This window comes from Pinus tabuliformis, chromosome 5_2, assembly GCF_031772625.1.
Source record: "Pinus tabuliformis cultivar Carrire ecotype Pingquan chromosome 5_2, CPIR1, whole genome shotgun sequence".
Taxonomy (NCBI): Eukaryota; Viridiplantae; Streptophyta; class Pinopsida; order Pinales; family Pinaceae; genus Pinus; species Pinus tabuliformis.
This window is the reverse complement of record NC_142306.1, coordinates 449,010,467-449,298,824: the sequence shown is the minus strand read 5'-3', so window position 1 is coordinate 449,298,824 and position 288,358 is coordinate 449,010,467. Positions and strand designations below refer to the sequence as shown.

General features: G+C 36.9%; 1 pseudogene; it reads right to left on the bottom strand.

Moving 5' to 3' along the window:
- Positions 1–98,100: 98,100 nt before the first annotated feature.
- On the bottom strand, positions 98,101–225,012 carry LOC149159608 (peptide methionine sulfoxide reductase A5 pseudogene; annotated as a pseudogene).
- Positions 225,013–288,358: the final 63,346 nt, after the last annotated feature.

Genomic DNA, 288,358 nt, shown 5'->3' with positions numbered 1-288,358 from the left:
AACATCGGCTCCATTTGGGATGGCAGCTGCCGCTCCGTGGAGGTGCCAAGAACCGCAGAACTTTGGGAGAGCAGACCGTGCCTCCACCATTGGGCAATGGAGTCATCATCAACAAATCAACACAGCTGAAGACTTATTTTCACACTGAAACTGAACTCAAACAAACTAAAAGCCAACTGAAACAAGATGCTGCCCTTGTGGCTGCTTATTTATTTACAAAACCTACTCTAATCTGCTGTACAAATAATAGATCAAGTAATGCTAAAATGCCAAATTAACCACTCGAGTAAACCTGGAAATGAAGCCGCTTGAGAATGCTGCCACGAAGTCACAGATGCAGTTGCTGGCAGCCCTTCATGCTCATAATGATCCTGGTCACCGAGAAGACAGCCCGATCGGTCAATCAAGCTGAAAAATGTGTCCATGTATACCGCAATAGGATCACGGAAGCCGGACTCTGTTGGCTGCCCCAACTCTGCGATACATATTTCCAGCTGCACATTGTCAATGTATACCTCTACAGGCAAATCTGCGATTGCTTGTTGTGAAGGAAGAAGGATTTCCAAGAACTTTTTAGGGTCTTGGAAAGCATAAGAGTGGATCTGCTCATCGAGATATTGAATCTCATTTTCAACTCTTTCAACCACTAACTCATAAAATCTAGTTTTGCCTTCAAGATGAAGCTTCGGAGATTTCAAACATTGAAAGAAAATACTGAAAAATTCTTCATTAATTTCAATATCCGCTAACAACTCTCTAACGCCATCTAGAGCTTTACAAAGTGCAGGGTCTGCCACATACCCTATCATTGCATGAACATATCAACAGGCACTGGAATGTCTGGATCGAGTTGGAGTCGCCAGGTGAATGGTTCAGCCTGCATAAGTGTCTGACTGCTGTCCACCATCAACATCAGATCTGAAATTGATACATGTACTGGGGTAAAATGCAATCGAAGTGGTCGTATTCACAAGCTAACGGAGATTGACTGAAGCAACGTTTATCTACTAACGCTGATGTAAAACAAGAGCGTTTTCGAAGGCTTCTGGCGTAACTTCAGGCTCCGTCTAAGACTTGCGAAACACACACATCAACACACAAACAAGTTTGTTCTTCCCCAGTATGGTCGCCACTATGTTAGCGCTTGGAATTCACCTAGGCTGAGATAGACAAACTCTCAAGGCTACATCAAACCATTTCACCTCGTAGCTAGCCCTACGAGGTATGAGAAGGCTCTCTCGGGTCAGATTTGATAGATCTTTCAATATGATTAGGCTGACCAATTAAGAATAAAGATTTTAGGCTAGTAAATTGATAGGGGGTTGGATTTAATGATTTTTGGGGTTTTTTAATGGAATGACGGGGCTTTTCTGGGCTGCATGGGCAAAATCACAGCTTCAAATAGAGAAATATAATGACTACACAGGTTATCAACTGAGGCAAGGTAGGCATGCAATTTAACACCAAATCTGGTTTCAAATGGGATGGCAAGACTGGTGAGGAGCTAAGGAGGGCAAATAATACTTCGAATCCTCCTTAAACAGAAGAAAACATTGAATTGAACAAACTTATAGGAGGAGCATATAATACTATGACTTCCTACCTAATCACTTCATTTGCTCAAATAGATATGATCATGAGGTGAATGAAACAAAACAGTTTACATATGAGACAAAGGGAAAAACTTATGCTAAATCAACATACCACATGAATCTCAGCAAACAGAGCTGTGAAATTCCATTCAATTCTCTGTCATAAAACTGTACAATAAAAAGCTCTCTACTTCTCCAGCAGCTCCCAGCGCTTAGAAAAACTCCCTCCCTCTCTCTTTTTTATAAATGAATTTTTTAATACATTAAATAAAACTGCTGCCCAAAACAAAGGCGTTGTTTTAACTAACACTTCATAAATTAGAAAAGAGCGTTATATTCTATCCTAAAGTAAGGCAGCTTTCCTCTAAATCTGCTGATGATTGACCAAAACTGGAGCGCATATCTAGTTTGCAATATTAATTAAAATCTGGGAAATAGGAATCGAATCCTATTTTGTTGTTCTGGCACCGTTTGAATAGCGGTGGCATTACACGTTTACCCTTGGCACTCTTCTGTTTCTCGTAAGAATCTAGTAACTTTTGGTGTGTAAACAGCATCAAAAACAAGATCGTATGCCACCTGGAGCTCCACATCAACATAGTCGGCATCCAATTCTATAGCCAAACGAAGTACATCAAGGCGTGTTGCTTCATCAATACTCCAACGTTGCCGTTCTACCGAGATTACAGCAGGAGGAACAAATAATGCAGGCCTTCCATTGGTTTTGGAATTATCACCATAACGATATCTAATGTGAATTTTTAACGCAGATGACAGTAATTATTTCAATTGAACAAGTTTTGATGGAAAGGATATGGATTTACATCTGTACAATACGTATATCCTCTGTCTTTAACGCCAATATTGAGCCCATCTATGAATTATCTCCACCATTTGGGGAATAAGGCGCTGACACTCTCATTGATAAGGGTCTGGAAGAATTGTATTGCATCTGCATCATCCAAAGAAGAGTCTTCATCATCAACAGGTTCAGTGGACACATCTAAAAAGCTATCCAGGCCACAAATTTGTCGTGCTTGCTTATCTGCTTCTTCTATAAGGTTTAGCTCCTTCAGCAATTCATCAATCTGGAGTTTGACAGACTTTCTTTTCCGACCTGAATTTCTGAGGTCCTCATGGTTTCCCCTTAATGGTATCAATATATTCTAGCTCTTCACGGGGAGTTAGCAGGCCACTACAGATATCACCCTTAGGACAGACAGACACAATCGACTTCAGCTCTGCCCCTTCTGTTGCTAATGGAAGTCCATAAATGTAAGCTTCTCCTGATGTGCAACAAAAAAGTCGAGAGAGCATATAGATGATGGAAGACTTTCCAGATCCACTGTGACCAACAATAGCAAAACGTTCTCCCTCATAGAGTTTCAGGTTGAGGCCCTTTACTGCTTCAACTTCCCTATGGACTCTTTTAGTTCTTAGACTCGTTCCATGGTCAAATGACCAAAACTCCTACCATTTCCTGGGTGTAGTATAGACTTTCCTCAGATTTTTAAGCTCCACAACAACTTTAGATGCCAAACCTGGATCAACTCGCTCTATGTTGGAGTTGTCATCCTCATCTCCTCCATCAGAACCAGCTGAAACTTCTTCAGGCACATCAATGGATGTATTTATACCAAACCTTGACTCATTTAATTGTTGCCCTGACAAACTGCTGCCCTGATCAAAAGCTGAGTAGGGAAATTTTTCTTTGTAATTAACCCAGAAATTTTTGAAAAAATAAAACTCCAGGGCTTCTTTGAACCTCTCTGTGGATGCGGCCATGTATTATCTAGATACCATGCAGTCAAAATGTAGAAGATGCTATCCATTGCCAGAATGCAAATTAGTGCACCCACACTCAAATGAGTGCCACCATCACCTGGCTCTTTTCCTATGGATGTAGACCATAAGTCATTAAGATTTAAGCCCTTTCCACTGCCTTCAGCGCGTACAATCACATTCATTGCAAGTGCCAACCCAACAGGCGAGAACAAAGAAAGAAATGAGCATGTTATACGTGTCCATTGCAACAACTCTACAGGTACTATGATAAAGCTACCAAGAATCATGAGAGCTCCAGAGACACTTATTGCTGTCCTGACCTTTGAAAACATTGTGCTTAATGCAAATGCCATAGTAATCAGAGATAATGTGAAAGAATAAACAAGTAGAAAAGTCACTTTTGTATCTGATACAGCAAAGAGTCCAGTGACTTTGGCCATCAAAACCAAGATCAGAGAGGTGAAAGCACCCATTCCGGCATATGTCAGCAATCGCCTCTGCTGCTGGAGCTGCTGCATTGAACAATACAGTCCTACTTACACTGTTAAGCTCACTCAAATCCACCACCGAAGGAATCAATACTAGATCAGATGTTCCAATATAAGGAGCTGTTTGGCCACTTGCTACTGTAGAAACTATGAACTTCGGCACTCCAAGGGGAAGGGCCCTTAGAGAAGGAGCAATGAAAGAAATTCCTCCACTTCCTCCTATTAATCATAGAGCAGTTCCTCTGTAGCGTGCCCGAGTCCTCCTGGCTCATAAGTTTGTGCAGGGACCGGAGTTTGAAGTTTGCTGCTGTCTTAAGAAGAGCTGAAGATAAATTACATAATCTGAAAAGCAACATTAATGATTTCTTCTTCAAAACCCTGTTTTGAAGAAGAATCAATCTCTGATAGAAGACAGAGTCTAACAGAGCTAAACTATACAGTTACAGAAAAGGAAACACTTGCCATCATTTATGCTGTGAATAAATTCCGACATTACATAACTGGTTATGAAGTCTTTGTACATACTGATCATTCTGCCATTAGACATCTCATGAATAAACCAATAACTAGTGGCAGAGTTACCAGATGGTTACTATTGTTACAGGAATTTAACATCACAGTGTTAGATAGACCAGGCAAAGAGAACCAGGTGGCAAATTTTCTCTCTAGACTGCAAAATCCAGGTGAGGTTGTTCCAGTTGAAGATTCTTTTCCGGATGAGCACTTATTTGCAATTTCCATAGTAACTCCTTGGTATGCTGATTTGGATAATTACTTGTCTACAGGAAGGACACCTCCACATTTCATTGCAAAGGAAAGGAAAAGACTGATCAAACAAAGTGCTAGATATTCATGGCTTAATGGTGATTTATTTTACACTGGTTTTGATATGATCATTAGGAGATGTGTAAGAAATGATGAGGTAATTGACATTTTAAAATCTTGCCATGATGAACCGTGTGGTGGGCATTTTGCAGCGAAGCGGACAGCCTTCAAAGTCCTTACTCTTGGATACTACTGGCCATCCATTTTCAAGGATGCCAAGAAGTATGTAAAGAGTTGTGATAGCTGCCAAAGAATGGGCAGACCAACAGCTACCGATGAGATGCCCCTTCAGCCCCAAGTTCACTTAGAACCATTTGATAAGTGGGCTCTGGACTTTATAGGACCTATTAACCCAGCCTCCAATGGTAAGAAGTACATCTTAGTATGTACTGATTACGTCACAAAGTGGGCAGAAGCAAAAGCACTGGTGAGAGCAACCGAACACACAGTAGTCAATTTCCTTTTTGAGGAGATCTTTGTGAGGTATGGAGTACCAAGGGAAATTGTAACTGATCAAGGTACTCAATTAACCTCAAAGCTCATGAAGGACATCACAGACAAGTACCAAATAAAGCATAGGAAAAGTACCCCCTATCATCCACAGGCCAATGGGCAGGTGGAATCAACAAACAAAACTTTGGAGGGGATCATTACCAAAACTGTTGCAATGAACAGGAAAAACTGAGAAGAAAAGCTCAAAGAGGCACTCTGGGCTTACAAGATTACTTGGAAAGATACCACAGGATTTACACCATACCAATTGGTGTACGGTAAGGAGGTCATGCTTCCTATTGAATTCCAAATTCACACTTTTAAACTGGCTGCAGATTTACAAATTGATTTGGACCAAGCACAAAAAGAGAGAATCCAGCAGTTGAACCAGCTGGATGAGATGAGGCAGCAAGCAGAACAAACCACCACCCTCATGCAAAAACACAGGAAGCAATGGCATGATTCACACATTAAGAAGAAGCACTTCAAGGAAGGTGACTGGGCTTTGCTTTTCGATTCAAAATTCAAGGATCATAAAGCCAAGTTCACCACCCATTGGATGGGCCCCTATGAAATTATTCAGGCTTATGACAATGGTTCAATCAAGCTCACAACTATTGATGGCGAAGGTCACTCCTTCACAGTCAATGGTCATCGCCTGAAATTGTACACCAAGCCCATCAGCAAGCAAGATTTTCTCCATACACTATCTCAGCAAAGTGAGGTTGAGATACTGCAGCCCTCAGCTGCAGTATCACTGCCTTAGTTTCATTTCCTTTCAATTTCAAAGTCAAAAAGAAAAATAATAAAAAAAATTTATAAAACAAAAACTAAAAATAAAAATAAATAAATAAATAAATAATGGGTTAGATGTGAAAACCAGTCTCTGGCACACTCTAACCCCGAATTCCTACTTGAAAACCAATTTGTTGGCGAGTACGAATTCTCTTTCTTTTGTTTACTGTTTCATTTCTCAGCTGAATCATGACTTGAGGACAAGTCAAACTTTAAGTCGGGGAGAGAGGCATCAGCATTTTGTTACTTTTATCTCTCCCTTGTAAATTCTTCAAGATTTCTTATTCTATATCTTCACTGTAAATTTCCAACAGCAGCTTGTTACCAGCATTCCAGACTTCAATAAATAAGCTGTTTTGTCCTGATTTTATTTCAGAGGGACCTGGTTATAAACATTTTGCAGGGGGACCTATTCTGTTCAGACATCTATGCTACCAACACCAGCAATTGACACCTGTTTGAGACACTCAAACCAGCAGTAATAGGACCTGTTTAAAACATTCAGTTGGGACCTGTTAAAGAAATTGACACCAAGGGCTACTTCAACAGAATTTCATCAAGCTTCTACAAGGATTTGGGCACCAACACTCCAGCAAATGGCAAGCTCAGTGAACTTGTAACAATATAAGGAGCTGCATGAACATTTTCAAAACTTTCTAAGGGACCTGTTACATTCAGTTTTCTAAGGGACCTGTTACATTCAGTTTTCTCAAGGGACCTGTTACATCTTCAAAATTTTCTCAAAGGACCTGTGCATTCAATCTTCCTCAGAGGACCTGTTACAACAAGCAAAAGAACAGTCAAAAAGGGACTAGCTACTCAGCATGTCAATACAATAATGATCAACAAAAGAGTAATGTATTTCTGTTCTTAAACATTTAAATTCCTAGATTGGTTTTTAATGTAACTTTGATGACTGTGAGCTGTTATAATTGATTTCAAGGACACCTACATCCATCTCCTATCACCCCTTATCCCACCGATTCTCATCATTCCCATACATCAACCTATTCATATCCCTAAAACCCATTACCAACACATCCACCTTGTCATATATCCTACAGTCATACCAACATCCTCTATACGACCGAATACCAATTGAAAAGGGCACGTGGTGAGTTGTGTTTTTAAATACAAAGGAAGAGACAGATGTAAAGCGGCCTATATATATACTACTCCACACAGCCAAATCATAATAAGCGGCCTATATATATTTCAATCCACACAACCAAATCATAACTTCGCCACCCAACGTACCCAATGATCAAAAGGGACTCCCCGAAATCATACCCAGCACTATAGCCCAGCATTATAGATACGCTACCAGCGCTCTTGTGGTGACATCCATGCAAGCGTACAACACTCTGTTTTTTAAATGAATAGTTACATTGTGAAGTGAGTACAAGGTTATCTCACCATCATTTCCACATTCGATTCCCGTAACTTTCAAAGTGAGATTCAGAAGCAAGGAGCGCCGAGGAGAGTATTATCATTTGGGTCGATTTACACAGTGAGAATCAGAAACAAGGAGCGCCGAAGGGAGTATTACCATTTGGGTCGAGTTACACAGTGAAGATTGAAACCAGTGAGCGCCGAAAGGGGAAGGTATCACCATTCTATTTTTGACTTCCATCACAGTCATATCAACCGACCGAGCATCATATTGAAGACTAAGGAAGCGATACACTAGGTAACCAACTTGAAATTTCTGTGTTAAAATTGTAAGAATATAGACAGAGAAGGGTTAGAGGCACAACCCTCTGCCATCACCATGACTAATAGGGTCGAACCGAGTGTGTTCGACAGCTCACAATACCATGATGATTGTATTGAGATTCTCAAAGAAATATAGTGGTTACCATTTCTAGAAAAATTCCATGGAAGTAATGAGGAAGTCACCAAGCAATTTGCCTTCACCTTTAATGGAGAAAAGGCCCTAATAGGTAACTTCTCCTTCAGAATTTCAGAGGATACTATATCTCAGGCAATAGGAATTAGTCCAGAGGGGGAGAAGTACTTTAAAACTAAGCAATTTAAAGAGAAATCATGGACACAGTTCATGTCTAGATCTAGAGTTTCCTCAGTAAACTGGAAGAAGGGTGTTCCAAGAAGCTGGTTAGTGCATCCTTGGGATGAAATGGTTTACATCCTTCAAAAATTCATAACCTGTGAGGGTAGGCACAGTATTGTTTATCTATACCACATCAAACTACTCCTCCATTTGAAGAAACAATGTGTAATCAGTGTGCCATATTTTCTGCTACAAAGTTTAACCAAGATGGCCAAGACTATCCAGAAGCAAAAGGGGAATGAAGACAAAAGCTTGTACCATTTTGGCCTAATTAAAATCCTCATTGAAAATGAGTTGCAGAAAAGAGGTAAACCATGGAAAGAATTCCTAGCTGTCAATCAAATTAGAGATGAGGAAGAAAAAGAAGAAGTGCAAGAGGACTCAGGGTTTATGAAGGACATTGATGAAGAAATTCCAGTATCCAAAGCCAGCAAAGCACCTTTACCTGTGGGCAGCATAAGGACCAGGAACATGCAAAAAGAAGATGCTAAGAGGGCCGAGAAAGACAAAATTTGTACCACTTACTCAAGAAGAACAAGGAGGACACAAAAAGCCCAGTTGCAAGAAGACCAGTTTGAATCTCATGCACCTGCACAAATGGATGTTGAGAGTAGTGACCATTCACTACCAGCACCAGAAGTTGACATGGAGGTAGAAAGCAATAACAAACAGGAAAAATGTTCACCACCTCCTATTAAAAGACAGAGGAAATTAGAAAAACAAATTGAAGAATTGAAGGAAGAGCTCATGGAAGCTAACATGTTGGAAAAAGTTATTAAAAGAGAAAATGAAATGCTCAGGGCGCAAAGCAAAGAAACACAGAAGACAAATGAAAAGTTAAAGGAAAGAATCAGTGAATTGGAGACTGAGCAAACTGAGATTTCTAACTGGGCCACTAAGTGGTACAATCAGAAGAAGGCTCTTAAAGAAAAATATAAAAAGTTAAAGCAGGAGCTCAAGGGACAGAAAGATAACCAGGGGAAGAAGAATGTAGACACCTTGCTCAAGGCAGCAGAGATCCAGGCAGGGACAGAGTTCAAGGGAAGCACTTCTGGGATAGCATGAGGACATGCTAAGTCCTTAAGTCGGGGAGAGATGTTGGTATCATCCCAAGACCCCTTTTTCCTTCCCAAAAACATATCATTTATCCATACATTTTCATCATATATCCCTCAAAATCCTTGGAAATTGATTATTAATAGTCTTATAGTTATTAAATTGCATAGAAATTGATTTAGGGATTTTATGTTGAAGAATTAGAAGTTTTTGATGAAATGGTTACAGGAAGTACCCACATCCTGTAATGAGCTTATCGTTTGACATGTGGCGCAGCAGATGGGCTAGAACGAAAGGCATGGACGAAAAGCAGAATGTCCAAGCATGGACAAACACCTATCTCCCAGCCGAATCGATCCTCCTATGTACGTGGTCAACTCAAGTCAAAGCATGGCACCTGGCAGACAAAAGCAGCAACAGCAGCTCGTTCTATTTTCATTTTAGTTTTTGTTCTTTTTGAAAACACTTAGCATGGAAACATTTTGAAAAGGCTTGATGTAATAAAAGCGGCAACAGCCGAATGTACATTCATTGTAGCAATGACATGGCTGTGGATATACATATGTAAATACAGTCCAGTTAATGGTTAATGTTTAATCGTTGAATCATTCCAGAACAGAGTTTTAAGTTTAATACCAAGACCTATTCACAGTTACGACGTGTGTATCTCTTGCATTGATTTGGTAGCCGGTCGATTATAGCCAGTGTACCCTTAGGACGCGGACGGGCCCTGCGTTCAATCGGTATACTGTCCATTTGTTTCATTTACATTTCGGTTATCGTATGTTTGCATAACAGTTACATAGCTTTCGATTTACATAGCACATGGTTTGCATAACAGTTACATAGCTTTCGATTTACATAGCACATGGTTTGCATAACTTTCGATTCCCATAGCTTTTGATTTCCATTGAATGTATATGGTGTGCGCTTATGAATGGTTTGCGTTTGTGGTTGTGCTGCACAGTCATCACTGAGATTTGGAAGGACGTCCTGTAAGGGATTCAATCCCTGTGTGTCTTGTAAAAGCATCATCATAAACTCTGTTTTTATTCCACAATTCATTTATGCTTTCTATACAGTTTGATATAGTGTAAATATCATTGCATGTTGTGTGTTTACTGAACAAGGGTTTTCTGGGTAATATCTTTGTAAGGAGATTAAAATCATTGTTACAGCCATACACAGTGCTTAGGTTCAAGGTTTAATTTGGTAAATGCATCTCATGACAAGCATTGTAATCAAGTATATCAGTAGGGTAATCTGAGTGTTTGAATGATAGGCTACATATTCCAGTCTTCCGTAAAGAAGCCTTCTAACCTACCTCATAATCACTTGGCCAGCGATCCTTTATGTCTATATATTTTAGACCACACCTCTAAGCTTACGCACCTTGGTCGATATTAAATATAGAGTCTAGACTAGTACCCTAGCTGGAACACTACAGTCATTATATGTATTCCTTCTATTTCTTTAGAGAATAAACATTTCTACTTGCATGGCCTATATGATTTATTCCACTTCCTATCCCCATTTTCCAAGCAAAATACCATCTTTCCTCTAGCGATTAATTTTTTTTTACAAAGTAATATGCATTGACATACATTTGATTTTAGTTCCCATTACCCCATCTTCCAGTAGACTGTCGGATAAGTCTAGCCATTCTTCTCCTGCACTAAATTTGTAACTTTTCCCCACAATTTTTCCTGGCCTCCATCCCATGGTATATAACCTTACAAGCTAGTTATTCATGCTATTGTGGAAAACCATATTTATCTTTCTCACAACCCTTGATACAAATACATGTCAGTAATACTTGGAATTAGAAATTACAGGCCTCAGTCACTCTGGAATAGGGTTTTCAGTTTTTTGACAGACATTTGTAGTTATATTTTCTACAGATTTACATGTCAAGGTCTTGATTCAACTGAAGTAATTATAGGCATATGTTATCCTCGAAGAAACATCTTCAATGAAACTTTGTAATAATTCAAATAATCCTGTGAGAAAGAACTCCATAAGGTTGCCATAATATATCAAATTTTGTGAGACTTTGTTTTATGTTAAACTCTTTGGGACTTTGTTTTCCAGTGTTTGAGTTACAGTTATATCTATTTATTTTCTATATTTTTTCATGTCAACATCTTGATTCAACTGAAGTAATTATAACATCTTCTTAACTAGAAGAAACATATTCATTGAATCTTTGTAACAATTCAAAATTCAAGTGAGCATGAAATCCATAAGATTCCTATAATATGTGGATTGAATTTTTTGTTCTTATTAAAATTTCCTGTGGGACGGATCCATAATCTATTTAAGTCTTGAGTATCTACAAATGGAAGGGTCGGAGCAACTTCACACATATATTCTGCAACCATTATGGAGTATCTCATTGCAGAGGTTTTAGAACCGACAGGAAATGATAGTAAATATCTCCAGGTTAAACGTATCATCCCAAGGCATTTGCATCTTGCTATTGTAGGTTTTAACCCCATACAAAAATTACCTGCATACGAATTCTAAAAAACTAAAAATAAACAATGCGAGAGCATAACACATAAAACACATATACACAGAGATTTTCCCCTGGATCCCAAAACCGGGACTACCAGCTTGATTTTTCATTATGTTCCTTTCAATGTTACAATACATATTTATACATTTCGAAGCATCCAATACCATGGACCGAAAACCATCGCGTCCAAAACCATGGACCGAAAACCATCACGTCCAAAAAGCATGTGCGAAAATCATGCACAAAACCATAGGTGGGTCCACCCAACCTAACATAGGGTCCAAAACCAAAATTTTCCAAGGCGCTGCCTTGAACCCCATAAAGTGGGGTTACGGGTACACCTCAAATCCCCGTGACCTCCCCCCCTCTAGCCCCCATTTAACTACGTGGGCTAGTCGTGGAAAGAATATAACACAACCAAACATTCTCCCACTTGTTGTTTTTTTTCCACAGGGGGCCAAAAGAGAGCTTAGTCATTTATCCAGCCCTGAAACGCCCATTGTTTCCCTACACCAAGAAAACTTCTCAGAGCTCATAGATTTTGTCAATGGATCTGCAGTATTCTTCAAAGTGTCCACCTTTACCAGCAACACCTTTTTGTCTTCTATCATATCCCTCATAAAGTGATACTGAACATCAATGTGCTCTATCTTTGAATGATATGCAGGGTTCTTTGCCAAGAAAATTGCACTTTGGTTGTCATATTCTATCCTTATAGCTCCATGTACTAACCCCATTCTTGAACACAATCTCTGAAACCAAACGGCTTCCTTGCTTGCATGATTGGTCACCATGTATTCTGCCTCTATAGTTGATAGTGCCACTACAGATTGTTTCTTACTCATCCAAGTGACTGCACCTCCAAATAGGTTAAACACATACCCATTTGTAGATATTCTTTGGTCCAGATCTCTAGCCCAGTTTTCATCAACAAAGCCATGAATATCCAACACTCTGTCCAATCCTGGTTTTCCTTGGTAGCACAAACCATAATCACTAGTGCCACGCAAATACCTGAAAACCCGCTTCACTACTGTCTAGTGCTCCTTCCTTGGTTTTGACATAAACCTGCTCAATACTCCCACTGCATGTGCAATGTCTGGTCTAGTACAGACCATTGCATACATCAGGCTATCGACTGCACTTGCATATGGAACACAAGACATGTCCTCTTCCTCTTCTTGTGTCTTGGGACACTGTTCAGTAGATAACCTCACACCTACAGGAATAGGAACCTTCACCAGTTTACTATCCTACATATTAAACCACTACAGTATTATCTCGATATACTTCCTCTGGTTTAACCAGAGCTTCCTCTTTGCTCGATCTCTTTTAATTTCCATGCCCAAAATATAGTTTGAAGCACCAAGATCTTTCATGTCGAATTTGGAGGACAATTGGGTCTTCAAATCCTGGATAATTTCTTTGTCATTTCCAACCAGCAACATATCATCCACATACAAGACCAAATAAATAACATGGTCACCAATCAATTTAAAATACACACAGTGATCTGCTTTGCTTCTGGTGAAGCCAAGTCCCCATATAAATGTATCAAATTTCTGATACCACATCCTTGGTGATTGTTTTAACCCATACAGAGACTTATTTAACTTGCATACCAGTTCTTTCTCACCCTTCACCGCAAGCCTTCAGGTTGCTTCATGTAGATTTCCTCTTCTAGATCCCCGTGAAGAAATGTTGTCTTCACATCCATCCGTTCTACCTCAAAATCAAAAACAGCAGCAACAGATAAAAGTAATCTAATAGAAGTTACCTTGGCAACAGGAGAAAAAATATTAGCAAAATTAATTCCTGGCACCTGGGAATAACCTTTTGCTACCAACCGAGCTTTGTATTTCTCCACCTTCCCTTCTACATTTGTCTTCTTCTTGAACACCCATTTGTTGTCAATGGGTTTCCTTCTAGCTGGCGACTCCACCAGATCCTAAGCCTCATTTTTGTGCAAAGATGCCATTTCATCAACCATGGCCTCTTTCCAAAGTTTACCATCATCTGAATCTATTGCTTCCTTCACAATTTTCGGATCATCATCAGTAATAGATAAAGCAAAATTTGAACAGAAAGTAGATGGACTATACCTTTCTGGCTGCCTTCTTTCTCGAATTGATCTTCTCACACCCGAAGTTTGTGGCTCTTCATCTTCTGATTCCTCCTCTGCTGTACAGTCTGATTCTTCCTCCTTTAGCTCAAGCTCTATCTTCTCAGGTTCCTTTGGTTGAACTTCATGTTTAATAACATCTTTCACCTCTCTGAATACCACATCTCGGTTGTACACAACCTTCCTTGTTACTGGGTTCCAAAGCTTATAACCCTTTAAACCATCCTTATACCCAATAAAGATACACTTTTCAGAATTTTTTATCCAACTTGGTTCGTTTCTCCTTTGGAACATGTAGATATGCATCACATCCAAATACCCTTAGATGTGAAAGAGAGGGTTTCTTACCAGTCCATACCTATTGTGGAGTCCTATCCTCCAACGCTGATGAAGGTGACCTATTAACTAGGTAACATGTAGTATCCACCGCCTCTGCCTAGAATTCCTGTCCTAACCTGGCACCACTGAGCATGCTTCTTGCCCTTTCCATCAACGTCTTGTTCATTCTTTCTGCAACTCCATTTTGCTGAGGTGTATATGGAGTAGTCTTCTGTCGTGCTATACCACATTTCTTACAAAATTCTTCAAATTCTTTGCTGCAAAACTCTCCACCATTATCTTTCCTCAACACCTTTATCTTCTTCTCTGTCTGATTTTCCATGAGAGCCTTAAATTCTTTAAACCTGTCAAAGACTTCAGATTTCTTCTTAAGGAAATATATCCATGTATTCCTTGAGAAGTCATCTATAAATGATACATAGTACACAGACTTACCCAGTGATGGAACCTTCACAGGTCCAAACACATCACTGTGCACAAGCTCTAATATTTGTTTCGCCCTCTTACCACCAGAGGGGAAACTCACCCGATTTTGCTTCCCATATACGCAATTTTCACAGAAATCAAAATCCAGAGAGCTATTACTCATACCTTCTACCATACCTTTACCATGAAGTATTCAAAGGCCCTTCTCTCCAATATGTCCAAGTCTTTGATGCCACAACATAGTCTTCTCTCCAGAGACCACTATATTTTCTACTCCACTTTCAGGAACCACAGAACTGTTGCACCCATCAATAACAGTGCTACCTTGCAGCTTGTACAAAGTTCCAATCCGAACTCTCCGCATCAATACCAGTGCTCCCCGAACCATTTTGCAGGTATCCTTCTCGAACACTATTTTTACACCAGCATCATCCAACTTGCTTACAGAAATCAGATTTTTGGCTAATGTAGGAATATGCGAACAATCGGAAGTGTTCTAACCCTTCCACCTTGCAGCTTCAACTTTACGTTTCCATGATCAATGATTTTAGCCTTCCTGTCATCCCCCAAGAAGACATCACCACCGTCATATTTCTCATACTCGCAGAACCACTCTCTATGGGGAGTGAAGTGAAAGGATGCACCTGAGTCAATCAACCATGCCTCATGATCTACATGTGTATTTGAAGAAGCCAAGTACACATCCCCACCTTCATCTGAGGTGGTTTTCGCCTCTGCAGAAGGAGAATCATCAGATCCCTTTCCTTTATTAGGAGCTTTAGATTTACAGTCCCTTTTGAAGTGCCCTTCCTTTCCGCATTTTCAGCACACCACCTTTATAGGTTTTCCTAGAGATTTAGATCTCCCGATGGATTTAGATCTCCCACTCGATGACTTATTTTTGTTTCTATTCTGGGACCCTCCTCGTACAGACAAGGCATCGCCATTATGGCTCTCCATATTTTTCCGTCTCATCTCCTTTGTTAGCAAGGCTGAGACTATTTCATCAAACTGTAAGGCAGTTGCAATGCTATCTATTGCAATAACCAGACTATCCCATGAATCTGGTAGAGAACACAACAAACTGATGCACTTATATCCATCTGAGATTTTAATATCAACATATGCTAACTGTCTTACCACAGTATTAAATGTGTTCATATGCTCTGTCACCGAGTCTCCATCTTTCATCCTCAGGTTGTATATATTTTTCCGCAAGAACAGTTTATTCACTAGAGACTTAGATTGGTACAAAGTCCCTAACTTGTCCCACAAAGTCTTCGCCGTAGCTTCCCCTGATACATTCAACAATACTAAATCTGAGACACACAATCGTATTGTGCTTTTTGCCTTCCGATCCAACTTCTTCCATTCTTTAACGGACACTCCCGTTGGTTTAGTACCCTGATCTACCATGATCCACTGATCTTTGTCCACCAACAAATCCTCCATCTTGAGTTTCCACAACTCAAAACTCTGACCATTAAATTTCTCGATCTTTATCTTTCCACTGCTTGCCATATTCTTTTACCACTAGAATCAATCTCACAGATCTCCCACTGAACATGGTCTACCACAGGCCCGAGCGAAACCCCTCAGCAACAAAGGCGTCCCCTTGAAGAAAAAAAAACTCTGATACCAAATGCAGGTTTTAACCCCGTACAGAAATTACCTGTATACGAATTTTAAAACATTGAAAATAAACAATGCGAGAGCATAACACATAAAACACATATACACAGAGATTTTCCCCTGGATCCAAAAACCGGGACTACTAGCTTGATTTTTCATTATGTTCCTTTCAATGTTACAATACATATTTATACATGTCGAAGCATCCAATACCATGGACCGAAAACCATCGTGTCCAAAACCATGGACCAAAAACCATCGCGTCCAAAACCATGGACCAAAAACCATCACGTCCAAAAAACATGTGCGGAAATCATGCACAATACCATAGGTGGGTCTGCCCAACCTAACATAGGGTCCAAAACCAAAATTTTCTGAGGCGCTGCCCTGGACCCCATAAAGTGGGGTTACAGGTACACCTCAAACCCCCTGTGACCTCCCCCCCTCTAACCCCCAGTTAACTACGTGGGCTAGTTGTGGAAAGAATATAACACAACCCAACAACTACTAGAGGAGGTAAATAATTTAATGATTTGGTCAAAGGTACCATTGCAAGAGGAGGTTTCATTCCTCAATTGGTGCTGGAAATCCTTTTATTTATTTGTGTGACAAATGACCATTTCCATGCAGGGATTTGATTGTTAAAGTTTATGGATGCATATATACTCTCACCTCTTAGGATTTAAACTTGTAACCTCTTAGAAGGAAAACTATACTCTTAACCATCAGGCCCACGCAAGTTGGGTTTGTGCCTTATGTTGAAGACTTGAAATTCGTTGCAACAACATGGGGGATGACCACCCAGTCTAGACCTTAAAGCAACTCATTTTCTGTTTGAAATGGCGGTTTCAACTAGTTCAACTAGGTCTAGTTACCTTCTCTCAATCTCGAATGGCTTTAAAATATGACTTTCATTCACCAATGGAGAAGAGACATCAGATCAACCTTGTTGTTGATCAGGCAAGAATGTGATCCTTAAGCTAATTTGGGGCTCAACCAAGCCACATCTAAAGTTTGCCTCTTTGGATCGAGGACTTAAAAGAATGTAGAAATTAATCTAAATGTAAACTTATTCTATAATGCAAGCAAAATGAACTAAATCCTAATCCTATCTTAATTAGGTAGATATAGATCTAACCGAACTGAGAGCAAGATATTTAAAGTATTGGGATTTAAATATGTATGGCTTATAATGAATATCAAGCTAACGAAATAGTTCAATTAACTAACATTATGAATAACAAACACATCATATTTAGGAACCTCTTAACTGAAATAATCAATCAATAACACTCAAGAAGAAGTTCGCAGAACGATTTTGATTATTTAATCAATAACTTGAATAATTAAACAATAATATGCGGAAAAAGTTCACAACATATCACTATTTATTAAACCAGTATTAAAAGACATATTTTTGAGTAAATAGTTACTCAGAAATCAGAATTCATCCCATAAGAGCAGAGATAAATAATAACATAAAATAGATACAAATTACTCATACCGACAAAAGTGCACAAATATAAAAGTAAATTGACACATTCCTGTCATCATAAATTGAAACCATCATTTAAAATAATAGTATTATAAATACCAATTTATTGAATCCATTTCTCCAGCTCTGGTCTCTAATAGTCATTTACAATACTTGAACTTCTGCTGTTAAAACAAGAACTACAAAAGTGCTAGCTTTGTTCTTCATACATAATCCAAAAGTGCAAAAGAAAAATCCTCAATAATCCACAGATCTGAGATTTTGTCTCCTCCCACCTACAACTCTAAATTCCTATAACAAAAGTGCTTTTAGAATTCCAGAATTGCAGAGGAGAGCAACCCTTATTACATTCTGCAATCTGTTATTTATAATATTTACAAAGTAGGAAAGTTTGTTGAAGAAGAAATTTGCTCAATCAATTTTTATTTGCACAAAAGGCCATTGTTCAATTGCTAGAAGATTCCCATTGATTGAAATTATTTTCTCTTCATCTTTTCAACTGTTTTCTTGCATAATCAAATCAAAACAAAATTAAAATGTAAAAATAAAATCAAAATGCCAAATCTGGAATTAAAATAAATCTAATCAAATTCAATTAAATAAATAATTGAAAATGAAATCTAGGCTTTCTATTGATGCTTGTGATGATTTAATTGGCCAAGGATATCATTGACAAATGGATTTGCATTCAGAAGAGGCTTGGGCAAATGAAAATGCAGAAAATAAAACTCAGAAAAATTAGTTTTGTTAAAAATTCAGAGCTTGATCTTATGCTGGATTTTAGACCCAATAAATGATCAAATCTGCTAATTAAACCTCCTCAGAAATGTTTTCCATGATTTTATTTTTCCAATGAGCCATCCTGGACCTCATTTGGCCAAGTAAAACTTAATCTATGAACCTCCAAAATTGATGAGTCAAAACTGCCAGAATTTTGGAATTTCTGTTGCTAAGCTAAAAATCAGAATTTTTTAATTAAATTCTAATCCTAAATTAGATTTTAATTATCTAATAATAAATTCTAATCTAACTATAAACTAAATTAATTATTTACAAACTAATTAATGATTAGTATTAATCTAATTAACTAAAATATATCATTAATTTTAATTTAATTTAATTAATTTAAAATTAATATTAAATATTAATTAATAAACATAAATTATATTAAAATAATTATATATATATATATATATATATATATATATATATTACACTACTCATTCATTCAAAACGAATTTGAATGAATGTAAAATAAATGAATTGAAACGAAACATGAATTCGAAGCATGATCGCATCGGCCTATCACATATCGCATGTTTTAAATGTTTAATGTTAATGTTTAAGTTTTTGCAACAAGGCTTTGCGATATTTTTTTTGTGTGAGAAATTTTTCGAGATATGATTTTTTTTTACTAAGTTTTTTGTGATCTGGGTCTTGGGGGCTATTATATTAATGAAGATGAGTGGGGCCCGCGTGAATTATTAATCCTACAAATTAAATTATAACTATTTTGCAATTTTGAGAATCCAGTCTTAGCAATTTTTTTTAAAATAATAAATTGGAGTAAATTACCAAGATCCTAAGATGCGTTTTCAGATTTAGTTGGGTCATTTTGTAGGACTGTTAGTGGAAAAATGCAAAATTAATAAAAGTTAACTAAAAGTCAATATTTACAATGAATGACTATTGATCTTAATTAGCTACAAAAAATTGAAATTTTATTTATTTATTTAATTTTTAGTCGAGGCGAGAAAATGATCAAACTTCAAAGGAGTGTCAATTACAAACCGGTTGACTAAATGAGTCGAAACAAGTATCGATGGAAAGCTGATGAAAAGTCGGATTCGATGAAATAATCAAAACATAAATCCGACGAAAATGAAAAAATGATCAAATTGTAAGATAATTAACTTAAATGAAAATCATAAAAGATGCTCATCCAAAAATTATAGAAAGGACCCCCATTATTTGAGTCAATAAGTAAAAAATGGGGGGTGTTGGGTTTTCCCTACAGCACCTTACAAAAACATGATACTTCAAAACCAGAAATGAGAATATAAGCAATAACATGTCTTGCAATTGTCTGGGAATGTTTCTATTTTCATATTCATAAACATAAGTGGGATTTTGACACAATATTTTTTGATCTGTAAATTAATTCAGAGTTATGTGCTCAAAAGAGAAAAAATATTTGAAATTATGTGTGATGCTTTTGAGTATTTCTCTTTTCCTTGTAAGGTATGATATGTGCATGCGGGTAGTGTCAGATAAAAGCATTTGTGTATAATGTACAAGGTTCTGTATGCTTCAAGTTTTATGAACTTGTCTCTCCAAGTTTCCATCATTGTAACAATTTTTGTTAGTTTTGATTAATTATTGCATTGATATAAGAGATACCTCATTAGCTTTATCACTAAATCCTAAAATACCTGGATGTGATGTGACATATCACATTGATCTTCATAAAACTGCACTAAAGCGTTCTAGATCATCTTTTTAATTTGGTGCGCAAATCTTATTCTAGATATAACTCGAAATACAGAGTATTAAAAATGGGATTTGTTCATGCAAATGAGGCTTTGGAATTTAGTATATTGTAGTGTAGATTCACAATGGTTCTCCCTCTCATTATTATGAGATTGTCCGGTTTAATTATTCCAGTGCAGAGAAGATGGGCTTAACTCAGTGACCAGTAAGTCATATTATGTGTTAATTTCTAAATTAATGATTAGAAAGAGATGTTTGGTGAATAGAAGATAAGAAATTGTATATCCTTGTGATGCATGGAGAAGATAAGAAATTGTATATCCTTGTGATGCATGGAGGAGTATATCCTTCGTTCTCCACATTTCACTAGTTTCAATCCCACTTCTTCACCCCTGTGAGCATCACCCGATGCAATGAGTGCTAAGTGAACTATTCAAAAATCATGAGAAATTAGTCAGTTACGACTACCTCTCATGGAAATGGTCATACGTTTGAATGACTTACTTAACGCAGTTGAATCCCAAAAATGATATCTAATATAATGCACTGCGTAAATCCCCCATACTTAAAAAACAATAATATTATTAAATTATTATGCAAAGAGGTAAAAAACACATGGACGGGGTCTCGATGGTTATGAGAGAAGGGACATTGAAGCAATTGTACCCCCTAGACCTCCGATAAGCAATTTGCCAACATTCTCTTATGAAGAACTTTGACACACTACAAATTGCTTCCATGAAGAAGATGAAATTGGCGGTGGGGGATATGGATCGGTTTATCTGGGAAAACTTCGAGACAGACGAATTGTGGTGGTAAAGATATCGTAATAGGAGAACTCTAGGGGTGTTGAACTATTTATTAATGAGGTAGCCATATTTTCATCATTGAATCATCCATATGACATTTGTCTTTATGGCTACACCCCTGTAGACAGTCTAGATTTGTTGATGGTATACGAATTTGTTTCAAATGGGACCTTGGTCGATCATCTTCATGGCGACTGCAAATTTCCCAAAGGGTTACCATGGAACATTCGCTTGAAAATCGCCATTCAAATAGCCAAGTTCTTCTCTATCTTTCACAACATTGATTCACCTATATTCCACAGAGATATCAAATCCTCTAATATTCTATTGGATGAGCAATTCAACGTCAAGGTTGCAGCATCAACAAACAACCATCATCTCCCACCTCATAATGGTGATGCAAGAAATTTGATGGAGTAATATTTTGATGATGCCAGTCTATGGTATAATGGGATAATCTTCTGTTTAGAGAAGATTATTTTAAATTTAAAGTTCCAAACACAAGGTAAGCCTAACCACTCTTACTGCTGTAAATATGAACACCCGATGCTCTTTTGTAGTCATTGCATGTTGTTCCAAACACGATAAATGTTTTCAGAAATAAGTGTCCCACTTTGAAATTTCTCCTCTTGTTTGATGCTTTTAAGTTTTTTAGAAATAAGTGTCCCACTTTGAAATTTCTCCTATTGTTTAATTCTTTTAAGTTCTTACCTTACTAGCCAACAAGAAAGGCAGTCGACAACAGTCGGTTGTACCCATCATTACTTTTTTTTTTTTAAATTTCAATGTCTCTCTATCCATTAGAAACTATGAACAAAACCTTCCCACCAACTCCCAGTCAGCACTAGTGCAAAATAACACTAAAGTAAAATTTTGTATGCACTTTTTTCCATTCAAAGTTCATAATTGTTGAAAATGACATAGATTGAAGAGTTCCTTTTCAATTTTTTAAATGAACAACCTAATATAATTTAGCATTGAGTTAGCTTTGGATTTGGTAATTAGCTAGAATTTGTGTGTGCTCCCCAGAATGGAAAACAATGGATCCCAAAAGATCAGAGTTCTCATCGTAGGAGGTACAAGGTACATACACAAAATATTTGTAAGGGAAAGCTTGGCTCTTGGTCATCCCACTTATGTTTTGTACTATCCTGCAGCAACTCAAAATCTTGACAAATTGGAGCTCCTCCTCTTCTTCAAACAATCTGGTGCCCACCTTCTGCAGGTAAGTATTGTTATTTTTATTTTTTGGCCCTGTATATATGAATTGCATGCGTGCATCCAAGAGAATGTCCATTACTCACTCATTGCCTTCAAGGTTCATTGGATGATCATTAGAGCCTAGTGACTGTTGTGAAGCAAGTGGATGTTGTGATATCATCTATGACAGGAACAAATTGAAACTAGTGGACGTTATTAAGTAAGCTGCCAATATCAAGGTGTTCTCTTTTTCAGGATTTTTTTCCCTTCTATTTTGGATTTTCACATATACAAGTAACTAAAATTCTTGATCTCCCTTTTTAATTAGTATTTCATGTTTTAATTTCCACCCGACCAATAAGGCCTATGGGAAGATTAATAAAATTGGGTGTTTAAACATTTGTGTTGAACTCCCACAATTTATAATTTTTGTGACTGGTTTTTGAAATGTTTGGATTTTAGCAACACTTTTATGATTGAGCTTTTGATTCTCACTATGATTCAGTATTAATGGGAGACAATAAAAACATAATAAGATCACAAATTATTTAAAATCTAATAAAAGTATAAGCCCCTCAATTACAATGTATATGTTCTATGATCATTTGAACAACATATGATTTGTGTGCTTCAAGTATATCTTATTGTGTACAGAGCATTGAAAACTAGGTGTTGATCCCTGGGCTCTGAACGTAACAATATACATCTGCCCACCAGCCAATAACCTCTCACAAAAATAGGTTTTGGAGATCTTGGAAAGGATTATAGGCCACCCTTTGGTGAAGAAGAGCATTTAATCTGAAGAATGTCTCAAGTTTATGGAAGATCTATGTCATTTTAAGAAATGCACAAAGAGAAACATATTGATGGGCGTATTGATTTATGTGAAGAGATGAGATTAGATTATCATGTAGCATTTTTGGGTTTTGAATTTGAAAATTTTGGTTGCAGGTAAGCCTCTTGGCCTACAGATTACAATTTCCCATGCCCACCAAATATTCTATGAAGGTTGTACTGCAAATTTTGAGATTGGACCTAAAGAGGGAGAAGCCTCAGAGCTTTATCCAGATGTCAAATACACAACTGTGGAATCCTTCTTGAAGAGTTATATATAATATTTTATTATTTGGGTCTTGCGATCATAATAATGCTTTCTTTTCTGAAGTGTAGTATTTCTTAATCACTTGGCACTTAAAGAGTCAGTGTAATTACTAAGTTAAGATTTGTTAAAATTTGGCTACTGTGTCTACTCTTGCTGGATAAAATTGATTTGGAAACTAATTCTAATGGTAAGAAGTCTGATTTTTGCTTTCATGTCTCTTGCAAAAGAGAACTAATAAGTGTTTAACAACCGGAGGCATAAAACTATGACCTCCAATGTTAACTCTTTTGATTTTCGTCTATTTACTTATCACTCACAACAATTTAAAAATAAATTTCTTTTGATTGCACAACTCAAGTTAACTGTTACACAAGCCAAAACATTGAAGAATACTAGGTTTGTGCTATTACTATTGCTTAGGTCGGTGATATCTGCAAGGTGTTGGATGACAATGTGGTGATATGGAATTATTGCCCCTGGAAATTTAAGGAAAATGATGAACATAGTGGTCGGTGATATATGCAAGGCATTTGATGACAATGTGGTGATATGGAATTATCGCCCTTGGAAATTTAAGGAAAATGATGGACATATTACTCTGAAACTTCTGAAACTAATGCGAGTGGGATTGTATATGAGCATTGAAAGGCATAATGTTGATGATTGAAATTTGTGAAAATTTTCTCTCATTACAAACTGACGACGAGCTTGAATTTTGAGCATTGGAGCACATAATGGTGATGCAAGAAATTTGATGGAGTAATATTTTGATGATGTCAATTTATGGTATAATGAGAATCTTTTATTTAGAGAGGATTATTTTAAATGCCTAAAGACACGACAACAAAATTCTTTCTCTCTTTCACTTTGATTTCAAATGACTTTGATTTCCTAAGTTTAATTTCATTCCTCTTTGGTTTGATTGGCAAGGGAAACTATATTCAAAAAGTTTATAAAATTTATGGAATTGAAAATTACAAAATTGTGCAATTGAAAATTGCAGATATGAATTTAGAAACACGGCTCGCTTTTAATTAATAGTAAGACATATATGAAACTGAGTTATTATTTTATTTAAATTTTGATTTTAATAGAGATTTAATATTGTTTTTTTTTTAATTAAAGGCGATATAATTTTGTTATTGTTTTGTTTAAATTTTCATAAAATAAGAAATTATAAGTTTTATGTATTTATAATTATTCAAAATATAGTTTTATTTGTTTTTTTCAATTATTTAAATCGGCATATTTTTTTAACAAAATTTTAATTAATGATTCTTTATAGGTCACAAAATTACATAGCTTACTAAATAAAACTTTTGGCACTTTTTAAGCCATCGTTCGTAGATTTTAGAATACTTGAATTAGGCAACGACTTTGTTTATTTCTTTTAATTTTTAAATATTTATCCATCTCTAATCACGCCACACTTGAGCTATCTTTGCAATCTAGTTATGCTTAAGCCACCTATAAATTATGAATGAATGAGACTAAAATAAAACACATTAAATAATTAATTTTATTTATATTTCTTAAATTTCTAAAATATTTTTAAATTAATCATCAAATTACATTCAAACAATCATAACTGAAAGTAATGCACAACTTGTCCACTTTAGATGAAATTCAAAATATTTTCAAAATCTAGCATCAAAATAAAAATGAGGAATTCAGATTCGAATGCCCTCTCTATCGCAAAGGAAAGATGAGGATTCTGATACAACTTGGACACTAACAAAGTGATCACACATCAATATTGTATCATATAATTATATGAGAAATTCACTTTATGTTTTAAGTGGGAGAGTTAAATGATAAATATTGTAATTTAGTTTGTTCAAACTAATGAGGTTTAATTTTAAAGACATTCTCATTTATAATATAGATCACAAAAACATAAAATTTAACATTATAACTCTACATTTAAGGAAATTGGTTAATAAAGCTCGTTAGTTTGAACGAGCTAGACTATAAGTTGCGAAAAAGAAATCCGACCTTACGTTTCTTAAATGTTGCAAGGATGCATCAGTGGTTCCGATTTTCCTAATGGCTAACTCTAGACCATGATGCATCCTTGCTATTTATTCTTTATGGGTTTTTTCACCTTTGTCTTGAGGATGAACCACATTAGTTCGTTCTTGTTAACCAAATCATAATGATGTGATTAATCTGAAAGACATTCTCATTCACAATATGGATCACAAAAGCCTAAGATCTAACATTATAACTCTACACTGAGTTTGAACAAGCTAGACTACAAGTTGAGAAATCGATCTTAAGTTTTTTAAACGCTGCAAGGATGTATCAATGGTTCCGGTTTTTCCTAACAGCAAACTCTGGATCCTCATGCATCCTTGCTATTTATTCTTTAGGATCAATGAATTTTTTCACCTTATTGTGAGAATAAACCACATTAGTTGGTTTGGAATGTCAATCATAATTTTTAATGTTAACATCAAATTAACCGCGTCCAATAATTAAGTGACTCTACCAGCTACATAATCGGGTGACAATGCTAAAATTGTCACTAAACCGTGTAGTTAAAAGGTTTATTAGTTTCATGATAAGCTGGAATATTAACATGTTTATCATACACTGTCAAATTAGCAATATGTAATGATTAATGTGACTTTTCAGTACGAATGATTAATGTGACTTTACCAATTGCATATATAAATCACAATACTTCAATAATGTCATTTACATATTCATAATGGGTCACTTTCCCAACTAAATAATTATGTGCCAACATTAAAATTTTGTGACAGATACTTACCATATTCATTGCAAAATATCAAATTACAATAATGATTACGAAGAATGTGACATATACTTATCATATTCATCGCAAAATATCAAATTACAATAATTACTACGGTGTTGAAATAGTCCCATATTCATGACGGAATGTTTCATATTTATTGCAAAATATCAAATTACAATTAATATAAAGTTGAAATATTAGCATGTTCATGACGCAATGTTTAATTAAAAGTCAAATATATAATTAAGCATTGCTTTTCCAACCTGCACACTAACAATTCATGTTCATCAAATTTAAATGTGTACTACAAATGCCATAACCATCGTTTTACATTAATCCGTTTACTGAGTTGAAAAAGGATTTAGTATCTCTATCATTGTTTCAATAATATAAGATTTTAACTATATGGTTTTTGTAATATAAAAAGAATTTAGTATCTTTATCATTGTTTCAATAATATAAGATTTTAACCCTATGGTTTTTTGTAATATAAATTATTTAAATGTGAAATTTATGAAGCGTAGATTAATTGGTATATATAGATTAGTTTTTATTAATTTTGAGATTTAAATTTTATGAAGAGAAATTGAGAGTAAGAGTTGATTGTGGTGTAATCTAATTAATCAATGTTGTTATTTTGATTAGAATTTAAGCATAATTTTTTAGAAAATTGTAAATCTTTATTATTTAAAATGTATTTTAAATATATAAATAAATTCAGCTTATTATTAATTTTGTTTAAAATTTAATTGCAAATAAAATCATTTTAAATTTTGATTAAGATCAATTCACATTCAATAACATTATAATATAATGAAATTTGTCTTCTAAGGGAAATTTGTGGCAAAATGTTATTCTTAACAAAGGTGACACATATGACCATTTTCCATATGCAATTCATTGATTGACTTTGCTATAATTGGTAATAGATTGCTACACATGATCCTTTACCATATGCAACTTTATAATTTTGTTGATTTGGTAATAGATCACCCATTCCACTAACAAACATTCAAACGTGGCTTAATAACTTCACATAATGCCACATTGATCCTCCTTAGGAGTGGTAGAATTCATCATCTAATGCCACATTGATCCTCCTTAGGAGTGGTAGAATTCATTATCTTCCTTAAGAGTGGTAGAATTTGGTAGAATTCATCATCCTCCTTAGGAGTGGTAGAATTCATCATCCTACATGGTTATGCCAACAAAATTGACCCCATATCCTAACCATGGAATCCTTTAATTAATCAGTCAAGGTCGACTTCCCTCACATACAATTGTATCATATATAACAAGATATTTTTTTTTGGAAGAAATGATGGTGTTCTTAAGTTTACAAGGTGTATTGCCAAGCTTGCCTAGAATTTGACCTTTTATATACAATTGTATCATTAATATCATGATAAATATTTTAGGAAAAACGATGGTGTTGTTAAGTTTACAAGGCATACTGCCAAACTGGCCTGGAATGTGACCTTCTATATGAATTGTTTTTCTTGTTGGAATGTATTTGACGCTATAAAAAGGAAAAAATTAATCTATTAATTTGACTTGAAAAACTAGTTGACAGACAAGTGAAACTTAAACCTGCAAATTTGTCATGCAAGTATAAATTATATAAAAACTAGGTTACACAAAAAGGTACCCAGTTTCACTAGTATGGGGTAGGTCTAAAATTAGGTATGTCCAAAATTTTATACGAGTAGATAGGTAATGCCCTCTATATATATAATTCTTACTTAAATAAATAGTTTTATAATGACACAAAAAATTATTTTGATTTCGTTTCATAATTTGTATTTTGTTATTTAATGTAATTAAAAACTTCGTTGTACAAGGATAATGCAAATTCAATGAAGAAGAAAATTTTTGCAGTACAAGGATAATGTACATATGAAAGTCTAGGACCATTGGAACTGTGTTTCTGACTATTCAGGACAAGTATGAAAGAATACCATTAACACTCATGGTGATAAGAAAATCTACAACGCTAGAAAAGGAGGTTGGTCAAAGAGAATATATAATTCTTGCTAAAAATTTAGTTTTATAATGGCAGTGGTTATTATACCAAATTTGAGGATTTACAGAATTGTTATGATTCCATTTTATGATTTGTATTTTTTTATTTAATGGATAATTAAAAACCTTTTTTTTTTAATCCAATGAAGAAGAAAATTTTGGTATTACCAAAATAATTCAATATCTATATGAAGATATGAATATGGAAGATATTATAAGTTTTGAAGAATTAAAAGTTGTGAAAGCTAAAATCATTGGAACTATATTTCTAACTATTCATGACAAGCCTAAATGAATACCATTAATACTCAAGGTGATAAGCAAATTTACAATGGTGGAAAAGGAGGATGGTCAAAGAGAATAGAGGTAGAACAAATTGACATTCACAAAGAGTCAAATGACAAGTATGAAAAAACAAAATTTGACTTTTGTTTAATAAGAAAATAAATTTTTGTTTAATAAGAAAATAAATTTAAAACTCTAAACGTGTTATCAAGATACTTGTTAAAACACTCCCTTTGTGAAGATCACAAATTCAAAATCTACAAATCTAAAATAAAAATAAAAAATGACCTAATTGTGTTGAGTCAACCAAGAGACAAGCATCAAGGTCAAGAGTTAATTTGGTTAATTAGTCAACTAAAGGATCAACAGCAAGATTCTTTAATCAAACCAAAATTGTAGTAGCTAAACTTAAATCCATTATAGATTCCAAAATATTCCCAAACTTAAAGGAAAGAGCAAAGTATTTTTCATAAAATTTCAAGAATATTCAAAATATGCCATGGAAATAAGGATGGATACTAGCAACAACTATTGAACTTATGTTGATTGCAGGTTTTGGGAATATCCGATAATGTAACGGTCAAGAGAGGGGTAAATGATCAATTGTTTGACCCCTCTCCTCACCATCAAATTCCAGAATATTCCCAAAATCTGTAATTGACATAAAAATGTCGATCAACAGCAAGATTGATGATCAGTAACTTTTTAACTTACCACTCTCACCAAAGCGAAGATATCTCTAACTACCCATAGGAAGATGCAGTCATTGATGTGTATATTGTCGAGTAGGTTAGCCTGGAGCAAGTGAGGGAGATACTAGATGTCGATGTGTCTATGGTTGAGTAGGGGTTGATCCTCGAGCAAGTGAGGGAGTTAAAGGAGAGCATGACAAGTTTGAATCCTCGAGTCGTTTACATGAGTAAGTCAACAATGGGAAATTCAAAGACGATGGAATCATCTAAAGATGTGTTCAATATCAACGTGGAGAGAGTGGTGAGGAGGATTTCTAAGCAATAGAGGAAAGACGGTAAGGTATTCAAAGAATTAAAATATAATTGTTTCAAATTGTGAGATCCCAGTCCCCTCTCTCACTAGTTGAAGGTGGGATGATGAATTCATTGCAACATGGATTGAGCCATTATTTTTCTATCGGTGGTAAAAAACTTGATCCCAAAGCAATATTGTCTTGTGGCATACGTTGATATCGGAATAAAGATGGGAGGCTCCAGCCAAAAGAAATCTAATGGTAATTATATTAATTTCTAAGTAATAGATCTAAATCATGGTTATTTCATCTAACGGTAATTATATTACTTTATAAATAGGAGATTTAAATCATGGTTATTTTAGCTAGGTAGCACTTCATCTCCAAAATCTTATTGCAAGACTTGACTTGTGGGTGGCACTAAACAACCTATCAATGAGAGTGTGGAGGGTTGTTGTAAAAAGATTGTAAGACTAAACACTGCTTAGTGGTGAATTGTCCATGTTGTATTTATACAAATTGGGATGCCATGGGCATATGAATCAAATGGTCAAACCCAACAAGCAAATTGTCCCATGTCCAACATAGTTTATTTTAGATTGATTTAGATGCAACCAAATGCACTAGGTCCACTTGGGCATAGCCATGCACACATGGGCATGGTTGGATAGGTGAATTATGTAACAACCCCATTTAAAAATTGATGTAATAAAGTTAATAAAGGAAAAATAAGACCAAGTGTAACAACCCATGGTTGAATTTCCATGTAAAAAAAAAATATAAGACCAAGGTCAAAGGACACATATTCCAAGATGAATGTTGGGCAAAACATCCTAGTGGGTGTTCATGTGGTTTATTATGGCTAAGGGGAAATTGTTAAAGGCATTGAAAAGGAAAGAGACATTAATTGGCATTTATTTATGAAAATAATGGAAAATAGGAGAAAAAGAAGGTGAGAAAGGTCATAAGTTGCATGTGAGGAGGAAATTGAAGGAAAAATGAAGGAAAATGAAGAAAATAGAGGCCTTGTTAATAAAAATTCTTCTAAGGATCAGTTCATGGCTTTTGTTATTACAACCTTCTGATAGTTCTAGGGTGGAGCTCTCTCTCTATTCTCTCTATTCTATCACACTTATAGCATTCTTGGAGCACTCTAGCATTGGAGAAAAAAAAGGAAAAAGGAAGGGCAAGAAAATAAAGGGAAGCAAATGTCAAGCAAGGAAGAGTTGTATCAAGCAGCTACAATGAGATTACTTGCATATATTGAGTTGCATGTATGATTTCTGTAGGTTTTAACCCTGTACAGAAATTACTTGCATACGAATTCTAAAACACAGAAAATAAACAATGCAAGAGCATAACACATAAAACACATATACACAGAGATTTTCCCCTAGATCAAAAAACTGGGACTACCAACTTGATTTTTCATTATATTCCTTTCAATTTTACAATACATATTTATACATGCTGAAGCATCCAATACCATGGACCGAAAGCCATCGCGTCCAAAACCATGGACCGAAAAACCATGGGTAGGTTCGCCCAACCTAATATAGGGTCCAATTTTTTTTTTCCTGGGACGCTGCCCCGGACACCGTAGAGGGGGGCTACCCGCCCCCCTCAAACCCCCCAGACAGGTGGGGCTGCCGCCCCCCTATGACCCCCCTGCTGCACAATCGGTGCAACGAACGGGGGGCTCCACCCCCCCTCTAACCCCCTGGTTCACTACGTAGGTTAGTCGTGGAAAGAATATAACACAATCCAACATTCTCCCACTTGTCTCTTCCTTTCCACAGGGGGCCACATGAGAGCTTAGTCATTTTTCTAGCCCTGAAACGCCCATTGTTTCTCTACACCAAGAGAACTTCTCAGAGCTCACAAATTTTGTCAATGCATTTGCAGTATTCTTCAAACTGTCCACCTTTACCAGCAACACCTTTTTGTCTTCTATCATGTCCCTCACAAAGTGACACTGAACATCAATGTGCTTTATCTTTGAATGGTAAGCAGGATTCTTTGCCAAGAAAATTTCACTTTGGTTGTCACAGTCTATCCTTATAGTTCCATGTATTAACCCCATACTTGAACACAATCTCTGCAACCAAACTACTTCCTTGCTTGCATGAGTGGCTGCCATGTATTTTGCCTCTATAGTTGATAGTGCCACTACAGATTGTTTCTTACTCATTCAACTGACTGCACCTCCAAATAGGTTAAACACATACCCACTTGTAGATCTGCTCTGATCCAGATCTCCAGCCTAGTCTGCCTCAACAAATCCATGAATATCCAACACTTTGTCCAACCTTGGTCTTCCTTGGTAGCACAAACCATAATCACTAGTGCCACGCAAATACCTGAAAACCCAGTTCACTGCTGTCCAATGCTCCTTCCTTGGTTTTGACATAAACTTGCTCAATACTCTCACTGCATGTGCAATGTCTGGACTAGTACAAACCATTGCATACATCAGGGTACCGACTGCACTTGCATATGGAACACGGGACATATCCTCTTCCTCTTCTTGTGTCTTGGGACACTGTTTAGCAGATAACTCACCTACAGGTATAGGAACCTTCACCGGTTTACTATACTGCATATTAAACCTCTGCAGTATTGTCTCGACATACTTCCTCTGGTTTAACCAGAGCTTCCTCTTTGCCCGATCTCTTTTAATTTCCATGCCCAAAATATAGTTTGCAGCACCAAGATCTTTCATGTTGAATTTGGAGGACAATTGGGTCTTCAAATCTTGGATAATTTCTTTGTCATTTCCAACCAGCAACATATCATCCACATATAAGACTAGATAAATAACATGGTCACTAATTAATTTAAAATACACACAGTGATCTTCTTTGCTTCTGGTGAAGCCAAGTCTCCATATAAATGTATCAAATTTCTGATACCACATCCTTGGTGACCGTTTTAACCCATACAGAGACTTCTTTAACTTGCATACCAGTTCTTTCTTACCCTTCACTGCAAAGCCTTCAAGTTGCTTCATGTATATCTCCTTTTCCAGATCCCCGTGAAGAAATGTTGTCTTCACATCCATATGTTCTACCTCAAAATCAAAAGCAACAACAACAGATAAAAGTAACCTAATAGAAGTTACCTTGGAAACAGGAGAAAAAACATCACCAAAATAAGTTCCCAACACCTTGGAATAACCTTTTGCTACCAACTAAGCTTTGTATTTCTCCACCTTTCCTTCTGCATTTGTCTTCTTCTTGAACACCCATTTGCTACCAATGGGTTTCCTTCCAGCCTACAACTCCACCAGATCCCAAGCCTCATTTTTGTGCAAAGATGCCATTTCATCAACCATGGCCTCTTTCCAAAGTTTTCTATCCTTTGAATCTACTGCTTCCTTCACAGTTATGGGATCATCATCAGTAATAGATAAAGCAAAATTTGAACAGAAAGAAGATGGAAAATACCTTTCTGGCTGCCTTCTTTCTCAAATTGATCTTCTTACACCGGAGTTTGTGGCTCTTCATCTTCTGATTCCTCCTCTACTGTAGAGTCTGATTCTTCCTCCTTTAGCTCAAACTCTATCTTCTCAGGTTCCTTTGGTTGGACTTCATGTTTAATAATATCTTTCACCTCTCTGAACACCATATCTCGGTTGTACACAACTTTCCTTGTTGCTGGGTTCCAAAGCTTATAACCCTTTAAACCATCCTTATACCCAATAAAGATGCACTTTTCAGATTTACTATCCAACTTGGTTCGTTTCTCCTTTGGAACTTGTACATATGCATCACATCCAAATACCCTCAGATGTGAAAGAGAGGGTTTCTTACCAGTCCATACCTCTTGTGGAGTCTTATCCTCCAACATTGATGAAGGTGATCTGTTAACTATGTAACATGTTGTCTCCACTGCCTCTGCCCAGAATTCTTGTCCTAACTCGGCACCACTGAGCATGCTTCTTGCCCTTTCCATAAATGTCTTGTTCATTCTTTCTGCAACTCCAATTTGCTGAGGTGTATATGTATTAGTTTTCAGCCGTGCTATACCACACTTCTTACATAATTCTTCAAATTCCTTACTGCAAAACTCTCCACCATTATCTGTCCTTAGCACCTTTATCTTCTTCTCTGTCTGGTTTTCCACTAGAGCCTTAAATTCTTTAAACCTGTCAAAGACTTCAGATTTCTTCTTAAGGAAATATATCCATGTATTCCTTGAGAATTCATCTATAAATTAGTACATAGACTTACCCAGTGATGGAACCTTCACAGGTCCAAACACATCATTGTGCACAAGCTCTAATATCTGTTTTGCCCTCTTACCACCAAAGGGGAAACTCACCCGATTCTGCTTCCCATATACACAACTTTCACAGAAATCAAAATCCAGAGAGCTATTACTCATACCTTTACCATGAAGTATTCGAAGGCCCTTCTCTCCAATATGTCCAAGCCTTTGATGCCACAGCATGGTCTTCTCTCTAGAGACCACTAGGATTTCTGCTCCACTTTCAGGAACCACAGAACTTTTGCACCCATCAACAACAATGCTACCTTGCAGCTTGTACAGAGTTCCAATCTAAACTCCCCGCATCAATACTAGTGCTCCCCGAACCATATTACAGGTATCTTTCTTGAACACTGTTTTTACACCTACATCATCCAACTTGCTTACAGAAATCAGATTTTTGGCAATGCAGGAATATGTAAAACACCCGGAAGTGTTCTAACCCTTCCACCTTGCAACTTCAACTTTACTTTTCTGCGACCAATGATTCTAGCCTTCCTATCATCCCCTAAGAAGACATCACCACAATCGTATTTCTCATACTTGCAGAACCACTCTCTATGGGGAGTGAAGTGAAAGGATGCACCTGAGTTAATCAACCATGCCTCATGATTTACATGTGTACTTGAAGAAGCCAAGTACACATCCCCACCTTCATCTGAGGTGGTTTTCACCTCTACAGAAGGAGCATCATCAGATCCCTTTCCTTTATCAGGAGCTTTAGATTTACAGTCCCTTTTGAAGTGCCCTTCCTTTCCACATTTCCAGCACAGCACCTTTACAGGTTTTCCTAGAGATTTAGATCTCCCACTCGATGACTTATTTTTGTTTCTGTGCTGGGACTGTCCTCGTACAGACAAGGCATCACCATTCTGGCTCTCCATATTTTTCTATCTCATCTCCTCCGTCAGCAAGGCTGAGACTATTTCATCAAACTGCAAGACAATTGCATTACTACCTATTGCAATAACCAGACTATCCCACGAATCTAGTAGAGAACACAACAAACTGATGCACTTATCTTCATCTGAAATTTTAATATCAACAGATGCTAACTGACTTACCACAGTAATAAATGCGTTCAGATGCTCCATCACTGAGTCTCCATATTTCATCCTCAATTTATACAACTTTTTCCACAAGAACAGTCTATTCACTAGAGACTTAGATTGGTACAAAGTCCCCAACTTGTCCCACAAAGCCTTCACCGTAGCTTCCCCTGATACATTCAGCAATATTCAATCTGCGACACACAATCGCATTGTGCTTTTTTCCTTCCGATCCAACTTCTTCCATTCTTCATCAGACACTCCCATTGGTTTAGTATCCGGATCTACCGCGATCCACTGATCTTTATCCACCAACAGATCCTCCATCTTGAGTTTCCACAACTCAAAACTCTTGACCATTAAATTTCTTGATCTCTATCTTTCCACTGCTCGCCATCTTCTTTTACTACCAGAATCAATCTCGTAGATCTCCCATTGAACAGGGTCTACCACAGGCCCTAGTGAAACCCCTCAACAACAAAGGCGTCCCCTTGAAGCCAGAACAACGCTGATACCAAAATGTAGGTTTTAACCCTGTACAGAAATTACCTGCATACGAATTCTAAAACACAGAAAATAAACAATGCGAGAGCATAACACATAAAACGCATATACACAGAGATTTTCCCTTGGATCCCAAAACCGGGACTACCAGCTTGAATTTTCATTATATTCCTTTCAATGTTACAATACATATTTATGCATGCCGAAGCATCCAATACCATGGACCGAAAACCATCATGTCCAAAACCATGGACCGAAAAACCATAGGTAGGTTCGCCCAACCTAATATAGGGTCGAATTTTATTTTTTCCAGGGATGCTACCCCGGACACCGTAGAGGGGGGCTACCCGCCCCCCTCAAACCCCCTGGACAGGGGAGGCTGCCACCCCCCGTGTGACCCCCCCATTGTGCAATCGGCACAACGAAGGGGGGGCTTTGCCCCCCTCTAACTCCCCAGTTCACTACGTAGGTTAGTCGTGGAAAGAATATAACACAACCCAACAATTTCCTTACTATTTTTGTCATGCATGGTACATGCATGTGTGTATTTGGTTCTGTTGTTGTCGTTGGAATAGGTTTGGCTAGGTGTGACAGTGGTTTCAACCTTGCCTTTCCATTTCCATATAGCCATGGTGTGATGGAGTTCTTTCATTTGGTTGAGCTAGATTTTTGAATGGTTTTGGAACTGGGTGAGGTGGTCTTAGGAAAATTCGCAAGGGCCTAGGAATCCCTTGACTGGTAAAGGTGGGATACACGGTAAAGCTTGGTAGTGCATGTTTCTTTTTTTGGGCCTAGGAATCCCTTGAATGGTAATGGAAGGATGCACACTAAAGCTTGGTTGTATAGATGATGGTTTCCAGTCTAGAAATCCCTTGACCGGTAATGGCGGGATACGCGGTAAAGCCTTAGGAATCCCTAGTTGGTTTAGTTGTGAGTCCCACATTCATGCTTGGAATATGGCATGGCGGTGATTGGCTGAAAGAAATATTTGGTTCAACCTAATCTATGGTTGAGTGGTATGTGGAAGTCCCTAGCTTGGTTTGATTTTCATATGTTAATAAGAGTTATTTTTCCCTTGTACATCATGAGTAAATGTACTTGTTATTATGCGTATTGATGGTTGTTTTGTCATTGTTATTATTCTGGTTATATGCTGGTTATAAGCATGGTTTTATGACAGACTTTAGCTATGACTCTCATCGTGTTTTCATTAGTAAATGAATTTTTAATGAATGTATGACCTAATAGATGATAATGCAGCTATTGAGAGAAGGCATGGAACCTTCTTGACGATTCTTAGATAATTATGAGATGCCTATGTTTAGATATGTAATTAAGACCTGTAGATTACATGTTCATGATGTGTTTGACGAAATGTCTGTCATGGTTGGGATGGATCGAGTTAATTGTTTGTTTAATTTTTGAATTAGAGGCCTTGTCTCTATGTCATTTATCATTTCTGAGAGTTTCATCAAGTTTTGGGCAATGGTCTAGAGACTAGCCCTCAAAAAGTGGCTTAGATATTATGGTCTCTCACACAGAACTGGGTAAACAATATTGCAGTCACTCCCTTGCAAGCTTATACATGTGACTGGGGGGTGACAATAAATTTATACAATGTTATGCCAGTGTCTAGGAGTCCATATGAGTGAAAGAGCATGTTAACTCAGGGTTTGGGCACCTGGAAGGGTGGTTTAGCTCTTGGGGGTCCTTTAACACCTGAGGGAAGTTAGTAAAGTCTTGGTTTGATGACTCCATTTCCTTAAGGTGATCTAAGAGTTTGAGTCATGTCATAGTAGCCCTCAACTCATATTCACCCTGGGAAAGCCAGTGAATATGGGTAGATATGGTAAGGGCGGTTACAGGGTGGTATCAAAGCGGGTTTCCATTCTCTTTGGGTGATATCTGATACCACATGGTGGTATCAAAGCATGGTTCAACACTTGGACTGGATGGGCAGAATGTGTTTTCCATGCATGCATTTTAGTTGTCTATGTGATTGTTATGCATGCATTGTGATAGTCATTGTTGTAGTTTGTGTCATCATGATGTTGTTGGTATGATATGATGCTAATGTGTTGGCTAAGATAGAAAAGGAGATGCAGATCATTAGAGTGAGGTTGTAGCACTGGACCTCGGGGTAAGAGAAGATTTTCATACAGGTATTAAACATGCAGGTATCATGGTTAATGGTTGTTATATGCATTATGACTATGTACATGCCTATTATCCTATTGTTGTTGTGGTTAAATGCATGATATATATTAGTTATTAGTGTGATCATATGCATGTGCAACAGATAGTCATGAATGATAATAACTTGTTGTTATATGAATTGTGGTCATATGCATGATGATTATGGTCATTGCATTTAATATCTGGATGTTATATGTATCATGCTAATCTAAATTGGTTTATGCATATGGCTATGGTTATGATATTAATGTATGGGTCGATACATTTGTGATATTGTGTCATACTAATATGGTCTGACTTGTGGAGATGTGATAGCCTCCCTTGAGATACATTGAGGTATGAGTTTGATTATGTCGCCTAATTGGTTTATCCAACATGGCATGTTTACAGGCTGTTTGAATGTTTGATAATATGAGTATGTGTCTATAAGATTGCATGAAGAAATGATCTTGTTTTAAGATGGTTGTACTAACACAATATGTGTTGAGACAACTTATATGCACTTGAGTGAAAATGGGTGCTAGTTTTAGTATTATGACTCTGACTATGATTTGACTGTTGTTTATGACATGGTTGTTAGTCTTGGTAAAGGTTGATTTCAAATGAATAGACATGATGTCTTGATCTTTGGAACATGTGACTGACATGTGTGAACAGCTGCAGGGAAAACATGCTTGTTTTTAGCATGACAAGGTAACAATTGATTTGTTTATATAATTAATATATGTGTGACATGATAGCACCTAATAAGAATCAATTGCAGCAGAGTAAAAGAAAGGAATTGGGTGAGAATTCCTTTGGCTATGTATGGAAACCACAATTCCAAACGAATGAGTGCTTTTCATGAACACAAAAAGTCTTCTCATCCTTGATTTTGTTTGACATTAGGTGGATACGTGCTATATTCATGAACATGTATTTGACAGGTATATTAGCTAGTTTCTAGTTATATCTAGATTCATCAAGGGAACTGGTATATTTTTATGTTTATTTATGCATTGACATTTATGTGTTTATGGAAATATGATGCAGGGATTGAATGGAAAAAAAGACTTCTATGAAAAAAAAAATCAGTGACTAGGAGGAGAAGGACCTCCAGATGCACATCGAGATGGGAGAGAATGGGAGGTATAGTGCAACCAGTATCGATTCAGTTACTTTTTAGAGGGAGTTTGATTCTCCTCTCATGTTAAAATATGTCATGTATGTTCCTAGTCTCAAGAAGACTTTAGTTTCAGTTGCTATGTTGGAATATTGTGGCTACGATGTGATATTTTGAAAATGAAAGGCTTTCCTTGGACATATCGCCATGGTACAAGTGAAGCGGATCAGGGTTCAGGTGAAGAACCTCTACAAATTTGATGTAGTAGATTGTGTTTCCTTGAGCACAAAAGCAGAGAAGGTTCAGAGCCGAGACATCGGTGAATTATGGCATAGAAGACTTGGCCATTTGCACCATGAAGGCTTGAAGATCATGCAACAGATTTCTATAGGACTTCCCAAGTGTGCACTAGAGCAGCAAGATACGTGCAAAGGGTGTACACCGGGGAAGTACACCAAATCCAGCTTTCATGATAAGGAAAATGGAGTGCAAGCAATCCTTGAAAGAGTTGACTCAGATGTGTGTGGACCTTTCTCAGTAGCCTCCATGGACAAGCACGTGTATTATGTGATATTTGTAGATGAATTCTCATGTACGTGCTGGACTTTATTCATGCACAACAAAGATCAGACATTCCCCAATTTTTTTTAATTTAAAGCACTTGTTGATAAAGACACTGGCAAGAAAGTGAAGGCTCTCAGGAGTGATAATGGTGGTCAATATGCATCGAATGAGTTCAAGAAATTCTATGAATCATAAGGCATTTGATGGGAGTTAATATCACCTCATAACCCATAACAAAATGGGGTGGTTAAGAGGAAGAACATGAGTATTGTGGGAGTTGCATGGGAGATGTTACATGATTTGGGCCTACCGTTGCACTTGTGGCTTGAAGCATGCAAAATAGTTGTATATGTGCAAAAGAGGAGTCCTCATCGGATTCTCTGGATGAGTACACTAGAAGAAGATTTTTCAGGGAAGAAACCAGATGTGTCACACTTTAGGATCCTTAGTTCACCAATTTACCATCATGTTTCCAAGTATGCAAGGAAAAAGCTAGAGCTGACAATTGAGTTGGGCATATTTGTGGGGTACACTGATACACCTCACAACTATTGGGTGTAACTTCCATCTCACATGATGATAGTTGTTCGTAGAGATGTGAATTTTGATGAAGAGAAGGCCATGAGATTTGTGCTTGAGGGAGATTAAGTGACATGAAAATGAGGAGCTTTTGGCTCCAAAGGAAGAACCTCAATATGATGTGGAGCAGCCACCAACGTATGAACAGAGAGTGGAAGCACCCACTCATGCGGAGACATCCAAAGATGGAAGGAAACACACCATGGAAGCTGACAGATTATTGCATGATGCTAGAGAGAATGTGGGAGCATCCAAATCGCAACACAGGCAAAGGAGGTCACCAAATCGATACGTTGGGTACATGGCTCTGATGAGTGAGATAATTGAGACAAAACCATCCTCGTTCAAGGAAGAAATGTAGAATCTAGTATGGATTGATGCCATGACCATAGAGGAATATGATTCCATAGTCAAAAACAGTGTTTGGGAAATTGTCCCAAGACCATAGAAGAAGTTAGTAGTGTTAGAGTCGGTCTTAAGCCCTCCATCAGCGATCAAAACTCTTTGCATTTGCATATGTAGGTGTCTCATCAGTGTCAATTTTTCATCCCGTTAGGCTTTCAAACTTGTCTTATCTTGTCTTGAGGTCAATTTCCTAGGTCTAGGGTTTTGGGTCAAATATGTATACAGGGTCATGTGTCTGAAAAGTCAATGAGTATTCAGCAAGCCAGAGGGATGATTGTAAAAGTGTTTCTTCAAGATTTCTTATCTGGTACAGCTAATCTTCACCTTGGATTTAAAAACTCTGTTTTTAAAGCCAAGGTCATTTTCCACGTTTTTGTTAATAAGTGATGAAATTTCAAAAGTCTTCAGCGAACAAAATGCAACCCTGGTCCCCTTGCCAAGATCCCTCAGATGATCTACCTGCAAAAAGAATCCAGTCAAAGCACTCAATGAGTCAAATTCAGGACAAAAGAAACCAAAAAGTCAGTGTTATAAAGTGTCAAAGAGAAAACATTAGAAAGTGGGTTTGTGAATGAAATTTTTTCAAATGAAACTTATAAAACCCCAAATTCCCTCCTATCACTCTCATTGTGCATCTTAGACGCTTGCAAGAGAGGTTTGAGAGAGTGATTGAGAGAAAGGAGCGAAAAGAGAGCGAGTTCGGGCTTTGGACTGGTGTGCGACCCGTCAGGCCAGGTGCGCGACCCGTCAGGTGCACGCGACCCGTCAGAGGGTCTTTCACAGTGAGAAAATACAACGGGTGCGACCCGTCAGAGGTGCGCGACCTGTTGGGCGTGGTGCGCGACCTGTCGAGCTGTCTCTCAGCAAAACGATTTTAAATTTGCTCAAACGTTCTCCAAGCCACAAATTTGTTTGAGGTAGGTGTTCTAAACTTGAAATGGGTGTGGTTATGATTGGTGGATATCATAAAACATGTTTTAATGATTGAAATGTACAAGTGAAACCTCTTCATATGACTGCAAAGTTAATGGGTAAAATGTGCTAGGGTTTGTGTTGTTTCAAGGTGTTTTTCCCTTTGTAATTGTTTCCCTCCTTCCCCATTCTATTCACACTTATATGTATGCCTATTTTTCTCCCATGCTATTTTATAAATTAAATGCAAACCCTCCCTTCTCCCTAATAACTAAAAGTGCAAACCCTACCCCTCTCCCAAAGCATTCAAAACCCTAATCTCCCTCTACCATATGCATGTATAAATAATGGAAAATGTTGATGAATATGTCAGCAGTTTTGTGCATATGTTTCCCTATTTTCCCCTATTAATGCTACATGTTTTCATATCCCCATGTGTTCACTTTCATACATATTTTTCCATATGCAGTGATCTTTGCAAATGATTTCCTAATATCCCTGATTTTAAATATGTACTCCTATATGCATAATGGTTTGCAACATTTTCCTTAAAAATTCCCTGTTATATTTGTATATTCCCAATTCCTTGTAAAAAGGTCCCTCCCCTAACATTTCCCTCATGTCTTTTTCCCCTTGGAACAGCATATAATTCAACACTTTTAAAGGCAGAAACAACAGTACATTTTGTCCACTCTGCTCCTCAAACATGTCAGAAACCGAAACATATGAGCAGAGTGATGACCAAGCATCAGTGTCCGAGATTGAGGTACAGAGGAGGCCACATAGGGGTGGTAAGAGTGGTCAACATGTAAGAGAGGAGCCCACCTTTTTGACTTATTTGCAGGCTTGTCCACTTACAGTCACATGTTTCCGCCACATGTCATGTTATGAGATTTGCGAGAGGCTATGCTTATCCGGGTCAACGCACACTTGGAGAGGCTGTTGGCTAAGGCCAACCAAGATAAAAAGTTGCTGAGGAACATGAAAAACCATTACTGGGCAAGAATGCATGTGTGCAAGGCAAAAATGAAGATGTTTCAAAGGCGGTTGACCGAGGCACTAAAACGAAAAAAGAAGACCAATCCACTCAGTATCTTGGCTGAGGTTTCGCTCAAATATCATGGCACTCAATAGCCTAGCCACAGCTCAAATCCCAAAAAAATTCGAGAATTTTGGGTAATTTTGGCATTTTTTGGTAATTTACAGGTTTTGGCTCTTTAACGGGTCTCACCCCCCATGAGACCCTTTGTCATGGCAACTCCTTTTCACAAAAACTCAGCATTTCCTGATTTTTTATGCAAAGTTACATATGCCCATGGATGGACTTGAGTTTTTATGGAGTTTTGGGCCTCCAGAAGGTCAAAATACATGCAAAATTTGACTTTCTGCCACTTTTTTGAACTACAGAAAGCTGTCTTGGGAGAAATGGTTTTTGACAGGGCAAATGAACTCCAAATTCAAAAATTCCAGTTGGGTTGGAAAGTAGACTCACAGACCTTTCCAACAAGCCCACTTTTACTCAATTTGGCCACCTACAAGTGCCTCAAACAGAGCTCCAAAGGGGCGCGACCCGTCAGGCAGGGGGACGTGACCTGTCAGGCAGTTTTTTGCCAGATTGCACTGTACAGCCCAGAAAACGCAGATTTGACTCAGTTTGACTTTTTGGGGTTGAAGATGATTATCTTTGATGTAATTTTTGTAACTCTAAGACACTTTTACTCTTTTTTAACACTTCTAGAACATTCATTCATGAAAAGGGTAAAAATTAAATGAATGAATTGGTTTCCAAGTTTATAGAGGCAAGTTGTTTTGACTGCCTAGTTTGTAGTGCTTAGTTTAGAAGTGGTTGAAACAGCTCCTAGGATAGTGAGCTCGACCCATGGAGGCAGGGAAAGAGGTTAGATCATCTATATTATTTACTTTCTTGCTCATTTTCATGGTTGGACTCTTGAGGGAGAAGCTATCATTGTATTTTTCACTTGTATCTCTGCAATTTTTGGCTAAGGAAGACCAGGGTTTTGCAGTCCTCTTTGGGATTCTTGTGGACTCATGTGTTGATGGTGTGTTTCTTAATGTTCTTGTAAGTGTGTTTATGTGACTCATCTCCTTTCTTTACTTCTGCATATTAAACAAATGAAGTGTTAAAGTATGAATTCATGCCTGCCATGCTTTGCTTTTAAGTTTGTTTAATTTCTATGTTTTCTGCTGTCTGAAGAGAATTCAAAGTCATTGTTTGCTCTCTTTAGCTCCTCTTTCATTCCTGATCATCCATATCAACTAAAGGCATCAATACTGTCTCCTACCTCGCCCCAAGGAACCCCCTGCAGAAACTGTGTCCAATCCCCGCACCCAAAATTGCACTTTCCTCAATTTGCCACCAAAAACCCCAAAAACTCCAAATCAAACTCTTTAATCAGTTTACTAGCCTAATATCAGTGTTACCTTGTTGGTCATCCCATCCATTTGAAGATCTACCGAGATTGACTGGAGAGAGCCTTCTCCTGCCCCGTAGGGCTAGCTACGAGGCTGAATGGTTTGATGTTGCCTTGAGGTTTGCCTTTCTCAGCCTGAGGTGAAACTTTAAGCGCTAACATACTGGCGACCATACTGGGGAGAACAAATTGTTTGTGGATTGATGTGTTATTTCATAAGTCTTAGACGGAGCCTGAAGTTACGCCAGGTAGCCTTCGAAAACGCTCTTGTTTTACATCAGTGTTAGTAGATAAACGCTGCTTCAGTCAATCTCCGTGAGCTTGTGAATACAACACTTCGATTGCATTTTACCCCAGTACATGTATCAAGTTCAGATCTGATTGTTGATGGTGGACAACGATTAGACACTTGAAAGGCTGAAATCATTCACTTGGCGACTCTAAATCAGTTTCGAGATCAGATCCAAAGACTCCACTGGAGGATGATCCCGACCAACAAAAACATGAAAGGACAACATGAACAGATCAGGTATTCAAGTTGGAATTTCATCCAAGACATTTTGTTCTTTGTCATAAATTATTTCTTCTCTTTTCCCAAGAATGTCAAGAAGGCTTTGCAAAGTATACTATGTTTGATAAAAGATCCCAGGCCTGCAGTTGATTCTTTCCCTTTGAAGATTGTGAATACCAAAGATTTGCATGCCTTTGAGCTTGATCAAGATCCTTTTTCCGAATTTTGTGATGGCCATCTTCAAATTGATGAACCTCAAAAGACCAAGACTGATTCTATACCTGCTGTACATACCCCTACACCTTGTAAAATTCCAGATCGGTATAAACCTCTTGTTTTACCTTCTGTTCTCCATGCTTTCCCCAAAAACTATGATCTATACTTGCCGATGTTTGATGGTGAAAGTAAGAATGTCAATGCTGAGCAACATGTCCAGAATTTTGAGAATTTTCTAGATCTTTTTGAAGTTGATGAAGAAGATGTTAGTATAAGGCTTTTTGCTCTTTCTTTGCAAGCCAAAGTGAAGAGTTGGTTCAAAGCCCTGCCTGATGCGAGCATCTCAGATTTCCAGCAGTTCGTCAAAGTTTTTCTTGACAGGTGGATGATTGGGTAGAACCTTTTCTTGATTGTAGAAGAGTATAACCAGCTGAAAAGATTGCCAGGGGAGACAGTACAACAGTTTTCAGCCAGATTTAACCAAGTTTATTATTCAATGCCAATTGATATAAGGCCTACTGCTAGATCAGCTCTCTTGCACTATCCGGGTGCCTTTGATCCGGAGATGGAGTTTCAGCTGAGAGAAAGGGATATTGCAACACTTCATGAAATGCAAAACAGTGCAGTAAATGTAGAGGCGCATCTGCTGATCCAATGGGCAAGGTTGAAGGAAGAAGAGATGAAAACCATAGATCCGGAAAAATCGAAATCTCTAGAGGTAAAGCTTGACATTTTGGTAAGTGCAGTGGAAAAGATGATGGAAAAGGTCACCGCAAGAAATGCTTATGATGTTCAAGATCATGGCGCGCTGATTGAAGAAGAACAAGTTGCTGATCCAAAACATTTTGTTTCTTATCCTAGTTATCATAATTTTTTTGTAGATCATCTTGGAGAAGAAAGAACTATTGATATGACCTGCATGCTTGATGATATGTTTCATACCGATGATTTGCCTCAGTTTGATGAGTATGACAATAATTATGTTCTCCAAAGAGAAGCTAATCTTGCAGATAAACCAGCAGTTAGTTTGTGGGCGGAGGAAGTTCATTTTCAGCAGCTCAAACACAATGATTAGCCAACACATATCAGCTATGACAATGATGAGGAAAGTGCATCAAAGTTTGAAGTAAGTGAAGGATCTTTGCCTTTTTGTTTTGATTCATGTCAGTTCATCAGAGACAACTTCCATGCAATCAGAAATCAGTTTTCAACAAGTCTTGATCTAGACCATCTTGAGGGCAATGAAAATTTTGTTCAAGACTTCTCATATTCAGATTTGCAACCTTCGAAAGCCATTGATTGTCAAGATGCAGCTGAAGACTTGGAAGTGCACACACATGATTTAATGATTCAAGGTGACTCTGTACCATTTTGTTTTGAATCAATTCAGTTTTTGAAGGGTAGATTGCATAGTAAATCATTTAATGTTGAGGATGAGACATATAATAAAATTCTTGAGCAGCCTGTAGCATCAGATTTGCAGCCACCAAATGAAATTGAAGGGTAGATTATAGATGAAGGTGTGGCAGCCGAAATACCTGATTTGATAATGCAGGAAGATTCTATACCCTTTTGTTTCGAAGCATTTCAGTTTATAAGGCAGAATTCTCGTAAGATCTCTCAAGAACAAGATGAGCAGCATGTAGGCAATCATGTAATCACAATGGAACCAATAGAAATGGGATTGCAGCAGTCTTTTCAAGTTTTTCATGATCCAATAGCTGATGTTTTGGATGAGGTGTGTAGTCAAAATCTATCTCCATTGTCTATATGTGAGCTTGAAACATGTATTGATACAAGCTTGATCCGGCAGTCAGTTTCTTTGTCATTTTCAGCAGAGGTCTCATCACAAGGCTCAGATCAAAGTTTGCATTCATGGTATGAGGAAAAGAGAAGTAATCCATTGGATGAGCTAGGTTCCAGCGTGCTTGAATTTCAAGATCCTTATGCAATGTTTTTGGAGGTGGATAGAGAAGCCATATCATTCAATGGGTCTGTTTCTAAGTTGTCATGGGAGTTGCCTTTCAGTAGTTCTCTCTTGTTGTTCATAAGCAAGCACCTGTGGAGAATTCGAACAACAGATGGGACACTTACTTGGTTACATTGGTTGTTTCATTTCACTTGACCAGGTGATGAATGAAACTGTTAGAGTAGTTTTTGATGAATAAGCTCCACTTTGAGCATCATTTTCAGTTGGTCGATTGTGTTTAAGTATCGAGTCAGTTTTTAGTTGAGTCATGAGTCCTTTATGAGTCAATTTTTAGTCTTGTTGTTAAGTTAGTTTGTGTCAGTTTTCAGTCATGCATTTCAGCTTGAGTTTATGACTCCATTGCCCAATGATTGAAAAGCACTGGTCTTCTCTCCCAGAGGTCTGAGGTTCTTGGTACCTCCAAGGAGCTACCATCCCCATTGGAGCCAATGTTAGAGTCGGTCTTAAGCCCTCCATCAGCGATCAAAACTCTTTGCATTTGCATATGTAGGTGTCTCATCAGTGTCAATTTTTCATCCAGTTAGGCATGCCATAACCCTGATGGAGGGGCTGGTGTGTTGTACCCCTCTTGGCATTGCTGGTTTAGGTCATTTCAGTCATTAAGCTCTTTCAAACTTGTCTTATCTTGTCTTGAGGTCAATTTCCTAGGTCTAGGGTTTTGGGTCAAATATGTATACAGGGTCATGTGTCTGAAAAGTCAATGAGTATTCAGCAAGCCAGAGGGATGATTGTAAAAGTGTTTCTTCAAGATTTCTTATCTGGTACAACTAATCTTCACCTTGGATTTAAAAACTCTGTTTTTAAAGCCAAGGTCATTTTCCACGTTTTTGTTAATAAGTGATGAAATTTCAAAAGTCTTCAGCGAACAAAATGCAACCCTGGTCCCCTTGCCAAGATCCCTCAGATGATCTACCTGCAAAAAGAATCAAGTCAAAGCACTCAATGAGTCAAATTCAGGACAAAAGAAACCAAAAAGTCAGTGTTATAAAGTGTCAAAGAGAAAACATTAGAAAGTGGGTTTGTGAATGAAATTTTTTCAAATGAAACTTATAAAACCCCAAATTCCCTCCTATCACTCTCATTGTGCATCTTAGACGCTTGCAAGAGAGGTTTGAGAGAGTGATTGAGAGAAAGGAGCGAAAAGAGAGCGAGTGGGCTTTGGACTGGTGCACGACCCGTCAGGCCAGGTGCGCGCGACCCGTCAGAGGGTCTTTCACAGTGAGAAAATACAACGGGCGCGACCCATCAGAGGTGCGTGACCCGTTGGGCATGGTGCGCGACCCGTCGAGCTGTCTCTCAGCAAAACGATTTTAAATTTGCTCAAACGCTCTCCAAGCCACAAATTTGTTTGAGGTAGGTGTTCTAAACTTGAAATGGGTGTGGTTATGATTGGTGGATATCATAAAACATGTTTTAATGATTGAAATGTACAAGTGAAACCTCTTCATATGACTGCAAAGTTAATGGGTAAAATGTGCTAGGGTTTGTGTTGTTTCAAGGTGTTTTTCCCTTTGTAATTGTTTCCCTCCTTCCCCATTCTATTCACACTTATATGTATACCTATTTTTCTCCCATGCTATTTTATAAATTAAATGCAAACCCTCCCTTCTCCCTAATAACTAAAAGTGCAAACCCTACCCCTCTCCCAAAGCATTCAAAACCCTAATCTCCCTCTACCATATGCATGTATAAATAATGGAAAATGTTGATGAATATGTCAGCAGTTTTGTGCATATGTTTCCCTATTTTCCCCTATTAATGCTACATGTTTTCATATCCCCATGTGTTCACTTTCATACATATTTTTCCATATGCAGTGATCTTTGCAAATGATTTCCTAATATCCCTGATTTTAAATATGTACTCCTATATGCATAATGGTTTGCAACATTTTCCTTAAAAATTCCCTGTTATATTTGTATATTCCCAATTCCTTGTAAAAAGGTCCCTCCCCTAACATTTCCCTCATGTCTTTTTCCCCTTGGAACAACATAGAATTCAGCACTTTTAAAGGCAGAAACAACAGTACATTTTGTCCACTCTGCTCCTCAAACATGTCAGAAACCGAAACATATGAGCAGAGTGATGACCAAGCATCAGTGTCCGAGATTGAGGTACAAAGGAGGCCACATAGGGGTGGTAAGAGTGGTCACCATGTAAGAGAGGAGCCCACCTTTTTGACTTATTTGCAGGCTTGTCCACTTACAGTCACATGTTTCCGCCACATGTCATGTTATGAGATTTGCGAGAGGCTATGCTTATCCGGGTCAACGCACACTTGGAGAGGCTGTTGGCTAAGGCCAACCAAGATAAAAAGTTGCTGAGGAACATGAAAAACCATTACTGGGCAAGAATGCATGTGTGCAAGGCAAAAATGAAGATGTTTCAAAGGCGGTTGACCGAGGCACTAAAACGAAAAAAGAAGACCAATCCACTCCGTATCTTGGTTGAGGCTTCGCTCAAAGATCATGGCACTCAATAGCCTAGCCACAGCTCAAATCCCAAAAAGTTTCGAGAATTTTGGGTAATTTTGGCATTTTTTGGTAATTTACAGGTTTTGGCTCTTTAATGGGTCTCACCCCCCGTGAGACCCTTTGTCATGGCAACTCCTTTTCACAAAAACTCAGCATTTCCTGATTTGTTATGCAAAGTTACATATGCCCATGGATGGACTTGAGTTTTTATGGAGTTTTGGGCCTCCAGAAGGTCAAAATACATGCAAAATTTGACTTTCTGCCACTTTTTTGAACTGCAGAAAGCTGTCTTGGGAGAAATGGTTTTTGACAGGGCAAATGAACTCCAAATTCAAAAATTCCAGTTGGGTTGGAAAGTCGACTCACAGACCTTTCCAACAAGCCCACTTTTGCTCAATTTGGCCACCTGAAAGTGCCTCAAACAGAGCTCCAAAGGGGCGCGACCCGTCAGGCAGGGGGCGCGACCTGTCAGGCAGTTTTTTGCCAGATTGCACTGTACAGCCCAGAAAACGCAGATTTGACTCAGTTTGACTTTTTGGGGTTGAAGATGATTATCTTTGATGTAATTTTTGTAACTCTAAGACACTTTTACTCTTGTTTAACACTTCTAGAACATTCATTCATGAAAAGGGTAAAAATTAAATGAATGAATTTGTTTCCAAGTTTATAGAGGCAAGTTGTTTTGACTGCCTAATTTGTAGTGCTTAGTTTAGAAGTGGTTGAAATAGCTCCTAGGATAGTGAGCTCGACCCATGGAGGCAGGGAAAGAGGTTATATCATCTATATTATGTACTTTCTTGCTCATTTTCATGGTTGAACTCTTGAGGGAGAAGCTATCATTGTATTTTTCACTTGTATCTCTGCAATTTTTGGCTAAGGAAGACCAGGGTTTTGCAGTCCTCTTTGGGATTCTTGTGGACTCATGTGTTGATGGTGTGTTTCTTAATGTTCTTGTAAGTGTGTTTATGTGACTCATCTCCTTTCTTTACTTCTGCATATTAAACAAATGAAGTGTTAAAGTATGAATTCATGCCTGCCATGCTCTGCTTTTAAGTTTGTTTAATTTCTATGTTTTCTGCTGTCTGAAGAGAATTCAAAGTCATTGTTTGCTCTCTTTAGCTCCTCCTCTTTCATTCCTGATCATCCATATCAACTAAAGGCATCAATACTGTCTCCTACCTCGCCCCAAGGAACCCCCTGCAGAAACTGTGTCCAATCCCCGCACCCAAAATTGCACTTTCCTCAATTTGCCACCAAAAACCCCAAAATCTCCAAATCAAACTCTTTAATCAGTTTACTAGCCTAATATCAGTGTTACCTTGTTGGTCATCCCATCCATTTGAAGATCTACCGAGATTGATCGGAGAGAGCCTTCTCCTGCCCCGTAGGGCTAGCTACGAGGCTGAATGGTTTGATGTTGCCTTGAGGTTTGCCTTTCTCAGCCTGAGGTGAAACTTTAAGCGCTAACAAGTAGTAGGTTCTAGGTGGATCTATAAGGTGAAGGAAAAAGAAAATGGAAGCATAAAGAAACACAAGGCAATAATTATGGCCAAGGGGTTCTCTTAGGTGGATGGAATTGATTACGAGGATACCTTTGCTCCGGTAGGAAGGTACTCTTCTATCAGGTCAATTCTAGCACTTGCAGCATAGATGGGATGGAAGATACATCAGATGGATGTGAATACTACATTCCTCAATCGAGTGATTGTGGAGGAGGTGTAAATTGAGTATGTAGAAGGATTTGAGACCTTCAACAGAGATTGGCATGTGTGCATACTCAGGTGAGCATTGTATGGATTGAAACAATGCCCCGTGCTTGGTACACTAGGCTTGCTAGTTATTTCACCAAGTTGGGCTTCACCAAAAGTGAAGTAGATGCAAACCTTTATGATATTGTGGTTGAAAGTAAATTATTGATTATAGTATTACATGTCGATGATTTAATTCTAATAGGTGATGAGAGATGGTCAAATCTTGCAAAGAGGATCTTGCAAGAGAATTCAAGATGAAGGACTTGGGGCTCATGCATTATTTCCTCGATATGGAAGTATGACAAGGAGATGGGGAATTGTTTCTCTCTCAGGAAAAGTATGCCAATGAGATACTAAGGAATTTCCACATCGAGAGCAGCAAACCCATGGAGACTCCTCTAGTAGGGAATTGGAGGAAGGAATATGCGACTTCAGGTGAAGTAGTGGAGGCTACTATTTACAGGAAACTTATGGGTTCACTTATGTATTTGGTGAACACATGACCAGACATGTGCTATGCATTTAACCAGCTTAGTCAAGCAATGGTTAAGCCAACAAAATTGTATTGGAAGGCAGCCAAACATGTGTTGAGATACCTCAGAGGCACCACTCAGTTTGGTCTTTGGTACAGGCGGATAGAGGGAGTGAAGTTGCAAGGATTCACAAATGCAGATTGGGTGGGTAGTCCATCAGACAGGAAGAGCACATCAGGAGGCATCTTCAATATTGGGTCAGCAACAATTTCCTAGTACAACAGGAAGCAGAGATTAGTTGCACTCAGTTCAGTAGAAGTAGAGTACATGGCTGCTAGTCAGGCATCTTGTGAAGTTATCTGGATGAGGAAGATTCTTGTTAGGTTATTTGGTCAGTTGATGGATCCTATAATGATTTACTATGACAACCAAATTTGTATCAAACTCTCTAAGAATCCAGTTTTTCATGATTAATCTAAGCATATCGACAGTTGGTATCACCATCTACGATATTGTTTGTAGAGGAGAATCATGTTGTTGGAGGACATTCCTACAGAGGAACAGGATGCAGATATTTTGACAAAGGCATTATCAAAATGAAAATTTTAGTTCCATAGAGGTAGGATCATAGTAGAAGATAATCCCTTTCTTGTTGAGAGGGAGTGTTGAAAATGGAAAGAAGAAAATCCTGTTTTAATTTTCCCTTGAATTAAATTAGGAGAAAATTGTAATTCCACATCACAAGACAAAAAGAATGAGTTAACTAAGTTAATTTCACTTAGTTGGCTCAGTTAATTCGAGTTGAGGGTCTAACTTGAGTTGTGTAGAGTGATTCTTAAATTTTAGAAGCCTAGATTGAGTTAATTTCAATCATAATAGTTTAATTGAGTTAAATTGAGTTAATGTCAATTGAACTAGTTCCAACTATTGGAGAAACTAGTAGGAGGTCTAGTAGTGGGGTGCAACTTTAGTGTTCAACCAGATAACTGATAAATCAACCATAATTAACTCATGCATGCATGAAATTCGAGTTACCCAATTCAGATTGGAGTGCAAGGGTAGTGTACTATCAGTTGTATAATTATCCAAGTTGTATAGGTGGTGCATGCAGTTAGAGAAGGACCTATAGGGATTGCACAATTCTAGATGAGGAATTTCATATTTAATAGGGGGCTAATTCCTTGAGAAACAACGCAAGGAAATAGGAGCTTGGCAGGTAGAAAAATTGGCTAAGTATTGGCCAGAGTCAGCTTGTGAGGAAGTGAGATAGATTGTACTAGTGTAGAGGTTGCTCAGGCTTGAGCAAGCATTGTAAATCTTCTCTATTTTTTTTATCTAATGCAATATACAGATAGGAAGGGGTTTTGAGCAACAAGCTTTCCCCTTAGATAAATATCTGAGCATATGTGATTGAATCTTGTCTCATGTTTTGTGATTTCTCGTTCGATTAATTGTTTTCGTTGATGAGTAGAGTAGATTCAAGTATTTTATTTTAGCATATTACATAAGCAGTTTGAATCTACAAGGAATTTCTATATAAATCAAAGCTACAAAATCACACACTTCTTCCTCTTTACCAGAGCATTGTTCACAGATCAAGGAAATTTACTTACATATATTTCTCTCATGTCTATAGGGAAGACAACCTAGAAGTTGATGTGCTTTCAAAAAGGGCACTGGCACTGACTCATGGCCAATGGGAATTATAAGAAACCAAAATGGGTGTGCTCATCTTTCTCCCTTCATTCCCCTAGGCATAACTAGCCACAACTACGAGACCCAAATATCAAAGATCATATTGTATTATTCAGTTTTTTGGACAGTAGTTATGTGATATTTATTTTTCTATGACACGAAAATTTTAAAGGACAAATATATTTAGCGTACTATATAGGGTCATTTTCGTTCTACCCTCTTCTAAAGTAATAGGTCTCCTCAAATGATATACAAGTGCTCCCCATTATACATTTGTGGATATGAAGCATATAACTAATGTCAAAGAAATCTCTACTTTTTAAAAAAAATTGGTTTTATGATATAAACTTGAGCACGGAACATTCAAAGAGTTTCTGTGAACTTTTTGTAAATCAAAATCTAATTGGGGATAGTTTGATAATAGATAGTGATGAATAAATTTTGCATATGAATCAATGTAATTATGTTAAACCTCAATGGGCTATAAGAATGCACATGCATCTATAGAATGTATTTTATTCCCTATGAAATACAAATTCTTTTTCTCCTTGGAAAAAAATAAAAGTAAACCAAAATAATAAATAAATAAAAAGTAAAAAGTAAAAGTAAAATAAATTAATTTTAAAAAAAATAGAACTAAAACTACAATAATTAAAATTGAAATAAAATAAATAAAACTAACACTAAAGCAAATAAAAATAAAAATGGTTTTAAAATAAAACTAAACTAGCCCATGGGGCATAAAATAGACGGTCACAGGGTGTTCTAGTAAGGCACTCCATGTTGAAAAGTCACCGATTAGAAACCACGTGGGAAAAGATCCAACATGCTAAGGGCTGGTGTGGCCTAGGCCAAGTGTGATCCCCAAGTTATTTTGATGACTTAGATGCCCCTAGGTCGTAGCTACTTGAGCCATAGGTTAGGCGTGCCAGTCATCTCAGAACTCACTTTACCTAAAAAAAAGAAAAGAAAATTAAACTAAAATATCCTATATGGGGTGTCCTTGATGAAAAAGTGGGTGGGGACGGGCTGCCATCACCCCACTTGGTCAAGTGGATATGGAATGTGGAAGCACACCCCAATAATTTTTTTTTATGGAACCTCTAATCTCGAGACTCTGCCTCATGTGAGTCGATTGTGATACTCTTGAACCCATGCTTGTACACCATTACCATATTTAATATATGTGGTCTTTCCAAGAAATTTGTCAAAGCCCCGCTCATGTGGCTATCCCATCATAAACTGGGGGCACTAGCTGACCCACGTCCTCGAGCCTTGGCTAGGTCTCTCTTTGTTCTTGGTATACAATAGTTTCTCTAAGATTCATATGTCCTCTCTTCCTAATTGGAGTTTCAGTGGAAATTTCCCTTTGGCAACTTGGAGTATCGGACTAGCCTATCCATTTCTCTCTCCATGCATGATTGATGCTCATGATATTTCCCTAAACTTTGGTTGATCCCCATGCATGTTGGATGATGGTCTATTTGAGAATTGGACATATTTAGTGGGAGTCCCCTCGACCGTTTTTGGTTTGAATTCCTTCCCTCACCTAGTTTTTTTTTTTGCAACTGACTATGTAACATGTACCCCCCTAACCAATATCTTGTCTGGCACTCTCCTCACACTTCTTGCCCTACTCTCGGGCCTTTGTGCTCCATCTTTGGTTCATCTCTTATGGTTGATCCCTTTCTCCTACTAGTTCTTTTGATGGGTATTGAACTCTTCTCTCTGACCCCTATTGAACAGGCTCAACCTTTTCATGGGTCAATGGTCGTTTTCTCCCTTTCTGATTCTTGTATTAATTTTCCTCTTGGTCATCCAGCCCTTTCCCTTTTGCATATGGATCCTCTCCTTGTGCCTGCCACTTGTTCCCCTCCCGACTTGATAGCTTGCTCTTGAATCCTTGTTGGGCCTCTCACCATGCCTTATTAGCATGGACATGTCCATCGAGGAGCAACTTACTACTAAGAGCGAGCCTCTCAGAGGACACTCACGTGCCCACCATCGCTTAGAGGAAAGTGTTTCGACGTTTTGGGATATCACCTCATACCCCATCTAGGAGGAGCTCACCCAAGTGGAACATGAAGGAGCCTCGCAAAGAAATTAGCTTTTAGACATAGAATTTATTGTTGAACCAGAAATTTGTGTGTTGGACACATGCGTGGTCATTTCAACTAGTACATGTACACCATAGACCTATATTGAAATTTAAATTTCCTCCTTGACGGAATCTTGATGGATTAGTTCAAGTATCGAGCAAACATTGTACATTCCTTGGAGCACTTACATCATCACATGAGGGACCTAAACGAGCGCCTCAATCTCATTGAGTAGCACTTTGATATTTCTCCCTTGGCAGGTGGCACCCCCGGCAACGATGAGGACCCTATTCAAATTGCAGCCACTAACTCTGACCCTTCTGCTTAGTCTTATGCTTTTCTCTAACTTACTTAGTTTTCTGATTTCACAGTTTATCTTAATGGCTAATCCAACCCGCTTTTCATCATATGTATAATCCTTTTAGTTTTTGAACATTATGCTATCTTGTGCCTCTTTGTGAAGAATGCACTTTTGATTATGGTTTGGCCTTCCCAGTGGAAAACTAACCTAAAATATCTAGTATACCCATATACACTCTTATTTAGAAAGCAATACAATATTTACCCAAAAAAATTGAAACTAAATTAAACTAAATAAAAGATTAAAATGTAATAACATTAAAAACTAGAATTTAAAACAAAAATAACTAAAATTTAATTAAACTAAACTAATTGCTAAATTAAAACAAAAATAAATTTAAATAAAACTAATTGAACATTTTTGTTTATCTATCAAATGATAGATTTCAAGCTATTTCTTAGAATTGATTCCACGAAGAATGCATTGTATAAGAAACTAGCACAAATACATTAATAAATGTGATTGATATACGTCATAAGCGCCAATATATTTGAATGAATAATAATAACATGGTCTAGTTTAAATTCAAATTTTATTTAACAATTTGCCTTTTATAACAACCAAAAATCTAAAAAAAATTTAACTTCATTCAAGTCTCCTCTAAATATTCCTAAATTAGGATAGATTTTTTAACAATTAATAAATTTTATTAATATTATAAACAAAATCACAATAATTATAAAACATTATAATTAAATAAATTAATACATATATTTTTAATATCAAATTGTTAAAATATGAAAATAAATAAATAAATAATAAAATTAAATTAAAAACTCTAAACACGTAGAGAAGATTAACTCAGGAAAGCAATATACAGTGAACAGGATAAATTCTAAAGAACATTCATATTCAAAAATAAATTGATATCATCTACTTGTATGATCTACCTACAAGTGAAAAGAATATAGAGTGCCTAGGATAAATTCTAAACGACATTCATATTCAAAAAATTGATACCATCTACTTACTTTATTATGGTAGCGAATAAACCAACTCCCCACAGATTTTTTTATTATTGAATTCCACTATTTAAATCAAAATTAACTTCACAGGGTAAGGCATAAATTTTACTGCATCAAATAATATTAAAGCGACAATATTATACTTTAGTGCACTCACCCTCACAGATTTTTTTATTGAATTCCACTATTTAAATCAAAATTAACTTCACATGGTAAGGTATAAATTTTACTGCATCAAATAATATTAAAGCGAAAATCTTATACTTTATTGCACTCAAATAATATTAAAATTTATGATATAATATTCAGATTTTCTCGAGAAATTACATAGATAATAAAAAGTTAACATGTTTCGAACCTAAATTTAAGTTCATGACCCTAATCCCTAGAATTTACCGTTACCTACTTTCAAACCTAAATTTAAGTTCATCACCCTAACCCCTAGAATTTACCCTCACCAACTCTCAAACAGAGCATTGAGTGTTGAAATCAATCTTCTTTCTCATTGACTTCACCCTCATAAACTTGAAGCCATAGTATTAAGTGTAGAAATAGATACAGATAAAATATTCTAAATTTAAAATCGAAAATTGACATCAGTTTATGAGATGCCAAGACGTCGAATTTAAAATCGAAAGTTTATGAGACGTCACAGAACTTCTCTACAGATTCCACAAGAAACATGAAAACGTGCCATTCTTTATGTTATTCTAGATTGCATGTTTTAGCGATAATAAAGCTTAGGATTTTAACACAAGTTTTGCTTTGATTCTTACCTTTCATAAAATTTAGTTGTGTGCCATATGGTGAATACGTTAATAAATCTCGCACCAAAAATCTATAAGATTTAACTTCATTGAAGTCTCTTCCAAATTTTCTCTACAGATTCCACAATTTTCTCTACAAATTCCACAAGAAACATGAAGACATGCCATTCTTTATGTTATTCTAGAATGCATGTTTAGTGATAATAAAGCCTAGGATTTTTACACAAGTTTTGCTTTGATTCTTACCTTTCATAAAATTTAGCTCTGTGTCATATGGTGAATAAATCTCAATTTGAAGATTATTCTCTGCTGATCAAAAACCATAACATGCTCATCACATCGCCTAATGCAACACCAATCACTCACATTAATCTGAAAACCTTGTAGCAAAAGATTGGCAAACAAGGAATACCTTGGTAAGAAAGAGCCAAGGGGCAGATATTGAATGAATATGCCCAATTGGAGGTATGGGTAATGAATCAAATTAATCTGACCGAGAATGAATTAGAAGCTATTAGAAATTTTAAGATCTAGTAATAAAAAAGAACAAAAACCCTAATGATCAACCTATCGAAGTTCTAACTATTACCAACAATCTTCTTTAATGGTGTTGAGCCCCTGAATTGTTTTCTTTTTGACACTACTTTTTTTCATCTTCATCTTTTTTATCATAATTTTGTTACATTTTCAAGCTATAAGGTCACTTCAGATATGGTTAGATACAATAAAAGGTATCAATAATTTATACTTTATAGTCTTTAGTTTTTTTGTGAAATTTAATCAAAAGATCTTTATGGCTACCGAATTGCACTAATTCTGCAGCTAACCGGAAATTTTGAAACTACATCCATGGTTAGACAGGTTCCAGCACATCTGAAGATGAATAAAGAATATATGTAGTGTTGTAGCGGCTACAACCACCCTCCAAAATTTTGCCTTCACTTTGTTTTGGAGCCTCCCTTCTCAAAATCTTAGTAGCATGTCTTGCATTGCTCAGGTACTTGTGTTTTTATTTGAAGTTATCTTTCACTTTGCAGCTTGTGTTCACTAATTTGTTTTGCTGACCAACCACAAGCTAACCCCATGACTTGGTTCACATCCAGTTCTTGCGTTGTCTTGGAAAACTGCGCAATCCTAGAGGGCAAACAACTTGCTCTCAGGAATTGCGCAGAGCAGCCTGCCAGTCAGCCCTACTCTCCATAAATGTGTAGAGCAGTCCGATAGACAGTGTTGCTCAGAGAAATTGCACAGAACATCCAACACTAGGCTTCGGCTCAGGAATTGCGCAAACCCAGCTGATAGCTTATCTTCAGCTGGGAAATTGCGCAGAGCATGAGAGGCAGCAAGAGCCACTCATCCCAAGAATTGTGCAAAAAAATTCCTCATGTTGATGTCTGATGCATGTGTCAGCAATTTGCCCGGTTCCCTCCAAAATTGCACAATCTTCCCATGCATGCATGGCATCTCTTTCCTGGAAAAAAGAAAAAATAAAAAAACATCCCTAAAAAATAGGGATCTATTTTTAGCATTGGGAGTTACATGCAAGTTGATTTTAGAAACTTCCCACCAAGTGTCGTTTTTCCTACATTTGTGGCATGCACGTCATAAACCTTAAATCTACAAAATATATTTAAACGACGCCCTAGATCTCACTCTACACATTCGATCTTGGAGCTCTAGCATTCCCTAAGCATCTAGGAACCTTCGGCATAGTCGACACAACTTTTCGGGGTAATTTTCGATTTCCAAGTCTTTTGCTACCTTTTCTGCCGCTTTTATTTCCCTGACTTGTGTGAATGTTGTTTTGCGTGTTTTATTGAACGACCCCTAGCGTCTTAGTTTGTTTCAACTTGTAGAAGTGTTGTTTCAAGTTTTGCATTGTCTTTCTTAAGCGTCGCATGCATAACATTTTTTTACACTAACGGTCGTCGTTGCGGTGACCCTCTCCACCAGCGTAGTGGTTTGTCTATTTGACTGATTACTGCATTGGTTTTGATTGCATGCATGATCATTCACTTCTGTATGTGCCATATTTTGCTTACGCTTTCATATCTACTCGTTTTCAAGTCGCCCTTAGGTAGATCTGGGCTGCCTTGGCTTAGATCTTGCTTTCCCCGGCATGCTCTTGCGCATTCTTGAGCTCAAGGCTCTGCCTTGGCTCTAGGAATTGTGCAGAGGTTTCCTGTCACTAGCATCTAGTTGTGCTCTGTGCAGTTCTAGGAGTCAGTGCCCAGTCTTGCCCACTGGGATTGCGTAATGCACAATTCCAACCAGCAATCAAGCTGGACTAAACTGTGCATTGCACAGTTCTAGTCCACAGTCAACCAAGTTGGAATTTTCTCTGCACAGTTCCAGTCAACAGCAGGTCTCACTGGTAGCTGAGACTGCGTAATGTGCAGTTCCAGCTGATAGTCTCCCAACCTTGAGAGTCACTATTGTGCAATCTTGCCTAGCCGTCACCCGATTTTTTGCATGATCGATCCGTGAAGTGCATTGTGTTTTTAAACTAACATTTGCTTGTCGTAAGTGTTTGCTTGTCTCCTGGTACATCAGTTGTTGAGCAGTCTTTCAGTAGTAAATGCATCAGGGTTTCAGAAAGAGCTATATCAAAGGAAATTGTAGAGAGCAACACTAGAGACGTGGTTGAACAACTGCCAATAAACTTGCCCATCTATGCAGACACACAGTGGTTTGTATAGAAGGACATGAAGATCACATGGTAAGAGATATAGGACATATTTCTAGGAACTTTCAAGGAATATCTGATAGATCGTCAAGTCTATGTCAACATTCATAAGTCGGGCTTGTACATGGTTGCATGTAGGTACCACACCTTCCCATTCACAGATATCATTTATTGGGTTGTCTCACATACCGATCCCGAGATGATAACACTGAGTAGAACTAGTGGAACACAGCTTGCCACCTTGAGGACGGAAAACTACCATTTGATGTGTCACTTGCTGCAACCAATGAACTACATGGATGCATTGTTCTTCACTCCCAACAACAATGTGAACTCAAGAGATATCTTGAATCATTGGGTGAAAGAGCCATCGAAGTTTAGGACAACACCCAACCAGGTCTACAAGACGAAGTCACTCTGGAGGGCTCACCAGCTCTTGGTCATCTTTGCATGTCGCTTGTATGTCAAAGAGAACATAGAGACCTTCACACAGATTTGGGTTGTTATGTTGGATCAGTTGGAAAATGAAGGAAGGCCTTTCAACTAGTCGGACATGTTGACTCTTCAGCTAAAATTGCACGTGTCAAATTCCTGGATTTTCCTAAGGATTGACAAACAAGATTCTATATGTCGGCATAGCTTCTTGATGAAATCTGTGCCCAAAAATAGTTCCCTGGCATGGCTTGGACATGGACACCATCAGAGGAAGTTGTGAATGTTTATTGAAATTTGCTCTCCGAGTGTAGCTACCATGGAGTCATGACGAGTTCAACGATCAAGTTCTTGATAACAGAGAATGATTGAATGGTGAAGGACTTGCAAGAGGTCGGGGCAGAGAACAGAGCAGTCTGTAGGATCCGGCATGAAAGAGAAGAAGAAATCAATAGTGGCATAGATATCAACTTTGGGGGCTACCATGTGGACAGTTTATAGCATATTTGTCACCATGATCAAAGCAGTTATCCATCTATACGACTTTTAGCACTAATGCGTACAGACAACTCAAACTCTCAAAGACATTCACATTGCTATTGTTCACATGCAATAATGGAAAATGAGGTACAATTTTACTTGCACAAGAAGATGAACCCACAGGCTGAGCTAGAAAAAGCATCGATTCATATGCAGATCCAGAATTATGAGCATCTCCCTACGCTCATCAGTAGCATTGAGGCTTCCTATGCACAGTTGTTCAGGAGTTTGGATGTCATAGTGCGAAGGTACAAGATCCCTTCCATGGGAACCCTCACCCAAGGCATGAGGAAGAACCAAGTCATGCTGGATATCGAAAAGTATATAGAGAAGCTGATATGCATAGCCACCAATGATGACTTGTAGCTCAAAGCAAAGAACATGCAAAAGTACATCAGTGGTTAGCCACACTGAGGATAATGTTGCACGTGCTTCAGGATGAGATGGAAAAAGGTTTTAGAACCATATACCCGAAAGCCATGGAGGCAAGGGTCTGCTTCGACAAAGATGTCATCAAATAGTACGGGGACACAATAGATCAGTACCAAGTTTGGTATCAGTTCTTCATCGAAGATCACCTCGAGGTGGTTACCAAGTTGGTCTTTCCCCAAGGCCCTGAGTGATGTTGTTTGTCTTGTCAGGCTGACTCAAGCCTATTTTTGTCCCATGTGGGTATATGTGGAAATTGTATTATTGTAAATATGTTGTAAGTGAAATCCAAGTGTCATTAATGTAATGTGAATACTCACTGATGTAATGTTAAGAGTCATGAGGGCAGTCCAAGAGTCAAAGGGGAATGTCAAGGGTCACCCCACCCTTTGCTATATATAGAACCTCATAACTCATAAGAGGGGATTTTTGGGAGCCAAGATTTTGGCTAGGCATTTCTTCGAGAAGACTTGGAGAGTATTGTGATGAGCCTTGGCTTCTCCATAGTGCAGAGTGAGTACATTTATTTGGAGGAGAAAGCAATGTTGACTGTAATGTTTCACTGTTGGGGCTAGTGGTTGTTAATGGTGTATGTATGGATGGAACTTTCACTTAATATATATAACAAATCCAACACGTCTTCATGCATATATTTTTATTGTAGTTGGACTATTCTGGTTTCTTTAGGAATGTATGTTATTTAACTTACGGATTTTTGTATGAACTATTTTGTATATGATTGTATGAATCTAGTTAAAGTCATGTTGTTGGTTTAACCCATCACCTTAGATTGTGGAATATTCTGCTTTCCAGCTTGTGATGTCATTTAGCTCGTGTGTTCCTTTTAGGCTATGTACTGTTACAGGCTTCTAAGGGACGCACTTCCTTTCCCCTCCATGTGTTAGAACCCCCATGCATCTCACTTGGAATATTCTGCTTTCCAGCTTGTGATGTCATTTAGCTCGTGTGTTCCTTTTAGGCTATGTACTGTTACAGGCTTCTAAGGGATGCACTTCCTTTCCCCTCCATGTGTTAGAACCCCCATGAATCTCACTTGGCTTGCTGTAAGGTCAGAAACTTTCTTCTGATAAGGATATCACACTTACCTCTGCACGCTATCATATTCAAGGCATTGCTTTACTACCCACTGTTGGGACTCTTACTCCAAACGGTCTGAGGTCTAGTTGGGAGTTCTTACTGGGGAGATCCCCTAACATGTTGGCGGGTCCAACACCGTCAACATTTCTAGCACTAGAAGGAGGGCCAGATGACAAGCTGAGTCCTCAAAGTCTGTTTTGAATCTCTACACATCTTTCATGACTTACATTACAATTAATCCTCTGACATGTCTGTCTCATGGATGTGATTTTGAAGTGTTGGAGGATCTCCTTAATGACTTGTCACGTAACACATATGATGGTGAAGGCGGAGCAGCTTTTCTTAGTCATGGAGTGGCCTTCATGGGTTCTATGAAAGGAATGAAATCCATGAGGATCACATTGTCTACTCGTTGTTGGTATTCACGTTCTGATGGCATGCACTGCAATGGTGTGTCAAATTGCCCGCAACATCCATTCACTCTTATGATCATATGATCAGAGAGTTGGTGCATGCTTTCTATCACTATGATCGAAAAGCACTCAATAAAAAAAATTTGGAATTACAGAAAGCACCTGATGAATCCCTTTTGCAATTTTGGAAATGTTTCCAAAATCTCGCTTTTCAAATCCCAGAAGATGAAATTGATTAGAAACTTGTCAAAGCAAGATTTCAGTATCTTCTTCACATATCCAAAAATTCACATGTGTTAGAATCATTCGAACCCCTCCCAACATACCTCAGTGTTAGAGATTCCAAAATCAAGATGGACAAGGTTACTGTCACAAGTAACCCTTCGTCTGCTTCTCATCAAACAACTCTAGCTTTGCAGTGTGAGGTGGGAGAAGTTGCTAACCCACCTATTGAACTGTCACATCCTCCCACCCCACCTGCTCTAGATATCTGCGCAGATTTGGCTTGCATTCCTATTGGTTGTCACGTGAACTTGTTCTCTCAAACTCCATCCTCTCATTCTATTGATCCTCCGGATTTTATTGTGTTGTGTTCTCTCATTTCGGAAGCCACATTCGTTGTTCACAAGGATCAATTTGTCAAAGAAGTTGGTTTTGATTAGCCAACCTGTGCTTTCATTTATGATGAGTTGTGTGGGAATATGAAGAAGAACATGAGGTGAAGGATGACCTCCTTCTTTCCACGCCTCATTTGCTATTTCCTGACATCTTTTGTGATTCTTCTATTTCTTATTTTTCTTGTGAAAATCCATCCCCGGATGTTTTTACTTCCAACCATTCACAAAACACAGCGGATGTCAGTTTGTCATTTGATTGCTGAGATGAAACATCTTTCTTTTCAAATCCACCCAATCTATCATCTTTTCTTTCTAAAAATTTAGAGGGTAAACATTCTTATTTCTCATCAACCCCTCTATATGACTCATCAGATCATGAGGATGCCGATGAACATCTTGAATTTTCTGATCATGGTTGTTGTGATCTCTTTGCTCCTTCATTCAATCACGATGCCGATTCATTTGCTCTTGATCTTTCTAAGCCACCAGTATTTGATGATATACCTGATGATGAAGTGGAAACCCCTTAAGCTGTCGAGGCACTTCAGCACGAGCTGATGGTTATGTCAGGTCCTCGTTGTCTTGAGGTCAGTTCCGCTTCAGATCATAAATCTATTGAAACACCCCATGCTCCTCATCACTCTCCTGTTTACATTGAAGATCAATCTCATCCACATATTTCACATCCTCCACCACAATCACATGATCCTATCGCTCATGCATTGGAGGAATCATACACAACGAGCACTCTTGCTAAGCGAAATTTGTCTTAATTTTTCATGTTTTCTCATTTGTCATGGTCAAAAGAGTGTACATTCTCATCATCTGTGCACAGTGTGTTGCAACACCATGGTATGTCCATAGAATGTTTGTCTTGCGCTTTTACTCTTTTATTTTCTGTGGACACTTTCAAACTTCAAGCGTGTTGGTATTTACTGTCTTATCTTTCTTGTGTGTTGTTTACTTGAATATCTTTCTGGTCGACTATGCCTTCACCAACATGGGCCAACCAATGCGCCGGTGGCTACATTAGAAATATCACTTTATGTGAGTAGGTCCATGCACTATTTAGTTTAGGAGTAGGAGTAGTGTTTTCTTTGTTTTCTTGTTAGTTTTGCTTGCATGTTTTTATTTTCTTTCATTTTTTGCTTTCATTTATTTATGTTCTTTGCTTCTTTGTTTGCTTGCTTGTTATGCACCCGTTGGTTAGTTTCCCATGAAACCATGTTTGGCTCTTCAGACAAGCAGGGTGAAATACAAGAGGACTTATACAACTATCAAAAATTGGTTATTTGTTGTCCTTTGTCTTATGAAGAGCTTGTTGTCTTCAACCGATGATACCCTGATGGAAAATATGTTATGTTTAGAGTGAGTCATGGTGAAAACACAACACTTGCACTTTTAACTAGTACCGCCTACTCTAATCAGTTTTTCTATATTCGGTTAACCCTTGTCAGCTCAGTAAAGTAGAGTAAGGCGAGGGGGGAAATATTAACAAGTATGTGAGAGGTATATATAACACACTTCTTTGAAGGGACAACCTCTTATGCTCTAATCAAGTTGAGATCCCTCTTCTGCCCCATGAAAAATAAATAAGTGCCTATGCACAATTCTTTCAAAATGAAAATGAAAATGAAAAAATAAAAAAAAGGTGAAAGAAGAGAAAGGATTCCTACATAGAGACATGATGAAATTAACTTCGTCGGGGTACTGACCAGGCTCGATGGCAATAGAGCAATGCTTGTCCTCCTCTATGACTCCATTGGGGTACTGTCCAGGCCTACTCATAGTAGAGCAACACCAGAGATGAAACTAAAACTCTGACAGTTATATTACTTGTGCATCAATATACCCGTTTTCCCTGATCGAAACAACTTAGTTGACTTGGCTTGGTATGTGTGCTAACCCATCAAGAGAATGATAGGAACTATATCTTTAAATCAAGCTAGTGAAGAAGCCATGACGATAAAATAATCGAACAATACTTCTGGAGGAGTTAGACTCGTTTTTCATGAAACAAGGTCCCTACAGAGCAATGGATTTCTAACAATGTGTCGCCAATGTTGTAGCGGCTACAACCACCCTCCAAAATTTTTCCTACACTTTGTTTTCAAGCCTCTCTCCTCAAAATCTTAGCAGCATGTCTTGCACTACTCAGGTACTTGTGTATTTTTTGAATTTATCTTTCACTTTGCAACTTTTGTTCGCTAATTTGTTCTTTTGGCCAACCACAAGCTGACTCGACGACTTGGTTCACATCCGGTTTTTGTGTTGTCTTGGAAAACTGTGCAATCCTATAGGGCAACCAACCTTGCTCTCAGGAATTGTGCAGATAAGCCTAATAGTCAACCCTTCTCTTGAGAAATGCGCAGAGAAGTCCAATAGACAACCTTGCTCAGAGAAATTGAGCAAAACATCCTGACACTGGGCTTCGGCTCAAGAATTACGCAGACCTAGCTGACAGCTTGTCTTCAATTGGGAAATTTCGCAAAGTGTGAGAGGCAGCCAGATCCATTAAGCCCATCAATTGCACAGAATAATTCCTAACATTGTTGTCTGATGCATGTGTCTACAAGTTGCCCAGTTCCCTCAAGAACTGTGCAATCTTCCCATGCATGCATGGCAACCCTTTCCCAAAAAAAGAAAAAAGAAGAAAAAAGAAAAAGAATCCCTAAAAAATAGGGATCTATTTTTAGCATTGGGAGTTACATGCAAGTTGATTTTAGAACCTTCTCGCCAAGTGTCGCTTTTTCCTAGAATTGTGGCATGCACATCATAAAGCCTAAATTTTCCAAATCTATTTAAATGACGCCCCAGAGCTCATTCTACACATTCGATCTTGGAGCTCTAGCATTCCCGAAGCATCTAGGAATCTTCGGCACAGCCGACACAAATTTTTTGGGTAAGTTTTTTTTTCCAAGTCTTTTGTTGCTTTTTCTTTCGCTCTTATTTCCTTGGCCTGCGTGAATGATGTTTTACATGTTTTATTGAATGACCTTTGCCGTCTCAGTTTTTTTAACTTGTAAAAGTGTTGTTTCAAGTTTTGCATTGTCTTTCTTAAGCGTCGCATGCATAACATTGTTTTTGCACTAATGGTCGTCATTATGGTGACCCTCTCTAATAGCTTCATTGTTCATCCATTTGACTGATTCTTGCATTGATTTTGATTTCATGCATGATTATTCACTCCTATCTGCACCATTCTTTACTTACACTTTCAGATCTACTCATTTTCAATTTTCTTTGGGCATATCTGGGCTGCCTTGGCTCAAATCTTGCTTTCCCTGGTATGCTCTGCGCATTCCTGAGCTTGAGGATTTGCCTTCACTCCAGGAATTACATAGAGGCTACATGTCATTGGCCTCCAGTTATGCTCTGTGTAGTTCTGAGAGTCAGTGCCTAGTCTTGCCCACTCAGATTTTGCGATGCGCAGACCTAGCCATCAGTCAAGTTGGACTGAATTGTGCATTGCACAGTTCCAGTCCACAGTCAACCTAGCTAGACTGCACTCTACACAGTTCCATTCAGAAGTAGGTCGCCTTGTCAGCTGAGATTGCACAATGTGTAGTTCTAGCTAACAGTCTCCCAGCCTTGAGAGTCACTACTGCACAATCTTGCCCAGCAATCACCCAGTTTGTTGCATGATTGATCCGTGAAGTGCATTGTGTTTTTAAACTGACATTTTCTTGTCGTGAGTGTCTACTTTGTCTCTAGGTACATCAGTTGTTGAGAAGTCTCTCAGTAGTACATGCATCATGGTTTCCAAGAGAGCTGGATCAAAGGATACTATAGAGAGCAACACTGGAGATGTGGTTGAACATGTGCCAATAAAATTTCCCATCTATGCAGACACACAGTTGTTCATAGAGAAGGACATGAAGATCACATGGCAAGAGATAAAGGACATATTTGCAAGCAATTTCAAGGAAGATCTGGAAGATCGTCAAGTCTATGTCAACATTCATAAGTTAGGCTTGTACAAGGTTGCATGCAGGTACCCCGCCTTCCCATGTGCGGATATCATTCACTGGGTTGTCTCACATACCAATCCTGAGATGATGACATTGAGAAGCACCAATGGAATACAACTTGCCACCTTCAGGATAGAAAAATACCATCTAATGTATCACTTGTCGCAACTAATGAACTACATGGATGCACTGTTCTTCACTCCTAACAATAATGTGAACTTAAGAGATATCTTGTAGCGTTGGGTAAAAGAGCCATTTAAGTTTAGGACAACACCCAACCAGGTCTACAAGACGAAGTCACTCGGGTGGGCTTACCAACTCCTGATCATCTTTGCATGTCGCTTGTATGGCCACGAGATCAAGGAGACCTTACTGTAGATTTGGGTTGTTATGTTGGATCAGTTGGAAAATGAAGGAAGGCCTTTCAACTGGTCGGACATGTTGGCTCTTTAGCTAAAAGTGCATGTGTCAAATTCCTAGAATCCACCTAAGGATGGACAAGCAAGATTCTATATGTCTGCATACTTTCTTGATGCAATTTGTGCCCAATAGCAGTTCCCTAACATGGGTTGGACATGGACACCATCAAAGGAAGTTGTAAATATTTATTGCAATTTGCTCTCCGAGTGCAGCTACCGAGGATTCATGACGAGGTTTTCTGACCACTTCATCGCCCTGCTGTACAAGATGATATTTGAACATGACCCACCTTGCATGTTTGATCAGGTGCCCAAAAAAATAGGTCAAAGTTCAAAGTTTTCAAATCGATGTAGAACTTAAATGAACGTGTAGTGATCGCCATCCTAAATCCGTCGCAACTCATTTCGTGCGAAACAGACCCCATATGCTCCCAGAATCATGTTTTGTTCTCTTTCCCAAACAGGCGAATTTTTGCAAAATGTGACATCGAGTCAGCAATCTGTATTGTTGACGTGGCACTGACTATGCAGGTTGAGGTGGCAGGCTTGATTGGTCAACAAACCTTCGGCAAATCATGTTGTGCCAAGTGGCAGTTCTAGATTGGGTGCATTCAGTGGATTTCTATTGGTCAGAAGGTGGCCAACCACAAGCTAACATGTGGCCTAGCCAAAGGCTGCCACATGGAAACCCGGTGGCCACTAAAATTTTGTTTGAGATTCGTGCAATAGCATTGGGGGTCGAACCCACAACCTCCAAACACATAACCAAAGCCTCCTACCAATGTGCCACCACTATGTGACCACCAACAGAGTGGTGCGGGGGCCAGATAGCGGGGGCGGGCCATTGGCCTTAGCCCTAGGCACGTGGCCCCCATATGGCCATGAAATTCAGACTTAAGGCGTTAGAGGTAATTTAACGCGTCCAACAATTTTTCCCGAAAATTTGCAAATTTGTCACTTTGTTAGCACAATTTAGGGTGAAATTGTAGGATGATGTTAGATTTTGGGGAATTTGAGGTGCGATTAGCATAAAGACTTGGGAAAGCCATAAATTCTTCAGTTTTTTTACAAAAATCAGGAGCAGAAAGAGGCTACACATGCATTTTTGGGCATTATGGAGCCATTGGAACAGGTTTCAGAGCTATCTGAGCATTGTAAACTGACGTATTCACATTTTTTAGCATAATAGATAGGGCCAAGCCATTGGAAGCTGGACCAAGGAGATGTAGCCCAGGCGAGGTGAACTCCTTCATCATGTGTTGTTGTGATATTGTTTTGGTGATGGTCATGTTTGTTATATATTGTTGTTTAGTTAATTTTTTATGTTAATTTGCACATAAAAACACTCAAAAACCCATGTTTAAACTTGCAATCAACCTCATGAATCCTTAATAACTTTTAACATACTCTAAAAACGAATTAAACACAACAAAACTAATTTCCCCATTCAAATCAAATTTGGTATTAGAGCTCTTGGTTTTCTTTGTGCAAGAAGCATTTAATTGTTTTCAAGTGAATTTCATGCTTACAAGGTTGAAGCTCAAGAGAGGAGAAGGGAAGCTGGTTGAAAGCCCTAAAATTGGGTCAAGGAGAAGGAGTGCAAGGTTTCCATAATCTCCACCACCAGTTCTTCCTCAATTTGCAGTTGAGACTTTAGTGAGCATGTCTCATGAAGGAGAGCCTACAAACATGACAGAGGATGAGAAGGTCTTTAGGAAGGATTTCTTTGACATGACAGAGATGGTGAAGGTCCTCTATGAAGAGAGGAATACCAGACTGCAAGGTGAAATCCCCAAGCTTCCCAAAGGAGAAGGTTCTTCAGGAGGAGGAGGTAATGGAAATGGAGGTAAAACTCCACCTCTCCACGATCTTCTTCATATTCATCTTCACAAGCATCTTCACCCTCTTCCACTAATACAACCCATACTCATACTCATCAACATACCTCAAAAGGAATTGGTAAATCACCCCTGCTAAAACTTGATGTTAAATTTGAAATGCCCATATATAATGGTGAAGTGAATGCAGAGAATCTTGACAATTGGGTTCATTAGTTGGAGGTCTATTGTATAATTCAAAACCTTCAAGATGATGACATAAAGATTCAATTAGCTTCCTTGAGGCTGGAGGGTGTGGCACTAGTATGGTGGGAATCAAAGAAACAAGAAGAGTAAAAAAAACATGGTAAGATCTTAATTCTTGGTCTGATTTCGTTTTTGCAATTAAAAGACAATTCTACCCTCTAGCATATACGCAGAAAGACATCCTAAATTGGCAGAACTTTAGACAACTTAAAGGTCAAAATGTGCAAGATTACACCCAATAATTTAGAAAAAGGTCTCTAATGTTAGGTGTATCTTTTCAATCACAAAACACATTTATGAAGTACATAAGGGGTTTACATAGTTACCTTAGGCATACTATCCATATGTCTAATCCCAAGAATCTAGATGAGGTGTGTGTGCAAGCCACCCATCTTGAGGCAGGAGGAAAAAATACTCTAGAAGAGGGTAGTGAAAAGCCATTTAAGGGTAAAGAAAAAGAAAAGGGTTTCAAAAGAAAGAAAAATGCATTCATTAAAAAGGAAGGAGAGAAAACAATATGTAAACATTGTTCCAAAGAGTGTCACGATGGAGCTTATTGTTGGAAGCTTCATCCTGAAATGAAACCAAATAAATTCAACAAAAAGGGAAAACAAAATATAGTTGCAACCACTCAACAGGATTTGGGATCCGATTCAGGTGATGAAACTAAAATTACGGCCATGGGTATGAAAGGAAAAGAATCCATTGCTAGCACTATTACTTCAAATTTACACAATGAAACTCCAAATGAAAAGAAGAGGATAAAACTTTTTCACATAAGGGTAATCTCAAAACATAGAAAAATTGGTACTCTTTTTGATAGTGGCTCTCAAGCCAATCTCATCTTTGAAAACATTGTCAAAATTTTAAACTTGGAAACCATTCCACATCATAAACCATATCCATTAGGATGGGTGTGTGACAATGCACAATTGCAAGTAACTAGAAAGTGTAAACTGAAATTCGCCATTACTGCAAATTCCATAGATGAAGTGGAGCATGATCTTGTGCCATTAAACATATGTGGTATAGTTTTGGGCAGCCCATATCTCTATGACAAAAAAAATTATCTTCCATAGACATGAAAACAAATACCATTTGTTCAAATATGGAGTAGAATATATTGTGAGAACCCATAGCATGAAACTAAATCTTTCACTTGTAATGCGGGGCAGATGAAAAGACTAGTGAATTCTAGCAAGAATTTTGTGCTTCTAATGATCAAACCCAAGAATTATATTGATAATGAAGCTTTTCAAGGTTGTGACTCAAGATTGAAATCTAAATTGGTTGATGTTGTTAACCAATATGATGAGATGTTTCAGGAACCAAAAGGATTGCCTCCCAAGAGAGGAATCCAACATGAGATACCATTGAAACAAGATAGTACTCTTCCTAACATTGGCATGTACATGATGTCAGTGATGGAAAGTGCATAAATTAAAAAGAAAATTCAAAATTTGTTGGATAAAGGAATTATCAAGCCAAGTTCTTTTCCATGTGGGTCACCTATTGTTTTGGTTCCAAAGAATGAGGAACATGGCGCATGTGTGTGGACTTCTGTGCATTGAACAAGATTATGGTAAAGAACCATTACCCATTGCCTAGAATAGATGATTTAATTTATCAATTGAAATATGAAAAGTATTTTACAAAGTTGGACTTAAGGAGTGGCTACCATCAAATTAGAATTTTTGAAGGACATATTTGGAAGACAACATTCAAAACAAAACAAGATTTGTTTGAATGGCTAGTTATGCCTTTTGGTTTATGTAATGCTCCTGCTACCTTCATGCGTGCAATGAATGATGTGTTGAGGCCTTTTCTTGATGAGTTTTTTATAGTCTACTTAGATGACATCTTAATTTTCAGTAAATATCGTGATGAACATGTCATGCATGTGAGAAAAGTACTTGATGTCTTAAAAAGAGAACAGTTGTATTTAAAGATGTCAAAGTGTGAGTTTGGAAAAACTTCTTTAGTTTACTTGGGTCATATTGTTGGAGGAGGTGAGTTGAAGATAGATCCCTCCAAGGTTGATGTCATTTTGAATTGGCCAAGGCCCAAGACAGTTACTAAGGTAAGAAATTTTTTGGGAGCCGCCCAATATTGGAGGAAATTCATTGCTATCTTTTCTTCTATAGCAACTCCTTTGCATGCATTGACTAGTGTGAGAAAGATTTTTCAGTGGGAGGCAAACAACAAAAGGCCTTTGATGCATTGAAGGAAAATATGAGTTCAGCTCTAGTTTTGTGTTATCACCAAAAAATTGATTATCTAGCCTAATTTACTAGATGGATCGAAGTACACCATGTAAACCCAATTTTACCATAGTAAAATCGCTTTCACTATGAGAAATTACTTAATAAATCACTTTTTTAAGTAATTTATAGTTAAACCCATGAAGAATAATTAAATAAATCATTATTTATTTGATTTTCTTGTAGGAATAATTAATTAAACCATTGTTCAATTATTATTCCTTGTCATATTTGATCCAATGATGAAAAATAAACAGATAAATAATTAATTATCTTATTTTTCTACAAGAATAATTAATTAATCACTAATTAATTATTATTCTTTGTCATATTTGATTAAATCCCTTAGGAATAATTAAATAAATCCTTATTTAATTATTATTCCTTGACTAATTCCTTGAGATGATAAAGAAATTATTTATTTATTTATTATTTCTAAATAAAAATTTAAATTCTTGTTTATGAGAGATTTTTCAGCGTAAATCACATGATATTTCATTTGTCGACGCCTTTCGAACCAACCAGTGTGGTTCATTGTCAAGGCAAGTTGAAGAATCAAATCCAGCTTTGCATGTTAAATAGTCAGAGCAGAACCTCCAACAACTATAATACTTGACCAAGCAACGACTATATTGACTAACGGCTAAATTTGACTGGGAAACGGTTAGTTGGACTAGACCAGGGAAATAAAAATAAGTTAATTTAATTGATTATTAAATTGATAGTTAATCATATTATTATTAAATTAAAAATCAAAGGGACATATGAATTTACATAGAGGCTTTAACTATTTTATAACATATATAAATTAATTTAAATCATTATTAAATTAATAGTTAGTTATAAAAGGTATTAACTATTTAATAAATATATATAAAAATATAAATATTAGAGGGACTCTAATAGTTATATTTTTATATATTTTTATTAAATATTTAATACCTTTTATAACTAACTATTAATTTAATAACCATTCTAATTAATATATATATATATATATATATATATATATATATATATATATATATATATATATAGTTAAAACCTCTATGTAAATTCATATGTCCCTTTGACTTTTAATTTAATAATAATATAACTAACTATCAATTTAATAATCAATTAAATTAACTTATTTTTATGCCCCTGGTCCAGTCCAACTAACCGTTTCCCAGTCAAATTTAGCCATTAGTCAATATAGTCGTTGCCTGGTCAAGTATTATAGCCGTTGGAGGTTCTGCTCTGACTATTTAACATGCAAAGCTGGATCTGATTCTTCAACTTGTCTTGATGATGAACCACACTGGTTGGTTCGAAACACATCGACAAATGAAATATCATGTGATTTACATCGAAAAATATCTCATAAACTTGATATGGATCACAGAAGCCTCAATTCAACAACTTAAATTCTTTTTCCGTCCTAACTAAATATAATAAAATATTCCAAGTGGTTAATCCAAGAATGGGATCAATAATATTTTATTATTGCTTATTATTCAAGGATAACTCGATATTTTGTTATAAATAGAAGGGTTTTCCATTCATTATTCACTTTTGATTATTTTCATTGTTGCACTCACTGTTGTAACTCTGATTATTTTCATTGTCGGACACCATATTTTTGCTAGGTTTATACATTATAGAGGAGAGAGACTCTACACAAGATGAAGACGTTCAAGGATAGCGAAGAGCCTATCCCATAGAGGGGGATTGGTAACATCTATTTGTTCCCTTCACAAGTGTTATAATAAAATTATTCTTTACATATCTGGTTTCCATTGGATGATTGGAGTTATTACTCTTTCTTTTTGTTGTTTAACTATGATTGTGGCATAGATCTGGACTTTGGCAGGTTTTGTTTCTATTAGTTGTTGCAGATCTACAATGTTTAGTAGCCATTTATATTGTTGAGATTGTTTGTCATCCACAATCTTAAGTGGGTTCTTTTCGTACATCTTTGAGAATAAAACACTACAACAAAATTAGCGACTCCACTGAGTTTATACTTCAGATTCAGAAACCTGCGTGAGCTTTGGTTTTCAGCTTAGGGTTTCTTCTTTTTTTTTCAATTCTCTTAATGTTTCCTAGTTTTTTAACCCTAGATCTGTTAAATTTATAACTTCCTCAAGATTTCTGGTCGTTTCTGCAGGTCACAGGAACTAGCCACGACAAAGATGACAATTTTTTCTGAGATCTGCCAACCAGGATCCACGGAGCAGAAATCACACTTTTGGGCCCAAAAAGTGCGATCTAGAGGCTAGAACACACTTATCAGCCCAAAAAGTGCAATCCCTACAGGAAAACAAGTCAGTACCTATGGTTTATGGGTTTTAGGGTTTTTCTCAGATTTGTTTCTGGGTTTTGCAGAGAGTTGTCTGCTGGGTTGTCTCACTTTTGTCTCATCCCACTTAGGCCTTGATCCACACTTATTTACTTGTCAAAGTTGAATTTATCCTCCCCTAAGGATTCTAGTACGCTTCCACCTTTCTAGGAGGAGTTTAGCTGAGTGAGTAGTCTGAGTTTTTGCAGCACTTTCAGCCACATTTCTAGATCTGTACCCTTATGTTTTAGATCCGTTAAGATAGGTTGTTGCCATCGATAGTTTCACATTTAAACTTATTTGGTCATTTTCCTTCAGGTCCCATCGATTGCCCTAGGTGTTTCACCCATCTCCCTATCTTTTTGCAATAATATTCCTCTCTGGTTTTTTGTTGTTGTTGCACCAATTTCTAGCAGCATAGTGTCACTTGATCCCAGTCACACCGACATTTATATCTCTTGACCATTTCAGTGTATTTTCCATCGGTTTATCCACCAACTAGTGCAATGTTTGTAAACCCAGTTTGGGTGGGGTTTAGTTAATTGTTTTACTGTTCATTTTCTGAATTTCAGTTTATTTTCAATAAGATTTTTTCCTTTTTACAAACACGATCTGGGATTAATAAATTAATACACTTGCACACACAAGCACACCTTAAGCAAAGGGTGCTTGGTTTACACTACCAAGCCAAGACTTAACATAATAAATTTATCTCCCCTCATTGAGACAAAGGCATATTGTTGATCTCCCTTCACCATTTCCATGTCATGTGTGTCCTACCACCATTGTGCCACCAAGTCATTTATCATGGAGACTATTAGGCCTTCACCCCTAGTTTCTGCTTGGGCATATTACCCCTCCTCGTCGGGTTCAAGTTCATAACCCTCCGAGTCCCCACACCGACTCTTCTCCTAGTTCATCTGATTCCTCATCTATTTTTGAGCCTTCTTCACCGCATATCGTCACCATGTCTGGACCCATAAGTGGTGTAGGAACCCAACTTGGTGTTGGCTCCAGTTCTATACCGGTGGTAAAATCAAGTGGAACAGTCTCAGGAACCGTTCCGGCAGCCCCCATGCTCCCCTTTATGGCTGTGTTAAGTCTACTAGATTTTAACCAGTTGATAAAAGACCCCATACACCATGATGTTGGTTGGCCCTCTATGCCAAATAAGCTTCCCTCAGACATCCTGAAGTTTGAGGGTAATGCTGGAGAGGATCCTACCAACCATGTCTGATCCTTCCACATGTGGTGTTCGTCCTATTGGTTGTAGGAATTGCGCTTAAGCAAACTCCTCAATACTTAATTGTCAACCCGGGGGTTTCGTAAACTTAGAGACGAAGCACATGTAATTCCAGAAGTGGTATGAAATTTTCCTATTCCTAATCCTACTTCTCAAATGAAATGATCACAAAATCAGACAGAAAACAATCGTAAAGGCAATTGACATTAAGGCAACTCTAGTGTTGGAATGTAAATGACAATTTGCAAGTAAATCAAGTAAAGGAATTTCACACCACTGAAAAAATCTTAAATGATGGAATGAAATGCTATATTCATCTTTAGATGTATGGGTAATAGTCTGAAAAGTGGGCCCTTGCGGAGTTCTATCTTCCTCCTGATCTTCCTTCCACACAAAAAAACTATTCTTTCATTGTTGAAATCTGCTTGCACTAGTGCAGGTACAGTGTCTTTGTGTAAAAGTATACTTGACCTTCCTTACTGAAGACTTATGTCTTAGTGAAGGTGCTCTAAGCTTCAGGGCTTAGAGCACTCTGTTTCTGTGACAAGAGACCAACTCTTGCACCGAGGCAAAGTTTCCTTCACTCAGTTTCCAAATTACTTTCGAAAGGACTGAAAGATGTGTTGAAAAATAATTGCAACTGTAAATAAAATCCTAAAGTAAATTATCTATAGAAAAGAAAATGATTTAATTCATTAAACCTTGCAAAAGAAATAAACTTCATGAAATAAAAGCAACTCAAAGGAATCAAACAGTAGTCTATGTGATTTGCATGTGTCAATTAACTTTGGTAATCCACTCAAAGTGATTATGTTCTTTGCAAATATAACATGTTCATGATAATTTTATGCAACTTCTTTCAAATCCTCTAAAGGTGTACTTTTAATGCTGAAGATAGTCACTAAAGTTAATGATTCATTCACTTGCAAAATAACTAGAAATAATATGCAGGTAAGTAATTCAACGTTCAAGTAGCCCATCCCCCCCAACCTTCTAGTCATGGTGGCTACCATATACTTATGATGAACTCTGATGAGGTTAACCCCTCCAATATCAACCTACAAACTCGGTTGCATCAATATGACAAACCCTCGACAAAGCCACCGAGTCCAAAACCAAAGTATATGATGAGCCTCTTACAACACCAAATGGTCCTTTACATATATGTCAACTTAAATTTGAGGCCATTCCTAAGATCCCAAAGGGACCATTACGTCGTAATGTGGCTTCTAACAAAGCTGGCCATACATACGGTATAGTAGACAAATTTGCGCAATCAGTTGCTGCCATGTCAACGCTGGAAGTTCTCCACTCGTGCCCATATCAAAAGAAAGCTATACTAACTACCTTGGGTGCAGTTGATCCTTTTGACGATTGTTTGATTTTCTTCTCGGTTGATACATCATATCATCCCCCATTGCCTTCATCTGTTACTTTCGAGATACCAGTTAGAGTTTGTAGTGCCATCATCTCCTGATGCATTATTGACGAAGGCGCATCCACTTGTGTGATGTTCGCTGCTATTTGGAAACAAAATAAGTCACTTGAGTTGTCCCCCTCCACCATCACTTTGCGTGCTTGGGATGAACACTCCTTCCATCCCCTTGGCATGTACCACAACTGTCCAGTGACCTTGCGGGAAAGAATTTCCATGTCGACATTGAAGTCATCGATGCCCCTTTGGACTAGAACATTCTCTTAGGCCGTAGCTACACATATGCCATGTTAGCCATTGCATCTACAGTGTTTTGCAAGATGTGTTCCCCCATGAAGGGAAGATCGTTACCATCTATCAGTTGACTTACTACGGGCCGACATCCATGACCTCTCCTGAGTCCATTGTCTCATCAATGTTTGACAAACAGTCTTCAAATCCTCCCACCAGTGTTTCACTTGGAGTCTAAAAGATTCCTCATTATTGGGTTCTTTCCCTGTTCCTCCCCCTCCCATATCAAACCCTAACTCTATGAGTGTTTTCATGTTACAAGTGTCACAGGCTTCCCTTAAGCAGTCCGGTACACCTGACCAATAGCCACCTCCTTAGCACCCTATTGTTGCCCTTTCGGCTGAGGCCTCTGGATCCACCCCCCAAGACCTCCTCCATTTGTGGGTGCATCTCCTATGTTTCTGCTAGGAACTGTTCCTCCAGGTCTCAATCATCCAGGAACTATTCCGCCAGGACATTATCCTGTAGGATAGATACCTTTCTTATTTCCCCCTCCGAGAATATTTTCTATCCCTGTCATGGCTTCATTGGTCCTTTCGAACATGACTCTAGGGATCCCATTATGGTACATTGATCCCCCCTGCAAGCATTACACCTAGTCAACTAAGACCTTATCATGCTTTGACCTTAGTTCAACTGGTCCCCACGACCCCTGCTACTGCTTCAGTTCCATCAAAACCTCGATAGGAACCCACTCCTGTTGTGAAAGCATCTAGCTAGGGGGGCAAAGCTAAGAGGAAATAACTTAAGGACAAGGCTCCCCAAGCTACTCCATCCCCTAAGGCCCCAAATTCGTCACCCTCGTGCGCTTTGTGTAAAGTTATTGGGCACACCACCAAAAATTGTCTTGAACTTCCTCAACTTAAACCTTTCGTTCATGAATCATTCCCTGAATCAAATATCATGGAAGTCCATGTTAACTTACTGGTCCCACCCAAGAAACTCAAAACATTGTGCAAAAATCACCCTTGTGCCCTGTGTGATCATCATGGTCACTATTCCCATTGTTGCCCTTGTCTCAATGAATTTCGCGAATTACTTGGTGCAATTTACGAATACGAGGCCACTCGTAGTGGATCATCTACTCCTCTATTTTTGGATTCTGGTACCACTAATCAACCAGAACAGGGAGACTTTGGTCCCACCATCTTGATCCCTCCCCCTGATGTCAAAATGACGGACACCATAGGCCACATCCTTTACCTGTTGTCATCCTTGAGTTCCTTGTAGGAAAACCTTTCTGAGGTTTTTGTGTGTGCTTCTATCGAACCTCTTTCGACAGAATCCCAGGTCTCAACATCTGTAGATCCTCCATCTACTAGCTCGTCGTCTACCATTCAAGATGATGCATATGTGAACCTTCTCTCTTAGGTTGATGCACCAGGTAATGTCGCCACATCATGTAGTCAGTCTTCCTCCCATCTGCCCATCTCCCCGCCTGATGAGGACACCATGGAAGCTATGTCTACCCCTAATTACCCCTGCACTTAAGAAAGGGGGCATTTCTTTAGAGGATTTCAAAGGCCATTTCCTTCCTAATTCTCCCAATGTGCTCTACCTCAAGAAATTTCACTCATAGCACATCCCTTTGATTTGCATGTCTTTATTTCTGCCATGAAGTTAGGTAGATTGCATCATCTCATCCATTGTCTTTTGCACCTTTCAGATGGATCCATCATCCACATTGTATATCGGTTATGCCGATAGTGCAAGTTGCTTTTCTCAGAATCTAGCCTCAGCAACCTGGGCCATTTTTACCCCCTTGCATACGTTAGTCCTTTCGAATAGCGTGTGAATTGGATCTGCCACGAATAATCAGGGCGAATATGATGCAGTGATAGGTTTGTTAGTCGATGACATTGCTCATCGCATCCTTCATCTTCATGTTAGTTTAGATTCCTTACTACTTGTCATGCAATTGAATGGTGTGTATCATGTGCATAACCATGTCCTATTTAGAAAATATCTATGAGTTAAGCTCTTGGTACGTGAATTTGAAACCATTACATTTAGTCATGTTCCTAGAGCCCAGAATCACTATGTAGATACCATCGCAAACAACATTCTAGATTGGCATCTATCACATGTATACCACAGAAGATAACCATAAACAAAAAATGGCGAACCATCATCGTCATATAAAATGCATAATCATATTATGTATCATAAAAGAATTTGGAGCCATAGCTCTAAATACATTCAACATGCCCATAGCATGTTACAAAAATCACAATCAATGGACCCATGTGTCCCTGCATCTAGTCACCGTCCGGTGGATCTCATGCCAAAGGCTCTACTCCACCTGCACATAGATCACGTATTTCTCGACTAGCCATCACCATGCACCGCATGATACCTCACCACTCTGAGGGAAGATCAATGCACTCATATGTGTATCAATCCTCTAAGTCATGCCATTCACATTTTGAAACTCCGGTCAAGAGTACATCAAACCTACGTTGCAAATTAACAAGTAGCGTAGTATCCTTTGTACCCTAATGTGATGATGATGTCCCCCGATCTGTAGCCCCGGGCGCTACGGCTCAACCTGCATATCCTGTAGGCTTTACTAGTGCTATGTTTTCATACAACATATTTTACACTCAGTACCATATACATGTGATAAAAATATGAAATGTGCCATAAGAATAACAATTTAATACTTACCGTTTGGTCCCCATGCTCGCCTGGCAATAAGTGGCAAGTTAGGATCTCCTTGATAGTTCATCCCACTATAAGGGTAATCGTCAATGTAAAGGGGCATCTGATCCCAAATATGCAAAAAACCCAGGTTGGAACATGCATCCGACTCCCCCTCGCCCTCCTTTTCGCAGTAGTTGCACCCAACATCACATCTTGGGCTCCTGTGGGCCCCCATCCTAGATCTATACATGAGGACGGATAGTGGGTATCTTCTCAAAGAAGAACACACACCATACTGTACCAAAAGCACAATCACGATTCACCTACCTCCTGCAAAGACTCAATTGTCGTTTCACCGACGACAGCATCATCTGGGCCCACCCATAGTAGGTCCTGGCCAAAACACTCTCAACCAACATTATCTGCCCACCAGTGATGTGGTGGAATGCCTAGCTATCCAAGACTCGTAGCATAGCTGCGGCAACAACCTGTGTCTCTAGCCTCTCTAGATCAACAAGCAAGATAGTCATGCCCTTGACACAAACACCCCACCGACAATGGCGTTCCACAATGTTGGCATGTATGGGCCTTACCAGGTTCAGAAGTGATTTAGCCAAGCAAATCCCGATACTACTGGCCCTTTCAGCAATAGTCCGCGGAGTGCGGACTGAGGTCTCACCAAAAGTAGTATGGGAGGGTGTCAGAACTAGGTTTCTACACCCTGGGAATGTTTGATGAGCTTTTGGAGATACGCAGTTTGACCCTGCGAACACGTCGCTACGCGCACTTGTTATTCCTTCGCAATTTGCGATGTTGCTTCCGCGCAGTCCTACTCAAGGCACAACTTGTATAATACCCAAGTCTTGTGTTATTTAATCTATTATTACTCGATTACTTAACTTGTGGATCAAAGATTACTGATTGTTACAGCATATTCAGAAATCATAACAGTGCGTGCAATAAAACAAACCAATATAGATGTAAATAAGACAATGCACCACAAATACACAGAAATAAGAATCAACTTCTCTTTATTATTCTTCTTCCTTGGTTACAGACTCAACTCCACCCTGCGCACTCAGCTGGAGGGGTCCGCGCGCTGAGCTGCAGACACTACTAGGCCTCTGTGCACTCAGCTATAGAGCCTCTTCCTACAACTACGACCCAAGAACACTTAGACTCTTGCCTTATGCTTCGCTATCTCATCCTATCCATTAGATTCTCTATGTTATTATGATTTTTTTTACACTTAGAGCCTCGCTCTATTTATACAATTCCATTCCATTACATTACATTACAAAACTTAGGGTGGAAAACCCTATGACTCAACCTATACTTCGCACTCCGTGCCCACAATTCACGGAGTCTTACAATACACTTGACCCAAAACTTGGGTCTTGAGCCCCAAAACATGCTGTGAGGGGATTCCATGACCAATAGGCCCCCAACACAAACATCATGACTCATCCTCAAGTCACTCTGTCAGTGCGAAGATCTTAGCGCGGAGTCCCTCCAACTAGTCCCGAATGCTCTTGGTGTCCGCAGCGCACTGAGTTGCTACGTGTTGAACCTACTGTATTCTGGCATCTGAATCATCTGTGTCTGCATTATGTCCTTACCTTGGTACTGGCATCTGCTGCGTGTGTTTATAGTCTCGCACCCTGGTCCAGCTCCTCAGGCGGAGACTGTGCTTCGGTCAGTTAGTCAGATAGTTAGCCCACCCATGTAGGGCTTCAAGCGGCTACCGTTTACTTTGCCTGGGAAGGGTTCTCCATTTAGTTTGACTAGTTGGACGATGTCGTCGTCTGTGACCTCCTTAACCACGTATGGTCCTAGCCAGTGCATTCTGAATTTTCCTGGGAATTTTTCAAACTTAATGTTGTACAACAGTACCAAGTCATTGACCTTGAAGGTGCACAACTTGATATGGCAATCGTGCCAGGGCTTTTCACACTACTTTTGGACCTGCTGATGAAATCCAGCCAGAAACCATTCTTCCTCGAGTTCTTCCAGTTGTGCGATCCTTTCATCCAGGGCATTGCGGTCCATCATGCCTATGAGCGCTGCTATTCGCAGACTATGTACGATGTATTCCATCGGCATGACAGCTTCTGTGTCGTAGACTAACCGGAAAGGTGTTTGTCCCGTCAATTTTTTGCACATTGTCCTATACGCCCATAATACGATAGGTACGCACAAGTCCTAGTGGCTTCACTGCACATTACATACTTTGGTCAATGCAGTCTCCAGTATTTTGTTGAATGCTTCTACTGTCCCATTAGCTTTCGAGTGGTACGATGTACTTTGTTGATGATACACCTGGAACTCCTTTGTGAATGTGTTGATGGTTTCATTCAAGAAATGTGTTCCGTGGTCACTCATTAGAATTTTCTGACAACCAAATCATGTCAACACATTTTCAAACAAAAACTTCGCAGCCGTAGCGGCCGTGTAGTCCTTGACTGGTTGTGCTTCTGCCCATCGTGTCAGTTACTCTGTCGCGGTGATAATGTAGCATGCCCTTGTTTTTCCCTGAGGTTTGATCGGTCCCACATAGTCGATTACCCATTTTTAAAATGACTGTAGTGTCATTTTTGGGTTTAGTGGCATCTCATCCCTTCGTGATGGTTTTCCAGTCCTTTGAAATATATCGCAGTCCTATAGTGCGCTTTCGAATCCTAGTGCAGGGTTGGCCACCATAACCCTACGCGGAGAATTTTTTGTGCAGTCGCACATCCTGCATAGTGTCCTCCTGCAGCACCCCCATGTGCTTCCGCGAGGATCTGACCTCGTTCAAATTCAGGTACGTATCTTCGCAATATCTCATCATTTCCCATTTTGTAGAGGTGCCCTGTGATGATAGAAAAGTCCATCGCGCACACCACCAATTCCTTCTTCTGTTGGACTGAGTATTCTTTCAGCGCAGTCCCTGTTGCTAGAAAATGGATTATATCCTCGAAGTGTTCATCCGCGATGCGTAGTGCAAAGAGCTATGCATCAGGTACTCCCTCCTCCAAATTTGTTGGTTCCTCGCCCATCTCAATTCATGACAAGTGATCTGGTCTTACATTTAGGAGTCTCGACTTGACTATGACCTCAAAATCATATCCTTGAAACAGTAAAATCCATCTGCATATTCGCCCCCCCAACATAGGATTGTTCACCAGGTATTTCAACGCGGAATGGTCGGTATACATCTTGAAATGTCCGCCAAGTAAATAGTGTCGATATTTTTGGAGCGTGTACACCATTACCAACCCTTCTTGCTCAGTGGTAGAGTAGTTCTTTTCTTCTTTGGACAGTCTCTGACTTGCAAGCGCGATCGGGTGATCTACGCCCTCCACGCATTCCCATGTGAGTACGGCTCCCAACGCAATACATGACGCATCAACATGTACATGAAATTCCACATCCCATTTTGGGAAGACCAGGATTAGAGCAAAGGCCAGTTTCCCCTTCAGGACATCCAAAATCTTCATGCAGTCATCATTCCAACAATATGTAGCATACTTTTTCAATAGTTTTTCCATCGGCGCTATTATCTGGGCATAACTTTTGATGAACTTCCTATAGTATCCAGTGTGCCCCAAAGTAGCGCGTAGTTGTTTAACACTTCACGGTGCTTCCAAATTCAGAATAACGACAATCTTCGTAGGGTCCACCATTAGGCCTTGTTTGCAGATCACATGTCCCAGTAGGTTTCCAAAGGGAACGAGGAATGTGCACTTCTTTAGGTTCAGCGCAATCTGGTGTCAGCGGCAAGTATCCAGCATCAAGCGTAAGCTCGCTACATGGTATTTAACTAATCCAAAGATAGTCCAATCATCCAGATAGACCTCCAAGAACTTATGAATGTATTCTTTGAACGCGGCCACCACGATGCGTGAAAAGATAGCTGGCACATTTTTCAGTCCAAACGGCATAACGGTGTATTGAAAGTGGCCCCATTCTGTCGCGAAGGTCGTTTTTCTCCTATCTTCTGGCACGATCTTGATCTGATGGTAAGCCATCCATAAATGAGTTTATTTCCTGACCGCCAACATTTTCCAGTACTTCATCTGTGAATGGTGTCGGGAATGGATCATGTACATAGGCGTCGTTCAACTTCCTAAGGTCCACGCATATTCTTATTTCGCCTTTTTGTTTTCTCTATTGTACTACCATAGGACTCAGCCAGTCGGATTCTTCTACTGGTTCAATCATTCCTAGGTCGCCAATGATCCCTTTTAAGTCTATAATTTTGGTCGAGAACAAGTCTTGGTATTCGCGGAGTAACTCAGTGACCTTGTCCATTGTAGCATCATCCCAATAGTCCCCCAGCGTTGCATACTTTGGCTTCGCTTCCGTTCCAATGTTTACCTGCTTTGTTTTTAGCGGTGCGGTGATGTCGGGATCCTCAATTGATGGTTCGTGAACTTCAAGACATCCTTATGTTTCTGGAATATTAATATTTCATGGGTCCTCATCATCCTCCTCAACATGCACGTTATAACATTCTAGGGTGCTGCTTAACTATGTCACCCATGCTGGCTGAAGTACTTCCATTAGCGCCTGTAGTATTTCGAAGATAGCTGCTTTTGCTACTTGCAGCCCATCGTCAACAGTACCTGACCAATGGTCTTCAAATGTGAACGTTAACAAAAATCCTTCACGCAATACATCCCATTCACCCATACCACGGCGAAACTTTGTCTCAATATACTAGTTCATGGGTATGACATCCAGGGTATGGTAGAATAAATGTACCCATTCCATCTATGGCTCTTCCCCATAGACCTTGGTCCATTTTACGAGGTGCGTGTGTGGATCATCTCATCCGTCATATTTGTCTGCTCGCCATATTTGCGGTTTCCCAAATCGTAGGCACATCATCCTTTTGCATCTACGCTAGTCCTCAAAATTTCCTTGATGTGTACCCCACCATCATGCATGTGTTGCGCACAATGCCCACTTTAGCGCATCAAACCACTACTGTTCTAGTACTGCGCTTTCAAATTTTCTCATAAATTCATCCACCACTGACAATCCATCATATGTCGGCAGCTCCCTTGCCTCTGTTTTCATGCACCGCAGTGATCTAACCATCATGTTGCAATTAAGAATTTTTACTTCATGCAGTTGATTCTGCCATCGCTTTACTTCTTTGTCTGAATCTGAAGTGTAGGAGATTTTGCGTTCCCACGAAAGTCTCCCATCTAGAGTCGGATTCACCCAATCTTGTTCTCGCACGGTTATCTTGTAAGTAGAATCGAGATCGTCATCCCTATGAATGTCGCACACCGGTTCAGCGTATTGCGCTCCTTCGGCTAGATCCAACGATACTACTACTTGTAGTGACTTTTCTCAAAGATCATTTTGCGCTTCTTCAAATTTATGACTCCGTTCATATCGGCGGCCCATTCTATTCCCAGTAGTGCGGGATAGGGATTACTTTCATCAACAATATCTATCACTTCAAAATTCGCCTACACGCTCGCCCCTTCAATATTTATGGTTACCCCTTGCAATCTTCCCATGGGAAAAATCTTCAATTGGTTCGCCATTCATAACTGAATAGGGGACCATTGTAACGCAGGTCTACCCATGCGTTCCCATGTTTGCTTTGGTATTACATTCGTTTCCGAACCTAGATCTAGGATTACCTGATCCATTTCATACTCGCCAATCTGCGTAGTCAACCTCATTTCCCTTCCGGTGCACAATGCATGCTTCCCTAGTTTCTGGACCATGGGTGGTTCTCCTAACCCCGCGCATCTAGTGATAAGTTCTTGTAGTCCTTTGACTACTTTGCTGTCGCACAACATTTTCATTTATGTCTTCAGAAAGGTAGCGAGCATTGAAGGATCCATTCCTGGTTCTAGTTGATCCTTACTACTTGAAGTGGAGGCCTCCGTGAAGCTCTTCTTAGCTTCCATGAATGTCTCCTTCGCACATTCTAAATCAAACTCGGGTTCCTTTGTAGGAGCCCTATGAACCCATGCACTTTCGTCTGGTTGCTTCCCCTTATCATCTCCCATGGTCATACCACTCCTGAGCATTATGTTTACAATCGGGTCTTCTTTGCATGGCTCAAACCTCGTCATTTGTAAATTTTGAGTCGGAGGGGGCTAGAGTACCCCTTTTTCACACATCCTTACGATCAGCGAAGGACAATCTTCTGCCTCATGATCAAACTGAGCATAATACAAATATGATGTCCTTGTTGGGTTGGTACAGTGGGGGGCATAGTGCCCTGGCCCTCTGCAATTGTAACAAATTAGTTGTCCGCGACCCCTTCCTGGTCCCATTCTGCCTCGTCCTCGTTCGCGCCCTAGAAATCTAGCGCGTGCCATCCCTGCATTTGGGTCGAGGGCTCGTGTTTCGGTCTACACCATATAGGCAGGGATTCAATCCATCATTAGTTCGTAACTTTGGCAAGTGCATTCATCGTGGCCTACCGACCTGCAGAAATTACAAAACAATTGTTGGGACATCTGTGTATACTTCTGCAATAGATGAAAATTATCCGTAGGGTGTTTCCCTCCTATCTGACAGGTTGCGCACCATAATGTAAGTACCACGCTCGGCCCTGCCTGTGCCTCTGGTCTCAACGACATCATCCCTCCTCCTGCCAAGCAGTTCGCGAACATTGGACAGTGATCCTTGTCATGCCCTTGGCCTTTGCATTTTATGCACCATACTTCCTCACGCGCCTCCGGCCGAGGTGTCCTGTCCTGTTTCAAAATTTGCATTTCCAGACACATGTTCTGCAGTTGCGCATGGATTTGTTGGACTCCCAACCCAGGATCTTGTATAGGGGTCTCATGTAATCTCATTTCCATCTCCAACGCTTCGGCCTGGGTGGAAAGTTTTTGTTGTGACAACACCATCCTTAAGTGCGATATCAGAGATGCTACAAACCATGCGTGATGTTGTCCATCTGTCAACGTCATATTGGCTTCGCGAATCGTACTCTTCAGCTTTTGATCCAAGTCCTAGGGGTCTCGCTCGGGAGCATCATGATCTCCTTAAACCCAATGACTGATTGTGTTTTTGACTTTGGCCTGCTAAATTCCCTGTTTAGCGCGGCCTGGACCTCTGCGATTCCTGCATTTCGGTGGTCATTAGAATTCTTGATATATCATGTTAATGTGCGATCCTGCAGTGCACTCACCAGCGTAGCCTTCTTAATATTGTCATCCTCGACGCCTTGCGGTTCCCATACTGCTCTTACCATGAACTAGAATTGGTCCGGATCTTCATTCCCCACTCCTCTGAATATGGATAGTTTGATTGCACCTGCCATACTGAACTATGGTGGTGGTAGAGGTGGGGTGGGTGGAGATGGAAGTGAGGAGGGTGAAGCGGGTGGTGGTGTGGGTGGAGGTGGTAAACGCAAAATTCGCTGCCTTATCAAATTGACTACGCTTCTCGAAGAAACCTTCGCGAGCTCTTCCTCGCTCTCCCACGAGGGTGAAATTAAGGGACTGGTTTCTAATCCTCCACCACTTCCACTTTTGTAGATCTTCCCGCTCCGCGTAGTCCCAAACATTAATTTATTCACGTAACCCACTTTTCACACAATAGCATTTTAATCCAAGTGTTCAAAGATTTAATATACTTACCTCGCGGTTCCTTGAGGAAACGTCACTCGGCCTCACTGTAGCTTATGGTCGTGCCTACTAAAAACTCAATGGTGAGCACCAATATTGCAGTAATAATGTTGCAACTCCTGGGCTACCTTCTTTACTCTTATCAACTCGGTAGTTCGTAACAAACTTGGAAGCGTCGGTGCTGTATGCACAAGTACTAGTTCTTACTGTAGGTTGTCACTTGGTCAATTGGCACAAGATCACTAGGAGCTCAATCAAACTTCTATGGATTCCAGAAGAAGCTCTATATGTGATGAAAGGAGAGAGATTACTCTACAGATGCTACTCTAACTGTAGAAAGGAGAAAGACTGAAATGCAAAGCAAACCTCGTAAATCCTAATTAACCAACTAATCCTACTTTTGCAGAAAGCACTATGAAAACCATGAAAATAATGCCATTATCTATTCAAAGAAGTAAACAACATCTAACTAAGCTATTTCTAGAAGTAAATGAGCAGAAAACATCTTTTTGGTTTTTCATGTATTTTTATGTGAATTTGACATGTATGTAATTTATTGTTTGTGAATGTGACAACGAATAGGTGGTGTTGAAGGGTGGTTTTGGGACTTGAGAGGATGTAAAATGGTGTGGTTGGGTCCTAGGAGGTCTCATGTGACCTTCTGGAGAATTTTCCCACACTCGGCCTTCAAAAGAAATCCTACAGGAAAATCTAGAGGAGGACACAGGAAATCTACAGGAGGAAAAACAACGTTCTACAGGAGGCCTACAGGAGGAGGTCGAGAGAATTTTTGGCTGTTTTGAGGGTGTGATAGTGGGTGGAAAAGGTGGATGAGGGTTGGAATGAGGTGTTAGGGCACCTAGGGTCTATCAAGAATCATCAGGAGAGAGAAATATGATTGGATTTTCTCAAGGAGAGAGGAATAAATTCTATGAAAAATGCATGAAACTAAGGCAAAATTGAGGGGAGACTTTGGCAAACTGTAGGGCATGGATCAGATGGAGGATGGAATGGATGCTAGGCTAGCCTGCTGCTAGAAGATATCTGCTGCATAAACAACTGACAGTTAACCAATAAGATCAAGAAAGCAATGAAAGAAGTGCATATAGGAAAACAGAGTTTTGCATCAAAATAGTCTAAACTATGATCTATGAAATTAAATGTTGAGGAATTCTGCAATAAAGGAAAGCATGAAAGAAGACTATTGTAAATAAAGAAGTGAGCATGATGAAGAAGTTCTGAAGCAAAGAAAACTAGACTATTAAACAACTAAAAAGCTGCAAACACTAGAAGTCCTATGAATGAGGAAAATCTGTGTTTTTGGAGCAGCAAGAGGGTATTTGTCTCAAATCATGGTCCCAAAGGGAGGAAGAAAGGCCAAGGCACTGTTGCTAGCCTTTTGGATCTTTTCTTTATCACTGCTTAACCTACTATAGAAAGCACAAATGGAAGCAAACTACTGAATCATCAAAAGCAATCTGTTATTAACCATAAAATAAATACATCTAACAACAACCTAATATACAAACTGAAATAAACATACAAATACAAGTAAAGAGGAGCTTGGTTACTTGGATTGGGCCCTAACGCAAGAGCTTCAGCTCTCTCAGGTAACTTAGTGCTAACTCAAAAAGGATTCCATCTTTATTTCAAAACAATAACAAGATTACATGAAACTGTCACAAAAATAATAAGCTCAAAGTTTAGCAGAGTTTACATAAGCAAAAAGACAACAAAAAATCTGACCCTAGTGAGGCCCTAGGCCTCTCTACTTATTCAATTGAAGCTACCAACATCTTCCTAAAAATCAGGGAGGTTTGGCTTCCAAAACTCGAGATAATCATTAGTCATCCTCCACTTGCTCGGCTGCCTACTAGTGCATGACTTGCTGCTTGTACTCCGAGTTGAATGAAGGGGAATTTGAAGTGAGGAGTAATAAATGAGGGGGGTTCCCTACTATAAGTCCTCTCCTTTGTCCACTTCGTGTTATTGTTGCCATTTGTCCACTAGATCTCTGACTTTGACCCCAAAATTCATCAATAATCTACATTAAACACATGTTAGACCACATGGCATCATAACTAATTCAACTCACTCTATAAGCATAAATATAATCAGAAAATCATGTAATAAGCTAAGAGAATGGTTCATTTGACTAGGTTAGGAGGTAAAATGAGCCCATATAATTACCCATTTATGGGGCTCATCATCACTCCCCTACTGAAAGTGTTGCTCATCCTCTGAGCAACTTAGTCCATCTCCTCATCTTTTATGGCTCTGGTGGCCTCCCTAACATCCCAAGCTTCTGATGTGGTCTCCTCTTCCTTGCCATAAAATCCTGCCTTTCTGTCTATCTCTTCCCACTGCTCTTGCTCTTGCTCTTCTCTTTTTCCTTCCAACATGTCTAATAGTAGTGGGGGACTTAGTTTGAGGCTAATCCAGTTGACCTTTAGCCTCTGGATGGAGCGCTTCTACATTGGCACTCTCTTTAATGCCTCTTTCATCCTCATGGGGGAACGATATTCCCTGATCTGCAGATTGTGTGGTAAAGTGTTCCATCTCCTCATACATGCATGCACATAGTCATCCCCAAGTAGCCTTTCCATATCCTCAAAGAGTGCAATGGCTTTTGCCTGATCACTTATATATCTAGGGGCAATCTGAGGATTATTGGAAAGAAAGTTATGTGTGCTGATGAGTGCCATGGGATCTGATGGCTCTGCTATGATCATTAATGGCTCATTCTACTCTTTTATCATCAATCTTCTTATTTCTGTTGCCCTTAACTCTTCATGGTTCATCCATGAGGCCATGGCCATTAGTTGCAGGTCCCCTAGCCTGGCATTGGGGTCCCACACATTCATGTCTGTGAGGGCCATGTTATGTAGGTAGAATTCTACCATCTTTGCCTTATCCTCTGATGTGCTTTGGTCACATAGGTCCATAAACTGCCTGTAATCTTGGAAAGGCATTGTGCCTCTTTGTGCCAAAGTCTTTATCTAAAATTGCAACCATTGGTCCTTGAGATATAGGCCATAGGATTTTGCTAGTGTTCTACATTGCAATGCCTCCATGGATAAGCTGGCCATGCATGCTAGCTGGGTCTCTTTCTCTTGCAGCTGCCTCCTTAGCAATTCATTTTCTGTTTCAAGTTGGCTTCTTGTAATTGCTTCCCTATGTCTGATAGCACTCAACTCTCTACCCATTTCTCTGAGTTTGTTCTCCATATGGCCAATATCCTCAACTCCTTTGGATTTGGCTATTTGCATCCACCTATATGTTCTTATTCTCTCTTTATCTAATTCAAAGAATAGTGGAATTGCAAATTTTTGTGGAATTATTCTTCGTCCCTCAAGAAGATTGTAGTAGGAGGCAAGACTAGGCTGGGGATCAGGTTCTTGTAGCTCTGTTTCTTCCTCCTTTACCTATGGCTATCCTTCCATTTCTTTCTCCAGCTTTTGGGTCTCTTGTAGTTTTGACAGTGTCTCCTGTAGAACTGTCTGAGCCTCATGTAGGACTGTTTTTGGGTTTTGTAGTTCTACCTTTTCTTTCCATGTGGGAGATCTAGGAGTCCCCCTCTCATATGTGATAGGTGCCTTGGAAAGGGATTCTTTTCCTTGGGAAGAGGGTGAATCTTCAATTGTAATTGGCACTTTTGAAGAAGGTTGAGGTTTCCCTGTTTTGATTCTTGTGCTCTTCCCAGCCCTGAAATACATGGAGGCTTTCCTTTTCCTCTTTTGTTTTGGCTTGATTGGTGTACCGAGGGAAGTGAGAGCAGCTGCTCCCTCTCTTTTTAGAGTCTCAGGGGATACTTCTCCTTGTTCTATCTTTTCTGAATCTTTCTCTCCTCCTTCTGTCTCTTTTTTTTGTCTCTGTTTCTTCCTACTCTGTTTCTTCAGCTTGCTCCTCCTCTATCTTAGTTTCTTCCTCCTTCCTTTCTTGTTCTGCTAAGTCACCGGTTGCATCACCTTCTCCCCCTTGCTGCTCTTCCTCCTCACTGCCAGTAGGACTGATATCATAGGTTAGAGATTTTATGTCATCCTCAGCTGTTATGTTTCGGAAGATTTCCCATGCTATAGGGAGTGTAAATGTATGGAGGGATTCTTCCACTAAAATTTTAATTAATGCATGGTGAGCTAGCTGTTATGAATTTCCTACTTTTACTTTAGTGCTGGAGTCAATGAGGGATTGCAGGAGGAAGTAGGGGATGCTGAGCTTTTGAGGGGCTGGAGTGTCCATGCCATACCTTAATTCATGAAGGATTCTAAAGTGATAACCATAGACAATGATGTACCTCCCCTCACAGGAAATATACTTGATTATTTGGTAGCTAACCTCATCCCAAGGATATGGTATGCTAGCCCTTCTAATGCCATGTTTATCCTCTATAAGGGTTTCATTGTTTTGGAAGAAGTTTTTCTTGGCAACTTGGCCAAATGGTTTCTCATCCTTACTCTAAGGCAGCCCAAGAGGAAGGGTGGTGACTCTACTAACAAATTCAGGGGTTATCTCTATGGAAAGACCTCTAAAGGTGACAATGGCATGTGTTCTTTAGTGGGGGACCAAAGAGTGGGAAAATTCTTGGGAAATATCCTCATCAAACCCTCGGAATTTCTCAAAAAAGTTCATCCAATTTGCCCTTGTGAAGATGTCCACTACTTGGGGATGTGCATGGAGTCTGGAGGAGTTGGTGGGATACTTCCTCATAAATCCCCCTGTCATTTTTTTTAAACCATTGCTTGCATATTTTGATATTCAATGGGGGCATGTTGAATCTTGAAAATGTCATTCATTTCCATTACACTTTCACTATTATGTCCATTATATCACCTCCATTTCACCTCCATTTCACTACTATGTCACCACATTCATCCCACTTTCATTATCATTGGGCCACCTTTATGTTTTTCCAATCTTTATTATTTCTAAGCCTTTTAAGTGAATTTGTGGTTAAACATTAGAAAATAATGTGCATATGCTTATACCTAACAAATGGGTTGAAATTGTTGACATGTATAGGTTGAAAGGAGGCTTCTAGAAGACCCTTATGTCACACTCTAAGGCCAAATTCGAATTTGGTTGGAAAGAATCATGGGATCATGAGGATATGTGTCACATCTCCTAATTGTATTGTAACTCTAAAAAGACATGTGTCTTATCAGTTCCTATTTTGATTAGGACTCTAGAGGTAGAGGGAGAGATTCATGGATTCTAATTAATGAGATGGATCTCATCTTTTTGTATAAATAGGAGATCTCTCTCCTTCATTTGTTAGTCTTTTAGTCCCTAGTTCTTAAGTTTGTAGTTCTTCCTTGATGGCTTTTGAAAGCTTTGGAGAACTTTGTTGTACTTTGTACTTTTGAAGAAATTGAATAAAGCTTTGATGTTCTCAACATGGAAGGAGATGTGAAGTAGATGTCATGGAGCATATTAGGATGTAAGGTAGAGTAGATTTCATTTTGTAAATATTGCTTTGTAGAATGTAAGGTAGATTAGATTTTTCATTCATGCAATTTTAATTCATGCAAGTGTGTTTAATTTTGCTTTGATTTCATAGGTGGTAGAGGGCCCCTGCCTTGTATAGTTTTCATTTAATTTTGCATTTAATTTTGTTGTGCTTATATATATTAGTTGTACATAAATTGCTTTCAAGTTGATTGTAGATTAGTGATGCACATAGCCTTTTAATGACTAATGACATGATAAAATCATCTTGTCCTTTTGCTGAAGCAGCAAGGATACTGGGTCTCATAGTCACTAGCTCATTGTTTGGTTATTGCATTTTATTTTGATTGAACTAATGACATGATAGAATCATCTTGTCCTTTTGCTGACGCAGCAAGGATACTGGGTCTCATAGTCATTAGCTCATTGTTTGGTTATTGCATTTTATTTTGATTGAATTAGTTGTATATTTACACTTTTGTTTAAATACTAACTCCATCAATAACATGTTTTAAGTTCTTTTGAAGTGCTAAGTTTTGGAAGTTACCATTAGGGACATAGGCCTTGTCTTGAAATATTTATCCATACTTGTCCTTTAAAAGTATTCTTAAGACCTTAGAATAGGATTCCATTTGCATTAAACACTTTAGAAAACCAACAAGAACAAAACCCCAAAAACAACATAAACTATAAAACAACGAAGAGAAAGGTTAACTAAGCACATATAGTGCACCACACTTCATCAGTTTACGATACCCGGATTGATAATTTATGTAGAGCAATTTAAGACGTTAAATTGACTAGACATTTTGGCGCCGTTGTCTAGTCAATTTAGCGTCTTAAATTGCTCTACATAAATTATCAATCCGGGTATCGTAAACTGATGAAGTGTGGTGCACTATATGTGCTTAGTTAACCTTTCTCTTACTTCGTTGTTTTATAGTTTATGTTTGTTTTTGGGGTTTTGTTCTTGTTGGTTTTCTAAAGTGTTTAATGCAAATGGAAATCCTATTCTAAGGTCTTAAGAATACTTTTAAAGGACAAGTATGGATAAAGATTTCAAGACAAGGCCTATGTCCCTAATGGTAACTTCCAAAACTTAGCACTTCAAATGAACTTAAAACATGTTATTGATGGAGTTAGTATTTAAACAAAAGTGTGAATATACAACTAGTTCAATCAAAATAAAATGCAATAACCAAACAATGAGCTAATGACTATGAGACCTAGTATCCTTGTTGCTTCAGCAAAAGGACAAGATGATTCTATCATGTCATTAGTTCAATCAAAATAAAATGCAATAACCAAACAATGAGCTAGTGACTATGAGACCCAGTATCCTTGCTGCTTCAGCAAAAGGACAAGATGATTCTATCATGTCATTAGTCATTAAAAGGCTATGTGCATCACTAATCTACAATCAACTTGAAAGCAATTTATGTACAGCTAATATACATGAGAAAAATGTAAAACAACAGTAATCAAAACAACTTTGTTATGTACAGCTAATATACATGAGAAAAATAAAATGCAAAATTAAATGACAACTATACAAGGCAGGGGCCCTCTACCACCTATGAAATCAAAGCAAAATTAAACACACTTGCATGAATTAAAATTGCATGAATGAAAAATCTAATCTACCTTACATTCTACAAAGCAATATTTACAAAATGAAATCTACTCTACCTTACATCCTAATATGCTCCATGACATCTACTTCACATCCCCTTCCATGTTGAGAACATCAAAGCTTTATTCAATTTCTTCAAAAGTACAAAGTACAACAAAGTTCTCCAAAGCTTTCAAAAGCCATCAAGGAAGAACTAAAAACTTAAGAACTAGGGACTAAAAAGACTAACAAATGAAGGAGAGAGATCTCCTATTTATACAAAAAGATGAGAGCCATCTCATTAATGATAGTCCATGAATCTCTCCCTCTACCTCTAGAGTCCTAATCAAAATAGGAACTGACAAGACACATGTCTTTTTAGAGTTACAATACAATTAGGAGATGTGACACATATCCTCATGATCCCATGATTCTTTCCAACCAAATTCGAATTTGGCCTTCGAGTGCCACATAAGGGTCTTCTAGAAGCCTCCTTTCAACCTACACATGTCAACAATCTCAACCCATTTGTTAGGTATAAGCATATGCACATTATTTTCTAATGTTTAATCACAAATTCACTTAAAAGGCTTAGAAACAATAAAGATTGGAAAAACATAAAGGTGGCCCAATGATAATGAAAGTGGGATGAATGTGGTGACATAGTAGTGAAATGGGGGTGAAATGGAGGTGATATAATGGACATAATAGTGAAAGTGTAATGGAAATGAATGACATTTTCAAGACTCAACATACCCCCCAACTAAAGCTATTGCATGTCCTCATGCAATATATATTACATTAACTCTTTTGATCCTTGAGCTTTGGCTTAACTTTGCATGATATCATTTGATAATCTTCATATTTCTGCAAAGTGTTTCACTTGAATTGCAACATGGTTGGTTCTTGTGTTACAACCATTTTTTTTTTTTTTTTTGTTGTCTTCTATTTTGATCATTGAACTTTGCATAATGATATTTTGATTATTGTTGCAAAGTATATCTTTATTGGATTGCATGATGGTTGGTTCTTGTGTGACAACCATGATTTTGTTTGTATCCAATTTATCCTTTAAGCACTTTTTCAAAAGCCATTGTATGCTCATAATAGCACTATAATAATTAATATATGTTGGAAGTATGTGAGCTCCTAAATATGATATGGACATGGCAAGATATGAATGTATTCCCTCCCCCCCCCCCCCGCCCCCAACTGATGGTATTGGCAATTTTATGAAATGAGGAAGAGAAATGTTTTTCCAACAATTATCATTCTAGCTTTTTATGGAATTCTATGGTCAAAAGTTAGAAAATGTCGTACCTTCACTTACCCTTTGGAATGGATGAGTTGTATGTGTAGTGGCTGAAAATTTCTGATCATATTCTTCTTCAAGTGGCTGAACAAGAGGAGTCATGGATAGAGAGATAAGATGACTTTTTATTGCTTCTACTAAAACTTGTTGAATCTGCTCCAAAATGCTGAAAATAATAGTCTTCATGTCTTCAAAACTCACTGGCACAATTCCTACTATGTGAAAAGATGTTCTGATGTCGAACATAGTAGGAAATTGTTGGCTTAGTGGCCATTAATGGATGCCACTAGTCAACACGAGAACTCTCACCATTGATGACAATGAGAGTCAAGATGCCCAAACACATCTTGCTAGGTACGAATGAATTTGCTGATGTCGAGTCACCTAGAAGATCTAACGAACAAGGGACATTAATGTATTCCCATTGTTTGTCAACATGAGGACTTGCCATTAAGGCATGCAAGCCTCAAGGTGTTTTTACAAAGAAATTAGACTCAAAGGACTATGGACTCAATAATTTGCATTGAAGCAGGGCTTATTTGCGGAATGAAAATGACAAGGAATGGAAAATGAAAATGGAAGATGGCAATGGAGAGTAGAAATGGCAATGGGAAATAAGCATATGAATGAGCCTCTTGCTTTTATTTGTGGGTTATGAATGGACAAAAAGAGATGGAAAGTGTATGTGAATGTAAGTGGAAAGTATGGAGTGGAATAAGGTGAATGGTTTATTATGAAGTATGGATGTGATGGATGGATGTGATGGAGACAATAGTATCTGAAAGTTTTTCAAGTGTTTGGATCTGATTTTGCATCAGCATATTTCCTCTTTGTTGTTGATCATCCTCTTATGAAACAAATTGGTCTCTTAGAGAGACACCATTCTCTTGTAGTCATTTGTCCTTCCTCCTAGAACCTGCAAAAAAACTAATACTTCTTCTGCAATGGAATGTAAGATTATCAAAGGAGAGAGGTGATCAATCTCTCTAGTTATGGTATTTACACACAAAACTAAGAATTTGTATTAATGAAACAAATTCTCAAAGGAAAAATCAAAAGAATTTATACCTGCTTTGAAATCGGTGCCCAAGTTGAATGTTGCTTCTTTCCAGCAATTTATTTCATTATTTGCCATTTTAAACTCTAATGATAGATTTCTCATTGTATAGATCTTGTTGAGATCTTTCCAATGCTAGTTAAATCATCAAAATCTGATTTTGTATGAGAAAGATAGGCTGATTTGAACAATGAGGTTTTTCTAGCTACGAAATTGGAGAACAGCTGCGGAATGTGCACAGTTCTGTAGCTAAAAATCTTGGATACAAAGTTAGCCATTCATCTTTCATCATCAATCCAAAATTAATCAATACCTTCAGAAAAGTGAGAAAATAACTTGTTCATTTCATTGATTCAAAATTATTATTTTTTCTTGACATGCAGCGACTCAGTGTGGCGACTTAGTGATAACACACAATTTGACTTCCCTTTGACCGGGGTCTTTTTCATCAAATTTGATCGAATGAATAGGACACCATCCATGTACCAACATTCCCCCAGCTACCCATGTGACTTGTTTTGCTTGATGACACCTGCAACCTAGAGTTTAACAAAACAGCTGCGGAAAGTTGGGCTAGCTGCGGAAAGTGGTTGTGTGTGGAAGAGAAAAAAATGTAGAGGAGTGAAGGCTGTAACAAATTGCTGGCCAACCTCAATAGATACTTCATATCCGACAAGAACATGCAATCTGAATGGACCTATTGGCATTCCAAAGCTTGTGATGACTTTGTCTAAAATATCTACACCAAGAATTGCCAACATATGAGCCGATTGAGTGTATGTAAAGAACATTTGACTGACAGCAAAGCCGATGAAATTTCCCACCACTATAGGGAGATCAATCGTAGATGTATTCGAGGCCAAGATGCTGTGAAGAGCGGATAGAAAAACAATGCAGAGTTTTTGGCTGAAAATAGGGTCAGACTGTCAAGCACGTCGTACACAAAACATGTTAATGAAGACAAGATCCCTGAGTATTAGCACTGTGCCGATATTTTAGCAAGCAAAACGTCGAGTCATAGGAATAGCTGTTGGAGAAGTGCCGTATTTGATTATGTTATTGTTAAATGGGCAGACGGGAGGCGGAAAACGTATTACTTCAAACAACCAAAACGTGCCGTGTTTGAATTGTTCTCTGTTCATTTAATAAAAATCTTTTTTCTCATATTCAGTGACACGGTGAATGATCTGGCCGCCAAGGAGATTGGACCTGAGTGGATTTCTCTTCCTCAGGCACGTGGAATTGAATCACACATTCAAACTATCAGTTAATTAACTCAATTTCCGTTTTTCTTCACGCGGCGGTAAAAAAGAGGCTCCAAAGAACCGAAGATTTCTCCCAGACCGCCACAAATTTCCTCAAACGGTTTCTGGGTTATCTAATTGACCCACCTGGCAAAAAAACCCATGTTTTAGTTTTTCTAAATTTGTCTCCATTTGGGAAAATCGAGCGTTTTAAATTTGACGTTTTTTTGCTGTTTACGTTTTTCTGAGTTAACAATTCTCTGTTCTGCATTCTTTCTGAGTTGATGTTTTTATTGCTGCATTCGTTTTTCTTGTTTGATCTACTGTTCTGCAGGTGTATTACACAGGTTCAACAATTACAAGAATCATCATCAATTATTGCTTCCTGAATCTCAGGTTCAGCCACAACATATTGTTTCAATAACCGATTGCCAGATGCCCGAGATACAGCAAGAACACCTCCTACTCTCCATGTTCCAGCCCACATAACATTGCCCCCGGCTTGCTCAATACGTTCCCGTTCATCAACCCTGTTAGGCTTGTGATCTTTAGACAGAGGGATAGAGTTGAAGAATTGGGGCGACTGATAGGAGGAGCAGGAACAGGCTTTATCTCTGCAACCGTCACAGGTCACCCGATCACTTACCCTCACAATTGGTATATGAATAATGAAATCCTTCTGAGATGAATGTAGTTGCTGATTTGAAGGCATTCATTGAAGAGGGAGGGTAGCTACAGAAATTTCCAATCCAACCATAGGAAACACACACTAATGAAGGATACATTATTTGAAGAATCGTGAAGCCATTTCATAAAGAAAAGTGGGAGTGCAGACATCTATAAGTTGAACCTGAAAAATAATCATGAGACCGTTTAAGGAGTAGATGTAAGGTTTATGGAGTAAGGTCGTCGAAATAATCATTGCATATGGTGAGCTTTAATGGTTTAATAACTATGCAAAATTGTGCCAGTTATTTGAAAGAATTTATGCCCATACCTTTAGAATCCTTGTCTTTGTTTATCCATTAGCCCTTACTCAATTGCTCCTTATTGATGTTTGTAGATGCTCCATGTACATGTCTTCATAGCATATGCTTAGTCATACCTGCATTTTCATTTTATTGCACTAACATCTTGACTGTAAATTTGAAAAACAGAGTGGTGGCTGCGGAAACTGTTTCTGGCTGCGGAAACTGATTCCAGCTGCGGAAACTGATTCCAGCTGCGGAAACTTGGCACAGCAACCACTTAGCTAAATAGAGATAGTTAGGCAATCTTAATGGAAATGATCATGGGGAAATAACTTTTATTGATGAAATGGATGGTATGGAGTGAAAATGGAAATGAAATGAAGTTTATTTTGTCTCTTTTTTTTTTTTCTTGAATCAATTGAAGTGATGAAGTTTATTTTGTCTCCTATTTTTTTCTTTTTTTACATAATAATTCTTTTTCTGATCCTCCAGATCACACAAAGTGCAAGAGGAGAGCATACTCAAGAATCATTAACTTTTTTTTCTTTTTTTTTTTTTTACATAACAATCATTTTTCTGATCCTCCAGATCACACAAAGTGCAGGAGGAGAGCATACTCAATAATTGTTAATTTTTTTTTTAGATGTAAGAAATAAGGTCTCCTAATTACACTTCCCCGGCAACGGCGCCAAAATGTCTAGTCAATTTAACGTCTTAAATTGCTCTACATAAATTATCAATCCGGGTATCGTAAACTGATGAAGTGTGGTGCACTATATGTGCTTAGTTAACCTTTCTCTTACTTCGTTGTTTTATAGTTTATGTTTGTTTTTGGGGTTTTGTTCTTGTTGGTTTTCTAAAGTGTTTAATGCAAATGGAAATCATATTCTAAGGTCTTAAGAATACTTTTAAAGGACAAGTATGGATAAAGATTTCAAGACAAGGCCTATGTCCCTAATGGTAACTTCCAAAACTTAGCACTTCAAAAGAACTTAAAACATGTTATTGATGGAGTTAGTATTTAAACAAAAGTGTGAATATACAACTAGTTCAATCAAAATAAAATGCAATAACCAAACAATGAGCTAATGACTATGAGACCCAGTATCCTTGCTGCTTCAGCAAAAGGACAAGATGATTCTATCATGTCATTAGTTCAATCAAAATAAAATGCAATAACCAAACAATGAGCTAGTGACTATGAGACCCAGTATCCTTGCTGCTTCAGCAAAAGGACAAAATGATTCTATCATGTCATTAGTCATTAAAAGGCTATGTGCATCACTAATCTACAATCAACTTGAAATCAATTTATGTACAGCTAATATACATGAGAAAAATGTAAAACAAGAGTAATCAAAACAACTTTGTTATGTACAGCTAATATACATGAGAAAAATAAAATGCAAAATTAAATGACAACTATACAAGGCAGGGGCCCTCTACCACCTATGAAATCAAAGCAAAATTAAACACACTTGCATGAATTAAAATTGCATGAATGAAAAATCTAATCTACCTTACATTCTACAAAGCAATATTTACAAAATGAAATCTACTCTACCTTACATCCTAATATGCTCCATGACATCTACTTCATATCTCCTTCCATGTTGAGAACATCAAAGCTTTATTCAATTTCTTCAAAAGTACAAAGTACAACAAAGTTCTCCAAAGCTTTCAAAAGCCATCAAGGAAGAACTACAAACTTAAGAACTAGGGACTAAAAAGACTAACAAATGAAGGAGAGAGATCTCCTATTTATACAAAAAGATGAGAGCCATCTCATTAATGATAGTCCATGAATCTCTCCCTCTACCTCTAGAGTCCTAATCAAAATAGGAACTGATAAGACACATGTCTTTTTAGGGTTACAATACAATTAGGAGATGTGACACATATCCTCATGATCCCATGATTCTTTCCAACCAAATTCGAATTTGGCCTTAGAGTGCCACATAAGGGTCTTCTAGAAGCCTCCTTTCAACCTACACATGTCAACAATCTCAACCCATTTGTTAGGTATAAGAATATGCACATTATTTTCTAATGTTTAACCACAAATTCACTTAAAAGGCTTAGAAATAAGAAAGACTGGAAAAACATAAAGGTGGCCGAATGATAATGAAAGTGGGATGAATGTGGTGACATAGTAGTGAAATGGAGGTGAAATGGAGGTGATATAATGGACATAATAGTGAAAGTGTAATGGAAATGAATGACATTTTCAAGACTCAACAACATGCATGGAACCTACCTCCTCAGATCAAAAACCGTGCTAAAACCTGTGTTTTCTCCCTTCAAACAACTCACTGCCCCTCCTATAGAAACCTGTTGTCCCTCCTGTAGAATTCTTGTAGGTGCTCCTGTAGAACCTGCAAGTGCTCTTGTAGAAAACGCTGAGAGTAGGAATATGGGAGAGATCAATGGAGAACGATGGTTACGAGGTTGTGGGGGCACAAAGAAACTGTTGTAGCTGAGTTTCGAGGAGAGAATGAAGGAAAAGGTGGTGAGAGTGCTCGGAGAGGAGTACTTATAGCCCTTTATGGATATTTCTGGTGATGGAGAGCGAGCTGGCAACGTATACGTTTGCTACATTCGGACTGTTGGTCCCCACATGCCTTGTCATCATGGCCCCTCCTCGTAATCATCCGTCATGATTGTATCGAAGTTTACACTTCCTCCACTACCTGTCCTTGACATCTTTCTTGAGTTGACTGCGCGCACGTGTGGGTGACATCCTCGGATGAGTGAAGTCAACTAGATGAAGGTGGAAAAGTTAACTGGCCACCTCTCCCTCGTTCAACCTCAACCATATCATTACTTTTGCATGCCTTCTAATTACACAAATGCAAATAGAGGAGCGGGTTAGTTACTTACCTGAGATTCAAATGTATTTTCTTGTGAGGTGATGTGGCTCTCTCTCTCTGCTGCATGCCCTTGTTTCTTTTAATGCATGTTGTCTGCTTGCTGATGTGTGGTTGTGCCTTGTGTATGTTCTTCTTTGGTTGGATCTGAGCTTCAGGTGTCTTCTTCCACCTTCATGTTTGCACTCTCTTGTTGTTGATGCTGGATTTTAATGGGATCAGCTGCTACATGAATTCCTATAGGAGCTCCTGTAGCTACTTCTCCCCTTGAATATTCATCTTCTTTCTATGCTTGGAGCTGTGAGGATGATGCCAGAGATGTAGATAGGGATGGAGAGGTAATAGGTAGGCTTCAGGTGAGGTGGATGGTTCAGTTCCTTTCTTATTTTTTTGTTTTTTTCTTTTCTTTTCCTGAAAAACTGTTTTTTCTGTGTTTTCTTGGACAGGAAGAAGAATGATTCTTTGGGTGTGATGCAGGCTTGGAAATGATGGAAAGGAGGTTTGAATACTGTAGGAGGATTTATAGATTCCTCATGAAGCTTCCCTGTCCCTAAAGCTGCCTTTTATGTCCATTTTTGGCTCTCTATAATTCCTATAGGAGCCTCTTGTAGAGAACATAGAGCCTCCTGTAGAAAACACAGTTTTTGAAAAAGAAGCACAGTGAGGTGAAAGAAATGCCAAGAATGATGGAGAAAGGTGTGAGAAGGTAGGATGGGTGCTGGTGTTGATTTCAGGGCTCCCTTAGCACCTTCTGCTGCTTCCTGTAGTCCTCCTACAAACCTACAATGCAAATGAAAATTCATTTTTCTTTTTCTCTTTTTTTTTTTTTTAAAACAACTAGGGCGCCTCAGGGAGGTTTTCACCCTAATTGCTTGCCCTGGGCACCACCAAGGGAGGTTTTCACCAAGGGATCTTATTTTCTCTCTTTTTTTGACATCACAGGGCCACCTCAAAAGATGTTTTCAACCCAATGGTGGGACTCAAGCGCCTCATGGAGGTTTTCACTTGAGTCCTTATCTTTTATTTTTTATTTTTTCTTCAGTGAGTGTGTGAAGTGGAAGCTAAGACATGCTTCACTACCATCACTGTCTTATTTAAATCTTCAACGAACTCTTGCTTGGAGAGGGGTTTCTTGTAGACTTTCAATAGGTGTCCATTGACAAGCATGGGGATGGCTTCATCATCAATGGTTTTAATCAAAACTGAACCATTGTCATTGTATTTCTCCATAGTGTAGGGTCCTAGCCATCTTGTCCTTAGCTTGCCCTTGAAATCTTTGTATCTTGAATCATAGAGTAGTGCCCAATCTCCCTCTTCAAATTGTTTCTCCTTGATATTTTTGTCATGCCATATATTTCTCTGAAGCTGAACTACCTCTATATGGAGAAGGGCTTGCATTATGTGTTCATCCAATCCATTGAGCTGAAGTAATCTTTCTTTCTATGCATGGCTGAGGTCTAGGTCCAGCTGAGCTACCATCCTCAGGGTATTGAATTCAAATTCTATTGACAGCAAAGCCTTCTTCCCATAGACCAGTTCATAGGGTGTGAACCCTGTAGTGGTCTTCCATGTTGTGTTGTAGGCCCAAGTGGCCTCAACTAATCTGTCCGCCCAGTCTTTTCTGCTGTTGCTCACTACCTTTGTCAGGATCCCTTCCAATGCTCTGTTAGTGACCTCCACCTACCCATTGGCTTGTGGATGGTAAGGGGTGGAAGTCCTATGCTTGATTCTATGATGTGTGAGTAGGTCTTCAATCAAATTGGAAGTAAACTGATTGCCTTGATCTGTGACCAACTCTCTTAGATACCCAAACTTGTAGAATATGTTTTCTCTAAAAAACTCAACTACATTTTCCTTTGTCATTGCTTTGATTGCTTTTGTCTCTGCCCACTTTGTTAGGTAATCAGTGCACACAATGATGTATTGTTTCTGCTTTGAAGGAGGGCTGATAGGACCCACAAAGTCCATGCCCCACTTCTCAAATGGCTCAAAGGTCACTTGAGGTTGCATGGGAATCTCATCCTTTGGAGTAGGTTTCCCCATCCTCTGACACCGATCACACTGGCTGGTATATCTCCTCACATCTTGATGAAGAGTGGGCCAGTAGTAGCCTGCTTGCAGTACCTTGAAAGAAATTATTTTTACTGCAAAATGACCTCCACAAGGCCCATCATGATAGGTTAGGAGGATGTCAAAGACTTCCTCCTCCTTGACACATCTTCTCAAAATCTGATCTGGGCCAAGTTTGAAGAGATTTCCCCCAATCCAGGTGAAATGGGCACTTTTCCTTACTATCTTTCTCTTTTCTTTTGAAGACAGGTGTGGTGGAAACTGTGCTGAAACCAAGTAGTTTGCTATATCAGCAAACCATGGAGAGAGTACTGAGATATCAAACATATGTTCATCTGGAATTTGGTCATCCACCATTCCTTCTTCACCTGCACGCAAATTTACTGTAGACAAAAAGTTAGCAACAACATTTTCTTTACCAGGGTTATCAATAATGGTCAAGTCAAACTGCTGTAGTAAAAGCAACCATCTAATAATGCGAGCATTTACATCCGGTTTGTTCATTAAATATCTAATTGTAGCATGATCAGTGTGCACAAAACTTTGATAGCTTGTGATATAATGTCTGAATTTGTTTAAGGAATGCACGACAGGTAGGAGTTCCTTCTCGGTCACCGTATAGTTTAACTCTTCCTTTGACAAGTTTTTGCTTATAAAGTATATGGAATAAGGTAACTTTTCATCAATTTGTCCCAAGGCTGCTCCTATTGCTTTGTTTGAGGCATCTGTGTGAATGTGGAAAGGTAGGGCCCAGTTTGGGCCTCTCAGAATTGGGGCAGTCACGAGCATTCTCTTCAATGTATCTAGGGCCTCTTGACAGTTTTCCGACCATATGAACTCGACATCTTTACCTAACAGGCCAAACAAAGGAGAGTCTAGCTTGTTGAAATCTTTAATGAATCTCCGATAATACCTAGCTAAGCCTAGGAAATTTCTGATATCTCTCACATTTTGAGGAGGTGGGAACCTTTGGATGATGGTAATTTTGTTGGGGTCCACCTGCAGTCCTTGTTGAGATATTGCATGACCTAGCACAGTCCCTTCAGTCATCAGAAATTCACATTTTTCTGGACTAAGGGACAAGTCCATCTCAATACACTTGTCTATAACTTTTCCTAGGTTAGATAAAGATTCCTGAAAGTTAGAGCCATAAGGAGTAAAGTCATTCATGTATATCTCTACTACATCATGAACTAATTCAGAAAATATACTTAGTACCACTCTTTGGAAAGTGGCTGGAGCGTTACACAAACCAAAAGGAAGGAGCCGGTATGCAAAGGTACCCCAAGGACAAGTGAAAGTGGTCTTATCTTGGTCTTCCAGGCTGATTTGAATTTGATTTTACCCGCTAAACCCATCTAGGAAAGAGAAATTTTTTTTCCCTACCAGACCGTCTAACACTTGATCTATGAAAGGTAAAGGAAAATGGTCCTCTTTAGTGGCTTTGTTCAATTCCCAATAGTCGACAGAGATTCTCCACTTACCATTTTTCTTTGGCACTAGCACCGAAGGAGAGACCCATTCACTGTCAAAGATGGGATAGATGAATCCTGCATCAAGAAATTTCTGTAGTTCTTCCTTAACAATATCTTTAAGTGCTGGATTCATCCTCTGAGGTTGCCTGACTGGCTTGCAATCCTCCTTGATGTATATATGATGAGTACATACTAAAGGGTGCACTCCCTTCATCTCCTTATAACTCTAGGTGAAGGCATCTAGGTGTTTTCTCAGTGAGCTACACAGTTCCTTCTCCTGGGAAGTTGATAGGGATGGATTGATTTTCAAGGTTCTTTCTGGGCCGAACTCTATATTCTTAACATGGAGAGGAGTGGAGTCGGCTGCACAGAGATTAGTTGGGGGGTTGTTTTGGGTTTATCTTACTATGTCCTTTAATGGTGATATATTGGGAGGTGGATTCTGAATCAGATGTTCAATCATATCATCCTCATCTTGTGGTTTCTCCCCATGGTGATTTCTAATGCACAAAGCGGTGCAGAATAGACTTCATCCTCATCTTCCTCCTCCAACCGGAGAGGTAGATCATGTTCTAGCAAGGGTTGTGCAGGAGGATATAGGATTAACTGCTTGGAAATATGCCCTTTCTTTATGGTCATGTTCCCAGCTCGACAACTGATGTAGGCATCGGCAGTAGCCAACCAGGGTATTCCCAGAATGAGAGGATACCCAGTGAGCTTTGCCTTTGGTTGGAGAACTAAGAAATTAGCATGGTACTCCCAAGAATCAATGGAGACCATCACATCTTCCATAATCCCCTTAGGGGTCACGGTGGAGCGGTCTGCAAGATGTAGCACGGTTATGGTCTTCCTCAAGGAGCCCTGGAGGTTGTGTTTGAGCATTGTGTCCTTTGCCATCACATTAATGGAAGCTACCAGATCAATCAAGGTGTGTGGGATCATGGTGCCATTGATGTGGAAATTAACTACTGGGCTTCCAGGGTCCAGATATTTTGGACAGATTACCTGCCTTAACATCAAGTCGGACAATTGCCCTATGACATTGATGGTTGGGGCATCTCTCTTGCACCTTCTTGGATGCCTAAAGCACTTCTCTTTGATCAACCTATTGTAGATAGGCACATATTTTATGGCTTGGAGAAGTAGTATCTTCACACATAAATGTTTTAATTCTTCTAGGAGTTTAGTTTCTTTTGGGGTAGGCTGGACTGTCACAGGTAGTCTCTCAGGAAAGGGTGGATTTGCTTTAGGTTCGCTTTCCTCTTTATCTTCCTCAACTTCCCTGGGTGGAGGCTGGCTATCTGGGAGAACTTTCCCAGATCGCAAGTTAATTTCCTAAATCTCCACAGCATAAGTCGTGCATGATGGTTCCCCACTATACACTTGCTGAGCTTGTTTGTTGTTCAGGTTTGGATTTGGCTGGGCAAGCATTTGGGGTTGCTTTGGTGGAGAAGGAGGTAACAGTTGTGGTTGGGCAGGTGGTGGAGGCAAAAGAGCAGGAGGAGAGTTGTATTGGGGCCTCCACCCCTGATGAGAGGCATTCCACTAAGGTTGTGGCTCAGCATAGGATTGAAATGAATGGGTGGCTGGTTGGGCATGTTATGGAGATGTGAAGGACCAAGGAGGAGGTGTGGACCATGAAGGATGAGCAGGGGGGGCCCAAGAAGGTATGGAAGTGACTTGGTTGGGGTTGTAGTATGCTTGAGACGTCCCTTGCATCCCCTGCTGATATGGTCTAGGTCCATGTGGCCTCATTTGGTTTATGTAATAGAGCTGTTCAGTGACTCCCTCAGCCCCTTGATATATGTTATAGACATTTTTGTGCCTTACAGCATTGAGCATGAAATGTCCATAATCTAGGGGATCCAAAGTCCCTAAACATGTTGTTCCTACCCCTAGAGGAACAAGGCTAACAAACCACAGCAATTCACAGAAGTTCTCCACCAGAAACTGCTCAAAAACAAGTCAATTTAGGATCATTTCAGTGGCTACACTAGCTGTTTGCGTTGAATGTCAAAGCCAACACTGGCTACCTGCGTTGAATGTCAAAGGGAACACTGGCTACCTGCGCTGAACGAGAGTGGACATGTGGCAAGCTCATTTCTCAAGGTGTGAAAACCCAGGAAGCTTCCAAAATGACACTTGCCTCAGGGAATTCGACTGGTGATGAGTAAGAGGTTCCAAATCTCCAAGTGGAAGCAAGAACCTCCAAGTGGAATCAAGAACTGACAGAGGGAGAGGACACTAGTCATATCTCAAGTTGACTCATCCTCTCTCCAAACATCTATATATGGATCTCTCCTCCATGAGATCTAGAGGCTGGAATTTTGTTATTGCAAAGAATTGTTGTTGGTTTGAGATTGGAATCATTGGGTGCTTAATGCTTTGAAGGGGGTGAAGATAGGAATTCCATTTGCTGGGAAGGAGATGCTGGATTGGAGCCCTCTGGGTTGTATCTCTTCCTGAACCTTGTTATTCATCAATAAAGCTATCTTGGTTTCTCCTATATACTGATGTATTTTTGATGTATGATTGCATTAGTATGTTTAGTTTATTTCTAATCTTGAACTAGTTATGAATATGAATCCATGTCTTGTGTAGTGTTCTCTTCTTGTGATCTTGCAGAAACCTCTTGAAGCTGGGCGAGCGAGAAGGCGAGTAGCTGGGAACCCTCCAAGAGAAGGGAAACTGGATCGAGGGACAAACAGAAGACACCGGTTAGTCCATCCATCTCTCTTCATTCTTAATTCATAAAGGAAGAAATACTAGAATAGATGTCTTTGTTTGTTGCTAAGGCACTGTCACACCTTAGGTGGATAGGATCGTCCTGCATAGGCATTTTTCCCCACAACAAATTGGCGACTCCGCTGGGGAAATCTGTTTAGTCATTTTATTTGTGTTTCTATCATTGTTTGTTTCATAGACTCGACAGCAACAATCGAACTGCATCTGCTATTCCCGGATGCAAAGTAGACAGTTGCTGCTTTGATCCAATCACTGGACTTGTCTATGATCTGAACAATGGACTCACAAATGATTTGATGATCCTTTGTGATAGATCTTAGTACCTCCTCAAAGCATCCCTTTGATTGTACCTTGCTTGTTGCTTTTATTTGGCCTGAAACAATGAATTAAATAGTAATCTGTGACCCAGAACCAGTGAGAAACGAGAGTTTCTCCTTCAGCGCAGACCCAGTGAAGGGATTCTGCATTTCAACGCAGGTCCCGTGAAGGCTACCTGCGCTGAATGTCAAAACCCCTGTGTTGAGGTTGCGCTGAACCAGTTTGCCCTTGTGCAGCTGGGGTTCTCTGCTCTATTTTGCCTTGTTTTGATCTCTGATTTTTGCAGCCTGTAACCAGCATAGGTACCAGTCTGATAACTCCTTTTCTCTGCTTAGATTCCGCCTCCTTTTGTACAAAAAGACTGTGAGTGTTTTTATGTGTTTTTGCGTCATTTACAGTTTTCCTTTGCATGAGTGAAATAATCATCCTGTAGCCCTTGATTCAGATCTGTTGATTGTGATCTTAGAAGAGAGTTCATTGGCTATTTGCAGTTGATTATACATTTACTTTTGCTTATTGGTTTGAGTTTGTCTCTTTTAAGTGTCGAAATAAGTATTCATTTCGAAAATCGTTAAGTGTTGTAATCTCTTCTACCCTCTCTGATTTCGAAAAAGTAAACTTGTTTGTATTGGTCATTTAAAAGCAAATTCAAAGTTGTACAAAAAGCTTTCTTTGTAGGCATCAATACTAAGAAAGCGGAAAACAAACACCTGCATTGTGCATTTTCATCTTGATAGTTTGCATGTCTGATTTAGGAAAAGTGCATTAGAGTGTGCTGATTGCTCTTTGAGAAAAGATGGTGTCTTTCTTTTCCCTTAGTAGCTAGGATTTTCAAAGTTGAAAAGATATAAAGCTTGCTTATCATCTTTAGACTGCATTTAGGAATTGTATCATACATCTCGTGGTGAACCCTGAAAGGCAAACTTCTAAAAAGATCAACCTAAAATAAATTGAATGAACTTAACAACGCTTTGCAACATAACGCACAACATAGAGGTCTAGGCTAGAGACGTGTTCCGGCGTCGTAAAGCCTGGTGACTGTCGATCTCGTGGATGGTGGGTGATTCCTCCTGAGGGACGATAGCGCCAGTATGGATTGTGCTCCCACGTACCGTCGCGTATATATTGGGAGACCCCTATAGGCATAAAACCTTTATCCTTAGGAAGCCGTGTCGGCCGCCCTACTGATCGCAATGCACTAAACACATCATTCAGGAAGATCGACCGCCCGTACCCTAAAAAGTATTCTGCGGTTTTGCGAAAAGTTTGGCACACCCTCTGCCTAGAACTCCAGAGCAATTCCTTTTGGCCTTTTTCAGACTCAATAACAGAAAAATTCCATCCGAGCATTTGTCACTTCGGGTTCGTTAAAACATCGAAGGAGACTAGAGTCATCTTTAGCTTTTTCTCGACTCTTTAAAATTGAAAAAGCAAGTTGTTTCTAAAGCGTCGTTAAAATTTATTTTAAACGGAACAATCACCCCTATTCCTGCGTTGATCTTTAGGTTGAAAAAATGGAGCACACCAACCAAGGAATTCCCCTTGGTGGAAATCCTAGTCCCTTCTCCTCTTGGGGAGATGTTGGTGCGCCCCATATGGCCACATTGTCGCTTCCAGGACTGACAATTGGCCTGCCAGTCTGGCTCTTTTCAACCAATGTCGTTCAGAACACCACCATTCCTGAACAGTCGAGTCAACAGTTAGACCAGACCAGAGTTGCCAACCAGCCTTCTACCTCATCTAACTCTTCCTCTCCTCCTTCCTCTTCGCTTGACGGAACTGGTAAAACAAAAAACCAAGTTTCTAAGGAGAAGAAGGAAAAGAAGAAGAAAGAGAAGAAGAAGAAGGAGCCAAAGGCGACTGGGGGCAAACAAGTGTCGTCTGACAAAAATCCACACACAGCACTGACCAGGCCTAAATCGCCATGTGTCATATGCAAGGGAGACCACTTCCACAGAGATTATCCCTGCATCCCTCGGATACTAAGGGACTGGTCTCCCCGTTTGCACAATTCGGTAGCATCAACCTCTGATAGCCATGTTGACTGCTCACCGTCGACTAGTGAAAGTGAAGTCCCAGGACAGAGAGGGAAAGCTAGATTTCCCTGCAAACTGTGTGAAGGCGACCATGCCATCCACCGTTGTCCCTTCTTAGACGAGGCTGAAAGAGTTCTGGAAGATCGCCTGATTTTACGAGCACAACTTCCTCCTGGATATCAAAAACTCCTGCCAAGTCTTTCACTAGTTGAAAACCCGGCTGGCCCACCCAGGTGGTCAGCCGAAGCACCTATCATTGAATATGAACCATCTGGATCCATGCCTGACGAAAGTCAAAAGGTTGAGGCGGCAGTTGACCCGGTTTTCCCTTTAGAGGCTCTATCTTCGAATGATACCATCACAGAGGAGAATAAAGACGACACCGTCCAAATTGTCTTCATCAACACTGACTTCGACGAACACGGGGGAAATGCACCCATTCCTTTATCGCAGGAAGGAATTTCGTCAAAGCGATATCCGGCCGTCTATTCGGTCCCACCACCAAGCAACCTAGTTGTCTCATTCGACTGGAACCAACTAGGCAGACCCCGGTTGCCGACAAGCATACCATTCAGAATTATCGTTCAAATATACAGAATGGTAATGGCTGGCACTATCATTGATGAGGGGGCATCTGTGAGTATCCTTTCCTCTATTGCTTGGAAAGCGCTTGGTTCGCCAGCGCTTTTGCCTGAAATGGGAAATCTATCAGGTTTTGATAAAGGAACCAGTCGACCTTTAGGGATCCTCCCCAATGTGCCCATCACATTGAAAGGGAAGACCGTTCAAATGAACGTGATGGTCGTTCAAGGACCCTTCGATTATAACCTACTCCTTGGACGAGACTATATATATTGCATAGGAGCTATCGTCTCCTCACTCTTTAGAGTAATGTGTTTTCCGCATGAAGGAAGAATGGTCAAGCTCGTGGACCAACTTTCATTTCCCGGATCACACATCGCAAATAGTCACATACCATCCCTAAATGGTCTATTCACGCAAGAAGTGTCTCAACCCACGGTCCGTCCTCCTGATGAGCGCGAGTAATCCGGGAGGATATGACTGGACCCCAAGGGGCATGCGTCCTGGTTTGCTTCGGCAGGAAAACTTTGGGTATAAGGTAGGTTTCCGCGGGAGAATATGACTAGTCCGTACCCCGTCCGTGAGTGGAAGAGGGGTTGTTCTAGAATAATATTCTTTTGTTAAAGTTATGTGAGTTGGCGGGCATCGTCGCTCACCTTTGTCTATTTCAGTAGATGTCGCCGAGGAAGTGTTTTATTCGTGGCCGCGAATGGAGCAATCTTTGGGTAACCTGAAAGAGGTAAGCCTCTCTCGTTAAAACAAATGTTTTGGCGGAAGTGAAGTAGAGGTAACCTTGAAACTCTGTTTTATACCTGGGGGCATGCAAACCTTTTGGAGTGCAAGCGAGGGGCGGCTATTTATTTTTTAAATTTTTAGGACCTCTAACCTTTTAAACTCGTAGGATTAGTCGTTTCTGAACTTGCATAACGAAAGGATGCGGGGCATAGCTTTGTAAGATGAAGCTCCATAAAAAATAGAATCTTAATGAGACATTCTTATCATATGACTGGGTAATCGAGCAGTTTTAGCACACAGTTCATGCTCGTTAAAAAATAAACACAAGATCCGAGCAGTTTTAGCACATAGTTCATGCTCGTTAAAAAATAAACATAAGATCGAGCAAATTTTTCCACCCGCGTTTAAGCTCGTTAAAAAATGAACTATCCCGGTAAATAACCACTGTGAATGTAATATCATCAGCCATTAAAGCCTTGGTCGTGTTTGCACCGTCACCTCCACTTTTCATTTGGCCGATCGTTCACCTCCATATGATTGTTTACCCATTTTGAGGAACGGCTGCGAAGAGTGATTTCACCTAGCCATCCTTGTGACACTGCCATGATTGGAAAATTCCAACCTGTACCTGGAATCAGCTGCTAACCCTGTTTATCACTCGTTCCTCAAAAGACGAGTCTTCTTTAAGCTCTTTTCAACTGACTCGTAAAATATGAAAAGATTGCCGAGTCCTTGGCCTTCCAGCTCGTTAAAGGGACAGGAAGAGCTATCCCTCCTCTAGATTTTAATCTTTTTGGACCTGAGGGATTATTGCACAAAAATATCGAGCGCTTGTTTTGTTCGGCTCGTTAAAACTATCGAAAACTCATCCCTTCTGTATTGTTTTATACTTTTTCGGACTTAAGGGATTAGATGACGAAAAAGGACTTTTGGAGTTAACTTTATGTACCTTTTCAGACTCTCTAAAAATGAAAAGGATCGAGTTATCCTTGTCGTTAGACTCGTTAAAATCATTAAATAGCGACAAACTTGTCTTTAGACGAGAACGAGTTTCACTATCGCTAGGCTCGTTAAAACATAGCGATGGGCTTGCCTGAAGGGTAGGTTATAAAACAAGCATATGTTATCCTCCTCAAGCTTGACAAAAATAAAGAGGTACTGGTTAGCAATGACTGGGGAAAAATTGGGAGAAACTCAAGAAAACTTTGATGGTAGCAAGTCGCTCTTGAACATGACACTTTTCCTCTATACCACAATCGGGTTGGGTTGTTTCATTCACCGGTCACATCCATGGTCTCGCCATACCATCCATATTTGGGGTAATGCTACCAATCCATCGCATCAGTGTCACCATATGTTCAAGAGAAGTCGTTCAGAAAAGTCAACCGTGTCCCATCCACTGCCATACATTATCCTTCATCCTTTCATGACCGCCACCCTGAATCATACGTCACAGATTGTTTTCACCTCCATTAAAATCATTAGCTCCATTTCGTGTCACTGATGTGGGATTCATTAAGGCCCTTCTTTGATGGATCGCTTCTTGTCGACATCAGCTCATTATCCAAGAAGTTCATCTAGGAACAACCCCTTCAGTACTTTGAAGCTTGCATGCCTCAATGGCAAGTTTCTCACTTCCGGCGACAGGTATACATCAATGACCTTCGACCGAAAGATTTTGCGTGGTGTTTGACGCCAAATCCTTTATTCACACCACGTGAATTGTACTGTAGTACCTTGAGGGTCATTATCATTATCGGTGATTCCTCTCGCGCTTGTTAACGGTTCACATCATTGACCGGTAATCAAGCGATGTCTTTCCATGTTCGACTTCAGAACATTTCTCACATGGATCGACTTGTACTTAGAGTGAAGATCGAACGAGTTTGAAGACCCCGGATCTAGTTTCATCCATCCGGGCTGCGATATATATTCAGGAAAGATAAAGACATTGACATGTACATCATTGCAGCAGATAATCATCCTACTCAAAGGATGATAAGTTCATCAAAATTATCAGTCTACCACCAGACGATTGTCTGTTCTATGTACAGAAAAATGAATTTATAAAACTGAGCATGGGAATGCCCGCCTCAGCTAGATCATGAAAGCAGTATGAAAAATAATGTATTGTATTGTATCTTATTACAGGTCTCCTCCCAGCATTGGATGAACTTCGGATCCCCCTGATAAAGCATTTCACCCGATAAACGGCCTCATACTTTAGGGGGCAACTGTTATAGACATTTTTGTGCCTTATAGAATTGAGCATGAAATGTCCATAATCTAGGGGATCCAAAGTCCCTAAACATGTTGTTCCTACCCCTAGAGGAACAAGGCTAACAAACCACAGCAATTCACAGAAGTTCTCCACCAGAAACTGCTAAAACACAAGTCAATTCAGGATCATTTCAGTGGCTACACTAGCTGTTTGCGCTGAATGTCAAAGCCAACACTGGCTACCTGCATTGAATGTCAAAGGAAACACTGGCTACCTGCGCTGAACGAGAGTGGACATGTGGCAAGCTCATTTCTCAAGGTGTCAAAACCCAGGAAGCTTCCAAAATGACACTTGCCTCAGGGAATTCGATTGGTGATGAGTAAGAGGTTCCAAATCTCCAAGTGGAAGTAAGAACCTCCAAGTGGAATCAAGAACTGACAGAGGGAGAGGACACTAGTCAGATCTCAAGCTGACTCATCCTCTCTCCAAACATCTATATATGGATCTCTCCTCCATGAGATCTAGAGGCTGGAATTTTGTTATTGCAAAGAATTGCTGTTGGTTTGAGATTGGAATCATTGGGTGCTTAATGCTTTGAAGGGGGTGAAGATAGGAATTCCATTTGCTGGGAAGGAGATGCTGGATTGGAGCCCTCTGGGTTGTATCTCTTCCTGAACCTTGTTATTCATCAATAAAGCTATCTTGGTTTCTCCTATATACTGATGTATTTTTTATGTATGATTGCATTAGTATGTTTAGTTTATTTCTAATCCTGAACTAGTTATGAATATGAATCCATGTCTTGTGTAGTGTTCTCTTCTTGTGATCTTGCAGAAACCTCTTGAAGCTGGGCGAGCGAGAAGGCGAGTAGCTGGGAACCCTCCAAGAGAAGGGAAACTGGATCGAGGGACAAACGGAAGACACCGGTTAGAGCATCCATCTCTCTTCATTCTTAATTCATAAAGGAAGAAATACTAGAATAGTTGTCTCTGTTTGTTGCTAAGGCACTGTCACACCTTAGGTGGATAGGATCGTCCTGCATAGGCACTTTTCCCCACAACAATATACAACTTTAAGTCCATGTAAGGAAGGGCATTTGTCTGTAGAATGATTTTATTCACAGACTGAACAAACTTCTATAGAGTTCAACGGGCATTCATTCATAGGATGCCTCCTAGTGCATCTAGGGCAAAAAATGGCCAAAGCCCTCTCTGCTTCCTCTTATTTCCTTTTGATATGTAAGGTACCCATTTGCATGGAAAAAGTCTGTAGCATCTCACTCTTGAAGTCTTCTAGCATGTTTCCAATTTCTTCTTTAATGGATGAGCTAGAGGAAGAGGTATTGGCTATGGGTTGACTCCCCTACCTTTCTTTCTGGCTGCTCTAGAATGGTTCCTAAAAACAGTCTTTATGTCCTCATAGGATAGTTGGTAGATGTCTCCCCCGGCCAGTAGATGGAGGGTGTCTAAAAGATCTTCCCGAATTCCCCTGAGCAGGACCAGCTTCAGAGACTCAGGGTCAAGTGTACACCCGACCCTTTTGTAACTGAGCTGGAACCTCTCTTCATAGTCCTCCAGGGACTCATCACTTCCTATGGTCATTCGGAAAATTTCTTCTTTAGTATCTTTTGACCTACAATAGTCTCGATACTTGTTGTTAAAGGCTTGCTACATCTGAGCCCAAGTTGTGATGCTATTGCCAGGTAATCCCATGAACCAGCGCAGTGCTACATCCTTGAGAGTAGAAGGGAACAGTTTCAACTTTTTCTCATCTTCTGCATAGTCATAGGTTTGACAGATAACAAAAAACTCAAACAAAAAGGTGTCAGGATCTTCTGTAGTCAGACCATGGAAATGAGGTAGGGCGAAAGGGCTTATATTCTTCATTTTGGTGTCCCCATTGGTCTCCTGAATGGGAAAGGTACCTTCTATTCTCTCTCCATTCCCCCTAGCATTTCTATGTTTAGCCATTGGCTCCAAAGGAATGTTTTCTTCTTCTTCTTCCCCTATAGGTTCTTCAAATATGTATGGCTGTTCACCTAAGGGTTCTTCTTGATTGCAACCACCGAAGAAGAGATAAGGTTGGCTGTGTGAAGTAGTGGGGGTGTTGGGGAAAAATTTTCCTGAGTTATCTCTATTCCTACAAGGCATGAAAAGAAATATTTTTGGTTGGTTTTTGTTTCTTTTTCCCCACACTAAAAGTACCTACAAAACTTAAATTGATTGAACAAAACAAATTGCAACTAATTGAAATGAACTTGCTAAAATGAAATTTTTAGAATTGAAGAGGAAAGCAAGGAAACACAGAACTGAAGGAAAAGAATGACTAGTCTACTCTTTCTGAAATGAAATTTGCAGAATTGAAAAGGAAAGAAAGGAAATGCAGAACTGAAGGAAAAGAAGGACTAGTCTACTTTTGTTGAAATAAACTATTAGTAGAATGTTGCAATAGAAAATAGAAGAAAGCAGTAATCACAGAATACTCTTATGCTTCCCCGGCAAAGGTGCCAAAAATATGGTGAGCACTAGTATTGCAGCAATAATGCTGCAACTCCTGGGCTGCCTTCTTTACTCTTATCAACCCGGTAGTTCGTAACAAACTTGGAAGCGGTGGTGTTGTATGCACAAGTACTAGTTATTACTGTAGGTTGTCACTTGGTCAACTGGCGCAAGATCACTAGGAGCTCAAGCCAACTTCTATGGATTCCAAAAGAAGTTCTATATGTGATGAATGGAGAGAAATATTACTCTACAGATGCTACTCTAACTGTAGAAAGGAGAAACACTGAAATGTAAAGCAAACTTAGTAAATCCTAATTAACCAACTAATCCTAATTTTGTAGAAAGCACTATGAAAACCATGGAAAGAATGCCATTATCTATTCAAAGAAGTAAACAACATATAACTAAGCTATTTCTGGAAGTAAATGAGCATAAAACATCTTTTTGGTTTTTCATGTTTTTTTATGTGAATTTGACATGTATGTAATTTATTGTTTGTGAATGTGGCAGCGAATAGGTGGTGTTGAAGGGTGGTTTTGGGACTTGAGAGGATGTAGGATGGTGTGGTTGGGTCCTAGGAGGTCTCAGGTGACCTTCTAGAGGCTTTTCCCACACTCGTCCTTCAAAAGAAAGCCTAGAAGAAAATCTACAAGAGGACACAGGAAATCTACAAGAGGAAAAACAATGTTCTACAGGAGCCCTACAGGAGGAGGCCGAGAGAAGTTTTGGCTGTTTTGAGGGTGTGAGAGTGGGTGGAAAAGGTGGATGAGGGTTGGAATGAGGTGTTAGGGCACCTAGGGTCTACCAATAATCATCAGGAGAGAGAAAGATGATTGGATTTGCTCAAGGAGAAAGGAAGAAATTCTATGGAAAATGCATGAAACTAAGGTAGAATTGAGGGGAGACTTGGGCGACCTGTAGGGCATGGATCAGATCAAGGATGGACTGGATGTTAGGTTGGCTTGCTACTAGAAGAGATCTACTGCATAAACAACTGATAGTCAACCAATAAGATCAAGCAAGCAATGAAAGAAGTGCATCTAGGAAAACAAAGTTTTTCATCAAAATAGTCTAAACTATGATCTATGAAAGTAAATGTTGAGGAATGCTGCAAGAAAGGAAAGCATGAAATAAGACTATTGTAAATAAAGAAGTGAGGATGGTGAAGAAGTTCTAAAGCAAAGAAAACTAGACTATTAACCAACTACAACGCTACAAACACTAGAAGTCCTATGAATGAGGAAAATCTATGTTTTGGGGCAACAAGAGGGTCTTTGCCTCAAATCATGGTCCCAAAGGGAGGAAGAGAGGCCAAGGCACTGTTGCTAGCTTTTTGGATCTTTTCTTTATCATTGCTTAACCTACTATAGAAAGCACAAATGGAAGCAAACTACTGAATCATCAAAAGCAACCTATTCTTAACCATAAAAGAAATACATCTAATAGTAACCTAATCTACAAACTAAAATAAACATACAAATACAAGTAAAGAGAAGCTTGGCTGCTTGGATTAGGCCCTAAACCAAGAGCTTCAGACCTCTGAGGTAACTCAATGCTGACTCAAAAAGGATTCCATATTTATTTCAAAACAATAACAAGATTACATGAAACTGTCACAAAAATAATAAGCTCGAAGTTGAGCAGAGTTTACATAAGCAAAAATACAACAAAAAATATGACCCTAGTGAGGCCCTAGGCCTCTCTACTTATACAATTGAAGCTACCAATAGCTTCCTAAAAATCAAGGAGGCTTGGCTCCCAAACTCGAGATAATCATCAGTCATCCTCCACTTGCTCGGCTGCCTTCTAGTGCATGACTTAGCTGCTTGTACTTTGAGATGAATGAAGGGGAATTTGATGTGAGGAGTAATAAATGAGGGGGATTCCATCCTATAAGTCCTCTCCTTTGTCGACTTCGAGTTATTGCAACCATTTGTCTGCTGGATCTATGACTTTCACTCGAAAATTTATCGATAATCTGCATTAAACACATGTTAGACCACATGGCATCATAACTAACTCAACTCACTCTATAAGCATAAATATAATCAGAAAATCATGTAATAAGCTAAGAGAATGGTTGATTTGACTAGGTTAGGAGGTAAAATGAGCCCATATAATTAGCCATTTATGAGGCTCATAACTCAGTTATAAATCCTCCTAGTATCTGATCGAGCCAATGGTCCATAGCTCGCGCGATCTTATCTTCTGAAGCTTCTAGTCTGCGCACTAATTCCGGAGTCCACACTATTGGTTTGTTGAGCCTACACCTTCCTTGGCTGTCTACTAACTTTGTGTTCCACTCATAAAACTCAAAAGGAAAGGATTCAAAGAAAAGTTCGTGGATTTCCATATACAAGTAGCATTCCAACCACTATTCCTCAGATACTCGCGGAGTTCTGTTTTCCTACGTCGCAAACTCATGAATCTTCTTGTCCAACCACTCTTCAATTTCTTTCTTTGTTGGATTCTAGTGGCACGACATCAAACATCCCTTATGTAGATCTCGGTTCCGGAAGCGGAACCATTTGTTGGCTTGTATGGGCCTGACCCAGGTTCAGAATTGATTTAACCAAGCAAATCCTGGTACTACTGGCCCTTTCGGCAATAGTCTGCAGAGCACGGACTGAGGTCTCGCCTGAAGTAGTACGGGAGGGTGTTAGAACTAGGTTTCCACACCCTGGGAATGTCTGATGAGCCTTTGGAGATACGTGGTTTGACCCTGCACGCACGTCACTATGCGCACTTGTTATTCCTTTACAATCTGTGATGCTGCTTCAGCGCAGCCCTACTCGGGGCGCAACCCGTATAATACCCAAGTTCTGTGTTATTTAATCTGTTATTACCCGATTACTTAACTTGTGGATGTAAGATTAATGATTGTTACAGCATATTCGGTAATCATAATAGTGCACCCAATAAAACAAACCAATATAGATGTAAAGAAGACAATGCACCACAAATACACAGAAGTAAGAATCAACTTCTCTTTATTATTCTTCTTCCTTGGTTATAGACTCGACTCCACCCTACACACTCAGCTGCAGGGGTCCGCGCACTTAGCTGCGGATGCTACTAGGCCTTTACTCACTTAGCTGCAGAGCCTCTTCCTACTACTACGACCCAAACACACTTAGATTCTTTCCTTATGCTTCGCTATCTCATCCTATCCATTAGATTCTCTATTTTATTATGATTTTTTTTTATAGTTAGATCCTCTCTCTATTTATACAATTGCATGGTCCACGGACCATGGGTAGGCCGACATGACGTTACATTACATTACAAAACTTAGGGTGGACAACCCTATGACTCAACCTATACTTCGCGCTCCGCGCCTGCAATTCACGGAGTCTTACAATACACTTGACCCAAAACTTGGGCTTTGAGCCCCAAAACATGTTGTGGGGGGGTTCCATGCCTAACACACAAACTCAGTAATGTTCCTCCCACGAGGTAATACCAAATGAATATCCCCCACCACTCCAAGGGGAGATAGTTCGGTCAAGAAGTAAATGGCATGTAATGAGAGCTCAATCTTGGGCCCCTGCATGACAAAGACCTCCTGGTCTGTATCCCAATATCTCACAATTCTTGATAGCAAGGGCTCACCTGCCCTCATAAGTGGATTCTCCACCAACTTGAGAACCCCATAACGAGCCAATGCCCCTTGAACCACCTGATCCCGCTGGATCTCAGATCGAAGAGTATCCAAGTCTTGTTCACGCTAGTTTATTTTTAGCTCCACCATGCCTACAAAACATCACATGTCTTGTCAGTTCAGAGAAGAAAACAATGGCCTAAACCGATCAACTTATAGCCCCCACCAGGTCATAAGACCAACCCTCTTTCTAGCCCCAAATCACAGTTTTTAGCCCAGAAAGTGCGAGCTTGTAGGTTTTCAGTTGTTTCCTGTGAGCGAGATCGCACTTCTGGGACCAGAAAGTGCGATGCGACCGTGACCAAGAGCAGGGGTCTCTTAGGGAACTACTAGGTGCCAAAAATTAGGAAATAAACCACTAAAATTGAAGAGATGAGTAAGGCCACCTACCTGAAAGTCGCAAATCCTATTTCTGATGGTCGATTTTTCCACTACAATATCCATAAGATTTAGGGTATTTTCTTCCTCTCCAAATTCACCACAACTCACTTAGAAAATGAATACAAATTGGAGGGAAAACGTCCGTTCATAGAAAAATCCCCAATTTTTCTATCGCCCATTTCAACTAGACTGTAGCTCAGTTTGATGAACCGTCAACACCGTTGGAAAGCTCTCATCGAGCTATATAATGGGCCTTCCTCGGTTTTTGAAGATTTGACACTTGACCAGGAAGCCTTTTTTCCAAGAATGGTCACTTCATCGCCTCTCAAAATCGAATTTTGTCATAAAGAGACATTTGTACTTTGAGGTCCACCTCCTCTTAATACTTGTCGTATGATATGTCGACTTTCATCATGAGTAACCACCATTTACTCATGTTTTGATGGTCCCCTCTAGGTCTAGTTTGTGTGGCAGCGTCATCGAGTCACCCTTTTTCAGAGCATCTACGATGAGTCACCCTTTCATTCTTGGAGTCGATTTCATGTCCCATTATATCATGTCATAGTATTCCATCCATATTTGTATATCATTCATCCTGTGTTTCCCATTTTGGCCTCCATTCATACTGTCCCCATCCCCTCCGGAGTTGAGCTAGTTGCTACCAGGTCAACCATGCACTTTATGCTCTGACAAGGGTAATCATCTTTTTGTCCCTCAGTCCCACTTTTTTCCCATTCTCCTTGGTGTTAGTCCATCAGTCACGTTACTATTTTCCCTTGTGCTTTAGATTGAGGATCCTCATTGCCTCATCTATCGCGGGCCCTATTCTATCGACATCAGCTCATTTATTCCAAAAGAATGGCCTAGAGGACAGTGTATCTTGGTTCCAGCTTCCATTCTTGTTCAGCGCCTTGGATGGAGCAAAAGGTCTCATTGTTTCCATTTGACTTGGTCGTTTCATGTTCATGATCCATACACTTGATGGTCTAGTGATGCAGTAGATTGTACTAGTGATTCACAGGTGTGTGTGAGATGTTTCAGACCTCACGAGGGGGTGGCCCTTTAGGTAGCCCCCACATGCCCAGATGCATACCTACTATGCTACAACCTCAGATGCAATTCCACAGAGTTGATGGGTTCGATTCCTACCGATCGTAGTGTTCATAGAATGCACATCTCCTCTAGATGATCCATTCAGTTTTGCAGAGCCCTTCCTTGTTTAGCAGGGCTTCTCCGGTTTTTCTACCCTACCTCCCACCCATTTTTTGAGGGAAGGGGATTTGTATCTCATGTACTCAGATATTACTGTATTTAGTCTTGGCACATGTTTTTCTAGGTGCATTATGTATGTGGGACACATTTTATTATTTTCTGGCTTTGTTATGCCAGCATGTCATGTACCATTCAACATGTACTTCATTGCTCAGTTTTATATTGCTGGGTGAACCATTATTTTTGTATTAAGTTATCTCGGTGTGTGTGGGTATGCCTCCCCCGTCTCATTGAGGTTTGGTACCACAACATAAAAGGAGACTTAAATTAGTCTCGCCCCCTCTGTCCCTATCCTCTTTCAATTGAGCTTCATTGGTCTCTCTCTCTCTCTCTCTCTGACTCCCTTGTGTTTTCAAGTGATTGTGTCTTTACAACATACTTCGGTCATACGTTTTTCTCCTAACACTCATACATTGGAGGGAAATTTGTTATCACCAAAAAATTGATCATCTAGCCTAATTTACAAGACGGATCGAAGCACATAATGTAAAGCCAATTTTACCATAGTAAAATTGTTTTCACTATGAGAAATTACTTAATAAACCACCTTTTTCAAATAATTTATAGTTAACCCCATGAAGAATAATTAAATAAATCATTATTTATTTGATTTTCTTCTAGGAATAATTAATTAAACCATTGTTCAATTATTATTCCTTGTCATATTTGACCCAATCATGAAAAATAAACAGATAAATCATTAATTATCTTATTTTTCTACAAGAATAATTAATTAATTATTATTCTTTGTCAAATTTGACTAAATCCCTTAGGAATAGTTAAATAAATCCTTATTTGTTTATTATTCCTTAACTAGTTATTTGAGATGATAAATAAATGATTTATTTATTTATTATTTCTAAATAAAAGTTTAAATGTTTTTTCCCTCCTAACCAAATATAATAAAATATTCCAAGTGGTTATTCCAAGAATGGGATCAATAATATTTTATTATTGCTCATTATTCGAGGATAACTCAATATTTTGTTATAAATAGAAGGGTTTTTTCATTCATTATTCACTTTTGGTTATTTTCATTATTGCTCTCACTGTTGTAACTCTAATTATTTTCATTGTCGCACACCATATTTTTGTTGGGTTTATACATTATAGAGGAGAGAGACTCTACACAAGCTGAAGACTTTTGAGGATAGCCAAGAACCCATCCCATAGAGGGGGACTAGTAACATCTATTTGTTCCCTTCACAGGTGTTATAATAAGATTATTCTTTACAAATCTAGTTTCCATTGGATTATTGGAGTTATTACTCTTTCTTTTTTATGTTTAACTATGACTGTGACATAGATCCAGACTTTGGCAGGTTTTGTTTCTATTAGTTGTTGCAGATCTACAATGTTTAGCAACCATTTATATTGTTGAGATTGTTTGTCATCCACAATGTTGAAAATGCAACAAGATGATGGAGCTTAATGGAAAGGAGTCACCTTCACTAAGTGGGCCCGCAGGATATTTTTGGCGCAAAGTTTATTTTTAGACATATGGATCATGGTCTATGAGTTGCAGTATGTTATCTGTGGATGATTGGTCATGTCGGTAAAAATAGATGGACTTCTATTTTTAGACATATGGGCAGTTTCTATTTTTAGACTACCAGGCTAAAAATAGAACAGTTGAATATTATTGTCTCATAATAATATTTGGACTATAAACATTATCTTATCCCCTTGGAGCACTTCAGTTTGAGCTACAGATGTGGTACATGTAGCTATCAGAAGGAAATACGCTTTCTTTGTGGGTCAGTTGAGCTATTGCATGCAGGACTTCAGTTAGAACTCATGTGGTTGAGTTTGGTGGAGTTGATTGTGGAGTTGATGGAGTTGTGTTCAGTTTGACTTGGTTGAACTAGTTGTATTTAGTCTAACTAAAGAATACACTAGTGATGAGTTGTGTGAATTGATTGTTAATTAATTCACTAATTATTAACTCATAAAGCAACTAAAGAATACATCAGTTAACTCAGTGCATAGACAGTTCAACAGAGATAGGTGTTAAAGGTTGAGATTGCTATCAGTTGTGACTATAGTTGTGGGATTGAGTTATGCCAATGAGGACTGCGCAGTGTGGTCCAATACCAAGGTAATTGTAGCTTGTGCTCATGTAATTTTCACTTTGGCTTGTGCAGTGGAGGTAGGCAAAGCAGCAGAGAAGATTTGAACCTGTGACTTGTTCGGATCTGAGCTAGTTTTGTGTGTAACAGATGGAGATAGTACTGAGTACTTGTGAGGAGTATTGTACTATGTATTGTTACATGTTCTCTATCATTATAATATACAGATAGTGTGGGGTTTTCAGCTGTATGCTTTCCCCGGGTTACATACTGTGTTAATGTGCACATGCGATTGATGTTTCATTGTTTTTAATGCTGCTAAATTGATGATCAACGTAGAGGAGATTATGTATTGTGCATGTATTCTGCAATAGTGTATAATCGGGATAATCTCTGTGAATAAGTGTCATATTATTCAAAATTTCTACATGGTATCAAAGTTGTTGATCATCAGATCTATTATTCAGAAAGTGTTTACATTTTATTTCTTCAGGCAGAGTCTGTAATCAGGCCAGGTAGCCTCTGGATTCATCCTTCCTTTGGAAGGTGAGATATCCAATAAAAGCCCATATAGTCAATCTCTGTACGAGAAATACTTTGTTCTCACGAATTTTGGATTAGAGGCAGTTGAGTTTTGAGTTGGTGGAATTCGAATTTGCAGCAGTGTTTTCTTGGAGTCAAAGTTGAAATGTCTTTCAACGGATTGCGATTGGAGTATGCTCTTGAAGGCAGCTTGAATTATATTGCATGGAAAGACAGGATGGAGGTCGTGTTAGATGACAATGGGCTGAAGGATTTCATGGAGGCTGAGGTCCCAAAGCCTACTAATGCTGCTCACGTTGAGGCTTGGCAAAAGAAGACAACAAAGTGTCGAAGGATTCTGTTGGAGGGCGTGAAGGATCACATTGTGTCCACCCTGCATGGAAAGGCTTCTCCATACTTGATGTGGAAAGCATTGACAGATCTATTCCAAAGCAAGAGCGACCAGAGGAAGCTGGCGCTCAAGGATAAACTCAGAAACATTAAGTGTGAGAATGGAGACAGTATGCCCAGGTATCTCACGAAGTTCACCCAGTGTCGAGATGAGCTAGGAAGTGTGGGGGTGACTGTCGATGATGAGGACTTGGTGAGCTTGGCTCTCCTTGGTCTTCCGAAGAGTTGGCATTCCTATTAGGACTCTGTCAATGGTCAAGAGAAATTGACAAGATGGGAGAGACTTTGGTCGGATCTTGTGCAAGAGGAGATCAGACGGAGCACCAGAGACAGTTCTTTATCCATGCATGATAAGGAGAATTGTGCCTTAGCAAGTAAGGTGAAGAAGGGGAAGGAGAAGGGTTCTCTTTCCGAATCCAGTTCTTCCAATGATGGGAAGAAGGTTGACAAGTCGAAGGTGAGATGCTTTCGTTGTCATGAGTTGGGCCATTATGCTACTAATTTCCCAAAGAAGAAATCCAAGAAGGGATCCGGGGAAGGATCTGAAAGTGAGGCACTTGCTTCGCAGTTCGAGTTGGATTTCACACTCTTCGCATGCATGGTTTCATCCATGGTGGGAAGTGGTTTGTTTCTTGACAGTGGAGTTTCTTTCCACATGACTGGTGACAAGAGTTTGTTCAGTACTTTGGAGGAGAAAGATCTCCAAATACTCATAGCGATGGGTAATGATGAGAAGTATAGTGTCTCAGGTGTAGGCATGGTTATTTTTCAGAGGGAGCATGGAGCTTGCCTTACCTTGACCGATGTCAAGTATGTATCAGGACTAAAGAGAAACTTGGTGTCGATCGCGATGCTGGAAGATAGAGGCTATGATGTAGTCTTCAGTAAGGGAAAGGTTTTCCTTAGACACATCATCACTAGACAGGTGAAGCAGATTGGTTCATGGGTCAAGAACCTATATGCTCTTGAGGTTCAAGATGCATGCAAAGCCTTAAGCAGTGAGGCAATTGATGGAGACTTGGAGGTTGAGAGGGAGCGTATATTACCTCTCAACATGCAGAGCTAGAAGAAGTCTCAGACGATTGTGGAGGTGCCACAATTGGTGCAGCAGCTTCAGGAGGTTGTGGAGTAGCCACAACAAGGGAAGCTAAGAGGAGATCGAGTAGAGACATCTACTCATGCAGAGACCTCTAGTAGGGGGAAACTTCGAGCCAGGTGGGCTGAGGGATCACATGAAACCATACTTCTAGGTAGGAGGTGGGGTGATGTGGATTGATCGTCCCAAGGAGGAGGGGCAGGATCCTTGAGTTACTCAACCTCTTGGATGAGACCTTGCTACGGGAGCCCCAATGTGGAGTAGCAGGAACTGACTGATTGGGTAGAGACAGATGTGGATGGAGCGGCAAAGAGAGGGACAGTGTAGGGAATCCCAGGACAGTGCATAGCTAGCAGGCTGCAGCAATGCGAGAGGCACAAGTTTTTTGCATAGTGCTAGGTGGCATAGAGAAGTGTGAAATGGTGCGAGATGCATGGAGATGTTGCAGTAACGCAGATGTCATAGAGGGAGAACTTGTCAGCAACAGGTAGAGCTTTAGCATCAGAGTATGTTCCTAGCCCAACAGAGTGGTCAGTTGGTAGTGTTTTTGTTCCAAGTGTTGTTGGAGCAAGTGGACCGGGAAAATGTGTTGCATGCAGAACATTCCAGAGTTGCAGGATAGGGATTGAAGATAATCCATATCTTGTTGAGAGGGAGTGTTGAAAATTCAACAAGATGATGGAGCTTAGTGGAAAGGAGTCGCCTTCACTAAGTGGGCCCGTAGGGTATTTTTGGCGCAAAGTCTATTTTTAGACATATGGATCATGGTCTATGAGTTGCAGTATGTTATTTGTGGATGATTGGTCATGTCAGTAAAAATAGATGGAATTCTATTTTTAGACATATGGGCAGTTTCTATTTTTAGACTGCCAGGCTAAAAATAGAACAGTCGAATATTATTGTCTCATAATAATATTTGGACTATAAACATTATCTTATCCTCTTGGAGCACTTCAGTTTGAGCTACAGATGTGGTACATGCAGCTGTCAGAAGGAAATACGCTTTCTTTGTGGGTCAGTTGAGCTATTGCATGCAGGACTTCAGTTAGAACTCATGTGGTTGAGTTTGGTGGAGTTGATTGTGGAGTTGATGGAGTTGTGTTCAGTTTGACTTGGTTGAACTAGTTGTATTTAGTCTAACTAAAGAATACACTAGTGATGAGTTGTATGAATTTATCGTTAATTAATTCACTAACTATTAACTCATAAAGCAACTAAAGAATACATCAGTTAACTCAGTGCATGGACAGTTCAACAGAGACAGGTGTTAGAGGTTGAGATTGCTATCAGTTGTGACTATAGTTGTGCATGAGATCTTGCACAATCAATGGGATTGAGTTATGCCAATGAGGACTGTGCAGTGTGGGCCAATACCAAGGCAGTTGTAGCTTGTGCTCACGTGATTTTCACTTTGGATTGTGCAGTGGAGGCAGGCAAAGCAACGGAGAAGATTTGAACCTGTGACTTGTTCGGATCTGAGCTAGTTTTGTGTGTAACAGGTGGAGATAGTACTGAGTACTTGTGAGGAGTATTGTACTATGTATTGTTACATGTTCTCTATCATTATAATATACAAATAGTGTGGGGTTTTCAGCTATATGCTTTCCCCGGGTTACATACTGTGTTAATGTGCACATGCGATTGATGTTTCATTGTTTTTAATGCTGCTAAATTGATGATCAATGTAGAGGAGATTATGTATTGTGCATGTATTCCGCAATAGTGTATAATCAGGATAATCTCTATGAATAAGTGTCATATTATTCAAAATTTCTACACACAATCTTAAGTGGGTTCTTTACGTACATCTTTGAGAAGAAAACACTACAACAACTTGCACTTCCAGACTTGAGATAGTCATTTGAGATCCAGACTGATGCTAGTGACTATGCCATGGTTGCAGTCCTCATGCAACATGTTAAGCCTATCTATTTTCATTCGGAAACTTTTAATGGTGTAGTGATTAATTATCCTACATATGACAAGGAATTGTATGAATTGGTGCAAAGTGTGAAAAAGTGGAAACACTACTTGATGGGTAAGGAAACAATCATTCACATTGATCATCAGCCATTGCAATACTTGCAATCTCAATCTAAGTTGCAGTAATCAAGGCACTTCCAATGGATGGGATTTCTTCAACAATTCTACTTGGTAATAAGGTATAAGAAAGGTATCTACAATAAATTTGTTGATATGCTTTCTAGGCCTCTTATTAGTGCAGCTACTTTACTCAAGCATAATTTTGTTTTGCTTGAAAGTTATATTGAGAAATATGCATTAGACAATGACTTTTAGGATGTTTATGCGCACTTGATTCAAGGTAACCAAGTAGAGGAATTAGATTATCATTTGCATGATAACTTGTTGTACGATCTTGGTAAGATTTGTATTCCACAGGGAGAAAGAGTCAACATCATAAGAGAGGCACATACTTCTCTTATTGTTGGTCATTTAAGTGTAAGTAGGACGGTGTCACATCTACAGAGGTATTGTTATTGGCCTTGTATGCTTGAAAGTGTGTCACGTTTTATTAAAGGATGTTAATAATGTGTAGTCAGTAAGCCTAGCAATAGGAAGTTAGGATTGTACACAACACTTCTAATTCCTTCACGACCATGGGAGAGTGTTTCTATGGATTTTGTATGATGTCTTTCACTGTCAAAAAGAGGTCATGATTATTTGTATGTAGTTGTGGATAGGTTCAGCAAAATGTGTATTTTGATGCCATGTAAAAAGAAAATTACAGCTAAACAAACTGCTTAGTTATTATTTCAAAATGTATGGGTTCATTTTGGATTGCCCACATCCATTGCTAGTGATCGAGATTCTCTCTTTCTTGGGAATTTTTGGTCAAGCTTGTGGGGATTCATGGACACCAAATTGAAAAAGAGTACAACATTTCATTCGCAAACAAATGGTCAAACATAGGTGGGGAACAATATTGTGATACATCTTCTTCGTGGGTATTGCATCAATCATCCTAAGTTGTGGGATAAAAATTTTCACTACATTCAACATGCTTACAATCGGGCCAAGCACTCTTCAACGCAAACATTGACATTTGAAGCATGTTTGGGATGCTTTCCTAAGTCTCCTTTGGATTTCATTTTTGGAAAGGATGTTTCTATTGATGGTCATAGTGACATAGACAAAGCAAGAAGGTTCATTGAAAAAATCCAATTAGTACACCAAAGAGTTCAAGAACAACTGGAAAAGAGCCAAGGCAAGTACAAAGCAAGGCATGACAAGCATCATGTAGATCACAAGTTCCAAGTTGGTGATGAAGTTTGGCTTCACATTAGCAAAGAGAGGCTCCAAGGAGAAGGTAAAAAATTGAAACCAATTAGATATGGTCCATTCAGAATTCTGGAAAAGATTGGTAACAATGCCTTCAGGTTGGATTTTCCTTCATATATGAAAATTTATGTTGTTGTTAATGTTGAGAAATTAACGTTGTTTGAGCCTCCTTTGATAGAAGATCAAGGAGAAAATGTACAAGTTCCTTCCATTGAGGATTTTTCTCCTGAATACCTTGATGAACTACAAAAATACACCATTCTTGATAGAAGAACAAGGTATACAAAACGAGGGAGTGTAGACTACCTTCAAGTGGGGCTCAAAGGAACAAGTCCTTCAAAATCCAAATGCATCGAGATTGGAAAGGTGAGGGAACTGTACCCTGACCTGTTGGAAAACTGAAAGTGATCTTTTGGGGTCCGAAAGGCTTCCAATGGGGAGGAATGATCAAGTGCTAAAAAAATAGCTCAAAATTCAAAGCTATCAGATCGATGTGGAGCCTAAATTGTCGAAATTCTCATTGTAGATCACCTGATAATGCAATATACTAAAGCAAAATACTATATTTACTTCTACAATCAAACTTTGCAGAAGCTTAATCAATTTGAGCAAGATCAATCGGAACACATATAACAGAGAAGAAGAAATCATACACATGAAACACAGAAGAATACTCTAGGGAAAGCCTCAGCTAAAAACTCCGCTATCTATATTATCATACAAGTGGAAATATCTCAGGATTACACAAGCTTTAGCTCTCACACAGCCATCCAGCTCTCAGTACAATCCCTCAACGCTGCTCATAGACTGAATAGACACAACATATGCCTTGCTTCAGTCATCCAAACCTCCTATTTCCTTGCGCAGTTTCTCCTGGGTCCCCCAGCTGCAACCTGTGTGATTCTCACCTCACACACAACACTGACCTCTGAAATAACTGCGCAATCCTGAAAGAGATTAATCCTTCTGCATGGATAAGTTTCCTATATAGGAAAATTCCTCCAATTGATAGTACACTGTCCCTTCCTCTGATCCCAATTGGGTCTCTGATTGAACTAACATGCATGAGTTATTTATGAGAGAATATTCAGTTATCTGGAGAACACTAGTTACATGCATGCAAGCATTAACTAACTAAACTTACAATCTAGTTCCACAAATTGTTGGAACTAATCTAATTGGACTTAACTCAGTTAATTGAGCCAACTAATTACAACTCAAAGTACAAGTCATCCTGATATCCTTAATTAAGGGATAAATTCCTCAATCAATGGAGAAAATGTTGCATGTCTTCACATAGACTTCATGTTTGATTTTCTCCAACTAATTAACTCAAGATGAATTAATTAATTATTAATCAAATAATTGCTAAGAACAAATTCGAAATTTAATTCTCAATTTTAGTTCAGGGACTAACTAAAATTGGAATCTATCCCGAAATTCTATTTATAACAATGCTATTTTTATCATTTCCATTTTTCATTCATTGTTTCTAAGTCCAACACTGGTACCCGAACTACTATTTATAGCAATGATACTTATAGAATTTCTATTTTTAGCATTTGTTGTTGCCATTTTCAACATGAATGATTGCATAGTGCTCATCATCCTGAATTCAGTGCAACTTGTTTTGTGTGAAAAGGACACCGTATGCTACCAGAATCACGTTATGTTCACTTTCCCAAACAAGTGAATTTTTGCAAAATGTGATAGCCCACTCAACAGTCCGTACTATTGACGTGGCGCTAATTACACAGGTCAAGGTGGCAGGTTTGAATGGTCAATGGGCCTTTGGCGAATCATGTTCTTCCAAGTGGCGGTTCTGGATTGGGTGCATTTGGCAGATTTCCATTGGTCGAAAGGTGGCCTACCATAGGCTGACACATGGCCCATCCAAAGGTTGCCATGTGGCAGCCTCGGGGCAACCAAAAGTTTCTTTGAGGTCTGGGCAACTGCAGCGGGGGTCGAAACCGCAACCTCTAAACACATAACCAAAGCCTCCTACCAATGCGCCACAACCATGAGTCTTAATAGACTATGGACATGGCTCCTATTTAAACGTTATATGCACGCCATTCTAGGGAAGGGCTAACCTGTGAGGTCCAACCCTTGGACGTGCCACCACTATGTGACCACCAACAGAGAGGTGCAAGGTCCTAGCCAATGGGGGCGGATCGTTGGCCTTAGCCCCAAGCAAGTGGCCCCCATATGGCCATGAAATTCGAACTTAAGGCATTAGAGGAAATTTAACGCGCCCGATAATTTTGCCTAAAAATCGGTGAAATTGTCGCCTTGTTAGCACAATTTGGGGCAAAATTGTAGGATGATGCTAGATTTTGGGGGATCTCTGGTGCGATTAGTAGAAAGACTTGGGAAAGCCATAAATTATTCAGTTTTTTACCAAATCAGGAGCAGAAAGAGGCTACACAAGAATTTTTGGGCATTTTGGAGCCACTGGAATAAGTTTCAGAGCTATCTAAGCATTGTAAACTGATGTATTCACATTTTTGAGCATAATAGAGAGGGTCAAGCCAATGGAAGCTGGACCAAGGAGACGTAGCCTAGGCGGGGTGAACTCCTTCATCATGTTCTGTTGTGATACTGTTTTGGTGATGTTCATGTTTGTTATATGTTGTTGTTCAATCATTTGTTTATGTTAATTTGCACATAAAATTTACATAAAAACACTCAAAAACCCATGTTTAAACTTGCAATTAACCTCATGAATACTTAAGAACTTTAACATATTCTGAAAAGGAATTTAGAACAACAAAAATAATTTTCCCATTCAAATCAATGTCCCACGAAATGTTGTAGGCATTGCTCAACATTGCAGATTAATATGCCTCACCCGGTGGCACCTTCATCAGGATGTTTGGAGTGGAGAAGCCTTCGCATGATCTATCGAGGTTTGCCATAGAAAATTTGGTCATGCAAGAGATTGCATACCACATCTCCACAGGGTTGTCAGAAGCACTACACAGGAGGAAGAAGCACCATGACCTACTCTTCCTTTGCAGATTGGGTTGTTCAAGATTTGTACCTTGAATATGCATATGTTGAGACCAAGGACTTGAAGAAGTTCGGATTTGGAACCAAGGGTTTCAATCTGTATGATCCTCACTGCTTATGCAAGAACCATTGTGTGAAGGTGTACTTCCCATGGGTCCACGAGGTATGTCATCAGCCATGGGAAGATCCTTGGAGGTATTGCTATAACTCCTCTAGGCTCAATGAACTCGTCAGCATGGCAGTAGAATGGAAAGTGGCACTGTAGGCAGCAACACCACATGAAGCAACAACAACAACAACAGTGAGAAGCAAACTGGTGCAAGACAAAGGCAAGAGGAAGATTGTTGAAAGCACAGAGGTTGAGAAAAGATACAAGTTCAAAGAAGATCCACTTGTTGAGAGAGTAGCTTTAGAGATAGATGCAACGAGATGATAATGTGACAGGAGAGTGGCGAAGAGAAAGAGGGAGAAGCAAATATTGGAAGAGACAAAAAGGAGATTGCAGGAGATGGAGAAGAAGTTGAAAGCAGAACAAGAGCTCAAGAGGAGAGAGAATGAAGAAAGGAATAAATAGGAACTGTAGAAATTTTGAATAATAAACACTTATTCACAAAGATTATCCCGATTATACACTATTGCAGAATACATGCACAATACATAATCTCCTCTACGTTGATCATCAATTTAGCAGCATTAAAATCAATGAAACATCAATCGCATGCACACATTAACACAGTATGTGACCGGGGAAAGAATACAGCTGAAAACCCCACACTATCTGTATATTATAATGATTGATAACATGTAACAATACATAGTACAATACCCCTCACAAGTACTCAGTACTATCTCCACCTGTTACACACAAAACTAGCTCAGATCCGAACAAGTCACAGGTTCAAATCTCCTCCGCTGCTTTGCCTGCCTCCATTGCACAATCTGCAAGAGAAATCACGTGACCACAGGCTACAATTGCCTTGATATTTGCCCACACTGTGTAGTCCTCATTGGCATTACTCAATCCATGCATGTGCAAATCTCATGCACAACTGATAGTCACAACTCACCCTTTCACTTACCTCTAACACCTGTCTATGTTGAACTGTCCATGCACTGAGTTAACTGATGTATTCTTTAGTTGCTTTATGAGTTAATAATTAGTGAATTAATTAACAATCAATTCACACAACTCATCACTAGTGTATTCTTTAGTTAGACTAAATACAACTAGTTTAACTAAGTCAAACTAAACACAACTCCATCAACTCCACGGAACTCACATGCATGAGTTCTAACTGAAGTCCTCCATGCAATAGCTCAACTAACACATAAGAAACCACGTGATTCCTTCTGTCAGCTGCATGTGCCACATACGTAGCTCGAACTGAAGTGCTCCAAGAGAATAAGATAATGTTTAGAGTCCAAATATTACTAAGGGATAATAATATTTGACTCTTTCTATTTTTAACCTGGCAGTCTAACAATAGACTCTGATCACTCCGTTGTGAACCAAAAATAGAAGTCCATCTATTTTTCCCAACATGACCAATCATCCATAAACAGCATCCTGCAACTCATAGACCATGATCCATATGTCTAAAAATAGACATAGTCTAAAAATAGACTTTGCGCCAAAAATAGCCTGCAGGCCCACTTAGTGAAGGCGACTTCTTTCTACTAAGCTCCATCATCTTGTTGCATTTTCAACACTCCCTCTCAACAAGATATGGATTATCTGCAACCCCTATCCTGCAACTTTGTAATGTTTTGCATGCAACACATTTGCCCGGTCCACTTGCTCCAACAATACTTGGAACAAAAACACTCCCAACTGACCACTCTGTTGGGCTAGGAACATACTCTGATGTTGAAGCTCTACCTTCTGCTGACAAGTGCTCCCTCTCTGCGCTATTGCAACATCTCCATGCATCTCGCACCATTGCACACCTCTCTGTGCCACCTAGCACTGTGCAAAACACTTGTGCCTCTCGCATTGCTACAGCCTGTTAGTTATGTGTTGTCCTGGGATTCCCTACACTATCGCTCTCTCTGTTGCTCCATCCACATCTGTCTCTACCCAATCAATCAATTCCTGCTACTCCACATCAGGGCTCCTGTAGCAAGGTCTCATCCAGGAGGTTGGGTACCTCAAGGATCCCGCCCCTCCTCCTTGGGACGATCAATCCACATCACCCCACCTCCTACCTGGAGGTATGGCTGCATGCGATCCCTCAGACCACCTGGCTCGAAGTTTCCCCCTACTGGAGGTCTATACATGAGTAGATGTATCTACTCGATCTCCTCTCAGCTTCCCTTGTTTTGGCTGCTCCACAACCTCCTAAAGCTACTGCACCAATCGTGGCTCCTCCACAATTGTCTGAGACTTCTTCTGGCTGTGCATGTTGAGAGGTAATATACCCTCCCTCTCAACCACCAAGTCTCCATCAGTTGCCTTGCTGCTCAAGGCTTTGCGTGCATCTACATGCAACTGATAAAGGTTCCTGACTCGAACCCCTATCTTTCGGGTTTCTCCAGTTGTCTTGCTGTGCAGGAAAGCCTTTCCCTCGCTGAAGACAACATCATATCCCTTGTCTTCTAACATCGCCACAGAGATAATATTCTTCTTCAATCCTGGAACATGCATCACTTCCTTCAATCTGAAGGGCTTACCAAACTCCCTTCCAAAGGAAATGGTACTGATACCGGTCGCACTGTATCTACCATCATCGCTCATCTCGATGTGCACTCCAAGATCTTTCTCATCCAGATCAGAAAACAAATCTCGATCTCCTGTCATGTGAGAAGACGCACCACTGTCCAATAACCATACCGGTCCCATCACACTTGATACCAAGCATGCGATCAGTGAAAAATCCAGCTCAAATTGCGAGGCTAAGGCCTCTCCCGCTGCAGATCCAACAACTTGCTTATTTTTCTTCTCTTGTGGACAATCTGTGGCATCTCCATTCTCAGCTTTGATGTTTCTGAGTATATCCTTGAGCGGCATTCCACCAGCTCAAAACTTAGCCACTTCTGATCTAAAACTCGTGAGAACAAAGTATTTCTTGTACAGAGATTGACTGTATGGGCATTCACCGGATATCTCACCTTCCAAAAGAAGGATGAATCCAGAGGCTACCTGGCCCGATTATAGACTCTGCCTGAAGAAATAGAATGTAAACACTTTCTGAATAATAGATCTGATGATCAATCCCACTTTAATATCCTGTAGAACTTTTTCTACAAATCAACCAGCTCTGATACCATGTAGAAATTTTGAATAATAAACACTTATTCACAGAGATTATCCCGATTATACACTATTGCAGAATACATGCTCAATACATAATCTCCTCTATGTTGATCATCAATTTAGCAACATTAAAATCAATGAAACATCAATCACATGCACACATTAACACATTATGTGACCCGGGGAAAGCATACAACTGAAAACCCCACACTATCTGTATATTGTAATGATTGAGAACATGTAACAATACATAGTACAATACTCCTCACAAGTACTCAGTACTATCTCCACCTGTTACACACAAAACTAGCTCAAATCCGAACAAGTCACAGGCTCAAATCTCCTCCACTGCTTTGCCTGCCTCCACTACACAATCTGCAAGAGAAATCACGTGAGCACAGGCTAAAATTGCCTTGAGATTGGCCCACACTACGCAGTCCTCATTGGCATTACTCAATCCATGCATGTGCAAATCTCATGCACAACTGATAGTCACAACTCACCCTTTCACTTACCTCTAACACCTGTCTCTGTTGAACTGTCCATGCACTGAGTTAACTGATGTATTCTTTAGTTGCTTTATGAGTTAATAATTAGTGAATTAATTAACAATCAATTCACACAATTCATCACTAGTGTATTCTTTAGTTAGACTAAATACAACTAGTTTAACTAAGTCAAACTGAACACAACTCCATCAACTCCACAGAACTCACATGCATGAGTTCTAACTGAAGTCCTCCATGCAACAGCTCAACTAACATATAAGAAACCATGTGATTCCTTCTATCAGTTGCATGTGCCACATCCATAGCTCTAACTCAAGTGCTCCAAGAGAATAAGATAATGTTTAGAGTCCAAATATTACTAAGGGCTAATAATATTTGATTGTTTCTATTTTTAACCTGGCAGTCTAAAAATAGACTTTGATCACTCCACTGTGAACCAAAAATAGAATTCCATCTATTTTTCCCAACATGACCAATCATCCATAAACAGCATCCTGCAACTCATAGACCATGATCCATATGTCTAAAAATAGACATAGTCTAAAAATAGACTTTGCGCCAAAAATAACCTGCAGGCCCACTTAGTGAAGGCGACTTCTTTCCACTAAGCTCCATCATCTTGTTGAATTTTCAATAGGAACAAGAAGAAGGACAAGGCACACTAACAGAGAAAACTGCATAGATACAGGTTGAGACAGCAAATTAGCCAACAGATGATGAACGGAGTGAGGAGGTGTAGGTTCGGGAACTTGCTTATTAGGTTGAGCAGTTGGTTGAGGAAACATACATGGAGATGGAATAGGAGATAGAGGACCAAGACATTAATCTCATGTCGAGGGCATTTGAGGTTGTACCACAGTCGCCGCCACCTCTAGAACCATAACTAGTCCCAAGCGAGCAAAAAGAAGTTGTTATCCTTAATGATGATTCGGAGATAGATGTGTACAATCTGAAATTTGACGAGACACAGTAGAGGATTGTATAGGCACGAAGAAAGCAGCTTCCAGATGATCATACATCACTTGCACACATAGCGGAAAGGGTGATTGTACCAGATGTTAGAAGACATCCATTTTTCATGACCAAAGCAGAAGCCACAAGTTCAACAGTCAAGTTATTGATAACAAAGAATGATCGAATGGTGAAGGACTTGCAAGAGGGTAGGCAGAGAACAGAGCAGTCCGTAAGATATGCGATGATAGAGATGAAGAAAGAAATAATGGCAGAGATATCAACTTTGGAGGCTACCATGCGGACAATGTATAACATATTTTTCACTGTGCATAAAGTGGTTGTCCATCTATATGAATTTCAACAGTTGTGCGCACAGACAACCAAACTCTCAAAGACATTCACACTACTATTACGCACATGCAAGAATGGACAATGAGGTACAAGGGAGCCCCACTTTACTTGCACAAGAATATGAAGCCATGGGTTGAACTAGACAAAGAACAGATTCAGATGCAGATATGGAATTATGAGTAGCTCCCCCTGCTCATCACTAGCATTGAGGCTTCCTATGCATGGTTGTTTAGAAGTTTAGATGTCATAGTATGAATGCACAAGATCCCTTCCATCGGAACCCTCACCCAGGCCATGAGGAAGAACCAAGTCATGTTTGATGTTGACAAGTACATAGAGTAGTTGATGCGCATAGCCACTAGTGATGACTTGCAGCTCAGCGTAGAGAACATGCAAAGGTACATTAGTGGTCCAACCACACTCAGGACAATGTTGCACATGCTTCAGGATGAGATGGATAGAGGTTTCATAACCATATACCCGGAAGCCATGGAGGCAAGGGTCCACTTCGACAAAGATGCCATCAAACAATACAGGGACATAATATAACAGTACCAAGCTTGGTATCAGTTCATCACCGAAGATCACCGCGAGGAGGTTACCGAGTTGGTCTTTCCCCAAGACCTCGAGTGATGTTGTTTGTCTTGTCAGGCTAACTCAAGCCTATTTTTGTCCCACATGGGTATATGTGGAAATTATATTATTGTAAATATGTTGTAAGTGAAATTCCAAGTGTCATTAGTGGAATGTGAACAATCATTGTTGTAATGTGAAGAGTCATGAGGGTAGTCCAAGAGTCAAAGGGGAATGTCAAGGGTCACCCCACCCTTTTCTATATATAGAACCTCATAACTCATAGGAGGGGATTTTTGGGAGCCAAGATTTTGGCTAGGAATTGGTTAGATAAGGCTCAGAGAGTATTGTGATGAGCCTTAGCTTCTCCACAATGCAGAGTGAGTACATATCTTAGGAGGAGCAAGTGGTGTTGACCGTAATGTTCCACTATTGGGGCTAGTGGTCGTTAATGGTATATGTATGGATGGAACTTTCACTTAATATATATAACAGAGCCAACACATTTTCATGCATATATTGTTATTGTAGTTAGACTATTCTGGTTTCTCTAGCAATGTACGTTATTTAACTTATGCATTTTTGTATGAACTATTTTGTATATGATTGTATGAATCTAGTTGGAGTCCTATTGTTGGTTTAACCCATTACCTTGGATTGTGGACTATTCTGCTTTCCATCTTGTGATGTCATTCAACTCGTGTGTTCCTTTCGCACTGCATACTATTACAGGCTTTTAAGGGACGCAATTCATTTCCCCTCTGTGTGTTAGAACCCCCATGCATCTCACTTGACTCGCTGGAAGGTCACACACTTGCTTCCGACAAATATATCACACTTACCTTTGCACTTTATCGCAATCAAGGAATTGTTTTACTACCCAGTACTGAGACTCCTACTCCAAACGGTCTGAGGTCTAGTTGGGACTTCTTACCAGGGATATCCCCTAAGATGTTTTCAGGTCCAACACCATCAACGAGTAGATGAAAAATGGTGAAGATATGGACGTCCACCTATTACATTGATCTGGCAATCCACAGGGTTTGAGAAATCTAATGGTCAAACCAGAAGTCAACTCTGGTTATAATACTCCATCCTTGCATAGAATTTGAAGGTAGATCATGGCATCATCAAGCGAGTGTGGGATTGAACGAGAAAAGTTTGGAATCAAAATTGTGATATGGAAAATCAAAGTCTTCTCATGATTTTCTCTTCTTGTAGCAAATCATGAGAAGCATGATTTCTGTTTTGATTTAATTACTTAGTTGTCAAATGCAAACTAGATTCTCAGATTATATCTCTTCAAACTATTATTCAAAAGGGATTATAAATAGCCTTGGAGCGAGGAAATGAACATCTTTAAGCTTTGTAATCACATTCTATTTGGAGAATTATGTTTTAATTACAAATACATTGTTTCCTATTTATGATCAAATGTGTGGGTGAATAACTTGTTAATTGAAGTCCTTTCATTCTTACGCTCAACAGGAGGCCCCCCTAAAGAGTTGTAAGTTAGTTTAGTCGTTGATTCAATATTATTTTATGACTAGTCTCTTTTCTCTTTGTAGATAATTAGACTCTTTCCATCAATGCTTTGTTTCATGTTAAATTTTATTTAACATTGCTTTCTTTACACAAGTTGAGCGCTCAGTCATAAATTAAAAATACCAAAAACATTCCCTTCATTAGTTCATTTTAGTCAATATTTTTTAGTCTCATATTCGAATGAGTTTAATAATCACAATTGATCACAGATACATCAGTGATCTATCAAGGCTTGTAGTTGAATTCATTTCTTTAATATTGAAGTTTTAGAATAGTTTTTGAATTTGATACAATAAAATTGCTAATAGTTTTTAAAGTGAATTTCAATTATGCTCATAGATTAGTTTCTATTTCAATTCAATAATTCTCTGCTCATAGAATAGTTTTTAAGTGAATTTCAATTCTTCTCATAGATTAGTTTTCATTGCAATAGGTTAAATTTCAAATTTTGTCAATAGAATAGTTTTTATTTCAAGACAATAGAACAACTTTCATTTCCAATACTTTCTTTTTAGTTTTCTTTTAAAAACCATTTTAAATTTCACAAGCCTTATGAAAAGAACATGTTTGTCTCTTTAATGTGAGTTGAACTTGAGAAAGTATAGATTTATTTGCATAATCAAAGATAGAACTCCTATCATATATGGTGCACATACACTTCGCAAGTACACAAACCTTGGTTTGACAATCTAATGACGTAATTTAACTATCAATTAAATTACCCAACATTTTTGGCACCATTGCCATGGAAGTGTATATAGGATTTATTTATTTATTTATTTTTATTTGCATATCATACTAGATGCATTCATTCTTTAGATGAATAATTAAAATCATATTAAAATCATTTAGGATGCATGTATAGAGAACGAGATTCTAGGGGAATATTTATAAGTAGAGGTAGAGGACTTAGTTCAATACCAACATCACCAACCACCCCCACCATACCACAAAGTGCCACACCATCCATTGACACTCACATTCCATCTATAGCAGGTAGACATAGACTCCTTGAGGTACATAAGTCTGAAATTCAACCTAGGGATTCACCAACCCCGTCCAAAGAAGTTGTAGTTGAAGAAACTATGTTCCCTACTGAAGGAGTTGTATTTCTCTCTTCAATAGGTGAGAAAATATTAGGACAAGAATTAGCAGTGCCTAGTGAGGAAGAGGAAGAAACTTTTCTGACATACCATTAGTGGAAAGACCACAGGAGGAAGTAGACAATCCTTTTGTTGAAATTTACATTAGCTCCGAGGAGTATAAAATGGCAAGATAAGGGGAAGGAGAAGTACACAATGGAGATGGTGGACCAAGGATTGGTGTAGGAAGAGGTAGAGGAGGAAATATAAAAGTTCTAGGTGGTATAGGTGGAAGGGGGGATAATATAGATTTTCGTGAAGAATATCCTTATGGATTCCCTATCTTGGATGAGAAAACCATAGTTACCATGAAAAATATCTCACCTTCTATCCTTCCCAATTTTCATGGCTTAAGAACTGAGGATCCTTAAACATTTATGTTTTAGTTTGAAGTATTGTGTAGATCATATGACTATTTACTTGATACTCAAAAATTAAAATTATCTCCATCCACTATAAAATTTGGAGCCCTTACATGGTTCCTAGGTCTAGGAACACACTCTGTTAGAACATGAGAAAAAATGAAGAGAGTATTATTATAAAAATACAAAGAATATGAACCACACTGGTTGGTTCGAAACGCGTCGACAAATGATGTCTCATGTGATCTTCGCCGAAAAATCCTTTGTAAACTATTGTATGCGTTGTAACCTTAAGGATGAATTCTTTAAGATGGTTCAAAGAGAGGATTAAAACCTTGAAGATATAGTGGAAAGGTTTTCCTACAATATAAAAAGGGCAAAAATGCATGATTTAGATGAAGAGACACTAAAAAACATTTTGCTAAAAACTATTACATATGAGTGGATTGATCTCCTCAATTTAATGGACAAGAAATATGTCTCCTAATTTTCATTTGAGGAAATTTGTGAGTTGTCTAAACACGTTGCAAGAGGCAAGGAAAAATATGGAAAAAATCCAAGGGACCTAATCATGTTGAGAGTAAGAAAATATGCATCTTGAATAGTAAGTAGAACAAAATTAGGAAATTTGCTTAATAATTTCAAAACAATTATCCTTGGAAATCTTAGTGAACAATTGGATAATCTAAGGATATAGAACAAGCAAAAAGAAGAGAATGTTTCATTATCTATTTTCTATCCTGGGTGTAGGAAAAATCATGCTCTATGAGAATGTCCTCTGGATAGTGTTGAGATATGTGTCATATGTGTAGAAAATCATGATACAAAAGAATGTCCTTCAATACTTGGGCTTAAGGTTGTTTTCCAAGATGAAGCTGGAACAAGTCAAGCTAAATCACTTTATTGTGTTGCTCCTAAGAAACCTTGGTAGCTTCAACAAATAGGTATGGTACAATATCCCAATGCACAATATCAATCCTATGCACAACCACAAAGAAATTGGAATGCACCTATGCCTTGGAAAACTTCACCACCTCAGTCTCAAAACCCAGCTTGGTCACAAGGTTGGAAAAATTCTTATGGTAGGAATCCTCAATACCCTCAATTCCAATAGCCATACCCTCAATACCAACCTCAATATTATCCCTCTCAATCTTCATAACCTATGCAACCACAATTCCAACCCCAATTGACTACAAGTCAACCACTTCCCTTTCCATCCACTCCATTTCCTCAGAATTCCAATCAACTACCTATTCAACCACTTCTGAATCGAAATAATAAAGCCTCACAACGACCTATCTATAATGTTGAGGCTCAAAATTTAAAGCTTGTATGATAACCCCTCTAGGTATAAATGATGTTCAACTTAGATCTGGTAGGGTTTTGCAAATGAAATCACCACCAGTTGTCAACCAAGAATTTAAGGAGGATAAAATTCCTGAAAAAGGAGGCATCTCTTGATCAAGAAAAGACTCCTCCAAAGGAAAATATTCCTACAAAATTCAGTGATAGTTAAATAAAACCAACTCCTACAATTCCTCTAGTAGAACAACCTTATGTTTCCCTACAAAATCCTCCTTTTCCTGAAAGGCTCAAAATTTATAAGGGAATAGAAAGGCAAATTGTTTTACTTGAATATGATATGCTAGATGAATTGAAAAATATTTGCATCAAAATTCCTTTACTTCAAGCTATAAAGGAAATACCTATATTTTCAAAAACAATAAAGGAGTTGTGCATTAAAAAACCAGGAAGAAAAATAAAGTATGTTAAAAATATTCAATTGGTAGGAAAGATTGCAGATATTATGATGGGGAAACCAATAGTTCAAAAATATCTAGATCCTGGTAGCCCTATTGTAAAAATTCACATCAATGGTATTGAGATTCCAAACACTCTAATCAATTTAGGAGCAACCATTAATATTATGAGAAAACAAACTATGGATCAATTAAAGCTTCCTAATATTCAATATACCCCAACCCTACTATAGTTAGCAGATAGATTTGTTATTGAATTGGATGGTATATTAGAAGATTTGTTTGTATATTTAGATTCATGGGAGAATCTTGTTGATTTTATGATTCTAACTCCCACAAATAATTTAGGAGGCCATCCATTGATCCTTAGTAGACCTTGGCTAGTTATAGCTTATGCATTCATAAATTATAGATCTGGTGATATGTACATTTCTGATGGTATCTCTACTAAGAGATTCACATTATATCCATCCACAAAAACAATAATTGAAGTAGAGAGTGAAGTTTGGATTGATGACGATAATGAAGACTTTGAGGACATTTAACTAGTATTTAATATTTCATAAATAGATGAGGAGGACCAATTGATAAATTTGATGAACAATAATTACTATTCTTTATATTGTGAGCATGATCAAAATTTTCAAGAGCAATGTAATATATAATATTTATCATCTTTTTAATCTAAGTAGTTTTTCATTCTATGGAAAATTTTGGAAATTCTTTGATAGAAAATTTTCTAGGAAAAACATTTAATATTAATAATAACTTGGAAGAATTTCAAAAGAGACAATTTATAAAGATGCTACAAAACAATTCCTCTGAATATGAAAGGGAATATATTGATATGAAAGGAATTGATCCTAACACATCTATGCATCACATTTACATTTAGGAAAATTCCAAACCAATTAGACAACCTCAGAGAAGGATGAATCCCAATTTGAGAGAAATTGTTAAGAAGGAACTACAAAAATTACTCAATGTGAATTTCATTTATCCAATATCAGGTAGTCAGTGGGTCTCACCTTTAGTGATTTTTCCTAAGAAGAGTGGAAAGTGGAGAGTGTGAATTGACTATAGAGAACTAAATAAGGCCACTTTAAAAGATCATTTCCCACTACCTTTCATTGATCAAGTACTAGATACCTTAGCAAGGAAGAAACACTTTTCATTTCTTGATGGTTTCAGTGGATATAACCAAATCCAATTGCGACCAGAAGATCAAGATAAAACAAACTTTACGTCTCCATGGGGTACACATTCTTACATGGTACTTCCTTTTGGGTTATGTAATGCACCTACAACATTCCAAAGAGCAGTTTTAGGTATCTTTTCTTATCTAATTCATGATTGTGTAGAAGTTTACATGGATGATTTCACTGTCTATGGAAGTAATTTTGAAGAATCCCTTGAAAAATTAGGAAAAGTTCTCATTAGATGTAAGGAAGCAAATCTTTCATTAAGTCATGAGAAATGTTTTATGATGTTTAATGAAGGAATTGTTTTAGTCCACCATATTTCAGGCGATGGAATTAAGGTGGATGCATCTAATTTAGAGGTGATTTCTAAAACTCCAATTCTTGCTTGTCAAAGAGATGTTAGATTTTTTCTTGGTTTTACAGGATACTACAGAAGATTCATAGAAAACTTCAAAAAAATAGTTTCTCCACTCTTTAAACTTCTTACAAAAGATTGTGATTTCGTTTGGAATTCTAACTGCTAGAAAACATTTGAATCATTGAAGCAGAAAATTACTGAAGCACCAATCTTAAGAGGGCCTAATTGGTCTCTCCCTTGTCACATTTCAACTAATGCTTTAGATAAAAATTTAGTAGTTTTTTTGGGATAGAAAGATCTAACTCCTTATGTTATTTATTACACAAGTAAAAATTTGACTCTTGTAGAGTTAAATTACATAGTAACAGAAAATGAATTTTTAGTTGTTGTTCATGTCATTAATAAGTTTTGATACTCTATCACTGGTTATGAAACTTCCATTCATACAGATCGTTCTGCTATTAGACATGTAATGAACAAACCAATTACTAATGGCAGGATTAATATATGGTTGTTATTATTAAAGGAATTCAATATTACTATTTTGGAAAGGTCAAGAAAGTAAAACATTGTCATTGATTTCCTTTCTAGGATGCAGAATGATAATATTGATACCCCTATGAAGGATAAGTTTCCTGGTGAATACATTTTTTGCAGTGTCTACTAAAACTCCTTTGTTTACATACATTGCTAATTATGTGGCTACAAGAAATTTCCCCCATAATTATTAGGCAAATAAAAACAGAAAGTCATCAAAACAGTGCACCTTACTCATGGATAGAGGGAGAATTGTACTGGACTAGACCTAATCTGATCATCTAGAGATATGTTCGAGAGGATGAAGTACCAGAGATATTGAAAGCTTTCCATGATGAACCATGTGGAGCTGACTTTGTTGATAGAAGAACTACTTACAAAGTCCTTCTTTTGGGATATTATTGACCTTCTCTTTTTAGAGATGCCAAGGAATATGTCAAAAGATGTGATAGTTGTCAAAGAATGGGAAAACCCATTCCATCAGATGAGATTCCTCTGCAACCTCAGATACTTGTACATCCTTTTGAAAAATGGACTCTAGATTTTGTTGGTCCAATCAAGCCTCGATATAAACAGAAAAGGTATATACTTGTTTATACAGATTATGTTACGAAATGGGTAGAAGCTAAACCACTTCCTTTTTCTACTGAAAATGTTGTAGTTGCATTCATTTTTTTGGATATTTTTAGTCGTTTTGATGTCCCAAGGGAAATTGTGACATATCAAGGTACTCAATTCACATCCAAGTTGGTGTAAAAAATTATGGAGCAATACAAGATCAAACATCGAAATTCTACTCCATATCATCCACAAGCCAATGGACAAGTGGAATCTACCAATAAGGTACTTGAAGCAATCCTGACCAAGATTGTACACTTGCATAGAATATATTGGGTAGAAAGGATTCCAGAGGCACTTTGGGCATATCATACCACATGGAGAAATACTACTAGACACACTCCTTATAAGATTTTATATGGGAAGCAAGTTTTGCTTACAATTGAATTCCAAGTGGAAACTTTCAGAACAATAGCAAAGTTGGGGCTTGATCTATCTGAAACTCAAAAACAAATGTTAGCACAGTTAAACGAGCTAAATGAGATCTGACAAGATGTTGTCCAAAGAACCAACATAGTTCAATAGAAAATATCGATATGGCATGAAAAAATCATCAAAGTTAAGAATTTCAAGCCATGTGACTAGGCTCTTCTTTTTATATTCTAAATTCAAATATTTTCAAGGAAAATTTCAAACTCACTAGCTTAGTCCCTATGAGATAGATATTTTCTTTAATAATGGAGCAGTTAGAATCAAAACTATTAATGAAGAAAAGATCATATTCCTTGTTAATGGCCATAGATTAAAGTTATACCATAAGCCCTTGACAAGAGAAGAATTTGTCAAACATTTACAAAATAATTCTGATTTCAAGTTGGTTGAAAAAGGAGACCCTTTGAAGGTTTTAACCCTATAAAGAAATTACTTTCATACGAATTCTAAAAAAAATAGAAAATAAATAATGGCAAGAGTATAAACATAAAATAGATATTCACATAGATTTTCCCTTGGATCCAAAAACTGGGACTGCCATATTCATTTTTCATTATATTCATTTCAATATTACAATACATATATATACATTCTGAAGAATCCATAAACCCCAATCCGTTAAACCTAGATTAGAACATAACCATAGTTCCCTTGACCGTATCTACAAAATACCCTGGGCAAAAAACCATCATGCCCAAAACCATATGCGAAATCCATGCACAAAACCATAGGTAGGTCTACCCACCTAATATAGGGTCCAAGAAAAAATTCCAAGGGCAACAGGGGGCTACCGCCCCCCTGCAAACCCCCCAACAAGGGGGGGCTACCAACCCCACCCAACCACCCAACTTCACACGTGGAGCTACTCGTGGAAAGAATATAACACACTCCCAACACCCTTCTCCTCATATTCCAACTAGATTGTAATTTCTGTCCTTAAATTGAAAAGGAGAAATAATATATATATATATATATATATATATATATATATATATATATATATATATATATATATATATATAGATATATATATATATATATATATATATCTATTAAAATAAGTATAGACATGAAAATCAACTTTGTTGGAATGTCTATACAAAAAATCTTAAATGAAAACCAACAATTCTTGGTAGTTTAGATTTTCACAGCCCCTTGTCTTATCTTGTCCCATTTTTCTTTCCCTCTTTCTTCTTCTAATAAAATTTTTCATGTCTAATAAAGCCTTTGAGACCTGTTTTTTCTCCAAGTATTCTTAGGAATCATCAGCATCAATCAGGATTAGCTACATCAACAACAATAAATATTTCAAGAAAATAGCTACAGAATCTGTGACATTCTGCAACTGATTTCAAATTCTGCAGCCAACATGAAATTTGCAAATACTTTGAACCTGTGGAATTATCAAGCCTCCAAAGTAATTCATACCTACAAGAAAGAAAGCATCAGTATCAAAGGTATGTGTAACAAGGTATGCAAATAGAATGTTAGATTATTTTCATTTAGAAACGATAGACTTGTAAACTTATTGAATGATAATGATACACTTTTGAATATAAACAAGAAATTCATGACCTTATGACAACCCTATTCCATTACATATAATCATAACCCTATATGCGACATCATGACCTCTCTGTTGTATTCGAAATCATTGATATTTTAATGGTCCTATAGAAATGGATCTTTGAATCATGGAAAATCATTTATGAAAGAGGTATAATTCCATTGGGAATCGACCACCACCCTAAAGCAACCTATTTTACTTTGAACCTTTCGCCATTCTACCCCATCATCCATCCTCCAACTTCTTCACTATCAAATCCATTTTCCGCCCCCATCTCACCCTTGTCATAAGACTCAATTCAGGATCAAAACTTCCCTTTCACCATGGGTGTCATCATCAGATTTGAACCCAATGGAGTGTTGTTTCCTAAACAACCCCCTTTTATTTTTTAGAAAAATAAAGGACCCCTCAAATAAATTTTGAAGTATCACCTTGCTTTGCATTCGGATTCCTAATTTTAGTGATTTTTTGTTTTTTATTTTGTCATTTTTGAGATTTCCATAATATTCACCTCGTAAAGACGTTTCTAGAGGTTCATAGGTTGAGCAAGAGGCGATCTGGGATAGGTGACCTATCGGGAACTCCTGGTTACCGGGTGCAAGTCCCAGAAGTGATGATTGACACTATGTCATTCATTTCACTAGTTTCAATCCCACTTCTTCACCCCTGTGAGCATCACCCGATGCAATGAGTGTTAAGTGAACTATTCAAAAAAACATGAGAAATTAGTCAGTTATGACTACCTCTCATGGAAATGGTGATAGATGAATGACTTACTTAACGCAGCTGAATCCAAAAAAAAAGATATAATATAATGCATTGTGAAAACCCCTCACTACTTAAGTTTCCAATGATATAAAAAAATTTGAATTTTGACTTCCGGAAAAATACAACCATTTAAAATTTTGTATATAATTTTTAATTATTTTATATTTTTATTTTATTTTATTTTTATATATTGATCGGGTGTCCTCATCCATGTTACATTTTTTTTTCTTTTTTGGGTTTTTCTTTTAATATAATTTACACTAAAATTTAACAATGTATGCATATCATACCTCCCTCACATCCCATACCATGGTCTATACCATACCTCTAAATGTTTCACAAACTACATTGAGATCATTAAACAATATAAACTCTAAAATGTGCAAACCTCCTATGCATGTGGGATATTGACTTTTTGAAGTTAACGATTTGACAATTTCCACTAACAATTCGACAAATTGCGCGTAAAATACTACATGACTCCAACTTCTGGAGCAAATATCTCAAGCTACATGGCAAAAATTCAGGCCCAAGATAGCTCGTTGGAAAGAGGAAATCAAGGAAAACAATATGGAATCATTTATTTCAATAAATATGCATTCTAAACTACCCAAAAATTCAGCAAAAAAAAAAAAAAAAAAAAAAAAGATACATTTTTAATTAAATCTAAATTTCTGAGTTATTTTTTATAAATAAAATTGAATGCTAAAACTTTTTGTTGCTCTGGTCTCATCAATTCATTATCTATCTATCAGAATTGTAGAAGAAAAAATTATTTGGCTTAGATTTAGGGATTTGTGGCTAATTTACAGGAATCAAGTTTTCTTTTAATAATTAATTTTGATTGTTTTGGATTGAGATTTTTGTTTTAAGTTTTAATATATTTTAATGATAAATTTTGTAAATGTTTTATGCAGAATTTGTAGAAGATTGTTACCACTTGGAGCTCAAGGATTTATGGATTGGAATTGCATATGGAAAAAAAGGATTATTCAAATCCCAAGAAATCAGAAAACAAATTTTCCTAAAGTTGTCAAGAAACAAACTTTTATTTTAATTTGGTTTGTTTTTAAATTGAACTCTCTGATTATAAATAGAGCAGTTGTGGAAGAGAGAAAAGGGTTGTTGAACCAAAGAAAAAGGAACTTATATTATTGTGGGATCTTTCTTTTCAAATCATAGTCCCAAGAGAGTTGTAAATTGTTGCATTTTAAGGCTCGGGTTTTATAATCAGTATTTTACAATCAATTTTTGAAGACCAATCAAATATTGATATTTATTGAATGATGTGATCTGAGTACTGTATGATTTTTAATTATTTAAAACACATTTATGGTATTTTCCTTTATCGTTTTTATTTATATTGATGTATGTTGAATGTTGGAATGTGCTTTTTTCCTTTCTTTTGTGTAGGAATTTACAGGGTAAGTTCCTCAGACAAAACACCAAAGGACACCGCTCACAAACAGATCATAGATCAATACACCAGTATTCTTGACGTGGTTAAAACCCTCAAAGAGGGAAACAGTCCACGGCTTGAGCCAATGTAGCCACTTCAAGCAATTTATTAATAAAAGGGTGAAAATTTACATAAGCTTCTCTCATGAGCGATTACCCTACAAATGACCCCATGCTCTTTAAATAGAGATCATGGACCAATCGGGTGTTAAGCCATGGATCAAGTGTCAGTAATACTGAGGAGAGAATGAACTGTCAGATCACTACATATCGTGACCGTTGGATTGTAAGTTACAAAAATAAATAGTAAAGAAACACACTTTACTTAACTCTACACTAGACCAAGTTATACTTAACTATTTCCTATGTGTCGGAATATCCTAACATCCCCCCTTAAGAACAACTTGGGATAGAATTGAAGGATGTACAAATATGACACAATAGGAGAAGGAAGGAGGCATTAGAGCCTATCCCCTCTTAGTGACAACTTCCTAACTCCAACCATAAATCAAAGTTTAGTAAACTTCGCCTCTGTGAGAGCCTTTGTAAAAATGTCTGCAACTTGATCATCTGTTGAACAATATTGCACTTCAAGAACATGGTCATGAATGAGCTTTCTAGTGAAGCGCATGTGCAGTTCAATGTGTTTGTTGCGCTGATGTTGGGTTGGATCTTTGTATAGTTGAATGGCACTTTGATTATCACACCAAAGTGTAGTCGGATGCTGCTACTAAAAGCCAAACTTTGACAGGATTTGATGAATCCACGGGGCTTCCTTACTACCACGATACTATGCTTTTGCTGAAGAAAGAGAAATGGCACTTTGTTTCTTGCAAGCCCATGTAATAGGTCCTAAACCAAGAGTGAACACATAACCTGCAGTAGACGTCCAATCATCAGGGTCACCAGCCCCAATCAGAATCAATGAAACCAACCAATAGAGGAGATTCTTTTGCATTGTAATGAATCCCAAATTGAATTGTACCTCGAACATAACAAAGTATTCTTTTAGCTGCTTTCCAATGAATTTCATGTGGGTTTTGCATAAATCAAGCAATAAGGCCAACAACAAAGGAAAGGTTAGGACGAGTATGGGTCAAATACAAAAGTTTTCCTACAAATTGACGGTATAAGGCAGCATCAACTTTAGGGGAAGTACAAGTTACTGAAAGTTTGGCTCCATAATGAAAGGGAGAAGGGGCTAGCTTACAGTCTTCCATGTGAAAATGGCATAGAAGATCACAGACATACTTGGACTGGGCAAGGGAAATACCTTCTTTGGATTGCAAGACTTTAAGACCAAGAAAATAATGCAAGTGTCCTAAGTGTGTCATTTCAAACTTCTTTTTAAGGCCGGACTTCACATGGTTTATAAGGGTGGGATCACTACCAGTAAGGATAAGATCATCAACATAAAGAACAAGAATGATAAGAGACTTTCCCACTTTCTTGGTGTAGACAATATTGTCAGAATGACACCTAGAAAAGCTAGTTTTTAAAAGAAAGCTATCCATTTTGGCATACCAAGCCTGAGCGGCTTGCTTGAGACCATAAAGGGATTTCTTAAGCTGACATACAAGACTAGAGTCTATTTGTATAAAGCCAGTAGGTTTTTCCATATAGATTTCTTCATGCAAGTCCCCATGCAAGAAGGTAGATTTAACATCCATCTGATGAACTTTCCATTTGAAAGAGGCAGCAAGGGAAAGAACAAGGTAGATAAAGTTCATTTTGGCAACAGGGGACAAGGTTTCATTATAGTCAATTCCTTCAACTTGTGAAAAACCCTTAGCAATAAGATGAGCTTTATGTTTATCAACATTTCCATCTTGTCCATACTTGGATTGCTAAATCCATTTGCATCTAACAAGTTTTTGTCCCTTTGGAAGAGGAACAAGATCCCATGTATCATTTTCCAATAATGAATGATATTCTTCATTCATAGCTTCATCCCAATCTGGATGGCCTGAAGCTTCTACAAAGGTTTCAAGATCGTAATTCGCTGAAGCTTGAGCCAGTAATGAAGAGGCTCTATCGAACTGAGAACGTGTACATCATTGATCTGTAGGATCATCGATAAGATCACCTGCTGCATCTCGAGTAGCATAGACCCATTTTGGAAGCGGAGGAGCTGAAGGAGGATCTTGAGAAGGTGGGGGAGGATTGTCATCCTCACTGTCATCATCTGAAGAAGAAATATTTTTAGAAGTAGAAGGGATAGAGGGAGGTGGCACATCCGCCGAACTAGGCTCGTAGGCCGATATATTTTCAAAAAACTTTACATCTCTTCTAATGATAGCATTTTTGGACTTAAGTGAAATAAGTCTCTATACTTTGACATCTTCAAAATATCCAACAAAAATACATTTTTCACTCTTAGGTTCTAAAGCTTTATGTTTCTCATCTAGAATATGGGCCCATGCTTCACTTCCAAAAACACGAAAGTGACTTACATATGGTTTAATTGAGCTCCATGCTTCTTCTGGAGTGATATTCTTTAAAACCTTAGTAGGAGTGAGATTTACTATGTAATTTGCATAGTTTATTGCTTCTACCCAAAAATTAAGACTAAGTCCATTAGATTGAAGCATAAAATTAGCCATTTCCTTTAAGGTGTGATTCTTCCTTTCAGCTACACCATTTTGTTGTGGAGTATATGGAACAGTATGTTGCATTTGAATTCCATTCTTAGTGCAAAAGTTGATGAGTTTGTTGTTAACATATTTTCCACCATTATCAGATCTTAGCTTAAGAATTTTGATGTCCAAATTGTTTTTCAAGAAAGGCCTTGAAGGCCAAGAACATGTTAAATACTTCACTCTTGAGTTTTAAGAAGTACACCCAAGTGCATCTGGAGAAATCATCAATGAAAGTTAAGAAATACCTGTAGCCAGAGAATGAAACAACTAGAATTGGACCACATAAATCACTATGCACAAGCTGTAAAGGGGTTGAGGCGTGCCAGGAGGCACGTTTTTCAAAACTATGCCAATGGTGTTTTCCGAGTACACATCCGGAACAGACACCATCTCTGCAAGATACCATTGGAAGACCTGTCACCATATTTTCTTTACATAGATTTTGAAGGGAGCAATACTTTAAGTGACCAAATCCCTCATGCCAAAGTTTGCTCCCTTCATCATTATGAGCAACAAATACTGAGGGAAGATTTGATGACCCAAAGTTTTTAAACTTATACAACCTTGTAGAATCATTAACAATGCTAGTAGCTAAAATCTGTCTAGGATCTCTTAGGTCCTTAATTAAAACATTGTGAGGTGAAAATTCAATGATTTTACCTTCACCTAAATGAGTTATCTGATATACAGATAGAAGGTTGTAGGATAAGCTTGGAACACATAATACACCATTAAATTGACCATTATCTAGATGAATAGTTCTAGTCCCTAGAACACTAAGAGATCTATCATCACCAACATATATATTTTTGGTGTGACAATCATTTAAAGAAGAAAACATGGCTTTGTTTTTGGCCATGTGATAAGAAGCTCTGGAATTAATGAGCCACTCATGAGCATGAGAAGAAGAAGATACATTTAGTGCATAACCAGACCGAGATGCTTGACAACCACATGTAGAAAGTGCTATTCCTGAAGATGAAGTTGAAGTAGAAGAGTGCTCCAAATGGATGTTATGCTTCTTCATTGCTACTTCCAAGGCTTCCATCTTTTTAAAGCATTTGGATTCTAAGTGGCCATCTCGATTACAAAAGTGGCAATGTCTATCAGTCTTCTTCCCTTTGTTTTTATTTGCTTTATCATTTTGTTGAAATGATTTTTCATTTCGAGGCTGAAATTGCTTAGGACCCTTGCTTGGTTTAGGACCATTCTTTTTAGGAGACTGCTTCTTAGGATTCTTTAAATTTGGTTGCTACTGGGCAGCTAAGGCTTTCTTAGAAGAGTTTCTAAGATTAAGAAGACCAAGATATAAGAACTTTTCTTGTTCTCTTATTAAAGAATCACAAAAGGCATCAAAAGAAGGGGACTTGTAATCTTGTCCTTGAGAAATAAAGGCTTCTCTAGTAGAATGGAAGGTGGAAACAAACACAGAGTATGCTGGTCCCAACTTAGTAAGAATGGAATAGATAAGGCTACCATATTCTTTCTTAACCTTAACACCTTCCAAGAGAAGTCTAAGGGTCTTGAACTTGGACAAAAAATCTTCAAATGGAAAAAAAAAATTATTGCGGTCCAATGTAAGCAACTCATTTTTGAGTTGATGGGCTCTAATTCCATTCTTAATTCCAAAAACTTTAGTGAGCTATTTCATTGCTTCATTAGGAGTATCAAGTTCTGCGATATGAAATCTAAGGTCTGGAGAAATAGACATCCCTATCAATCCACGTGCTTGATATTGCATATTTTCCCATTTGGCTGCCTTATCTTCATCTTGAGGTTTGGTTTCTTGGCCTGAGGCTATTCTGTAAAGACATTTACTTCTAAGTAAATCCACAATGTAGGACCACCATTGGAAGTAGTTGGTGCTGTCAAAAATAACTTGGCATGGACTTTCTATTTTAACATAAACTGAAGTTTTAGATGCTAAAAATAAGTGTTCTAATGGAAAGATCTCGAAAAATTAGGCTGATTAAAAAAAACGGCTCTGAAAACGGCTTCCGGATGAAGAAGTTATGGCTTTTTGAAGAAATGTTGTTGAAGATACCGACAAAGTGTGTGAATGTGTGGAAATGAATGATATTGTTATATTTAAAAAAAACCCTTCTTTCCAAACATAAATCTAATTAGCTCACTTAAAAAAAAAATTTGTGACTCACTTTTATAAATAAGTGAAAGTCACTTTTACAATGGTACTTTATGAGCTACCCACTAAATTGTAGCTTAAATAAAAGACAGACTTTAGAATTATAAGTGACTCACTTTTTATAATGGGTGAGAACACTTTTACATAAAGTAACTTTAAAACCTAAGCTACATGTGCTTTTTGAAAAAGTAACTCAACAAAAAGAAAGACTTGAACCCAAGACCTCTATTCTCATAAAGTAACTTTGGACTAAGTGAGCTAGTTTAAAAGGTTAGTAATTTTTGGAGAAGAGGAAGGTTTTTTGTTTTTTGTTTGTTTGTTTGTTTGTTTGTTTTTTTTTTTTTTTTTTTTTTTTTTTTTTTTACGTCGCTGAAACTTTGGGTTGCGTGCTTACTTGAGAAAGCTCTTTTTTTGCCTACAAAACAAAAACCACAAAACCCAACATGAACATACAAAAAAAAATAACAAACCTTATGGTTTGGAGTTAGCTTTACCCGGAAACTAAAAATTTTCCTCAACGTTTCTGATTTTCTGAGATCACACTAAGGCGTGGCAGAAAAGAGCATACGCATGAGAAAAATTATTCCTTTCTATTTCTTATTTGCCCAGATCGCATAGAGGTGCGGGGAAAAGAGCATATGTAGAAATGAAATATATAGATTTGGTAATAAAAAAACAAAGAGATAAATAAACTGAAATAAACAGAGAGAAAATAACTAAAAACTGCAAATAAACGTTGTATACCTCAAGATTTTGAAAATGATGTAGCTAGGGCTACCGGAAACCTTTTCGCGTGAAACGAAAGGGGTTCCTCACTGGAACAGATGCTCCTAACATAATAGAGTAGTCCTCTAGGCCCGAAAGCAGTGAGAAACAGTAGATCTAGGAAACGAAATTCAGATGCAGTTCTACCGGCTTTAGATTTGGATCACCAATGGATGCGGCCTTCAAATAGCTCTGATACCATGTAAGGATTTACAAGGTAAGTTCTTCAGACAAAACACCAAAGGACACCGCTCACAAATAGATCACAGATTAATACACCACTATTCTTGACATGGTTAAAACCCTCAAAGAGGGAAACAGTTCACGGCCTGAGCCAACACGGCCACTTCAGGCAATTTATTAATAAAAGAATGAAAATTTACATAAGCTTCTCTCATGAATGGTTCCCCTACAAATGACCCTCCATGCTCTTTAGAGATCATGGATCAATCAGGTGTTAAGCTAAAGATCAAGTGTCGGAAATATCGAGGAGAGAATGAACCGTCGAATCACTACATATCGTGACCGTCGGATTCTAAGTTACAAAAGTACATAGTAAAGAAACACACTTCACCTAACTCTACACTAGACCAAGTTATACTTAATTATTTCCTATGTGTCGGAATATCCTAACGTTTTGAAATGGTCAAGTATATGCAATGTTGAGTTATTTTATTAACACAAATTTGTTACTTGTTTAATATGAGTGAATCGACATTCATTTCTGATATTAAAAAAGATAGTTGATTAATTTTACTCTCGTTATCGAGATAGATTTATTTTCTGTCATTTATATTAATTTCATTATATGCAAATAAACATTAAAACACATAAAAAATATAATCATTTTTTCATAAGCTTTGAAAGCATAGCCCAAAAATCCATTTAAGTGGTTGACTGGACCCATATTCCAGTTAAGATTTTCACTAATTGAAACATTTTTAGTATTTTCTTTAAGTGCTACATTTGGGTGATTTCCCCATCCCTTGTTTTTAAGATTATTCAAGCAGATCCATTCATACACAACAAATTGTATAGTTTTTTATATTTACTTATAAGTATCTAGGATGATTAGATTATATTAGTTTTCTTTTAATTGGTTTGTATGTATATATTTTTGAAGTTAGATTAATATAGGAAATTGGGCCTTTGTTCCGAAGAGTATATAGCCACACCAAACAAAAAGGGGTCTGATTTGGACCCTAATCGAGCCAATACTCACTCGTTGCAGGCGGAATTCTTCCACCTGTCAACACAGAGTTAAATTTCTTCAAGCATATCCACGAGTTCGAGATCAATTGTAGAAAGTTGGATGGCTTGGTTTCTTTGAAAAATTCGATGGATATCAAGTGGAAGTTACAAGGACATTCGCTTGGGCATTCAATGGAGTAGAGCCTAAGATTGGGGACGTTAAGATGATAATTACAGAATCTACAGTTGCAAAGGCAACAAGCTTACCAAGGAATAGAGAAATTTGGTTCAAAAATAGGAAGATCAAAGAAAAAGAATAGACAATCTTCCTCCAAAACCCAGGTATGGATACTTCTATCTTCAAGAAAGGGATATTGGTAACTACATTAAAAACCAAGTGGAGAAATTTTTTCCTAGTCATTTGGAAATTTTTTACTTGTTAAGGTCGATATGGCACAATGTTCTTCTATCATGCTCAACTCTTCATGCACTTCATTCAAGGAAATGGGTTGAATTTACCATATTTTCTACTCTGTAGTCTTAAGAAAACGGCTTCTAGTGTACGATGGGACTCTAAAAAACTTGACAATGCTTTGTCTCATCATGCATTAATTAAAATTCTTATTGAGGCTCATATGAAAACTAAGGAAGATAATTGGAAAAGTTTTTTTAGTTCAAAATCATTTTATAGAAGTTCCAAAAGAGGAGGCAGTGATAAAATATAGAAGAAATAATTGCAAGAAAGTTTCAAGCCCTAACCCTAAACTAGTCAATGAAGAATAGGGTTTGATTGTCAATGAGCCAAAAGAAATGGCAACTCTACTAAAGGAGTCAGAGGATAATACTCTCCTTAGTCATCTTTTGGAGAAATTTAAGCAAAAAAATGAAAAACAAAGTGTTAGAAGAAAGGAAGTCAGTTCAAATATCAACCAACCAAAATCATTCAAAGGAACAAAGACATTAAATAAGGAACAAGGGAAAATGCAAAGGTCAGGAAACAAGAGAAAAGCTATACAAGAAATAGTGGAATTAGAACCAAAGTTGAGGAGGAGTAAGTGCATTAATAAACACTTAAATGAATAACCATGACAAGAGCCTCCAGAAAATGTTAACCTTCAAGCAAAAGATAAGGTCAAATAAGAAGCAAAAATGGAATCTTTATTTTATCAACCTCCAAGTCCAACCAGGAAAACACCAGAAATTGACCATGTCTAACAACATATTTATGACTACGTGAAAACACCATAACAAAGGGAAACAAACAAGGTAAATTATCCTCTCCAAACTAAATATGAGGATACTTTTCATGAAGAAGTCCCTTTGACTAATATGTTTCCTCAAGAAGAAAAAATAATTGTAGATGCTCTGAAACAAGATATCCATGAGTTGGAAATATTAAATAGGCATCTCAAAGAAGAAAATGAAGCAGTAAGAATTCAAAATGAAATTTTGAGGGCTTAAGATGACAATATGTTGTTAAAACTATGCCACTGGTATAAGAAAAACAAGAAGCTCAAAGCAAACAACAAGATTCTCAGGAATAAAATCAAAGGATTACATGAAAGGATCTTAATGAGGAAGCTGAGACTAGCACTCAATGTTAAGAATCAGAGGGGATCTACTAGTTTAGATGTCCTAATCCAAGCTTCAGAAACAATTCAGTAAACAAAACCCTTTTCCAATTTTGAATTTTTGATACATGAGAACATGCAAAATCTTCGATGTGGGGGAATGTTAAGGTCTTGAATTGTCCTCTTTTTTACTCTACCTTTCCTTCATCTCCATCTTTTTTATCATAATTTTGTTACATTTTCAAGCTATAAGGTCACTTCAGATATGTTCATATACAATGAAAGGTATCAATCATTTATAATTTATATTCTTTATTTTCTTTGTGAAATTTAATCAAAACATCCCTACATCTACCAAATTGCATTGATTTTATAGCTAACCAAAAATTTTGTAGCTACATCCATGGTTAGACAGGTTTCAACGCGAATGAAGATGAATAAGGAATATAGGTAGATGAAATATGGTGAACATATGGGCATCCACCTATTACGTCGATCTAGAAATCCAAAGGGTTCGAGAAATCTAATGGTCAAACCAGAAGTCAACTCTGGTTATAATACTCCAGCCTTGCACAAAATTTGAAGGTAGATCATGGAATCATCAAGCAAGCGTGGGATTGAACGAGAAAAGTTTGGAATCAAAGTTGTGATATGGAAAATCAAAATCTTCTCATGATTTTCTCTTCTCGTAGCAAATCATGAGAAGCATGATTCTTGTTTTGATTTAATTACTTAGTTTTCAAATGGAAACTAGCTTCTCAGCTTATATCTCTTCAAATTGTTATTAAAAAGGGATTATAAATAGCCTTGGAGCAATGAAATGAACATATTTAAGCTTTGTAATCATTTTCTATTTGGAGACTTATGTTTTTAATACAAATACTTTGTTTCCTCTTTATGATCAAATGTGTGGGGGAATAACTTGTTAATTGAAGTCCTTTCCTTCTTACACTCAATAAGACGGGGCCCTAAAGAGTTATAAGCTAGTTTAATTATTGATTCAATACTATTTCATGAGTAGTTTCTTTTCTATTTGCAATAATTAGACTCTTTACATCAATTCTTTGTTTCATATTAAATTTTATTTGACATTAATATGTTTACACAAGTTGAGCGCTCAGTCATAAATTAAAAACACCAAAAACATTTCCTTCTTTAGTTCATTTCAATCGATCTACTTAGTCTCATATTTGAACAAGTTTAATAATCACGATTGGTCTCACCTACATCAGTAATCTATCAAGGCTTGTAGATGAATTCATTTCTTTAATTTTAACGTTTTAAGAATAGTTTTGAATTTGAGTATAATAGAATTGAATATTTTTAAGAGTGAGTTTCAATTATGCTCATAGATTAGTTTCTATTTCAATTCAATAATTCTTTGCTCATAGAATAGTTTTCATTGCAATGGGTTAAATTTCAAATTTTGTCAATAGAAGAGTTTTTATTCCAAGACAATAGAACAACTTTCATTTCCAGTACTTTCTTTTTAGTTTTCTTTTAAAAATCATTTTTAATTTCATGAGCCTTATGGAAAGAACATGTGTGTCTGTTTAATGATAATTTAACTCGAGAAATTCTATATTTTATTGCATAATCAAAGATAGAACTCCTAGCATATATAGTGCACATACACTTCGCAAGTACATGAACCTTGGTTTGACAATTTAATGATGTAATTTAACTATCTATTAAAATACCCAACAAATTTTCACATGATTCCAACCCGAACCTAGTATTTTCTCCATTGGGATATCGTAACAACCTTTCTAATTCGAAATTTGTACTCGTGTAACCAATTTATCAGAAATTATGTGGCATTTCATTAATCAAAATTTTTTCATTCTGGTGTGATAAATTGGACCATCTCTAATGGGGTTCCATTAAACCACTTTTCATATTCTACAGACTAGTCTCTAGATATTTCATTTTTGTTTTCAAACATTAATTTGAGATTTTGTTTATTTGTTTTAGTTAAGATAAACATTCTTGGAAAAATTCTCTGAGTTCTATGCAATTAGCAAAAATGGTTTTGAAAATACAAGCCTACTTCAATAATTTTCCAATGGTTTCGGAAAATCAAGTCGACTTCAAGAATTTGTAAATGGTTTTTGGAAAATAAATTTGAAAACAAAGGAATATACAATATAAATGAGGATGAAGTCATTTTAATGTTACTTCTTTTTTGTGCCCTCCAACCCAATATGGAAGTGATGTTGTAACGTAATTTTATGTTATGTTATGTAAACAAAAATAATAAAAATAAAAATAACCCTACTTTAAAATAAAAATAACTTCAAACTAAAATAATAAAAATCAAAATTCTATTGAGAGATATTTTTTGATGAAAATTTGTGGAGGGTGTTTTATCATGTCCAATGTTTTGGGAGGACACTCCACCCATCATCAAGGACTTTGAGAACTGAATTCTATGTTTATATATAATGTATACATATAGGTTAGAGTTAGAGCACTATGTGTTTGGTTTAAAGCACCTATGGAGACATAATAATTGTCGGAAACTTGACTAAACTAAGAGGGGGGTGAATCAGTTTAGTGCATTCATGGACACCAATATTATGTTTACTTTTCCTTTTTACATTTATCTCATATTTGAAATGAGCATTTTCACTTCATATAAAGTGCAGATTTAACACATAATCAACATTCTGCTACAACATAAAAATCAACACAAATAAGCAACACATGTGGACATGAAATATAAGTGGAAACACATAAAGGGAGAAAACCATGAATTTGTTGTTTTTATGATGCAATGGAATACTTCCTCTATTACATCAACTTTTGGAGGCTCCAACCTCTCTTCTATTTTTCAAGCTACAACTTACTGGGAAGCTCCTACTCCCCCTTACATCAATTTTCTACAGGCTACAACCTACATGGGGGTCTTACCTCAATTTGTTTTGCAAGCTACAACTTGCTTGGAAGTTCCTACTTCCACTTCAACAAGCTCCAACTTGTTCTTTTTCGGGCTGAAATATGAAAGAAAACCACAATCCCCTAATACATAAAAGAAACAATGTGGTGGTTTACCTGGTCTTTGTATCTATTTTGAACTATGTTTCTATCCACTTTACAACTAATTATCTTTCGCCCATTCTCCTTATGTATGAATTATATGTACTCCTCTTCCTCTATCTCTTTGTACCATGTAACTCACGAACTATGTCTCACCATAACTCAATAAACTCTCTAACTTTTCAGCCTTCCAAAATCACATTTTTAGAAACATAACTTTCTATCTGTTAGTATTCCATGCATGAATCTAAAATGAACAACTTACCTCTTTGCATTCCACCTATTCATTTCACACCTTTTCATATTTTGAATATTAAAACAAAGTTAATGGTCCACCAAATATTATTTAAAAGAGAAACATCGGCCAACTATGATTACATAAGCCAAAATAATATCAAGACCATGTATATTTATTGCATCACAACATTTTTGTGCCCCTATACAACACATATGTTATGTAACATCTCCACCAATCACTCCATTCACCAAGTATGTCTAATACTCACAAGCAACTGAAATGAATTCACATCAAAACATATAAGCAAGCATTCACATCACAACATACCTCTAACAAACTTTACATGATCACCAACTTTACATAAGGACAACAGTACAAGCAAACCTTTAACAACATAATATATGCAAGCACATACTTTTGACAAGCAACATACTTAGCTAAATTCACATCACAACATACTTAGAAAACCTTTGAAACATACCTTTCTATTGAGTACATCAGCAACTATAACATCACAAGCACAATAATCATGCCATCAACTTCAATTATGGGATACCATTGCATGCATTATCTGACCCTTTGACATCATACTTTGTTTCTCCTTTGCCATCAATGACAATTATGCCAACAATGATCTCCCCCTTTGGCATTAATGGAAACACATTGATCATCCCCATTTATGTCTTGAGATTCACTTATCCTTTCCTTTGCTTACCTCCCTCTTTGACATCAATGGCAAGGGGGTCTAGTTTATAATGAAAGTTAACAAGGGGATATCCCTTCAGTCCTTTAGAAAAAACACTAGATGTATTAGTTTCAGGTTTCATCTCATACACACTTGCATCACCATCTCAACATCTTATCATTTCTAAACCCATTACATGAGCAACATTCTTCTATCTCCACTATGTATAACAATTTTGTATTTAAAGAGGAGGGAAATTGTACCTTGTGTCACAAGATCTATGGGTTCCTTGGGTCACTTGTTATGATTTTGGTGGTTGTATTCACTGAGACACAATCTATCAACCATTTCATGTGCAAAAATTCTTAAAAGAACAACCACTTCATGTGCCACTCAATCTCTAAGGTAATACAATATCCATAATTTCTAGTTGCTCTCTCATTAAGATACGAGTAGCGAATCATTCCTTCAATAAATTATCCACTTTTCTCATGATGATTTCTTCATTAATACAATAACATCTACAATTATGAGCCATATGATTTCACTTTCAATAAAAATAGACAACTAATGCTAAACCTCTTGAAAGAATTCTTTGACACTATAGCCATTATTCATAACTTTTTAATGCTTAATAGAAAAATATATCACAATGTGGCCATACAATAAAAATACAAGCACTATGGGTATATTTTCTTATGTACAATGGACCACTCTAATACATTGATCATATTTAAAACCCATTTACCAAAACCTACTAGAATCAAAAACACAATTGTAGCATCTACATTGATGATAATAAAAAAATTTGTGTCAAACCTTATAATCATCTACACTCCGTAGGAATTTGCAGTCTTCCATGGCTTCAAAAAATCTTATCATTTCATGTTGGAAAGAACACATCCTCACGTCACGAATATTTAAAAATAGCCATCTATTTCACTATCTCTTATGAGAACAGACTAAAAACCATGATGGTAAACCAACACATCTAGATCCATAATAGATTTTCACCTTATACTCTAAAAAAATAGTCTCTCTCCCTTTCTCCACATATGAACTTCTCCATGTTTTGTTACCAATTGCAGAGATAAAATAATTACTTTTGATTGTTAAATTATATTTTTAGCATATTGAATCTCACATCATTCATTTTTGGCTTGTATGAAAACGTTGAAAACAGGATGCTATGGCCTATGTTGCAATGAGATAAGCATAAGAAAATGATCAAAAATAAATTCCCATTAAGTCTGGCATGTCAACTTCTAGTAGTCTTCAACCTCTACCATAACATTGAGTCATGTATGAAGACAAAAGTTGCAATCCTTTGTTCAATTTGTACTTACACTATTATCTTGTCCGCGACTTAGGAAGGCATTGGAACTTGTGCAAATCTACTCTCCATTCTTCTTCCTATCCTTTCCTGCGAATTCCATAGGAATATTTAATGTATACATTATGGCAATCTCTCAATGTTGAAAATGGCAACAAGAAAATCTTGATTTAATTTTCCCTTGAATTAAATTAGGAGAAAATTGTAATTCCACATCACAAGACAACTTGTATGAGTTAAATAACTTAGTTTCACTTAGTTGGCTCAGTTAATTCAAGTTGAGGGCCTAACTTGAGTCATGTAGAGTGGTTCCAAAATTTTAGGAGCCTAGGGTGAGTTTAATTTGAGTTGTAATAATTTAATTAAGTTAAACTGCATTAAAGTCAGTTAAACTAGTTCCAATTGTTGGAGGAACTAGTCGGAGGTCTAGCAGTGGGATGGAGCTTTAGTTTTCAACCAACTAACTGATAAATCAGCCTAAATTAACATATGCATGCACAAAATTCAAGTTACCTAGTTGAGATTGGAGTTTAAGGGAAGTGTACTATCAGTTGTAGAATATTCGAAATTGTACAAATGGTGCATGCAGTCATAGAATTGACCTAAAGGAATTGCACAATCAAATGGAGGAAAATTCCCATTAAATAGGGGCCTAATTCCTAAGGGAACAATGCAAGGAATTAGGAACTTAGAGGCTAGGAAAATTAGCTAAGTATTGGCCAAAGGCAGTCAATCAGGCAGAGGATAGATTATACTTTTGCAGAGATTGTTCAGGTTAAAAAAGCATTGCATTTCTCCTCTATTTTCTGACTAATACAATACAGATAGGAATGGGTTTTGAGCAGTTGATTTCCCCTAGATAAATATCTGAGCATACGTGATTGAATCTTGTCTCATGTTTATGTTGTGATTTCTCAATCGATTAAATTTCTTTCCATTGATGAGTTGAGTGTATTCAAGTATTCTATTTTAGTAAATTACATTAGTAGTTTTGAATCTACAAGGAATTTCTAGACTCAATGCTTGAACACATACAACCTTCTAGTTCACTTCTCATGTCCTCAACTTCATAGCCCCAAACTTTATTTTTTGGCATTATTAGACTTTTTCAACCTCATGTATTGTCATTCTCTGGTATCCTCAACGTATACACTCAGTCATTCTTTGCGCATGGCATCCTTTGTGTCCTATTCTAACATCTTGCTATGTTGACCTATGCATACAATAAACATAGCTTTATGGTCCACTTCAGGTGTAACATGTTATAGAGGTAACACTGGTATCCACAAATCTATTGTTGGCATATCTCTAGCATCAATGTAACATAGTGTAGGCTATCAACTCTAACAAACATTGTAACTTCTCAATAACACCACTAGTCTAGTGTGTAACATATAAATTTACTTTCTACAAGTGTAACATATCATCAAGAGTTTGGTCCAATTCATCTCTATGTTACATTTATATTTCATCCTCCTTCACGTCCACCAGTGTATGTAACATTTATATGTTATGCCAAAGAAATATATATGCCATATAACACTTATGTTTGCAAATGATAATGATTCGGTTACCTATGTGTCTCTAAACCATCCACCTTGCTACTGGATCATTACAGTTCATATTCTTTTTTATCATTGAGGCTTCAGGCTCTAGCATAACATTGTAGTATTGTAACACTCATTGGAGGCTCCATCATGTAACTACTAGTCTGCTCCTTGTAGCTTCTTTGGTTCTATTCTTCATGCACCCATTGTTTTCACGTTGAAAACTAGGAGAAATATACTTAACTTGTATCAATATTCATCTCCATCTCTTCTTGTTTGGCTCCATGCCTAGCATTCGATGGAACTTAACTCTCTCTACAATAGTCAAGTCCACTTCAACATCCATCTGCACTGATCTATCGACAAGTAGGGGCATTCTCGATCTCATTATCAGTCTCATAATCATCCTCTAACTCTAATTTGAATTTGAAATCGTGAATCATCCTCGATATCATTTCCTTCTTAAGCCACTCCTTATAGTTCTACTTATAAATACCATCTCCAGTATTTTGAGTTGGAAAGGAGTCTAACAATAATCTTTCTCACAATCCTCTAATACCTCATCTTCTTCCAGTTTTTTATGGAAATTTTGATCCTTGACAAAAGTGAATCACAACTTGATAATTAATCATTTTGGTGTAATATTTCAACCAACACAAGGAAAATGAGGCCGCATGTGCTATTTGAAATTCTAAGATCACTCAATCAGGTGTTTGATGATTTTCTATTTTAGCCGAGTCTCTGCCCAAGCATCGAGTCCTCTTTGAAATGGTCAACACAAACTATTCAATCTCCTTCAATTGAGTTGCACAACATTATGACCAATGGGACTCTGGATAAAATTATATCAAATGGAATTTAACTACATCAAGAAACTATAATCATTTAGTGCATTGTTCTTTCAATAAACTTTATCCTAGCATCTCCAATGCCTAGCTTAGATTCCTCACATAGTCATGGCAATGGACAGATGTGATTTCAGTTGGTTTTGTCAAGTTCATTATGCATATATTTTTGCAAGCCCCCTAAGCATTCATGGAATACAATTAGATATAACATTACCACCGTTGATAGAAATTCAATTACTGAAAAAGGAAAATGTGCTTGTCAATTAATCCACAGAGGAAGAATTTCACGTAGTCATGGCAATGGACACACATAATATTTATCTATTTAATTTTATATTCATCAGGGAATCTTGCTTCTTTGGTAGTTTCAATTGGTTTTTCTCTTTCTAGCTTTTCCTATTTAACTCTTTCTTCATTGCTTGTTTCTTTCACCTCTACTTTTCTTATGTGGCTACCTTTTACTCATTTTTTTGTTTGTTTTCAATTCTCTCTTTCAATATTTCTTAACTCATGCACCTCTTATTTACCTTTAGATAGGGTTATTTCCTCCAGTGCATCCATATCTTCCTTCATTGTTAATGTTTTCAGTAATGGCTTGCATATCTCTGTGATCTCAACTCAAGAGCCAACGTTAAGCTAGAAAATAAATTATGTTTCTGATGTTTATTTTTTAAGCTACATATATGGTCAATTCTATCCTTAAAAATATTTTCTTTAAGATGAGCCTCCATCACTTCATATCTATTGACAAAATTTGATATGCTGCCCTTAGACACATGTTTTTGGTCATCTTTTTGAAGATACTTTTTTCTTATTGATTTTCAACGTCTCTGGTATATAGATGTCAAACGTTCCACTTTAGATGGCTTAAATATGCTATTGTGTGCTCCTCAAATGTGACAACATATAGGATCTTCAAACCCTTTCTATAGAGAGAAGGTAATATTACTGGTAGAAGTTGCACTTCACTTTCAATTTTACCAAGTTGGTTTTTTTCTCCATCACCATAGCAGGCGACTTAACAATGACTTCAATTTCCTTCCCTTCCACGTATATAAAAATAACTCCCCTTCAAATTTTGAACTCTTGTGATTCTACTTTACTTCCTTGAGTAGCTCCCCTTGAGGCCATGTCGAATTCAATTTTCCATTGAAGTCACATGATGCTCTTTGTTCTTTTCTAGACTTTAGTGGGATGCTTTTTCTATGTGTATTTTCTTTTGATTTAATGTTCAGTCTACTTTGAGTGACTTATTCCCTCTGCCTAGATTTCTTTAAGATACATGGCAGCTTGTAATGTTTGGTCATGTGGAAATGGTTGTTACATAAATAGCATCTTGTATGGCTAAGAAATGAAGGAAAACACTTATGTCTTCTTGTGATGATATTCTTCTTTGCATATAACCATTGCATAAATAATATTAGCCATAGAAATGATTTGTGTACTTTATGATTGATGGGCTTCTCATAGGTAGAGGTCTCATTTGATTGCTTGTTTGAGGGAAATTCATTGTCTGTTGCACCTTTTTTTTATTAGTCTTGATTTCATTTCTCTTACATTTTGTTGCTACATGTCTAGATTTATGTCAAGAAAAACACTTAACATCTTTCAAAAAAGAAAAAATCTCCTAAAATCATCTCTAGGAGCATATTTCTTTTTTACAAAATACCATTTCTTTGACTCATTATTTTTATGATGGTTTTTTTTGCTTGCCTTTATTTATTCCATTAATAATCATATTGCAAGTACCTTCTTCTACAGGCCTTTTTGGAGCTGCTTTATTTTCTTTTGTGACTGCATTTGAGTTGTTGTTATTTTAAAACTTATTCTTCATGGGGAAAACCTCCTCTTCTCTCTTTTTATGCACTTTTTTCTTTTCATCTAACTCACTTCTATATGAAACATTTTGAGCCTCTAATATTTCACGTTGTAGGTCTCTCTCCTTCAGTCAACTACTCATCACCTCTTCAACTCTTCTAGCTTCTTCCAAATATGTCCTCAGCATAATAATTTCTTCCTTATGCTCTTTCTCATCACATATTTGCAACGACTTCTTTTGATCTCTGTTTTCATTTGTCAGTCTTTGAATTTTGGCCAAGGTTGATACAAGCATGGCTTGTTCTTCATCTTTCTTCTCCTCATGAGAATCAAGTACATTCACACTAGAAAAAAAAGACTCATTAGACTAAACACTTTCTCTCTGAGAGCCCTTTTTATTCTTCCTCTTTTTCTTCTCCTTTTCTACACTGTTGCTACTAGTATCTCCTTCATGCATGAGTTGCAACCTATCCCAAATTTCTTTAGTGGATTATAGATCTATAACCGTCTCAAGTTCCATATTGTGAAGATTGTTATAAATTGCACATCTTTCCTTAGCATTCCACCATTATTTGTATGTTGAGGGGGAATATTAACTATATCCATTGCATACTAACTTCCACACATCAGGTCCATAGGCTATTAATTCAGATTTTAGTTTCTCTCTCCATTCATGAAAGTTTCTAGTGCTTGGCACAAGTACACTTTGATAATTCATGATTCAAACAGGTCTACCTTCTAACTATTAAGTTGATATAGAAGAAACTAGCTCTTATACCAATTGTTGGAAACTTGACTAAATTGAGAGAGAGGGTGAATCAATTTAGTTCATTCATGGAAATCAATGTTTTGTTTAATTTTATTTTCAACATTTTATCTCAACTATTAAATGAGCATCATTAATTCATATAAAGTGTAGATTTAACACATAAACAACATTCATCTACAACATAAAAATCATCACACAAAAGCAACACATGTGGACACTAGATATAAGTGGAAACCCATAAAGGGAGAAAGCCACAAATTTGTTGTTATTGTGATGCAAAGGAAAGCTCCTACTTCCTCTATTACATCATCTTTTGGAGGTTACGACCTATCTTGTATTTTGCAAGATACAACTTATTCAGAAGATCCTGCTCACACTTACATCAATTTTAACGTATAGGAGGCTCCTACCTCAATTTGTTCTGCAAGCTACAACTTGCTTAGAAGTTCCTACTTCCACTTCAACAAGTTCCAACCTGTTATTTTTCACATTGCAACCTGAAAGGAGGCCACAATTCCCTAATACATAAAAGAAACAATGTGTTGGTTTACCTAGTCTTTGTCTTTGTTCTGAACTATTGTTCTATCATCTTTATAGTTTCTTATCTTCGGCTCCTTCTCCTTATTTATGCTTTAGATATACTATTATTCATATTTCTCTTTTTACCAGGTAACTCACGAACTATGTCTCACCACATCTCTATCAACTCTCTAGTGTTTTAGCCTTCCAAAAGCACATATTTTTATAAATATAACTTGTTTTATGTTAGTATTACATGCATGAATCTCAAATGAACAACTTACCTCTTTACATTCCACCTATTTGTTTCACACGTTTTCATATTTTGAATATTAAAACAAAGTTAATGGTCCATTAAATATTATTTAAAAGAGAAACATCAACCAACTATGATTGCATAAGAAAAAATAATATCAATACCATGTAACTTTATTGCATCACAACAAATGTGTGCACCTCTAAAACACCTATGTTCTATATCACCTCAACCAATCACTCCATTCATGAAGCATCTCCAAGACTCACAAGAAACTGGGTTGAATTCACATCACAACATACCTCTGACAAGATTTACATGATCAACAAGTTTACATAGGGACAAAAATATAGACATACCTTTAACAAAAAAATATATACAAGCACATCCTTCCGACAAGCAACATACTCAACTAAATTCACATCACAATATTTGAGCAAGCATTCACATCACAACATACTCAACAGCCCTTTGTAATTGTTGCTCTGTACATTAACAAATGTAACATCATAAGCATAACAATCATGCCATCAAATTCAACTATGGGATACTGTTGAATCCCCAAAAATCGGGTCTACAACAAGGGGGATAACCACCCGGTCCGGACCTTGGTTAGCAGCTCCTTTTCCGTTTGGTATAGTGGTTCCGACTAGGGATATGGGACCAATTTCCCAATTTATGTGTGTGTGTGTGACGGACTGATATTTCTCTTTCTAATAGTTTCTAAATGGAATACTTTTATTCTAATTCTAATCTAATAATAAGGAAATTGTATTCTAATCAGCAGAAATATCTAAGTCTACACTAACCTGGGGTGTAATCTTTTCTTTTATGCAATCTAAAATGATTTCAAATAACAACTGGTAATAAAGATCATTCAACTGTTATGAGAAAAGAATTCAATAAAGATGAACCACTTCATATAAAAAGTTAGACGAAACAGTTGTGAAAAACATATCGCATAATAAGGTATTCATAAATTAAGCATAAATAAATAGCTATCACCATACAAAAGTGCCAAATGATAACTCAAGCATTCATGCATCAATATATAAACAACTGAACATGAATATCACTTTAACACAAAGGCAGAAATAGTTAAGAGATAGAAGTACCATTTATAACTAGTCCTACTCATGAGCTTCAAGCGATAATGATTTATCTCTTCTTGATCTAACATCCACTAAGAGTACAAAAGTGCAACATCAGTAGCAGATATCAAATGCAAATATCAATAAATCTTGTTCCATTCATTCATCAAAACCTCCTCAGAGGGTACAAAAGTGCATGTTCTGGGGATAAGTTTTTGACAAATTTCAGGACCCTTCTCTAAATGCATGAGAAGGGTTTAAATACTACTAACTAACTCTAAAAATAACTTATTACAAAAATGTAGGATGCGGTTTAAATGACCATCCTCATTTCAGGAAAATAAAACAAAATTAAACTAAAATTAAATCTAAAACTAAAACTACTTATGTATCTGGTCCTTGAAATCACATGCCTTCAACATCTGTTTGAGAAGAGTTGGCTGGCCGAGTTCTGATCTTAGTTGAGCTGAGAAAACAGAATCGATGAGAGTTAGCGCCATCTTCTCGGCAGAATTGATGATGCACTTGAGAGTCATCCATTGGCTATGTGGCTTTACCAAGTATGCCCAGTAATAATCCCAGTTCAACTTGGTTAACCCTTGGATTGCTTCTGCCTTTTCTTGAGCCTTCTGTTTCCAATCTGTCTCTATCGTTGCTTTCTTGCAATTTTTGGGGCTTGCAGGTGACTGAGCAATTAGAAGCTTTCCTTTTCGAGAAATTTTTCTCAGCGATGCGCAATTAGGCGCTAATCGCGCATCGGAAACTGTCTTTGTTTCTTGATGTGTTTTTCGCCTTTTGCGCTTTTTTCTTTTAGCGGATATAAAGTTCAAATTTTGTGAAAATAATGATTCCTTAAGCTCTTGACCATGAGTCTTAAACTGTCTATTTATGCTATCAACGTTGTCCAGTATCCACTTAACCATGTCCGTGTATGGGAGAATTTTGGGCCTTGCTGCTATCCGGTGCAAGAATGAGCAAGCTAGCTCTATGATGGATGCCTCAGAAGAACTATGTGAGCCCGCAGTAGCAGTAACTTCCATTACTCTGGGATTTTCCTCCTCAAGCAGATTATACATGCCTTCCCACGTAGCAATACCAGTGTCTCTGTTACAGGCTGTGTCTGTATACAAGGGTGCCATTTCTTTCTCTTCAGAGCTCGGAGCTTTGCTTTTCTTTCCCATTTTATCCTGCGTATTGCTTTGTATCGTTTTTTGTTCTCTGCTCCTGCAATTCACAAGTGAAGTGAGAATAATGATAAGGAAGGGTGATGGGAAAGTTTTAAATGCCAAAGACGCATCAAATATACCACGTTACGTGAGATGATTTTATGATAAGCACGAAACCATATTCCATTAATAACTGGAAACTAACTCATTTATTAGCATTAAAGCGCGTAACCAAGTGTCAGTTTATGGAAAGTACTTTTTTGAACCATGAGCCCAAAAAAATTGCGATGAAGCGATTTTGCGATTTGCTTCGCAATATCGCAAATCGCAACATTGCAGAATCATAACATCGCAGAGTTGATAGCTCGCTATATCGCATTATCGCATTGTCGCTGTATCGCGAAATCACAATATCACATTATCACATTATCACTGTATCGCGAAATCACAATATTGCATTATCGCAATATTGTATTGCCGCTTTATCGCAAAACTGCAATATCATAATATCAAAATATCGCAATATCGCAATATCGCAGGAACGTAATATATAACAATCTTTGTTAACCTGTTTTCTACGAAATGCGATTTGCGATATGCGTCATCGCATATCGGCAATTAAGGTGTTTCAACGTAAGTTGTATTTGATGTGTGCGATGCGATATTTTATTATCACGTATCGCGATCTCATATTGATAGAATTCGGCTTGTAAGGTGGTATCCTGTCATCTTTTTGCGATGCGATATTTCCTAAGGAAAGATTTTGTCTTACCTTATCATAAAACTTAGATTTTTTAGATTTTCCAAGGGGATTTCCTATGCTTATGATTGTAAGTTTGATCCGAAAAGGAAATTTAAGCACTAACTTGATTTTTTAAATTTTTAACTAAGGGTCCCCACTTATTTAGTATTAGGAGTAACACTAAATAAGAAGTGGGGTTGTTGCTGGCCACAACAATTGGCGATTCACTTGGAAGAACCAATTATCTCTGTTGTTCTTTTGAATTTTCAAAACTTCCGAAACAGAAAATTTTCCAGAAAATTAAACTTTACTATAGAAATATTAAGTACATTATGCTTTTACCTAAGCTAGTCCTTGTATCTACATCAGTCATTACTTGGTTTATAAAAATAAAAACAAAGTCTTCTCTATAAATCAGTTTTAAATATGCTCATTTGTCGTAGGTAGAGCCTTTGCTGCCAGCAAGCATTTATAGCTTCAACAGGGTTACCTGTTATCCAGCAATGATCCTGTATCCTACTTAGAGAAATTTACAACTTTTCAAAGAAACATCCATTTCCACACTGTTTGATTTCATTTTCTTTTTATCCTTAAAGAACAATGTCTTGGTTTGGTAGCCAATTCATGACACAGTCATTCACTGATTTATTAACTTTGCTAAACAATCTGGCTCGTGATGAGACCCCTTGTCTTTTGATTTTAACAATCTTGAGTCATTGCCCTATTGTGGTATGCAGTATTGGCAAATTCAGCAAGCTATAATATCTATGATCATGAAAAGTCGGCTCGTGATGAGACCTCTTACTCTGTAAGTTAAAGTGTATCTTTGGATCATTCTCTGAATATTGTAGTTTCCTAGGTGGGGAGGAAGTCATTGTTTCCTTAAGACAGCTCTGGACAACAATGATAGAGTTTTTGGAAAGAGCTTTTCTACATAGAACCTTCATTTTTGTTATTGATACCTTTCATTTGACTGAAATAAAACAATTTCTAATTAAAGGTAGCTTTTCATCAAAATTTATATAGTTGAAACTAATACCATTTCTAGGTCTAGAGTCTTTAACTGTATCCTTCAATAGTAATGATTAATTTTTTAGAAGGAATTCTATTTATACAAGTGAAAAAACAAAATCTAAAAGAGAATTTGTGTCTTTTTCGTGAATCTCAAATGTAACCATTTACAACCAATTTTATTATGAAAAGAAAAACAACTATTCTACAAAAATAGAAGAATGATCTTCTATGGAAAATATTTTTTAAGGATCTGACCATTAATAAGTAAAGATTCTCTTTTCCCTGTTAAATCTTGTAACATGAAAGTATACGGACCTATGACTTCTATGATTTGAAAAGGACCAAACCACATTCTTTTAAACTTTGTATGTTTCCCTTTTTCCTCATGAGCCTTGTCCCATTTTAAAACCAGATCTCCCATCTGAAAATCTTTTCTGGATATCATATTGGAATCAAAAGAGGCTTTTACTAATGCTTGGTGATGAGCGTGGGTTGTCTTAGCCCGTTCTCGTTGTTCTTCTAACTTAATTAATTCCAGTTGCCTTAGTTGTAAGGAAGAAGTTGGTGCTTCATCAATATATTGAACCAAGGCTAAAGAGGGAATTGCCAAATGTGTTGGAAGAACCACTTCTTTCCCATAAACTAAATTAAAGGGAGAAGTGCCAATTGAGGCTTTCTGCGTTATTCGATCTGCCCACAAAGCATATATTAAAGATTTATGCCAATTTTTATGATTTTGGTCGATGGTTTGTTTAATGATTCTGATTAAATTTTTATTTGTAGATTCAGCTAACCCATTCCCTTGTGGGTTATAATTGGCAGAGTATTTAAGCTTGAAACCCCTTTTGAGTGCAAATTTAGTCATTACATTACCAGAAAAATATGATGCATTATCAAACATTAAAGTGGAAGGCAACCCAAACTTGGTGATTATGAACTGATCTATGAACTCGATGATATTTTCAGCGTTAGCCGTCTTGAGTGGAACTGCTTCTACCCATTTAGTAAAGTAATCTATTGTTGTAAGGATATATCTATGCTATTTAGAAGAGTGAGGAACGATCTCACCTATTACATCCAATCCCCACTGATCGAAAGGTTGTTCAATGGTAACTGGTTGCAGTGGCAAGGATGGTTTCTTTTGTCTCCCAGCAGCGGTTTGACAGACTTGACATTTCCTTACGTAGTTATGTGCATCTTTGAATAATGTGGGCCAGTAATAGCCTGCGCGTAAAATTTTGTGAGCAGTTGCATCTCCGGCATAGTGTCCGCCTGCTGGCCCATCGTGAAGTTCCTGCAAGACTTTTTCAGCTTCAGATTTCTCAAGACATCTAAGGAGAACAAAATCATAATTTATTCTAAAAAGAACATCATTCACGAGTTGATATTGTTTGGCTTTTAACCTTAGAGCTCTTTTCTTGGTATGATCGAGGTTTGAAGGAGCATATCCATTCTTTAGATAATAAATAATATCAATGTATAATGACTCAACATCGTTTAGGCTTACCTCATACACTTGTACCTTTGCAGATGGATTTTCGGACATTAGTGATGCTCCTGCCAGCATTTTGCAAAAGCCTTGACCTTTTACAATACTTGCTGGTTTGATTTCTACATCATATTCCTGTAAGGCAGTAACCCAATTGGCCCTTTTCTCACCCACATCCTTCTGTACTAGAAGATTTCTTACTACTGGAAATGGTACTATGATTTGGTATGTGTTTTGAGTAAAAAAGGTCTGAAATATTTAATTTCTTTGAAAACAGCATAAGCTTGTTTCTCCACATCTGAATAATTCAACTCAGCTCCTTGTAAATTGGAACTGAAAAAATCAATTGGGGCTTCCGCCTTTTCTTGATTTGCTTGAGTGAGTATCGCAGCATATGATCTATCTGAGGCAAATGTATACAAAATAAAAGGGTCGGAAAAATTTGGAGTTTCTAAAGATGGAGCATTAATAATTGCTTGTTTGATCAAATTGAATGCCTCATGTTCGTCTTGGCCCCATTTAAAGTTTGTGTTCTTTTTAATCATTGCTTGTAAAGGAGACACGATTCTTGAAAAGTCTGGAACAAATCTCTTTACAAAGTTAATCTGGCCAAGGAAAGATTGCATGGCTTTCTTGTTGTGAGGTAGGGGTACTGCGGAAATTTCCTTGATTCTGTCAGGATCAATGTGAATTCCAGATTTTGACACTATGAATCCGAGAAGTTTTCCTTCACTTAATAAGAAAAAGGATTTTTTCGGGTTAAGTGAAATCCCATACTTTAAACAACGTTGGAATATTTGTTTTAAGTCTCTGATATGGTTGTTTCATTTCTTGGAATACACAGTTATATCATCTAAATAGATTACCACTGATTTATTAACTAACCCCTTGAATGCGATATCCATGGCTCTCTGAAATGTGGCACCCGCGTTAATCAAACCAAATGGCATCTTTTGATATGCGTATGTGCCCCATTTAGTTTTGAATGTAGTTTTTAATTGGTCATCGGGATATACCAACACTTGATTGTATCCTGAGAATCCATCCAAGAATGACATTAATTCTGAGCCCGCAACTGCCTGCAGTATTTGTTCCATGGGGGACAAAGGAAAGTTATCCTTTTGGCAGGTCTTGTTAAGATTTCGAAAGTCAATGCAGATTCTAATATCTCCCTTTTTCTTTCTAACAGGTACCATATTGGAGACCCATTTAGAATGTCTAACTGGAAAAATTATTTTGGCTTTCAACAACTTATTGAGTTTAGTTTTGATCTGATTTTCTAAATTGGGATGGATCTTTCTCAACTTTTGTTGGACAAGTTTTTCATTATCGATCATTGGGATAGTATGTTGGATGATGGAGGTGTCGTATGTTTTGAGTTCATCGTAATTCCAAGCAAAGACACTTTTGTATTGCCTGAAGAGACATATATACGCTAATTTTTCTTCAGGGGATAGGCCAAGGCCTAGGTTGATATTCTGCGGTTTGGCATCAGTTCCTAGATTTACTAATTCATGATTCAAAATTGAACTTTGGAGTTTTGAATTGGTAGATCTTTTGAATCGATCTTTCAAATCATAAAGGTCTTCTAATTTGACTACTGATTTAGGTATAGCATTGTTAGTACTATCCTGTTGCAATTGTTGGTCATGTTGGTCTTCGTCAATTATTTGATTGGTGTAGGATCCTTCAGATGTGAGGAAACTCACGATATCAGGATCGTCGTTGAAAATCCTCCAATTGGTAATGTTATCTGGAATATATGGTCTAAAAATCAACTCAATTGAAAATCGGTCAGGGCTAAAATCTTCTGAAGGAATGAGCTTGGAAGCTACGTTGGCTAACAGGTCTGCGCTAGCATTCTAGAGACTAGGAATTGATGAAATATTAAATGCTATAAAGTGTTCAATCAGATCTTGAACTAAAGATTAGTAATTTTTAAATGACCTAATAAACAGTGTATAGTATTACGTACCTATTTGATTACAATTTCAGAATCTCCGAAAACTTGAAGGTATTTGACGTCTAATCTGATTGCTTTGTATAACCCTTGGACTAAAGCCTCGTATTCTGCTGTATTGTTGGTGCAATCAAATTTGAGTCTGCAAGTTAGCATAGTTTTATTTCCCTCTAGACTTATTAACACGCATCCTACTCCTGCTCCTTCGTTATACTTAGAACCATCAAAAAATAATTTCCAAAATAAAGATTTATTAACAGGACTATCTATAAAATTAATGCATTTAGAACTATCTATTTGAGAGAAATTTTCTACCTGGGATAAAATAAAATGTTCGAAGTAAGGTGAAGTATGAGCATTAAAATTTCCTAGGAAAGAATCTACTGAATAGTTGCCAATGATGTTAGAATTATATGCTACTGGTTCATTTTCTCCCTCGAGTTCTGTTACTATGTATTTCTAATGTCTTTCCCGCTCAACTTTTATTTGATTTGGTTTACCATTGTAAGGGAGCCACATGTGCGACAAGTCAGTTGGAAAGTATCCATGAAGTTTTTCTGACCAATCTCTACTAAGAATTAAGCCATAAAATTCTGGAATATCGGCAATTAAAATGTCGATAACTTGACATACCTTTAGGTTGGATGACAGCCTTATGGTAACCTGATTTAATTCGCCAATCACTTCGACTTGCGATCGATCTAGCTGAACTATGCGCACAGTGGATTTCTGTGGTTGAACGTTCAATTTTGCACATATTGATCTTGGTAAAATATTTGATGAAGCTCCAGAATCTACTAAGCAATTATGCACATTTTTATTGAAAATTTCATAAGTAAGGAGAAATGGGGGAGTATGAGATCTCGATCTTCCTCCAATTAAGGCGATATCATTTGGATCAACCTTATTCATCGTATTAGTTGGAGGTCTTCCCATATCATGGGAAGCTTGAGAGATTATAGTGGCTGGTAAAGGTGCAACTGGTACAGCATGTAATTCTTTCAAAAGTACCTTTTGCTGGTGTTTTAACTTGCTCAATTCAAAAAAAGTAATATTGGCCCTAGTCTTTTTCATATCTTCTATGATATTATACTCCATTTCATCCGAAACGATTAGCGTTTTAGATGGAGTTGATGTGTTTGTTTAGACTGGGCTGGTTTGAGTCGCTTTAGGTGATGTTTTCTTGGCTCCGACTTTATCCTTAGTCATCGAGCTTGCGCTCTTTGGCTTAGGTGTAGGTTGAGGAGGATCAAGTTGATTTCTACTTCGAGTACTAACCAGGAATGCCTCTTGATCCTCTTCATCTAGGAGAATGAAATCCCACATACCTTGTAACTCTACAACTTCTTCTTCATCGGTATGTTCTTCGGTAGCGATTCCCTCTTCTTCCTCTTCTGATTCAGCACTTGTGATTGTGTTATGGCATTTGGAATCAGTTGAAGGATTTCTTTTAAAAGGCTTGTATGGCTTTTTAGAAGAAGTTTTTGCTACTTGTTTCTTAATTTCGACCATCTCGTTAGACATGGTCTTCAAAACTTTTTGTAATCCTTTTAAATCGAATGGATCTTTTGACTGTTTTTTTTCTTGGGATCTTCTTTGAAAGAAACCTTCTTAGATTTTCGTTCTTCTATGGCGTTTTTCTTTTCTAGGGCCATAATACGTTTCTCTACTACTATTTCTTCTTTCATATTTTCGACTAAGGTTGTTTTGTTAGCCCTATCAACAAATATTGCTATGTTTGATGGTAAAGTAGTGATGTACCATTCACTTCGTACTTCTTCGCTAGGCTGGGAAGCAGTAGGAATTTTGTTTAAGATTTTATTGAAACGTAAATTGAAATCTTTGATAGGATCTCTCGACTCGGCTCTAAGGTTAAACAAGTCGTTGATCAGTGTCGCCGTAGACCTGTCATCACCGAACTTGGTCAGGAATTATTCTTGGAAGATGTCCCAACTAGTAATAGATCCAGATGGTAATGAGAAATACCATGATCCGGCTGTTCCTTGCAGAGTATAAGGAAAAAGTCGAACAACAGCGTCTTCGTTGGTAACTCCATTGAGATTTATGGATAACATAAAGTTATTTATATGTTCTTCCGCTAGCATGCCTGCCTCAGGATTAAACTTAGGCAGCCATTTTTAAGGATGGGCCGGTAGCTGACTCAAAGGTGTAAACATTAAGACTGCCCCTAGGTTATTCCATGGAGATTGGGCCATCGCTGAACTACTAATAGAGGAAAGTGCAGAAGATGATCCCTGCGGTTGAGAAGATGAAGATATTACGACTCCAGATGGTTGAGAAGGAGTTGTGGAAGTTCCAGTGGGCTGATGGACAATGATCTGAAGTGGAGGAGTGGATGGTTGACTTCGCGGTGAAGAAGTTGAGATGTCTGATGAGGATGAAAGAGTCTCGCTATCGGATCCTTTAAGAGACTTCCTTGCTCTTTTCCTTGTAGGTAGAGGTAACTCAGTTGGCTGAACACCAAACTTTTCACTCATTAATCTGGTAAGAGGATGAGCAGGGTTATATTGCGAAGTCACGCTACCTTGAGATTTATCAGATTTCTGAGGAGATATAGAAAATCGCTGAAGTTTTTGAATCAAAGATTCAACTTCAGGAGGTTCAATAGTAGATTGTTATGAAATGGCAGGGTTTGTAGCAGCGGTTGTTGCTCCAGCGACTTCTGACTCTGGATTTAAAGATTCTAAATGCAATGGGGAAGTCGGGGGAGATGGAGAGGGTGATTTACTCCCAGAATGGTATTTAGATTTAGATTTGCTTGCCATTCATAGTTCGGCCCTCCTTCTAGCGCCAAATATGTTGAAGCCTCGAAAATCGGGTCTACAACAAGGGGGATACCCACCCGGTCCGGACCTTAGTTAGCAGCTCCTTTTCCGTTTGGTATAGTGGGTCCGACTGGGGATATGGGACCAGTTTCCCAATTTATGTGTGTGTGTGTGTGACAGATTGATATTTCTCTTTCTAACAGTTTCTAAATGGAATACTTTTATTCTAATTCTAATCTAATAATAAGGAAATTGTATTCTAATAAGCAGAAATATCTAAGTCTACACTAACTCGGGGTGTAATCTTTTCTTTTATGCGATCTAAAACGATTTCAAATAACAATTGGTAATAAAGATCATTGAACTGTTATGAGAAAAGAATTCAATAAAGATGAACCACTTCGTATAAAAAGTTAGACGAAACAATTGTGAAAAACATATCGCATAATAAGCTATTCATAAATTAAGCATAAATAAATAGCTATCACCGTACAAAAGTGCCAAATGATAACTCAAGCATTCATGCATCAATATATAAACTACTGAACATGAATATCACTTTAACACAAAGGCAGAAATAGTTAAGAGATAGAAGTACCATTTATAACTAGTGCTACTCATCAGCTTCAAGCGATAATGATTTATCTCTTCTTGATCTAACATCCACTAAGAGTACAAAAGTGCAACATCAGTAGCAGATATCAAATGCAAATATCAATAAATCCCATTCCATTCATTCATCAAAACCTCCTTAGAGGGTACAAAAGTGCATGTTCTGGGGATAAGTTTTTGACAAATTTCAGGACCCTTCTCTAAATGCATGAGAAGGGTTTAAATACTACTAACTAACTTTAAAAATAACTTATTACAAAAATGTAAGATGCAGTTTAAATGACCGTCCTCATTTCAGGACAATAAAAAAAAATTAAACTAAAATTAAATCTAAAACTAAAACTACTTATGTATCTGGTCCTTGAAATTGCATGCCTTCAGCATCTGTTTGAGAAGAGTCAGCTGGCCGACTTCCGATCTTAGTTGAGCTGAGAAAACAGAATGGACGAGAGTTGGCGCCATCTTCTCAGCAGAATTGATGATGCACTTGAGAGTCATCCATTGGCTATGTGGCTTTACCAAGTATGCCCAGTAATAATCCTAGTTCAACTTGGTTAACCCTTGGATTGCTTATGCCTTTTCTTGAGCCTTTTGTTTCCAATCTGTCTCTATCGTTGCTTTCTTGCAATTTTCGGGGCTTGCAGGTGACTGAGCAATTAGAAGCTTTCCTTTTCAAGAAATTTTTCTCAGCAATGCACGATTAGGCGCTAATCGCACATTGGAAACTGCCTCCGTTTCTTGATCCGGGTTTCCTTGATGCGTTTTTCACCATTTGCGCTTTTTTCTTTTAGCGGATATAAAGTTCAAATTTTATGAAAATAATGATTCCCTAAGCTCTTGACCCTGAGTCTTAAATTTTCTATTTCTGTTATCAACGTTGTCCCATATCCACTTAACCATGTCCGTGTATGGGAGAATTTTGGGCCTTGCTGCTATCCGGTGCAAGAATGAACAAGCTAGCTCTGTGATGGATGCCTCTGAAGAACTATGTGAGCCCGCAGTAGCAGTAACTTCCATTACTCTGGGATTTTCCTCCTCAAGCATATTATACATGCCTTCCCACGTAGCAATACCAGCATCTTTGTTACAGGCTGTGTCTGTATACAAGGGCGCCATTTCTTTCTCTTCAGAGCTTGGAGCTTTGCTTTTCTTTCCCATTTTATCCTGCTTACTGCTTTGTATCGTTTTCTGTTCTCCGCTCTTGCAATTCACAAGTGAAGTGAGAATAATGATAAGGAAGGGTGATGGGAAAGTTTTAAATGCCGAAGGCGCATCAAATATACCACCTTACGTGAGATGATTTTATGATAAGCACGAAATCATATTCCATTAATAACTGGAAACTAACTCGTTTATTAGCATTAAAGCGCATAACCAGGTGTCAGTTTATGGAAAATACTTTTTTGAACCATGAGCCGAAAAGATCTGCGATGAAGCGATTTTGCGATTTGCTTTGCAATATCGCAGAATCATAACATCGTAGAGTTGATAACTCACTATATCGCATTATCGAATTGTCGTTGTATCGCGAAATCACAATATCGCATTATCACATTGTCGTTGTATTGCGAAATCGCAATATTGTATTTCCGCTTTATCGCAAAACAGAAATATCGCAATATTGCGTTATCGCAGGAACGTAATATATAACAATCTTCGTTAACCTGTTTTCTACGAAATGCAATTTGCGATATGCATCATCGCATATCGGCAATTTAAGGTGTTTCAACGTAAGTTGTATTTGATGTGTGCGATGCGATATTTTATTATCGCGTATCGCGATCTCGTAATGATAGAATTCAACTTGTAAGGTGGTATCCTGTCATCTTTTTGCGATGCAATATTTCCTAAGGAAAGATTTTGTCTTACCTTATCATAAAACTTAGATTTTTTAGATTTTCCAAGGGGATTTCCTAAGCTTATGATGGTAAGTTTTATCCGAAAAGGAAATTTAAGCACTAACTTGATTTTTTTAAATTTTTAACTAAGGGTCCCCACTTATTTAGTATTAGGAGTAACGCTAAATAAGAAGGGGGGTTGTTGCTGGCCACAACAGATACCAATACATACATAACTGACCCTTTGTCACCATACTTTGTTGATTCTTTTCCATCAATAACAACTATGCCAACACTAATATATAATTTTATAATGTATACCTATTATTAATATAATTTACTATATATACATTTTTTTAAATATGATTTATATCTATTGGTTAGGGTTAAAGCATAAATTAATATGTTTCTTAATATATTATTTTATAATTTATACCTATTGTTAATTTAATTGAATATACATAACAACCTTTTAATATGATTTATATTATTTGGTTATGGTTAAAGCATTATAAATTAGATTTAAAGCACTATGAGATAATTATTTATTAATATAATATTTTATAATTTACAACTATCTTACTGTTAATCTTATTTAATATATAAGATGTTTATTATAATATATAATGTATACCTATAAGCTAGGATTAAAACACTATAAATTAGGTTTAAAGCATCAACATGGGCAAGGAGTATAAGAAATATTCTCCATCAAGCTCGAAAGGATACACATAATGCATAGAGTTTGTAGGTTATCGAGGGGGAAAGGATTGCACAGATTCACTAGCAATCAACCATTTTTTTATTCACCATGTTTTTACTCTCCTTTTAAACTTCTCCCACATCTTTGGGAATATTTTGAATAGGATTTAGAGTTTAGTTTTGTGCATGTTTATGGAATTGTTTTTTAGGTGTAGTTCATGTGTGTATTGTTTCACTTTATCCAAAAATAAAATAGATTTACTTTAGTAATGACTATTTGAGTTTTTTGGACCATGTAATCTAGGCTCATAATCATGTTTTGAATCAATGATTACTATGTTTGCATTCAAAGTGATAACATTAATTGTGTAGTGTTACCAATATATGAAGAATGTTACCAATATGTGAAGAAAATTTAAGGTTAAACATTTTTATATTTTTTATATGCTTTTATAATTTACTCAGTTTTATTGGTTGCGCTGTAACTTGAAAAAGTCTTGTTTATGGTTATATTTCAATCTCAATTTCATTTGTATTATAATTACTACCATTCTAGATCCATCTAAACTCTGGATTTATCAAATGTTGAGAGGGATCAAATCTCTCAAAGTGAAAACCTCTTTTTTGAGTGAAAAGCTTGAGTAAAGTTTTGTACCTTGAGCGATTTTATCCATCTTGACATTGGATAAATCCAAAGTTAAGATGGATCTAGTTATCATTATTTGCATGTTGATCTCTAATAAACTTGTACTTATAACCAAACTAACAATAATGAAAGGACCAATGAAATTCAATTTCACTAGGTATCATAGTTATGTAAATGTTCAGGGCTAACCTTTTCAAGTTCATATTTTATTTCAAGAAAATTTTATGAATAATAGAGCTAATTTAATTTGTGCTATTTGTAGGAATTGGATTGTAGGGAGGATTGAGCTCAAGAACCTTAGAAAGAAAAAGAAAAAACATACAAGCATTTTAAACAAAAGTTTGAGCTTCACAATATTTGACATTAAGCCTAATATGCACCCTTTCACCTCATCTTCATTCATTTGTTTAGAAACTTTCAAAATGAAAATTTCTTTGTCTAGGAATGAACTTTAATTGAATTGTTTTTGTAGGAATTTACAGGGTAAGTTCCTTAGATTGAACACCAATGGACACTACTCACAAGCATATCACAGATCAGTACACCAGTATTCTTGACATGTTTAAAACCCCCAAAGAGGGAAACAATCCATGGCCTGAGCCAAAACTGCCACTTTAGGAAATTTATTAATAAAAGAAAGAAAATTTACATAAGCTTCTCTCAAAAAATGGTCCTAGACAAATGACCCTCCATGCTCTTTAAATAGAGATCATGGACCAATTGAGTGTTAATCCATGGATAAAGTGTAAGTAATATCGATGAGAGAATGAACCGCTAGATCATTTCATGTCTAGAACATATTGTGATCGTCATATTGTAAGTCACAAAAAGTACATACTAAAGAAACACACTTTACCTAACTATACATTAGACCAAGTTATACTTGGTCTTTTTCCTATGTGTCGGAATATCATAACATCCCCCCTTAAGAACAACTTGGGATAAGATTGAAGGATGTACAAATATGACACAATAGGAGAAGGAAGGAGGCATTAGAGCCTATCCCCCCTTAGTGACAACTTCCTGAACTCCAACCATAAATCAAATTTTAGTAAACTTCGCCTCTGTGAGAGCCTTTGTAAAGATGTATGCAACTTGATCATTGGTTGAACCATATTGAACTTCAAGAACATGATCATGAATAAGCTTTCTGATGAAGTGCATGTGTAGTTCAATGTGTTTGTTGCGTTGATGTTGGAATAGATCTTTTCATAGTTGAATGGAACTTTGATTATCACACCGAAGTGTAGTTGGATGTTGCTACTGAAAACCAAACTCTGATAGGATCTGACGAAGCCACGGGGATTCCTTACTAGCTTCAACAGAGCCATGATACTCTGGTTTTGCTGAAGAAAGTGAAATGGCACTTTTTTTATTTTAAACCCATGTAATAGGTCCATAACCAAGAATGAAGACATAACCTGTAGTAGACTTCTGATCATCAGGGTCACTAGCCCAATCAGAATCAGTGAAACCAACCAATAGAGGAGATGCTTCTGCACTATAATGAATCCCAACCTGAACTGTACCTCGAACATAAAGAATTATTCTCTTAACTACTTTCTAATGACTTTCATGTGGTTTGTGCATAAACCAAGAAAAAGGGCCAACAGAAAAGGAAATGTCAAGAGGGGTATGAGTCAGATACAAAAATTTTCCAACGAGATGATAGTATAAGGTAGCATCAACTTCAAGGGAAGTACAAGTGACTGAAATTTTGACTCCAGACTGAAAGAGAGAAGGGGTTGGCTTACATTCTTCCATGTGAAAGTGGTGTATAAGATCACAGGCATACTTGGATTGAGAAAGTGAAATACCTTCTTTGTATTGCAAGACTTGAAGACTAGGAAAATAATGAAAGTGTCCCAAGTCTGTCATTTCAAACTTCTTTTTAAGTCTAGAATTCACGTGGTTTATAAGGTTAGGATCACTACTAGTAAGGATAATATCATCAACATAAATAACACGAAACCTACTTTCTTGGTGTAGCCAGTATTGTCAGAATGACACCTACAAAAGCCAGTATCTAAAAGAAAGCTATCCATTTTGGCATACCAAGCCTGAGGGGCTTCTCTGAGATCATAAAGGGATTTATTAAGCTGACATACAAGGCTAGAGTCTTTTTGTATAAAGCCAGGAGGTTGTTCCATATAGATTTCTTCATGCAAATCCCCATGCAAGAAGGCGGGTTTAACATCCATCTTATGGACTTCCCATTTGAAAGAGGCAGCAAGGGAAAGAACAATGTAGATAGAGTTCATTTTGGAAATAGGGGAGAAGGTTTTAGTATAGTCAATGCCTTCAACTTGTGAAAACCTTTAGCAACAAGACAAGCTTTATGTTTATCAACTTTTTGATCTGGTCCAAACTTGGTTTTGTAAACCCATTTGCATCTAAAAAGTTTTCGTCCATTTGGAAGAGGAACAAGGTCTCATGTATCAGTTGCGTCCCAATCTGGATGGCCTAAAGATTCTGTAAAGGTGTCAGGATCATAATTCAATGAAACTTAAGCCAGCAAAGAAGAGGCTCTATTGAACTGATAACGTGTACAATGATGATCTGTAGGATCACTTGCAATAGCACTTGCTGCATCTTGAGTAGCGCAAACCCATTTTGGAAGTTGAGGAGCTGAAGGAATATCCCGACAAGGTGAGGGAGGATTATCATCCTCGATGTCATCATCTCAAGAAGGAATATTTTTAAAAGTAGAAGAGATAGAGAGAGGTGGCACATCTGCCGAACTAGGTTTGTAGGTCGATATATTTTCATTAAACTTTATATCTCTTCTAATGATTATATTTTTGGATTTAGGTTGAAGAAATCTATATCCTTTGACATTTTCAGAATATCCAACAAAAATACATTTTTCACTCTTAGGTTCTAAGGATTTATGTTTCTCATCTGGAATATGGGCCCATGCTTCACTTCCAAAAACACGAAAGTGACTGACATCTGGTTTAACTGAGCTTCGTGCTTCTTTTGGAGTGCAATTTACTATGTAATTTTCACAATTAATTTCTTCTGCACAAACATTAAGACTAAGTCCTTTAAATTGAAGCATACAATTAGCCATTTCCTTTAAGGTGAGAATTTTTCTTTTAGCTACAACATTTTGTTGTGGAGTATATGGAATAGTATGTTGCAATTGAATTCCATGCTTAGTCCAAAAGTTGATGAATTTGTTGTTAACATATTCTCCACCATTATCAGATCTTAGCTTAAGAATTTTATTTCCATATTATTTGACAACAAAGGCCTTAAAGGCCAACAGCATGTTAAAGACTTCACTCTTGAGTTTTAAGAAGTATACCCAAGTGTGTCTAGAGAAATCATCAATGAAAGTTAAGAAATACTTGTAACTAGAGAATGAAACAACTGGAAGCGGACCACATAAATCACTATGCACAAGCTGTAAGGGGGTTGAGGCATGTTAAGAGGTATGTTTTTCAAAACTATCTCGATGATGTTTTCTCAGTACACATCTAGAACAAACACCATCTCTGCAAGATAACATAGGAAGACCTGTCACCATATTTTCTTTACATAGATTTTAAAGGGAGCGATAGTTTAAGTGACCAAATCACTCATGCCAAAGTTTGCTCACTTCATCATTATGAGCAACAAATACCGAGGGAAGGGTTGATGACCCAAAGTTGTTAAACTTATACAACCATGTAGAATCATAAACAATGTCAGATAAAACCTATCTAGGATCTCCTAGGTCCTTAATCACAACATCATGAGGTGAAAATTCAACGGCTTTACCTTTACCTGAATGAATTATCTTATATGCTTATAGAAGGTTGCAGGATAAGGTAGGAACACATAATACATCATTAAATTGACCATTGTCTAGATGAATAGTTCTAGTCCCTACAACACTAAGAGATCTATCATCACCAACATATATATTTTGGTGTTACAATCATTTAAAGAAGAAAACATGGCTTTGTTTTTTGCCATGTGAAAGAAGCTCCAGAATCAATGATCCACTCCTGAGAATGAGAAGAAGAAGATACATTTAGTGCATAAGCATACCGAGATGCTTAACAACCACATGTAGAAAGTGTTTTTCCTGAGGATGAAGTTGAAGTTGAAGAGTTCTCCAAATGGATGTTATGCTTCTTCATTGTTGCTTCCAAGGCTTCGATCTTCTTAAAGCATTTGGATTCTAAGTGGACATCACGATTACAAAAGTTGCAATTCTATCAGTCTTCTTCCCTTTGGTTTAATTTGCCTTATCATTTTGTTTGAGTTGATTTTTCATTTTGAGATTGAAATTGCTTAGGACCCTTGCTTGGTTTAGGACCATTCTTTTTAGGATGTTGCTTCTTAGGATTATTTGAACTTGGTTGTTGTTGGGCTACTAAGGCTTTCTTAGAAGAGTTTCCAGTATTAAGAAGACCAAGATGTAATATTTTTTCTTGTTCTCTTATTAAAGAATCACAAAAGGAATCAAAGGAGGGGGACTTGTAGTCTTGTCCTTGAGAAATAAATGCTTCTCTAATAGAATGGAAGGTGGAAACAAACACATAGTAGGTTGGTCCTAACTTAGTAAGAATGGAATATATAAGCTTACCACCTTCCTTCTTAACCTTAACACCTTCCAAGAGAAGTCTGAGGGTTTTGAAGTTGGACAAAAAATCTTCAATGGAAGAAAACTTATTGGAGTCCATCTTCCTTCTTAACCTTAAAACCTTCCAAGAGAAGTCTAATGGTCTTGAACTTGGACAAAAAATCTTCAATGGAAGAAAAATTATTGGGGTCCAAAGTAAGAAACTCATTTTCGAGTTGATGGGATCTAATTTCATTTTTAATTCCAAAAACAATACTAAATTTTTTCATTGGTTCATCGGGGGTATCAATTTCTACAATGTGGACTCTAAGGTTGGGATAAATAGACATCCCTATCAAACCACCTACTTGATCTTGCTTACTTTCCCATTTCGCTTGTTTATCTTCATCTAAATTTTTAGACTCTTGACCTGAGGCTATTCTATAAAGACCTTTGCTTCTGAGTAAATCCACCATGTAGGATAGTCATTGGAAGTAGTTGGTGTCGTCAAGAATAACTAGGCATGGACTTTCCATTTTAAAATAAATTTAAGTTTTATATGCTAAAACTAAGTGTTCCAATGGAAAGATCTTGAAAAATTAGGTTGATAAAGAAAAAACAGCTCTGAAAACAGCTTCTGGATGAAGAAGCTATGGTTTTTCGAAGAAAGGTTGTTGAAGATGCCAAGGAACCACGTGAATGTTTGGAAGTTGATGATAATGTTATATTTAAAAAAATCTCCCCCTTTACAAACTTAATCTAATTAGCTCACCTTTAAAAATGATTACTTTATGTGACCCACTTTTATAAATAAGTGAGAGTCCCTTTTACAATGGTACTTTATGAACTATCCACTAAATTGTAACTTAAACTAAAGATAAAGTGACTTTAGAATTATAAGTGACTCATTTTTTATAAGGGGTGAGAAAAATTTTACATAAAGTAAATTTAAAACATAAATTACATGTGTTTTTTAAATAAGTAACTCAACAAAAATAAAGATTTGAACCCAAGGTCTCTATTCTCATAAAGTAACTTTAGACCAAGTGAGCTAGTTAAAATATTTAGTAATTGTTGGAAAGGAGGATGGGGTTATTTTTTTTGCTCACTGAAGCTTTGGGGGTGCGTGCTTACTTGAAAAACTATTTTTTGCCTACAAAACATAAAAAAACAACCACACAAACAAAACAAACAAGAAAAAGTATCTAAGCCTTATGGCTTAAAGTTAGATTTAGAGTTAGTCCCCTCGAAACTAGATATTTTCCTAAATGTTTCTGATTTTCCGAGATCACACTAGGGCGCAACAGAAAAGAGAATACGCATGAGAAAAAATCTTTCTTTTTATTTCTGGTTTGTCCAAATCACATAGAGTCACAGGGCAAAGAGAATACGTGGAACAAGGTTTAGATCTAACATTAATCCGTTTGAGAGTTATCTGGAAAGTTCAATTCAACAAGAAGTTACTAATAGTTTTTCTTATGTACATAACACTAATGATTGCTCGACCTCTCTTTCATTTGACCTTTTCCAATATCTAATGAATACTCATCCATACTTTTATGATCCAATAGAGATTGGGTTAGAGGAAACTTTCTTAGGGAAGATGTTTGTAAATAAGCTTCTTTTTGTAGATAGGTCAATAGTAGATGTACATATTGAATTCAAATTTATTGTTGTTAGCTTCATTATATTTTTATTTTTATTGCTAATGTTTAATATGTACATATGAAAAAAAATAAAACTGAGGGAATGACTTCACTAGAAGTATGATTTCACTTAGTATTTAATCTGCCTTCTTAGATTAGGAGTAAGATTAGCTTAGCTAGTCTTTTTTTTTTTGTTTTCTTTTAATATTTCAGATTTTGAATAAGAATGTAATGAGCCGAAGTCTTTCCCTTGATATTCATTCCATTTCCTAGCAGGATGCATTCCGCAGTCCTCACAATGCATTTCTAAATAATGGATTTTACCATTTCATATTATGCAATGTTGAAGTGGATTCAAATTGATGACTCATTTAGTTTAGACTAAATAAATAGATGATTTTGAACATATGTTATTTCTAAGGAAAATTCATGGGAGAATGTTTAGGTTTATGAGCTAAACTTGAAATTATATTCTTTCAGGTATGCATATACATGTTCATCCTCATATGTTGTTATTTTGCATTTCAACTTTTTTTCCCCTTGTAGTCATTTTATTTCTCATCTGTACTTCTCTTTGCAAGTCTTCATTGGCTTGATTTGGAGATTTGCTTTTGTGAGGAAATTAAATTAGCTTTAGATTAGAGTGAGCTGCTATCCCTTTCCAATTCATAAACATGTTCAGGGAATTATTTTCTTTCTCATCAGAATTTTTATTTTATGTGCTATGTATAGGTGCTTTTCTTTATATTCCTTTTGCTTTACAAATCTACAAGAGAAGTCCTAATCATATTTTGCTTCTTTTCTCGATACGGCTGAAATAAAATTATTGGCCTCTTATTGTTTAAATTTGTTGCAAATATGTAGCTTCCTACATTGTAAAATGGCCCTAAAGCAAAGGAAAATCACAAAGAATCTTGTAAAAGAGTGTAATATTGCAAAAATGGCGTTATTTTTTTAACAAAAGTTAAGGGCTCATAAAAATTGATGTGTTATTGAAATTAAAATTTATTTGCTTGTCTTAACTCTTTAATGCATATTCTTTTAAGGCATAGACTAAAATCCATATAAACAATCCTTAATTGAATAGTTTTTAATATGCCAAAAGTATAAAATTATGACAAATTCATAATTTTAAGCAAAAGTTTAAGGCCTGTAAAAATTGATGAATTATTCAAAATAAAAAATGTCAACTTGTTTCCATTATTTAGCATTTATTCTTTCAAGATGAAAAGCAAACTTTTGAAGATTTAGCCTTTGGTTAATTTATTTTAATCCGCCAATGTCCCAATTAACTCGAAAGTGTCGACAACCCACTCTTACACAAATGAGGTATAAAAGCGCTTTGAGTGAGTCCAGAAGAGCATGAAACAATGTTGAACAAACAAACTTAAAAAACAATACATGTTAGGAATTAGAGGATAATGTGATGAAAAATCAAGTTTTCACAATGCAACGGTTGGGGGTTTTCTTTTCAGAATTCAATCTCTGTTAATGGGGAAGAACTTGTACTTTTGTAATTCTTCCTTCTAATAGAATAACTAATCATTTTGAGGATATTGTTGGAAATTCATCAAGAAACAAAGCAAGGAGATTAGGTTTACTAATTGTATTTACATGTACTTCTATTTGTAAATGCAAACAATATTCTTTTCAATGGAATATTTTGTTATTATTTCATATTTATCACTTTTGTTGATATGAGAATGATTTGTCTTTTAGATTAGCTATCTGATATATTGGTCTCATAGATTTGTTATTGATTTCTATTTTTCTCACGTGCTTCAATTAAATTTCTGAGTAACTATTACTCATAAATTTTCTACCTAAAATCAATTATAATTGTTATTAAAATAAAGTGAACTATTTCCTAGTTTTAGTGGTTAATCATTCACTGTTTTAAATCTCCAAATAAATCATGTTGTGTGCTTACTATATCATCTATTAGAACTTCTTCTGTAATCAGATATTGATCATTAAAAGAGCATACTAAATCCCCACTTCTTGTAAGTTACTTCTCTCTTAATTTGGACAAGATGTATATCTTGTTCTAATCGAGGTAGGTTAAATTAGATTTCCTATTGCTGCTTGCATTTGGATTAATTGGCATTTTATTTGAAAAAGTATTTTAGAAGTCCCCTTGCACAGGGGAAAATTTTAGTGTGGCTTGGTTGAGCCTTTTTTTCAGCTTAAGGATTTCTTTCTTGCAAGCTAGCAGCAAGAGAGTAATTTCGATATCTCTCTTCTTGTTAATAGTTAATTAGTAACATCACAAATCAACAAGGAGAGTGGAGGGGGTAACTGGACCCAATAGAACCAATCAGAGCCATCATTTAAACAAATAAGAGTTTCATTTGGGACTCTGACTAGATGGTCTTCCTAAATGTTGATGAGGTCATTTTTTGCCATCAACATTTTTTGTGCTAGAAGGAGGGCCAACTATAAGTTGTTTCTTTAAAGATTTTGTGTTTTAAAAGTTTTATATTTTTACAATGGCTCTTTCTAAATGAATTATTTGGAGTTGCTTCACTGGATTTCCACATGTCTCCACTCCAATTTAGGTAGTAAGGCTCTTGACAAAGAATAATTTTAATGGTAATAAGAATGTCTCTCCTTTTGATCATGTTATTCAATTTATTTTCAACTGTAATAATTTTGATATTGAGGAAGGTGTGATGTGCAAGATGTTTACTCTCACTTTGACAGAATTGGCTAAAGACTGATGTAAATCATTACCATTTTCCTCCATTCACACTTGGGACAATTTTGTAAGAAAATTCCTACATGTTTTCAAAACTACGATTATGAAAAGGTATGCGATCAACTTGAGATATTTCATTGATTCGAAGGTGAGTCTTTATATCACGTTCTCATTAGATTTAATTAATTTGTTTTCAATTTCAATTTGAAGATTTACCTCCATATTTTCAGTTAATATAATGGTTTAGAAAGTTAGTCTCTCTTCCTTGCATTCCAAATCCATATAATCAAACAACTTCAAACTTTGATGTTTCACCTTCAGTTTCTATTACAATGACTGAAAATTCACATTTAGGGGATGTACATGTCATTCATAATGAAATTGCATCAAGCATGTATGATAAATTCCTACAATTGGTACATACTTCCTAGAGTGTCAATGAAGATCATGATGCTCTTTCTCATGTTAATCATTCACAACCACAAAGCTTGGAAGAATTTGATAATCATCTTCAAGAAGATATGGACATCATGCTTAAAGAATCAACTGTCAATAAAACTGAATATCAACAAGAAATAAAATCAGAAAATCAACAAGCACAAGTACAAATTGAAGATTCCAACGAAATACAAATTGTTATAGAAATTTCTAAATTTTCTTATGATCAGCTACAAAACTTAAGACAACAATATATGAATCTTCAGCAAAGTATGGTCAGCCACATAAATGATTGTGAATCTAAAATTTGCATTGGAGAAAATGCACAAGAATCTACAGACAGGGAAATTTTCAGGTTCATTTCTTCTAATTCTCATTTCTCTCTTTATCCTGATCTTTTTGTTGATAGAAATTCATTTATTTATCATTCTACAATTCCTCTTCACATATATCTTGTTCTAGAGAATATAGGAGTAAATATAAATGAATTGCCAATTAGTTTTGATCGGGGAAAAGAGACTTTCAATCATCATTATTTCAACAATGTTGAACACGTGCTCAATCATATTCTTATTTTGATACATCTTATGGAAAGGAAGGAAATACTAATAAAATTAGTCAAGTCATTTATGATGGTTATTTAGAGTTAGAGGGCAGTGAGTCAATTCAATGCTCATCAATTACTCCCGCCCTGGATAATTCTTTTAGGTTTCAAAATGATGACTCTCCTCTTATTGATATCTCTATTGAAGAGCCTCACTTTGAAATTCCATTAAATCATGATGAATTTTCCATTCTTATTTATGATTTTGAAAATCTTCAAGTTTCCATTCCTACTCATAGTCTTGAGACTCTCTCTTACTCAGAAGTTGATGTCAGTAATTCTTTCAATTGCATTATTATGGCTAATTCTTGTGAAGAGAAAATTACTTCAAACGAGTCTCAATTATGTTGTAATATTATTTGTAACATTAATGTAAATTTTATATATATATATATATATATATATATATATATATATATATATATATATATATATATATAGATATAGATAGATATATATAAATATATATTTTATATATATATAAATATATATTTATATATATATTTATATATATATATATATATATATATATATATATATATATATATATATATATATATATATATATATATATATATATATATATATATTTATTTATTTATTTATTTATTTATTTTTTCTTCATTTGTTATGGTCATTTTCGAATTTGGTCTCTTCTTTCATTTTTCAATTCTTAGATAACTTATGTTGGCATATTGAGAAATTAAGTGTCAAATACTCGCAAAGTTCATTGCTTAAATGTGAAAATGAATCATGATCATCAAGAGTTTTTAATCTTCCAATTTCATTTTGTGTCCATGTCATATCAACTCGTTCTTCCTTGTTAGATGCAGCAGTTCCAACAAGAATTGGCACTCGAGAGTGTACCTTCACAATATGACTATCCATCTAATCCAATTAAAGATCTTCTGATGGATTTATTAAATTTCCATCCACTCCTCATTGATCCATTTGAGAGCTATCTGGAAAGTTCAATTCAACAACAGGTTACTAATAGTTTTTCTTATGTACATAACACTAACGATTGCTCGACCTCTCTTTCATTTGACCTCTTCAAATCTCTAACGAATACTCATCCATGCTTTTATGATCCAATAGAGATTGGGTTAGAGGAAACTTTCCTAGGGAAGATATTTATAAAGAAGCTTCTTTTTATAGATAGGTCAATTGTAGATGTACATATTGCATTCATATTTATTGTTGTTAGCTTAATTATATTTTTAATTTTATCATTGATGTTTGATATGTACATATGACCGAAATAAAATTGAGGGAACGACTTCACTGGAAATATGATTTCACTTAGTATTTAATCTTCCCTATTAGATTAGGAGTAGTATTAGCTTAGCTAGTTTGTTTTTCTTTCGTTTTATTTTAGTATTGCAGATTTTGAATAAGAAAGTAATGATCCCAAGTCTTTCCCTTGATATTCATTCCATTTCCTAGCAGGATGCATTCTACAGTCCTCACAATGCATTTCTAAATAATGACTTTTACCATTTCCTGTTATGCAATGTTGAAGTGGATGAAAATTGATGACTCGTTACTTAGCATTTAGTTTAGATTAAATAAATAGATGATTTTGAACATATGCTAATTATAAACAAAATATATGGGAGAATGTTAAGGTTTATGAGCTAAACTTGCAATTATATTCTTCCAGGTATGTGTATACATGTTCATCCTCATCTGTTGTTAGTTTGCATTTCAAATTTGTTTTCCCCTTTCAGTCATTTTATTTATTATTTGTACTTCTTTTTGTAGGTCTTCATTAGCTTGATTTGGAGATTTTATTTTGTCAGGAAATTAAATTAGCTTTATAATGAAGCGAGAAGCTAACCCTTTCCATGTCATAAACATGTTCAAGGAAGTATTTTCTTTCTCATTAGGCTTTTTATTTTATGTGCTATGTACAAGTGTTTTTATTTATATTCGTTTTTCTTTAAAAATATGTAAGAGAAGTCATAATCATATTTTGCTTCTTTTCTCGATACAGCTGAAATAAAACGCTTGGCTCCTTCTTGTTTAAATTCATCGCAAGTATGTATCTTCCTACATTGTAAAATGACCCGAAAGAAAAGGAAAGTTGCAAAGAATATTGTAGCAGTTGTAAAACTACTCCTGTCCATGGATTTACGTCTACTCAATCTGGAATTTTTCATTTGTTATGACTGAGCTAAATCAACCCTTTTCACTACATTGTTCATCCTATGTATTCTGTTTCGTTCCTTTTATAAATCCCAGGATGACTCAAAGCCTACAGGGTCATCTAGATTGCATATTGAATACTCATGGGTCGTTATTATTAGGTTTTCATTAAGCATTCATTCCTTGATCTTGGAGCCATGGTTGTTCCTTACCTTCCTTTCTTTGAGGATGACATGTATGGTTGAGCCCATTTTTACCTTCACTCCATCTTTCCACATCTTTCACACTACCCTTGGTACCCGAAATCTCATAACCTCTTAAAATATAATTCCAAAATATTATGGGCACACGGGCTTTGGGATCCACGTCATCATGAGTTTTGATTTGTGTGCATAAAATGTTTGTCCCCCACTCTAGCATATCACTGCACTATCTTATGAGTAGTGGCCCCACTCTGCTTCAATAACCTGCGTACCCAAAAGCTCGTAACTCCTTCCAAATTCTAATTCATAATATCCTCTAGACATCTGGGCTGCGAGAACTCCTCTTTCCTCTCTACTGAGTCTGCACCTATAATACCCGAAACTTTATTCTAATTATATTTGGACTCTCCCTTCTGGGCTACTACATGTAAACTCACTCTTCTACCACTCGCAAGCCCCCAAGCCTAGAATCCCGACTAATTAATAAAATTGCATTTTTATTCTCTTCCGGGAACTTCAATCCCATAAGCTAGGATGGGTCCCTCTTTTCATTAGTGATATGCCTGATCCTCTCGAGCCTAGAAGTATTGCCAATTCACCTTTGCGAACAAGTTGGACATAACTTCCTTCAGGATACTGCACTTGGATGCCTCTAACAAGCTTTCTTTTAGAGTACCTGGGTGATTCATTTTGGATAATTTTATCTACCTCCTCAGCTCCAACCTTCTGGCCTATCATAACTAGTGGCTCACTTATACCTTTTTCCTTGCTTTACTTCTGGATTCCCATCCCTTTTCTCCTTTCTCTCCATTCTGGATCTCATCATCCTAGCCATATTTTTAGTGTGCACCCTTCATCTTTTTGGGACACTCTTGAGTAACTATTATGTTAATACAACAAATCGGTAAGCAAACAAGGAATATGCAAAGGTAATGGATCATGGTCTATTTTGATTTTCAATTCTGGTTAGTTTATATATCACTCCATTTTAGTGATCACGCAATAGTCCAAATCCTCTTCATATATATATATATATATATATATATATATAAACCATTGTTGCATTGGTTGGGACTTTGAGCTTGATTTCATGTGGAATTTATGAATATTTCGGGGTTGGTATAAAATCAAGAGTGGCCAAAAGAATAATTGTCGTTGTAATTCAAAGCCATACACATTTTCATTTCTGATGATTTGTGTTTACTTCTAATTCCTTGAACATTAGTAATTATTTTTCTAGTTTAACGTTCGCTCTAGTTTAGATCCAATAAATTGATGATCTTGAGTAAAGAAAAACTTCATAGAATACAACTTCTTCATGCTTTTAATCTCAATTAAAAGAAGTAGTTATCTTTTTTTGGAGAAATTCAATATTTTCTAGGTAAATCTTAGCGAAATTCTTCAAGGTAAGTCTCATATGCTCATTTTCATCTATTACCAGTTCCTTATGCTTCTTGTTTTAGCTTTGTTTCGAGCGTTTGCTGATCTAAAGCTATGTTTTCACAGGTCTTCAAGGATCACTTTGAAAGCTTTTCACCCCTACTTGCTCATATTTAATATTCACTCTCCTCATTTTGCTTTCATTTGAGTTTGGAAAAGCATTCATGATGTTGATTAAATTTCAAATCAACTAAATCAGGGAGTCTCTGAACGTCTACTTTGTTTCACAAAGCCTTATTTTTATTAGAAAATAATTGTGATGTTTCCATGTAAACTTCGTTTTGAAACAAAACAAAAAAATAAAAGGGAGAAACTTCTTATTTGGCTTCACTTTTTGTCATAACAGCTAGCTAGAGTTAAAAATTTTGTTTGAATAAAAGTTTAATCAATTACAACTTTGCAAGACAACTTAATAGGATCTCAACTTAAGAAAAACTTGCATTATGTCCCTCATATTGGTTTTTTTGTTGAGACATTCTTCATAAAAGGCCTTGTTGAGGTTTGTTTGTTTTGTTTTGTTTTGTTTTTGTTTTTGTTTTTTTGTTCTTTGTTTTTTTTTTATCATTCAACTTTTTTGCTTTTAGTTTGCATCTTCTTTCTTCTTTCTACAATCTTTGGAGTGTGTTGATTTCAGTTTCACTTTGGATTAGATTTTGTGATATTACCAAGATTTGTATGGAAGGAAATTTTCCTACCCAACATTGGTGGGCATGCATGGGAAATTTTTACTCTGTCAATTTTATGAGTTTTCATTTACCTTAAAGGGATATATTTATTGAATTAAAAGTCCTCTTACCTTAATTTTTTTCCCATAGAGGAACATTCATCTTTTTAGAATAATATAGTTCATCTTTCCAAGGAAAGAGCTAGCTTGAGTCTAACTTAATGAATCCTATCGATTCCCCCATTTCACATAAAAATCCTCTAGATTTATAGTTGTAGGTAAAGATGAGGGAGTCAAACATTTTTTCAGTACTATATCCATTTACTTTAAGATATTTTGTATCATCCCGCCCTCTTCACCCAATTGCAAAAAACAATTCTCTAAATAAAGTTTATCAAAAGGGTGGTAAAAGAGGGTTGAAAGCACATATGTGTGGGAAGTACAAGTAAACCCATTGGGGTATGGAACAGGCTCACTGGCAATGGGGATATGCTTGTATGGCACTAAGACAACTTCATCAAGGCTATGGATGCTCGTTGGCAGTGAAGCGATGTCGAGTAAGGGAGATTATTTATATTGATGGATGTATACTTTCTTTAAACTTCCTATTTGTACCTCTTTTGTCACTCATAGAAGGTAAATTTAAAATTAAATATTTTCCTAAAAACATGGATTCATGGTTTTAGACTTAGTTTGTTTCAAGTACTTATCTTTTTAGAACTTATATTACTTGATCTATTAATGTGGAACCCATGGGAAATGTTTTAATGTTTGAAGGTTTGATATAATTCATCATTTCAACATTTTGGTAAATTTGTACCCATTATCTTTTTAACTAGAGATAATTTCTTCTTCCCAGTGTGTTTTCATTGTTGTGGAAAAAAAAACCCCGCCCACCACCCATTTTTACTTTATTATCTTCGTAATAATAATGGGGACCCTCTATGTGAATTTTGGTCATATTGCCTCTTAAATGCTTTCATTTGGTTACTTTTGTGGGATTTTCATTTTTCTCAATTTTAAACTTTGATTGCTTCATTGAGTATAGTTTCTCACAAGCTTCCCAATGGCTCTAATTTTGTTGGGTTTGAACTTACAGTTTGTAGATGACGTTTCTTCAAAATTTGGTTTATTTTCACCTCCTCAACTTAGAAATATACAAAATATATTTTACTTTTGTAAATATAATTTATTTTATTTATTATTATTTAATTAATTTATTAACCTAAATTAATTATAATTAGTTTAATTAATTTATTATTTGATTGATTTTTAATTAATTATCCTATAGAACCACTGTAGTCGAAAACCACTGCAGTCGAAATTGTATATAGTTAACCTAATAACAAAATATAAATATTACATATTAAAACATATTTAAAAAATAAATGTTTAAAATCTCGAAGCCCATAAAAATTCTAATTCTGATTCTTAAGAAACTTCTCGGCTTACGAGCTCCATGGCATCACAAATAACAGTGCCTGTAATTTTTGTTTTATTGGTGAGAGGTCCACCTCCATATGGACCTCCCATCCTCTCCCTTCTCTCCTTACTGCCATGTCCGGCTCCCATTTTTAATTTCCTCCAAGCTCCCCTTCCTTTCGGGCATCCGAGCCTCCCCTCCTTTCCACTCATCCCTCACCCCTCTTCTCCATTTCTTCAGGTGCCCTCATCTCCCTCCATTAAATAATCTCGGGCTCATTAAATGAGCCAAAAGCCACATATTTTTTATTATTATTAAAGTGTTTAATTATTTTAATTATAAATTTAATTTTTAGTTTAATAGTTTTTAATAGTTTTGTCAATATTTTTATTTAATTCAAATTATTTTGTTATTAAATTATTAAAATTTAAATATATAGTTTCAAATTAGAATAATTTGTATATATTAATTTTAGCTTGAATATATTAAAAAAATTAAAAGTACCTAGATTTTTGCCTAGGCAGACATTTTCCAACACAATGACAATTTTGACACCCTAACTTCAGAGAGCTCTAAGTTGAGTTCTACTTGGCCAAATGAGGCCCAGGATGGCTCGTTGGAAATTTAAAACAATGGAGAATATTTTGGGAATGGTTGAATAATAATATGATCATTAATTGTGCCTAAACATTATCATAAAATGGAGCTTTGAATTTGCACCTAGAAACCAATTTCTAATTTTGTTTTGGGAGAATTTGGTTGGTTCAAGCTTTTGGATGTTGCAAATTCATTCAAGTTTGTCCTCTTAGGCCAGAGATATATTTATATACATCAATGGAAAGCTTAAATTTATTTTATATTTATATATTTAATTGTATCTTAATTTGAGAGTTTGTTTTCCCAAATTCTGGTATTTTGATTTTAATGTGAAAAAATAATTTGTTTTATTTGTAATTTGATTGGTTTTTGCAGAAGATCTGTTGGAGAGGATGAAGTTGAAGGATTTTGTAGCAATGGTATTGAACTAGTAAAGGAGGAAAAGAAGAATGACAACTTCAAAATTGATGGATCTGAACCACTTCCAACAATTGTCCATTTTTGGAGATTTTTTATAAATTAAATAATGTTTCATATAATGGGGAGGGGGTTCCTCTTTGCTACAACTTAGAGACTCTAGGAACTTTTGTAAAGGTATTTTAAGCTGTAGATAGGGAGGAAAACTCATATCTGAGGATATTGGGGGTTTCTTTTTTAGAATTCATACTATGTTAATGGGGCATAACTTGCACGTTTGTAATTCTTCCTTCTACTAGTAGAGTTGATCATTTTGAGGAGATTGTTGGAAATTCATCAAGAAATAGAGCAAGGAAATCAAGTTCATTGATTTTATTTACAAGTACTTTTATTTTTAAATGCAAATAATATTATTTTAATTGGCAGATTTGTGTTTATTATTTCATATTTAACACTTTTGTTGATATGAGAATGATTTGTCTTTTAGATCAGCGATCTAATCTATTGGTCTCATAGATATATTATTGATTTCCATTTTTAGTCATGTGCTTTCATCAAATTTCTGAGTAACTATTTACTCATAAATTTTCTATCTAAAATCAATTTAATTATCATTAAAATTAAGTGAACTATTTCCTATTTTTAGTGGCTAATCATTCATTGCTTTAAATCTCCAGAAAAAACATGTTGTGTGCTTACTATACTAGTTGTTCGAAATTATTTTGCGTATGATATTCATCATTAAAATAGCATGTTAAATCCCCACTTCTTATAAGTTACTTCACTCTTGATTTGGACAAGATTTATATCTTGTTCTAATTGATATAGGTTAAATTAGATTTCCTTTTCTTGCTTTTTTTTTCACTTATGGTTCACGGATACCATGGTCAGTGGGTCCGCTACGTCCAGGGTTGTTCAACGCTAGGGTGGACCCCACCCGAAGGGGGTCACACCCCTCGGCCTATTTACTGACCTGACCCCAAGAGCTTTCGAGAATTGACCCTGTGACCTCCGATTGGCGAGGCACTGACTTGACCGATTGAGCTAACTCTTGGGGTTTTCCTTTTCTTGCTTTCATTTAGATTAATTTGCATTTTATTTGAAAAATTATTTTAGAAGTCCCCTCACACGAGGGAAAATTTTAGTGTGCCTTGGATGACCCCTTGTTTCAGCTTAAGGTTTTCTTTTTTGCAAGCTAGCAACAAGAGATTAGTTTCGATATCCCTCTTGTTAGTTTTAGTTAACAACGGTAAGTTCTATGCTTTGCAAAATTACTTAGATGTCCTTTCAGCAACCCAATGACAATTTCTAATTTAGCTTCCAATAACAATCACATTAACCATACATTGAAAATAACTGTAGATAGAACATGAACAATAAAAGCAGAAGACGAGCCAAGACAAGAGAACACCAGATTTGGTGACTCCAAGGAAAAAACCCCAAGATGGGGAAAAACCTTTGATTAATTATTCTTATTATAAATATCAAATGTTTAGCATAGAGAGAGAGAGAGAGAGTACAATAAGCAAAAATTAACTTGCCAAATGATGATCAAAATAACCCTGTCAAATGTGAATTTTTCCTCCAGCAGTCAACAACGTTAACTCGAAAGTCAATGTTGGTTAAAGCAGCAACAAACCATCAACAATGCATCTCGATCATACATAATCGAACTCTGCCTTCTTAGGTGGTTAAATTCAGCCCAAAATATTCATTAAAATAGTGGTCAAATTTGGTCAAAGCCTGCACTTCAAGCCTGCGATTAGCTTAGTCAACATGCTCAGAACACCTCAGTTTTTGTGCCAATTAATGTGTCCCTCCAAAGAAAAAATTATGGTATGAAACAAGTAGTAAAGGAGTTCAAAATAGCCCTAGTCAATTTCATCAAACCTTGCAACAGATCCTGAAATTTGGCCATGTAATTCATCCTCTTTTCTAGCCACACGTGTGAGAAGAAGAGTTGCCCAATAAGTTGTATGAACCAATTAGATGAGGAGAGAGAAGAATACAATGAGTTGATGAGGTGCCAAATGAGTTTGGAGGTAACTCTTATTTATACAAGTCATTGGGGGGTAAGATACATGTCCATTGGGCTTCATGAGCCTACATGATGATGTGGTTGACCTTGACAATTTGCACATGTGTGGGCTTGACCTCAAAAACATATTTCCCCTTTTCCAAATTTGATGACCTTTAGATCAATTTCGATCCTCTTGAAAAGAGGAATTCAATGCAATAATCATCTCCATCAAATGAGCTATCAAATGTGGAATTTGTTCCTAGTTTCCAATTTTAACACTCCCTCTCAACTAGGGAGAATTTCACCTGCCAATCCATCCATCATACCATCCTGTACCATCTCTTTATCTCATCTCTACTCTGCTAAACACTAATATATATAATGAATAAGAATCTATCGAGAGTGAGTCACAAGACCTTAACACTCTCCACTGACAAAAGTCAGTCCACATAACCAGGGGTAGAACCTCAATTGGACTTAATCCCAGATCAAGTTGTTGAACACCACTCGTCCTAGACATAGGGAGTTCAAAAATACAAGATGTGTCGATTTGTAGTGCTATGGTCCCTATCCACTTTTTCCAACTCATTGGCCAGATGAGAGGTACTTCCCATGATTCTAGTACTACGTGGGTAGGATTTATGATGGGGCATCTATAGGAGAAGGTGAACCACTCATCCTCTCATATGCCATAGGAGAAGGTGAACCACTCATCATATGCATATATCATCAACTATATGAGAAGGTGTACCACTCACCCTATGCTCTCATATATCATCATGGGGTATCACATGGGAAGGTGAACTAATCACCCTATACACAATGAACTTATAAGGGAAGGTGAACCACTCACCCTATGGTCGCACATAGCTCCAAGAAGTATCCCAATCCCCCAAGAGCTTCCAGAGCTCAATGTCCAACTCAAGTGAGGCCCTCATGGGAGGGTCCTTCTATGACTCCAAGTCTCTCTCAGAAGGTTAGGAATTTGACCTTCCCCAAGGGATTTGTGAGGATGTCAACAATCTACTCATTAGTCCTGATGTTTTAGAACCTTATTGCTTCATATTGTATCATATCCTAGATAAAGTGGTATCTTATATCAATGTGATTGGAGCGGTCATGGAACACAAGATTCTCTGAAAGGTGAATCCCACTCTGTTTATTCTAGTAGATAATGGTCGTATCTAGCACGTGCTCAAATATCTCACTGAAGAGCTTCCTTAACCACACAACTTCATAATATTCCATACTAGTTGTAATGTATTCATCCTCAATGATGCTTAGAGAAATTTATTTTTGTTTCCTGCTCATCCAAGAAATCGAAGCAGATCCCAATGAGAACAAACATCCAAATGTGCTCTTTCTATCTACCACACTACCAGCCCAGTCAGCATCAAAATATCCATGTAGCTTCAAATTCTCAGTAGCGTATCTCAACCCTTAGTTGATTGAGTCAGAGAGATATATCAAGACATTCTTAGTAGAAATCCAATATATGTTCTTAGGCTCAACCATAAATTGACTCAAAGTATTCACAATGAAGCATATGTCTAGTCGGGAGTTTTCCAAGAACATTTGGGCCCCCAAAAGTTGTCTATACTCAGAAGGGTTTTCCAATTCAGACCCAGCAGTACTTCCACATATCTTCTTGAAGTTGAATTCCATCAAAGTAGACACATATTTACAATCCACCATCCCACATTTCTCTAGTAGCTTCACAATGTATTTTCCTTGAGAAAGGAAAATCTTGCCTATTTTTTGCCAGACCTCCAGGCTTAGGAAGTAATGAATCAATCCTAGGTCCTTCATCTCAAACTCAGAAATCAATTCCCTATTGCATTGATAAATGAGAGGGTTCGCACCAATCAGAAATAGAACATCAACATAAAGGACCAAAATGAGAGGCATGTCCTTTTCAACCTTTAAGTATAGGTTTGGATCAGCATAGCTCCTCATAAATCCCAAATTCATAAGATAATTTTCAATCCTTTCATACCAAGCCCTAGGGGCTTGCTTCAATCCATAGAGATATTTTGTCAGTTGGCAGACATGTGTCCTTCTATCATGTACTTCAAACCCCTGTGGTTGTTCCAAGTAGACTTCCTCCTTAAGCGAACCATGCAAGAAAGCAGTCTTGATGTCCATTTGATGTAGGCTCCATCCTTTATTTGTAGCGAGATTAATAATATATTGGATAGTGGTATATCAAGAAACTGGTGCAAATATCTGGTCATAGTCCACTCCTTCCTTTTGTGAGAAGCCTCGAGCAATGAACTGGGTCTTATAATTTTTAGCACTTCCATCAGCGCCATGTTTGATTTTGTAAATCCATTTTGAGGTGACCATGGACTTTTCCTTAGGTCTAGGCACCACATCCCAGACATCATTCTTCATGATTGATTCATATTCCTCATCCATAACATCTTTCCATACTTGGTGCTTTATGACTTCTTTGAACTTTCATGGTTCATCTTGAACAATAGTACTCATGGAAACCAAGTGCCCTTGATATTTGTTCGACTTCTTACTTTCGTGAAATGTCCCTTTTGGAGAAATATGTCTTTCAACATCTTCAATAATATCTTTGAGCCATAGTGGAAATTTCCTTGAGGTAGAGGGATCACCAGGAGGTGGATCAATAGGATCCATCGGGCCTTTAACATCGAGCATAGGATTATATGTCGGAGGTTCATTCTGTTTTTCGGCATCATCATCATCCTTCCTTGGGATAGGGAGGTATATGGATTTCCCAAGGTAAGTTTCTTCATCAAAGGTGACATCACAACTTACTTCCACATCTCTTTGACCAGGCACATAGATTCTATATGCCTTTGAATTTTCGTTGTAGCCGATGAATATAACTTTCTTCCCAGAAGCTTCCAACTTATTTTTTTTTTCTTTAGGCACATAAATATATACTAGACAACCAAATATTCTAAAGTGAGAAACATCAGGTTTATTACCAATTAAGACTTCTTCGGGTGTCTTGAAATACAATGCGTGATGGGGGCTCCTATTTTGAACATATACGACATTGTTGGCAGCTTCTCCCCATAAGAATTTCAGTAGACCTTGATCATGGAGCATGGTACGAGTGGCTTCCATGATTGTTCGATTCTTCCTTTTAGCAACTCCATTTTGCTCAGGAGTGTGTGGAACATTTGTCTTCCTCTTAATTTCAGCCTCTCTACAAAAGTCATTGAATTCATTTGATTCATATTTGGTTCCATTTTCGGTCCTATTATCTTGATCTTCTTCCCTATTTGACTCTCTACCAATGCTTTGAAAGAACAGAACCATTTGAACACTTCATACTTCCTCTTCAAGAAGTAGATCAATGTTTTCCATGACAAGTCATCCACAAATATTGCATAATACATATATCCTCCCAATGAGGTTACGGGCAGGGCGCTAGATAGGTCAGAATGGAATAATTCAAGAATATTGGTTTTCTAGCTTCCACTAGAATGGAATGGTCCCTTTGTATGTTTCCCAAATTCACATCCCTAAAAAACTCCTTCATGGTTCATATTAAAGTCAAACATCCCTGTTATGATCTTCCTTACACGAGGTAAGTCTTTGTAATGTAAGTGGGAAAATATCTGGTTCCATAACTCAGATTGAAGAGAAGTATTTCTTGCCAAAGATCCCAAAGGACTTCCACCAACTTGATAAATACCATCAACCCTAAATCCAAGTATAAATGCATCTTTAGGGTTTCTTTGCCAAATACATACCTTTCCATCAATGAATGCTACCTTGAAACCTTTTTATTCCATCACAGAAATAGATACTAGGTTCTTCTTCAATTCAAATTGGGCACATACAACACATCTTGTAGATGAATGGCTTGACCTTGATTAAAGTGAATAGTGACAGTACCTATCCCTTTCAGCGGGTAGGTGGCATTATCTCCAAGTATGATCTCTAAATTAGTCTTCTTCTCAAACAAATTTTAGAGGGCCTATTTGTATCCAGTGAAGTGCCTTGAGGCTTCACTATCAATCAACCAATGATCAAAAGTATCCAGAGGGGAGGAAATAGATAGGGCGGAATAAAGAAAAAACTCATCTTGTTTTTCTACAACATTACTTTCATCATACCTGGCATTTCTTGTCCTTTTGGGAGGCCGACCATTTCCATTTTGAGCAGCAAGAGCATTCCTCTTTCCTTTGTTTTTGACCCTGTTATATCTCCTAGAGACAGCCTTGGATTGCTTCAAGACCAGTGCCTGGGGGCTAAAATGGTGTGTCTCAAATGATTTACAGGAAACTATAGACAACACTTATGATCTATGGATACATATGTACATATGAAATAGGTTGGTTCATTAATCCAAAGAAACGAAACATAGATTTGTGGTACTTCTTCACATGTTCAGATCTCAGAAATAAGCATAAAAAATAGCAGAGGCCGGGAGCTTCAAGGTCTTACAGCTAATAATATTTTGCAGAGTGTGTGAGAGAGGAAAACAGGGAAGAGTAAATCATCACATAAAGCATAGGGCTTCAATACTTCTATATTTAACACACAAAGCTTGAGACCTTAAGGATTCCTCTGCTTATTTGGGCTACAAGTAGAAATAATGAATGAAGGGGAAGTTGAGAGCTATGATTCATGTGCTGCGGATTTAAATATCTAATCTCAATATTCCTTATGGGCATATACATAAACAATGTTCAGACAAATGAATTTGTGAAATAGGCATTTTCATTAACATGTAGATACTAATGAATCTGTGAAGGAGCTTGAAATACATATAGCAACAATAATTAGATGAATTTAGGGAAGAATCATGGATATAAACATGAGTTAAACAAAGGGGAACACATACTGTAATCCTTTGAAGAGGGAATCACCATTGTTTCCTTGATATTCTGAAAGATTTATATTACAAAGGAGATATAGTCTGAAAATATAACATGCAGTGTTTTATCTAGAATTTCTAAACCTGAACTAAGTCTTGCTTTCCCCTATTTATATGGAGAGGGGAGAAAGAAGCTACATTACAACAAAAATATCTATCTCTAGACCCAACTGTCAGGTAGACTAGCTGTATTAGTCATGAATGGCTCTGTGGCCCAAAAAGATATTACAAAAATAAATGCCCCATTTGAAGGAAGGCATGTTACAGGACAAAACTAAGTAAATAATCAGATAGAATAGTAAATGAAAGTCCATGTGCCCATCCTATGATTGCATTGGTCTCAGGCTATAATTTATTCACATTATGGCCCCTTGTGTTGCTTGGTTGGCTCCCATCACTTTTTCTTTTACTGCGAGGGTGCCTTGTTCTATGAAATGGGGGGTTGGGTCACCTATAAGTGCTTGTTGTTGTAGTCTTGTGTTGTGTAGAGGGACGAGGCTCCATACTGAGCCATTAACCTTCTTGAGTCCCAAGTACCTCCCCATTGCTTCGCCATGCTCCATTGAAGTCCTTAGCGGCCGATTCATCTGCCCATTAAAACTTTGTACTGCGATATGAGTGCATTGATGTGGTAGGTGAGAGGCATTCCCTGGAAACAACACAATCACGTAGGCGCGAGATTTTTTCTTTAAAAAAGGTGAAAACAAGCGTTTTTTTGGATTTCCCCTTTAGCCCCCCTTATCGTAGCCCTTCATGTGCTTTTCCTCATATGACCAAGAGTTGGGACCAAGGGCTAAGCCCTCAGGCGTTAAGGCCCTCAAACCCATGTCTGGAGGCCTTTTCCTTTGTTATTAATTTCTTCCACATATCGGTGCTGAATTCACTTTTCGTTAAGCTTTCCCCTAGACAATTGCGATAACTGATATGCAGGATTGGACCCACCAAAATATATCACAATTGCAACCGCGGAAAGGGGGGGAATCTTCTCCTTTTTCTTTAGAACAGGCTGACAGTCCGAATGCGGGATCTTTATAGACCTTGTCATAATAATTTATCACATATGGAGAGGAGTCCCGCACATCGCAATCGCACTATGCCAATTTATTAAGATTTTTCTTTCTCCATAGTATGGGCCGATAGTTCAGACACGAGATCCTTATAGACCACGACATAATACTTTATCGCATCGGGGGGGTTCCCACATATTGCAGTCGCTAGCTCTATCATCTTTAGATTTTCCCGTCAACTACTACGATCACGGATCTGTAGGGTGACATCATTGTTGCTACATGTCACCATGTGAGTGGTGACATGTGGCACCTAGAAATGGTCCTATATCACCCCCAAAAACACTGAAATTGGGTGACATGTGTCCTCTGCCACGTCATCGATTGTACTGCCACGTCACAGTTGACGTCAGCTACCCTGTTAGCTTTGAAGACAAATCACATGCTGCCACATGGTCTTCTAGAGGAGAGAGAAAATGGCTCGTCTGACCCTGTTTTTTGCATGGGTTTCCTTCGTAAAACGATCTCGGCCTTCCCCGATGATTTTACACAAGATCGCAGAATCGTACCCCGCAAGGTTTTGGAGTGGTAACCCCTTTGTTCCGCCAATTTCCGATGCTACGTGGAAGAGAGATAAAGGGGAGGCTCGACCCTCATTTTATCGGCCTTTTCCTTTGTAAACTGTTTTCTTGGCCCCTGGTGATGTTACACAAAAATCACAAATCAACGGTTTACAAGTATTTGAAGTTTTAGAACCCACTGATATGCCGAACTGCAGGACTGCTGTGATGCGGGGTCGCTGGGATGTGGGATTGGGCCACGAGGAGGAGAGAGATAAGGGGAGGCTCAACCCTTGTTTTCCCATGATTTTCTTTGTTAACACTTTCTAGCCCCTCCCCAGCGGTGCAACATAATATCGTAGTATCAGCCCCCGCATAGTCTTTTAAGTTTAGAACCCGTCAATCTACGGGATTATAGGGTCACTGAGATATGGGACTGCGGTATGTCAATATGCGATAAAAGGCATGCCCAGACCCGCCGACTATCGATATGCTATAAAAGGTGTGCCCAGACCTGCCAACTACCGATATGTGATATCAACGATTGGTGATCATTGATTTTCATTCTGTTGTTGTTCCTTACCTGCTGACCTCCACCAATGGCCGATTTGCAATTGTGATCAGCCCCCCAATCCTCCAATTGCAGTTTTCCTCCACACTTAGTCATTTTCTTGGTTTGTTGGGCCTTTTCCAAGGTAAACTTCAAAATGCCTTAATTTCTGCTCCAGGATTCTGTTTTCAGACTTCCATATATCATTCGAAAGCTCGTTCCGAGTAATACGCAATAGAGAGGGTCTAATTTGACTTGGATAGCTTTTGTGGCCTAGGAAATAGGCTCTTAAATTCACTTATCTTGGGCAACCTTGACCAATTGAAACCCACAATGCAGTGAGTGACAACAAACCCTATTGTTCCTTTGATTTCCATTTCCTTTGAAATTGTTGTTGTTTTTTTCATCATCCCTTGGAAGATTTTTCTTATCAGGGCACTCTCTAGCATAGTGGTCAAACCTATTGCAATTGTAGCACATTCCTTTTCTTCCTCCTTTGAATCCCATCTTAGATCCTTGACCCTGTCTCCTTGGACCAACATTATTCTTCCTTTTTTCATGAGCAGAGAAGGCAATAGGTTCATTTCCATTGGTGGGCTTATCTTTATCCATCATCCTTGTTTCCTCTTGAGTGCATCTAGCCAATAACTCATCGAAACTAGGTATCTTGTCATTGTTGAGTATGGTAGTGGTAAATAAATCCCATGGTCTTGAAAGACCTCCGAGTGTAATGAGAGTGAGCTCCCTATTAGCAATAACTTCTCCAATAGATAGAAGGTCATTCTTTATTTGAGTTATTTTCATGAAGTAGGATTAAATAGACTCCCCTTTATCCATCTTCATATCCTTCAACTTGTTTTTGAGAATGAGGATTTGATTTGCAATATTCACTTTGAAAACCCCAACCATCTTATCATATATCTCCTTATAAGTTCCCAAATTAGAAATATAGGCAACCAAATGGTTTTGAATTGAGTCAATCAAAATTTTCTTTACTTTGACCTCACTTTTTCTATGTTTTGTATTAGCAGCAGTCGCTGCATTTGAAGGAGGCTCCACCACTTTTCCCTGCACATAGTTCAATACTTCATGTTCCTCCAAAGTCATTTTCCATGCATAATATTCAAATTTGTCATTGATATTATCCTCACTCTTGAAGTAAGATGTAGAAGCCATTGAGACTTGTCCAATAGTCTTTTCCAATAGATCTCTCTTAGTGATTTATTTTCTCTCTTGTTTGGGCTTTGTCTTCACTTGGGCTCTGATACCATGCTAATTTTAGTTAACAATGGTATGTTCTATGCTTTGCACAATTACTTCAATGTCCTTTTAGTGGCCCAATGACAATTTCCAATTTATATTCCAATAGTAATCACATTAACCATACATTAATAGTAACTATAGATAGAATGAATAATAAAAGCATAAGAAAAGCCAAGACAAAAGAACTCCAGATTTGGCTAATGTCAGGGAAAAAACCCAATATAATGAAAACCATTGATCAATTCTTCTTATTATAAATATCAAATTTTAAGCATAGAGAGAAAGTAAAATAAATTCAAATTTGACATGCTAAATGATGATCAAAGTAGCCCTGTCAAATCTGAAAATTTCCTGCAGCTGTCAACAGACCTAACCAAAAATTCAACATTGGTCAAAGCAGCAAAAAACCATCCACAATGTAGCTCAGTCATACATAGTCAAAGTTGACCTTCTTAGGTGGTAAATTTCATCTCAAAACAGTCATTAAAACAACGGTCAAACTTGGTCAAAGTCTGCACTTCAAGCTTGTAGTCAAGCCTTCGATCAACCCTACGGTCAGCCTAATCAACATGCCCAGAACACCTTGGTTTCTATGCCAATTAATGCAACCCTCCAAAATAGAAGCTCTAGTCTGAGAAACACATTCAAAGGAGGTCAAAAAAACCCTGGTTAATGTTGGTCAAACCCTATAGTAGATCCTGAAACTCATCCTTGTAATTCATCCTCTTTTCTAGCCACACGTTCGAGAAGAAGAGTTTCCCAATAAGTTGTACGAACCAATCAGATGAGGAGAGAGAAAAAGAAGATGAGTTGATGAGGTTCCAAATGAGGTTGGAGGTATCTCTTATTTATACAAGTCATTGGGGGGAAAGAGACATGTCCATTGGCTTCATGAGCCTATATGACAATATGGTCGACCTTGAAAATTTGCACATGTGTGGTATTTGGCTCAAAAAAATATTTCCCCTTGTCCAAATTTGATGATCTTTAGGTCGATTTTGGTCTTATCGAAAAGAGGGATTCAATGCAATAATTATCTCCATCAAATGAGTTGTCCAAAGTGGAATATGTCCCTAGTTTCCAATTTATACACCTCTTCTTGTTCATAATTAATTAGTAACATCACAAGTCAACGAGAAGAGTGGAGGGGGTAACTGGACCCAATAGAACCAGTCGAAGCCATCACTTAAACATAAAAGAGTTTGATTTGGGACTCTGACCGAATGGCCTTCCCAAATGTTGATGAGATCATTTTTGGCCATCAACACATATAAACACAAAAATATCCAACTAAATTATTGAAATTCAACTATTAATACCTTTTTCTCCATTCAGATAACAAAGTCGGTCCACTTTTTGTTTTGTAACATGTCCTTTTCAAAGTGTGTTGGATGACAACCACAATTTTACTCCTGTCAAAACATGGCACATGGACCATCAAAGGTAAAAATCAAGGCTTGTAGATATTTTTGGCCATTGTGATGTGTGGTAGTTCCTTCTGCAAACCTAGCCTTCGAGGCCTTGTCCTAAAACATATACTAATTGAAATTAACTATGCACAAATAGAATATAAAAAATTGTTTAAGAAAATTTATATAATCTTATGAGAAAATTAAAATACCTATGTACTCTCCTCACTGGACTTCGTTCGTTTATCCAACTTCTCATACATTTTTACAAGTTCTTTCCATAATTTTAAACTTACATCAACTATCCTTATTTTGAGCCTTTGGTTGGGCAGGACTTTTTTATCTTCTTCATTTGATTTCACCTAGATCTCTTGAAATTTTGATACATTTGTAGTTTAAACTTTTTTACAGACCAACCTATTCTAAATTCAGTCTCCATGTTGTGAATTATTGCTTTTTGTAGGCACAACGATATCTTTGAGAATTGAAAATGAAGATGGTCTTTGAACCGTTGAAGTCATGATTCCTTCAACCTATTCACAAAAATGTTCCCAACATTTGATCTGCAAATTTCTCCTGAAACCATGTCATATTCTATCCTTGTATCATAACTACCAATGCAAGATTTATAACGTGGCATGGTGGAAGAAGAGATTTGTGTCTAGGGAGTGGATTAGGCATTGGAAGTATTTTTTCATGTTTCAAATTCTTAGTGGTTATGCTAAATGATTTCCTCCTTGATCTTCTACTTGATCCATGATTGGATAGGAATTCAATTGATTCTTGTTGACATTGTGTATGTGCTTCCAATGTTTCAGTGGTTTTAGTTGATCATTTTTCTACATATCTAGCAAGCACTTTGAAGTCCACACCATAAATTTTGTTAAGTGCCTTCGTGCCCAATATTGAAGTCAAGGCCTATTTCTCCTAGTTAGTCTCATGTCCCTAGATATATAAAATAATTTTTTTAATTTTAGAATTAAAAAAGAAGTCAAAATCAAAGAAAAAATTTAAACAATTACATATCTATAATTTCACAATGACTTACCTCATTTTGTCCATTGTTTTCTCCCTCCCCTTTGCTCGAAATTTTGAGACTGGACTAGCAAATTATGTTCGTGGAGGCTAGACAAGGAAAATAGCGTGTAAGGAAGGATATCACACTATGAAAAGGGTAGCAATTTGAGCTAAAGTAAGAAATCCAACCAACACATACACACAATCTGCCTAAATTAATCAGTGAAAAACACACGGTCCCATTAACATCTACGCAGCCATCACATAATATATATCTCTCATGAAAAAAAAAATAGAGCATTCATATTATAAAATGCAAAGCATAGGATGTTATTGGCATTCCGGTGCAGCCAGCATATGCACACAACATGCATAAATAGTGATGAAAACTTCACTAAACTAAGAGGGGGGTGAATTAGTTTACTACATTCATGGACATTAATTTATTTTCTTTAAACTCATTAAATGAACAGTTTAACACATAATGAACAACATATTTAATATGTGAACAACGAGTAAAAAGTAAACAAAAACATCACATAAGCACGTGACAACAACACACATGGACACCTAATATAAGTAAAAACCCATAAAGCGAGAAAACCATGACTCTGTTATTGTGGTGATGCAAAGGCAAGCTCCTACTCCCTTATTACCTCTAATTTTTTGTAGGCTCCAACCTACAAGAGGTTACTACCTCAATTTTTCTACAAGCTACAACATGCAAGTAAGCTCCAACTCCCTTAGGTTTTCAACAAGCTACAACCCATAGGAGGCTCCTACCTCAACAGCCTCCAACCTGTTATTTATCAAGCTATATCCTTAAAGGAGACCACAATCCCCTCATACAAAATGAAAAAAATATGCTAGTTGACTTGGTCTATAACTTGCATACCTCCATCTCTTATTTTGCTTCTTCTTCTCTTTAAATGTGCACCACATATACTCTTTATGCGTCGGGTAACTAATTCATAACAACTCAATCGGATCTCACATTCTATAACTCTCTAAATATATAACCTTGCAACATCACACATTTTTATAAGCAAGATTTGATGACTATTCGTATTCCACACATGAATCTTAAATGGAAAAACTTATCTCTTTGCATTTGAAAGGTGTCTCTTCAATTCCAAAACTATTTAAACTCTTGAATATTAAAATACATAAAAATATTCTCACCATATTCAAATGACATGCATTCATATTCTTCAACACAAATTTCAACATATTCAAATAGCATGCAGTAATATCATCCAATATTAATGCAAGATCTCCGACAAAACCATGCCATCAATGACAGCCATATGAATGCAAGCTCCAACAACTTGTTCTCCTTCACCTCCAATACATGCATCAACACAAGCATGTCTTCAACAATATCTATCCAATTGTACAATTATTAACTGAGCCATCATACTTCGTTATTCTTTGTCATCGCCCTTTGTATTACAACTTCTTCAACATTTTCAATTTAACCTCTGGAAACATGACATATCATACATACTTTTTTGTTGCTCCTTTACCATCACCCTTTGCATCACAACTTCTTCATGCCTTTACCTTTTCCTTATCTTGCATCATGTTTTTTCCTTGCATCACAACATCTCACTCATCATATGAATACATGTTTACCATTGGCCACTACATATGCACACAATCTGCTTCACTAATCAACACTAATCAACATATGTAAGCACAAGCAACCTTTCACCAACACCCTTTGTAGCATAACAAACATATGGAATAAAGCTTTAACAACTAATTCTCAAACAACCAAACATCATATATGCAAGCATCAACATGTTCTCTTGTTGTTGCTCCTTTGTTGATCCTCGTTTCTGCTCTTTTGCTAATTCTTGTTGCTTCTCCTTTGTTTCTCCTTTGTTGTTCCTTTTTTGTTTATATAACCTTCATCTCTTGCTACTCCTTTACTACTCCTTTGCTACTCCTTTTCCTTTTCTACTCTTTTTCCCAATGCCATATCTTTTATTGTTTCTCCTTTGTTGTTTTTTTGTCTTTGTTTCTCTTTTGTTGCTCCTTTTCCTTTGCTTATTTTTTGCCATCAACGACAACAATGCCATCAATATCCTCCTTTGGGATTAATGGCAACACTGTGATCCACCCCCTTTCATTCTACAATGTATCTTCCTTGCCTATGCTTACCTCCCCATTTGACATCAGTGGAAAGGGGGTACAATGAAAATTCGCAAGATGAACACAACCTTCAATGTTTTCCACTATCAAATTTATGGTTCAGATGTCTATGTCCTTATTGTAACATTGTCGTAGAGTTCCATCATGTAATTTTATGATATCCTTGATATCCATTACCAACCATGCACCATTAATCATGCATCTTAATTATCAATTCAATCCAGTATAGTTCAACAGCTTAAAAAGCAGAAAATTATGTTGGATCCTTTTTATATTTATCATAGAGAGAAAAAAATTGGCCTAGCATCTTCCTTGCAATGTCCTCTATCTCATCAAACATAGGTGAAGAAGTTGTTAACTTACCAACCTATGATGTGCACACATATTTTTCCAACTTCTATGAAAAACACATAACCAAGTTGGTCAATCTTCTTCTTTATCATTTTGAATCCATAATGAATAATCTCATGCGCATTCATCCATATCTCTCTTATCCATCTACCATAAAAGGATCATAGTCCAGTTTTGTTCATACCGATTTCCTAGTGACTAAACATTACTTCTTATGTAAGCAAGAAACTTGCTCAATATAATGAGGGTGAGTATGTTTTTGAAAGAATATTTTATTCCCTTTTTGAATAAAACAAAAATAAACTATGTTCTAGACTGAATTTCAACACACTGTTCCAACATTTCCTTTAATTTACAATCCTTGGAATATAAAAACCTTTAAGTTTTGATATTCCAAATATTGTAAATTAAAGGAATTGTTGGAAAAGTGCGTGGGAATTCAGTATAGAACATAGTTTACTTTTGTTTTATTAAAAAGGGGAATAAAATATTCTTTTAAAAACATACTCACCCTCATTATATTGAGCAAGTTTCTTGCTTACATAAGAAGTAACGTTTAGTCACTAGGAAATCTGTATGAATGAAACTGGACTATGATCCTTTTATGGTAGATGGATAAGAGAGATATGGATGAATGCACATGAGATTATTCATTATGGATTCAAAATGATAAAGAAGAAGATTAACCAACTTGGTTATGTGTTTTTCATAGAAGTTGGAAAAATATGTGCACACATCATAGGTTGGTCAGATAACAACTTCTTCACCTGTGTTTGATGAGATAGAGGACATTGCAAGGAAGATGCTAGGCCAATTTTTTTCTCTCTATGATAAATATAAAAAGGATCCAACATAAGTTTCTATTGTTTAATCTGACTTGAACTATACTGGATTGGATTGATAATTAAGATGCATGATTAATGGTGCATGGTTGGAAATGGCTATCAAGGATATCATAAAATTACATGATGGAACTCTACGACAATGTTACAATAAGGACATAGACATCTGAACCATGAATTTGATAGTGGAAAACATTGAAGGTTGTGTTCGTCTTGCGAATTTTCATTGTACCCCCTTTCCACTGATGTCAAATGGGGAGGTAAGCATAGGCAAGGAAGATACATTGTAGAATGAAAGGGGGTGGATCATAGTGTTGCCATTAATCCCAAAGGAGGATATTGATGGCATTGTTGTCGTTGATGGCAAAAAAGAAGCAAAGGAAAAGGAGCAACAAAAGAGAAACAAAGACAAAAAAACAACAAAGGAGAAACAACAAAAGATATGGCATTGGGAAAAAGAGTAGAAAAGGAAAAGGAGTAGCAAAGGAGTAGTAAAGGAGTAGCAAGAGATGAAGGTTATATAAACAAAAAAGGAACAACAAAGGAGCAACAACAACAGAACATGTTGATGCTTGCATATATGATGTTAATTTATGCTTGCATATATTATGTTTGGTTGTTTGAGAATTAGTTGTTAAAGCTTTCTTCCATATGTTTGTTATGCTACAAAGGGTGTTGCTGAAAGGTTGCTTGTGCTTACATATGTTGATTAGTGTTGATTAGTGAAGCAGATTGTGTGCATATGTAGTGGCCAATGGTAAACATGTATGCATATGATGAGTGAGATGTCGTGATGCAAGGAAAACACATGATGCAAGGTAAGGAAAAGGTAAAGGCATGAAGAAGTTGTGATGCAAAGGGTGATGGTAAAGGAGCAACAAAAAAGTATGTATGATGTGTCATGTTTGCAGAGGTTAAGTTGAAAATGTTGAAGAAGTTTTAATACAAAGGGTGATGACAAAGAATAATGAAGTATGATGGCTCAGTTAATAATTGTACAATTGGATAGATATTGTTGAAGACATGCTTGTGTTGATGCATGTATTGGAGGTGAAGGAGAACAAGTTGTTGGAGCTTGCATTCATATGGTTGTCATTGATGGCATGGTTTTTTTGGAGATCTTGAATTAATATTGGATGATATTACTGCATGCTATTTGAATATGTTGAAATTTATGTTGAAGAATATGAATGCATGTCATTTGAATATGATGAAAATATTTTTATGTATTTTAATATTCAAGAGTTTAAATAGTTTTGGAATTGAAGAGACACCTTTCAAATGCAAAGAGATAAGTTTTTCCATTTCAGATTCGTGTGTGGAATACCAATAGTCATCAAATCTTGCTTATAAAAATGTGTGATGTTGCAAGGTTATATATTTAGAGAGTTAGAGAATGTGAGATCTGATTGAGGTGTTATGAATTAGTTACCCGACACATAAAGAGTATATGTGGTGCACATTTAAAGAGAAGAAGAAGCAAAATAAGAGATGGAGGTATGCAAGTTATAGACCAAGTCAACTAGCATATTTTTTTCATTTTGTATGAGGGGATTGTGGTCTCCTTTAAGGATATATCTTGACAAATAACAGGTTGGAGCGTGTTGAGGTAGGAGCCTCCTATGGGTTGTAGCTTGTTGAAAACCTATGGGAGTTGGAGCTTCCTTGCATGTTGTAGCTTGTAGAAAAATTGAGGTAGTAGCCTCTTGTAGGTTGGAGCCTACAAAAAATCAGAGGTAATAAGGGAGTAGGAGCTTGCCTTTGCATCACCACAGTAACAAATTCGTGGTTTTCTCTCTTTATGGGTTTCTACTTATATTAGGTGTCCATGTGTGTTGTTGTCACGTGCTTACGTGATGTTTTTGTTTACTTTTTACTTGTTGTTCACATATTAAATATGTTGTTCATTATGTGTTAAATTGTTCATTTAAAAAGTTCAGTTAATGAGTTTAGAGAAAATAAATTAATGTCCATGAATGTAGTAAACTAATTCACCCCCCTCTTAGTTTAGTGAAGTTTTCATCACTATTTATGCATGTTGTGTGCATATGTTGGCCGCACTGGAATGCCAATAACATCCTATGCTTTGCATTTTATAATATGAATGCTCTATTTTTTTTCATGCGAGATATATATTATGTGATGGCTGCGTAGATGTTAATGGGACCGTGTGCTTTTCACTGATTAATTTAGGCAGATTGTGTGTATGTGTTGGTTGGATTTCTTACCTCAACTCAAATTGCTACCCTTTTCATAGTGTGATATCCTTCCTTACACGCTATTTTCCTTGTCTAGCCTCCATGAACATAATTTGCTAGTCCAGTCTCAAAATGTAGAACAAAGGCAAGGGAGAAAACAATGTACAAAATGAGGTAAGTCATTGTGAAATTATAGATATGTAATTGTTTAAATTTTTTCTTTGATTTTGACTTCTTTTTTTAATTCTAAAATTAAAAAAAAAAAAATATATATATATATATATATATATATATATATATATATATATATATATGTATATATATCTATATATATATATATATATATATATAGTATATATCTAGGGACATGAGACTAACTAGGAGAAACAGGCCTTGACTTCAATATTGGGCACGAAGGCAGTTAACAAAATTTATGGTGTGGACTTCAAAATGCTTGCTAGATATGTAGAAAAATGATCAACTAAAACCACTGAAACATTGCAAGCACATACACAATGTCAACGAGAATCAATTGAATCCCTATCCAATCATGGATCAAGTAGAAGATCAAGGAGGAAATCATTTAGCATAACCACTAAGAATTTGAAACATGAAAAAATACTTCCAATGCCTAATCCACTACCTAGACACAAATCTCTTCTTCCACCATGCCACGTTATAAATCTTGCATTGGTAGTTATGATACAAGGATAGAATATGACATGGTTTCAGGAGAAATTTGCAGATCAAATTTTGGGAATATTTTTTTGAATAGGTTGAAGGAATCATGACTTCAACGGTTCAAAGACCATCTTCATTTTCAATTCTCAAAGATATCGTTGCACCTACAGAAAGCAATAATTCACAACATGGAGACTGAATTTAGCATAGATTGGTCTGTAAAAAAGTTTAAACTACAAATGTCTCAAAATTTCAAGAGATCTAGGTGAAATCAAACAAAGAAGATAAAAAACTCCTGCCCAACCAAAGGCTCAAAATAAGGCTAGTTGATGTAAGTTTAAAAGTATGGAAAGAACTTGTAAAAATGTATGAGAAGTTGGATAAACGAACGAAGTCCAGTGAGGAGAGTACATAGGTATTTTAATTTTCTCATAAGATTATATAAATTTTCTTAAATAATTTTTTATATTCTATTTGTGCATAGTTAATTTCAATTAGTATATGTTTTAGGACAAGGCCTCGAATGCTAGGTTTGGGAAAGGAACTGCCACACATCACAATGGCCAAAAAGATCTACAAGCCTTGATTTTTACCTTTGATGGTCCATGTGCCATGTTTTGACAGGAGTAAAATTATGGTTGTCATCCAACACACTTCGAAAAGGACATGTTACAAAACAAAAAGTGGACCAACTTTGTTATTTGAATGGAGAAAAAGGTATTAATAGTTGAATTTCAATAATTTAGTTGGATGTTTTTGTGTTTATATGTGTTGATGGCCAAAAATGACCTCATCAACATTTGGGAAGGCCATCCAGTCAGAGTCCCAAATCAAACTCTTTTATGTTTAAGTGATGGCTTTGACTAGTTCTATTGGGTCCAGTTACCCCCTCCACTCTTCTCGTTGACTTGTGATGTTACTAATTAATTATGAACAAGACTATGTAATATGGTGAACATACTCATGTCAGTCAATTCCACCATTAATATGTAATATAAGTCTGTTCACCAAGGTATACCATTCCTGTTACCATATTTGTCCATAGGTGTCATAATTCTCCTACGACCAGCCCCACAGTTGGCGCTAGACTATGTAACCACTCCACAATCATAGAGTCTCCTATTTGCATTCACATCCTTTTTGTTTCCTTTTGGGATTTGAGACTTGATGAAATTATATGGTTTATTTATATTGTCACGGGATGATACTTATTGTCACCATGCAATTGTGGTGTGAAATCAACATAGATGGTACCAAGTAGATGACAAGAAATTCTTCACGATGTGGAATATTCTCAGAAAACGTTTTTGATTTTAATAGCCTTTCCTTTTAGCTAAAATGCTCATATCTACCTCATTTTTCTCTCCATTCCCTTCACCCAGAATTATATTTCACGCAACATTTACCACGAATGAATTTTCTTTGATAGGGAGGAGGAGATATTATTTTCAATTGGTTCAATTACCTTTTTGGTTATCTATCATTTGTCCAACGCAATGTTTGTACATTCCTTGAACGTCGTGTTTAACATGGTTTCCTCCATTTCTTGTGTTTTATATTATCCTCTTTTCACAACAATGAAATTTTTTAATCCTCTCTATTGCTACTTCCTACTCCTCATGACAACATCATTTGTGATTCCCTTTATTTTGGCAAACTGATTGATAATTTATCACCGAAAGGAAATGTATTTTAGGGCTCTTAGTGGCGTGGACCTTCTAGTTGTGGCTTCCCTCGGGTGTTTTTTAGTGGTTGATGCTCTTAAACCTAAGACTCTATTGCTTATACACACTTTGTGTGAAGGGTGAGAATAAATAGTTGAGTACTTGGTTATTTCTTTTTTCATTTTGAAAATACTGATGTTCAGGGTCCGCACGATAGAAAGTTTCAAAATATTGAATTTGTGATAATACTAAATTATCCATTAATTTTATTTGCTCTCTTAATTTACTCACTGCAACCAAAATAGCTTCATCACTCCCATTGGTGAATATGGTAGACCTATATTATTCACCCACATTAGGACCTTGCCCAAAAACTTGGGTGGCATTGTGACTGGACCAAAAAATGTCCAGCAGTTTCTCATATCGAATTATTTTTGGATTATATTCCACCCGAAAAAGCTTAGCATGATCTCCTAGGAGCCTATACTTGGGGTTAACCTTGGTTTCCCTATTGTAACCATCTATATTTCTTACCACACCGCGAAGACACCCGAACACTGCCTCTCCTCTTCAGAAACTCCCCAAGGAAAACACTGGTGTCTTACATTGTTCTTCAATATCAGTTTCCAAGATTCCTTTGAAGACCCTTCTAAAGGCATGAGATTTTTGGACCTTTGGATGGATTTATTCACCTCTTACAAGACCTATACAACCTAGTTTTATCTTACCTTAGTTTAAGATGTTTTTCCTTTTTATTGTTGCAAACACATTTTAATCAAAATTTTCACAAGTTCAATATCCTTGAAAAAATATTTTTTTTCTCATAATAGTGTTCGTTGTATTTCTTGTTGGTCCCCTTGCTATTCTTACAGTTATGACAATCTTGGAATCAAAGTTTTCTACAGTGGACACTCTTCATTTGTATACCAACTCATAACAAGTCTACATTCTTGTATTCAAGATATGAGCTAATGCATTTTTGTGGTGTATGTAGTAATAAATATTTTTCCTTAGTGTGCTCCTTTAAATAGGTCGAATAGTGCACAAGCCAATTTCAACTCCTTTCCAATGTTTCCCAATGAGGCATGAGTGGCGATTGTTGTAATTCTAACCATAGCATAGGTCATATTCCCTTATTATTTTAGCAACGTTTTGGAGCTTACCTCCTTTATTAACTATTGACATAAGAGTTTAGTAGGTAGTGGTGTCTTGCTTCAGTTCTTTTGTGAAGGTAAACTCTCTTCATTGTTCTACTAGCAACAGGTAAGGCATCATTTCTTTGTCATACCTCATGTACAAGTTTGGTCTCAACATATTAGTTATCTCTTCCAGGACATTATTGGTGTTTCTTTCTTATGGCCTTTTGAGTTAGAAGAGAATATGCAAACACAACTTGCTCTTTAATGCCAACTTCCCAACCAAGGCTACTATAAAATGCATAATGCAACGAGTTTGTCCTCATGGTGTTGCCACTCCCTCTGTGGTTTTCTCATTAATATTTATTTAATTGTTTCCTCTACATATATATAATTTTTTTCTTCACGTTGCCCATGCCAGTATGTTTTCATTGATAAATGACCATCTTATCTATCAAATTATTTGTCAGTAGAATCTTTAGTTCTTTTCAAGTACTCTAAATAAGAGAGTAACTTTTGTTCATTTTTTTCTAACCCACAAATAAATCCTCTCTATCATGTTTCATAAACAAGTTTTATCTCACTGTATCCATCATCTTTTCATGACATTCTATGGCTTGCTCTCCCCCTAGGATGTTGTTGCTCTTCTCACATTGACTAGATGATTGTCTTGTTGCTTAGAGAATCTCCCCCCTGAAACTTGGATGACTCCATTATGTCATTGAAGTAACGGGTTTCTCCTTTTTATTGGGTTTCCTTCTACTATCTGCTTTTACTTTTGATTCAGAGTTTGTTTAGCTTTGATTGGTTTCCATCATCTGTCTAGAGTTCTTTAGGGTATATGGCAGTTTGCATTCTTTAGCTTTGTGCCCAAGTTTATCACACACATAACATCTTATGTGGCTAAGAAATGGATAATGGTGTGTTTCTTCTTGATTTCATGTACTTCTTTTCATATAATTTGCATTCATCAGCCTTGTGACCAAATTCATTGCACAAATAACAATAGCCATAGAAATAATTTGTGTACCTAGTGGATGGTTTTCTTCTCTATTTGGTTGCTTGAGAGAAGCTTCTTGTTTGTTGTGTCTTTATTTGATTAATTTTTATTTTATTTCTCTTACATTTTTGTTGCTATGTGTCCAAGTTCATGGAAGAAAAAACACTTGATATCTTATAGAGGAGCAAATAATATCCTTTGGGATCTTCCAAATTTTCCGAATTCATCTTCGGGAGCAATTAGCCTTTTTGCAAAGAATATTTTCTTTGAACCATTCTTTTCATTTTGATTATCCTTCTTGTCTTTGTGTGTTTCCTTGTTGTTCATACTATTTGTCCCTTCTCCTACGGGTCTTTTTAATGTTTTTGTATTCTCTTTAATGGTTGTCTTGTAGGATTTCTTCATGGACACAATCTTGTCTTGTATCTTTTTACATAGTCTATTCTTTTCATCTAGTTCATTTCTTCCTGAACCAACCTCATCTTCTTCAGTTTTCCTTGCTTCTTCTAATTGTGTCCTCAAACTAATAATTTCTTTCTTGTAGTCATGCTCTCTCTCATCATATATCTGCGCCAGTTTCTTCACATCTTTGTTTTCAATCCTTAGTCTTTCTATTTCATCCAGAACTGAGTCAAGCTTGACTAGTTTTTCAACTAGCTTATCTTTAGGTTCATTCACACATGTAGAGGTCTCACTTGATTAAACACTTTCCTTTTGAAAGTGATTTTTCTTTTCCTCTTTCCCTTCTTTTTCTGAACCACTTCCGCTATTATCTCCTTCATGCATGAGTTGTAAGCTATCCCAAATTTCTTTTGTAGATTTAAGGCCTATAATTGTCTCAAAATCCTTTTGGAAATAATACTAAGGGGGGGGGAGGGGGTGAATCAGTATTATCTAATAAATATAACTTTTTCATTTTCATTATCAGATTCATATACGCGACTTCAATTAAGGGAACCCACGTGTACATGCAACTATGTTTAATGCAACTAGCGTATATCCAGTTAACTTATGATTCAATTAATCCATTATATGTTGATCCTTATCATTAACCATATGAATAGTAAACAGGTGCAGTAAAACAGAACAGATCATCACACATAAGAAGCACACATGAACACCATGATGTAAGGTGGAAACCCAATGTGGGTGAAAACCACCTGCTGCAATTCGTCTCTATCTTCTTTTAATAAGAAACTTATTTTTACAATGGATCTGTACTAGTGCAATCTTATACTAGTACGCGGGCTTCTACCTACAAAAGGCTACAACCTTCTCTCGTTTTCCAGCTTTACCTGGAAGGGGGCTACAACCCCCTTAGCTCTTGTACTAGCTAATGTACTAGTACGTAGGTGCTGACCTACAGAAGGCTACAACCTTCTCTTTTCTTCGAGGGACCACGTTTCATAAATTTTCAGACTGGATACTCCTAAATCACAACACCATGTTCTGAAGGCCACGTTTCATCCCATTTTCATACTGGACCCATAAATATCATTGAAGCACAAAATCAATCACCACTTGCATCATCAATCTCTGAATCACCCAATACTGAAGCACTGAAACCTTGTCAACAAATTGCAGTCACCAGAACATAGAACTCTGCAACAATGTTCAGATCTAACTGTATCATCAAAAATCATGCATTAGAGTGTATACGCTACTTGGAAGAGCCGAACCAGCGTGTATACACAACTTCACCAAAGTGAACCAACGTATATGTCAACAATTACTTACTTATAACTTCGCTGCACTTCCTGACTTCAGACATACCCAGATCATTACATATACAAGGATAATACATGTGTTAGCAACCAGATCTTAGTCCATCAGATCACATAAAGATAGGTCATTATGATCCTGATCCATTGTTAGATCTCATCCATCAACACTGAAGCTAAACACAATCAACCAATCTGAATATGAAAAATATTGACACTAGTGAACAGTCACCAGAACTCATCAACAACTAGAACCACCTGTAACTTCAAACATCATAATTCATATGGTATACACTACTTAGATGTATCTAACTTGCGTATGTACACGCTTTTATCATAGTCAACCAGCGTATACATCTGTAAATATTTATTCATGATTTGCAACTATTCCAAACTTGAGTTATACCCAGATCATAATATTTACAGAACATTACATGTGTCAGCATACAGATCTGAATAAGCATGATCAAACTGTATAGAGATGATTCATTCCACGCCATTAGATCCCGATCTATCCTTGGATCTTTTTCTCCATCAACTGTTGAGATTCCTCCTTAGCTAAGATCAAGCAAAGCATTATGAACCATTAACCTGCATACTAGATCTCATACTTCATCAGATATTCAAGACTTTCTCAGTGCTTTTGCCTAATGATCTTCTCCTCCTTTTATATTCTTAGGCCTTACTTAATACCATGGTCCAAAACCATAGAGAATCAATACCATGGACCCAATACCTGGGTTCAACACATCGGACGAGATACCATGGTCCAAAACCATAGGTCCAAATACCAAGGACAAAATACCATGGATCAAAACCCAATGTACGTGCCTTCCCTTGCATGAAAGTGCGTGTATACGTATACGCACCTTTTGGCCAGCTAACCTGCGTGTATTCGCAGCTTTATCAAGGGTAACCTGCGTGTATCTCTTTTTCTTCATTCCGTGAGCTTGAACTGTGATCTATCATCTTAGTAAGTTGCGATCAAGGACAACACCTGTATCATAATGCCAACAAATCCTTAGTATGAAAATTGTTATACATTGCACATTTTTCCTTAACATTCTACTGTTGTTCTTGAATAGAAGGTGAATCATATTTATTGTATCCATCGCATACAAGTTTCCATACACCAAGTCCATAAGCTATAAATTTTCATTTAACCTTATCTCTTCATTCATGAAAGTTTGTTGTAATAAGAATAGGTACTCTTTGATAGTCCATGACTTAAAAAAATCAAGCTTCAAGTTGTTAGACTTACACAGAAGAAACTTAGCTCTGATACTAATTGATGAAAACTTGACTAAACTGGGGGGGGGGTGAATTAGTTTAGTACATTCATGGACATTAATTTATTTTCTTTAAATTCATTAACTGAAATTTTTAAATGAGCAGCTTAACACATAATGAACAACATATTTAATATGTGAACAACAAGTAATAAGTAAACCAAAACATCACATAAGCACATGACAACAACACATATGGACACCAAATATAAGTGGAAACCCATAAAGGAATAAAACCATGACTTTGTTATTATTGTGATGCAAAGGCAAGCTCCTACTCCCTTATTACATCTGATTTTATATAGGCTCCAACCTACAGGAGGCTACTACCTCAATTTTATCGCAAGCTATAACATGCAGGGAACCTCCAAATATCATAAGTTTTTTTCAAGCTACAACCTATAGGAGGCTCCTACCTCAACAGGCTCCAAATTTTTATTGATCAAGTTACAACTTGAAAGGATACCACAATCCACTATAAGGAAAATACTTTCTAGCAAAGGTTTTTGTGGATGCCCCTACAAAAATAGCCCAAAAATTTGTTTGTAGCAGAGGTCACTAGCGGAGTTGGGCGGGCGGATGTTTTAGTGGATGCTTCTTTGATGGTGCATCTAAATTATTCAAGCTCACAGGTGCTTTACCATCCATACACACACTGGAGCTACATATAAGATGGTGCACCATGGCAAAAATTGAAAAACAGAAAACCATGGTGCGCTAAATACTGGAACGCACTTGTGCTTTAATATTTGCTAGCACTGAACTCCTTCATATAGTAAAATGTCCTGGTGTTATTTGACAATAACATCCCAGTGTGGTAAAAATATAACAACGTCCTCGAGCATCTTATAAATCATACCAATAGACAGTTTTTAATTTCTTAAAAAATACTGGTGCTATTGTAAAACCATAGCATCGTTGTGTTACCAATAACATAAATCCCTGGGGAATCTCAATAAAGAACCGCGGTAGAATAAAATAAATAAATAAATAAAATCATGGTGCTTTTGGATATATCCCACCCCGATGTGCTTCACGAAACACACCAGAGGATGGTTAAATAAAAAACCCCTCCCGGTCGTAATTTCCAATTTTTCCATCTATAGTGCGTGAGATCTCTGAAGCACCAATGCCAGTATTGCCACGTGCAAGCTCCCTGGTATCGATGCTTCTCTTGCTCACCACCTTTCAATACCGTGCTCACTATTTGAGTTTCCATTTTTTTCAAATGGTGTGAAAATTTGTTTTTCTCCATTACATGTCCACAATGCCTCCTTGACGACCAAATTTCCAGGTAATGTCTATGTTTCTTTCTAATTTAAGTTTTTAGTAAATTAGAATAGAAGATTAGATTAAATTTCTTTCTTTTTTTTTCAAATAAAAAAAAATTATGTGTGGTGCGCTCGATATGTTTGGCTCGCACTAGTAGTGGTGCTCCCTATAAACTTACAAGGTGCATCGTGTTTCGGTGCATGAACATAATGCACCATCATTATGGTGGTGCATTTTGTAAATATAAATGCACCCGGAAAGATATGGCATATTGTATGTTAGTGCATCACTCTCAGTGTGTTTATATTTACCAAATGCACCGAAAATAAATATTTAAAAATATTCCTATAGATTGGTGCATTCGATAACCTGAACGTACTGTACCAGTGCCAACAGGTTATACGTGCACACTAGCGCACAAGTATGTCACACTTCTATGAAAAGTTGAATTTTTGAAACACCTGCGGTGCATCATACTTATGTGTGCACCATTACTGGTGCAGTTATGGTTGAAAGTGCACCAAATCTGGTGTATGATAGTGTTTTGAGTGCACTGGTAAAAAAAAATTAAATTGAAATTTATGTTCCCATATTATATATACATGTTTCATTTAATACAAAAAATTGTATTTAATGTATGAGGTTGATGTATTTTCTATGTTAATCACATAGAAAATATGTCAACAGAGGAAGCAGCAGCAGGAGGACCCATACAATATGGTCTGACCATGGAAGGCTAGAGAGAAGGAGAGGGATTTATACCCTCACCCTATTACTACAGTGACCCGAGCGCTCTTAAGGAATGTAGGCCTCCTCAAGTACTATGAGGAGGGTACATCTTTGGAGGCACACTTTGTCTTATTGGCACATCTACTAATGAAATGTCCAGAAGAAGGCTTTCCATGTCAGTCCTGAGTTGTGGTATAGGCCCATTGAGGAGGACATATACTTTATCACTGCATATCCGAGAGAGGGTAGGATTTTCCCCAATTCCCTGATGTCTCCCATGGTGTTGCAGCTGAGAGTCATCTTGCATACACTCAGAGATATGTTGGCCCTCATGCGGTCCATCCATCATATTTTCATGTCTATGGTGGTCAACTACATATTTCTTCTTTTGCTAGAGAGGAGGCTAGGTTCCTCTCATTATTAGTTAGCACCATTGCATATTCTTGTGGTGATGGGAAGCGTATTAGTTTCCTTCTTTTGTATTATGTTGATTCTTTGATTCAGGTGCCACTTTGCATTAGATGGTTTGTCATTTTTTGAGGCAGTTTTGCACATCTTTAGATAAATGTCGTGCATTGTTGAGACATGGGAGGGAGACCTTCCATTTTTCTTCCGATATTTTATGTTTATTTTTTGAGAGGTTTCTAGAGATGATGCCTACATTTGATCATCGCCCTCCTACGTCAATCACTAAGACCCGGATACACATGTGGGGGAAGATGATGCCTAACAGGGTCATGCTCGAGTTTTCAGCTAGGATTTCGGACGAGGCACTAGCACTACTACCCAGTGTGGATGACCATGTGTTTATTGTGTTGGCGTATCTATACGTGGGGATAGATTTCCCAACATCTAATTCACAGTAGCTAATTCATTTTCTTGTTTTAATGAATTACAATAAAATTTATTCTAGAACATTCTTTAACTTGTTTTATTAAATTGTTTAATGAAATTGTCTAATTATTTTTGTGTACTATATATTTTGTAGACATCGACTCATTTGATGGGGACATGCCTCCTCCCCTACCGTCGGATGGAGGAGATGAGGAGATGGGTGAGGCCCAAGAGGGTGAGGCACATCCTCAGGGGGGCATGGCTTTCTTCGGACGTAGGAATGTTATGTGATTTTAGATGGACTACTGTGATATATTAGCCATTTTTGGTTTGTCAGGTTTTCCGCCCTACGGGGCCTCGAGATATCAGTGTTGATCTGATGTTCATGGATCTCTATAGGGGCTTTTTGAGGGATCTGATTTCTCTTATGCAACATGTCATCTGAGCTAGTACTTTATTGACGGCATTGAGGGTTGCAGGGAATCATGCAGTAGCACATCCATCAAATGAGGGTGGTCATGATCATGATGAGGGTGATGATGATCATCATGATGATGAGGGTGATGATCATGATCATGATGATGAGGATGGTGATGATAGTGCTTTTGGTGGTGGCACCCCATCAGATCATGGTCATTAGGGTGTCGGTGATCCTTCTAGTAGTACACATGCTCGTTAGTCGCCTGATGATGTGATGTGAAAGCCAGAGGATGTGTTGTATGTTTCTCCTAACAAAGCAGACCGATGACCTTCTCCTACAGACCAGCCACCCTCTACTACAGATCAACCACCTCTTAGTCCTCCACCTCATCTAATTTCGACAAATGTACTTGATCAGGTAGTAGTTGTCCATCCACTGTCTTTTATTGCAGACCAGGCTATAGGCACTACTACGTATGTTGTATCAGATATTTGATTGCACTTATTTGACTTCATGATGTAGTTATTTGATTTCTTTGTGTGTGTGTGTGTGTATAAGGGTGGTTCACAGACACTGAGTGACCACTACATCCATCGAAAAAGCTAGGTAGATCATCTTGAAGGGATCTACCCGTCAGCCAAATTAGCAAGGCCTAACCCTAAGGGCATTCAGGAGATTTGACCCCGCGACCTCCAGATAAGTGAGGTACTTAACAACAGGAACTCGACCAACTGATTTATTCCTTAGGGATTATATATATATGGTGCTTTTCTTTTTTGTTCATGTTTATGCACTTAATTTATATGTTGGTGTTGATGTGTATATTATTACATTATGTTAGATATGTTCATTTAATGTGCTTGCAAATAGATGTGTACATGATAGTAGTTAGTTGGCGTGAGATTTATATTAATTTGAGGATGTTGGCAGTGATGATGTTAGATTACAATCTTTATGTTTTGTTAGATGTGATCACGCTGATGTTTCCCTATTAGATTATTATATTTGTGTGCTAGCTAATGACATTTATATGTGCTATTAAATGTGTATATAATTAGATGATGGTAGTGAATTCAAATGTGTATGTTAGATGATGTTTATGTTTGTTAGATGAATAACATCATGATGTTTATTTTTATGAAATAATGTTTATTATAGATTATGCATTGGTGAATTTATATCAAACTTTTATATATGAAATTACATGTAAAACGACTTACTTTAAAAAAAAATGCAAAGATATTTTTATAAATTACAAAGTTTAGTATGGTTGAAACTATGATTGTAGAATTATGACAAATATTTTTTTATTGCTTAGATAGTTCATTAATATTCAACCTAACTTAATTAGTAAAATATTTCAATAATCACAACAATAAAATAATTAAAAGTAAAATAATTTAGTTAGTTCTTAAAAAGACGAAAATGTGTAACTCATTCAATTTTTAATATAAAATCTTATTAATAATAATTTTTAAAAAAATACAATTTAACTAATTCAATATTGGTTTATAAAATTCAATCTATTGTTAAATTTAAAAAACTTAAGCTAGATTTTTTTTACAACCTGTAGCCTAGATCCATCTTAACTCTGGATCTACCAAGCATCGAGGGGGATCAAATCCCTTGAGATGCAAACATCTTTTTGAGTGAAAAGAGATTTGATTCCTCTAGGTGCTTAGTGGATCTAGGCAGCCGGCATATTAACATATATGTAATTGACATTGGAATATTTTATTTATAATTCACGTTCTCCTTATTAAAATGTTAAAATATGCCCCCTCATATTTATTTTTTCCTCGATGTATACATTTAATTATTTTTATTATTAATATTTTCTAAAATATTACATATCAAATCGATATTAAACATTGAAAATTTTACAAATACCCCTCATACATTGAATTAGAAAGAAACTATTGATGGAATAATAATTCTCTCAATCTTTCTCACTAAAGTGAAAATATAAGAAATTTTTCAATTTAAATTAATTTATTTTTCTTTATAAAAAGTATCTATAAAATTATGTTATTTAATATGGACATTGAAATATTTTACTTATGATTGTGAGTAAACTATTTTTTGTTATAAATATATTTTTTCTTTAAATATCACATGTAAATGGAACATAAAATTAATTATACATAATGTAATATCAATAATACAATTTCTTGTCATGTGAAAATTTACATTTTTTCTTTGTAGTAAAAAGTAAATATATTATTTTACTCATTACATTTCTTCCTCATAATAAAAGCGATTTTTATTTTTTTAACTTTCGGTTACATTATATCTCTATATAAAATTATATAAGATTAAGGTGTAAATTGAAGTATTGTAAGTTTGGCCGACATTAATTTCTTTTCTTATTACTCTTTTTAACTTGTTAATTTCAATTAGTATTTTACTATTTTTAAATGTTATGTTATATGAAAACATCTCTCCCATACTAATTTGTAAAGTGCCTCTCAATGCAATTAATTTAGATTTAGTACAACTTATATATATATATATATATATATATATATATATATATAGTACTAAAGTTATGATATTTTCAAGCAAATTAAATTTAATATTTTTAGCAACTCTTACCAATTTAAATTAAAAAATTATCTCTCTAAAGATAAGGATAAAGAAACGTAAAATAAGGTTTGTGATCAAGTTACTTGTAGTTGGGGATTTTCTCTATTGGAAGTTCTCCCTTAAAGAGGCAAGTGAATGTTTTTCTAGTAATAAAGATATAACATTTTGATGTTATTTTGGTTCTTTATTTGCTATTGTACTAGTTTAAATTTAACTCTTTTTAATAATAAATATGAGTTAAATAATACAAATTAAATTATCACCAGATATTCACTAAAATTCATGTTTTTCACATTTCTCCTAGCTAATATTACATCATGTTCACAATGATAAAGACATGTCTACTTTAAATAATTTAGTTACAAATACATAAAAAATAGATATTTATTTTACATAATCTAAACAGGAAACAAAAATGCATCACCAAGTCTATTTGAAACTCAAACAAATGCCTCTTAATCACCATCACAAATGCAGTGTGCTTGGTATGTTCTGCTTGCACTGGTGCTATCATATTTACCCAATGCACCGCCTAAATAATATTTAAAAATATAGCTATATCTCGGTGTGTTTGATAATGTGAACATTCCGTCCCGATCTAAAAATGTTATATGTGAGCACTAGTGCATACGTAGGTCTTAGGGGAAGTCATGGTTCATACACCCACGCACAAGCAGAAGATAAATATGTTGCACAATAAATAGTACATTATACAAAAATTAATTATAAAATATCCCCTTACATAAAATTAAAAAAATCATGTTTTTGACATACGTACTCTTAGAAGGTTCAAATAGTCATGTGATTTCAACCCTAACAAACTATCATCCACAGTGAAGTGGCATTGTAGTGATGACCCATATAAAGAAGGCACCCTCACACTCATTATAACTTCCCTTTGCCAAAGAAAGATCATCTTTCTTTAAAATCCATGGGACATCACCTTCTTTGAAAGGCCAAGAGGGGCCAACCTCTCCTCTAGTTTCTTGTCTTAGCTAATGTTTCTTTTTAGTTTTTGAAGAAATAAGATCTCTCCTAACAACCAATGTGTCACTTTCTTTCAATGATATGTGCCTCCATAAATAATATGAAACATTTTTAAATATATGCATGGGATCTAGTAAGTGGGCAATCTTAAGATGCTCCCAATATGGGAGCTCATAAAAGACAGATTTCCTTTTCATCCCAATGGGAAATTTCTCAACATAGGTGTCAAAGAAATATGGATCATTGAACATAGGCTCCCCATTTGAATTGAACATTTCTGCAAACTCCTTCTCCTTCTCTATCTCATATGCTCTAAGCCATCTAGTTGGTGTCATTATTGTAGGCCTTTGGGTTCTCTCTGGTTTACCATTGAAAGTGGATGTTTCTCTTCTATAAGGGTGTTCTTCTGGGAGAAATACCCTAGAGAAGCCATACACTAGATTTCGTAGGTGGTCGAACCACTTAGCCTTCAAAGAAGATCCACAACATTTACATCCATGTTAACCTTTTGCTACAAGACTTGTGAAATTACTGTATACAAGATGACACATTAGTGACCATGAAGATCTGAAAAATTAAAATGAATTAAATTACTATGTGAAACAATATTGTTACTAAACAAATCAATAAGAATATAGTTTACCATAGCAAGCTCCTAAGCCTGGATAATCATGTATGTTGTAAGCACATATGTCATATAATGTAAAATTCCTCTCTATTGTGATGGGTCTTGATACATCATACACATGTACCCTTTCCCATAATTCCCTAAATTCATCTACAAATGGTTGTAAGTAGACATCCATATTCTTCACTTGTCTTCTACCAAGGACTATGAGAACCAGCATAACTACAGGCCAAACAAAATATTTTGTGTTTTGGAGGGAATATGGGTTGACACCATCCATGGCTATGTTGAGTCATAGACTTCATACTTCATCCTTGAATTTTTTAGGCCATGTATCCTTTATATGTTTCATGGCTATTGAATCTCTTGGGATTCACACAATTCCTGAATCACTTCTGTGTGAGGTATTCCATCCCTGCAACATGGCTAATTCTTCACAATGAAAGAGTCTTTGAATCCTTGGGATTATAGGCATGTGCCTTAATGTCTTATGAGGAGGACTATGTGATTTACCTGCTTTTTTTGAATTACAGTACCTATCATGCCCACATTTTGTACATATCTCTTTTATGCATATTCTCCTTTATACAGAATACAATCATTCAGACATGCGTGATATGATATGTACTCAACAACCAACATTTTCAACAACTAGTTTGCCTCTTCGTAGCCACTCAACAAGATATTGTCACTCGGAAGAACCTTATCTTTGAAAATCCTACACTTGGTGGGGAATATAATTGTAAAATTTCAATATTTAACATTGATAAAATAAACCATTTTTAAATTTGATTGTGTGACAAAATATAAGGAACTTGATCGATCATGCAAGTTAATTACCTCAATATTGCCGAGAAAAATACATTCAACATGCCAAACTTTGCTTTCACATTGTACAGCAACATCTTTGTCCCCAGCTAAGTAGACTTTGACTTGCCACCAGGTCCAAAGAGAAAGGTCGTGGAAGTAGATTTCAGGCTTTCGAATAAGGTATCAGTGATATGAGCATCATCCCCTAGCTCATCATTCTAGAATGAATCTAACAACATTGCCTCCATGATAGTCATATCCTGTAAGTAATCATCCATACAAACCTCCATTTGATTGCCTCCATTGCCAACTTGTGATGAAGAACTACTATTGTTATAGTCATTCCTAATTGGTGAATCTGGACATAGTGGGAATTGAATAGATGATTGATTCAACCATTCTTTGTATGCTTCCTCTCTAAGTCTTTCTCTTAATGCAGTGTTCTCTTGATTTGATGTTGTAGTGGGGTGCACCAGAATATGGTAGGTGGGTCGATCATCATCACTAGAATCCTAATTTCAAAAAACATTTAACGTCATTAGTACAATATCAATGATATTAGTAAGCATGTCAATGCAATTGGTTTGTTGAAATTCCAATATACTACACAATTATTACCATCGTTGGTCCAAGATTGCAGCTAGAAGATGCCATGTTCCAATTGGCAAGGTGAAGAGGTTGTCCATTTTCATCTACCAACTACTTGCGATATGCTACTCGTGATAAGAGCTTCTGATGTTTTTGAAAATAATATGGAGTAATATTTTTTGCATCTGAACTCGATTCTGAATCTAGATCCTACACATGATTTGCATACATTTTTATTCAAATTAACATGGATTAAAAAAAATTCAATTAAATAATCGAAATATGGAAAGGGAGAACTTCGGGAGATATGGAAAGGGAGAACTTCGCAAAGGACTTTGATCGAAAATATGGAATGAACTGGAATTTCAAGAATTGGGCTTTTGATATTATTGATATTTTATCCCTATATTTGAGAAAAATCAGAAATAAAATTTTGTGTGAATATCTGAAATGAATCTCGAGAACCATATAACCACATTCTGAATTTCAAAATATTTTTGAAACTATTTTTCAAGAACAAGGTGGCTTTAAGGGAAAAATGTATACTATAAACTATTGTAATTCAAGTGGATACATCCAAAGGATAATATGAGATTAATATGTCATTTTATGTGAAAATAAAATTTTGGATAGCTTTTAAATCCCTCTGGTGCGCTAATCATAATAAACGACACTAGTTTGTTTAAATAATAAGAGCATTGAGGCTTTTAAATAATACTCACTGTTAGCTCTACTATACAACGAGGATTCTCTATGGTCAGAGACAGGCTTGGTCTGCTTGGTGGTGCACAAAAGGATAAAAAATGGATCCAAAACACTCCCAAAGTCTGCAAATCTGCGTAAAATCATGCCAATGGATCCATTCATGTTGTTGAAATCTCTAATTTTTGGCAAAGGGTCATCCACTGACCGAAATAGTTGTAGCTGGAAAGCCCTTAGAAGGTCGGCAATACACTCTTAGGAGGCAAAAACACTCCAAAACTAGGAAAAAACCAAAATCTCAGGCTTAACAGTCCAATGCATGACAGTCGTTCGATCTGGCCGATCAATGGTCTAGATCTAATCGGCGGATCGCAATCGGCATAGGCAGGCAGTGGTAATTGGCGCGGACAGAAGGAGCATTGCAATTGCAAATAGCGATGCAATGTGGACCGTCGATCACGCGCACGGATCGACAGCCCACAACGCATCGCTATATCACAATCGAGGAAACCAAAGGGTACATCCTTTACACATATATGTGTGCAATGCGATAAGACCCAGACCCGATGGGTTTCAGAAGCATGATGTATATATTTTCAAGTCCGCCTTCCACCGCCGATAGTGTTTTTTTCCATATTGCATAGCTTTCCCCAGCCGATAACCCCCGTTTACTTCCTCCATCATTCTATCATCTGTCATAAGACCCAACGGCATTCGCACCTCCCACTGCCATAACCTAACCACTCGTTAACCCACAGGGAAAGCGGTTTTCCCCCTATCACATCCGCCACGTGTCGCGCAATGACTGTGATCGCTGACCATTGTACCTTTACAACCATCCTCCGAAAGTGGTGCAGGGAATACTGCTCACCGCCAAAACTGCCCTCCCCGCTTGCTAATCCTCGTGCACGTCCTCCACCCGATCACCGTTGGATCTTCCCACCTGAGATCCAATGGCCTATGATCATCTTGCTCCCGTATCTCCCAGTAGCTCCTGTAAATCAATCTCCACTGTCCATCCATGTGATCCGACGGCTCATAGTCACTCCACACCGCTTCCTCCCAATGTCTCCCGCCGATAGATCTCTGCCGTCCATTCGAGATCCAACGGCCTGCGATCATCTTCTGCCTCACCTTCCCGATAGCCCCTATCGTGTTGTCTCCGACGTCGATCTGCGCAATCTGATGGACAACCTCATTCCTTTGTTCACTATGTCTACCCGCCATGAGGTCCACACTCCTTTGACAGTTCTGTGCTCCCGAAGGACAACGGTGATTAACTATCAATACCTTGTGCAGTTTATCCACAACAACTGCATTTAGCAAGAAAGGACGGCCGAGAAGCAGAAAGAACAAATCCATTCATTAAAGCAGGTAGATTGTAGCAGAGACTCTATCAGAGAGTTAAGGTGGTTAGTGGTCGATTATGACCCTTCCATGCCTGGAACAATAGAATATCTTTGTAAATAAACTCTATATATACCCTGAACACAGAGGAGATAAGGGTTGATGGTTGTTGTTTTGATGTAAGTTTCAACTTCTGGAGACTGTAACTATTGTGATACTTGTAGCATATGGTCTTCATTTTCAGCTAATACAAGCTTATTTTGTTGTTAATTGCTCACTTTCCACTTCTGCTCTATTCTAGGTTGTGCTTGTTATGCATTTATTCATGTGCTCTTGATTTTTAGCATTAAAGGGGCTGTCATCCCACCTCTGTGTTGAACCCTAGTATGTATCATTGAATGTGTTATGCAGGTTTCTGTTCACTTAATGCCAGAGATATGTCATCATGTCTGTGCATTAGGAAATAGATTTGCAGACCTCTTTACTGGTTGCAGCCAGCCATCACATGGTATTGTGCATCTGCTGGTGTGGTCAGTATTCTCCATGTTCACTTAATCCTCAAACTGTGAGTAATTGGTGGTCTAAAGCCTTGTAGTCTGGGGGTGTTCACCCATGTCTGGAGTTAAGCATAGTAGAAGTGATTATCTGGCTTGGATATGCATCATGCCTTCCATTCATCCATTTCCAACATTTTGTTGAGTTTGTAATGTTCTCGAGCATCTATAAGATACAACCTAGGAGAGTTTCTTGGGGTGATAACATTAATCGGCATCGTTGTCGGGGACAAGAGATTGAAGCTCACCTTCCCTGGGAGATGACACAGTTCCAGGTTTTGATGATAGACAAGGCCTGGACACATTTTTGGTTGTGATAATCTATCTGGCGACTCCGCTGGAGGAAGACCAACCTTTGGTGACTCCACATTGTAGTTCTGGCTCAGTTTGTGAGGCATACTCGAAGAAATCCTCAGAAATCACCAGCTGAACTAGTTCCTGACCCTGAGAGGATCATTAAACAAAAGAAAACATCACAGAAAGGAGCATCAGGATCAGGTAAGCCTAAGAAATCTTATGTATCTCTACAAGAGAAGATTATAGTTGAGAATATACAATTTGAAGATATTGAGCCTAGTGTTGTAGTGAGAAAGTTCCTTCAGAGATTCATATAGCTCCTTCCTCAGTTAGTTCCCCTTTGAATCTTAGTCCAAAAAAAGCTTCCCATACAGTCCATAACATCCCTTTGTCTCTGTCATCCATTTCATTGTTTCATACTGCTCAATCTGCCAGTGTCCTTCCACATACCCCAGTCATGGCAGGCCAGCAAGCACCTATGAAGATAGAAAGAATTGTAGTTGCCAGGTATGGACCTCTGGTTTTGCCCGTTCCTTTGAACGCTATGCCTGCAGGAGAATATCATAAATATATGCCCAAGTTCACTGGCACAGAGGGAGTAACAGTTGATGAACACCTTGAGGCTTTTTATAGTTATGCTAATAACTTAGATATAAGTGAAAATGATGTGTGGATGAGAGTTTTTGTATAGAGCCTTGATGGAGAGGCTAGAAATTGGTTCAGAGAATTGCCCCCTGGCTCTTTTGCTGATATTGAAGCCTTAGATGAAGCATTTTTGAAGCACTGGGGAGATAAAAAGGACTTGCTATATTACCATACTAAGTTTGGTAACTTGAAGAGGGAAAATGGGGAATCATTGCCTAATTTTAATAAAAGATTCAATCGTATGTATAGTAAGATACCAGCTGAGGTAAAGCCTACCCCCACCTCTGCCAAACTCACTTATGCCAATGCTTTTGACTCTGATTTCTGCCTATTGTTGAGAGAAAGAAGATGTGCCACTCTAGCCGACATGCAGGATGCAGCACTAGAGGTGGAATCTAATATTATGGCTGCAGAAAAGCTAAAGAGTCATGTTGATAGAAGGAGGCAGAGAGGTGAGGCTTCTTCTTCCTCTGCTTCATCTTCGGAACCAAAATTGGATAAAATGACTAAAATGATAGAGTCATTGGCTGCTGAAATATCTAAGCTGAAGGTTGAGCAGAATTCAGGAAAGACAAGGCAGCGGAACACATTTGCTCTAAGAATTCCAAATCCATTCAGAAGAGCAAATGAACAGTTACAAATAATTCAGAGGGGAAAGGAAACAAATGAAGAACAAAAGGTTAAAGCTCCTTTCTAGAATGCAGTCATGGAGGAGGAGCAGTTTGAATATGAGGATGAAATTCACTGCATGGAAGATAAAGGCAGTGTTGCCTTTTTGACATTAGCTGCATACGAAGAATCACTGATACAGGACCAAATAAGTCAAGAATGGGACAGAGAAGCTGTTCTACAAATTGAGGAGTATCAGAGATATAATCTGAGGCAAATGCAAAAAATGTCAAAGAGAATCCTGCCCAAAGAGCTGTTGTGCAAACAGAGTCTCAAAATATCAGACAGAGAAGACCAGCAACTGATCCAGTCATCCTCAAATCACCAGTTCAAGAGGTAAGAGGTTCTGATAAGTTACCTCCCTCTTTTAGCTTTGAGTTAGAAGTCCAGAAATTAAAAATATATGTGCCTCTGGTAGAATTGGTAAAGGGTGAAGTATTTAGAAAGCCTATCCTTGAAGCTCTTGAGCTGGAAACCACACAAACCTCCACTGACTCTGTCAATTTGCAAGATGATAAGCCTGTTGTTGTGCTTAGCCCCATGATTGAACCTGCTGATAATAATTCTCCATCATTTTATGTCTCCTTGACCATTCATGAAAAAATCCTCCACAATTGCCTGTTAGACACAGGGGCCAGCCACAATTTGATGCCTAAAGCTATCATGGAAGAGTTAGGCCTTGATATCACTAGACCATATCATGATTTATTCTCTTTTAATTCAACGAAAGTGAAATGCTTAGGATTAATCAAAGACCTGGCCATTACCTTAACTCAGCTGCCCATGAAGAGTATGATGATGGATATTGTGGTAGCAAATGTTCCTCCCAAGTTTGGCATGTTGTTTTCCAGAGGATGGATTAAGAGACTAGGTGGGACATTGCAGAATGATTTATCTTATGCCACTGTCCCAGATTTTGGAGGAGGAAGCAGAAGATTGTACAGAGAAACACAGTTGGCATGTATCATCAGTGATGAGAAGAATCCTTCTAATCATCCTATTTATGCTATGGACACTGATTTTAGAGCATGTGTCCTCCAAATTGAAGAGTCTCAGAAGGCCTCATTGCAGCTCAAGAAACCAATTTTTCAGGCTGAGGAGGAGCAGATTGATGATGATGATGAAATGAATAGGTTTCTTCAAGCCATTGATGAGTTCTCTGAAATGAAAATTGACCAAGAAAATGAAGCTTTAGAAGAAGACCCCCAATTCCAGCTTAGAAACAAAATTGGAAAAGTTAGCATTGTCCAACTTCCCAGCAATCATATTCCAAAGGGTCTAATTCCTCTAGAAAGACTGTTTGACCAGATTGACGTGCCCTATAAAGCTTTCCAAAATGAAGATCAGTCTACAGTCTGTAAGCATGATATAGGGAGTCTCGGTCAGCCTAGATATGTAAATCTGTCCACTCATCTGTCTGCTGACAAATGTTCTGAATACTACAATTCAATGAGGCAGTTTGCTGATGTCTTTGCCTGGGAATATAGTGACCTGAAAACGTATGATAAGAAAATCATCCCGCATAAGATTCCTTTAGAGAAAGATACCATACCTTTCAAGCAGAAGTGGAGACCAACACATCCTTTGCTCCTTCCTCTGATTGAAAAAGAAATAAAAAAGTTGGAGGAAGACATGGCAAAAGGGATCACTGACTTGGCAGAGGTACATCAAATCAGAGAATGGCTGGTTGAGAAGGTTGTAGCACATCAGAAAAAGATCAAGGAAGCTTTTGACAAAGGGACAAAAGCAGATAATTTTCAGGTTGGAGACTTGGTTCTGAAGTGGGATGCACTAAAGGAAAAGAAATGCAATCATGGGAAGTTTGATGCTTTATGGACATGGCCTTTTATCATTTCTCAAATTCAAGGGAACAACACCTTCATCCTAAAAAGTATGGGAGGAGAGGCAGTTTTTGATGGCCCAGTTAATGGGCGTTTTCTGAAAATTTATGTTGTTTAAGGTCTTTTGGCCTTAAAGTTGTAAATATTTTGTTTTATCAGTTTAGTGTAAGAAAAGTAGACTCCATGCCCAATGGAACACTAGGAAATTTTGCTAATTTGTTTTTCACAGGAAAGGCATTGATCTGCAAGTTCTTGAGACCTCACAGGGAGGATCTCATCCCCAGAAGGAGCCAGTGTTAGCTCTGCTATACAACGAGGATTCTCTATGGTCAGAGACAGGCTTGGTCTGCTTGGTGGTGCACAAAAGGATAAAAAATGGATCCAAAACACTCCCAAAGTCTGCAAATCTGCTTAAAATCATGCCAAGGGATCCATTCATGCTGTTGAAATCTCCAATTTTTGGCAAAGGGTCATCCACCGACCGAAATAGTTGCAGCTGGAAAGCCCTTGGAAGGTCGACAATACACTATCAGGAGGCAAAAACACTCCAAAACTAGGAAAAAACCAAAATCTCAGGCTTAACAGTCTAATGCATGACAGCCATTCAATCTAGCCGATCAATGGTCCGGATCTAATCGGCGGATCGCAATCGGCACAGGTAGGCAGTGGTAATTGACGCGGACAGAAGGAGCATTGCGATTGCGATCAGTAATGCAATGTGGATCGTCGATCATGCGCGCGGATCAACGGCCCACAACGCATCGCTATATCGCAATCGAGGAAACCAAGGGGCACAACCTTTACACATATATGTGCACAATGCGATAAGACCCAGACTCGATGGGTTTTAGAAGCATGATGTATATATTTTCAAGTCTGCATTCCACCGCCGATAGTGTTTTTTTCCATATTTCATAACTTTCCCCTGCCGATAACCCCCGTTTACTTCCTCCATCGTTCTATCATCTGCTGTAATATCCAACGGCATTCGCACCTCCCGCTACCATAACCTAACCACTCGTTAACTTGAGGGGAAAGCGGTTTTCCCCCCGTCACATCCGCCACGTGTCGCGCAATGACTGTGATCGCTGATCGTTGTACCTTTACCGCCATCCTCCGAAAGTGGTGCGGGGAATACTGCTCACCGCCAAAATTTCCATCCTCGCTCGCTAACCCTCATGCACGTCCTCTACCCGATCACCATTGGATCTTCCCACCTGAGATCCAACGGCCTATGATCGTCCCGCTCCTGTATCTCCTGGTAGCTCCTGTAAATCAATCTTCGCCGTCCATCCATGTGATCTGACGGCTCATAATCACTCCACCCCACTTCCTCCCAATGTCTCCCGCCGAGAGATCTCCACCATCCATTCGAGATCCAATGGCTTGCGATCGTCTTCCACCTCACCTTCCCGATAGCCCCTGTCGTGCTATCTCTGCCGTCAATCTGCGCAATCCGACGGACAACCTCATTCCTCCGTTCACTCTGTCTACCTACCATGAGGTCCACACTCCTTTGACTGTTTTATGCTCCCGAAGGACAACGGCGATCAACTACCAGTACCTTGTGCAGTTAATCCACAACAACTACATTTAGCAAGAAAGGACGGTCAAGCAGCAGAAAGATCAAATCCATTCATTAAAGCAGGTAGATTGTAGCAGAGAATCTATCAGAGAGTTAAGGTGGTTGGTGGTCGATTATGACCTTTCCACGCCTGGAACAACAGAATAGCTTTGTAAACAAACTCTATATATACCCTGAACACAGAGGAGATAAGGGTTGATGGTTGTTGTTTTGATGTAAGTTTCAACTTCTGGAGACTGTAACTACTGTGATACTTGCAGTGTCTAGTCTTCATTTTCAGCTAATACAAGCTTCTTTTGTTGTTAATTGCTCACTTTCTACTTCTGCTCTGTTCTAGGTTGTGCCTGTTATGCATTTATTCATGTGCTCTTGATTTTTAGCATTAGAGGGGCTATCATCCCACCTCTGTGTTGAACTTTAGTATGTATCATTGAATTTTTTATGTAGGTTTCTGTTCACTTAATGCCAGAGAGCTGTCATCCTGTCTGTGCATTAGGAAATAGATTTGCAGACCTCTTTACTGGTTGTAGCCGGCTATCACATGGTCTTGTGCATCTACTGGTGTGGTCAGTATTCTCCATGTTCACTTAATCCTTAAACTGTGAGTAATTGGTGGTCTGAAGCCTTGTAGCCTGGGGGTGTTCACCCATGTCTGGAGTTAAGCATAGTAGAAGTGGTTATCTTGCTTGAATATGCATCATGCCTTCCATTCATCCATTTCCAACATTTTGTTGAGTTTGTAATGTTCCCGAGCATCTCTGAGGTACAACCTAGGAGAGTTTCTTCGGGTGATAACACTCACACCAGTTTCCAACATTCTGAATAAATAAATAAATAATTTATCATATCAATACCCTTTTACATAAAAATGCACCAATATGTTTATATAAAAAAACAACATAGTTATGCAACTGTTTCCGGAATTTAGAAAATAAAAATGAATTTAACTGTATCAGTTCTCTTTTAAATATAGATCGCATTATTGCAATAAAAAAATTAATCGCACCGTTTTTGGATTTCAAAAATGAAAAATAATTGAATCATGTCGGTGTGTCGAAAAAATAGGGCACCCCAGAAATGTCGGTGTGCTTTTTATATGAACACACCAAAGCGCTTGACTATTGAATGCACCAATATGCAGAGAAATTGAATATAAAAAATTGCAATTTTGTTTCTTTTTTTAAAATTCAAAAACATGCAACAATTGATTTTTTGAAATATAATTTCATAAAGTCTTTTAAATAGTAAAAATTTAGTCATCATTTCATTATTCTACCCAAAATTTCAAGGGAGTAATTTTCAAGAGAGATATACTAAGAACACTATGCAGCAGCAACAACAGAATACTTTGGAGTAGAAGAACTATTCAGAAGATTGGATCTAAGTTTTAATTTTTTTTACTAATAAAAAAAATTACAATTTATGTTAGGGTTTAATTAAAAGAGAGATCATTTGCAAGAGAAGATCATATCAGAGCTGCAAAATATTTTAGATCCACTGAAAGATCAAAAGTTGAAAGGTATGGTGATTCACTCAAAACCCTGGATAACAAGAATCTTAATTTTTACTATTAAAATATTTTACAATTTCTATTAGATTTATTCACAATTCACCCAAAAAAAAACCTTATATAATAAAAACTTTACTATACATTTTACTAGTAATTTTTTTTACAATCTTTGTTACTTTTTAAATTTAATTAAAATTTAGAATATATATATATATATAATAACAACAATAATCCCTCGATCGAGGTGCGAGCCAACAGATTACCACATTAAGTTGGGATTAATGGTCAGTATTGCAAGGTACAGAGCCACCGCCCCCCACATGCTCGAGGCGATGGGTGCAGTGGCCCTTTGCATGATGTCAATCATTGCATATAGGAAAGGTGGCAATGGGAGGAAGGGGAATGTTGGAGTTTGTAATTGTCCTGGAGAGAAGTCTGGTGAGTATTAGAGCGATTGTGGGTAAGGAGACTGGAGTGGCAAATTGGTTCTGTGGCGACACAAGCAACAAAAAATCCATTGACTACACGTGAAGGATTACGGGTATGTTATCATCCATCTCTCTTATCTCATTATGTTGCCTTGTTTTGGGTTTCATTTGAGGGAGAGGGCAAGAATCCTGGGGATGGATCGTATGGTTGTGGGGGGCTGGGGGTGTAGGCTGGTGGCATGTGTTTTCTTCTGCTTTTGTCTTTGGCACCCGATAGGCACCCTCTCCATCTCGCTCTGCTTTGAGATTCTCCTCTCTCGTATGGGAATTTGGATGGCTCTAGGTAGGGGGCATAGTGTTGAAGCATGTAGGTGTATTGTTGGAGAAGCTGGGGGGTTGGGCTATGGGGATGTCTGCAAGTTCACCCGCATTGTGAGAGGAAACCTCTGTAACATAACCATGTGCAGCTGGAGGGGGGTTTGCAAAAACCTGGGAATGGGGGAGAAGGAGGAGAATTATTGTGGGCGGGAAACCTGGTAGGGAATTGAGATTGGTTATGGTAGGAGGGATGAAGATGGTGGAGTTATGGGGCTCAGGGATGGGTGGATACCTGTGTTGGGTCCTCTTTTTGCTAACTGGGTGGATAATAATGGGAATGCTAGCTAGGTTAGGGCGACGGCCCGTAGGAATTTGCACCTCTTTACTTGGGATGGCGAAGACACTACATGCTGGACCGCTGCTATGGGGGGGGTGTTTTTTTAGAAATGCAACCTTTGGTGTAGGTTGTGGGTCGGTCCCTTTTGTGGAACCCACCTACAACCATGAGGGCATGGTATTGAAATTGACAGAGGGGGTTTGGAAGCTAGTGGGATGAAGTGATGCAACCCTACCACATGTGTGCATGCACCTTGTTGTAATAATTTGAAGTTTAATTAGGTTACAGTTTGCCTCAATGTATAGGACTGGGCTAGAGAGACCATGGCACGACCTGCAAAAACTCGAGGTTGCAGTAAGAAACCTCACGTGATAAGGCAAGACATGGAACCAGGACCTTAAGGTGGTCTTCGAGGTTGGAAGTCTATCGAATGGTTAATTAGCAAAGCAACAGTCACTTACCGAGAGGGAACCAATGAAGAAATTTGAAATTTGTTAGAAGAATGGGAAGCAGAAGTGAAGCAGGAGAGTGAGACAGATACAGAATTGGAGGACTAGAGAGTCCTTGTCTCGGACCCTGGAAATACAAGAGGTAGAATCACCCAATTCAAGCATACCCTCTACCTATATTGGCTGATGAAAAGCCTGCTGGGAAAGGCGATGGAGCAAATCTCAGTAGGCATGGCAATCACAGTTCAAGGAATGTCAAATTACAAGCAGGAATTTCAGAAGGTGCAGTTTCAACTGCACAAATAGGACGTCTACCTTGGCCGAATTGAGCAACACTTTCCATGTATCTTGGTCCAGATAGAGTTTCCTGGTACGAATGCCAAAGATCCAGCACCGGTGGAATCAACATCAGTTGAACAACATGACTAGTATGCCTATTTCTGATAGTTTTGTTTATATATGCGGATAGCTTTTAAATTTTCCTATGCAATTATATATGTATGTAGAACTCTAGAGTATGGAAGTGGACAAGAATCTGAAACTTATATTTCTTGGATAGAGAGACTTAAATTTTTTTGCTACTGGATGGCATATAATGTGGATAGGTGGCCAACAAACTTGGTTTCCCACTGGGCAAGTTGAGGCCACCTATCCAGTTCTATGTGGTGTAAATTTGCTCTATAATTAATGAAAAAGGAGGATCTACCAAGCTTAACAAAAAATAATACTAATATTAATATTAATACTTACCTTAAACACTTGCTTCTTCTTGCAAAATTTCACATTAGGGTTTAACTTTCTCTACCACTTCACAATTAGGGTTTTTCAATTTAGGCATTTTAGATTTAATGGGTTTGTCTACTTACTATATATAGGTAATTTCATATATAAAGTAGGGGAATCACTTATTGAATTAGATCCAAACCTTGTCAGCCCTATCTATTTTTTTTAAAATGGTTATATGTTTTGTAGTGCACCATCTTTAACATAACGCACTGTTGCTACCTGAGTAATACAATGCACTAGTAAATTATAACACTTTCGATTCTATCTATTTTTTCATCATTTCTCTTGGTGTAATATAACGCACTGACCTGCATGTTCCTAATAACATTGTTAAATCATTTTGGTGTGTTGATTCTTACAAATCACACCATCAACCCTCTCTGATTTTTTTAAAAACGACTATATGTTTTGCGGTCAGCCCTAAGTATTATAACACACTAGAGCTATTTGAGTAACACAATGCACTAGTATATTATAACACTCTGGATTTTCTCTAGTATGTTCATTGTTGCTCCTGGTGTAATGTAACACATTGGCGTGTATGTTCCTAATAGCACCGTTAAATCATTTTTATGTGTTTAGCCTTACAAATCGTACCATTAGCCCTCTCCTTTTTTTTAAAGGTTATATGTTTTGTGGTGCGCCCTATGTAATATAACACAATGGGGCTACTAGAGTAATACAACGAACCGGTATATTATAACACTTTCAATTCTGTCTAGTTTGTTCATCGTTGCTCCTAGTGTAATATAACGCATTGACGTGCATGTTCCTAATAAAACTGTTAAAAGGGTGCAGTGTGTTTAGCCTTACAAATCGCACCATCCTAACTTAAAATTATTTTTAAAAAATAATTTTCCATGACAGTGTTGAAAAAGTAAATGCCGAGTGCATTTAATCTTATAAATGCACCGATGCGTTTATTCAGATAAATGCACCAATTACCATAGCTTTTTTTGGCTGAAAAATATTTGATTTATTTGTAAAATATATCTAATGCCTTCTATATTAAATGGTACAAGCTGTATATTGATAAAAATGTCTCAGAAGGTCTCAAGTAACAAAAATATTGATCGACATAATGACATCACATCAAAAAAAATAGAGAAGGCAAGTTCTTTGTAAATTCTTTACAAAATTAATATGGTTGAACTATATATAAGTTAACTAATATGTATTAGTTGGTGTTTGTCATGCAGAGCCACAAAATGAATAAGGTCGATAAGATTATTTTTAATCTAAGTGCAGAAGAGCGTAAAAGCTTGATAGACAAATTGCAGAATGATGAATTGGGTGAATAAAAAAATACTATTCAATATGAGTTTTTTTTTTTGAATTTTCATTAATAATATACATAAGAATATTAGATAATATGTTTCAAACAATTTATTAATTCATATATGTTTAATGTTCTATAGGGAGCAACAATGAAGGAAAATATTAATGTCTTTCTAAGAAAAGAAAAATTATGGAACATGTAAATGACGATGAATTAGTCCTTAGCTCATCTGGATCGGTGTTGGATTTTAATGAAAAAGGGGGGAGGGGGGGTTTTTACAAAACTATGATGGATCTAGTGGAATGAACGTATATACATATTTTCGACTTACAATACAAAAATCAATGCAATGATTCTAAGAACGAAATTATATCTAAACTACAGGTAGTGTTTCCAGAGTAATGGTTAATGAGACATGTCATACTTACAATAGAAATAATATACAACAACAAAAAAGAATCATTCAAAAAGTAATATTCCTAATTGTATAAAATTATTTTCTAGAATTATATGTATATATTACTACAAACTATTAATTTATTAATATTGACTTTTTTATATTTAGTTTTCATATATCATTATAAAAATAGTTTACTACTTTTTTTAGGAATATTATGAAAAACCCAAATTAATGATCAATGTGCTGATATGTGAAACATGCCAGCGAGTATGTCCAAAAATGTGTATAAGGAGATGGTCAAAGAAATGGACATAATTGCATCACAAGAGGAGCCATATCAACAACAACGCACTTCAAATGCATGTAATCATGATTGACTTTGTACATATAAAAAAAATATTTAGCATTAAATATTAATTTTCAAGTATTTTTTTGCAGAAAAGAAAACAAGATGGAACTCATTTAGCACATAAAATAGGATGACAAGGAAGAAAAGTGTTGATTTCAAAGTTTGTGAGTAATTTTTAATATTTCCTTATAACAGCTCAAGGTTTCATTTTTGTATATTTTAAGTTGTTTTACAGCAACCATCCTTGATTGTCTTCAAGTAGGTGCTAACATACAAAGAAGAGCCATCAAAAGAATTGATTGGGATTGGGTTAAATAAGGGTTGTGAGTATATGTTGGCATATCAAAAATTAATTGTGGAATTTGTAAGTATCTATGTTGTTTTACTTCTCCGAGTTTATAGTTAAGAGAACAAAAAAATTCTTTATATTAAATCTATGATTTATAATGGGGTTTAAAACATGCAAGAAACAAAGTATGGAACGATGTTAGCAGAAGACTTGTTGCAACAAGGCATGAGACTTGGTTGTGATGGCATGTGCACATTTTATGAGTCACTTATTGCTTTGGTACATTTCTATTCGATTTACATTGATATATATTATTTATTTCAATTTTTATTATTCTCACTAATGTAGATACACTCATTACACTTTCTTTTTATGTTTATAGATGGAACAAAATCAAGAAGATGAAAACAATCGATGCAATAAAGAAAACATTCCTCCAAATAACCTATGTCATGGAAGTAGCTCGAGCACTGACAACATTTCCAACAAAGAATGATGATCTATTTGGATATCAATGCAACCTATTGTATTTTTTGAAATAATTTTCTATGAAAATCAGACCTTTTGTTTAATGTAATCATGGACATAGTATCCCAATTGAAAGACAAGGGGTTACCAATAACAATCTCATTTTGTATGACAAATAGCCTCTTATTAATATATAATAAAATAAATTTTAATTTATTTTATTATGTTATCCAATGTCGTTGTGAAATGTTATACCATTGATTAAATATATGGATGATTAAATATTATAATGAAGAGATGTGAAATCTGATAATATAACAAATTAATCCAAACATCATATACAAATTCACTAATCAATTATTAATTTATATAAATAATGTTATAAGATATATGTTGATTTTTCAATGAATAGCAAATTTAAAAATTACAATAATTGCACTGTCACAGGTCTATGTCTCCAAAAAGGATAAAATATAATACAAAAACATTGATGCGTCTATAACATAAAAACACATCGGTGTTTTACTTTAAATAAAAGCGCCATGACGTCACATTTTTCATAATTGGTGCCTTTTCGGAAAATGACAGCATCAAAGCTTTCAGGTCTTCAAGCACCAATATTTTTTTTAATTAATGTCCCAGTGCATTGTAACTCTTAACGCACCAGTGCTTTCATAGAACTAACACCCCCCAGTTCTACAAAATATTATTTCAATTCCTGATGCACTATTAAAATTAACAGCACTATTACCTCTATATAAAAAATGCACCGTTCATTTATACAAACAAGACATGTCAGTGCTCTGTATTTAAGATAAATCACCAGTACTTTAATTATTGTTTGCGTGCCCTGGAGCCGTTCCTTCATCAAAGAATGATCGATACTTTTTTATATGAGCATCGGGGCGGTATACATTTCAAGCTTCAATGCTCTTTTAGTTGAACACACCGGGGATTTTTTTATTATAAGCACCGAGGTGGTATAAATTTCAGGTGTCGTTGCTCTTTGAATTAAACGCTTTGGTGCTTTTAATTATGTATGAAGCCTGGTGCGTTTCTATAATTATTGCACCAAAGCTTGTTCCATAAAGTGCATCGAAAAAAATAAAAATTAATATATATATATAATCCGTTAAAACCTTTGTTCGCCCATTTTTTTCAGTTGTGATTAAGTTTTGTTATAAGCTTTGCTAAAACATCCCTTCCCACAAACCGATGTTTTGGCGGATGTTCTTTTGATAATTTTTGCCAATTTTATAACACTAAAAACCTCTGCTAAAGGGTATTTTCCTTGTAGTGATCCCTCATACAAAATGAAAACAATATGTTGGTTTACTTGGTCTATAACTTTGCATACATCCATCTCTAATTCTACTTCTTCTTCTCCTTAAATCTACGCCACATATGTTCTATATGTGTTAGGTAACTAATGCATAACACCTCAATCAACTCTCACATTCTCTAACTCTCTAAATCTATAGCTTTGTAACCTCACACATTTCTATAAGGAAACTCTAGTGATTGTTGGTATTCCACAAACATGAAACTGAAATGGAAAAACTTGTCTCTTTGCATTCCAAAAGTGTCTCTTCAATTGAAAAATTGTTTAAACACTTGAATATTAAAATACATAAATAAAAAAAATCCATCATATGCAAATGAAATCAATTCATATTCTTCAACATAAATTTCAACATATTCAAATAGCATGCATTAATATAGTTCAATATTAATGCAAGAGCTCCAACAAAACCAAGCCATCAAGTTATTCTCCTTCACCAACAATACCTGCATCAACACAAGCATGCCATAAACAATATATGTTAAATTGTATAATTATTAACTAAGCCATCATACTTGTTGTTCTTTTCCTTCACCCTTTGCATTACAACTTCATCCACATTTTCAACTTAACCTCTGCAAACATGACATATCAGACATACTTTGTTACTGCTCCTTTGCCATCACCCTTTGCCTCACAAATTCTTCATGCCTTTGCCTTACCCTTGCATCCTTGTTTTCCTTGTATCATGTCGTTGCCTTGAATTTTCCTTGCGTCACAATAATTTTCTTAAATCATGTCATTGTCTTGCCTTTCCCTTGCATCACAATCCTTTTTTTGCATCACAACATCTCACTCTTCATATGCATACATGTTTACCATTAGCCACTACTCCATATGCACACAATCTACTTCACTAATAAACATATGTAAGCACAAGCAACCTTTCACCAACACCCTTTGCAGAATAGCAAACATATGGAAGCAATCTTTAACAATCAAACATCATATATGCAAGCATAAATTAGCATCATGTATGCAAGCATCAACATGTTCTCTTATTGTTGCTCCTTTGTTGATCCTTGGTGTTGCTCATTTTTTGTTCCTTTGTTGTTCATATGATCTGAAAATGGAATGTAGTTGTTTAAGGGTGCAAGGTATCCATTTCCAATAATTTCAACTGTGAGCTAGACACTCCAAAAGACCTCTAAAAATGTATAAACTTCTTATTTCTTATACAGAGATAGACTGTAGGGGCATTCACCGGACATGTCACCTCTAAAAAAAGGATGAGTTCCAGAGGCTACCTGGCCCTCTACAGGCTCTGCCTAAAGAAATAACAAAGTAAACACTTAGAAGTCTTTGACATACACATACTTGAAGGTTAAGGTCTTGCGGAATAAGACAAGTAACTTTCTGTAGCTGAATAAGTGATTATGTGTGTATGCAAGTTATATTTATTTGCTGTTTAATACTTTATATCAGTTTTGTTTAGCATATCATCTTCAGCAAATAAAGACATCAAAATCATAAAGCAGTTCACCCCCCCCCCTCTGGGCTACATCTACTGGACCAAACCTCTCCAACTAGGCTTGTCCTCTTGTATTAAAATTGCTACAAAGGCTAATACAAGAATATGGGTGTCTCAAAGGACAGATCTGACTATAAATACAGAATCAGAAGATAGGAATTAGCCAAACATGCTCTTTCCCAAACACTAAATAGTGAATTTTGTACCTTATACAGTACTTTCCCCAATTGGCCCTGGTGGCCCTTTAAACTTGCATGGAGAATTTCGAGGTGAAGATGACCTCAATTGGTTATGAAACCTCTGCCATTAGACTCAGAAGGTCGAAAATAGCAGACATAGGCTTTTGAATCACCAAAAACGGATGAACAGAGCCCCCAAACAGCTCCTGCACTGAAATGGCCCTGGTGGCCCTGAAAGCTTCCCTGAAGCTAAACAGTGAGAAGAATGTCTCAGAAGGAAAAAAAAGTTGTAGAAATGGATTCAAAATGCTGAAAACCTTCAGAAATGACCTTCGTTCCACATTCACTGGCTGCACAATTCCCAATGCAGCTCCCAAACTGGTTTGGCCCTAGTGGCTCCTGGAACTTCCACGAAGCAAAAAACCTGCAAATGACCTCAGATGGCTGTAAGACCTGCATCAATGGCTTCAGCAGGTCGAAAATACCCAAAATCAAAAAAAAAATTCGTCCAAAACCGACTTTCCTAGCCAAAGTTATGGCCATTTAAAGTTTCTCCAGTTTTTCCCTAGAAAAACTCCAGCGAACTTTAGTTAACTCCAGATAGCTCCGCCAATTATGGCGGGTCCGCCAAATTTGGCGCTCCTGCCAAAATTCTGCCAACTTAACTGCAGTTACATTTAATGTTTGGTGGTTGCCTCGGATTTCGTGCCAGGCGGAATATTCCTTTTTTAATTTTTTTTTGAAAAATTAAAATTTCTAATGTTATGGACAAATTCTTCTTTTTGCCATAACTTCCTCATACGGCGACCGTTTTTCGAACCGTTTGCGGCGCCAGAATCGGGAAGACGAGCACTTTCCAGTCATTCAACTTTGAACCAGTTCTAAGCACTTTAAATTTTGAGCATTTTACGACACTTAGGACATGAGCACCTGATCATCATATCACCTTCATCTATTGTTGCTTCTTTTCCTTTGCTACTCATTTTCCCAATGCTATATCTCTTGTTGTTTCTCCTTTGCTATTTTTTTGTCTTTGTTGCTCCTTTGCCTTTGTTACTCTTTCATCATCAATCACAACAATGCCATCAAATGGTTAGGCCAAAACATGTGATGCATGAGCCAAGTGGATATTGGTATCCACCTTCCTATTCCACTTGGACCCCCAACATTGTTTCCTTTTAGTTCCCTAATTTCCAGCACAGCTTCCTATTTTCGCAATTTTCTATTTTTGGTAGTTTTTTAGGTCCTAAACTTCTGGAGCTGTTTTGATGCCCTAAACGATGTTTTTTGGGGAAATGAGTAATCCTATAGCCTACAACAGAGGTTTGTAATCAAAATTTATTGTCCTCAGATAAACCTTTCTAAAGGGATATCGTCCTTGTCAAACATAGATCGTATTCCAAAGTTACAACCCTGGGAAGTTGATGTTCCAACTAACCCTAACATGGCCCACAATCTTTTGGTGCTTCATCTCCTAGGGTTAATTTTTTGGATGTTTAGGGTTTTCTATTCTTTCTTGATGATAAAAATACCTGAGATACTCATTGTAACTCATTTCAAAAGGCATGTAACCATCACATCTCTTCTCATAGATAAGCTACTATCACCCAAGCTAGTTTGTTTCCTTCCTACATGTAAATAGTTTTCAATAGTTGCTATTTATTAATTGAATTTTTTTTCATTGTATCTCTGTGCTTTTGTTTAAATATGTATCTCATTTTTTTTCCTTCATAAAACTCGATCAGTGATATTAGAACATACTATTATTTTTCTATTTTTTTGCATGACCCAAACAAGGTCGGGGAATAAGGAGTTAGGACTTGAACTAGTTGAACCCTTACAAGATCAGCCTTGTTGACCCTAATGGGTTCACATGGAAGAAGAAAATAAATACGAGGGAGCATGAGATACCTTCAAATTGTTGCTCGAAGAGGCCCTCGAGTGACAAAGGGATGAGATGATGGATAATTTTTCCCAAATCCTTTGGTGAGTATCAACGAGTGAAGCATCTTCATCTAACAGTCACTTTGGAGGTGTCTCCCCCTTTAAGGTACAAGTTAACTTTGACATTCCTATATGTGAAGGACAAATAGACACAAATGTTCTAGATAAATGGTTAAATCTACTGGAAGTATTTTTTGGTCCATAATTTTCTAATAGGGAAAATATTACTTTCGCACTCCTCAAAGCCACCCCCCATGTCAAGGACTAGTGGGAAACCTATTGTGAAAAGAGGTCAAGGATTAACCCTCACTGCTTTTAGTTGCACCCTCTTTAAAGTATTTCTAGGATTTCATCAAGGAATAATATTACCCTCTCAGGAGCTATGAAGATAAGTACAAAAAATGGACCACACTATGGTAGGAAAGGGACCAAGACGTGTCAAAGCTCACAAATATCTTTCATAACCTATGCACAAAGTTGGGTATCAAGGATTTTGAACGGAATCTGGTACTCAAGTACCATAGTTGTTCGCACAAATACATCCAGTCAGAAATTGAGTTCCTATACATCTCCTCACTTGGCACAGCATTGATATGTTGTAAAGATCGAGCATAAATTTAAACAAAAGAAGTGATAATTTGGATATGCGAATCGAAAGTAGGGAAAAGGAACCTCTAAATCGTAGAACAAAGGATGGAGCCGAGGTGGAGTGACCTAGGATAACCCATCAAAGCCACAAGTAAATAATAACAACATGAATACAGAGAAGGACATAGGAAAGTGGTGTGAGTTCCACAAGATCCCCACCCACAACACAAATGAGTGTCATGCCAAGCAGTCACTGGTGGCCAAGCTAAAAGATTCATATTCAGATGCATGTTCCAACTCTAACCCAGAACCTAATAAGGGGAATGACAAGGGGAAGAAAATTATTGATGCAGAACCCAGTTCCACCATTGTCACCATCAAGGTCCAGCAGATTTAGCCCGAAGATCTAGAGGAGGGGCAGTGTCTCTTCCACTCACAAATGTGGGTAAAGAGTTCTCCACTATAGTTCATTATCGATAGTGGGAGCCAAAATAACCTCATCTCAGCAGCAGTCATTAAGCGCTTCATCCCACCGATCACACCACACCCACAGCAATACACCTGTGGGTGGCTCCACCAAGTACAAGATCTCCTCGCCGGCCAATAGTGTCACCTTCCCTATAGCATCAAACCCTTCATGAATGAGGTACTATGTAATGTTTCTCCTCTTGAAGTTTGCAATGTTTTATTAGGCCAACCATACTTGTCAAAGTGTCATGTTGTGTATGAGTCCAGACCTTGCACTATTATTATTAGTTTGGGTAGAAAAATATACAAGATATCAAAGGTAGGCCCACCTACTGCCCATGGGCCCACGTCGTGACCACGTGAAGATCGTGACCATGTCCATGGCCCCCAAAAAGGGTTCCTCTATGCAACATAAGCAAGTGGATAAGGTCGTGGAAGAGTACAAGGACGTCTTCTCCTCACCCAGAGGGGTACCTTTACATTGTTAGGTCAAGCATTAAATCGATCTGACTCTTGGATCACCTCTACCCAATGGCCCAATATATTGTTTCTCTCTTCTTGAAAACAATGAAAGCAAGTGACAAATCTAGGAGTTGCTAAAAAAGGGGCACATCTAACCAAGTTCCTCACATTTTGGGAGCCTAATGGTACTCGTACAGAAGAAGGATGGGACCTAGAGAATCTACATTGGTTATTAGACACTGAATAAAATTATTGTCAGGAATAGATATCCAATCCCACAGATTGATGACCTTTTTTACCAACTCATAGGGGCCAAGTACTTTAGAAAGATTGATTTTAAGTCTCGCTATCACCAAGTTGCAATAGAACCTAGCCTTTTATTAATTTGGAATATCGGTGACAAATTCCAACCATGGGAAAAGATTCCCATTTTCAAGAGGACAAATTTTGACTATTCAAGTGCTCAATTTGGATAAGTGAAAGTGTAGTTTTGAATTAAAATCCCACATGTGCATATTTGCTTAGGTCGACTTCAAAGAAAATTGGACACCCTTGGAAGGCTATAAATACAAGTGATCTCAACCTCATTTGGACATCATCATGAGACATTATTCTATTTTCTTTCTTAGTTTTTTCTCGCACATATCTTAGGCACGTCCGCGGAGAATTGGTTTGCACAAAGGAGAAATTACAGGGTCTAAAGCTCGCACATGTTTCTATGGTTTTAAGTCACAGTCACAGGCTTACCAAAGGTAAATATTGATTGCAATCATTGGATTGCAAGCTCAAGGGAGCGACTAGAATCTCTCAATCACTTACACAACTCTTCCTCCCTGTGATTGGAACCTAAACTTGCATCTTTCATATTACCAAAGTTTTTTCTCGTTGACTGTAGTGTTCAGTAGTTGATCATAGACAGTGATAGTTCATCACAGAATTTTGAATCAAGATTTTGAGTATGAGCATTGTTGGGTTCATTTCATGGATATTATTTAGTTGATTTTTCTAGATAGGTTTATGATTAAAGATATGTATCATTGTACTCTCTTTTACTTAATAATTCAATGGAAATATAATAAGAAGAACAATTTGAAAGGATTTTCCCCATAGTGGGTTTTTCCCTGGTCTCCGACCAATCCTGGTGTCTTTGTGTGAATAATTTTCTTCTATTTCTCCTTTATGTTATGCTACATTGATGATGATGATGTTGTTATTTTTATATAATTGCATATGTTTCTGAATAATTATGTAAAATTGAATAATATTATGATGGTATGGGGTGAATTTAATGAGTAAATTAAGAAATGCAATTACCAAAGAAAATAACAATGTATCCCTAAGAAAAATTAATATGTAATCAGAGTTGGGTTGAGGAAAATTCATTGAAGATCGCCCTTATGAAGACACCTTTAAAGGATGCAAGAGAGGATGGATGAGACCTAAAAGAATTCTAGGGTTTGGAGGAGACCCTAGGCAATTTGGTTATTAGGGTTTAATGGATACTATGAGGTTAGGGTCTGGAAGAAACCCTAGTTTATGGCAAATATAGGAGATGTTCAATCTAGAAACCCTAGAATGATTAATGTGAAGATGTTCAAGCACTTGTGATAGATTTTATTAATCCTTAGATGGGATAGTCTCTATTAGGCCTTGTCTATTGATAAAGTTGATTAATCTATTGAAGGCAACATTGTCATATGGACAATGGATAGTCATAACTCTTGAAGGTTGGTTGAAGAGGGAGATGATGACTCTCATTGACGATAAGTACTTTTCGATTTATGTTACTTTTTTATGTATTTACTTTTGTTGATCTTATTATTGTTTTGATTATTTATTATACTTCCTACATATATATTTGAGTATTTGGATGCTTCTAACCTCCTGATGAGTTGTGATAAGTGGATCCTTCTTGAGGATCATGGATAGTGCAGGAAGAGAAGAGCTAGTGCTGGAAAAGGAAAAGAGCCACCTGATGAAAAGTTGACAAAGTACTTCAAATGTCAATGTCAAGGTGCATAGGTATCTGAATACTACAAGGTATATATGGTGCATTGTTTCAATGTCATGTTTCAGTTGCAATATGGGGGAAAGGTAAGCCCTAAGGTATGATGAGAATATAACTTTCACAAATGGTTGCATGAATATGAAAGTAATTTTGATTCACAATATTTATGATGAGATGATGCACTTAGTATTGGAAAATTATCTTACATTATAGTCATGGCAAAGATACATTGATTTTTGATATATTGGTGCTCTTGATATTTGGCAAGCATATTTCATTTTAGACATGATGGATTTCCTAATCCCATAAAGAAGGATAGCACATTGATTCTTATATATGATAATTTGATTCAATTATTAATGATGTGATAAGCATGATAACCATGATGATAGAAGTGTAACAATAAGATTGACATACAAGATCCTCTTGTTGACCTTGGTTAGCTTAGTAATTATGACATATGGCGAAATTGGATGCCCTGACTTAATTATTAATGATAAATAAGTTGTGTAGTAACTATAATATTTGAAGTATGATGGCACACATTTTAACTGCCCTAATCATGTGACTCTAACCCTTGATGAAAGTTTGATGTTATGTTCATATGTGATGATGAAGTAGCTGAAGCTAACATGTTATGACCATGATGGATATATGTTTTAGAATTTGATATAGCTTGATTTTATGATCTAACAGTTTTGATACATGACAAAATTATATACAGGTTGATGAATTTAATAATAATGGTTGAAGGGGTTGATCATTCAGAGGGAGAACCCCTCCATAAGATCCCTACACCTATTATCATTTGAATTTATATAAGATTCTTTATTGTTGAATTAACATTTTTTACATGAATAGACTAAATATCTAATGTTGATAGTATGCAGCAAGTTCTGGTCTGAGAAGAGAGGGTTTCCCTTACTCTAATCCTGAACCACATGGAAGCAAGCTTAAGGGTGTGGTTGTAGCCTCTCAACCACATGAAATAAAGCCTATGGGTGTGGTTATGCCTATAGGTCACAAAATTTGAAGCCCAATCATGCATGAAATCAGAAGTTCACTTGAAGTATGATAGTCTTCAGGATATGTAGCAGACAACAAAAAATTTTATGAGCAGGGAAGTTCGAATGTTTGACTTTCTAAAGAAAGTGTGAATGTGTGGACTAAAATTATGTTTGCATGTGACTAGAATATGCATATCAATATGTCATTATGATTTAACCATTGAGGCTAGTGTATGATAGTATTTGATAACAGTTGCAATGATTTGACTAGATTTGGTTGATTGTAGTAGATAAGCAATGTTTGGAGTTTGGCATGATGCTTGATAATTCATAGAGATGCTTTAGAACTTTAACTTGATGTTGAGATTTGTTTTGAGTTATGGATTGATTTAAATCGTAATGATAACAAATTTTGGTTTTGACTTGGTGACTAATGATTTGACTTGACATCTAATGATTTTCCTTAATGACAATACTATGTGGGCATAGTGACTTTCAGTGATTAATATTGACATTGATATTGTATTGCCTTCATTTACTTTGGCACATTGGTTGAAATATAAACAATTTTTATTCAGTATGAAGTAATCTCACAATGAAGTGGATGAAACTTGTATGACTCATTCTTGGTATATGCATGCAACTTATATGACTTTTCCCTGATGTATTCATTCATATTTAGTAGTATAAATTATTCATGTTACGATCATAAGTATGGCTTTATAAAATTGGATAATGCTTTCTATAACTTGATATTTGGATGTGAGCTCTACCTGTCACCTGATCTAAATAATTTGATACAGTGATATTGATGATTTTGATATTAGTTTTGATATGGCATCTAAAATTTGATAAGGTCAATTAGTTGATTTGATTGCACAATATTGATTTATGTAAGGTCGAGCATATTGGTTTGGTCAAGTGTTATGTTTGCAGAAAGAATTGTATGAATCAAGCTCCTCGATCCTAATATGTCTGCATTGACATTTATCTCGTAAAGTCAGGAATATGTGTCGATCTAAACCTCTACTTAACAAGGGGTCCAAGGTATGACTTTGATTTTGGTTTTATATACTAATAGTCTACTCTTGAAAAATAATGAGCCTATGATGATCAAAGTAAGAGGGATGTGGCCTCTGAAGTTTTAAATGAAGAATCATGGCATAATGAATTACTTTCTAAAGTTTCGAAAAGAAATCTACATCACTAAGCTATTAAAGATTTTTTTGGAAAGTGGAATTGCAAATCCTTGGACATTCTAATTGAATTTCAAGAAGTTGTGAAGAGATATTGTTGAACTTGACCTGGAAATTAACAGTTTATCAAAGCATTGATGTTTTGTTTGAACACTCATCCATATATATATATATGTTGTGCATAGAACCTGAGTAAATTCATGATTGAGTTGCTTCATACATATTGAGTTGTTGTCAAGCACCCTTCAAGATGCTTACATGGGACGATCAATATTTTGGTTTGAGGTCATATATGATATGTTACTAAATGGATGTACTGATGTTGATCAGGATCGTGATTGATGATATAACCACATTTGTGTTTTTCCTTAGTATGATATCTTCCATGATATTTTGGATGAGAAGTTCATAGTTTTAAGCACAACCGAGGTTTCTAGCATGGATAGTTGTGATGTTTGGTGTAGAAGCTATTTGGAGAGCTATTTGGGTAGGTTTTGGATATGACAAGAATATCTTGTGATAATAATGAGTGGGATTTGATTGCCAGAGAATCATGTATACTGTTGGGACTAAGATACCTTCATATATTGAGACAATGTTGTTGTATAATACAAGATTAGGCTTGTGGTTGCTGCCTCCATGAGAAGGAGGTTGAAAAATGTATCCTTTTTGTGATATATATATATATATATATATATATATATATATATATATATACATATAGATAGATAGATAGATAGATATATGTTCTAGTATAATATTTTATTTGGTGTACTGTATGAACAAGAGACTACTGCTATTGAGACATGATGATTACTAGATATGAGAACAATGATGTATTTCTTATCTATAGAGAGCATCGTTGATTAAGAACACTCAGTGATACAATTTGGATTATTATTTTTTTTTTCATCCATCTCGATGCATTTGGAGTGAAAAAAAGTGGAGGAATTAGCTCACAGGACCATTTTTATCGGCGGGACCCAGTTTCGCAAAATGAGGTTTGAAACCTTCTGAGAGCATTTTGAGGAATCAAACAACTTTTTTTGTGGTAAAAAATTGCCAATTTAGTGCTGCACCATTTCATGTTATGCTACACACATAGATATTTCTAATAGTGCAAAAATCACATCAATCGGAGTCTGTATGCAAAATTTATGCCACACAAAAGTTGACATTCCTGTTTTCGCACCTATAATTTGGGAGGATGTCACATAAGCCCCCATTATTCATGAAAAATTGGCTATCCACATGATTATGATGTAAAATACTCTAGAAGAGCCTATATTATAACTCTAGTTAAGGGTTGATGTAGTAAAAATTAACCACTAGTAAGCTATCGAGTTGTGTTATAACAGGGCCACTAGGAGGAAGAGGCATTCCATTCTTTCGAGAGAATTTTGTTCCATAATTGAGAAAATAGCCAAGAGAGATAGGAGGTAGAGCACATAGAGAGGATTTGTGCACTTTAGACGCCCATAGGCCACAAGCATTACTTCTTTGTACCTGTAGCCATATTTCCAGATAGAGAAAGAGAGCGAAGTGGCCTCACCTTCTAGCTGGATTTTCTCCTAAAGGGTTTCCCAGATAGCATATCTTGTGTCTCATGTGTGTATGTATGTGATCTTATTTTTTCGTTCTCTACTTTCTGCATAATTTCCATTTGCATGCATGCACTAATTATAGTTAAATCTACAGATCTAAAATTTTAATAAAAATGTAATATTGTAGAATTTTAATGCCCTCCTCCCACACTTACCCCAAGTTATTGGCCTGTCAGGGTAAACATGTGATGAAGAGTTACTATGATATGATTCAACCTCCTATATCACCTTAAGGAAGTGGAATCGACAAACCAACAACCTTATTGACTTCCCTATCAGGTGCTACTGGACCCTGAAGGGCTAAACCACCCTTCCAGGTGCCCAGACCCTGAGTTAAACCTCTTTTTCCAGTGCCCTTATCTCCCATATGTTGGCATAGTGCTACTTGATTTTGACTAAAACCCTCGAGTTGCATGCATGATTCCTACAAGGGAGTGACTACAGTCTCTTTCACCAAGTTCTGTGCTTGCGACTGCGAGATTTAAGCCACTTTCTCAAGCTAGGATCCAGACCTCTGCCCAAAACTTAATGAAGCTTTCCAGAACCATGAATGACATAAGGAAAAATCCTTCCATACAAGTCTTAGATAAGATATTTACCTAACAAGGCCTATCGATGACAAACATATCATGAACATGAAATATGCAGGTCATAAATACACATATGAACATAGGGGTCTCATACTTATCTGAGAATCATCAAGAAGGTCTAATGCCCTCTCATGTTAGTTGCAATAACATCTATTAGGTCATGCATTAAATAAGCAATAACATACTCATAAAACATGTCAAGATCCATAAACAATGTAAATCATATAACCAACATCTAACCAACTAATAACCAACATATAAACTAGCAATAACCAACATATAAACCATGGAAACTCACCCATAATATAACAATCATAACCAATACATATACACATAGATCACAATATAAAGTGCCTCTTTTTTAACATATGAAAATTCCAACCAAGTCAAGGATTTCCACGTACCACCCGACCATAGAATGGGCTAAACCAAATCTTTCTTTCAGCCAGCCACCCCCATGCCATATTACAAGCATGAATGTGGGATCTCATGGAATAAACCAAACCAAACCAAGGATTCCAGAGGACAAACCACCTCAACCCTCAACCACTGATTCCACCTCATGGACAAACATCACTAACCATCACCAGATCGGTCTCTACCCAAGTTGTCAAGGACTCTAGAGAATTTGTTCCAACCAAGGCTTCCAGGACTAATAACTCAACCCAAGTTTTTATAGGGCTTCCAGAGCGTTTGTCCAACCACAGCTCCAATAACTAATAACTCAACCCACAACTAAAGGAACATGAGCACCAACCATAAAAAAAAAAAGGTAAAACCCACAACACCATGGTTATCTGGGAAATGGAAAGGCTAGGCAAAACCATTGTTAATCCAGGCAATCCTCCATGTCAATGATATATTATAGCCAAGAAACCACATGCATATGTTATGCATTCCAAAAGTAGCAAGGAAACCATACATGCAACTCGATACCTACAAAGAAATCCAGTTGTAGCTATTGATCTCGCTGTCCTTTTGCGCTTTCTTGCTCTTCCTTTGCCTTCTTGCTCCAAATCCCAAATATGTCACACTCCTCCATGAGTGCTCCACGAAAACTCTAAGTGTACAAGAGTATGAGAGAGATAATATAGGGAGAGCTCCAAGCTAAAAAAAAAAAAAAAATCTCGTAACTGATCCTTAGAACCCTTTTTATCATTGAGGCCTATATTTTCTTTAATTTCCTCCTTTTTTCCTTGAATTTCCTTCTTATGCAAATTTGTGACTTTTCACCTTCCATTTCTCCTATTTCTCATTGTTTTCATAAATAATTCCAAATAATGCCTCTTTGTTTTTTCCAAGTTCCATATCCATAATAAAACAAAAGTGACACCCCACTAGGATGTTTTTCCCACCATTCATCTTGGAATATGTGTCCCACGACCTTGGTCTTATATTTTTTTTTACATGAATTTTAACTGAGGCTGTTACGTAATCTCATATTTTTAGTATAATATTATCATATCTGTTGTGACGATCCGTCCAGTGGAATATGCATGGAAATTTACGGATCACTGAGCTAACTCTTCCCCCTGTTTGAGCTCCCAAGGTGTGGAATTGAGAAGGAGGGATCTTGGGGTTGAGGGAACTTTGGACAATAGGCTATCACCCCTATCTGTTACCCATAGGGTTGGAAAATTTTCTTCCTTATCTTGGTATTTATAGAGTATACCCCATTTGGCATCATACCGACAAGTCGGGCTTGTTGGGATGGACCCTCCTTGTCTGGACAACGGGTTGAGGAGGCTTGGCGGCATGTTATCCTTACCTTTTGGTAAGTCTGGTATCTCGCCCAAGCTTAGATTATGATGCAAGTTTTCTACAACATGACTCTTGAGGGTCATTGTTGGGAAGATCGGCACAGAATAGGATGGGTTGAGATGTGCTCCCCTATATCACCTATTGCTTGATATGGGGTTATAGATGTTTAGCTCCCCCATGAGATTTTGAGTTGAGATGTGTTCCCTGATGTGGTTTCAGGTTGAGATGTGCTCCCTGATTTTGTTTCAGATTGAGATGAGCTCTCTAATATGTTAGAGGGTGGTAGCTTAGGCTCCCCTCCAATGTAAAATTATTCTTATTTTAGATTTGAGAATGTTTAGCATATGAGCTGAGATAATCAAGAGATAAGAAGAGATGAGCAGTGATGACATTTGACAACGAGATACTTGAGACAGGATATGATTTGATAACAGGATAATTGTGATGATTACATGATGAGGTTGGAATTTCTCCCTAGTTGAGAGGGAGTGTGAATTTGGAAGCTCAGTGACAAATTCCAACCATGGGACGATATTACTCTTTTCAAGAGGACCAATTTTTACTATTGAAGCACTCAATTTGGATAAGGGAAAGTGTATTTTTGAATTAAAATCCCACATGTGTATATTTGATCAAGACAGCCTCAAAGAAAATTGGATACCCTTGGAAGGCTATAAATACAAGTGACCTCAACCTCATTTGGACATCATCATGAGACATTCTTCTATTCTCTTTCTTGGTTTTGGCTTGCACAGGTCTGAGGCACATCCACAGAGAATTGGTTTGCACAAAGGACAAATTAGAGGTTCTGAAGCTCACACGTGTTTCTAGGGTTTTGAGTCACAGTCACAGGCTTACCAAAGGAAAATCTCCACTACAATCGCTGGCTTACAGGATTAAGGGAGCGACTCGAAGCTCTCAGTCACTTGTACACCTCTTCCTCCCTATGACTTGAACCTAAAATTTCCTTTTTTAGGTGACCAAAGTTTTCGCTCATTGACCACAATGTTCGGAAGTTGACCACAAAGAGTGATAGTTCATCAAAGACTTCTAAATCATGATTTTGAGTATGAGCATTGTGGAGTTCATTTCATGGATATTATTTAGCTAATTTTGTTGGATAGGTTTATGATTGAAGATATGGATCATTGTACTCTCTTTTTCTGAATGACAATCTTTCAATGTGTTTTGCCTTGGTCTCTGACCAATCCTGGTGCATCTATGTGTGAATGATTTTCTTCTATTGTTTCTTTATGTTCCGTTGCATTGATGATGTTGTTGTTCTTTCTATATAATTGCATATGCTAGTAAATAATTATGTAAATCTTAATAAGCTTATGATGATACGAGGTGAATTTAATGAGTAATGAAGAAATGCAATTCTCAAAGTAAAGAACAATATAGCCCTAAGAAAAATTAACACCTTCAAATCCAAGGAGGGTCTTTTTGAGTGGTTGGTCCTACCCTTTGAGTTGACAAATTCCCCTGTAACTTTTATGAGGTTGATGGATGACATCTTGCAGCCTTTTACCAACACGTTCATGGTTGTATATCTGGACAACATCCTCATCTTCATCAAGAGTTGGGAAAAGAACTTGCAACATATTTGGTAACTACTTGTCAAACCCTGCGGCATCACAAACTATGTGCCAAATTGAAGAAATTCACATTTGGCATGAACCAGGTCCAATATCTAGGCTACATCATTGATGAGCAAGGTGTGCACGTGGATCTATCTAAGATCCAAATCATTCAAGATTGGCCAACCCCAACAAATCTAACAGAGATTTGCAGCTTTTTGGGCCTTGCCAATTTCTATCAAAGGTTGGTGTTGTGATTCTCTCATATCACTTGGTCTTTGAGTCAAAAGGGTGGAGCGAAAGAAAAAAAATTCAGGTCTGAGTCCCAAAAGAAGGCATTCATTGAGTTGAAACACCACCTTTGATCTATGCTAGTACTCACATTTCCAGACATACAACAACCATTTGAAATTGAGACAAATATCTTCGACTATGTGATTAGTGTGGTTCTCACCTATTAAGGGAATCCGATGGCCTAACACAATGAGACACTCTTTGATACAATTTGGAAATACCCCACCTACAATATAGAGGTGTATTCCATCGAGCAAGCTTTTTGGCAGTGGAAACATTACATTTTGAGGAAGAAGATGATCATCCAAATAGATAACTGACCTCTTTAGTTTATACATACACAAGGGAATTTGAAGAACGATTGCCATCAGAAATGGTCCACATATTTGCAACAATTTCATTTGAACATTAAATATATGAAGGGAAACAACAATAATGTTGTATATTGCCTAAGTCGTTCCCCAATTCTGGCACTGACCATTGTTCTCAACTCTTGTGGGCATGAGACTTATGTATGGTCACATTTGTACAAAAATTATCCATAATTTTCCACCACATACCAAATGTTGATGGATGGAAAGCAAGTACCAAACTTCCACCTCTAGGACCCAATGTTATGCTACCAGGGGAACCTTTGTGTTCCTTCAAGTGAGCGTGCCAAGATGATTTAGGAGGAACACTATAGTTGAGTTGCAGGAAATTTTGGTCTAGACAAAATAATGACAATACTGCAGAAGTAATTTTGTTGGTCGAAACTTTGACGAGATGTTGGAAAATATATCAGATCCTACATTGTATGTGTCATCGTTAAGCGAACCATTAAGAAGCAATTCATGTACACTCCTCTACCTACTCCTAGCCATTCTTGGGAAACCATCTCCATGGATTATATATATAGCCTTCCTTCCACCAATCATGGTAATAACTGTGTATTTGTGGTCATTGATAGATTTTCTAAGTTGTCTATATTGGCAGCTTGCAAGAAGAATATCACAACAGAAGACACTCCAAACTCTTCTTCAAATGAGTGGGTGCATTTTGGGATCCTGAAGACCATTATATTAGATTAGGACAACAAGTTCCTGATTGCATCCTAGTCAAGCCTCTGGTCATTGTTGGACACCAAGCTCACCAAGTTGATGGCATTCCACCCCCAAAATGATGGTCGGATAGAGGTCGTCAACAGGATGATAGTGCACATACTATGAATGTACAACTCCAAGCATACATGCACATGGAATGAGATTCTTCCTTATATGCAACATATCTATAATAGAGCTCTCGATAACTCAACTGGCCACATCTCCTTTCAAGTGGGCCTAGGATTTCAACCATTATTCCCGATTGATGTTGCCATGCCTTTTGTGACTGCACAAGAAAAATGTGCTCATGTACAGTGTGAGGATGATAAAGCCACCAGGTTTATTAAACACATCCAGCACATCCTCCATCAGGTTCATGATATCCTGGATAAATCTAATGCGAAGTATAAATAACATAGTGATTAGCAACGGGTGCCACATAAGTTTCAAGTGGGTGAAAAGTTGTGGTTGTATCTATAGAAGGAACACATTACCAGAGCCCATCAGAAGCTTTGACCACTTAGATATGGTCCTTAAACCATCACTAAGGTCATGGGTAACAATGATTTCGAGCTAAGTATCCCTCCATTCCGTGTCCTACACCTTGCATTCAATGTGGATTGTCTTCAGCCATAATTCCTACCATTGTTGGACACATAAGACATTATTGAGCAGCTGACACCAATAGATCTCAATCCAAATTGCATCTAATATGCCACAATTGATCAGATCATGGACACACAAGTTAAAAAAACTCACCAACAGAGGATCCAAATATATCATGTTGTCAAATTTGGCCAACTCTTGCACCAAGGCAAGTAGCTCATAGGGACCAAATTCACCAAAACTTCCCCATCTCATGGATGCACTCAATGCAATGGGGAACATTACTTCCTAAGGGGGAGGATTGATCCAGGTGGATATTGGTGTCCACCCACCTATTCCACTTTTACCCCCAAGATGGTTTCCTTTTAGTTCCCTAATTTCCAGCACATTTTCCTATTTCAACAATTTTCTATTTTTGGCAATTTTTCGGGTCCTGAACTTCCGAAGTTGTTTTAAGGCCCTAAACAATGTTTTTGTGGAAACTGGAAAAACCTATAGCTTGCAGTATAGGTTTTAAGTTTAATTTTTTTCCTCGGGTAAACCTTTCTAATGAGCTATTGTGCGTGCCAAACGGAGATTGTATGCCAAAGTTATGACCCCAGGAAGCTGACATTCCAACTAACCTGGCGGGGCCCACAAGCTTTCAGAACTTCATCTCTTAGGGTTAGGTTTTTGGATGTTTAGGGTTTTCCATTTTTTACTGATTATAAAAATGCATGATAACCTCAAGGTAACTCAGTTTGAAAGGCATGTAGTTGTCACTTCTCTTCTTAGAGATAAGCTACCATCACTCGACCTAGTTTGTTTCCTTCCCGCATGTAAATAGTTTTCAGAGGTTGATATTTATTAATTGAAGTTTTGTTTCATTGTATCTTTTTGTTTTTGTTTCAAATATGTATTTCATTTCTTTCCTTCATAAATCTGTATCAATGCCCTTGGCATCCTCGTGTGGTCATAACATACACACAAACTACAGTTAAAACACATATATTCATTCACAATATCCAATCTACATTTGTGAGACTGATCCATACCGAGATTTTGATGCTCGTGAGAGTGATCATGAGGAAGAGATATATGTCCTAGATCAAGACCCAAGTGAGGGTAGAGGAACCTATTCTTTTCTTTCCGAGTCCAGGCTTATCAACAGTGAAAACAAATCTCAAAGGAGAAACAAAGAGTCTGATTTTTTTATTTTAGTTCAATAGTTGTTGGGTATTTAATTTCAAAGTTTTGGCCAGTGGGAATTTTTAAATTTAAACTCATCGATCATTGACTTTAGCACTGACTCAGGTCTCATAATGTGATCCATTTTAGGCATAAAATTTGGCACAAACAACACCTACTCTAGTGCCATCAAGTTATTTTTTTCCATCAAAAATTAAACATAGAAATACAAAGACATAGTGGATTATTTTCTATAGATTCCCCAAGTTTACTAGCAGAGGATAAGGAGCCTTATGTTCTACCAATTCATTGTGAGTTGGTATTTCTTTAACTTAAACAAGAAGTAGTAGTGAGCATTAATCTATTAATTCATAGTTTATTGTGAATGTGTGTGTGTGTGTGTGTGTGCACGTTTATTAAACAATAAAATTGTTATAACATAGGTCTAATATATGTATGTTGTTCATGTGCAAGTTTTTTCTATGAAAATATTCTAGACCTGAAATGGACATTTTTCATACATTATGATCCAAGATCAAGGCATGTATTTGACGATGCATTAGTGGATACTGAGCAAAACAATGATAGCCAACAAAATGAGAGAGAATAATTAGAGAACATTGAAGAAATTGACATCTATGATTATGTTGAAGATGGTTATGTTCAGGCACAAGAAGACAACAATCCAGAGTTAGATGATGTTATAGAATACAACAATATGGATGGTATAGAAAATGATGATCCAAATACATCTGGTAACAATATAAATGGTCTACATTCAAATTTCAATGATGATGAAGATGATTCAGGTCAATATGTGGATGATCATAATATTAGATACTTGAATGGACATGTGAACACTAGAAATCATACACTAGATGATATTGTTGTAGGCAATAATGTTAATGAGAAAGGCTTCTAAGTTTTCAGAATTATTTGTAATCCATGTTTAAAAAATGATGATTTTTATGGCCCAAACTTTGAAGTGCTTCAGTATTATTTGTGTTGATACAAATTATCTATTATAATATCCTTAAAGTGTTCAATATTTGGTATGAATTGTTGGCATAAAAAAATAGGATTACTTAGATAAGAGTTAGCATGGTTAGTGGTCCGTTTTTGGTTGATAATGGTTTAGAGGTGTTATCAAATTATTGGGTAGACTCGGACTAAACTAGGATGAAAAAACTATTGAATAGCAATACATTAATATGAAATTGTTAAAAAATATAATTACATATATCGTATATGTAAAACAATGTAAATCCAAACTATTAGGCTAAATGTATGAAAAATTTGTTCATGCCAATTATCATTAAATGATATTGAATGTCCTTTTTGCATTAAAATGGTTACCAAAAACTTTTTTATAATAAATGTCCTAACTAGGCTATTTGACCTAATCTTAAACTTAAAACCCTAAAAAATATGTATAACATAGAAAAACCCCAAAATAGACCCTGCAAACCCTATGTGCTATATCTTTATCTATCTATTGGCAACATTTAAACTTAATTACTGCTAAAATAAGGTCATACGGCCTTAATTATAGCTTTTTAACCAAAAAACTACAAGTTTCAACTATTAAAATTTAAGTTTGTTTCTTCTTAGTCCATCCCCTTGTTCCCAAACATTCGTGGTGTGCATTTATTTGAGGCACACAAATTATGCCTTTTACCTTATGAAACCCATGAAATTTGGATTATTCTTAAAGAAGAGAAATATATATGTGAATGATCACAAATATTTAATTGCATGAACATTACCTATGAGTAAAAAAATATTCTCCAAGTTGAACCATTCAATTTGACCTTGAAATGAAGGTCATTTTTGCGAAGCATGCAAAAATTCCCTTGCTTCACTAAAATGCACACACAGGCTTCATTTTTTGGCCAATATGATTGATTCACATTTTATGCTATTTAATTGTTAGTTTTACACACTAATTTTCTTCCAGTAAGTTTCTATCCTTCAAAAATTGCTGACACTTTTGGGTGAATCGTGAACTATGATTATTGCAACACTTTCATTTACATAAACTTCGAGATTCAAATCACTAAATTGGAAAATTTTAATGGTATTAATGTTACTATGAGTAAAAAAATATTCTCCAAGTTGAATCATTCAATTTGGCCTTGAAATAAATGTTGGGTGTGCATTTTTGTGAAGCGGGCCAAAATTGCCTTGCTTCACTAAAATGCACATTCGGGCTTCATTTATTGGATGATCTGATTTATTCAAATTGTATTTTTTTTATTTAATTATTTTACACACTTTTACATTATCATATATTTACTTTGATCCTAACTATTTATAATTCATATTTCATACAACATTCTAAGTTTTTCTTCAACTTGCCTTATGTGAAAGTTATGTATAAGTGGGAAACATAGTTATGTAGGATATTTGTTAGACATGATGCATGGTTATATCCTAAGTGTTGTACCTTAGGAGTTAGTTCCTAGCTGTGAGGGAACTAGTGCCCAAGACATTTTGAGATTAATTAAAAACAATTAAATTCAATTGCTAGAAGTATAGGCCATGAGGGCTTGCAAGCAAAGATTCTAATTCTAAAACCCCATATTTCCAGAGCATAATGGCTAGAGAGGCTATGAGAGTTGCAAGGTGAAGGTGTAAAGCAAAAAATGGAGGAGATAAAATTTTGGCATAGGCAATTAAGAATCTGTGATTTAACTCTATAGAAAGAATGATGTAAGACTGAGAAAATGTGAACGAGATTCTTGGTGGAGCGCCCATTAAGGGCGTCAAAATTAATTTTAATGAGTAAAATTATGTAAATTCATCAACACTAAACCAAAGCACCAGTTGCATCTTCCACTATCCAAGAGAGGAAAATATATAAATATGAATGTTGAAACTCAAGAAGAGACAATCATTGCAACTTTCCAATGCTGGAATCAAACTACAATTTCATCTTCAGATTTCAGAGAGTATGTTATGTTTACATTGCCAGTCATGGATGACTGTGGCCTTCTGAACCCTTTCAAAATATAATTTCCCTCCTTTTATCATGTTGCCTAGCCCTACTACCTAACTACTATGATGAGTTTCAAAACTGATCCTTGAAGCAATTTTAGGAACTGTTTCTTTCCTTTTGTAAAAAAAACTTCTGAAATAATTTAAATTATAAAATGGTAGCTTTGACATTATGTGTGTGTTCATAATATATATAATATTAAACAAAACTTTTAAAAATAAAAACCCTGCCTCCTTTATAAGTCAGAAGAGAGAAACCAACACATTTCGGGTCACCAAACTGTCAATGAAATAGTTATAAACCCAGGCTCGGTCAAAAATCTCATAAAATATAGTTGTAATTGAAGAGCTAGAGCGCGGGTCCACTATCATACCTATGTATAAATTGACAAAACTACATACAACCAATATTTATCATCATTCGGTTAGCAAAAATAAACCAATATTATTTTCTATATTCTTGCATTAGTGAATGGATTCTATTGACACCAAAGCATTTAATAAGTTGATAATAGGCTCGTCTCTATGATGGATTATACCCTTTGTGTGGACTCAAGAAATAGTGTGTCCATTTGTGTAACCTCTTTGAAGGACCACACCTTGGAGGAGAGAGGTTGGATTAGGAAACTCATGGATCATAGCATTGAAATTTCTATGGATCACACTCTTAATAATCAGCACTTCATCTATAGATCCATTGGCAACTATGATCATGTTTCTTGCTACTCCCCTTTCTAGAAGACGAAATTTTCTCTTCATGCCTATGTGCTTGGCATATTTTTCATTCACATGAGCTTCATTGTATCGAATAACCACATCATGGTCATCTATTTCTCAACCAACTCATTTTTTCAGTAAATCTCCAGTAAGTGCAGGGAATTCAGAATGGTGTGCACGAGAGTGGACCAAATAAGCCAGAACATATTCTGGAAAACAAGTGACAAAATTCCCACCTAATGGGGCATCAGGTTGTTGTAACTGTGCCTCCAGAAACTTGTTGAGGACATTCCCCTGTAATATCAATGCTATCCAGAATATGTTTCCCTCCATGGCCATTCAAGTTGACTTTTAGGCTTTTAAATTTAAAATTGAAAAAAAATCGGCATGTGAATACAATAAGCCAGAAAGAAGCAGAAGAAATCGGTGACCAACATCAACATCTCTGCTAGCATTGAAATGGGACTAAATGTATAACAAACTTGACAGAACACCTTATGTTCCGACACCATATTCTTTTTTGATAGTATCACAACATTCGTTCCAATCCTGTCAAGATAGAAGTACTTTAGCATTGAAATGGGACTAAATGTATGACAAACTTGAAAGAACACCTTATGTTCCAGCACCATATTCTTTTTTGATAGTATCACAACATTCCTTCCAATCGTGTCAAGATAGAAGTACTTTAACTCCCGATGTTGGACTGTAGAAAAGGGAACAGAAGCATGAGAATATTTAGATCTTTCTGGCAGTGCAACCTTCACAATAAGTTTATCAATGACCACATCATTGAATGAGGATGCAAAAATAATATTAAGATAACGCCTGTCATCAGTTGCTTGGAAGAGAAGATCTTGTAGAAGTAAGCAGTAGTCTACTGCAAAAGTGGCTTGCCAGCCTCCAAACATAGGATATTGAGGTTCAATTTCTAGTTTTTCTTTGACTTTTTCTAGAGTCAACCCTCAAATGTGAGATAGAAATAATCCCAATTTCATCACGGTTATAAACCGAATGTGCTTGAGGTGGCAGTCTTGTCACTAAATTCTTTAAAGATGATGCACCTCTAGCATTGGGTCTTGTTTGATATCTAGTCCTTGAAAATCCACCTTTGATTCAAGCACCACAATGAAAAAGGTGATAATTTTCCTCAATATGAAAATTTGTATTTCTCGCACCAGCTCCTTGTTAACTGCAAATGGTTGATAATCTTCAAAGTGAAAACGTAGCAGGATTCCCATATGGACTGTATTTAAGTTTTGTATCCAACAATTTTGTGAGATCAACTTTGGAATATGATTCTATTCTAGGACTTGGAATTTTGATGGTTGTAGTTTGCACTTTCACTAGATAAGAAGAAAGAAAGCAGGCACTATCACGATAAAGAACAAGTTGAATGTGTGTCTGAGATATCTCTTCAAGGAAAAGGCTTCATTGAATGTGTGAAGACTGAAAGCACTTATATAGTTACAGTGTCACCTTTTAGTGCCTTCACCAAAGAGATTGAAAATAAAATTATACCACCAGGTGCATCCTTTGATTTAGAAAGGCTTACTATAAGTGGAATAGAAACCTTATTTTTACCCTTTCCTTCATGGGAAGTTGCTTTGAGACACACCAGATTTTCAACCTGGTCAAGAGGAAAGGTAAGAAGAACTTCTTCAAGGATGTAACAACCTGTATAATGTGTGATGTCAAGTTAATCTTATAAAATTTTCCATAATATTCATATTACAGCTCCATCCTCCATCATTTAATAGGAAAGAAACAATGCATACATCCAGGGAAAAACTAGATGCCATTGCAGATACACCAATTCAAAACACGAAAATACTGATAATGAAATCCTTTACTGGAGCTTTTAAGCCGTGCTAGATTGAGCTACAACACTAAGGTTAGGTATTTTCCAATCATGTCCCATTTCAAATTTCATTACCAAGAGTGTAATTGGTTTGTGCTAGGAGTGCATATTTGTTCTAACTTGAACAATGGTGGATATGATGAATTGTTACATTGGAAGACTTGGATTTTATTGAGTAAGATTTATTTTATTATAACGAGTATGATATGTTCTAGAAAATGTTTGTATATTTAGGATGGAATGATCATTATTGCACTGGTAATTAATTACAGGTCCTAGTGTGCATTTATTTGAGGCACACAATCCCTACCTTTTACCCTATAAAATCAATCCAATTTGGAGTATTCATGCACAACAAAAATTTAATGAGGATGAGTTATTGTCCACCCAAATTTAATGAGGATGTACTTCATGATATGTGGGGAGGAATTTTCCCCACACATTTCAAAGGTCTCTTAGGTCATGTATAAATAGGAAGAGACTTCTAATTTGTAAATTGTAACACATTGGTGACAAGAGGAAGGAGTTCACTATCTTTTACCTTTTTCTTTTTCTTGTTTGGAATTCTACTACTATTGAGGAAGAGTAGCATTGTTGTGGAATTGATGCTCATGATGATGAAATTTGTTGGTTTATGAGGTACTATGTGTTTTTCTGAGATTGGTTTTAAGTTTTCATCTTTTAATATTTGTTTAACATTGAAATGCTATGTATTTTCTTGAAGTATTATCATGGCATATCAGCACCCGAATGGACCTTAAATATTGATTGATAATAGAAATGCCCTAGTTTATAGTGAATCCCATAAGTTCCTTCATTCTCTTAAACCCTAGAATTCTAGTCACCATTTTCATGTGTGTTGGGAATTCATTTTCAAGACTTTTCCAATCGATGAGTGGCATTGAAACCCTAGATCTACTTAGACTTCATTGCCAAACAAAAAATAAGAACTAGTCTTATTTGTCTCTATTCTCCTTACCTATTTATGTTCAAATCCTAACTAGGTCACTTTACCTAATCTTAAACTTACAACCCTAAAATAGGTACAATATATAAAAACCCTGAAATAGACCCTGTGAACCCTAGGTGCTTATATCTCTTTATCTATCCCTTGGAAACATTTAAACCTAATTACTACTAAAATAAGGTCATCTAGCCTTACTTATATGGTTTTAACCAAGAAACTACAAGTCTCAACTATTAAAATTTAAGTTTGTTTTTTCTTAGTCCATCTCCTTGTTCCCAAACATTCCTGGCGTGAATTTATTTGAGGCACACAAACCTTGCCTTTTACCCTATAAAATCCATGCAATTGAGATTATTCTTGAACAACAAAAATATATATGTGAAAAATTAAAAATATTTAATTGTATTAACATTACCTATGAGTAAAAAAGTACTCTTCAAATTTGATCATTCAATTTGGCCTTGAAATGAAGGTTTTTGTATGAATTTTTGTGAAGCAATTGAAAATTATCTTTCTTCACCAAAATGCACACACATGCTTCATTTCTTGGCCAATATGATTAATTCAAATTGTATACTATTTAATTACTAATTTTACACACTAATTCTGTAGCATCCCCGAGTTGATTTCCATGTAAATAAATTAAAAAATCAAGTTCATGGGACACGTATTACAAGTTGAATGAGGGGAAAAACATTATAGAGGGCATCACTTGTGGTTTATTATTGGCTATGGAAATTGGCATTGACAATGAAAAAAGAAAATAAATAGAAATTAATTCAAGAAATAAAGGAAAATAGGATAAAAGGAAGATGAAGAAACAATAATATGCATGCAAGGAAAATGAAGGAAATTGAAGGGAAAAGGAAACAAAAGGAGAGAGAGAACATTATATGCCTCTCTTAATTACTCTTAGTTACTCTTGAACGCTTCTAAGTTATTGTTGGAGCATTCTAGCATTCACTTGGACATTGAGGCATTCCCACTTGGGTTTGGAGAGAGAGGTCACTAAGACATAAGCAAGCAAGAAAGCAAAGGAAATCAAGGGAAACGAAGAAGAAGGTTGGAAAAGGAGCTACAACAGGAGAACATTTCTAGTAATAGGTTGCATGTGTGATATCCTTGTTGAGATTTGAATGCATGGTATATGCATTTGGTTATTTGGTCACTTTGTTGTCATTGGCATGGGATTTGCCTAGATTGATAGTGGTTTTCGTTATCACTCCAAAATTTCCCTAGTGTTGTTATGTTGTGTTTAAAGAAATAATAGAGGTAACCACAAACCTACTTTTGAGATCATGATCTAGCCTTCCTAACGCTCAGAGAGGGCTCTCTCTTAACGATTTAACTTTGTTGAGTTAATTGATTTTAGGTTAGTTATGTAAGCTTGATTTGGTTTTCATTTGATTTGTTGGTGGAATTAATGACTTAGATGGATAGAAGACTGTCTATTTTCCATTGGGCTATGGAGTCAATGTGTCAAGAAAACAGGACTGAATCAAGTTCTAAAGGAAGTATCCACGGGGCAAGGTAGCTAAGCAAATTCAGATTTTTTAGGCAGAAGGGTGAAGTGGTTTTCAATCGAGATCAAGGAGCAGTTAAGGATTCCTCAAACTGGATAATGAGGGAAATGAAAGAGGTCAATCGAAACTAGGGAGCAATGAAGAATTCCCTACTCTAGATATCAAAAGAAAACATCAAAATGAATAACTGTTCAAGACAGAGTGTACTTAAACAAATTTTGTAATAATATTCCAGTTATTACATCCAAATTTGGAAAACATACAAGTTTATGGAATACTTAAGAAAATTAACAATTTGAACAATTGAAAGATACTTCACTGAAGTTGCCCAACACATGAATCCTGTAATGCAATGCCTTTATTACTTGTCCAGTCTGTTGACTTGAAAATGGTACAATAAACCCTCAGGTTGTAGATGAGTTCCACTATAGAAATGTTAAGAAATCCACACCTCAATACTTCGAATTGTGAAGTATTCATACAAAAACTATTACAAAATATCCTAAAACTGATTTAGGAATTATTCAAGGAAAATGAAATATCTTCATGCAAGAAGATAGAGACAACTATCTAACTAATGCAAGCTATCCCTGTTTATTTGGCTTTGTTGTTTGCTTTCACTGATATTTTGCTGCTTTATCTCTTTTGTTGTTTTGCTTTATGCTGGCTATCCCTTTACTCCACCTTTGACTTTTAAACTTAGTCTTTCATCTGATACTTTTTAAATTACCTGATCTATTACTCTTTATAGTTTTACCTTCACTACTCTTGACTCCTATGTTTTCACTGTTTTACCTTTCATTTTCACAGTAAATCATTCAACTTTTCCCAAGACTATGCATCTGGTAATTTAATCTTTACCATTCTTCTGAAGATTTCATTAGGCTCTGTGTATTTTGCAAATGTAGGTTTGTTGATAAAGAGATATTTTACCTCATGCTGGAGGTAAAAGAGATTCTCAAAAGTCTGATAGAGCACTTTTCCTATTGCAATTCCTTTCATGGTTGAATTGTTTGCTTGTTCCTTTGCCACTTCTCTGATTTTCTTATCATAGTCTTCATGCCTCATCAACCTATAATTAATGACCAATGGATTAGGCAGACCTTTCTCCCTCAAAACATCAAATTTGATCATGAACCTGGCTATTGCTAGCTCCATTGTTTAGCATTTCTCTTCAAGTTGTACCATCAAGTTCCTCTTATAAATTACCTTTTTTACTTCTAGAATTGTTTCAGTCCTGTCACTTATGCCAATCTCTTCCAATTCTTGTTTGTTCTTGGAATTAAGAAACTTAATGATTTCATTGGCCTCCTCTGGCTTCTTACCAAGTTCTTCCTTAACTTTTTGAATAGCTTCAGTTTCTTCCTTGATTAAATCCTTCTGCTCAAACATGACTTGGATGGATGGCCAAATATCGTTAACAGAGTTAATGATATTGGCCCATAGCTATTGCTTTTCTTGGGAAAGTGGTTATTTCAATGTCAATTATTTCTCTAACTTTTGTATTCTCTCAGTCAATATGTTTGACTTCTTTGTTTCATTTTTATGCATGATTTGTGCAAACTTATTTTCATCTTCTAGACTTTTTATTTGATATTTAATTGTATTTATTTCATTTGTTTGGATGGACATATCCTGCATAACTTTGATTAATTTACCTGCTTCATCACTAGGATGAGTTGCAGCTGTAGATGATTTTGTAACTGATGTAGTTGCTGATGTAGTGGGAAGTGTTGTAGTTGTTGGAACTTTTGTGGCCGTTGAAGCTACTAAAGTAGAAGGAATTGTTGTAGTAATTGTAGGAATAATAGTGACAGGGATTGATTCAATGTTGGCCTTTTTCTCTTCCACTAACTTATCCATCTCATTTTCCATTTCTGTTAATTGAGTAGTTAACTGAAGAATGAAGTTCATCATCTCATCTTTTTGGTTTTGATTCTCTAGAACTTCCTTGGTCTGTGGATGTTCAGTAGGAGGCAATTTTAGCTTCTTCTTCAATGCAACAATGTATGCATTCTTTTTCTTAATGAGTTCTTCTACACCTTTGACATTCTTTGGATCATATCCTACTTCAATAACCAAATCTTCAAGGGATTTAATTATGTTATCTTTAACTTGTGAGGATTCCTTATCTAGTTTTAACTATGATTTGATGTTCTCTAGAGAACTTTGTAGTTTTTGTACACTCGTAGCTTTGTCGGTCATAGTTGAGTATAGCATTTCTCTAGCTTTCTTATGAAATTCTATTTGGTCTATAGGATTAACATCTTTCGTAGGAATCTCATAATCTGTCTTTTTGTAATATGTTGATGACTTGGGATGATGTACTGTGGGTTGCAAAGAGGTCATCTGCATTTTTATTGTCTTATAATCAAATGCAGAGAGTAATATGTTATGGTCGCCTGGAGTCTGCTTCAAGTATTGTGAATATATTTCATCTTTTATTTCTTCATTTTTGGCCTTAATATCTTTGTATCTTTCTTTGATGTCTATTTCTCTGTCCATTGGTTCACTTGAAGAAGAGACTTCAACACTATGCTGCTTCTAGATGATCTGAGCACTAGAAGTTGAAGGCTGATGAGTTTCCTTTGAAACTGATGGAAGTGCATTTTCTTTAATTACAGTGTCTGTATCAATGATCTCAATTGTATCAATTACTTCTTCTTGCTCATTTACTAGATTCATCTTTGTTATTTTCTATACATAATTTCAAATTTGTTATCTATTGTATCTTTGTTTGAGCAAGAACCTTCTTCTCTAGTCCTTTTTGCATTTCTGTCTTGTAGGGCTGGAGTATGTAGAATGGAACTAGTATCCATCTGCTCCTCCATATCCAATAAGGTTTTTTCCAACCACTATGACTGGTTGGCATATATTTCAATCTCTGCCTTGGACTCATGCATAAAAGGGCTCAATTTAAACTTGAGTCTTAGTTTTTTTATGACACCCAAAGGATCATACTGCCATTTGAAACTATCATTGAACTTAATTTCTCGTAAACATCTTTTTGCTTCCTCTCCAACATCCCTATTATTGCAGATAAAAGGACCAAGTTGGTTCTTGATTTTAAATTGTGTTTTCTTCTTGGCTGATAGAAAATTAACATCATTTGAATTTATGATCTGCCTGATATATTCTAGTGCAAATATCATCATGGGGAGATATTTGGGCAGCTTATATGGAGTGAGTTGACATCCATACACCCTAACTTCAGTGTAGTTTTGGTATAAATACCAGTCTCTTGTTCTATTGTGTTTGGACAACTGTAAAGCTTTCTTTATTTCATCATTGACCCTGGGTTGATTGCTACTGCTTATCATGTTAACCATTGGGTGGAACAAATGAATCAATGAAATCCTTGAAGCTGAAATCAGTGGAATATTTTTGGATTAAGGGTGTCCAAAAGATAACAGATCTATGATTTCCCTTAGTGTCTAGTTTTTGGATGTTAATTGTAAACCTTTCTGATTGGAAATATAGAAGCATATGGAACAATACTAAAGATTATTTGAATACTCTTTCATTTGGAAATCTGATCAATTGATCATGGATTCTGTATACTAAGAATTGGGAAAAATTGAAAACTGTAGTTGGAGGGTTGCTTGGGTAAAAAATAGAAAGGAAACCAAGTATAGGTTCATCTACATGTTCATCAGTAGTATATCCTAGAATACAGGACATCATAGTTATAATATGGCTGGTTCTCTCAAAGAAAATGGTGGTAGAATATGGAGGGTTGTCTGTAAGGATTTGAGCTTTTTCTAGGAGGAAAGTCTGAAAAATTTGGGATCTCTTGGGAAGGTCTAGCTTTAAGTACAAATCAATTAGGATTTCAATAGAAAATGGGGCTTCATTAGGCTTTGGTTGGATCTGAAACATTTTATTTATTAATCCTGCAGTGATTGTGAACAAAATTTGCTAGTTAGGAGAGACTATTGCTCTTTGACTTGGGGAATAGCATAGTTGGCATGGGTGGATGATTTCAAGGAACTGGTATACCTGTGGGAACAAGTATTTTGGTAAATTTGACTCCCGTAGATGAATATCATAATTCTGGTTGAGGAATTTATCTTTGCTCCAGCAGTGAAGTTTTAAGAGATTGTTAGGGGAGGTTGTGTCTTTGATCTGGAAATCTCTATCAGCCAATGGGAGGTGGTCATTATCTAGGTGAGGAGTTTGCAGAGGTTTTGCATTCAAAATGCTTTGGGAAGCCATAGATTTGTTTATTTTATTCAATTTATCACTCTCTGACTTAAGAAGTAGGCTTAGGACCTCTGGAATAGTGTGAAAAGATGAATACAGTCTGGAAAAAGGGTTTTGGATGCAACAGTGGCTTTCTTTAGGTCGGTAAGGCTTTTAAGTTGGTTCAATTGATTAACCTATTAGAAATGTTGTGCAAAGCTTAAGTACATGCCTTTGGTACTTCAGGAATGCCTGGAAAATGAAGTTTTGGTATGCAAAAGGGTTCCCTGGGGGAAGCGGAGGCTTTCTGAGGCTTCAATGGTCTTTATACTTATTCAAATCGGATTCAGCAGCATGTTATGGTCATAAATGGCTTAAAATAGTTCAGCAAATATTTTGGCATTTTAGAATAGGTCGGCAAGTGTTCTTTTTTGCAATCCCTAACAAAATAATAGTTAAAAGATTGGAAAGGGCAACTTCTTTCGTTTTAACCAATTGTGGTTAATCTTTGGGCACGGGGTAAATTTAAACAACAGGGCAGTTTCATCTGACACGAGGAGGCGGTATTGTGGTTTATCGCACCACTTTAAAGTGGTATGGTGGTATTATTTTGGAGGATGCGATATAATGTGGGGCTACCACGTAGAAAAAAGGTGGGCGGGAAAATAGCTTATCTCGCGCACTTTTGGGATGTTAAAATTCAGACGTCAGAGCGTGCGATATGGAATGCAGGCCATTGGATCTGGAGGTGGGTGATCAAAGGGTTATCGGGTGGCGGAGTTGTGAGGGATGAGTCGGGATATGGGGTCGGGTTAGTTAATAAGGTGGAGATTAATATATTATTTTAATTAAAACTAAGTTTTAATTAAATTAAATATATGGAGGGGTAGAGGTTAATTAAGCAGGGTTAATATGATAGCGAGAGTTAAAATGAAGTGGGACCCAATATATATGAAGTGCTGCAATCTTTGGATAAATGGGTTTTTCTTGTTTTATATGAAAAAAGCAGAGTTAGTAAAGGGAAGGAATTATTAGTGATGGAAATGGATTTTAAACTAGGGAAAGGAATTTTAGGAAGGGGGGATGTGTTTTTAGGAAGGGGGGAATGTGTGGAATAACGGAAAAATGTTAGCCTGAAGGGAAAGGGATATTTTTACAAGGGAAAATACCTTTTTAGAGTGGCATTAGGGTTTTAAGCAAGGGGAAGGGGATTTTGGGGGATATTAGTGATATGAAATGACCAATTTGGTGTTCTCCACGCCTTGTGAAAACTGCTTCTGCCTACCCATCATTTATCCTAACATTTTTTCTTCATTTATTAGGTGCATTTGAGCTCGTTGACCCTTCATTTCTTTTTCTTTTGTAAGCAAACTATCTAATGCTAACCTTATGACTTTCCAATGGCTCAGATTAAACAGTTGAGCTCATTATTATTCTCTACCTAACTACTGATTTTCCAAGATTAAACAGTTTGGCTAGATCTTTATTCTCTATCTATGAGCATGAAATTTAAAGCATGAATGAATCAAGATGAAACTATTTGACCATCATGGATTGTGGCATTTTTGACAAGTTGCAAAGTAAAGTAAAAAGTAGTGGCATTTGAATTTACATCACTTTCAGAATCTATTTTTTTTATCTCTTTTTGGTGGGGTTTGTACTTTATACTCTCTTTTTTTATCTTTTTCTTTTTTAGTCCTTTGATTTTTCTTTTAGGACTTCACCCTCTTCACATTTTTCATTTTTAATATGGGAAAACATTTTGCAGAAAGCAAAAGTATGTACAATATTATAAGACTAATCATAGTCAATTCAAAATTATGAATCCTATTATTATAGGACCCTAACAGCGGCTCCACATGGGGATGGCATTTCCTAGTGAAATGTCAAGAACTTTAAGATCAGTAGCCTTTGAAACTTTGACTGTGCTTTCCTTGTAACTGCTTTTCTATGATCTGATTTATTCATACATATGATGCTATACCTTTCAAATCTTAGGGCATTATCTTTGGGCTTCAACCTCAAAAAGGTAATCATCCAATCCAATCAAAAAATTTCAATGTTATGTACAATGAGCAAAGTAAACAAATGAACTAATGTTAATTTGGGGAAAAGTTATGCTTCAGCATTCTACCATTGACTGGTCCACCTGGTAGATCGGTTTCATCTAACTGCTTCAAGAAAAATGCATTATTACCTCTGTAACCATAAATGATGTAATGACCTTGCCATAGGAAATCAAAGTTCCCATGTTTACCTTTTTCTTCTCTTCTGGAATCCCGTTTGAGTACTTTGTCACTTATGTAAAAATCATCAGCTTTGGTTTTCTTGTCAAAAATCTTTTTGATTTTATCTTGGATCACTTGGAATTTGTCATAGACTTCTTCCCTGGTTTGCTGCAAATGTATTGTCTAATTTATCCTCCTTTGGATATCATTGGATTCTACCTGCAGTTCTTGGATCATCTTCATCACTGGTACTCCTAAAGAGGATGGAAAAACAACATCCATTCCATATACTAGTTGATAAGGAGATGTACCAATGGACTTTTTTGTAGTTAGTCTGTCTGCCCATAAGGCATTAACCAACTTTTTATTCTAGGTCTTCTTATTGTCTTCTAACAGTTTCTTGATGATATTAACAAGGCTTTTGTTTGAGGATTTTGCAAGTCCATTACCTTGAGGGTAATAGGTTGTGGAATGGCCAAGGGTAATTTGGTATCGATTACAAAAGTCTACCATTTTCCTGGATTTTAAGGCAGCAACATTATTACTGATGAGCTTTTGTGGGTATCCAAATCTAGAAAGGATGTTGTTCTCAAGGAATGAAATGATGACAAAATTTGTGGCTTGTCTAGAAGGGATGGCTTCTATTAATTTAGTAAAGTAATTAGTGGCTATCAAAATCCATTTATGTTGGGCTGAGGAGGGTGGGTGAATATCTCCAATGAAGTCTAAACCCCATTGTTGAAAAGACATTTCTGCTGAGATAGGTTGGAGGGGTAATGGTAAGAGTTTCTTCTTGCCTTCAAATATTTGGCATTTGTGATAGGAGGTCACATATTTTCTGACATCGGCAAAAAGGGTGGGCCAGTAAAAACCTGCCCTTAAAATCTTATCAGTAGTTGTTTTCTAGTATAGGTGTCCCCCACAATCCCCTGCATGACTTTGTCAACTTCATCTTTTAATAAATAATTTAACAAAATGTCACCATTATCTTTCCAAAATAAAACATTGTCTAAGATACAATATTCCATTGCTTTCATCTTTAGGAATCTACTTTTAGTTCTAGATAAACCAAAAGGAGCTTATAAGTTGAGTAAAATGAAAATAATGTCTGCATACTAGGGTGAATCTATGAAATATTCACTGATTTGTGGAGTCGCCATCTCTTCCTAATCATCTATAACAGTAATGAAATTTATGTCTAAGGCTCGACGGTTCGATTCAGCCATGAGTTTGGCTAAACCTTGGCCTTTAATCAAATTTTTAGGCTTGATTTCAATGTCATATTCTACTATGGTGGCAATCCATTTGCCCCTTTTTCCATCAGGCCCATTCTGAGTTAGAATTTCCTTTACAACTGAGTTTGGAACATATGCTATTATGTGAGAGTACGGAATATATACTCTTTCCCTAAAGCAAGAGCTTGCTTTTCCATTATATTATACTTTAGTGTAGCATCTCTCAAAGCTTTACTGAAGAAGGCGATGGGTTGTTCATAACCCTCATCATTCTTTTGCAGCAAGACTGTTGCAATGGTGTGTTCCGAAGCAAATGAAAAAATTATGAAGTCTTCGTTGAAATTAGGACTTATGAGGATAGGTGTTTTAGTAAGGGCTTCTTTGATTGCTTCAAAAGACTACTTAGCCTCTACTTTCCACTTAAGTGTTGAATCCTTTTTCAAAATTTTATTCAAATATCTAATTAGTTCTGCTAAGTTAGAAATGAATCTTCTAAGAAAATTTGTTTTACCTAGGAATGATTGCAATTCTTTAATGTTCCTGGGATGACTAATGTTTAGGATTGCTTCTATTCTAGCTAGATCAATTCTAATGCCCTCTTTTGAAATTATGTGTCCTAAGATTTTACCTTCTTCTAGTCCAAAGAGTGTCTTTTTGGGATTCAAAGAAATGCCAAATTTTCTACATTTAATAGAAACTCTTCTCAAATGATCTAGGTGTTCATTGTCTATTTTGGAGAATACGGTTATATCATCTAGATGAATGACTAAAACATCATGAATCTCCTCGGCAAAAGCTATATCCATAGCTCTTTGAAAGGTAGCTCCTGCATTCATTAGTCCAAAAGGAATTTTCAAATACATGAAAGTACCCCAGGGAGTGGTAAATGCAGTCTTTGCTTGATCCTCTGGTTGAACTAAGATTTGGTTGTATCCAAAAAACCCATCAAGTAATGAGATTCTAGATGATCCTACCACCCTCTATAAAATATGGTCCATTTTTGGGAGAGGATAGTTATCTTTTAGTGACACTTTGTTTAAGTTTCGGAAATCAACACAGAGTCTGATTTCCCCTGTATTTTTCCTAGTGGGAACTAAGTTAGAAACCCAATTTGAATATCTAATTGGTGCTATGATTTGTGCCTCATACATCCTTTTTACTTCTTTTTCAATCAATGGCATAATAATTTGATTAATCCTCCTAAGCTTTTGTTTAAAGGGTTTTTGATCTTCTTTGATGTGTATTTTATGTTGAATAATGTTGGTGTCATAAGATTTGAGGTCTTCATAACTCCAGGCAAAGACATCTTGAAATTCTTTAAACAGACTTATGTATTTCAACTTTTCAGCTAGAGGTAATGCTTTGGATAATTTAATAAGCTTAGGTTTTTCTTCTATTCCTATATTACATTCTTCTATGTCTGATCTTAAAGGCTCCATTTTTTGTTTTCTAGCTACATCATTTGAATCAAACAAATCTTCTAATGGGGCTAATCCCTTAGGCAAAAAGTTATTTTTAAGGTTTAAAATCTCAAAATCATCATTGACTATTTCTTCTATTTCTACTTTTTCTAAGTTATCTATTTCTACTTTAGTGAATTTAGTGGGTTTATTTACATCTACAGCATTTATATCTATCTCACTATTTATGATGTCATCTACTGTACAATCAATATCTATGTTACAGTTTTGGAATTCTCCCTCAACATTCATAAAATTATAGATTTGAGAATCTTGTGAAAAAATCTGCCAATATTTCAGATTAGCATGTATAACAGGGCCGTGTCTTACCTCTGCAGTGTACTGGTGATTGGGCTGAAAAGGTAATATGCAAGTGTTAGCAAAAGTAGCAAAACTATGAGCTTACATGTTTTGATTCCTAGGAGTAACAGTAAAATCAATTTCAAGAAGTTCTTTAATCAGATCTAGAACAATTTCTCTATATTGGTTAAGTCTAGGATTGTTCATAGAATACTCTCCTTTAATTTGTTTTGTGATCAATTCTGAGTCTCCCATGATAGAAACTCTCTTGGCTCCAAGGTTTCTTACAATTTGCAATCCTAAGATTAAAGCTTCATACTCTGCCATGTTGTTAGTGCATTTGAAGTTTAATCTGAAGGCATGACCTTCAGAATTATTATTTTCCATGTTATGTATCCAAATTCCTACACCTACTCCTAATCTGTTCATTGAACCATCAAAATATAGGTGCCACCTAGATTCATGAAATATATTATCACTGTCGGGTTCTTTATGTTTTTCTTCTAAAGTTGTGATTTCATCTTTGCCATTGTCTAAATTATACAAGATAAATGAGTCCAGATCAGAATGCATGGAATAAATAGGGTAATTATGTGGTCTTTCTGAACTACTTACCATGTATTTCATCAAGGTTTCTCTGTAAAGCTTTCTTTGTTGTCCAAATACATAAATGGTAGCATATGACATGTCTAATTGCAGAGATCCTTGTAATTTTTCTCCCCATGAGCGAGATAACAACATACCATATTTAGGTGGAATATCAGCAACTACTATGTCCATAACAATACTTTTTGCTAGGCATTGGACTAGAGTTACACACAAATCTTTTATCAAGCCTAGGCATTTGACTTGACTAGAATAAAAGGAAAACAGGTCCTTGTAGGGTCTAGTGATGTCTAAGTTTAATCTTTCCATGACTGCTTTAGGCATTAAGTTATGAGATGCTCCTGAATCTAACATAGCATTATGTAGGATTTTATCATGAACGTTTAAGCTATTGTAGAATGGAGTAATACCCCCTTGTTGATGTTTTCCATTCACTTTTGGACCAAATGATAACTCAAGTTGATCATCATTAAGGTTTACAACATCTTCGCCTTCACCTATGTCAAGTGTTTCAGTAATTTGTGCTTTGTATGATTCATTTTTCACCAGCTCTATTAAAGGAACTGGTATTTTCAACTTGGCTATCTCAATTTTGATATTGAATGGCATTTGAGTTTTTCCTAGTTGAATGATTTCATCTTTAGCAATTTGGGTTTGTGTGTTTTTGTCTTCTTTACCAGCATTTGGTAATTCAGTGTGTGTCAACAATTTTGCTTTCAATTTTCTTGTTTGGAATAGTTTGAGTAGTAGTTGAAGTTTGAGTTTCATATGAAGTTATGTCTACAATTTTTGGGCTAGAAGCCTCCTGAGTTCCTCTAGGTAGACTTTGTAGAAATTTGGTCACAAGAGCTTATGCTATTTTCTTAGTTTGGGTTTGGATTGATTTCTTAGTAGGAACTTTTGTGTTCTTTTGCTTTTAATGCTATATTGTTTGTGAAATTCATAGGTAGCAGATTCATAGCCTTGTTTGTAGTCAAAGGACTCTCCAGATTATAATTGTAATTGCTATAACATGTAAAATTCTTGTTCTTCCTAAATAAGAAAAATGGCATCTTCATTGTTTACTCCCATCAAGTTTATCTAGGTGTCCTGGTCTTCTTCAAGCTGTTATGAACTTTCAACATAATTTTCTTGGAAAGGTGGCCTAATTTTTTGATCTGGTGTACCTTCTTTTGATTTTCCCGTATTAGGATTTTTCCTAAAGTTAGGGTTTCAAATTTGAGGTCATTGTTGATTTTCCCACTGAGGTTTTCTTTCCATATTCTCTAATCTATCCATTAACTTTTCTAAACTTTTAGCTAAACTATCTATCTTAACATCTTAAGTGGATGGTTCTTCCTTAATGGTAACTCTCCTCTCATTCCTCATTCTATATCTTTTAGCCAACAAGTTAGCTTCTACACTAACTGCATCACTCTGCATCTGTTCTAAAGTTGGAGGGTTTCTTTCTCTCAATTGGTAAGACATATCAGTGTCAAAACCATCAGGAAATTTGATTAGTGCCAAGTCTGGTGGAGGTTTGATATTTGCAAGGATTGCATTATAAATACTATTAAACCTAGTACAATAGTCCTAAACAGATTCATTAGGAGCTCTTATAATGTTTTCATACTCATACAATATTTTTAAAGGTTTTTTCTTTCATTCCCATCTATTGATAAACAATCTATGGAAAACAGTTAAATCAACAATATGACCAACAGGTAAAGCTTTAAACCATTTCTTGACATCTCCCGCTAATGTTTGTGAAAATAATCTTATTTGTACATCTTCTTCATCAATTTCATACAATTCAAGATAATCATTCATTTTATTTACATGTTGTTGTGCAGTATATTGACCAGTACCATCAAACTGAAAGATTTTACTCTGGTAGTCTTGGAGCATGGCATGTACTTGAGTTGTTAAGACCAAAGTAGCATATCTGGTAGCCTTGGCTAGGAGGTAAAGTGGTAGTGCTTGAACATGAACTTGAAGTGCTTGCAGATGAGCTTGAAGTGCTAGAAAAAGTAGTAGAAGTTTTAGAAGACGAACTTGAAATATTTGGAGATGGAAATAAAACTCTGGGCTGAAGAGGAAGCTTGGGGATGAATGATTATGTGGAATGAAGTGTAGTGGAAATAATAGATGAGGTGGTACTAAATAAATATGAATTTACAGACTCCGAAGGAATGATAGAAGGCTTAGGAGTAGCAGCAATTAGGGCAGCTAATTCAACTCACTGTTGAAAATAGGCTTCGTCTATGTGCCTTATCAAAGTTGAGGTTAAAGCATCAAGTTTGTCATAAGTGTCTAGCACATGTTGATCTAAATCAGGATGTACAGTATTCTTCTTTGATTCAATAAATTGAATAAAAGTAGGGTCTATTACAGTATCATGGACTGAATTTTCAGATTTGGTATGAAACAAAGAATGCTCAAATGGTAAATCAAATTGAAGATCCTTTCTTGACTTTTTACTTTAT